We start from the raw sequence: 288,358 nt of genomic DNA, 5'->3' as shown, positions 1-288,358 counted from the left end.
TCATAAATCAACCTTTTTGTCTGCTTCAAATGAAAGATATCGCTAAGCCCTAAGAATTGGTGAAAGGGGAAGGTCATTGCAAGATAGCGTGACGGTATGGTAACAAGCAGGTTTAGGGTTCGAGTCACGGGAAATGTTTGATTCTCAATTCGAAATTCAGAGTAAATGATAAATTATAACGGTTTCTTCAAGTTTGAATTGAAAAGTAAGTTTTGGCGGAAATGTTTCAAATTTCGATAATATGCAAGATGCAACAATACACTACAATAATCAAAGCAAGAGAAGCTAATCGCAACGGTTAGAGTAAGTTTTTTAAAGCAAAAATGGCAAGCATGCCCGTTCCGTTGCTTTTTTGGTGGTTCCGTTGCTTTTTCGTGCACTCATAAATCAACCATTTTGTCTGCTTCAAATGAAAGATATCGCTAAGCCCTAAGAATTGGTGAAAGGGGAAGGTCATTGCAAGATAGCGTGACGGTATGGTAACAAGCAGGTTTAGGGTTCGAGTCACGGGAAATGTTTGATTCTCAATTCGAAATTCAGAGTAAATGATAAATTATAACGGTTTCTTCAAGTTTGAATTGAAAAGTCAGTTTTGGCGAAAATGTTTCAAATTTCGATAATATGCAAGATGCAACAATACACTACAATAATCAAAGCAAGAGAAGTTAACCGCAACGGTTAGAGTAAGTTTTTTCAAGCAAAAATGGCAAGCATGCCCGTTCCGTTGCTTTTTTGGTGGTTCCGTTGCTTTTTCGTGCACTCATAAATCAACCTTTTTGTCTGCTTCAAATGAAAGATATCGCTAAGCCCTAGGAATGGGTGAAAGGGGAAGGTCATTGCAAGATAGCGTGATGGTATGGTAACAAGCAGGTTGAGGGTTCGAGTCACGGGAAATGTTTGATTCTCCATTCGAAATTCAGAGTAAATGCTCAATTGTAACTGTTTTTTCAAGTTTGAATTGAAAAGTCAGTTTTGGCGGGAATGTTTCAAATTTCGATAATATGCAAGATGGAACAATACACTACAATAACCAAAGAAAGAGAAGCTAATCGCAACGGTTAGAGTAAGTTTTTTAAAGCAAAAATGGCAAGCATGCCCGTTCCGTTGCTTTTTTGGTGGTTCCGTTGCTTTTTGTGCACCCAGAAAAGTGCCTATTTGTAAGGTTCAAATGAAAGATATCGCTAAGCCCTAAGAATTGGTGAAAGGGGAAGGTCATTGCAAGATAGCGTGACTGTATGGTAACAAGCAGGTTTAGGGTTCGAGTCACGGGAAATGTTTGATTCTCCATTTGAAATTCAGTGTAAATGCTCAATTTTAACGGTTTCTTCAAGTTTGAATTGAAAAGTCAGTTTTGGCGGGAATGTTTCAAATTTCGATAATATGCAAGATGCAACAATACACTACAATAATCAAAGCAAGAGAAACTAATCGCAACGGTTAGAGTACGCTTTTGGAAGCAAAAATGGCAACCATGCCCGTTCCGTTGCTTTTTTGGTGATTCCGTTGCTTTTTTGTGCACCCAGAAAAGAGCCTATGTGTAAGGTTCAAATGAAAGATATCGCTAAGCCCTAAGAATTGGTGAAAGGGGAAGGTCATTGCAAGATAGCGTGACGGTATGGTAACAAGCAGGTTGAGGGTTCGAGTCACGGGAAATGTTTGATTCTCCATTCGAAATTCAGAGTAAATGCTCAATTGTAACTGTTTTTTGAAGTTTGAATTGAAAAGTCAGTTTTGGCGGAAATGTTTCAAATTTCGATAATATGCAAGATGCAACAATACACTACAATGATCAAAGCAAGAGAAGCTAATCGCAACGGTTAGAGTAAGTTTTTTAAAGCAAAAATGGCAAGCATGCCCGTTCCGTTGCTTTTTTGGTGGTTCCGTTGCTTTTTCGTGCACTCATAAATCAACCTTTTTGTCTGCTTCAAATGAAAGATATCGCTAAACCCTAAGAATTGGTGAAAGGGGAAGGTCATTGCAAGATAGCGTGACGGTATGGTAACAAGCAGGTTTAGGGTTCGAGTCACGGGAAATGTTTGATTCTCAATTCGAAATTCAGAGTAAATGATAAATTATAACGGTTTCTTCAAGTTTGAATTGAAAAGTCAGTTTTGGCGAAAATGTTTCAAATTTCGATAATATGCAAGATGCAACAATACACTACAATAATCAAAGCAAGAGAAGCTAACCGCAACGGTTAGAGTAAGTTTTTTCAAGCAAAAATGGCAAGCATGCCCGTTCCGTTGCTTTTTTGGTGGTTCCGTTGCTTTTTCGTGCACTCATAAATCAACCTTTTTGTCTGCTTCAAATGAAAGATATCGCTAAGCCCTAGGAATGGGTGAAAGGGGAAGGTCATTGCAAGATAGCGTGATGGTATGGTAACAAGCAGGTTGAGGGTTCGAGTCACGGGAAATGTTTGATTCTCCATTCGAAATTCAGAGTAAATGCTCAATTGTAACTGTTTTTTCAAGTTTGAATTGAAAAGTCAGTTTTGGCGGGAATGTTTCAAATTTCGATAATATGCAAGATGGAACAATACACTACAATAACCAAAGCAAGAGAAGCTAATCGCAACGGTTAGAGTAAGTTTTTTAAAGCAAAAATGGCAAGCATGCCCGTTCCGTTGCTTTTTTGGTGGTTCCGTTGCTTTTTGTGCACCCAGAAAAGTGCCTATTTGTAAGATTCAAATGAAAGATATCGCTAAGCCCTAAGAATTGGTGAAAGGGGAAGGTCATTGCAAGATAGCGTGACGGTATGGTAACAAGCAGGTTTAGGGTTCGAGTCACGGGAAATGTTTGATTCTCCATTTGAAATTCAGTGTAAATGCTCAATTTTAACGGTTTCTTCAAGTTTGAATTGAAAAATCAGTTTTGGCGGGAATGTTTCAAAATTCGACAGGATGCAAGATGCAACAACACACTACAATAATCAAAGCAAGAGAAGCTAATCGCAACGGTTAGAGTAAGTTTTTGGAAGCAAAAATGGCAAGCATGCCCGTTCCGTTGCTTTTTTGGTGGTTCCGTTGCTTTTTCGTGCACTCATAAATCAACACTTTTGTCTGCTTCAAATGAAAGATATCGATAAGCCCTAAGAATTGGTGAAAGAAGAAGGTCCCAGGAAGATAAGTTAAACGTGACGTAATCGGGAGGTGTAGTGTTCGAGTCACTTTAATATTTTTATTCTCCATTGTAAATTCAGAGTCAATGCTAAATTGTAACGGTTTTTCAAGTTTGAATAGGAAAGTCAGTTTTGGCGGGAATGTTTCAAATTTCGATAATATGCAAGATGCAACAATAGACTACAATAATCAAAGCAAAGAAAGCTAATCGCAACGGTTAGAGTAAGTTTTTTAAAGCAAAAATGGCAAGCATGCCCGTTCCGTTGCTTCTTTGGTGGTTCCGTTGCTTTTTCTTGCACTGATAAATCAACCTTTTTGTCTGCTTCAAATGAAATATATCGCTAAGCCCTTAGAATTGGTGAAAGGGGAAGGTCATTGCAAGATAGCGTGACTGTATGGTAACAAGCAGGTTTAGGGTTCGAGTCACGGAAATATGTTTATTCTCCATTTGAAATTCAGCGTAAATGCTCAATTGTAACGGTTTTTCAAGTTTGAATAGGAAAGTCAGTTTTGGCGGGAATGTTTCAAATTTCGATAACATGCAAGATGCAACAATACACTACAACAATCAAAGCAAGAGAAGCTAATCGCAACGGTTAGAGTAAGTTTTTTAAAGCAAAAATGGCAAGCATGCCCGTTCCGTTGCTTTTTTGGTGGTTCCGTTGCTTTTTTGTGCACCCAGAAAAGAGCCTATTTGTAAGGTTCAAATGAAAGATATCGCTAAGCCCTAAGAATTGGTGAAAGGGGAATGCCATTGCAAAATAGCGTGACGGTATGGTAACAAGCAGGTTGAGGGTTCGAGTCACGGGAAATGTTTGATTCTCCATTCGAAATTCAGAGTAAATGCTCAATTGTAACTGTTTCTTCAAGTTTGAATTGAAAAGTCAGTTTTGGCGGGAACGTTTCAAATTTTGATAATGTGCAAGATGCAACAATACACTACAATAATCAAAGCAAGAGAAACTAATCGCAACGGTTAGAGTAAGCTTTTGGAAGCAAAAATGGTAAGCATGCCCGTTCCGTTGCTTTTTTGGTGGTTCCGTTGCTCTTTTGTGCACCCAGAAAAGAGCCTATTTGTAAGGTTCAAATGAAAGATATCACTAAGCCCTAAGAATTGGTGAAAGGGGAAGGTCATTGCAAGATAGCGTGACGGTATGGTAACAAGCAGGTTGAGGGTTCGAGTCACGGGAAATGTTTGATTCTCCATTCGAAATTCAGAGTAAATGCTCAATTTTAACGGTTTTTTCAAGTTTGAATTGAATAGTCAGTTTTGGCGGGAATGTTTCAAATTTCTATAATATGCAAGATGCAACAATACACTACAATAATCAAAGCAAGAGAAGCTAATCGCAACGGTTAGAGTAAGTTTTTTAAAGAAAAAATGGCAAGCATGCCCGTTCCGTTGCTCTTTTGTGGTTCCGTTGCTTTTTCGTGCACTCATAAATCAACCTTTTTGTCTGCTTCAAATGAAAGATATCGCTAAGCCCTAAGAATTGGTGAAAGGGGAAGGTCATTGCAAGATAGCGTGACGGTATGGTAACAAGCAGGTTTAGGGTTCGAGTCACGGGAAATGTTTGATTCTCAATTCGAAATTCAGAGTAAATGATAAATTATAACGGTTTCTTCAAGTTTGAATTGAAAAGTAAGTTTTGGCGGAAATGTTTCAAATTTCGATAATATGCAAGATGCAACAATACACTACAATAATCAAAGCAAGAGAAGCTAATCGCAACGGTTAGAGTAAGTTTTTTCAAGCAAAAATGGCAAGCATGGCCGTTCCGTTGCTTTTTTGGTGGTTCCGTTGCTTTTTTGTGCACCCAGAAAACAGCCTATTTGTAAGGTTCAAATGAAAGATATCGCTAAGCCCTAAGAATTGGTGAAAGGGGAAGGTCATTGCAAGATAGCGTGACGGTATGGTAACAACCAGGTTGAGGGTTCGAGTCACGGGAAATGTTTGATTCTACATTCGAAATTCAGAGTAAATGCTCAATTTTAACGGTTTTTTCAAGTTTGAATTGAAAAGTCAGTTTTGGCGGGAATGTTTCAAATTTCGATAATATGCAAGATGCAACAATACACTACAATAACCAAAGCAAGGGAAGCTAAGCGCAACGCTCTGAGTAAGTTTTTTAAAGCAAAAATGGCAAGCATGCCCGTTCCGTTGCTTTTTTGGTGGTTCCGTTGCTTTTTCTTGCACTCATAAATCAACCTTTTTGTCTGCTTCAAATGAAAGATATCGCTAAGCCCTTAGAATTGATGAAAGGGGAAGGTCATTGCAAGATAGCGTGACTGTATGGTAACAAGCAGGTTTAGGGTTCGAGTCACGGAAATATGTTTATTCTCCATTTGAAATTCAGCGTAAATGCTCAATTGTAACGGTTTTTCAAGTTTGAATAGGAAAGTCAGTTTTGGCGGGAATGTTTCAAATTTCGATAATATGCAAGATGCAACAATACACTACAACAATCAAAGCAAGAGAAGCTAATCGCAACGGTTAGAGTAAGTTTTTTAAAGCAAAAATGGCAAGTATGCCCGTTCCGTTGCTTTTTTGGTGGTTCCGTTGCTTTTTTGTGCACCCAGAAAAGAGCCTATTTGTAAGGTTCAAATGAAAGATATCGCTAAGCCCTAAGAATTGGTGAAAGGGGAATGCCATTGCAAGATAGCGTGACGGTATGGTAACAGGCAGGTTGAGGGTTCGAGTCACGGGAAATGTTTGATTCTCCATTCGAAATTCAGAGTAAATGCTCAATTGTAACTGTTTTTTCAAGTTTGAATTGAAAAGTCAGTTTTCGCGGGAATGTTTCAAATTTCGATAATATGCAAGATGCAACAATACACTACAATAATCAAAGCAAGAGAAACTAATCGCAACGGTTAGAGTAAGCTTTTGGAAGCAAAAATGGCAACCATGCCCGTTCCGTTGCTTTTTTGGTGGTTCCGTTGCTTTTTTGTGCACCCAGAAAAGAGCCTATTTGTAAGGTTCAAATGAAAGATATCGCTAAGCCCTAAGAATTGGTGAAAGGGGAAGGTCATTGCAAGATAGCGTGACGGTATGGTAACAAGCAGGTTTAGGGTTCGAGTCACGGGAAATGTTTGATTCTCCATTTGAAATTCAGAGTAAATGCTCAATTTTAACGGTTTTTTCAAGTTTGAATTGAATAGTCAGTTTTGGCGGGAATGTTTCAAATTTCTATAATATGCAAGATGCAACAATACACTACAATAATCAAAGCAAGAGAAGCTAATCGCAACGGTTAGAGTAAGTTTTTTAAAGAAAAAATGGCAAGCATGCCCGTTCCGTTGCTCTTTTGTGGTTCCGTTGCTTTTTCGTGCACTCATAAATCAACCTTTTTGTCTGCTTCAAATGAAAGATATCGCTAAGCCCTAAGAATTGGTGAAAGGGGAAGGTCATTGCAAGATAGCGTGACGGTATGGTAACAAGCAGGTTTAGGGTTCGAGTCACGGGAAATGTTTGATTCTCAATTCGAAATTCAGAGTAAATGATAAATTATAACGGTTTCTTCAAGTTTGAATTGAAAAGTAAGTTTTGGCGGAAATGTTTCAAATTTCGATAATATGCAAGATGCAACAATACACTACAATAATCAAAGCAAGAGAAGCTAATCGCAACGGTTAGAGTAAGTTTTTTCAAGCAAAAATGGCAAGCATGGCCGTTCCGTTGCTTTTTTGGTGGTTCCGTTGCTTTTTTGTGCACCCAGAAAACAGCCTATTTGTAAGGTTCAAATGAAAGATATCGCTAAGCCCTAAGAATTGGTGAAAGGGGAAGGTCATTGCAAGATAGCGTGACGGTATGGTAACAACCAGGTTGAGGGTTCGAGTCACGGGAAATGTTTGATTCTACATTCGAAATTCAGAGTAAATGCTCAATTTTAACGGTTTTTTCAAGTTTGAATTGAAAAGTCAGTTTTGGCGGGAATGTTTCAAATTTCGATAATATGCAAGATGCAACAATACACTACAATAACCAAAGCAAGGGAAGCTAAGCGCAACGCTCTGAGTAAGTTTTTTAAAGCAAAAATGGCAAGCATGCCCGTTCCGTTGCTTTTTTGGTGGTTCCGTTGCTTTTTCTTGCACTCATAAATCAACCTTTTTGTCTGCTTCAAATGAAAGATATCGCTAAGCCCTTAGAATTGATGAAAGGGGAAGGTCATTGCAAGATAGCGTGACTGTATGGTAACAAGCAGGTTTAGGGTTCGAGTCACGGAAATATGTTTATTCTCCATTTGAAATTCAGCGTAAATGCTCAATTGTAACGGTTTTTCAAGTTTGAATAGGAAAGTCAGTTTTGGCGGGAATGTTTCAAATTTCGATAATATGCAAGATGCAACAATACACTACAACAATCAAAGCAAGAGAAGCTAATCGCAACGGTTAGAGTAAGTTTTTTAAAGCAAAAATGGCAAGTATGCCCGTTCCGTTGCTTTTTTGGTGGTTCCGTTGCTTTTTTGTGCACCCAGAAAAGAGCCTATTTGTAAGGTTCAAATGAAAGATATCGCTAAGCCCTAAGAATTGGTGAAAGGGGAATGCCATTGCAAGATAGCGTGACGGTATGGTAACAGGCAGGTTGAGGGTTCGAGTCACGGGAAATGTTTGATTCTCCATTCGAAATTCAGAGTAAATGCTCAATTGTAACTGTTTTTTCAAGTTTGAATTGAAAAGTCAGTTTTCGCGGGAATGTTTCAAATTTCGATAATATGCAAGATGCAACAATACACTACAATAATCAAAGCAAGAGAAACTAATCGCAACGGTTAGAGTAAGCTTTTGGAAGCAAAAATGGCAACCATGCCCGTTCCGTTGCTTTTTTGGTGGTTCCGTTGCTTTTTTGTGCACCCAGAAAAGAGCCTATTTGTAAGGTTCAAATGAAAGATATCGCTAAGCCCTAAGAATTGGTGAAAGGGGAAGGTCATTGCAAGATAGCGTGACGGTATGGTAACAAGCAGGTTGAGGGTTCGAGTCACGGGAAATGTTTGATTCTCCATTCGAAATTCAGAGTAAATGCTCAATTGTAACTGTTTTTTGAAGTTTGAATTGAAAAGTCAGTTTTGGCGGAAATGTTTCAAATTTCGATAATATGCAAGATGCAACAATACACTACAATGATCAAAGCAAGAGAAGCTAATCGCAACGGTTAGAGTAAGTTTTTTAAAGCAAAAATGGCAAGCATGCCCGTTCCGTTGCTTTTTTGGTGGTTCCGTTGCTTTTTCGTGCACTCATAAATCAACCTTTTTGTCTGCTTCAAATGAAAGATATCGCTAAGCCCTAAGAATTGGTGAAAGGGGAAGGTCATTGCAAGATAGCGTGACGGTATGGTAACAAGCAGGTTTAGGGTTCGAGTCACGGGAAATGTTTGATTCTCAATTCGAAATTCAGAGTAAATGATAAATTATAACGGTTTCTTCAAGTTTGAATTGAAAAGTCAGTTTTGGCGAAAATGTTTCAAATTTCGATAATATGCAAGATGCAACAATACACTACAATAATCAAAGCAAGAGAAGCTAACCGCAACGGTTAGAGTAAGTTTTTTCAAGCAAAAATGGCAAGCATGCCCGTTCCGTTGCTTTTTTGGTGGTTCCGTTGCTTTTTCGTGCACTCATAAATCAACCTTTTTGTCTGCTTCAAATGAAAGATATCGCTAAGCCCTAAGAATTGGTGAAAGGGGAAGGTCATTGCAAGATAGCGTGACGGTATGGTAACAAGCAGGTTTAGGGTTCGAGTCACGGGAAATGTTTGATTCTCAATTCGAAATTCAGAGTAAATGATAAATTATAACGGTTTCTTCAAGTTTGAATTGAAAAGTAAGTTTTGGCGGAAATGTTTCAAATTTCGATAATATGCAAGATGCAACAATACACTACAATAATCAAAGCAAGAGAAGCTAATCGCAACGGTTAGAGTAAGTTTTTTAAAGCAAAAATGGCAAGCATGCCCGTTCCGTTGCTTTTTTGGTGGTTCCGTTGCTTTTTCGTGCACTCATAAATCAACCTTTTTGTCTGCTTCAAATGAAAGATATCGCTAAGCCCTAAGAATTGGTGAAAGGGGAAGGTCATTGCAAGATAGCGTGACGGTATGGTAACAAGCAGGTTTAGGGTTCGAGTCACGGGAAATGTTTGATTCTCAATTCGAAATTCAGAGTAAATGATAAATTATAACGGTTTCTTCAAGTTTGAATTGAAAAGTCAGTTTTGGCGAAAATGTTTCAAATTTCGATAATATGCAAGATGCAACAATACACTACAATAATCAAAGCAAGAGAAGCTAACCGCAACGGTTAGAGTAAGTTTTTTCAAGCAAAAATGGCAAGCATGCCCGTTCCGTTGCTTTTTTGGTGGTTCCGCTGCTTTTTCGTGCACTCATAAATCAACCTTTTTGTCTGCTTCAAATGAAAGATATCGCTAAGCCCTAGGAATGGGTGAAAGGGGAAGGTCATTGCAAGATAGCGTGATGGTATGGTAACAAGCAGGTTGAGGGTTCGAGTCACGGGAAATGTTTGATTCTCCATTCGAAATTCAGAGTAAATGCTCAATTGTAACTGTTTTTTCAAGTTTGAATTGAAAAGTCAGTTTTGGCGGGAATGTTTCAAATTTCGATAATATGCAAGATGGAACAATACACTACAATAACCAAAGCAAGAGAAGCTAATCGCAACGGTTAGAGTAAGTTTTTTAAAGCAAAAATGGCAAGCATGCCCGTTCCGTTGCTTTTTTGGTGGTTCCGTTGCTTTTTGTGCACCCAGAAAAGTGCCTATTTGTAAGGTTCAAATGAAAGATATCGCTAAGCCCTAAGAATTGGTGAAAGGGGAAGGTCATTGCAAGATAGCGTGACGGTATGGTAACAAGCAGGTTTAGGGTTCGAGTCACGGGAAATGTTTGATTCTCCATTTGAAATTCAGTGTAAATGCTCAATTTTAACGGTTTCTTCAAGTTTGAATTGAAAAATCAGTTTTGGCGGGAATGTTTCAAAATTCGACAGGATGCAAGATGCAACAACACACTACAATAATCAAAGCAAGAGAAGCTAATCGCAACGGTTAGAGTAAGTTTTTGGAAGCAAAAATGGCAAGCATGCCCGTTCCGTTGCTTTTTTGGTGGTTCCGTTGCTTTTTCGTGCACTCATAAATCAACACTTTTGTCTGCTTCAAATGAAAGATATCGATAAGCCCTAAGAATTGGTGAAAGGGGAAGGTCCCAGGAAGATAAGTTAAACGTGACGTAATCGGGAGGTGTAGTGTTCGAGTCACTTTAATATTTTTATTCTCCATTGTAAATTCAGAGTCAATGCTAAATTGTAACGGTTTTTCAAGTTTGAATAGGAAAGTCAGTTTTGGCGGGAATGTTTCAAATTTCGATAATATGCAAGATGCAACAATAGACTACAATAATCAAAGCAAAGAAAGCTAATCGCAACGGTTAGAGTAAGTTTTTTAAAGCAAAAATGGCAAGCATGCCCGTTCCGTTGCTTCTTTGGTGGTTCCGTTGCTTTTTCTTGCACTGATAAATCAACCTTTTTGTCTGCTTCAAATGAAATATATCGCTAAGCCCTTAGAATTGGTGAAAGGGGAAGGTCATTGCAAGATAGCGTGACTGTATGGTAACAAGCAGGTTTAGGGTTCGAGTCACGGAAATATGTTTATTCTCCATTTGAAATTCAGCGTAAATGCTCAATTGTAACGGTTTTTCAAGTTTGAATAGGAAAGTCAGTTTTGGCGGGAATGTTTCAAATTTCGATAACATGCAAGATGCAACAATACACTACAACAATCAAAGCAAGAGAAGCTAATCGCAACGGTTAGAGTAAGTTTTTTAAAGCAAAAATGGCAAGCATGCCCGTTCCGTTGCTTTTTTGGTGGTTCCGTTGCTTTTTTGTGCACCCAGAAAAGAGCCTATTTGAAAGGTTCAGATGAAAGATATCGCTAAGCCCTAAGAATTGGTGAAAGGGGAATGCCATTGCAAAATAGCGTGACGGTATGGTAACAAGCAGGTTGAGGGTTCGAGTCACGGGAAATGTTGGATTCTCCATTCGAAATTCAGAGTAAATGCTCAATTGTAACTGTTTCTTCAAGTTTGAATTGAAAAGTCAGTTTTGGCGCGAACGTTTCAAATTTTGATAATGTGCAAGATGCAACAATACACTACAACAATCAAAGCAAGAGAAGTTAATCGCAACGGTTAGAGTAAGTTTTTTAAAGCAAAAATGGCAAGCATGCCCGTTCCGTTGCTTTTTTGGTGGTTCCGTTGCTTTTTTGTGCACCCAGAAAAGGGCCTATTTGTAAGGTTCAAATGAAAGATATCGCTAAGCCCTAAGAATTGGTGAAAGGGGAATGCCATTGCAAAATAGCGTGACGGTATGGTAACAAGCAGGTTGAGGGTTCGAGTCACGGGAAATGTTTGATTCTCCATTCGAAATTCAGAGTAAATGCTCAATTGTAACTGTTTCTTCAAGTTTGAATTGAAAAGTCAATTTTGGCGGGAACGTTTCAAATTTTGATAATGTGTAAGATGTAACAATACACTACAATAATCAAATCAAGAGAAACTAATCGCAACGGTTAGAGTAAGCTTTTGGAAGCAAAAATGGTAAGCATGCCCGTTCCGTTGCTTTTTTGGTGGTTCCGTTGCTCTTTTGTGCACCCAGAAAAGAGCCTATTTGTAAGGTTCAAATGAAAGATATCACTAAGCCCTAAGAATTGGTGAAAGGGGAAGGTCATTGCAAGATAGCGTGACGGTATGGTAACAAGCAGGTTGAGGGTTCGAGTCACGGGAAATGTTTGATTCTCCATTCGAAATTCAGAGTAAATGCTCAATTTTAACGGTTTTTTCAAGTTTGAATTGAATAGTCAGTTTTGGCGGGAATGTTTCAAATTTCTATAATATGCAAGATGCAACAATACACTACAATAATCAAAGCAAGAGAAGCTAATCGCAACGGTTAGAGTAAGTTTTTTAAAGAAAAAATGGCAAGCATGCCCGTTCCGTTGCTCTTTTGTGGTTCCGTTGCTTTTTCGTGCACTCATAAATCAACCTTTTTGTCTGCTTCAAATGAAAGATATCGCTAAGCCCTAAGAATTGGTGAAAGGGGAAGGTCATTGCAAGATAGCGTGACGGTATGGTAACAAGCAGGTTTAGGGTTCGAGTCACGGGAAATGTTTGATTCTCAATTCGAAATTCAGAGTAAATGATAAATTATAACGGTTTCTTCAAGTTTGAATTGAAAAGTAAGTTTTGGCGGAAATGTTTCAAATTTCGATAATATGCAAGATGCAACAATACACTACAATAATCAAAGCAAGAGAAACTAATCGCAACGGTTAGAGTAAGCTTTTGGAAGCAAAAATGGCAACCATGACCGTTCCGTTGCTTTTTTGGTGGTTCCGTTGCTTTTTTGTGCACCCAGAAAAGAGCCTATTTGTAAGGTTCAAATGAAAGATATCGCTAAGCCCTAAGAATTGGTGAAAGGGGAAGGTCATTGCAAGATAGCGTGACGGTATGGTAACAAGCAGGTTGAGGGTTCGAGTCACGGGAAATGTTTGATTCTCCATTCGAAATTCAGAGTAAATGCTCAATTGTAACTGTTTTTTGAAGTTTGAATTGAAAAGTCAGTTTTGGCGGAAATGTTTCTAATTTCGATAATATGCAAGATGCAACAATACACTACAACAATCAAAGCAAGAGAAGCTAATCGCAACGGTTAGAGTAAGTTTTTTAAAGCAAAAATGGCAAGCATGCCCGTTCCGTTGCTTTTTTGGTGGTTCCGTTGCTTTTTCTTGCACTCATAAATCAACCTTTTTGTCTGCTTCAAATGAAAGATATCGCTAAGCCCTTAGAATTGATGAAAGGGGAAGGTCATTGCAAGATAGCGTGACTGTATGGTAACAAGCAGGTTTAGGGTTCGAGTCACGGAAATATGTTTATTCTCCATTTGAAATTCAGCGTAAATGCTCAATTGTAACGGTTTTTCAAGTTTGAATAGGAAAGTCAGTTTTGGCGGGAATGTTTCAAATTTCGATAATATGCAAGATGCAACAATACACTACAACAATCAAAGCAAGAGAAGCTAATCGCAACGGTTAGAGTAAGTTTTTTAAAGCAAAAATGGCAAGTATGCCCGTTCCGTTGCTTTTTTGGTGGTTCCGTTGCTTTTTTGTGCACCCAGAAAAGAGCCTATTTGTAAGGTTCAAATGAAAGATATCGCTAAGCCCTAAGAATTGGTGAAAGGGGAATGCCATTGCAAGATAGCGTGACGGTATGGTAACAGGCAGGTTGAGGGTTCGAGTCACGGGAAATGTTTGATTCTCCATTCGAAATTCAGAGTAAATGCTCAATTGTAACTGTTTTTTCAAGTTTGAATTGAAAAGTCAGTTTTCGCGGGAATGTTTCAAATTTCGATAATATGCAAGATGCAACAATACACTACAATAATCAAAGCAAGAGAAACTAATCGCAACGGTTAGAGTAAGCTTTTGGAAGCAAAAATGGCAACCATGCCCGTTCCGTTGCTTTTTTGGTGGTTCCGTTGCTTTTTTGTGCACCCAGAAAAGAGCCTATTTGTAAGGTTCAAATGAAAGATATCGCTAAGCCCTAAGAATTGGTGAAAGGGGAAGGTCATTGCAAGATAGCGTGACGGTATGGTAACAAGCAGGTTGAGGGTTCGAGTCACGGGAAATGTTTGATTCTCCATTCGAAATTCAGAGTAAATGCTCAATTGTAACTGTTTTTTGAAGTTTGAATTGAAAAGTCAGTTTTGGCGGAAATGTTTCAAATTTCGATAATATGCAAGATGCAACAATACACTACAATGATCAAAGCAAGAGAAGCTAATCGCAACGGTTAGAGTAAGTTTTTTAAAGCAAAAATGGCAAGCATGCCCGTTCCGTTGCTTTTTTGGTGGTTCCGTTGCTTTTTCGTGCACTCATAAATCAACCTTTTTGTCTGCTTCAAATGAAAGATATCGCTAAGCCCTAAGAATTGGTGAAAGGGGAAGGTCATTGCAAGATAGCGTGACGGTATGGTAACAAGCAGGTTTAGGGTTCGAGTCACGGGAAATGTTTGATTCTCAATTCGAAATTCAGAGTAAATGATAAATTATAACGGTTTCTTCAAGTTTGAATTGAAAAGTCAGTTTTGGCGAAAATGTTTCAAATTTCGATAATATGCAAGATGCAACAATACACTACAATAATCAAAGCAAGAGAAGCTAACCGCAACGGTTAGAGTAAGTTTTTTCAAGCAAAAATGGCAAGCATGCCCGTTCCGTTGCTTTTTTGGTGGTTCCGTTGCTTTTTCGTGCACTCATAAATCAACCTTTTTGTCTGCTTCAAATGAAAGATATCGCTAAGCCCTAAGAATTGGTGAAAGGGGAAGGTCATTGCAAGATAGCGTGACGGTATGGTAACAAGCAGGTTTAGGGTTCGAGTCACGGGAAATGTTTGATTCTCAATTCGAAATTCAGAGTAAATGATAAATTATAACGGTTTCTTCAAGTTTGAATTGAAAAGTAAGTTTTGGCGGAAATGTTTCAAATTTCGATAATATGCAAGATGCAACAATACACTACAATAATCAAAGCAAGAGAAGCTAATCGCAACGGTTAGAGTAAGTTTTTTAAAGCAAAAATGGCAAGCATGCCCGTTCCGTTGCTTTTTTGGTGGTTCCGTTGCTTTTTCGTGCACTCATAAATCAACCTTTTTGTCTGCTTCAAATGAAAGATATCGCTAAGCCCTAAGAATTGGTGAAAGGGGAAGGTCATTGCAAGATAGCGTGACGGTATGGTAACAAGCAGGTTTAGGGTTCGAGTCACGGGAAATGTTTGATTCTCAATTCGAAATTCAGAGTAAATGATAAATTATAACGGTTTCTTCAAGTTTGAATTGAAAAGTCAGTTTTGGCGAAAATGTTTCAAATTTCGATAATATGCAAGATGCAACAATACACTACAATAATCAAAGCAAGAGAAGCTAACCGCAACGGTTAGAGTAAGTTTTTTCAAGCAAAAATGGCAAGCATGCCCGTTCCGTTGCTTTTTTGGTGGTTCCGCTGCTTTTTCGTGCACTCATAAATCAACCTTTTTGTCTGCTTCAAATGAAAGATATCGCTAAGCCCTAGGAATGGGTGAAAGGGGAAGGTCATTGCAAGATAGCGTGATGGTATGGTAACAAGCAGGTTGAGGGTTCGAGTCACGGGAAATGTTTGATTCTCCATTCGAAATTCAGAGTAAATGCTCAATTGTAACTGTTTTTTCAAGTTTGAATTGAAAAGTCAGTTTTGGCGGGAATGTTTCAAATTTCGATAATATGCAAGATGGAACAATACACTACAATAACCAAAGCAAGAGAAGCTAATCGCAACGGTTAGAGTAAGTTTTTTAAAGCAAAAATGGCAAGCATGCCCGTTCCGTTGCTTTTTTGGTGGTTCCGTTGCTTTTTGTGCACCCAGAAAAGTGCCTATTTGTAAGGTTCAAATGAAAGATATCGCTAAGCCCTAAGAATTGGTGAAAGGGGAAGGTCATTGCAAGATAGCGTGACGGTATGGTAACAAGCAGGTTTAGGGTTCGAGTCACGGGAAATGTTTGATTCTCCATTTGAAATTCAGTGTAAATGCTCAATTTTAACGGTTTCTTCAAGTTTGAATTGAAAAATCAGTTTTGGCGGGAATGTTTCAAAATTCGACAGGATGCAAGATGCAACAACACACTACAATAATCAAAGCAAGAGAAGCTAATCGCAACGGTTAGAGTAAGTTTTTGGAAGCAAAAATGGCAAGCATGCCCGTTCCGTTGCTTTTTTGGTGGTTCCGTTGCTTTTTCGTGCACTCATAAATCAACACTTTTGTCTGCTTCAAATGAAAGATATCGATAAGCCCTAAGAATTGGTGAAAGGGGAAGGTCCCAGGAAGATAAGTTAAACGTGACGTAATCGGGAGGTGTAGTGTTCGAGTCACTTTAATATTTTTATTCTCCATTGTAAATTCAGAGTCAATGCTAAATTGTAACGGTTTTTCAAGTTTGAATAGGAAAGTCAGTTTTGGCGGGAATGTTTCAAATTTCGATAATATGCAAGATGCAACAATAGACTACAATAATCAAAGCAAAGAAAGCTAATCGCAACGGTTAGAGTAAGTTTTTTAAAGCAAAAATGGCAAGCATGCCCGTTCCGTTGCTTCTTTGGTGGTTCCGTTGCTTTTTCTTGCACTGATAAATCAACCTTTTTGTCTGCTTCAAATGAAATATATCGCTAAGCCCTTAGAATTGGTGAAAGGGGAAGGTCATTGCAAGATAGCGTGACTGTATGGTAACAAGCAGGTTTAGGGTTCGAGTCACGGAAATATGTTTATTCTCCATTTGAAATTCAGCGTAAATGCTCAATTGTAACGGTTTTTCAAGTTTGAATAGGAAAGTCAGTTTTGGCGGGAATGTTTCAAATTTCGATAACATGCAAGATGCAACAATACACTACAACAATCAAAGCAAGAGAAGCTAATCGCAACGGTTAGAGTAAGTTTTTTAAAGCAAAAATGGCAAGCATGCCCGTTCCGTTGCTTTTTTGGTGGTTCCGTTGCTTTTTTGTGCACCCAGAAAAGAGCCTATTTGAAAGGTTCAGATGAAAGATATCGCTAAGCCCTAAGAATTGGTGAAAGGGGAATGCCATTGCAAAATAGCGTGACGGTATGGTAACAAGCAGGTTGAGGGTTCGAGTCACGGGAAATGTTTGATTCTCCATTCGAAATTCAGAGTAAATGCTCAATTGTAACTGTTTCTTCAAGTTTGAATTGAAAAGTCAGTTTTGGCGCGAACGTTTCAAATTTTGATAATGTGCAAGATGCAACAATACACTACAACAATCAAAGCAAGAGAAGTTAATCGCAACGGTTAGAGTAAGTTTTTTAAAGCAAAAATGGCAAGCATGCCCGTTCCGTTGCTTTTTTGGTGGTTCCGTTGCTTTTTTGTGCACCCAGAAAAGGGCCTATTTGTAAGGTTCAAATGAAAGATATCGCTAAGCCCTAAGAATTGGTGAAAGGGGAATGCCATTGCAAAATAGCGTGACGGTATGGTAACAAGCAGGTTGAGGGTTCGAGTCACGGGAAATGTTTGATTCTCCATTCGAAATTCAGAGTAAATGCTCAATTGTAACTGTTTCTTCAAGTTTGAATTGAAAAGTCAATTTTGGCGGGAACGTTTCAAATTTTGATAATGTGTAAGATGTAACAATACACTACAATAATCAAATCAAGAGAAACTAATCGCAACGGTTAGAGTAAGCTTTTGGAAGCAAAAATGGTAAGCATGCCCGTTCCGTTGCTTTTTTGGTGGTTCCGTTGCTCTTTTGTGCACCCAGAAAAGAGCCTATTTGTAAGGTTCAAATGAAAGATATCACTAAGCCCTAAGAATTGGTGAAAGGGGAAGGTCATTGCAAGATAGCGTGACGGTATGGTAACAAGCAGGTTGAGGGTTCGAGTCACGGGAAATGTTTGATTCTCCATTCGAAATTCAGAGTAAATGCTCAATTTTAACGGTTTTTTCAAGTTTGAATTGAATAGTCAGTTTTGGCGGGAATGTTTCAAATTTCTATAATATGCAAGATGCAACAATACACTACAATAATCAAAGCAAGAGAAGCTAATCGCAACGGTTAGAGTAAGTTTTTTAAAGAAAAAATGGCAAGCATGCCCGTTCCGTTGCTCTTTTGTGGTTCCGTTGCTTTTTCGTGCACTCATAAATCAACCTTTTTGTCTGCTTCAAATGAAAGATATCGCTAAGCCCTAAGAATTGGTGAAAGGGGAAGGTCATTGCAAGATAGCGTGACGGTATGGTAACAAGCAGGTTTAGGGTTCGAGTCACGGGAAATGTTTGATTCTCAATTCGAAATTCAGAGTAAATGATAAATTATAACGGTTTCTTCAAGTTTGAATTGAAAAGTAAGTTTTGGCGGAAATGTTTCAAATTTCGATAATATGCAAGATGCAACAATACACTACAATAATCAAAGCAAGAGAAACTAATCGCAACGGTTAGAGTAAGCTTTTGGAAGCAAAAATGGCAACCATGACCGTTCCGTTGCTTTTTTGGTGGTTCCGTTGCTTTTTTGTGCACCCAGAAAAGAGCCTATTTGTAAGGTTCAAATGAAAGATATCGCTAAGCCCTAAGAATTGGTGAAAGGGGAAGGTCATTGCAAGATAGCGTGACGGTATGGTAACAAGCAGGTTGAGGGTTCGAGTCACGGGAAATGTTTGATTCTCCATTCGAAATTCAGAGTAAATGCTCAATTGTAACTGTTTTTTGAAGTTTGAATTGAAAAGTCAGTTTTGGCGGAAATGTTTCTAATTTCGATAATATGCAAGATGCAACAATACACTACAATGATCAAAGCAAGAGAAGCTAATCGCAACGGTTAGAGTAAGTTTTTTAAAGCAAAAATGGCAAGCATGCCCGTTCCGTTGCTTTTTTGGTGGTTCCGTTGCTTTTTCGTGCACTCATAAATCAACCTTTTTGTCTGCTTCAAATGAAAGATATCGCTAAGCCCTAAGAATTGGTGAAAGGGGAAGGTCATTGCAAGATAGCGTGACGGTATGGTAACAAGCAGGTTTATGGTTCGAGTCACGGGAAATGTTTGATTCTCAATTCGAAATTCAGAGTAAATGATAAATTATAACGGTTTCTTCAAGTTTGAATTGAAAAGTCAGTTTTGGCGAAAATGTTTCAAATTTCGATAATATGCAAGATGCAACAATACACTACAATAATCAAAGCAAGAGAAGCTAACCGCAACGGTTAGAGTAAGTTTTTTCAAGCAAAAATGGCAAGCATGCCCGTTCCGTTGCTTTTTTGGTGGTTCCGTTGCTTTTTCGTGCACTCATAAATCAACCTTTTTGTCTGCTTCAAATGAAAGATATCGCTAAGCCCTAGGAATGGGTGAAAGGGGAAGGTCATTGCAAGATAGCATGATGGTATGGTAACAAGCAGGTTGAGGGTTCGAGTCACGGGAAATGTTTGATTCTCCATTCGAAATTCAGAGTAAATGCTCAATTGTAACTGTTTTTTAAGTTTGAATTGAAAAGTCAGTTTTGGCGGGAATGTTTCAAATTTCGATAATATGCAAGATGGAACAATACACTACAATAACCAAAGCAAGAGAAGCTAATCGCAACGGTTAGAGTAAGTTTTTTAAAGCAAAAATGGCAAGCATGCCCGTTCCGTTGCTTTTTTGGTGGTTCCGTTGCTTTTTGTGCACCCAGAAAAGTGCCTATTTGTAAGGTTCAAATGAAAGATATCGCTAAGCCCTAAGAATTGGTGAAAGGGGAAGGTCATTGCAAGATAGCGTGACGGTATGGTAACAAGCAGGTTGAGGGTTCGAGTCACGGGAAATGTTTGATTCTCCATTCGAAATTCAGAGTAAATGCTCAATTGTAACTGTTTTTTGAAGTTTGAATTGAAAAGTCAGTTTTGGCGGAAATGTTTCAAATTTCGATAATATGCAAGATGCAACAATACACTACAATGATCAAAGCAAGAGAAGCTAATCGCAACGGTTAGAGTAAGTTTTTTAAAGCAAAAATGGCAAGCATGCCCGTTCCGTTGCTTTTTTGGTGGTTCCGTTGCTTTTTCGTGCACTCATAAATCAACCTTTTTGTCTGCTTCAAATGAAAGATATCGCTAAGCCCTAAGAATTGGTGAAAGGGGAAGGTCATTGCAAGATAGCGTGACGGTATGGTAACAAGCAGGTTTAGGGTTCGAGTCACGGGAAATGTTTGATTCTCAATTCGAAATTCAGAGTAAATGATAAATTATAACGGTTTCTTCAAGTTTGAATTGAAAAGTCAGTTTTGGCGAAAATGTTTCAAATTTCGATAATATGCAAGATGCAACATTACACTACAATAATCAAAGCAAGAGAAGCTAACCGCAACGGTTAGAGTAAGTTTTTTCAAGCAAAAATGGCAAGCATGCCCGTTCCGTTGCTTTTTTGGTGGTTCCGTTGCTTTTTCGTGCACTCATAAATCAACCTTTTTGTCTGCTTCAAACGAAAGATATCGCTAAGCCCTAGGAATGGGTGAAAGGGGAAGGTCATTGCAAGATAGCGTGATGGTATGGTAACAAGCAGGTTGAGGGTTCGAGTCACGGGAAATGTTTGATTCTCCATTCGAAATTCAGAGTAAATGCACAATTGTAACTGTTTTTTCAAGTTTGAATTGAAAAGTCAGTTTTGGCGGGAATGTTTCAAAATTCGACAGGATGCAAGATGCAACAACACACTACAATAATCAAAGCAAGAGAAGCTAATCGCAACGGTTAGAGTAAGTTTTTGGAAGCAAAAATGGCAAGCATGCCCGTTCCGTTGCTTTTTTGGTGGTTCCGTTGCTTTTTCGTGCACTCATAAATCAACACTTTTGTCTGCTTCAAATGAAAGATATCGCTAAGCCCTAAGAATTGGTGAAAGGGGAAGGTCCCTGGAAGATAAGTTAAACGTGACGTAATCGGGAGGTGTAGTGTTCGAGTCACTTTAATATTTTTATTCTCCATTGTAAATTCAGTGTCAATGCTAAATTATAACGGTTACTTCAAGTTTGAATTGAAAAGTCAGTTTTGGCGAAAATGTTTCAAATTTCGATAATATGCAAGATGCAACAATACACTACAATAATCAAAGCAAGAGAAGCTAACCGCAACGGTTAGAGTAAGTTTTTTCAAGCAAAAATGGCAAGCATGCCCGTTCCGTTGCTTTTTTGGTGGTTCCGTTGCTTTTTCGTGCACTCATAAATCAACCTTTTTGTCTGCTTCAAATGAAAGATATCGCTAAGCCCTAGGAATGGGTGAAAGGGGAAGGTCATTGCAAGATAGCGTGATGGTATGGTAACAAGCAGGTTGAGGGTTCGAGTCACGGGAAATGTTTGATTCTCCATTCGAAATTCAGAGTAAATGCTCAATTGTTACTGTTTTTTCAAGTTTGAATTGAAAAGTCAGTTTTGGCGGGAATGTTTCAAATTTCGATAATATGCAAGATGGAACAATAGACTACAATAACCAAAGCAAGAGAAGCTAATCGCAACGGTTAGAGTAAGTTTTTTAAAGCAAAAATGGCAAGCATGCCCGTTCCGTTGCTTTTTTGGTGGTTCCGTTGCTTTTTTGTGCACCCTGAAAAGTGCCTATTTGTAAGGTTCAAATGAAAGATATCGCTAAGCCTTAAGAATTGGTGAAAGGGGAAGGTCATTGCAAGATAGCGTGACGGTATGGTAACAAGCAGGTTTAGGGTTCGAGTCACGGGAAATGTTTGATTCTCCATTTGAAATTCAGTGTAAATGCTCAATTTTAACGGTTTCTTCAAGTTTGAATTGAAAAATCAGTTTTGGCGGGAATGTTTCAAAATTCGACAGGATGCAAGATGCAACAACACACTACAATAATCAAAGCAAGAGAAGCTAATCGCAACGGTTAGAGTAAGTTTTTGGAAGCAAAAATGGCAAGCATGCCCGTTCCGTTGCTTTTTTGGTGGTTCCGTTGCTTTTTCGTGCACTCATAAATCAACCTTTTTGTCTGCTTCAAATGAAAGATATCGCTAAGCCCTAAGAATTGGTGAAAGGGGAAGGTCATTGCAAGATAGCGTGACGGTATGGTAACAAGCAGGTTTAGGGTTCGAGTCACGGGAAATGTTTGATTCTCAATTCGAAATTCAGAGTAAATGATAAATTATAACGGTTTCTTCAAGTTTGAATTGAAAAGTCAGTTTTGGCGAAAATGTTTCAAATTTCGATAATATGCAAGATGCAACAATACACTACAATAATCAAAGCAAGAGAAGCTAATCGCAACGGTTAGAGTAAGTTTTTTAAAGCAAAAATGGCAAGCATGCCCGTTCCGTTGCTTTTTTGGTGGTTCCGTTGCTTTTTCGTGCACTCATAAATCAACCTTTTTGTCTGCTTCAAATGAAAGATATCGCTAAGCCCTAAGAATTGGTGAAAGGGGAAGGTCATTGCAAGATAGCGTGACGGTATGGTAACAAGCAGGTTTAGGGTTCGAGTCACGGGAAATGTTTGATTCTCAATTCGAAATTCAGAGTAAATGATAAATTATAACGGTTTCTTCAAGTTTGAATTGAAAAGTCAGTTTTGGCGAAAATGTTTCAAATTTCGATAATATGCAAGATGCAACAATACACTACAATAATCAAAGCAAGAGAAGCTAACCGCAACGGTTAGAGTAAGTTTTTTCAAGCAAAAATGGCAAGCATGCCCGTTCCGTTGCTTTTTCGTGCACTCATAAATCAACCTTTTTGTCTGCTTCAAATGAAAGATATCGCTAAGCCCTAGGAATGGGTGAAAGGGGAAGGTCATTGCAAGATAGCGTGATGGTATGGTAACAAGCAGGTTGAGGGTTCGAGTCACGGGAAATGTTTGATTCTCCATTCGAAATTCAGAGTAAATGCTCAATTGTAACTGTTTTTTCAAGTTTGAATTGAAAAGTCAGTTTTGGCGGGAATGTTTCAAATTTCGATAATATGCAAGATGGAACAATACACTACAATAACCAAAGCAAGAGAAGCTAATCGCAACGGTTAGAGTAAGTTTTTTAAAGCAAAAATGGCAAGCATGCCCGTTCCGTTGCTTTTTTGGTGGTTCCGTTGCTTTTTGTGCACCCAGAAAAGTGCCTATTTGTAAGGTTCAAATGAAAGATATCGCTAAGCCCTAAGAATTGGTGAAAGGGGAAGGTCATTGCAAGATAGCGTGACGGTATGGTAACAAGCAGGTTTAGGGTTCGAGTCACGGGAAATGTTTGATTCTCCATTTGAAATTCAGTGTAAATGCTCAATTTTAACGGTTTCTTCAAGTTTGAATTGAAAAATCAGTTTTGGCGGGAATGTTTCAAAATTCGACAGGATGCAAGATGCAACAACACACTACAATAATCAAAGCAAGAGAAGCTAATCGCAACGGTTAGAGTAAGTTTTTGGAAGCAAAAATGGCAAGCATGCCCGTTCCGTTGATTTTTTGGTGGTTCCGTTGCTTTTTCGTGCACTCATAAATCAACACTTTTGTCTGCTTCAAATGAAAGATATCGATAAGCCCTAAGAATTGGTGAAAGGGGAAGGTCCCAGGAAGATAAGTTAAACGTGACGTAATCGGGAGGTGTAGTGTTCGAGTCACTTTAATATTTTTATTCTCCATTGTAAATTCAGAGTCAATGCTAAATTGTAACGGTTTTTCAAGTTTGAATAGGAAAGTCAGTTTTGGCGGGAATGTTTCAAATTTCGATAATATGCAAGATGCAACAATAGACTACAATAATCAAAGCAAAGAAAGCTAATCGCAACGGTTAGAGTAAGTTTTTTAAAGCAAAAATGGCAAGCATGCCCGTTCCGTTGCTTCTTTGGTGGTTCCGTTGCTTTTTCTTGCACTGATAAATCAACCTTTTTGTCTGCTTCAAATGAAATATATCGCTAAGCCCTTAGAATTGGTGAAAGGGGAAGGTCATTGCAAGATAGCGTGACTGTATGGTAACAAGCAGGTTTAGGGTTCGAGTCACGGAAATATGTTTATTCTCCATTTGAAATTCAGCGTAAATGCTCAATTGTAACGGTTTTTCAAGTTTGAATAGGAAAGTCAGTTTTGGCGGGAATGTTTCAAATTTCGATAACATGCAAGATGCAACAATACACTACAACAATCAAAGCAAGAGAAGCTAATCGCAACGGTTAGAGTAAGTTTTTTAAAGCAAAAATGGCAAGCATGCCCGTTCCGTTGCTTTTTTGGTGGTTCCGTTGCTTTTTTGTGCACCCAGAAAAGAGCCTATTTGAAAGGTTCAGATGAAAGATATCGCTAAGCCCTAAGAATTGGTGAAAGGGGAATGCCATTGCAAAATAGCGTGACGGTATGGTAACAAGCAGGTTGAGGGTTCGAGTCACGGGAAATGTTTGATTCTCCATTCGAAATTCAGAGTAAATGCTCAATTGTAACTGTTTCTTCAAGTTTGAATTGAAAAGTCAGTTTTGGCGCGAACGTTTCAAATTTTGATAATGTGCAAGATGCAACAATACACTACAACAATCAAAGCAAGAGAAGCTAATCGCAACGGTTAGAGTAAGTTTTTTAAAGCAAAAATGGCAAGCATGCCCGTTCCGTTGCTTTTTTGGTGGTTCCGTTGCTTTTTTGTGCACCCAGAAAAGAGCCTATTTGTAAGGTTCAAATGAAAGATATCGCTAAGCCCTAAGAATTGGTGAAAGGGGAATGCCATTGCAAAATAGCGTGACGGTATGGTAACAAGCAGGTTGAGGGTTCGAGTCACGGGAAATGTTTGATTCTCCATTCGAAATTCAGAGTAAATGCTCAATTGTAACTGTTTCTTCAAGTTTGAATTGAAAAGTCAATTTTGGCGGGAACGTTTCAAATTTTGATAATGTGTAAGATGTAACAATACACTACAATAATCAAAGCAAGAGAAACTAATCGCAACGGTTAGAGTAAGCTTTTGGAAGCAAAAATGGTAAGCATGCCCGTTCCGTTGCTTTTTTGGTGGTTCCGTTGCTCTTTTGTGCACCCAGAAAAGAGCCTATTTGTAAGGTTCAAATGAAAGATATCACTAAGCCCTAAGAATTGGTGAAAGGGGAAGGTCATTGCAAGATAGCGTGACGGTATGGTAACAAGCAGGTTGAGGGTTCGAGTCACGGGAAATGTTTGATTCTCCATTCGAAATTCAGAGTAAATGCTCAATTTTAACGGTTTTTTCAAGTTTGAATTGAATAGTCAGTTTTGGCGGGAATGTTTCAAATTTCTATAATATGCAAGATGCAACAATACACTACAATAATCAAAGCAAGAGAAGCTAATCGCAACGGTTAGAGTAAGTTTTTTAAAGAAAAAATGGCAAGCATGCCCGTTCCGTTGCTCTTTTGTGGTTCCGTTGCTTTTTCGTGCACTCATAAATCAACCTTTTTGTCTGCTTCAAATGAAAGATATCGCTAAGCCCTAAGAATTGGTGAAAGGGGAAGGTCATTGCAAGATAGCGTGACGGTATGGTAACAAGCAGGTTTAGGGTTCGAGTCACGGGAAATGTTTGATTCTCAATTCGAAATTCAGAGTAAATGATAAATTATAACGGTTTCTTCAAGTTTGAATTGAAAAGTAAGTTTTGGCGGAAATGTTTCAAATTTCGATAATATGCAAGATGCAACAATACACTACAATAATCAAAGCAAGAGAAACTAATCGCAACGGTTAGAGTAAGCTTTTGGAAGCAAAAATGGCAACCATGACCGTTCCGTTGCTTTTTTGGTGGTTCCGTTGCTTTTTTGTGCACCCAGAAAAGAGCCTATTTGTAAGGTTCAAATGAAAGATATCGCTAAGCCCTAAGAATTGGTGAAAGGGGAAGGTCATTGCAAGATAGCGTGACGGTATGGTAACAAGCAGGTTGAGGGTTCGAGTCACGGGAAATGTTTGATTCTCCATTCGAAATTCAGAGTAAATGCTCAATTGTAACTGTTTTTTGAAGTTTGAATTGAAAAGTCAGTTTTGGCGGAAATGTTTCAAATTTCGATAATATGCAAGATGCAACAATACACTACAATGATCAAAGCAAGAGAAGCTAATCGCAACGGTTAGAGTAAGTTTTTTAAAGCAAAAATGGCAAGCATGCCCGTTCCGTTGCTTTTTTGGTGGTTCCGTTGCTTTTTCGTGCACTCATAAATCAACCTTTTTGTCTGCTTCAAATGAAAGATATCGCTAAGCCCTAAGAATTGGTGAAAGGGGAAGGTCATTGCAAGATAGCGTGACGGTATGGTAACAAGCAGGTTTAGGGTTCGAGTCACGGGAAATGTTTGATTCTCAATTCGAAATTCAGAGTAAATGATAAATTATAACGGTTTCTTCAAGTTTGAATTGAAAAGTCAGTTTTGGCGAAAATGTTTCAAATTTCGATAATATGCAAGATGCAACAATACACTACAATAATCAAAGCAAGAGAAGCTAACCGCAACGGTTAGAGTAAGTTTTTTCAAGCAAAAATGGCAAGCATGCCCGTTCCGTTGCTTTTTTGGTGGTTCCGTTGCTTTTTCGTGCACTCATAAATCAACCTTTTTGTCTGCTTCAAATGAAAGATATCGCTAAGCCCTAGGAATGGGTGAAAGGGGAAGGTCATTGCAAGATAGCATGATGGTATGGTAACAAGCAGGTTGAGGGTTCGAGTCACGGGAAATGTTTGATTCTCCATTCGAAATTCAGAGTAAATGCTCAATTGTAACTGTTTTTTAAGTTTGAATTGAAAAGTCAGTTTTGGCGGGAATGTTTCAAATTTCGATAATATGCAAGATGGAACAATACACTACAATAACCAAAGCAAGAGAAGCTAATCGCAACGGTTAGAGTAAGTTTTTTAAAGCAAAAATGGCAAGCATGCCCGTTCCGTTGCTTTTTTGGTGGTTCCGTTGCTTTTTGTGCACCCAGAAAAGTGCCTATTTGTAAGGTTCAAATGAAAGATATCGCTAAGCCCTAAGAATTGGTGAAAGGGGAAGGTCATTGCAAGATAGCGTGACGGTATGGTAACAAGCAGGTTGAGGGTTCGAGTCACGGGAAATGTTTGATTCTCCATTCGAAATTCAGAGTAAATGCTCAATTGTAACTGTTTTTTGAAGTTTGAATTGAAAAGTCAGTTTTGGCGGAAATGTTTCAAATTTCGATAATATGCAAGATGCAACAATACACTACAATGATCAAAGCAAGAGAAGCTAATCGCAACGGTTAGAGTAAGTTTTTTAAAGCAAAAATGGCAAGCATGCCCGTTCCGTTGCTTTTTTGGTGGTTCCGTTGCTTTTTCGTGCACTCATAAATCAACCTTTTTGTCTGCTTCAAATGAAAGATATCGCTAAGCCCTAAGAATTGGTGAAAGGGGAAGGTCATTGCAAGATAGCGTGACGGTATGGTAACAAGCAGGTTTAGGGTTCGAGTCACGGGAAATGTTTGATTCTCAATTCGAAATTCAGAGTAAATGATAAATTATAACGGTTTCTTCAAGTTTGAATTGAAAAGTCAGTTTTGGCGAAAATGTTTCAAATTTCGATAATATGCAAGATGCAACATTACACTACAATAATCAAAGCAAGAGAAGCTAACCGCAAGGGTTAGAGTAAGTTTTTTCAAGCAAAAATGGCAAGCATGCCCGTTCCGTTGCTTTTTTGGTGGTTCCGTTGCTTTTTCGTGCACTCATAAATCAACCTTTTTGTCTGCTTCAAACGAAAGATATCGCTAAGCCCTAGGAATGGGTGAAAGGGGAAGGTCATTGCAAGATAGCGTGATGGTATGGTAACAAGCAGGTTGAGGGTTCGAGTCACGGGAAATGTTTGATTCTCCATTCGAAATTCAGAGTAAATGCACAATTGTAACTGTTTTTTCAAGTTTGAATTGAAAAGTCAGTTTTGGCGGGAATGTTTCAAAATTCGACAGGATGCAAGATGCAACAACACACTACAATAATCAAAGCAAGAGAAGCTAATCGCAACGGTTAGAGTAAGTTTTTGGAAGCAAAAATGGCAAGCATGCCCGTTCCGTTGCTTTTTTGGTGGTTCCGTTGCTTTTTCGTGCACTCATAAATCAACACTTTTGTCTGCTTCAAATGAAAGATATCGCTAAGCCCTAAGAATTGGTGAAAGGGGAAGGTCCCTGGAAGATAAGTTAAACGTGACGTAATCGGGAGGTGTAGTGTTCGAGTCACTTTAATATTTTTATTCTCCATTGTAAATTCAGTGTCAATGCTAAATTATAACGGTTACTTCAAGTTTGAATTGAAAAGTCAGTTTTGGCGAAAATGTTTCAAATTTCGATAATATGCAAGATGCAACAATACACTACAATAATCAAAGCAAGAGAAGCTAACCGCAACGGTTAGAGTAAGTTTTTTCAAGCAAAAATGGCAAGCATGCCCGTTCCGTTGCTTTTTTGGTGGTTCCGTTGCTTTTTCGTGCACTCATAAATCAACCTTTTTGTCTGCTTCAAATGAAAGATATCGCTAAGCCCTAGGAATGGGTGAAAGGGGAAGGTCATTGCAAGATAGCGTGATGGTATGGTAACAAGCAGGTTGAGGGTTCGAGTCACGGGAAATGTTTGATTCTCCATTCGAAATTCAGAGTAAATGCTCAATTGTTACTGTTTTTTCAAGTTTGAATTGAAAAGTCAGTTTTGGCGGGAATGTTTCAAATTTCGATAATATGCAAGATGGAACAATAGACTACAATAACCAAAGCAAGAGAAGCTAATCGCAACGGTTAGAGTAAGTTTTTTAAAGCAAAAATGGCAAGCATGCCCGTTCCGTTGCTTTTTTGGTGGTTCCGTTGCTTTTTTGTGCACCCTGAAAAGTGCCTATTTGTAAGGTTCAAATGAAAGATATCGCTAAGCCTTAAGAATTGGTGAAAGGGGAAGGTCATTGCAAGATAGCGTGACGGTATGGTAACAAGCAGGTTTAGGGTTCGAGTCACGGGAAATGTTTGATTCTCCATTTGAAATTCAGTGTAAATGCTCAATTTTAACGGTTTCTTCAAGTTTGAATTGAAAAATCAGTTTTGGCGGGAATGTTTCAAAATTCGACAGGATGCAAGATGCAACAACACACTACAATAATCAAAGCAAGAGAAGCTAATCGCAACGGTTAGAGTAAGTTTTTGGAAGCAAAAATGGCAAGCATGCCCGTTCCGTTGCTTTTTTGGTGGTTCCGTTGCTTTTTCGTGCACTCATAAATCAACCTTTTTGTCTGCTTCAAATGAAAGATATCGCTAAGCCCTAAGAATTGGTGAAAGGGGAAGGTCATTGCAAGATAGCGTGACGGTATGGTAACAAGCAGGTTTAGGGTTCGAGTCACGGGAAATGTTTGATTCTCAATTCGAAATTCAGAGTAAATGATAAATTATAACGGTTTCTTCAAGTTTGAATTGAAAAGTCAGTTTTGGCGAAAATGTTTCAAATTTCGATAATATGCAAGATGCAACAATACACTACAATAATCAAAGCAAGAGAAGCTAATCGCAACGGTTAGAGTAAGTTTTTTAAAGCAAAAATGGCAAGCATGCCCGTTCCGTTGCTTTTTTGGTGGTTCCGTTGCTTTTTCGTGCACTCATAAATCAACCTTTTTGTCTGCTTCAAATGAAAGATATCGCTAAGCCCTAAGAATTGGTGAAAGGGGAAGGTCATTGCAAGATAGCGTGACGGTATGGTAACAAGCAGGTTTAGGGTTCGAGTCACGGGAAATGTTTGATTCTCAATTCGAAATTCAGAGTAAATGATAAATTATAACGGTTTCTTCAAGTTTGAATTGAAAAGTCAGTTTTGGCGAAAATGTTTCAAATTTCGATAATATGCAAGATGCAACAATACACTACAATAATCAAAGCAAGAGAAGCTAACCGCAACGGTTAGAGTAAGTTTTTTCAAGCAAAAATGGCAAGCATGCCCGTTCCGTTGCTTTTTCGTGCACTCATAAATCAACCTTTTTGTCTGCTTCAAATGAAAGATATCGCTAAGCCCTAGGAATGGGTGAAAGGGGAAGGTCATTGCAAGATAGCGTGATGGTATGGTAACAAGCAGGTTGAGGGTTCGAGTCACGGGAAATGTTTGATTCTCCATTCGAAATTCAGAGTAAATGCTCAATTGTAACTGTTTTTTCAAGTTTGAATTGAAAAGTCAGTTTTGGCGGGAATGTTTCAAATTTCGATAATATGCAAGATGGAACAATACACTACAATAACCAAAGCAAGAGAAGCTAATCGCAACGGTTAGAGTAAGTTTTTTAAAGCAAAAATGGCAAGCATGCCCGTTCCGTTGCTTTTTTGGTGGTTCCGTTGCTTTTTGTGCACCCAGAAAAGTGCCTATTTGTAAGGTTCAAATGAAAGATATCGCTAAGCCCTAAGAATTGGTGAAAGGGGAAGGTCATTGCAAGATAGCGTGACGGTATGGTAACAAGCAGGTTTAGGGTTCGAGTCACGGGAAATGTTTGATTCTCCATTTGAAATTCAGTGTAAATGCTCAATTTTAACGGTTTCTTCAAGTTTGAATTGAAAAATCAGTTTTGGCGGGAATGTTTCAAAATTCGACAGGACGCAAGATGCAACAACACACTACAATAATCAAAGCAAGAGAAGCTAATCGCAACGGTTAGAGTAAGTTTTTGGAAGCAAAAATGGCAAGCATGCCCGTTCCGTTGCTTTTTTGGTGGTTCCGTTGCTTTTTCGTGCACTCATAAATCAACACTTTTGTCTGCTTCAAATGAAAGATATCGATAAGCCCTAAGAATTGGTGAAAGGGGAAGGTCCCAGGAAGATAAGTTAAACGTGACGTAATCGGGAGGTGTAGTGTTCGAGTCACTTTAATATTTTTATTCTCCATTGTAAATTCAGAGTCAATGCTAAATTGTAACGGTTTTTCAAGTTTGAATAGGAAAGTTAGTTTTGGCGGGAATGTTTCAAATTTCGATAATATGCAAGATGCAACAATAGACTACAATAATCAAAGCAAAGAAAGCTAATCGCAACGGTTAGAGTAAGTTTTTTAAAGCAAAAATGGCAAGCATGCCCGTTCCGTTGCTTCTTTGGTGGTTCCGTTGCTTTTTCTTGCACTGATAAATCAACCTTTTTGTCTGCTTCAAATGAAATATATCGCTAAGCCCTTAGAATTGGTGAAAGGGGAAGGTCATTGCAAGATAGCGTGACTGTATGGTAACAAGCAGGTTTAGGGTTCGAGTCACGGAAATATGTTTATTCTCCATTTGAAATTCAGCGTAAATGATCAATTGTAACGGTTTTTCAAGTTTGAATAGGAAAGTCAGTTTTGGCGGGAATGTTTCAAATTTCGATAACATGCAAGATGCAACAATACACTACAACAATCAAAGCAAGAGAAGCTAATCGCAACGGTTAGAGTAAGTTTTTTAAAGCAAAAATGGCAAGCATGCCCGTTCCGTTGCTTTTTTGGTGGTTCCGTTGCTTTTTTGTGCACCCAGAAAAGAGCCTATTTGTAAGGTTCAAATGAAAGATATCGCTAAGCCCTAAGAATTGGTGAAAGGGGAATGCCATTGCAAAATAGCGTGACGGTATGGTAACAAGCAGGTTGAGGGTTCGAGTCACGGGAAATGTTTGATTCTCCATTCGAAATTCAGAGTAAATGCTCAATTGTAACTGTTTCTTCAAGTTTGAATTGAAAAGTCAGTTTTGGCGGGAACGTTTCAAATTTTGATAATGTGCAAGATGCAACAATACACTACAACAATCAAAGCAAGAGAAGCTAATCGCAACGGTTAGAGTAAGTTTTTTAAAGCAAAAATGGCAAGCATGCCCGTTCCGTTGCTTTTTTGGTGGTTCCGTTGCTTTTTTGTGCACCCAGAAAAGAGCCTATTTGTAAGGTTCAAATGAAAGATATCGCTAAGCCCTAAGAATTGGTGAAAGGGGAATGCCATTGCAAAATAGCGTGACGGTATGGTAACAAGCAGGTTGAGGGTTCGAGTCACGGGAAATGTTTGATTCTCCATTCGAAATTCAGAGTAAATGCTCAATTGTAACTGTTTCTTCAAGTTTGAATTGAAAAGTCAGTTTTGGCGGGAACGTTTCAAATTTTGATAATGTGCAAGATGCAACAATACACTACAACAATCAAAGCAAGAGAAGCTAATCGCAACGGTTAGAGTAAGTTTTTTAAAGCAAAAATGGCAAGCATGCCCGTTCCGTTGCTTTTTTGGTGGTTCCGTTGCTTTTTTGTGCACCCAGAAAAGAGCCTATTTGTAAGGTTCAAATGAAAGATATCGCTAAGCCCTAAGAATTGGTGAAAGGGGAATGCCATTGCAAAATAGCGTGACGGTATGGTAACAAGCAGGTTGAGGGTTCGAGTCACGGGAAATGTTTGATTCTCCATTCGAAATTCAGAGTAAATGCTCAATTGTAACTGTTTCTTCAAGTTTGAATTGAAAAGTCAGTTTTGGCGGGAACGTTTCAAATTTTGATAATGTGCAAGATGCAACAATACACTACAATAATCAAAGCAAGAGAAACTAATCGCAACGGTTAGAGTAAGCTTTTGGAAGCAAAAATGGTAAGCATGCCCGTTCCGTTGCTTTTTTGGTGGTTCCGTTGCTCTTTTGTGCACCCAGAAAAGAGCCTATTTGTAAGGTTCAAATGAAAGATATCACTAAGCCCTAAGAATTGGTGAAAGGGGAAGGTCATTGCAAGATAGCGTAACGGTATGGTAACAGGCAGGTTGAGGGTTCGAGTCACGGGAAATGTTTGATTCTCCATTCGAAATTCAGAGTAAATGCTCAATTTTAACGGTTTTTTCAAGTTTGAATTGAATAGTCAGTTTTGGCGGGAATGTTTCAAATTTCTATAATATGCAAGATGCAACAATACACTACAATAATCAAAGCAAGAGAAGCTAATCGCAACGGTTAGAGTAAGTTTTTTAAAGAAAAAATGGCAAGCATGCCCGTTCCGTTGCTCTTTTGTGGTTCCGTTGCTTTTTCGTGCACTCATAAATCAACCTTTTTGTCTGCTTCAAATGAAAGATATCGCTAAGCCCTAAGAATTGGTGAAAGGGGAAGGTCATTGCAAGATAGCGTGACGGTATGGTAACAAGCAGGTTTAGGGTTCGAGTCACGGGAAATGTTTGATTCTCAATTCGAAATTCAGAGTAAATGATAAATTATAACGGTTTCTTCAAGTTTGAATTGAAAAGTAAGTTTTGGCGGAAATGTTTCAAATTTCGATAATATGCAAGATGCAACAATACACTACAATAATCAAAGCAAGAGAAGCTAATCGCAACGGTTAGAGTAAGTTTTTTCAAGCAAAAATGGCAAGCATGGCCGTTCCGTTGCTTTTTTGGTGGTTCCGTTGCTTTTTTGTGCACCCAGAAAACAGCCTATTTGTAAGGTTCAAATGAAAGATATCGCTAAGCCCTAAGAATTGGTGAAAGGGGAAGGTCATTGCAAGATAGCGTGACGGTATGGTAACAAGCAGGTTGAGGGTTCGAGTCACGGGAAATGTTTGATTCTCCATTCGAAATTCAGAGTAAATGCTCAATTGTAACTGTTTTTTGAAGTTTGAATTGAAAAGTCAGTTTTGGCGGGAATGTTTCAAATTTCGATAATATGCAAGATGCAACAATACACTACAATAATCAAAGCAAGGGAAGCTAAGCGCAACGTTCTGAGTAAGTTTTTTAAAGCAAAAATGGCAAGCATGCCCGTTCCGTTGCTTTTTTGGTGGTTCCGTTGCTTTTTCTTGCACTCATAAATCAACCTTTTTGTCTGCTTCAAATGAAAGATATCGCTAAGCCCTTAGAATTGGTGAAAGGGGAAGGTCATTGCAAGATAGCGTGACTGTATGGTAACAAGCAGGTTTAGGGTTCGAGTCACGGAAATATGTTTATTCTCCATTTGAAATTCGGCGTAAATGCTCAATTGTAACGGTTTTTCAAGTTTGAATAGGAAAGTCAGTTTTGGCGGGAATGTTTCAAATTTAGACAATATGCAAGATGCGACAATACACTACAACAATCAAAGCAAGAGAAGCTAGTCGCAACGGTTAGAGTAAGTTTTTTAAAGCAAAAATGGCAAGCATGCCCGTTCCGTTGCTTTTTTGGTGGTTCCGTTGCTTTTTTGTGCACCCAGAAAAGAGCCTATTTGTAAGGTTCAAATGAAAGATATCGCTAAGCCCTAAGAATTGGTGAAAGGGGAATGCCATTGCAAAATAGCGTGACGGTATGGTAACAAGCAGGTTGAGGGTTCGAGTCACGGGAAATGTTTGATTCTCCATTCGAAATTCAGAGTAAATGCTCAATTGTAACTGTTTCTTCAAGTTTGAATTGAAAGGTCAGTTTTGGCGGGAACGTTTCAAATTTCGATAATGTGCAAGATGCAACAATACACTACAATAATCAAAGCAAGAGAAACTAATCGCAACGGTTAGAGTAAGCTTTTGGAAGCAAAAATGGTAAGCATGCCCGTTCCGTTGCTTTTTTGGTGGTTCCGTTGCTCTTTTGTGCACCCAGAAAAGAGCCTATTTGTAAGGTTAAAATGAAAGATATCACTAAGCCCTAAGAATTGGTGAAAGGGGAAGGTCATTGCAAGATAGCGTGACGGTATGGTAACAAGCAGGTTGAGGGTTCGAGTCACGGGAAATGTTTGATTCTCCATTCGAAATTCAGAGTAAATGCTCAATTGTAACTGTTTTTTCAAGTTTGAATTGAAAAGTCAGTTTGGCGGGAATGTTTCAAATTTCGATAATATGCAAGATGCAACAATACACTACAATAATCAGAGCAAGAGAAGCTAATCGCAACGGTTAGAGTAAGTTTTTTCAAGCAAAAATGGCAAGCATGCCCGTTCCGTTGCTTTTTTGGTGGTTCCGTTGCTTTTTCGTGCACTCATAAATCAACCTTTTTGTCTGCTTCAAATGAAAGATATCGCTAAGCCCTAAGAATTGGTGAAAGGGGAAGGTCATTGCAAGATAGCGTGACGGTATGGTAACAAGCAGGTTTACTGTTCGAGTCACGGGAAATGTTTGATTCTCAATTCGAAATTCAGAGTAAATGATAAATTATAACGGTTTTTTCAAGTTTGAATTGAAAAGTCAGTTTTGGCGGGAATGTTTCAAATTTCGATAATATGCAAGATGCAACAATACACTACAATAATCAAAGCAAGAGAAGCTAATCGCAACGGTTAGAGTAAGTTTTTTCAAGCAAAAATGGCAAGCATGGCCGTTCCGTTGCTTTTTTGGTGGTTCCGTTGCTTTTTTCTGCACCCAGAAAACAGCCTATTTGTAAGGTTCAAATGAAAGATATCGCTAAGCCCTAAGAATTGGTGAAAGGGGAAGGTCATTGCAAGATAGCGTGACGGTATGGTAACAAGCAGGTTGAGGGTTCGAGTCACGGGAAATGTTTGATTCTCCATTCGAAATTCAGAGTAAATGCTCAATTGTAACTGTTTTTTCAAGTTTGAATTGAAAAGTCAGTTTTGGCGGGAATGTTTCAAATTTCGATAATATGCAAGATGCAACAATACACTACAATAATCAGAGCAAGAGAAGCTAATCGCAACGGTTAGAGTAAGTTTTTTAAAGAAAAAATGGCAAGCATGCCCGTTCCGTTGCTCTTTTGTGGTTCCGTTGCTTTTTCGTGCACTCATAAATCAACCTTTTTGTCTGCTTCAAATGAAAGATATCGCTAAGCCCTAAGAATTGGTGAAAGGGGAAGGTCATTGCAAGATAGCGTGACGGTATGGTAACAAGCAGGTTTAGGGTTCGAGTCACGGGAAATGTTTGATTCTCAATTCGAAATTCAGAGTAAATGATAAATTATAACGGTTTCTTCAAGTTTGAATTGAAAAGTCAGTTTTGGCGAAAATGTTTCAAATTTCGATAATATGCAAGATGCAACAATACACTACAATAATCAAAGCAAGAGAAGCTAACCGCAACGGTTAGAGTAAGTTTTTCAAGCAAAAATGGCAAGCATGCCCGTTCCGTTGCTTTTTTGGTGGTTCCGTTGCTTTTTCGTGCACTCATAAATCAACCTTTTTGTCTGCTTCAAATGAAAGATATCGCTAAGCCCTAAGAATTGGTGAAAGGGGAAGGTCATTGCAAGATAGCGTGACGGTATGGTAACAAGCAGGTTTAGGGTTCGAGTCACGGGAAATGTTTGATTCTCAATTCGAAATTCAGAGTAAATGATAAATTATAACGGTTTCTTCAAGTTTGAATTGAAAAGTAAGTTTTGGCGGAAATGTTTCAAATTTCGATAATATGCAAGATGCAACAATACACTACAATAATCAAAGCAAGAGAAGCTAATCGCAACGGTTAGAGTAAGTTTTTTAAAGCAAAAATGGCAAGCATGCCCGTTCCGTTGCTTTTTTGGTGGTTCCGTTGCTTTTTCGTGCACTCATAAATCAACCTTTTTGTCTGCTTCAAATGAAAGATATCGCTAAGCCCTAAGAATTGGTGAAAGGGGAAGGTCATTGCAAGATAGCGTGACGGTATGGTAACAAGCAGGTTTAGGGTTCGAGTCACGGGAAATGTTTGATTCTCAATTCGAAATTCAGAGTAAATGATAAATTATAACGGTTTCTTCAAGTTTGAATTGAAAAGTCAGTTTTGGCGAAAATGTTTCAAATTTCGATAATATGCAAGATGCAACAATACACTACAATAATCAAAGCAAGAGAAGCTAACCGCAACGGTTAGAGTAAGTTTTTTCAAGCAAAAATGGCAAGCATGCCCGTTCCGTTGCTTTTTTGGTGGTTCCGTTGCTTTTTCGTGCACTCATAAATCAACCTTTTTGTCTGCTTCAAATGAAAGATATCGCTAAGCCCTAGGAATGGGTGAAAGGGGAAGGTCATTGCAAGATAGCGTGATGGTATGGTAACAAGCAGGTTGAGGGTTCGAGTCACGGGAAATGTTTGATTCTCCATTCGAAATTCAGAGTAAATGCTCAATTGTTACTGTTTTTTCAAGTTTGAATTAAAAAGTCAGTTTTGGCGGGAATGTTTCAAATTTCGATAATATGCAAGATGGAACAATAGACTACAATAACCAAAGCAAGAGAAGCTAATCGCAACGGTTAGAGTAAGTTTTTTAAAGCAAAAATGGCAAGCATGCCCGTTCCGTTGCTTTTTTGGTGGTTCCGTTGCTTTTTGTGCACCCAGAAAAGTGCCTATTTGTAAGGTTCAAATGAAAGATATCGCTAAGCCCTAAGAATTGGTGAAAGGGGAAGGTCATTGCAAGATAGCGTGACGGTATGGTAACAAGCAGGTTTAGGGTTCGAGTCACGGGAAATGTTTGATTCTCCATTTGAAATTCAGTGTAAATGCTCAATTTTAACGGTTTCTTCAAGTTTGAATTGAAAAATCAGTTTTGGCGGGAATGTTTCAAAATTCGACAGGATGCAAGATGCAACAACACACTACAATAATCAAAGCAAGAGAAGCTAATCGCAACGGTTAGAGTAAGTTTTTGGAAGCAAAAATGGCAAGCATGCCCGTTCCGTTGCTTTTTTGGTGGTTCCGTTGCTTTTTCGTGCACTCATAAATCAACACTTTTGTCTGCTTCAAATGAAAGATATCGATAAGCCCTAAGAATTGGTGAAAGGGGAAGGTCCCAGGAAGATAAGTTAAACGTGACGTAATCGGGAGGTGTAGTGTTCGAGTCACTTTAATATTTTTATTCTCCATTGTAAATTCAGAGTCAATGCTAAATTGTAACGGTTTTTCAAGTTTGAATAGGAAAGTCAGTTTTGGCGGGAATGTTTCAAATTTCGATAATATGCAAGATGCAACAATAGACTACAATAATCAAAGCAAAGAAAGCTAATCGCAACGGTTAGAGTAAGTTTTTTAAAGCAAAAATGGCAAGCATGCCCGTTCCGTTGCTTCTTTGGTGGTTCCGTTGCTTTTTCTTGCACTGATAAATCAACCTTTTTGTCTGCTTCAAATGAAATATATCGCTAAGCCCTTAGAATTGGTGAAAGGGGAAGGTCATTGCAAGATAGCGTGACTGTATGGTAACAAGCAGGTTTAGGGTTCGAGTCACGGAAATATGTTTATTCTCCATTTGAAATTCAGCGTAAATGCTCAATTGTAACGGTTTTTCAAGTTTGAATAGGAAAGTCAGTTTTGGCGGGAATGTTTCAAATTTTGATAACATGCAAGATGCAACAATACACTACAACAATCAAAGCAAGAGAAGCTAATCGCAACGGTTAGAGTAAGTTTTTTAAAGCAAAAATGGCAAGCATGCCCGTTCCGTTGCTTTTTTGGTGGTTCCGTTGCTTTTTTGTGCACCCAGAAAAGAGCCTATTTGTAAGGTTCAAATGAAAGATATCGCTAAGCCCTAAGAATTGGTGAAAGGGGAATGCCATTGCAAAATAGCGTGACGGTATGGTAACAAGCAGGTTGAGGGTTCGAGTCACGGGAAATGTTTGATTCTCCATTCGAAATTCAGAGTAAATGCTCAATTGTAACTGTTTCTTCAAGTTTGAATTGAAAAGTCAGTTTTGGCGGGAACGTTTCAAATTTTGATAATGTGCAAGATGCAACAATACACTACAATAATCAAAGCAAGAGAAACTAATCGCAACGGTTAGAGTAAGCTTTTGGAAGCAAAAATGGCAAGCATGCCCGTTCCGTTGCTTTTTTGGTGGTTAAGTTGCTTTTTTGTGCACCCAGAAAAGAGCCTATTTGTAAGGTTCAAATGAAAGATATCGCTAAGCCCTAAGAATTGGTGAAAGGGGAAGGTCATTGCAAGATAGCGTGACGGTATGGTAACAAGCAGGTTGAGGGTTCGAGTCACGGGAAATGTTTGATTCTCCATTCGAAATTCAGAGTAAATGCTCAATTGTAACTGTTTTTTGAAGTTTGAATTGAAAAGTCAGTTTTGGCGGAAATGTTTCAAATTTCGATAATATGCAAGATGCAACAATACACTACAATGATCAAAGCAAGAGAAGCTAATCGCAACGGTTAGAGTAAGTTTTTTAAAGAAAAAATGGCAAGCATGCCCGTTCCGTTGCTCTTTTGTGGTTCCGTTGCTTTTTCGTGCACTCATAAATCAACCTTTTTGTCTGCTTCAAATGAAAGATATCGCTAAGCCCTAAGAATTGGTGAAAGGGGAAGGTCATTGCAAGATAGCGTGACGGTATGGTAACAAGCAGGTTTAGGGTTCGAGTCACGGGAAATGTTTGATTCTCAATTCGAAATTCAGAGTAAATGATAAATTATAACGGTTTCTTCAAGTTTGAATTGAAAAGTAAGTTTTGGCGGAAATGTTTCAAATTTCGATAATATGCAAGATGCAACAATACACTACAATAATCAAAGCAAGAGAAGCTAATCGCAACGGTTAGAGTAAGTTTTTTCAAGCAAAAATGGCAAGCATGGCCGTTCCGTTGCTTTTTTGGTGGTTCCGTTGCTTTTTTGTGCACCCAGAAAACAGCCTATTTGTAAGGTTCAAATGAAAGATATCGCTAAGCCCTAAGAATTGGTGAAAGGGGAAGGTCATTGCAAGATAGCGTGACGGTATGGTAACAAGCAGGTTGAGGGTTCGAGTCACGGGAAATGTTTGATTCTACATTCGAAATTCAGAGTAAATGCTCAATTTTAACGGTTTTTTCAAGTTTGAATTGAAAAGTCAGTTTTGGCGGGAATGTTTCAAATTTCGATAATATGCAAGATGCAACAATACACTACAATAATCAAAGCAAGGGAAGCTAAGCGCAACGCTCTGAGTAAGTTTTTTAAAGCAAAAATGGCAAGCATGCCCGTTCCGTTGCTTTTTTGGTGGTTCCGTTGCTTTTTCTTGCACTCATAAATCAACCTTTTTGTCTGCTTCAAATGAAAGATATCGCTAAGCCCTTAGAATTGGTGAAAGGGGAAGGTCATTGCAAGATAGCGTGACTGTATGGTAACAAGCAGGTTTAGGGTTCGAGTCACGGAAATATGTTTATTCTCCATTTGAAATTCAGCGTAAATGCTCAATTGTAACGGTTTTTCAAGTTTGAATAGGAAAGTCAGTTTTGGCGGGAATGTTTCAAATTTAGACAATATGCAAGATGCGACAATACACTACAACAATCAAAGCAAGAGAAGCTAGTCGCAACGGTTAGAGTAAGTTTTTTAAAGCAAAAATGGCAAGCATGCCCGTTCCGTTGCTTTTTTGGTGGTTCCGTTGCTTTTTTGTGCACCCAGAAAAGAGCCTATTTGTAAGGTTCAAATGAAAGATATCGCTAAGCCCTAAGAATTGGTGAAAGGGGAAGGTCTTTGCAAGATAGCGTGACGGTATGGTAACAAGCAGGTTGAGGGTTCGAGTCACGGGAAATGTTTGATTCTCCATTCGAAATTCAGAGTAAATGCTCAATTGTAACTGTTTTTTGAAGTTTGAATTGAAAAGTCAGTTTTGGCGGAAATGTTTCAAATTTCGATAATATGCAAGATGCAACAATACACTACAATAATCAGAGCAAGAGAAGCTAATCGCAACGGTTAGAGTAAGTTTTTTCAAGCAAAAATGGCAAGCATGCCCGTTCCGTTGCTTTTTTGGTGGTTCCGTTGCTTTTTTGTGCACCCAGAAAAGAGCCTATTTGTAAGGTTCAAATGAAAGATATCGCTAAGCCCTAAGAATTGGTGAAAGGGGAATGCCATTGCAAAATAGCGTGACGGTATGGTAACAAGCAGGTTGAGGGTTCGAGTCACGGGAAATGTTTGATTCTCCATTCGAAATTCAGAGTAAATGCTCAATTGTAACTGTTTCTTCAAGTTTGAATTGAAAGGTCAGTTTTGGCGGGAACGTTTCAAATTTCGATAATGTGCAAGATGCAACAATACACTACAATAATCAAAGCAAGAGAAACTAATCGCAACGGTTAGAGTAAGCTTTTGGAAGCAAAAATGGTAAGCATGCCCGTTCCGTTGCTTTTTTGGTGGTTCCGTTGCTCTTTTGTGCACCCAGAAAAGAGCCTATTTGTAAGGTTCAAATGAAAGATATCACTAAGCCCTAAGAATTGGTGAAAGGGGAAGGTCATTGCAAGATAGCGTGACGGTATGGTAACAAGCAGGTTGAGGGTTCGAGTCACGGGAAATGTTTGATTCTCCATTCGAAATTCAGAGTAAATGCTCAATTGTAACTGTTTTTTCAAGTTTGAATTGAAAAGTCAGTTTGGCGGGAATGTTTCAAATTTCGATAATATGCAAGATGCAACAATACACTACAATAATCAGAGCAAGAGAAGCTAATCGCAACGGTTAGAGTAAGTTTTTTCAAGCAAAAATGGCAAGCATGCCCGTTCCGTTGCTTTTTTGGTGGTTCCGTTGCTTTTTCGTGCACTCATAAATCAACCTTTTTGTCTGCTTCAAATGAAAGATATCGCTAAGCCCTAAGAATTGGTGAAAGGGGAAGGTCATTGCAAGATAGCGTGACGGTATGGTAACAAGCAGGTTTACTGTTCGAGTCACGGGAAATGTTTGATTCTCAATTCGAAATTCAGAGTAAATGATAAATTATAACGGTTTTTTCAAGTTTGAATTGAAAAGTCAGTTTTGGCGGGAATGTTTCAAATTTCGATAATATGCAAGATGCAACAATACACTACAATAATCAAAGCAAGGGAAGCTAAGCGCAACGCTCTGAGTAAGTTTTTGGAAGCAAAAATGGCAAGCATGCCCGTTCCGTTGCTTTTTTGGTGGTTCCGTTGCTTTTTCGTGCACTCATAAATCAACACTTTTGTCTGCTTCAAATGAAAGATATCGCTAAGCCCTTAAAATTTGGTGAAAGGGGAAGGTCATTGCAAGATAGCGTGACTGTATGGTAACAAGCAGGTTTAGGGTTCGAGTCACGGAAATATGTTTATTCTCCATTTGAAATTCAGCGTAAATGCTCAATTGTAACGGTTTTTCAAGTTTGAATAGGAAAGTCAGTTTTGGCGGGAATGTTTCAAATTTCGATAATATGCAAGATGCAACAATACACTACAACAATCAAAGCAAGAGAAGCTAATCGCAACGGTTAGAGTAAGTTTTTTAAAGCAAAAATGGCAAGTATGCCCGTTCCGTTGCTTTTTTGGTGGTTCCGTTGCTTTTTTGTGCACCCAGAAAAGAGCCTATTTGTAAGGTTCAAATGAAAGATATCGCTAAGCCCTAAGAATTGGTGAAAGGGGAATGCCATTGCAAGATAGCGTGACGGTATGGTAACAGGCAGGTTGAGGGTTCGAGTCACGGGAAATGTTTGATTCTACATTCGAAATTCAGAGTAAATGCTCAATTTTAACGGTTTTTTCAAGTTTGAATTGAAAAGTCAGTTTTCGCGGGAATGTTTCAAATTTCGATAATATCCAAGATGCAACAATACACTACAATAATCAAAGCAAGAGAAACTAATCGCAACGGTTAGAGTAAGCTTTTGGAAGCAAAAATGGCAACCATGCCCGTTCCGTTGCTTTTTTGGTGGTTCCGTTGCTTTTTTGTGCACCAAGAAAAGAGCCTATTTGTAAGGTTCAAATGAAAGATATCGCTAAGCCCTAAGAATTGGTGAAAGGGGAAGGTCTTTGCAAGATAGCGTGACGGTATGGTAACAAGCAGGTTGAGGGTTCGAGTCACGGGAAATGTTTGATTCTCCATTCGAAATTCAGAGTAAATGCTCAATTGTAACTGTTTTTTGAAGTTTGAATTGAAAAGTCAGTTTTGGCGGAAATGTTTCAAATTTCGATAATATGCAAGATGCAACAATACACTACAATGATCAAAGCAAGAGAAGCTAATCGCAACGGTTAGAGTAAGTTTTTTAAAGCAAAAATGGCAAGCATGCCCGTTCCGTTGCTTTTTTGGTGGTTCCGTTGCTTTTTCGTGCACTCATAAATCAACCTTTTTGTCTGCTTCAAATGAAAGATATCGCTAAGCCCTAAGAATTGGTGAAAAGGGAAGGTCATTGCAAGATAGCGTGACGGTATGGTAACAAGCAGGTTTAGGGTTCGAGTCACGGGAAATGTTTGATTCTCAATTCGAAATTCAGAGTAAATGATAAATTATAACGGTTTCTTCAAGTTTGAATTGAAAAGTCAGTTTTGGCGAAAATGTTTCAAATTTCGATAATATGCAAGATGCAACAATACACTACAATAATCAAAGCAAGAGAAGCTAACCGCAACGGTTAGAGTAAGTTTTTTCAAGCAAAAATGGCAAGCATGCCCGTTCCGTTGCTTTTTTGGTGGTTCCGTTGCTTTTTCGTGCACTCATAAATCAACCTTTTTGTCTGCTTCAAATGAAAGATATCGCTAAGCCCTAGGAATGGGTGAAAGGGGAAGGTCATTGCAAGATAGCGTGATGGTATGGTAACAAGCAGGTTGAGGGTTCGAGTCACGGGAAATGTTTGATTCTCCATTCGAAATTCAGAGTAAATGCTCAATTGTAACTGTTTCTTCAAGTTTGAATTGAAAAGTCAGTTTTGGCGCGAACGTTTCAAATTTTGATAATGTGCAAGATGCAACAATACACTACAACAATCAAAGCAAGAGAAGCTAATCGCAACGGTTAGAGTAAGTTTTTTAAAGCAAAAATGGCAAGCATGCCCGTTCCGTTGCTTTTTTGGTGGTTCCGTTGCTTTTTTGTGCACCCAGAAAAGAGCCTATTTGTAAGGTTCAAATGAAAGATATCGCTAAGCCCTAAGAATTGGTGAAAGGGGAATGCCATTGCAAAATAGCGTGACGGTATGGTAACAAGCAGGTTGAGGGTTCGAGTCACGGGAAATGTTTGTTTCTCCATTCGAAATTCAGAGTAAATGCTCAATTGTAACTGTTTCTTCAAGTTTGAATTGAAAAGTCAGTTTTGGCGGGAATGTTTCAAATTTCTATAATATGCAAGATGCAACAATACACTACAATAATCAAAGCAAGAGAAGCTAATCGCAACGGTTAGAGTAAGTTTTTTAAAGAAAAAATGGCAAGCATGCCCGTTCCGTTCCTCTTTTGTGGTTCCGTTGCTTTTTCGTGCACTCATAAATCAACCTTTTTGTCTGCTTCAAATGAAAGATATCGCTAAGCCCTAAGAATTGGTGAAAGGGGAAGGTCATTGCAAGATAGCGTGACGGTATGGTAACAAGCAGGTTGAGGGTTCGAGTCACGGGAAATGTTTGATTCTCCATTCGAAATTCAGAGTAAATGCTCAATTGTAACTGTTTTTTGAAGTTTGAATTGAAAAGTCAGTTTTGGCGGAAATGTTTCAAATTTCGATAATATGCAAGATGCAACAATACACTACAATGATCAAAGCAAGAGAAGCTAATCGCAACGGTTAGAGTAAGTTTTTTAAAGCAAAAATGGCAAGCATGCCCGTTCCGTTGCTTTTTTGGTGGTTCCGTTGCTTTTTCGTGCACTCATAAATCAACCTTTTTGTCTGCTTCAAATGAAAGATATCGCTAAGCCCTAAGAATTGGTGCAAGGGGAAGGTCATTGCAAGATAGCGTGACGGTATGGTAACAAGCAGGTTCAGGGTTCGAGTCACGGGAAATGTTTGATTCTCAATTCGAAATTCAGAGTAAATGATAAATTATAACGGTTTCTTCAAGTTTGAATTGAAAAGTCAGTTTTGGCGAAAATGTTTCAAATTTCGATAATATGCAAGATGCAACAATACACTACAATAATCAAAGCAAGAGAAGCTAACCGCAACGGTTAGAGTAAGTTTTTTCAAGCAAAAATGGCAAGCATGCCCGTTCCGTTGCTTTTTTGGTGGTTCCGTTGCTTTTTCGTGCACTCATAAATCAACCTTTTTGTCTGCTTCAAATGAAAGATATCGCTAAGCCCTAGGAATGGGTGAAAGGGGAAGGTCATTGCAAGATAGCGTGATGGTATGGTAACAAGCAGGTTGAGGGTTCGAGTCACGGGAAATGTTTGATTCTCCATTCGAAATTCAGAGTAAATGCTCAATTGTAACTGTTTTTTAAGTTTGAATTGAAAAGTCAGTTTTGGCGGGAATGTTTCAAATTTCGATAATATGCAAGATGGAACAATACACTACAATAACCAAAGCAAGAGAAGCTAATCGCAACGGTTAGAGTAAGTTTTTTAAAGCAAAAATGGCAAGCATGCCCGTTCCGTTGCTTTTTTGGTGGTTCCGTTGCTTTTTGTGCACCCAGAAAAGTGCCTATTTGTAAGGTTCAAATGAAAGATATCGCTAAGCCCTAAGAATTGGTGAAAGGGGAAGGTCATTGCAAGATAGCGTGACGGTATGGTAACAAGCAGGTTGAGGGTTCGAGTCACGGGAAATGTTTGATTCTCCATTCGAAATTCAGAGTAAATGCTCAATTGTAACTGTTTTTTGAAGTTTGAATTGAAAAGTCAGTTTTGGCGGAAATGTTTCAAATTTCGATAATATGCAAGATGCAACAATACACTACAATGATCAAAGCAAGAGAAGCTAATCGCAACGGTTAGAGTAAGTTTTTTAAAGCAAAAATGGCAAGCATGCCCGTTCCGTTGCTTTTTTGGTGGTTCCGTTGCTTTTTCGTGCACTCATAAATCAACCTTTTTGTCTGCTTCAAATGAAAGATACCGCTAAGCCCTAAGAATTGGTGAAAGGGGAAGGTCATTGCAAGATAGCGTGACGGTATGGTAACAAGCAGGTTTAGGGTTCGAGTCACGGGAAATGTTTGATTCTCAATTCGAAATTCAGAGTAAATGATAAATTATAACGGTTTCTTCAAGTTTGAATTGAAAAGTCAGTTTTGGCGAAAATGTTTCAAATTTCGATAATATGCAAGATGCAACAATACACTACAATAATCAAAGCAAGAGAAGCTAACCGCAACGGTTAGAGTAAATTTTTTCAAGCAAAAATGGCAAGCATGCCCGTTCCGTTGCTTTTTTGGTGGTTCCGTTGCTTTTTCGTGCACTCATAAATCAACCTTTTTGTCTGCTTCAAATGAAAGATATCGCTAAGCCCTAAGAATTGGTGAAAGGGGAAGGTCATTGCAAGATAGCGTGACGGTATGGTAACAAGCAGGTTTAGGGTTCGAGTCACGGGAAATGTTTGATTCTCAATTCGAAATTCAGAGTAAATGATAAATTATAACGGTTTCTTCAAGTTTGAATTGAAAAGTCAGTTTTGGCGAAAATGTTTCAAATTTCGATAATATGCAAGATGCAACAATACACTACAATAATCAAAGCAAGAGAAGCTAATCGCAACGGTTAGAGTAAGTTTTTTAAAGCAAAAATGGCAAGCATGCCCGTTCCGTTGCTTTTTTGGTGGTTCCGTTGCTTTTTCGTGCACTCATAAATCAACCTTTTTGTCTGCTTCAAATGAAAGATATCGCTAAGCCCTAAGAATTGGTGAAAGGGGAAGGTCATTGCAAGATAGCGTGACGGTATGGTAACAAGCAGGTTTAGGGTTCGAGTCACGGGAAATGTTTGATTCTCAATTCGAAATTCAGAGTAAATGATAAATTATAACGGTTTCTTCAAGTTTGAATTGAAAAGTCAGTTTTGGCGAAAATGTTTCAAATTTCGATAATATGCAAGATGCAACAATACACTACAATAATCAAAGCAAGAGAAGCTAACCGCAACGGTTAGAGTAAGTTTTTTCAAGCAAAAATGGCAAGCATGCCCGTTCCGTTGCTTTTTTGGTGGTTCCGTTGCTTTTTCGTGCACTCATAAATCAACCTTTTTGTCTGCTTCAAATGAAAGATATCGCTAAGCCTTAGGAATGGGTGAAAGGGGAAGGTCATTGCAAGATAGCGTGATGGTATGGTAACAAGCAGGTTGAGGGTTCGAGTCACGGGAAATGTTTGATTCTCCATTCGAAATTCAGAGTAAATGCTCAATTGTAACTGTTTTTTCAAGTTTGAATTGAAAAGTCAGTTTTGGCGGGAATGTTTCAAATTTCGATAATATGCAAGATGGAACAATACACTACAATAACCAAAGCAAGAGAAGCTAATCGCAACGGTTAGAGTAAGTTTTTTAAAGCAAAAATGGCAAGCATGCCCGTTCCGTTGCTTTTTTGGTGGTTCCGTTGCTTTTTGTGCACCCAGAAAAGTGCCTATTTGTAAGGTTCAAATGAAAGATATCGCTAAGCCCTAAGAATTGGTGAAAGGGGAAGGTCATTGCAAGATAGCGTGACGGTATGGTAACAAGCAGGTTTAGGGTTCGAGTCACGGGAAATGTTTGATTCTCCATTTGAAATTCAGTGTAAATGCTCAATTTTAACGGTTTCTTCAAGTTTGAATTGAAAAATCAGTTTTGGCGGGAATGTTTCAAAATTCGACAGGATGCAAGATGCAACAACACACTACAATAATCAAAGCAAGAGAAGCTAATCGCAACGGTTAGAGTAAGTTTTTGGAAGCAAAAATGGCAAGCATGCCCGTTCCGTTGCTTTTTTGGTGGTTCCGTTGCTTTTTCGTGCACTCATAAATCAACACTTTTGTCTGCTTCAAATGAAAGATATCGATAAGCCCTAAGAATTGGTGAAAGGGGAAGGTCCCAGGAAGATAAGTTAAACGTGACGTAATCGGGAGGTGTAGTGTTCGAGTCACTTTAATATTTTTATTCTCCATTGTAAATTCAGAGTCAATGCTAAATTGTAACGGTTTTTCAAGTTTGAATAGGAAAGTCAGTTTTGGCGGGAATGTTTCAAATTTCGATAATATGCAAGATGCAACAATAGACTACAATAATCAAAGCAAAGAAAGCTAATCGCAACGGTTAGAGTAAGTTTTTTAAAGCAAAAATGGCAAGCATGCCCGTTCCGTTGCTTCTTTGGTGGTTCCGTTGCTTTTTCTTGCACTGATAAATCAACCTTTTTGTCTGCTTCAAATGAAATATATCGCTAAGCCCTTAGAATTGGTGAAAGGGGAAGGTCATTGCAAGATAGCGTGACTGTATGGTAACAAGCAGGTTTAGGGTTCGAGTCACGGAAATATGTTTATTCTCCATTTGAAATTCAGCGTAAATGCTCAATTGTAACGGTTTTTCAAGTTTGAATAGGAAAGTCAGTTTTGGCGGGAATGTTTCAAATTTCGATAACATGCAAGATGCAACAATACACTACAACAATCAAAGCAAGAGAAGCTAATCGCAACGGTTAGAGTAAGTTTTTTAAAGCAAAAATGGCAAGCATGCCCGTTCCGTTGCTTTTTTGGTGGTTCCGTTGCTTTTTTGTGCACCCAGAAAAGAGCCTATTTGTAAGGTTCAAATGAAAGATATCGCTAAGCCCTAAGAATTGGTGAAAGGGGAATGCCATTGCAAAATAGCGTGACGGTATGGTAACAAGCAGGTTGAGGGTTCGAGTCACGGGAAATGTTTGATTCTCCATTCGAAATTCAGAGTAAATGCTCAATTGTAACTGTTTCTTCAAGTTTGAATTGAAAAGTCAGTTTTGGCGGGAATGTTTCAAATTTTGATAATGTGCAAGATGCAACAATACACTACAACAATCAAAGCAAGAGAAGCTAATCGCAACGGTTAGAGTAAGTTTTTTAAAGCAAAAATGGCAAGCATGCCCGTTCCGTTGCTATTTTGGTGGTTCCGTTGCTTTTTTGTGCACCCAGAAAAGAGCCTATTTGTAAGGTTCAAATGAAAGATATCGCTAAGCCCTAAGAATTGGTGAAAGGGGAATGCCATTGCAAAATAGCGTGACGGTATGGTAACAAGCAGGTTGAGGGTTCGAGTCACGGGAAATGTTTGATTCTCCATTCGAAATTCAGAGTAAATGCTCAATTGTAACTGTTTCTTCAAGTTTGAATTGAAAAGTCAGTTTTGGCGGGAACGTTTCAAATTTTGATAATGTGCAAGATGCAACAATACACTACAATAATCAAAGCAAGAGAAACTAATCGCAACGGTTAGAGTAAGCTTTTGGAAGCAAAAATGGTAAGCATGCCCGTTCCGTTGCTTTTTTGGTGGTTCCGTTGCTCTTTTGTGCACCCAGAAAAGAGCCTATTTGTAAGGTTCAAATGAAAGATATCACTAAGCCCTAAGAATTGGTGAAAGGGGAAGGTCATTGCAAGATAGCGTGACGGTATGGTAACAGGCAGGTTGAGGGTTCGAGTCACGGGAAATGTTTGATTCTCCATTCGAAATTCAGAGTAAATGCTCAATTTTAACGGTTTTTTCAAGTTTGAATTGAATAGTCAGTTTTGGCGGGAATGTTTCAAATTTCTATAATATGCAAGATGCAACAATACACTACAATAATCAAAGCAAGAGAAGCTAATCGCAACGGTTAGAGTAAGTTTTTTAAAGAAAAAATGGCAAGCATGCCCGTTCCGTTGCTCTTTTGTGGTTCCGTTGCTTTTTCGTGCACTCATAAATCAACCTTTTTGTCTGCTTCAAATGAAAGATATCGCTAAGCCCTAAGAATTGGTGAAAGGGGAAGGTCATTGCAAGATAGCGTGACGGTATGGTAACAAGCAGGTTTAGGGTTCGAGTCACGGGAAATGTTTGATTCTCAATTCGAAATTCAGAGTAAATGATAAATTATAACGGTTTCTTCAAGTTTGAATTGAAAAGTAAGTTTTGGCGGAAATGTTTCAAATTTCGATAATATGCAAGATGCAACAATACACTACAATAATCAAAGCAAGAGAAGCTAATCGCAACGGTTAGAGTAAGTTTTTTCAAGCAAAAATGGCAAGCATGGCCGTTCCGTTGCTTTTTTGGTGGTTCCGTTGCTTTTTTGTGCACCCAGAAAACAGCCTATTTGTAAGGTTCAAATGAAAGATATCGCTAAGCCCTAAGAATTGGTGAAAGGGGAAGGTCATTGCAAGATAGCGTGACGGTATGGTAACAAGCAGGTTGAGGGTTCGAGTCACGGGAAATGTTTGATTCTACATTCGAAATTCAGAGTAAATGCTCAATTTTAACGGTTTTTTCAAGTTTGAATTGAAAAGTCAGTTTTGGCGGGAATGTTTCAAATTTCGATAATATGCAAGATGCAACAATACACTACAATAATCAAAGCAAGGGAAGCTAAGCGCAACGCTCTGAGTAAGTTTTTTAAAGCAAAAATGGCAAGCATGCCCGTTCCGTTGCTTTTTTGGTGGTTCCGTTGCTTTTTCTTGCACTCATAAATCAACCTTTTTGTCTGCTTCAAATGAAAGATATCGCTAAGCCCTTAGAATTGGTGAAAGGGGAAGGTCATTGCAAGATAGCGTGACTGTATGGTAACAAGCAGGTTTAGGGTTCGAGGCACGGAAATATGTTTATTCTCCATTTGAAATTCAGCGTAAATGCTCAATTGTAACGGTTTTTCAAGTTTGAATAGGAAAGTCAGTTTTGGCGGGAATGTTTCAAATTTAGACAATATGCAAGATGCGACAATACACTACAACAATCAAAGCAAGAGAAGCTAGTCGCAACGGTTAGAGTAAGTTTTTTAAAGCAAAAATGGCAAGCATGCCCGTTCCGTTGCTTTTTTGGTGGTTCCGTTGCTTTTTTGTGCACCCAGAAAAGAGCCTATTTGTAAGGTTCAAATGAAAGATATCGCTAAGCCCTAAGAATTGGTGAAAGGGGAATGCCATTGCAAAATAGCGTGACGGTATGGTAACAAGCAGGTTGAGGGTTCGAGTCACGGGAAATGTTTGATTCTCCATTCGAAATTCAGAGTAAATGCTCAATTGTAACTGTTTCTTCAAGTTTGAATTGAAAGGTCAGTTTTGGCGGGAACGTTTCAAATTTCGATAATGTGCAAGATGCAACAATACACTACAATAATCAAAGCAAGAGAAACTAATCGCAACGGTTAGAGTAAGCTTTTGGAAGCAAAAATGGTAAGCATGCCCGTTCCGTTGCTTTTTTGGTGGTTCCGTTGCTCTTTTGTGCACCCAGAAAAGAGCCTATTTGTAAGGTTCAAATGAAAGATATCACTAAGCCCTAAGAATTGGTGAAAGGGGAAGGTCATTGCAAGATAGCGTGACGGTATGGTAACAAGCAGGTTGAGGGTTCGAGTCACGGGAAATGTTTGATTCTCCATTCGAAATTCAGAGTAAATGCTCAATTGTAACTGTTTTTTCAAGTTTGAATTGAAAAGTCAGTTTGGCGGGAATGTTTCAAATTTCGATAATATGCAAGATGCAACAATACACTACAATAATCAGAGCAAGAGAAGCTAATCGCAACGGTTAGAGTAAGTTTTTTCAAGCAAAAATGGCAAGCATGCCCGTTCCGTTGCTTTTTTGGTGGTTCCGTTGCTTTTTCGTGCACTCATAAATCAACCTTTTTGTCTGCTTCAAATGAAAGATATCGCTAAGCCCTAAGAATTGGTGAAAGGGGAAGGTCATTGCAAGATAGCGTGACGGTATGGTAACAAGCAGGTTTACTGTTCGAGTCACGGGAAATGTTTGATTCTCAATTCGAAATTCAGAGTAAATGATAAATTATAACGGTTTTTTCAAGTTTGAATTGAAAAGTCAGTTTTGGCGGGAATGTTTCAAATTTCGATAATATGCAAGATGCAACAATACACTACAATAATCAAAGCAAGGGAAGCTAAGCGCAACGCTCTGAGTAAGTTTTTGGAAGCAAAAATGGCAAGCATGCCCGTTCCGTTGCTTTTTTGGTGGTTCCGTTGCTTTTTCGTGCACTCATAAATCAACCTTTTTGTCTGCCTCAAATGCAAGATATCGCTAAGCCCTAAGAATTGGTGAAAGGGGAAGGTCATTGCAAGATAGCGTGACGGTATGGTAACAAGCAGGTTGAGGGTTCGAGTCACGGGAAATGTTTGATTCTCCATTCGAAATTCAGAGTAAATGCTCAATTGTAACTGTTTTTTGAAGTTTGAATTGAAAAGTCAGTTTTGGCGGAAATGTTTCAAATTTCGATAATATGCAAGATGCAACAATACACTACAATGATCAAAGCAAGAGAAGCTAATCGCAACGGTTAGAGTAAGTTTTTTAAAGCAAAAGTGGCAAGCATGCCCGTTCCGTTGCTTTTTTGGTGGTTCCGTTGCTTTTTCGTGCACTCATAAATCAACCTTTTTGTCTGCTTCAAATGAAAGATATCGCTAAGCCCTAAGAATTGGTGAAAGGGGAAGTTCATTGCAAGATAGCGTGACGGTATGGTAACAAGCAGGTTTAGGGTTCGAGTCACGGGAAATGTTTGATTCTCAATTCGAAATTCAGAGTAAATGATAAATTATAACGGTTTCTTCAAGTTTGAATTGAAAAGTCAGTTTTGGCGAAAATGTTTCAAATTTCGATAATATGCAAGATGCAACAATACACTACAATAATCAAAGCAAGAGAAGCTAACCGCAACGGTTAGAGTAAGTTTTTTCAAGCAAAAATGGCAAGCATGCCCGTTCCGTTGCTTTTTTGGTGGTTCCGTTGCTTTTTCGTGCACTCATAAATCAACCTTTTTGTCTGCTTCAAATGAAAGATATCGCTAAGCCCTAAGAATTGGTGAAAGGGGAAGGTCATTGCAAGATAGCGTGACGGTATGGTAACAAGCAGGTTTAGGGTTCGAGTCACGGGAAATGTTTGATTCTCAATTCGAAATTCAGAGTAAATGATAAATTATAACGGTTTCTTCAAGTTTGAATTGAAAAGTAAGTTTTGGCGGAAATGTTTCAAATTTCGATAATATGCAAGATGCAACAATACACTACAATAATCAAAGCAAGAGAAGCTAATCGCAACGGTTAGAGTAAGTTTTTTAAAGCAAAAATGGCAAGCATGCCCGTTCCGTTGCTTTTTTGGTGGTTCCGTTGCTTTTTCGTGCACTCATAAATCAACCTTTTTGTCTGCTTCAAATGAAAGATATCGCTAAGCCCTAAGAATTGGTGAAAGGGGAAGGTCATTGCAAGATAGCGTGACGGTATGGTAACAAGCAGGTTTAGGGTTCGAGTCACGGGAAATGTTTGATTCTCAATTCGAAATTCAGAGTAAATGATAAATTATAACGGTTTCTTCAAGTTTGAATTGAAAAGTCAGTTTTGGCGAAAATGTTTCAAATTTCGATAATATGCAAGATGCAACAATACACTACAATAATCAAAGCAAGAGAAGCTAACCGCAACGGTTAGAGTAAGTTTTTTCAAGCAAAAATGGCAAGCATGCCCGTTCCGTTGCTTTTTTGGTGGTTCCGTTGCTTTTTCGTGCACTCATAAATCAACCTTTTTGTCTGCTTCAAATGAAAGATATCGCTAAGCCCTAGGAATGGGTGAAAGGGGAAGGTCATTGCAAGATAGCGTGATGGTATGGTAACAAGCAGGTTGAGGGTTCGAGTCACGGGAAATGTTTGATTCTCCATTCGAAATTCAGAGTAAATGCTCAATTGTAACTGTTTTTTCAAGTTTGAATTGAAAAGTCAGTTTTGGCGGGAATGTTTCAAATTTCGATAATATGCAAGATGGAACAATACACTACAATAACCAAAGCAAGAGAAGCTAATCGCAACGGTTAGAGTAAGTTTTTTAAAGCAAAAATGGCAAGCATGCCCGTTCCGTTGCTTTTTTGGTGGTTCCGTTGCTTTTTGTGCACCCAGAAAAGTGCCTATTTGTAAGGTTCAAATGAAAGATATCGCTAAGCCCTAAGAATTGGTGAAAGGGGAAGGTCATTGCAAGATAGCGTGACGGTATGGTAACAAGCAGGTTTAGGGTTCGAGTCACGGGAAATGTTTGATTCTCCATTTGAAATTCAGTGTAAATGCTCAATTTTAACGGTTTCTTCAAGTTTGAATTGAAAAATCAGTTTTGGCGGGAATGTTTCAAAATTCGACAGGATGCAAGATGCAACAACACACTACAATAATCAAAGCAAGAGAAGCTAATCGCAACGGTTAGAGTAAGTTTTTGGAAGCAAAAATGGCAAGCATGCCCGTTCCGTTGCTTTTTTGGTGGTTCCGTTGCTTTTTCGTGCACTCATAAATCAACACTTTTGTCTGCTTCAAATGAAAGATATCGATAAGCCCTAAGAATTGGTGAAAGGGGAAGGTCCCAGGAAGATAAGTTAAACGTGACGTAATCGGGAGGTGTAGTGTTCGAGTCACTTTAATATTTTTATTCTCCATTGTAAATTCAGAGTCAATGCTAAATTGTAACGGTTTTTCAAGTTTGAATAGGAAAGTCAGTTTTGGCGGGAATGTTTCAAATTTCGATAATATGCAAGATGCAACAATAGACTACAATAATCAAAGCAAAGAAAGCTAATCGCAACGGTTAGAGTAAGTTTTTTAAAGCAAAAATGGCAAGCATGCCCGTTCCGTTGCTTCTTTGGTGGTTCCGTTGCTTTTTCTTGCACTGATAAATCAACCTTTTTGTCTGCTTCAAATGAAATATATCGCTAAGCCCTTAGAATTGGTGAAAGGGGAAGGTCATTGCAAGATAGCGTGACTGTATGGTAACAAGCAGGTTTAGGGTTCGAGTCACGGAAATATGTTTATTCTCCATTTGAAATTCAGCGTAAATGCTCAATTGTAACGGTTTTTCAAGTTTGAATAGGAAAGTCAGTTTTGGCGGGAATGTTTCAAATTTCGATAACATGCAAGATGCAACAATACACTACAACAATCAAAGCAAGAGAAGCTAATCGCAACGGTTAGAGTAAGTTTTTTAAAGCAAAAATGGCAAGCATGCCCGTTCCGTTGCTTTTTTGGTGGTTCCGTTGCTTTTTTGTGCACCCAGAAAAGAGCCTATTTGTAAGGTTCAAATGAAAGATATCGCTAAGCCCTAAGAATTGGTGAAAGGGGAATGCCATTGCAAAATAGCGTGACGGTATGGTAACAAGCAGGTTGAGGGTTCGAGTCACGGGAAATGTTTGATTCTCCATTCGAAATTCAGAGTAAATGCTCAATTGTAACTGTTTCTTCAAGTTTGAATTGAAAAGTCAGTTTTGGCGGGAACGTTTCAAATTTTGATAATGTGCAAGATGCAACAATACACTACAATAATCAAAGCAAGAGAAACTAATCGCAACGGTTAGAGTAAGCTTTTGGAAGCAAAAATGGCAAGCATGCCCGTTCCGTTGCTTTTTTGGTGGTTAAGTTGCTTTTTTGTGCACCCAGAAAAGAGCCTATTTGTAAGGTTCAAATGAAAGATATCGCTAAGCCCTAAGAATTGGTGAAAGGGGAAGGTCATTGCAAGATAGCGTGACGGTATGGTAACAAGCAGGTTGAGGGTTCGAGTCACGGGAAATGTTTGATTCTCCATTCGAAATTCAGAGTAAATGCTCAATTGTAACTGTTTTTTGAAGTTTGAATTGAAAAGTCAGTTTTGGCGGAAATGTTTCAAATTTCGATAATATGCAAGATGCAACAATACACTACAATGATCAAAGCAAGAGAAGCTAATCGCAACGGTTATAGTAAGTTTTTTAAAGAAAAAATGGCAAGCATGCCCGTTCCGTTGCTCTTTTGTGGTTCCGTTGCTTTTTCGTGCACTCATAAATCAACCTTTTTGTCTGCTTCAAATGAAAGATATCGCTAAGCCCTAAGAATTGGTGAAAGGGGAAGGTCATTGCAAGATAGCGTGACGCTATGGTAACAAGCAGGTTTAGGGTTCGAGTCACGGGAAATGTTTGATTCTCAATTCGAAATTCAGAGTAAATGATAAATTATAACGGTTTCTTCAAGTTTGAATTGAAAAGTAAGTTTTGGCGGAAATGTTTCAAATTTCGATAATATGCAAGATGCAACAATACACTACAATAATCAAAGCAAGAGAAGCTAATCGCAACGGTTAGAGTAAGTTTTTTCAAGCAAAAATGGCAAGCATGGCCGTTCCGTTGCTTTTTTGGTGGTTCCGTTGCTTTTTTGTGCACCCAGAAAACAGCCTATTTGTAAGGTTCAAATGAAAGATATCGCTAAGCCCTAAGAATTGGTGAAAGGGGAAGGTCATTGCAAGATAGCGTGACGGTATGGTAACAAGCAGGTTGAGGGTTCGAGTCACGGGAAATGTTTGATTCTACATTCGAAATTCAGAGTAAATGCTCAATTTTAACGGTTTTTTCAAGTTTGAATTGAAAAGTCAGTTTTGGCGGGAATGTTTCAAATTTCGATAATATGCAAGATGCAACAATACACTACAATAATCAAAGCAAGGGAAGCTAAGCGCAACGCTCTGAGTAAGTTTTTTAAAGCAAAAATGGCAAGCATGCCCGTTCCGTTGCTTTTTTGGTGGTTCCGTTGCTTTTTCTTGCACTCATAAATCAACCTTTTTGTCTGCTTCAAATGAAAGATATCGCTAAGCCCTTAGAATTGGTGAAAGGGGAAGGTCATTGCAAGATAGCGTGACTGTATGGTAACAAGCAGGTTTAGGGTTCGAGTCACGGAAATATGTTTATTCTCCATTTGAAATTCAGCGTAAATGCTCAATTGTAACGGTTTTTCAAGTTTGAATAGGAAAGTCAGTTTTGGCGGGAATGTTTCAAATTTAGACAAAATGCAAGATGCGACAATACACTACAACAATCAAAGCAAGAGAAGCTAGTCGCAACGGTTAGAGTAAGTTTTTTAAAGCAAAAATGGCAAGCATGCCCGTTCCGTTGCTTTTTTGGTGGTTCCGTTGCTTTTTTGTGCACCCAGAAAAGAGCCTATTTGTAAGGTTCAAATGAAAGATATCGCTAAGCCCTAAGAATTGGTGAAAGGGGAATGCCATTGCAAAATAGCGTGACGGTATGGTAACAAGCAGGTTGAGGGTTCGAGTCACGGGAAATGTTTGATTCTCCATTCGAAATTCAGAGTAAATGCTCAATTGTAACTGTTTCTTCAAGTTTGAATTGAAAGGTCAGTTTTGGCGGGAACGTTTCAAATTTCGATAATGTGCAAGATGCAACAATACACTACAATAATCAAAGCAAGAGAAACTAATCGCAACGGTTAGAGTAAGCTTTTGGAAGCAAAAATGGTAAGCATGCCCGTTCCGTTGCTTTTTTGGTGGTTCCGTTGCTCTTTTGTGCACCCAGAAAAGAGCCTATTTGTAAGGTTCAAATGAAAGATATCACTAAGCCCTAAGAATTGGTGAAAGGGGAAGGTCATTGCAAGATAGCGTGACGGTATGGTAACAAGCAGGTTGAGGGTTCGAGTCACGGGAAATGTTTGATTCTCCATTCGAAATTCAGAGTAAATGCTCAATTGTAACTGTTTTTTCAAGTTTGAATTGAAAAGTCAGTTTGGCGGGAATGTTTCAAATTTCGATAATATGCAAGATGCAACAATACACTACAATAATCAGAGCAAGAGAAGCTAATCGCAACGGTTAGAGTAAGTTTTTTCAAGCAAAAATGGCAAGCATGCCCGTTCCGTTGCTTTTTTGGTGGTTCCGTTGCTTTTTCGTGCACTCATAAATCAACCTTTTTGTCTGCTTCAAATGAAAGATATCGCTAAGCCCTAAGAATTGGTGAAAGGGGAAGGTCATTGCAAGATAGCGTGACGGTATGGTAACAAGCAGGTTTACTGTTCGAGTCACGGGAAATGTTTGATTCTCAATTCGAAATTCAGAGTAAATGATAAATTATAACGGTTTTTTCAAGTTTGAATTGAGAAGTCAGTTTTGGCGGGAATGTTTCAAATTTCGATAATATGCAAGATGCAACAATACACTACAATAATCAAAGCAAGGGAAGCTAAGCGCAACGCTCTGAGTAAGTTTTTGGAAGCAAAAATGGCAAGCATGCCCGTTCCGTTGCTTTTTTGGTGGTTCCGTTGCTTTTTCGTGCACTCATAAATCAACACTTTTGTCTGCTTCAAATGAAAGATATCGCTAAGCCCTTAAAATTTGGTGAAAGGGGAAGGTCATTGCAAGATAGCGTGACTGTATGGTAACAAGCAGGTTTAGGGTTCGAGTCACGGAAATATGTTTATTCTCCATTTGAAATTCAGCGTAAATGCTCAATTGTAACGGTTTTTCAAGTTTGAATAGGAAAGTCAGTTTTGGCGGGAATGTTTCAAATTTCGATAATGTGCAAGATGCAACAATACACTACAACAATCAAAGCAAGAGAAGCTAATCGCAACGGTTAGAGTAACTTTTTAAAGCAAAAATGGCAAGTATGCCCGTTCCGTTGCTTTTTTGGTGGTTCCGTTGCTTTTTTGTGCACCCAGAAAAGAGCCTATTTGTAAGGTTCAAATGAAAGATATCGCTAAGCCCTAAGAATTGGTGAAAGGGGAAGGTCTTTGCAAGATAGCGTGACGGTATGGTAACAAGCAGGTTGAGGGTTCGAGTCACGGGAAATGTTTGATTCTCCATTCGAAATTCAGAGTAAATGCTCAATTGTAACTGTTTTTTGAAGTTTGAATTGAAAAGTCAGTTTTGGCGGAAATGTTTCAAATTTCGATAATATGCAAGATGCAACAATACACTACAATGATCAAAGCAAGAGAAGCTAATCGCAACGGTTAGAGTAAGTTTTTTAAAGCAAAAATGGCAAGCATGCCCGTTCCGTTGCTTTTTTGGTGGTTCCGTTGCTTTTTTGTGCACCCAGAAAAGAGCCTATTTGTAAGGTTCAAATGAAAGATATCGCTAAGCCCTAAGAATTGGTGAAAGGGGAATGCCATTGCAAAATAGCGTGACGGTATGGTAACAAGCAGGTTGAGGGTTCGAGTCACGGGAAATGTTTGATTCTCCATTCGAAATTCAGAGTAAATGCTCAATTGTAACTGTTTCGTCAAGTTTGAATTGAAAGGTCAGTTTTGGCGGGAACGTTTCAAATTTCGATAATGTGCAAGATGCAACAATACACTACAATAATCAAAGCAAGAGAAACTAATCGCAACGGTTAGAGTAAGCTTTTGGAAGCAAAAATGGTAAGCATGCCCGTTCCGTTGCTTTTTTGGTGGTTCCGTTGCTCTTTTGTGCACCCAGAAAAGAGCCTATTTGTAAGGTTCAAATGAAAGATATCACTAAGCCCTAAGAATTGGTGAAAGGGGAAGGTCATTGCAAGATAGCGTGACGGTATGGTAACAAGCAGGTTGAGGGTTCGAGTCACGGGAAATGTTTGATTCTCCATTCGAAATTCAGAGTAAATGCTCAATTGTAACTGTTTTTTCAAGTTTGAATTGAAAAGTCAGTTTGGCGGGAATGTTTCAAATTTCGATAATATGCAAGATGCAACAATACACTACAATAATCAGAGCAAGAGAAGCTAATCGCAACGGTTAGAGTAAGTTTTTTCAAGCAAAAATGGCAAGCATGCCCGTTCCGTTGCTTTTTTGGTGGTTCCGTTGCTTTTTCGTGCACTCATAAATCAACCTTTTTGTCTGCTTCAAATGAAAGATATCGCTAAGCCCTAAGAATTGGTGAAAGGGGAAGGTCATTGCAAGATAGCGTGACGGTATGGTAACAAGCAGGTTTACTGTTCGAGTCACGGGAAATGTATGATTCTCAATTCGAAATTCAGAGTAAATGATAAATTATAACGGTTTTTTCAAGTTTGAATTGAAAAGTCAGTTTTGGCGGGAATGTTTCAAATTTCGATAATATGCAAGATGCAACAATACACTACAATAATCAAAGCAAGGGAAGCTAAGCGCAACGCTCTGAGTAAGTTTTTGGAAGCAAAAATGGCAAGCATGCCCGTTCCGTTGCTTTTTTGGTGGTTCCGTTGCTTTTTCGTGCACTCATAAATCAACCTTTTTGTCTGCCTCAAATGAAAGATATCGCTAAGCCCTAAGAATTGGTGAAAGGGGAAGGTCATTGCAAGATAGCGTGACGGTATGGTAACAAGCAGGTTGAGGGTTCGAGTCACGGGAAATGTTTGATTCTCCATTCGAAATTCAGAGTAAATGCTCAATTGTAACTGTTTTTTGAAGTTTGAATTGAAAAGTCAGTTTTGGCGGAAATGTTTCAAATTTCGATAATATGCAAGATGCAACAATACACTACAATGATCAAAGCAAGAGAAGCTAATCGCAACGGTTAGAGTAAGTTTTTTAAAGCAAAAATGGCAAGCATGCCCGTTCCGTTGCTTTTTTGGTGGTTCCGTTGCTTTTTCGTGCACTCATAAATCAACCTTTTTGTCTGCTTCAAATGAAAGATATCGCTAAGCCCTAAGAATTGGTGAAAGGGGAAGGTCATTGCAAGATAGCGTGACGGTATGGTAACAAGCAGGTTTAGGGTTCGAGTCACGGGAAATGTTTGATTCTCAATTCGAAATTCAGAGTAAATGATAAATTATAACGGTTTCTTCAAGTTTGAATTGAAAAGTCAGTTTTGGCGAAAATGTTTCAAATTTCGATAATATGCAAGATGCAACAATACACTACAATAATCAAAGCAAGAGAAGCTAACCGCAACGGTTAGAGTAAGTTTTTTCAAGCAAAAATGGCAAGCATGCCCGTTCCGTTGCTTTTTTGGTGGTTCCGTTGCTTTTTCGTGCACTCATAAATCAACCTTTTTGTCTGCTTCAAATGAAAGATATCGCTAAGCCCTAAGAATTGGTGAAAGGGGAAGGTCATTGCAAGATAGCGTGACGGTATGGTAACAAGCAGGTTTAGGGTTCGAGTCACGGGAAATGTTTGATTCTCAATTCGAAATTCAGAGTAAATGATAAATTATAACGGTTTTTTCAAGTTTGAATTGAAAAGTCAGTTTTGGCGGGAATGTTTCAAATTTCGATAATATGCAAGATGCAACAATACACTACAATAATCAAAGCAAGGGAAGCTAAGCGCAAAGCTCTGAGTAAGTTTTTGGAAGCAAAAATGGCAAGCATGCCCGTTCCGTTGCTTTTTTGGTGGTTCCGTTGCTTTTTCGTGCACTCATAAATCAACACTTTTGTCTGCTTCAAATGAAAGATATCGCTAAGCCCTTAAAATTTGGTGAAAGGGGAAGGTCATTGCAAGATAGCGTGACTGTATGGTAACAAGCAGGTTTAGGGTTCGAGTCACGGAAATATGTTTATTCTCCATTTGAAATTCAGCGTAAATGCTCAATTGTAACGGTTTTTCAAGTTTGAATAGGAAAGTCAGTTTTGGCGGGAATGTTTCAAATTTCGATAATGTGCAAGATGCAACAATACACTACAACAATCAAAGCAAGAGAAGCTAATCGCAACGGTTAGAGTAACTTTTTAAAGCAAAAATGGCAAGTATGCCCGTTCCGTTGCTTTTTTGGTGGTTCCGTTGCTTTTTTGTGCACCCAGAAAAGAGCCTATTTGTAAGGTTCAAATGAAAGATATCGCTAAGCCCTAAGAATTGGTGAAAGGGGAAGGTCTTTGCAAGATAGCGTGACGGTATGGTAACAAGCAGGTTGAGGGTTCGAGTCACGGGAAATGTTTGATTCTCCATTCGAAATTCAGAGTAAATGCTCAATTGTAACTGTTTTTTGAAGTTTGAATTGAAAAGTCAGTTTTGGCGGAAATGTTTCAAATTTCGATAATATGCAAGATGCAACAATACACTACAATGATCAAAGCAAGAGAAGCTAATCGCAACGGTTAGAGTAAGTTTTTTAAAGCAAAAATGGCAAGCATGCCCGTTCCGTTGCTTTTTTGGTGGTTCCGTTGCTTTTTTGTGCACCCAGAAAAGAGCCTATTTGTAAGGTTCAAATGAAAGATATCGCTAAGCCCTAAGAATTGGTGAAAGGGGAATGCCATTGCAAAATAGCGTGACGGTATGGTAACAAGCAGGTTGAGGGTTCGAGTCACGGGAAATGTTTGATTCTCCATTCGAAATTCAGAGTAAATGCTCAATTGTAACTGTTTCGTCAAGTTTGAATTGAAAGGTCAGTTTTGGCGGGAACGTTTCAAATTTCGATAATGTGCAAGATGCAACAATACACTACAATAATCAAAGCAAGAGAAACTAATCGCAACGGTTAGAGTAAGCTTTTGGAAGCAAAAATGGTAAGCATGCCCGTTCCGTTGCTTTTTTGGTGGTTCCGTTGCTCTTTTGTGCACCCAGAAAAGAGCCTATTTGTAAGGTTCAAATGAAAGATATCACTAAGCCCTAAGAATTGGTGAAAGGGGAAGGTCATTGCAAGATAGCGTGACGGTATGGTAACAAGCAGGTTGAGGGTTCGAGTCACGGGAAATGTTTGATTCTCCATTCGAAATTCAGAGTAAATGCTCAATTGTAACTGTTTTTTCAAGTTTGAATTGAAAAGTCAGTTTGGCGGGAATGTTTCAAATTTCGATAATATGCAAGATGCAACAATACACTACAATAATCAGAGCAAGAGAAGCTAATCGCAACGGTTAGAGTAAGTTTTTTCAAGCAAAGATGGCAAGCATGCCCGTTCCGTTGCTTTTTTGGTGGTTCCGTTGCTTTTTCGTGCACTCATAAATCAACCTTTTTGTCTGCTTCAAATGAAAGATATCGCTAAGCCCTAAGAATTGGTGAAAGGGGAAGGTCATTGCAAGATAGCGTGACGGTATGGTAACAAGCAGGTTTACTGTTCGAGTCACGGGAAATGTATGATTCTCAATTCGAAATTCAGAGTAAATGATAAATTATAACGGTTTTTTCAAGTTTGAATTGAAAAGTCAGTTTTGGCGGGAATGTTTCAAATTTCGATAATATGCAAGATGCAACAATACACTACAATAATCAAAGCAAGGGAAGCTAAGCGCAACGCTCTGAGTAAGTTTTTGGAAGCAAAAATGGCAAGCATGCCCGTTCCGTTGCTTTTTTGGTGGTTCCGTTGCTTTTTCGTGCACTCATAAATCAACCTTTTTGTCTGCCTCAAATGAAAGATATCGCTAAGCCCTAAGAATTGGTGAAAGGGGAAGGTCATTGCAAGATAGCGTGACGGTATGGTAACAAGCAGGTTGAGGGTTCGAGTCACGGGAAATGTTTGATTCTCCATTCGAAATTCAGAGTAAATGCTCAATTGTAACTGTTTCTTGAAGTTTGAATTGAAAAGTCAGTTTTTTCGGAAATGTTTCAAATTTCGATAATATGCAAGATGCAACAATACACTACAATGATCAAAGCAAGAGAAGCTAATCGCAACGGTTAGAGTAAGTTTTTTAAAGCAAAAATGGCAAGCATGCCCGTTCCGTTGCTTTTTTGGTGGTTCCGTTGCTTTTTCGTGCACTCATAAATCAACCTTTTTGTCTGCTTCAAATGAAAGATATCGCTAAGCCCTAAGAATTGGTGAAAGGGGAAGGTCATTGCAAGATAGCGTGACGGTATGGTAACAAGCAGGTTTAGGGTTCGAGTCACGGGAAATGTTTGATTCTCAATTCTCAATTCAGAGTAAATGATAAATTATAACGGTTTCTTCAAGTTTGAATTGAAAAGTCAGTTTTGGCGAAAATGTTTCAAATTTCGATAATATGCAAGATGCAACAATACACTACAATAATCAAAGCAAGAGAAGCTAACCGCAACGGTTAGAGTAAGTTTTTTCAAGCAAAAATGGCAAGCATGCCCGTTCCGTTGCTTTTTTGGTGGTTCCGTTGCTTTTTCGTGCACTCATAAATCAACCTTTTTGTCTGCTTCAAATGAAAGATATCGCTAAGCCCTAAGAATTGGTGAAAGGGGAAGGTCATTGCAAGATAGCGTGACGGTATGGTAACAAGCAGGTTTAGGGTTCGAGTCACGGGAAATGTTTGATTCTCAATTCGAAATTCAGAGTAAATGATAAATTATAACGGTTTCTTCAAGTTTGAATTGAAAAGTCAGTTTTGGCGAAAATGTTTCAAATTTCGATAATATGCAAGATGCAACAATACACTACAATAATCAAAGCAAGAGAAGCTAACCGCAACGGTTAGAGTAAGTTTTTTCAAGCAAAAATGGCAAGCATGCCCGTTCCGTTGCTTTTTTGGTGGTTCCGTTGCTTTTTCGTGCACTCATAAATCAACCTTTTTGTCTGCTTCAAATGAAAGATATCGCTAAGCCCTAGGAATGGGTGAAAGGGGAAGGTCATTGCAAGATAGCGTGATGGTATGGTAACAAGCAGGTTGAGGGTTCGAGTCACGGGAAATGTTTGATTCTCCATTCGAAATTCAGAGTAAATGCTCAATTGTAACTGTTTTTTCAAGTTTGAATTGAAAAGTCAGTTTTGGCGGGAATGTTTCAAATTTCGATAATATGCAAGATGGAACAATACACTACAATAACCAAAGCAAGAGAAGCTAATCGCAACGGTTAGAGTAAGTTTTTTAAAGCAAAAATGGCAAGCATGCCCGTTCCGTTGCTTTTTTGGTGGTTCCGTTGCTTTTTGTGCACCCAGAAAAGTGCCTATTTGTAAGGTTCAAATGAAAGATATCGCTAAGCCCTAAGAATTGGTGAAAGGGGAAGGTCATTGCAAGATAGCGTGACGGTATGGTAACAAGCAGGTTTAGGGTTCGAGTCACGGGAAATGTTTGATTCTCCATTTGAAATTCAGTGTAAATGCTCAATTTTAACGGTTTCTTCAAGTTTGAATTGAAAAATCAGTTTTGGCGGGAATGTTTCAAAATTCGACAGGATGCAAGATGCAACAACACACTACAATAATCAAAGCAAGAGAAGCTAATCGCAACGGTTAGAGTAAGTTTTTGGAAGCAAAAATGGCAAGCATGCCCGTTCCGTTGCTTTTTTGGTGGTTCCGTTGTTTTTCGTGCACTCATAAATCAACACTTTTGTCTGCTTCAAATGAAAGATATCGATAAGCCCTAAGAATTGGTGAAAGGGGAAGGTCCCAGGAAGATAAGTTAAACGTGACGTAATCGGGAGGTGTAGTGTTCGAGTCACTTTAATATTTTTATTCTCCATTGTAAATTCAGAGTCAATGCTAAATTGTAACGGTTTTTCAAGTTTGAATAGGAAAGTCAGTTTTGGCGGGAATGTTTCAAATTTCGATAATATGCAAGATGCAACAATAGACTACAATAATCAAAGCAAAGAAAGCTAATCGCAACTGTTAGAGTAAGTTTTTTAAAGCAAAAATGGCAAGCATGCCCGTTCCGTTGCTTCTTTGGTGGTTCCGTTGCTTTTTCTTGCACTGATAAATCAACCTTTTTGTCTGCTTCAAATGAAATATATCGCTAAGCCCTTAGAATTGGTGAAAGGGGAAGGTCATTGCAAGATAGCGTGACGGTATGGTAACAAGCAGGTTGAGGGTTCGAGTCACGGGAAATGTTTGATTCTCCATTCGAAATTCAGAGTAAATGCTCAATTGTAACTGTTTTTTGAAGTTTGAATTGAAAAGTCAGTTTTGGCGGAAATGTTTCAAATTTCGATAATATGCAAGATGCAACAATACACTACAATGATCAAAGCAAGAGAAGCTAATCGCAACGGTTAGAGTAAGTTTTTTAAAGCAAAAATGGCAAGCATGCCCGTTCCGTTGCTTTTTTGGTGGTTCCGTTGCTTTTTCGTGCACTCATAAATCAACCTTTTTGTCTGCTTCAAATGAAAGATATCGCTAAGCCCTAAGAATTGGTGAAAGGGGAAGGTCATTGCAAGATAGCGTGACGGTATGGTAACAAGCAGGTTTAGGGTTCGAGTCACGGGAAATGTTTGATTCTCAATTCGAAATTCAGAGTAAATGATAAATTATAACGGTTTCTTCAAGTTTGAATTGAAAAGTCAGTTTTGGCGAAAATGTTTCAAATTTCGATAATATGCAAGATGCAACAATACACTACAATAATCAAAGCAAGAGAAGCTAATCGCAACGGTTAGAGTAAGTTTTTTAAAGCAAAAATGGCAAGCATGCCCGTTCCGTTGCTTTTTTGGTGGTTCCGTTGCTTTTTCGTGCACTCATAAATCAACCTTTTTGTCTGCTTCAAATGAAAGATATCGCTAAGCCCTAAGAATTGGTGAAAGGGGAAGGTCATTGCAAGATAGCGTGACGGTATGGTAACAAGCAGGTTTAGGGTTCGAGTCACGGGAAATGTTTGATTCTCAATTCGAAATTCAGAGTAAATGATAAATTATAACGGTTTCTTCAAGTTTGAATTGAAAAGTCAGTTTTGGCGAAAATGTTTCAAATTTCGATAATATGCAAGATGCAACAATACACTACAATAATCAAAGCAAGAGAAGCTAACCGCAACGGTTAGAGTAAGTTTTTTCAAGCAAAAATGGCAAGCATGCCCGTTCCGTTGCTTTTTTGGTGGTTCCGTTGCTTTTTCGTGCACTCATAAATCAACCTTTTTGTCTGCTTCAAATGAAAGATATCGCTAAGCCCTAGGAATGGGTGAAAGGGGAAGGTCATTGCAAGATAGCGTGATGGTATGGTAACAAGCAGGTTGAGGGTTCGAGTCACGGGAAATGTTTGATTCTCCATTCGAAATTCAGAGTAAATGCTCAATTGTAACTGTTTTTTCAAGTTTGAATTGAAAAGTCAGTTTTGGCGGGAATGTTTCAAATTTCGATAATATGCAAGATGGAACAATACACTACAATAACCAAAGCAAGAGAAGCTAATCGCAACGGTTAGAGTAAGTTTTTTAAAGCAAAAATGGCAAGCATGCCCGTTCCGTTGCTTTTTTGGTGGTTCCGTTGCTTTTTGTGCACCCAGAAAAGTGCCTATTTGTAAGGTTCAAATGAAAGATATCGCTAAGCCCTAAGAATTGGTGAAAGGGGAAGGTCATTGCAAGATAGCGTGACGGTATGGTAACAAGCAGGTTTAGGGTTCGAGTCACGGGAAATGTTTGATTCTCCATTTGAAATTCAGTGTAAATGCTCAATTTTAACGGTTTCTTCAAGTTTGAATTGAAAAATCAGTTTTGGCGGGAATGTTTCAAAATTCGACAGGATGCAAGATGCAACAACACACTACAATAATCAAAGCAAGAGAAGCTAATCGCAACGGTTAGAGTAAGTTTTTGGAAGCAAAAATGGCAAGCATGCCCGTTCCGTTGCTTTTTTGGTGGTTCCGTTGCTTTTTCGTGCACTCATAAATCAACACTTTTGTCTGCTTCAAATGAAAGATATCGATAAGCCCTAAGAATTGGTGAAAGGGGAAGGTCCCAGGAAGATAAGTTAAACGTGACGTAATCGGGAGGTGTAGTGTTCGAGTCACTTTAATATTTTTAATCTCCATTGTAAATTCAGAGTCAATGCTAAATTGTAACGGTTTTTCAAGTTTGAATAGGAAAGTCAGTTTTGGCGGGAATGTTTCAAATTTCGATAATATGCAAGATGCAACAATAGACTACAATAATCAAAGCAAAGAAAGCTAATCGCAACGGTTAGAGTAAGTTTTTTAAAGCAAAAATGGCAAGCATGCCCGTTCCGTTGCTTCTTTGGTGGTTCCGTTGCTTTTTCTTGCACTGATAAATCAACCTTTTTGTCTGCTTCAAATGAAATATATCGCTAAGCCCTTAGAATTGGTGAAAGGGGAAGGTCATTGCAAGATAGCGTGACTGTATGATAAAAAGCAGGTTTAGGGTTCGAGTCACGGAAATATGTTTATTCTCCATTTGAAATTCAGCGTAAATGCTCAATTGTAACGGTTTTTCAAGTTTGAATAGGAAAGTCAGTTTTGGCGGGAATGTTTCAAATTTCGATAACATGCAAGATGCAACAATACACTACAACAATCAAAGCAAGAGAAGCTAATCGCAACGGTTAGAGTAAGTTTTTTAAAGCAAAAATGGCAAGCATGCCCGTTCCGTTGCTTTTTTGGTGGTTCCGTTGCTTTTTTGTGCACCCAGAAAAGAGCCTATTTGTAAGGTTCAAATGAAAGATATCGCTAAGCCCTAAGAATTGGTGAAAGGGGAATGCCATTGCAAAATAGCGTGACGGTATGGTAACAAGCAGGTTGAGGGTTCGAGTCACGGGAAATGTTTGATTCTCCATTCGAAATTCAGAGTAAATGCTCAATTGTAACTGTTTCTTCAAGTTTGAATTGAAAAGTCAGTTTTGGCGGGAACGTTTCAAATTTTGATAATGTGCAAGATGCAACAATACACTACAATAATCAAAGCAAGAGAAACTAATCGCAACGGTTAGAGTAAGCTTTTGGAAGCAAAAATGGCAAGCATGCCCGTTCCGTTGCTTTTTTGGTGGTTAAGTTGCTTTTTTGTGCACCCAGAAAAGAGCCTATTTGTAAGGTTCAAATGAAAGATATCGCTAAGCCCTAAGAATTGGTGAAAGGGGAAGGTCATTGCAAGATAGCGTGACGGTATGGTAACAAGCAGGTTGAGGGTTCGAGTCACGGGAAATGTTTGATTCTCCATTCGAAATTCAGAGTAAATGCTCAATTGTAACTGTTTTTTGAAGTTTGAATTGAAAAGTCAGTTTTGGCGGAAATGTTTCAAATTTCGATAATATGCAAGATGCAACAACACACTACAATGATCAAAGCAAGAGAAGCTAATCGCAACGGTTAGAGTAAGTTTTTAAAGAAAAAATGGCAAGCATGCCCGTTCCGTTGCTCTTTTGTGGTTCCGTTGCTTTTTCGTGCACTCATAAATCAACCTTTTTGTCTGCTTCAAATGAAAGATATCGCTAAGCCCTAAGAATTGGTGAAAGGGGAAGGTCATTGCAAGATAGCGTGACGGTATGGTAACAAGCAGGTTTAGGGTTCGAGTCACGGGAAATGTTTGATTCTCAATTCGAAATTCAGAGTAAATGATAAATTATAACGGTTTCTTCAAGTTTGAATTGAAAAGTAAGTTTTGGCGGAAATGTTTCAAATTTCGATAATATGCAAGATGCAACAATACACTACAATAATCAAAGCAAGAGAAGCTAATCGCAACGGTTAGAGTAAGTTTTTTCAAGCAAAAATGGCAAGCATGGCCGTTCCGTTGCTTTTTTGGTGGTTCCGTTGCTTTTTTGTGCACCCAGAAAACAGCCTATTTGTAAGGTTCAAATGAAAGATATCGCTAAGCCCTAAGAATTGGTGAAAGGGGAAGGTCATTGCAAGATAGCGTGACGGTATGGTAACAAGCAGGTTGAGGGTTCGAGTCACGGGAAATGTTTGATTCTACATTCGAAATTCAGAGTAAATGCTCAATTTTAACGGTTTCTTCAAGTTTGAATTGAAAAGTCAGTTTTGGCGGGAATGTTTCAAATTTCGATAATATGCAAGATGCAACAATACACTACAATAATCAAAGCAAGGGAAGCTAAGCGCAACGCTCTGAGTAAGTTTTTTAAAGCAAAAATGGCATGCATGCCCGTTCCGTTGCTTTTTTGGTGGTTCCGTTGCTTTTTCTTGCACTCATAAATCAACCTTTTTGTCTGCTTCAAATGAAAGATATCGCTAAGCCCTTAGAATTGGTGAAAGGGGAAGGTCATTGCAAGATAGCGTGACTGTATGGTAACAAGCAGGTTTAGGGTTCGAGTCACGGAAATATGTTTATTCTCCATTTGAAATTCAGCGTAAATGCTCAATTGTAACGGTTTTTCAAGTTTGAATAGGAAAGTCAGTTTTGGCGGGAATGTTTCAAATTTAGACAATATGCAAGATGCGACAATACACTACAACAATCAAAGCAAGAGAAGCTAGTCGCAACGGTTAGAGTAAGTTTTTTAAAGCAAAAATGGCAAGCATGCCCGTTCCGTTGCTTTTTTGGTGGTTCCGTTGCTTTTTTGTGCACCCAGAAAAGAGCCTATTTGTAAGGTTCAAATGAAAGATATCGCTAAGCCCTAAGAATTGGTGAAAGGGGAATGCCATTGCAAAATAGCGTGACGGTATGGTAACAAGCAGGTTGAGGGTTCGAGTCACGGGAAATGTTTGATTCTCCATTCGAAATTCAGAGTAAATGCTCAATTGTAACTGTTTCTTCAAGTTTGAATTGAAAGGTCAGTTTTGGCGGGAACGTTTCAAATTTCGATAATGTGCAAGATGCAACAATACACTACAATAATCAAAGCAAGAGAAACTAATCGCAACGGTTAGAGTAAGCTTTTGGAAGCAAAAATGGTAAGCATGCCCGTTCCGTTGCTTTTTTGGTGGTTCCGTTGCTCTTTTGTGCACCCAGAAAAGAGCCTATTTGTAAGGTTCAAATGAAAGATATCACTAAGCCCTAAGAATTGGTGAAAGGGGAAGGTCATTGCAAGATAGCGTGACGGTATGGTAACAAGCAGGTTGAGGGTTCGAGTCACGGGAAATGTTTGATTCTCCATTCGAAATTCAGAGTAAATGCTCAATTGTAACTGTTTTTTCAAGTTGGAATTGAAAAGTCAGTTTGGCGGGAATGTTTCAAATTTCGATAATATGCAAGATGCAACAATACACTACAATAATCAGAGCAAGAGAAGCTAATCGCAACGGTTAGAGTAAGTTTTTTCAAGCAAAAATGGCAAGCATGCCCGTTCCGTTGCTTTTTTGGTGGTTCCGTTGCTTTTTCGTGCACTCATAAATCAACCTTTTTGTCTGCTTCAAATGAAAGATATCGCTAAGCCCTAAGAATTGGTGAAAGGGGAAGGTCATTGCAAGATAGCGTGACGGTATGGTAACAAGCAGGTTTACTGTTCGAGTCACGGGAAATGTTTGATTCTCAATTCGAAATTCAGAGTAAATGATAAATTATAACGGTTTTTTCAAGTTTGAATTGAAAAGTCAGTTTTGGCGGGAATGTTTCAAATTTCGATAATATGCAAGATGCAACAATACACTACAATAATCAAAGCAAGGGAAGCTAAGCGCAACGCTCTGAGTAAGTTTTTGGAAGCAAAAATGGCAAGCATGCCCGTTCCGTTGCTTTTTTGGTGGTTCCGTTGCTTTTTCGTGCACTCATAAATCAACACTTTTGTCTGCTTCAAATGAAAGATATCGCTAAGCCCTTAAAATTTGGTGAAAGGGGAAGGTCATTGCAAGATAGCGTGACTGTATGGTAACAAGCAGGTTTAGGGTTCGAGTCACGGAAATATGTTTATTCTCCATTTGAAATTCAGCGTAAATGCTCAATTGTAACGGTTTTTCAAGTTTGAATAGGAAAGTCAGTTTTGGCGGGAATGTTTCAAATTTCGATAATATGCAAGATGCAACAATACACTACAACAATCAAAGCAAGAGAAGCTAATCGCAACGGTTAGAGTAAGTTTTTTAAAGCAAAAATGGCAAGTATGCCCGTTCCGTTGCTTTTTTGGTGGTTCCGTTGCTTTTTTGTGCACCCAGAAAAGAGCCTATTTGTAAGGTTCAAATGAAAGATATCGCTAAGCCCTAAGAATTGGTGAAAGGGGAATGCCATTGCAAGATAGCGTGACGGTATGGTAACAGGCAGGTTGAGGATTCGAGTCACGGGAAATGTTTGATTCTACATTCGAAATTCAGAGTAAATGCTCAATTTTAACGGTTTTTTCAAGTTTGAATTGAAAAGTCAGTTTTCGCGGGAATGTTTCAAATTTCGATAATATGCAAGATGCAACAATACACTACAATAATCAAAGCAAGAGAAACTAATCGCAACGGTTAGAGTAAGCTTTTTGAAGCAAAAATGGCAACCATGCCCGTTCCGTTGCTTTTTTGGTGGTTCCGTTGCTTTTTTGTGCACCAAGAAAAGAGCCTATTTGTAAGGTTCAAATGAAAGATATCGCTAAGCCCTAAGAATTGGTGAAAGGGGAAGGTCTTTGCAAGATAGCGTGACGGTATGGTAACAAGCAGGTTGAGGGTTCGAGTCACGGGAAATGTTTGATTCTCCATTCGAAATTCAGAGTAAATGCTCAATTGTAACTGTTTTTTGAAGTTTGAATTGAAAAGTCAGTTTTGGCGGAAATGTTTCAAATTTCGATAATATGCAAGATGCAACAATACACTACAATGATCAAAGCAAGAGAAGCTAATCGCAACGGTTAGAGTAAGTTTTTTAAAGCAAAAATGGCAAGCATGCCCGTTCCGTTGCTTTTTTGGGGGTTCCGTTGCTTTTTCGTGCACTCATAAATCAACCTTTTTGTCTGCTTCAAATGAAAGATATCGCTAAGCCCTAAGAATTGGTGAAAAGGGAAGGTCATTGCAAGATAGCGTGACGGTATGGTAACAAGCAGGTTTAGGGTTCGAGTCACGGGAAATGTTTGATTCTCAATTCGATATTCAGAGTAAATGATAAATTATAACGGTTTCTTCAAGTTTGAATTGAAAAGTCAGTTTTGGCGAAAATGTTTCAAATTTCGATAATATGCAAGATGCAACAATACACTACAATAATCAAAGCAAGAGAAGCTAACCGCAACGGTTAGTGTAAGTTTTTTCAAGCAAAAATGGCAAGCATGCCCGTTCCGTTGCTTTTTTGGTGGTTCCGTTGCTTTTTCGTGCACTCATAAATCAACCTTTTTGTCTGCTTCAAATGAAAGATATCGCTAAGCCCTAGGAATGGGTGAAAGGGGAAGGTCATTGCAAGATAGCGTGATGGTATGGTAACAAGCAGGTTGAGGGTTCGAGTCACGGGAAATGTTTGATTCTCCATTCGAAATTCAGAGTAAATGCTCAATTGTAACTGTTTTTTCAAGTTTGAATTGAAAAGTCAGTTTTGGCGGGAATGTTTCAAATTTCGATAATATGCAAGATGGAACAATACGCTACAATAACCAAAGCAAGAGAAGCTAATCGCAACGGTTAGAGTAAGTTTTTTAAAGCAAAAATGGCAAGCATGCCCGTTCCGTTGCTTTTTTGGTGGTTCCGTTGCTTTTTGTGCACCCAGAAAAGTGCCTATTTGTAAGGTTCAAATGAAAGATATCGCTAAGCCCTAAGAATTGGTGAAAGGGGAAGGTCATTGCAAGATAGCGTGACGGTATGGTAACAAGCAGGTTTAGGGTTCGAGTCACGGGAAATGTTTGATTCTCCATTTGAAATTCAGTGTAAATGCTCAATTTTAACGGTTTCTTCAAGTTTGAATTGAAAAATCAGTTTTGGCGGGAATGTTTCAAAATTCGACAGGATGCAAGATGCAACAACACACTACAATAATCAAAGCAAGAGAAGCTAATCGCAACGGTTAGAGTAAGTTTTTGGAAGCAAAAATGGCAAGCATGCCCGTTCCGTTGCTTTTTTGGTGGTTCCGTTGCTTTTTCGTGCACTCATAAATCAACACTTTTGTCTGCTTCAAATGAAAGATATCGATAAGCCCTAAGAATTGGTGAAAGGGGAAGGTCCCTGGAAGATAAGTTAAACGTGACGTAATCGGGAGGTGTAGTGTTCGAGTCACTTTAATATTTTTATTCTCCATTGTAAATTCAGAGTCAATGCTAAATTGTAACGGTTTTTCAAGTTTGAATAGGAAAGTCAGTTTTGGCGGGAATGTTTCAAATTTCGATAATATGCAAGATGCAACAATAGACTACAATAATCAAAGCAAAGAAAGCTAATCGCAACGGTTAGAGTAAGTTTTTTAAAGCAAAAATGGCAAGCATGCCCGTTCCGTTGCTTTTTTGGTGGTTCCGTTGCTTTTTCTTGCACTGATAAATCAACCTTTTTGTCTGCTTCAAATGAAATATATCGCTAAGCCCTTAGAATTGGTGAAAGGGGAAGGTCATTGCAAGATAGCGTGACTGTATGGTAACAAGCAGGTTTAGGGTTCGAGTCACGGAAATATGTTTATTCTCCATTTGCAATTCAGCGTAAATGCTCAATTGTAACGGTTTTTCAAGTTTGAATAGGAAAGTCAGTTTTGGCGGGAATGTTTCAAATTTCGATAACATGCAAGATGCAACAATACACTACAACAATCAAAGCAAGAGAAGCTAATCGCAACGGTTAGAGTAAGTTTTTTAAAGCAAAAATGGCAAGCATGCCCGTTCCGTTGCTTTTTTGGTGGTTCCGTTGCTTTTTTGTGCACCCAGAAAAGAGCCTATTTGTAAGGTTCAAATGAAAGATATCGCTAAGCCCTAAGAATTGGTGAAAGGGGAATGCCATTGCAAAATAGCGTGACGGTATGGTAACAAGCAGGTTGAGGGTTCGAGTCACGGGAAATGTTTGATTCTCCATTCGAAATTCAGAGTAAATGCTCAATTGTAACTGTTTCTTCAAGTTTGAATTGAAAGGTCAGTTTTGGCGGGAACGTTTCAAATTTCGATAATGTGCAAGATGCAACAATACACTACAATAATCAAAGCAAGATAAACTAATCGCAACGGTTAGAGTAAGCTTTTGGAAGCAAAAATGGTAAGCATGCCCGTTCCGTTGCTTTTTTGGTGGTTCCGTTGCTCTTTTGTGCACCCAGAAAAGAGCCTATTTGTAAGGTTCAAATGAAAGATATCACTAAGCCCTAAGAATTGGTGAAAGGGGAAGGTCATTGCAAGATAGCGTGACGGTATGGTAACAAGCAGGTTGAGGGTTCGAGTCACGGGAAATGTTTGATTCTCCATTCGAAATTCAGAGTAAATGCTCAATTGTAACTGATTTTTCAAGTTGGAATTGAAAAGTCAGTTTGGCGGGAATGTTTCAAATTTCGATAATATGCAAGATGCAACAATACACTACAATAATCAGAGCAAGAGAAGCTAATCGCAACGGTTAGAGTAAGTTTTTTCAAGCAAAAATGGCAAGCATGCCCGTTCCGTTGCTTTTTTGGTGGTTCCGTTGCTTTTTCGTGCACTCATAAATCAACCTTTTTGTCTGCTTCAAATGAAAGATATCGCTAAGCCCTAAGAATTGGTGAAAGGGGAAGGTCATTGCAAGATAGCGTGACGGTATGGTAACAAGCAGGTTTACTGTTCGAGTCACGGGAAATGTTTGATTCTCAATTCGAAATTCAGAGTAAATGATAAATTATAACGGTTTTTTCAAGTTTGAATTGAAAAGTCAGTTTTGGCGGGAATGTTTCAAATTTCGATAATATGCAAGATGCAACAATACACTACAATAATCAAAGCAAGGGAAGCTAAGCGCAACGCTCTGAGTAAGTTTTTGGAAGCAAAAATGGCAAGCATGCCCGTTCCGTTGCTTTTTTGGTGGTTCCGTTGCTTTTCGTGCACTCATAAATCAACACTTTTGTCTGCTTCAAATGAAAGATATCGCTAAGCCCTTAAAATTTGGTGAAAGGGGAAGGTCATTGCAAGATAGCGTGACTGTATGGTAACAAGCAGGTTTAGGGTTCGAGTCACGGAAATATGTTTATTCTCCATTTGAAATTCAGCGTAAATGCTCAATTGTAACGGTTTTTCAAGTTTGAATAGGAAAGTCAGTTTTGGCGGGAATGTTTCAAATTTCGATAATATGCAAGATGCAACAATACACTACAACAATCAAAGCAAGAGAAGCTAATCGCAACGGTGAGAGTAAGTTTTTTAAAGCAAAAATGGCAAGTATGCCCGTTCCGTTGCTTTTTTGGTGGTTCCGTTGCTTTTTTGTGCACCCAGAAAAGAGCCTATTTGTAAGGTTCAAATGAAAGATATCGCTAAGCCCTAAGAATTGGTGAAAGGGGAATGCCATTGCAAGATAGCGTGACGGTATGGTAACAGGCAGGTTGAGGGTTCGAGTCACGGGAAATGTTTGATTCTACATTCGAAATTCAGAGTAAATGCTCAATTTTAACGGTTTTTTCAAGTTTGAATTGAAAAGTCAGTTTTTGCGGGAATGTTTCAAATTTCGATAATATGCAAGATGCAACAATACACTACAATAATCAAAGCAAGAGAAACTAATCGCAACGGTTAGAGTAAGCTTTTGGAAGCAAAAATGGCAACCATGCCCGTTCCGTTGCTTTTTTGGTGGTTCCGTTGCTTTTTTGTGCACCAAGAAAAGAGCCTATTTGTAAGGTTCAAATGAAAGATATCGCTAAGCCCTAAGAATTGGTGAAAGGGGAAGGTCTTTGCAAGATAGCGTGACGGTATGGTAACAAGCAGGTTGAGGGTTCGAGTCACGGGAAATGTTTGATTCTCCATTCGAAATTCAGAGTAAATGCTCAATTGTAACTGTTTTTTGAAGTTTGAATTGAAAAGTCAGTTTTGGCGGAAATGTTTCAAATTTCGATAATATGCAAGATGCAACAATACACTACAATGATCAAAGCAAGAGAAGCTAATCGCAACGGTTAGAGTAAGTTTTTTAAAGCAAAAATGGCAAGCATGCCCGTTCCGTTGCTTTTTTGGTGGTTCCGTTGCTTTTTCGTGCACTCATAAATCAACCTTTTTGTCTGCTTCAAATGAAAGATATCGCTAAGCCCTAAGAATTGGTGAAAAGGGAAGGTCATTGCAAGATAGCGTGACGGTATGGTAACAAGCAGGTTTAGGGTTCGAGTCACGGGAAATGTTTGATTCTCAATTCGAAATTCAGAGTAAATGATAAATTATAACGGTTTCTTCAAGTTTGAATTGAAAAGTCAGTTTTGGCGAAAATGTTTCAAATTTCGATAATATGCAAGATGCAACAATACACTACAATAATCAAAGCAAGAGAAGCTAACCGCAACGGTTAGTGTAAGTTTTTTCAAGCAAAAATGGCAAGCATGCCCGTTCCGTTGCTTTTTTGGTGGTTCCGTTGCTTTTTCGTGCACTCATAAATCAACCTTTTTGTCTGCTTCAAATGAAAGATATCGCTAAGCCCTAGGAATGGGTGAAAGGGGAAGGTCATTGCAAGATAGCGTGATGGTATGGTAACAAGCAGGTTGAGGGTTCGAGTCACGGGAAATGTTTGATTCTCCATTCGAAATTCAGAGTAAATGCTCAATTGTAACTGTTTTTTCAAGTTTGAATTGAAAAGTCAGTTTTGGCGGGAATGTTTCAAATTTCGATAATATGCAAGATGGAACAATACACTACAATAACCAAAGCAAGAGAAGCTAATCGCAACGGTTAGAGTAAGTTTTTTAAAGCAAAAATGGCAAGCATGCCCGTTCCGTTGCTTTTTTGGTGGTTCCGTTGCTTTTTGTGCACCCAGAAAAGTGCCTATTTGTAAGGTTCAAATGAAAGATATCGCTAAGCCCTAAGAATTGGTGAAAGGGGAAGGTCATTGCAAGATAGCGTGACGGTATGGTAACAAGCAGGTTTAGGGTTCGAGTCACGGGAAATGTTTGATTCTCCATTTGAAATTCAGTGTAAATGCTCAATTTTAACGGTTTCTTCAAGTTTGAATTGAAAAATCAGTTTTGGCGGGAATGTTTCAAAATTCGACAGGATGCAAGATGCAACAACACACTACAATAATCAAAGCAAGAGAAGCTAATCGCAACGGTTAGAGTAAGTTTTTGGAAGCAAAAATGGCAAGCATGCCCGTTCCGTTGCTTTTTTGGTGGTTCCGTTGCTTTTTCGTGCACTCATAAATCAACACTTTTGTCTGCTTCAAATGAAAGATATCGATAAGCCCTAAGAATTGGTGAAAGGGGAAGGTTCCTGGAAGATAAGTTAAACGTGACGTAATCGGGAGGTGTAGTGTTCGAGTCACTTTAATATTTTTATTCTCCATTGTAAATTCAGAGTCAATGCTAAATTGTAACGGTTTTTCAAGTTTGAATAGGAAAGTCAGTTTTGGCGGGAATGTTTCAAATTTCGATAATATGCAAGATGCAACAATAGACTACAATAATCAAAGCAAAGAAAGCTAATCGCAACGGTTAGAGTAAGTTTTTTAAAGCAAAAATGGCAAGCATGAACGTTCCGTTGCTTCTTTGGTGGTTCCGTTGCTTTTTCTTGCACTGATAAATCAACCTTTTTGTCTGCTTCAAATGAAATATATCGCTAAGCCCTTAGAATTGGTGAAAGGGGAAGGTCATTGCAAGATAGCGTGACTGTATGGTAACAAGCAGGTTTAGGGTTCGAGTCACGGAAATATGTTTATTCTCCATTTGCAATTCAGCGTAAATGCTCAATTGTAACGGTTTTTCAAGTTTGAATAGGAAAGTCAGTTTTGGCGGGAATGTTTCAAATTTCGATAACATGCAAGATGCAACAATACACTACAACAATCAAAGCAAGAGAAGCTAATCGCAACGGTTAGAGTAAGTTTTTTAAAGCAAAAATGGCAAGCATGCCCGTTCCGTTGCTTTTTTGGTGGTTCCGTTGCTTTTTTGTGCACCCAGAAAAGAGCCTATTTGTAAGGTTCAAATGAAAGATATCGCTAAGCCCTAAGAATTGGTGAAAGGGGAATGCCATTGCAAAATAGCGTGACGGTATGGTAACAAGCAGGTTGAGGGTTCGAGTCACGGGAAATGTTTGATTCTCCATTCGAAATTCAGAGTAAATGCTCAATTGTAACTGTTTCTTCAAGTTTGAATTGAAAAGTCAGTTTTGGCGGGAACGTTTCAAATTTTGATAATCTGCAAGATGCAACAATACACTACAATAATCAGAGCAAGAGAAGCTAATCGCAACGGTTAGAGTAAGTTTTTTCAAGCAAAAATGGCAAGCATGCCCGTTCCGTTGCTTTTTTGGTGGTTCCGTTGCTTTTTCGTGCACTCATAAATCAACCTTTTTGTCTGCTTCAAATGAAAGATATCGCTAAGCCCTAAGAATTGGTGAAAGGGGAAGGTCATTGCAAGATAGCGTGACGGTATGGTAACAAGCAGGTTTACTGTTCGAGTCACGGGAAATGTTTGATTCTCAATTCGAAATTCAGAGTAAATGATAAATTATAACGGTTTTTTCAAGTTTGAATTGAAAAGTCAGTTTTGGCGGGAATGTTTCAAATTTCGATAATATGCAAGATGCAACAATACACTACAATAATCAAAGCAAGGGAAGCTAAGCGCAACGCTCTGAGTAAGTTTTTGGAAGCAAAAATGGCAAGCATGCCCGTTCCGTTGCTTTTTTGGTGGTTCCGTTGCTTTTTCGTGCACTCATAAATCAACACTTTTGTCTGCTTCAAATGAAAGATATCGCTAAGCCCTTAAAATTTGGTGAAAGGGGAAGGTCATTGCAAGATAGCGTGACTGTATGGTAACAAGCAGGTTTAGGGTTCGAGTCACGGAAATATGTTTATTCTCCATTTGAAATTCAGCGTAAATGCTCAATTGTAACGGTTTTTCAAGTTTGAATAGGAAAGTCAGTTTTGGCGGGAATGTTTCAAATTTCGATAATATGCAAGATGCAACAATACACTACAACAATCAAAGCAAGAGAAGCTAATCGCAACGGTTAGAGTAAGTTTTTTAAAGCAAAAATGGCAAGTATGCCCGTTCCGTTGCTTTTTTGGTGGTTCCGTTGCTTTTTTGTGCACCCAGAAAAGAGCCTATTTGTAAGGTTCAAATGAAAGATATCGCTAAGCCCTAAGAATTGGTGAAAGGGGAATGCCATTGCAAGATAGCGTGACGGTATGGTAACAGGCAGGTTGAGGATTCGAGTCACGGGAAATGTTTGATTCTACATTCGAAATTCAGAGTAAATGCTCAATTTTAACGGTTTTTTCAAGTTTGAATTGAAAAGTCAGTTTTCGCGGGAATGTTTCAAATTTCGATAATATGCAAGATGCAACAATACACTACAATAATCAAAGCAAGAGAAACTAATCGCAACGGTTAGAGTAAGCTTTTTGAAGCAAAAATGGCAACCATGCCCGTTCCGTTGCTTTTTTGGTGGTTCCGTTGCTTTTTTGTGCACCAAGAAAAGAGCCTATTTGTAAGGTTCAAATGAAAGATATCGCTAAGCCCTAAGAATTGGTGAAAGGGGAAGGTCTTTGCAAGATAGCGTGACGGTATGGTAACAAGCAGGTTGAGGGTTCGAGTCACGGGAAATGTTTGATTCTCCATTCGAAATTCAGAGTAAATGCTCAATTGTAACTGTTTTTTGAAGTTTGAATTGAAAAGTCAGTTTTGGCGGAAATGTTTCAAATTTCGATAATATGCAAGATGCAACAATACACTACAATGATCAAAGCAAGAGAAGCTAATCGCAACGGTTAGAGTAAGTTTTTTAAAGCAAAAATGGCAAGCATGCCCGTTCCGTTGCTTTTTTGGGGGTTCCGTTGCTTTTTCGTGCACTCATAAATCAACCTTTTTGTCTGCTTCAAATGAAAGATATCGCTAAGCCCTAAGAATTGGTGAAAAGGGAAGGTCATTGCAAGATAGCGTGACGGTATGGTAACAAGCAGGTTTAGGGTTCGAGTCACGGGAAATGTTTGATTCTCAATTCGATATTCAGAGTAAATGATAAATTATAACGGTTTCTTCAAGTTTGAATTGAAAAGTCAGTTTTGGCGAAAATGTTTCAAATTTCGATAATATGCAAGATGCAACAATACACTACAATAATCAAAGCAAGAGAAGCTAACCGCAACGGTTAGTGTAAGTTTTTTCAAGCAAAAATGGCAAGCATGCCCGTTCCGTTGCTTTTTTGGTGGTTCCGTTGCTTTTTCGTGCACTCATAAATCAACCTTTTTGTCTGCTTCAAATGAAAGATATCGCTAAGCCCTAGGAATGGGTGAAAGGGGAAGGTCATTGCAAGATAGCGTGATGGTATGGTAACAAGCAGGTTGAGGGTTCGAGTCACGGGAAATGTTTGATTCTCCATTCGAAATTCAGAGTAAATGCTCAATTGTAACTGTTTTTTCAAGTTTGAATTGAAAAGTCAGTTTTGGCGGGAATGTTTCAAATTTCGATAATATGCAAGATGGAACAATACGCTACAATAACCAAAGCAAGAGAAGCTAATCGCAACGGTTAGAGTAAGTTTTTTAAAGCAAAAATGGCAAGCATGCCCGTTCCGTTGCTTTTTTGGTGGTTCCGTTGCTTTTTGTGCACCCAGAAAAGTGCCTATTTGTAAGGTTCAAATGAAAGATATCGCTAAGCCCTAAGAATTGGTGAAAGGGGAAGGTCATTGCAAGATAGCGTGACAGTATGGTAACAAGCAGGTTTAGGGTTCGAGTCACGGGAAATGTTTGATTCTCCATTTGAAATTCAGTGTAAATGCTCAATTTTAACGGTTTCTTCAAGTTTGAATTGAAAAATCAGTTTTGGCGGGAATGTTTCAAAATTCGACAGGATGCAAGATGCAACAACACACTACAATAATCAAAGCAAGAGAAGCTAATCGCAACGGTTAGAGTAAGTTTTTGGAAGCAAAAATGGCAAGCATGCCCGTTCCGTTGCTTTTTTGGTGGTTCCGTTGCTTTTTCGTGCACTCATAAATCAACACTTTTGTCTGCTTCAAATGAAAGATATCGATAAGCCCTAAGAATTGGTGAAAGGGGAAGGTCCCTGGAAGATAAGTTAAACGTGACGTAATCGGGAGGTGTAGTGTTCGAGTCACTTTAATATTTTTATTCTCCATTGTAAATTCAGAGTCAATGCTAAATTGTAACGGTTTTTCAAGTTTGAATAGGAAAGTCAGTTTTGGCGGGAATGTTTCAAATTTCGATAATATGCAAGATGCAACAATAGACTACAATAATCAAAGCAAAGAAAGCTAATCGCAACGGTTAGAGTATGTTTTTTAAAGCAAAAATGGCAAGCATGCCCGTTCCGTTGCTTTTTTGGTGGTTCCGTTGCTTTTTCTTGCACTGATAAATCAACCTTTTTGTCTGCTTCAAATGAAATATATCGCTAAGCCCTTAGAATTGGTGAAAGGGGAAGGTCATTGCAAGATAGCGTGACTGTATGGTAACAAGCAGGTTTAGGGTTCGAGTCACGGAAATATGTTTATTCTCCATTTGCAATTCAGCGTAAATGCTCAATTGTAACGGTTTTTCAAGTTTGAATAGGAAAGTCAGTTTTGGCGGGAATGTTTCAAATTTCGATAACATGCAAGATGCAACAATACACTACAACAATCAAAGCAAGAGAAGCTAATCGCAACGGTTAGAGTAAGTTTTTTAAAGCAAAAATGGCAAGCATGCCCGTTCCGTTGCTTTTTTGGTGGTTCCGTTGCTTTTTTGTGCACCCAGAAAAGAGCCTATTTGTAAGGTTCAAATGAAAGATATCGCTAAGCCCTAAGAATTGGTGAAAGGGGAATGCCATTGCAAAATAGCGTGACGGTATGGTAACAAGCAGGTTGAGGGTTCGAGTCACGGGAAATGTTTGATTCTCCATTCGAAATTCAGAGTAAATGCTCAATTGTAACTGTTTCTTCAAGTTTGAATTGAAAGGTCAGTTTTGGCGGGAACGTTTCAAATTTCGATAATGTGCAAGATGCAACAATACACTACAATAATCAAAGCAAGATAAACTAATCGCAACGGTTAGAGTAAGCTTTTGGAAGCAAAAATGGTAAGCATGCCCGTTCCGTTGCTTTTTTGGTGGTTCCGTTGCTCTTTTGTGCACCCAGAAAAGAGCCTATTTGTAAGGTTCAAATGAAAGATATCACTAAGCCCTAAGAATTGGTGAAAGGGGAAGGTCATTGCAAGATAGCGTGACGGTATGGTAACAAGCAGGTTGAGGGTTCGAGTCACGGGAAATGTTTGATTCTCCATTCGAAATTCAGAGTAAATGCTCAATTGTAACTGATTTTTCAAGTTGGAATTGAAAAGTCAGTTTGGCGGGAATGTTTCAAATTTCGATAATATGCAAGATGCAACAATACACTACAATAATCAGAGCAAGAGAAGCTAATCGCAACGGTTAGAGTAAGTTTTTTCAAGCAAAAATGGCAAGCATGCCCGTTCCGTTGCTTTTTTGGTGGTTCCGTTGCTTTTTCGTGCACTCATAAATCAACCTTTTTGTCTGCTTCAAATGAAAGATATCGCTAAGCCCTAAGAATTGGTGAAAGGGGAAGGTCATTGCAAGATAGCGTGACGGTATGGTAACAAGCAGGTTTACTGTTCGAGTCACGGGAAATGTTTGATTCTCAATTCGAAATTCAGAGTAAATGATAAATTATAACGGTTTTTTCAAGTTTGAATTGAAAAGTCAGTTTTGGCGGGAATGTTTCAAATTTCGATAATATGCAAGATGCAACAATACACTACAATAATCAAAGCAAGGGAAGCTAAGCGCAACGCTCTGAGTAAGTTTTTGGAAGCAAAAATGGCAAGCATGCCCGTTCCGTTGCTTTTTTGGTGGTTCCGTTGCTTTTTCGTGCACTCATAAATCAACACTTTTGTCTGCTTCAAATGAAAGATATCGCTAAGCCCTTAAAATTTGGTGAAAGGGGAAGGTCATTGCAAGATAGCGTGACTGTATGGTAACAAGCAGGTTTAGGGTTCGAGTCACGGAAATATGTTTATTCTCCATTTGAAATTCAGCGTAAATGCTCAATTGTAACGGTTTTTCAAGTTTGAATAGGAAAGTCAGTTTTGGCGGGAATGTTTCAAATTTCGATAATATGCAAGATGCAACAATACACTACAACAATCAAAGCAAGAGAAGCTAATCGCAACGGTGAGAGTAAGTTTTTTAAAGCAAAAATGGCAAGTATGCCCGTTCCGTTGCTTTTTTGGTGGTTCCGTTGCTTTTTTGTGCACCCAGAAAAGAGCCTATTTGTAAGGTTCAAATGAAAGATATCGCTAAGCCCTAAGAATTGGTGAAAGGGGAATGCCATTGCAAGATAGCGTGACGGTATGGTAACAGGCAGGTTGAGGGTTCGAGTCACGGGAAATGTTTGATTCTACATTCGAAATTCAGAGTAAATGCTCAATTTTAACGGTTTTTTCAAGTTTGAATTGAAAAGTCAGTTTTTGCGGGAATGTTTCAAATTTCGATAATATGCAAGATGCAACAATACACTACAATAATCAAAGCAAGAGAAACTAATCGCAACGGTTAGAGTAAGCTTTTGGAAGCAAAAATGGCAACCATGCCCGTTCCGTTGCTTTTTTGGTGGTTCCGTTGCTTTTTTGTGCACCAAGAAAAGAGCCTATTTGTAAGGTTCAAATGAAAGATATCGCTAAGCACTAAGAATTGGTGAAAGGGGAAGGTCTTTGCAAGATAGCGTGACGGTATGGTAACAAGCAGGTTGAGGGTTCGAGTCACGGGAAATGTTTGATTCTCCATTCGAAATTCAGAGTAAATGCTCAATTGTAACTGTTTTTTGAAGTTTGAATTGAAAAGTCAGTTTTGGCGGAAATGTTTCAAATTTCGATAATATGCAAGATGCAACAATACACTACAATGATCAAAGCAAGAGAAGCTAATCGCAACGGTTAGAGTAAGTTTTTTAAAGCAAAAATGGCAAGCATGCCCGTTCCGTTGCTTTTTTGGTGGTTCCGTTGCTTTTTCGTGCACTCATAAATCAACCTTTTTGTCTGCTTCAAATGAAAGATATCGCTAAGCCCTAAGAATTGGTGAAAAGGGAAGGTCATTGCAAGATAGCGTGACGGTATGGTAACAAGCAGGTTTAGGGTTCGAGTCACGGGAAATGTTTGATTCTCAATTCGAAATTCAGAGTAAATGATAAATTATAACGGTTTCTTCAAGTTTGAATTGAAAAGTCAGTTTTGGCGAAAATGTTTCAAATTTCGATAATATGCAAGATGCAACAATACACTACAATAATCAAAGCAAGAGAAGCTAACCGCAACGGTTAGAGTAAGTTTTTTCAAGCAAAAATGGCAAGCATGCCCGTTCCGTTGCTTTTTTGGTGGTTCCGTTGCTTTTTCGTGCACTCATAAATCAACCTTTTTGTCTGCTTCAAATGAAAGATATCGCTAAGCCCTAAGAATTGGTGAAAGGGGAAGGTCATTGCAAGATAGCGTGACGGTATGGTAACAAGCAGGTTTAGGGTTCGAGTCACGGGAAATGTTTGATTCTCAATTCGAAATTCAGAGTAAATGATAAATTATAACGGTTTCTTCAAGTTTGAATTGAAAAGTCAGTTTTGGCGAAAATGTTTCAAATTTCGATAATATGCAAGATGCAACAATACACTACAATAATCAAAGCAAGAGAAGCTAACCGCAACGGTTAGAGTAAGTTTTTTCAAGCAAAAATGGCAAGCATGCCCGTTCCGTTGCTTTTTTGGTGGTTCCGTTGCTTTTTCGTGCACTCATAAATCAACCTTTTTGTCTGCTTCAAATGAAAGATATCGCTAAGCCCTAGGAATGGGTGAAAGGGGAAGGTCATTGCAAGATAGCGTGACGGTATGGTAACAAGCAGGTTGAGGGTTCGAGTCACGGGAAATGTTTGATTCTCCATTCGAAATTCAGAGTAAATGCTCAATTGTAACTGTTTTTTGAAGTTTGAATTGAAAAGTCAGTTTTGGCGGAAATGTTTCAAATTTCGATAATATGCAAGATGCAACAATACACTACAATGATCAAAGCAAGAGAAGCTAATCGCAACGGTTAGAGTAAGTTTTTTAAAGCAAAAATGGCAAGCATGCCCGTTCCGTTGCTTTTTTGGTGGTTCCGTTGCTTTTTCGTGCACTCATAAATCAACCTTTTTGTCTGCTTCAAATGAAAGATATCGCTAAGCCCTAAGAATTGGTGAAAAGGGAAGGTCATTGCAAGATAGCGTGACGGTATGGTAACAAGCAGGTTTAGGGTTCGAGTCACGGGAAATGTTTGATTCTCAATTCGAAATTCAGAGTAAATGATAAATTATAACGGTTTCTTCAAGTTTGAATTGAAAAGTCAGTTTTGGCGAAAATGTTTCAAATTTCGATAATATGCAAGATGCAACAATACACTACAATAATCAAAGCAAGAGAAGCTAACCGCAACGGTTAGTGTAAGTTTTTTCAAGCAAAAATGGCAAGCATGCCCGTTCCGTTGCTTTTTTGGTGGTTCCGTTGCTTTTTCGTGCACTCATAAATCAACCTTTTTGTCTGCTTCAAATGAAAGATATCGCTAAGCCCTAGGAATGGGTGAAAGGGGAAGGTCATTGCAAGATAGCGTGATGGTATGGTAACAAGCAGGTTGAGGGTTCGAGTCACGGGAAATGTTTGATTCTCCATTCGAAATTCAGAGTAAATGCTCAATTGTAACTGTTTTTTCAAGTTTGAATTGAAAAGTCAGTTTTGGCGGGAATGTTTCAAATTTCGATAATATGCAAGATGGAACAATACACTACAATAACCAAAGCAAGAGAAGCTAATCGCAACGGTTAGAGTAAGTTTTTTAAAGCAAAAATGGCAAGCATGCCCGTTCCGTTGCTTTTTTGGTGGTTCCGTTGCTTTTTGTGCACCCAGAAAAGTGCCTATTTGTAAGGTTCAAATGAAAGATATCGCTAAGCCCTAAGAATTGGTGAAAGGGGAAGGTCATTGCAAGATAGCGTGACGGTATGGTAACAAGCAGGTTTAGGGTTCGAGTCACGGGAAATGTTTGATTCTCCATTTGAAATTCAGTGTAAATGCTCAATTTTAACGGTTTCTTCAAGTTTGAATTGAAAAATCAGTTTTGGCGGGAATGTTTCAAAATTCGACAGGATGCAAGATGCAACAACACACTACAATAATCAAAGCAAGAGAAGCTAATCGCAACGGTTAGAGTAAGTTTTTGGAAGCAAAAATGGCAAGCATGCCCGTTCCGTTGCTTTTTTGGTGGTTCCGTTGCTTTTTCGTGCACTCATAAATCAACACTTTTGTCTGCTTCAAATGAAAGATATCGATAAGCCCTAAGAATTGGTGAAAGGGGAAGGTTCCTGGAAGATAAGTTAAACGTGACGTAATCGGGAGGTGTAGTGTTCGAGTCACTTTAATATTTTTATTCTCCATTGTAAATTCAGAGTCAATGCTAAATTGTAACGGTTTTTCAAGTTTGAATAGGAAAGTCAGTTTTGGCGGGAATGTTTCAAATTTCGATAATATGCAAGATGCAACAATAGACTACAATAATCAAAGCAAAGAAAGCTAATCGCAACGGTTAGAGTAAGTTTTTTAAAGCAAAAATGGCAAGCATGAACGTTCCGTTGCTTCTTTGGTGGTTCCGTTGCTTTTTCTTGCACTGATAAATCAACCTTTTTGTCTGCTTCAAATGAAATATATCGCTAAGCCCTTAGAATTGGTGAAAGGGGAAGGTCATTGCAAGATAGCGTGACTGTATGGTAACAAGCAGGTTTAGGGTTCGAGTCACGGAAATATGTTTATTCTCCATTTGCAATTCAGCGTAAATGCTCAATTGTAACGGTTTTTCAAGTTTGAATAGGAAAGTCAGTTTTGGCGGGAATGTTTCAAATTTCGATAACATGCAAGATGCAACAATACACTACAACAATCAAAGCAAGAGAAGCTAATCGCAACGGTTAGAGTAAGTTTTTTAAAGCAAAAATGGCAAGCATGCCCGTTCCGTTGCTTTTTTGGTGGTTCCGTTGCTTTTTTGTGCACCCAGAAAAGAGCCTATTTGTAAGGTTCAAATGAAAGATATCGCTAAGCCCTAAGAATTGGTGAAAGGGGAATGCCATTGCAAAATAGCGTGACGGTATGGTAACAAGCAGGTTGAGGGTTCGAGTCACGGGAAATGTTTGATTCTCCATTCGAAATTCAGAGTAAATGCTCAATTGTAACTGTTTCTTCAAGTTTGAATTGAAAAGTCAGTTTTGGCGGGAACGTTTCAAATTTTGATAATCTGCAAGATGCAACAATACACTACAATAATCAAAGCAAGAGAAACTAATCGCAACGGTTAGAGTAAGCTTTTGGAAGCAAAAATGGTAAGCATGCCCGTTCCGTTGCTTTTTTGGTGGTTCCGTTGCTCTTTTGTGCACCCAGAAAAGAGCCTATTTGTAAGGTTCAAATGAAAGATATCACTAAGCCCTAAGAATTGGTGAAAGGGGAAGGTCATTGCAAGATAGCGTGATGGTATGGTAACAAGCAGGTTGAGGGTTCGAGTCACGGGAAATGTTTGATTCTCCATTCGAAATTCAGAGTAAATGCTCAATTTTAACGGTTTTTTCAAGTTTGAATTGAATAGTCAGTTTTGGCGGGAATGTTTCAAATTTCTATAATATGCAAGATGCAACAATACACTACAATAATCAAAGCAAGAGAAGCTAATCGCAACGGTTAGAGTAAGTTTTTTAAAGAAAAAATGGCAAGCATGCCCGTTCCGTTGCTCTTTTGTGGTTCCGTTGCTTTTTCGTGCACTCATAAATCAACCTTTTTGTCTGCTTCAAATGAAAGATATCGCTAAGCCCTAAGAATTGGTGAAAGGGGAAGGTCATTGCAAGATAGCGTGACGGTATGGTAACAAGCAGGTTTAGGGTTCGAGTCACGGGTGTAACGGTCAAATATTGAGTGACTAGTAATTAATCTAATTGCCCGTTAGTAGGAATTAATTGCAATTGGTAATATTAATATCCGTCGCGAATACAGGTGTCTAGCGAACTGCCTTAGCCAGCACTAGCTTGCTCAACCACCGTTTTTCGCCCGAATTCGGAGTTACATGCATTCTTATGGGAATAACAAGAAAAATGCAACTTCTTAACTAATGGACCGAATTGGATGAGATTTTCACCAGCGGAAGACCACATCATGAAAGTACTGATTCCAAGATTTGAGCCTAATCAGAACAGAAATACGGGAGTTATGATTTATTAAAGATTCATCGCTGCATTGAATGGGAGACGCTACCCTGCCGAGTTGTCTTTGGTTTTCGTGACTGAATACAAAAGAGGAAGAGTTAGCCTAATCTCTGCGCGAGGAGCTGCTGCCAGGGGTTAAGGACCTGAGTGAGCATTGACCAGGATAGGAGGACAACGGTCAAAGCACCAGAAACAATAAACAAGCACCTGATCATAGAGGGTACAGCGTCACTACGTTCAAATCTGGAATAAAAGGGATGATTTGGAATAGCGAGACACAGTTTTGCACAGTTTTGCCTACAATCGCCACCGGAGTGTGAGCTCCGCGCGACCGAGCTGCGAGTTGCAAGCAGACTCGAGGTCTGGATTTGTTTTCCTCGAGTGAGTGTTTCAGAGCCATGGAGTAGAGCAGAATATAGAACCAGGGGGTCCTTCTCCCCCTCGCCGTCTACGCATCCGTGCACATACGTGTGGTTATGTGAGAATAACGCCAGACACGTCCACCCGTGTCAATCGTCCGAAACAACGTCCAAAGTAGTAAAAGTTAATAATATTTGATATCCATGTGAAACCGCGAATGGCTCATCGCGTATGTTCGTCTCATCGCTCAAGTCACGTATCTGTACTTACGAGTGACCGCGAAGAACTGAACTATTATTGCGCAAGTTGTCGTATGGAGTCGACAGTGGGCGTGTACCGTCCTGGACGTCCCTGCGAAGTGAACGAGTGAAGCCAGGATAACCGCGAGGTGCAACAATGGAGCGTGGAGGCCTTCCAAAACTATAGGACCACTTTCACCCAACCCAGGTCAGAGGGAATGCAGCTAAGGTAAGATCCAATCATGTGCGTGTGTGAGCAAGACGACGACTATCTACCGCGAATCTGCGTGAATCAAATCATTGCTTAACTTAAATCAGTGCTATGGCAACCCTAGACATCTGTTTTCCGGCGGAGTAATCAAAGGCATTTAATACTTGTTTTTTAAAGATCAGAGTTCATGTTAACAGCAAACGATAGTTCATTGAATATATTTATACCTTCAGAAAAGATAGAAGGGGTTCGCACAAGGAACAATTATTCACTTTATGCTTAAAATCCTAAACGATAAATTGTAATAGGCAATGTAGCCAAGACATAGCAAGAGTATGGTCAAGGTAGTAATTAATCTAACCTTTGTATTTGTCATATTGTCGCAATATGCCATAGAATGAGAGAATGAATGTGAGATCGAGTGAAAGAGGGCAAGATGTAATGTGTATTTATCTGTGCTTTAATATATGTGTATATTCAGAAACACCGTAGTCTTATGTAACGTCATTTCAGGTATTTAAAATCAAATCCTCCTAGGTTTATTCTCGGTAACTCCGACTGTTAGGCACTTATCCTGACCGTATTATATTTCATGTAATGTTTAATTCGCCCAGCAGGTGAGGCGAGTGATTCTTCGTTGTTGCGTTGCTAAGCTCAGTTCAGTTGAGTTAATTGAGTTAATTAGTAGTTATTAAATTAGCAGCCCGTGACAAAATATGGCGCCCGAACATTCGACGAGTAGGCAAATAAATATGTAGGCATATAAGAAGTTGCCCGAATAGCGACGAGTAGGCAAATAAAATAAGTAGGCAAGTAAAAAGTACGCCGAATAATCGACGAGTATGTGAATAGACAAGTAAGGGTGTAAAAGGTAGGCCCAAATAATCGACGAATAGGCAATTAGAAGAGTAGTCAAATAGGAAGCAAATAAGAATTAGGCTCGTAGAACGATGTTACAGGCAGGCTAGTAAGGAACCTGGAGGTCACGAGTATTCTAATTAGTTGCTTATCTACTCAATGTGAATTTTTATGAAGTTTGATTGTAATGGTTAACAATCAGTTATGTCTATTACCCAAGGGGATTTAATACTTGTTGTTAAAGAGAGTTTTCAGCCTACGAATGTCTACGACAGGGTACCAGAATTTAACGCTAAGGGGGAACTAAGAATTTTTTGTTGAAAATTAAATAATTGCAACCTGTAACTGAAAATCCTGATAAGAATCTATAAAGACGTGTTCATTTAAAGTATTAATGTGTAATTTGTACGGTGATCTTAATTAACTGAATATGCAATCGATGTGTAGCTAGAACCATTTTGTGTGTTTTTTATGGTGTAATAGTGAAAATACTTTGTTGCGACTATAGCATTTTTCCATAGCAGAATTATTAGAGCATTTTATTATTTTATTAACAATGGGCGTTATTAACTTCGGACGATAAAGGACAAAAGGACACGCGTTATGACACGGAAGCAGGTGAGGGGTGCGATCCCCGGGATCTGAAACCAGAAACCAGGAAAAGAATTTTGATATCTTTTTCCTTCGGCGAAAGCAAGCCACGAGAAGAAGAAGAAGAAGAAGAAGAAGAAGAAGGGGGAGAGGCATGCAAAGGAGCACTCGACGCCGCCAGCGATTAGCCGACAATACGATGGACCGCCCAGGGTTAGAGCATTCCACAGACGCAGGCGCTTCGTCAACCGATAACGTCGATAAGGATCTAGGGAAAGATCAGTCGGTAACAGGGTTGCCAGTTCCAGAGAAGATGGACGTGCAGGCCATGTTCTCTCAGCTAATAAGCTACATCCAAGCCAGAGATGAAGAAAGAGATCAGAAGAGGAAGAGAGAAGAAGAAGAAAGGCGGAAGATAGAGGCTGCCGAAAGGAGGGAGAAGGAAGAAATGGAAGAAAGAAGAAGAAAAGAGTGGGAAGAAAAATGGGACCGCCGTTTCCAAGTACTGCTATCCGAAAATGACCGAATGAAGGAGAAAGTACTTCAGTCGGAGAAGGATTGCGAAAAGGGGCAACAAGAGATGAACAACAGTGTAGTCACAATGGAGACGACGTCCAGGGATGTGAACCCAACCCCTTTGCTCGTCGCAGCAGACGTGACCAACCAGCTGACCTGTCAATCAGCACCAACTTCCTTGGATCGCCAAGCAGCGCATGACGTCATCGGCCGGAGCGGGAGTTCGCCGAGCTTGAACGCTTTCGTCCAGCAGGAGACACGCAGTGTTTCCAACCCGGAGTCGAGTACTCGCGGAATCTTCTAAAAGGTCAGCCTAGATCATTTTCAAACGTACAACCCCGATCACGACGAGGCTTTACCGTCAATCTTCATAGGGGACTTCAAGAGAGATTGTTTGTTGTACGATGTCGATAACCCAGACTGCTTGAGGCTAATGCGAAAATTACCCAAAGGGAATGCAAGGATCTGGCTCGAGCAGCGGAATCCACCATTCGATATATTTGAAGAGTTTGAACAGGCATATGAAGTTCTTTCCAACCCTGAGAAATGGAAGCTCTATGACCGAGGACCACAGTTTTTGAACAACGAGTGGAAAAGCACATTGCAGGACTACGGAGTGAAAGTAAGGCTAACCGCCCCTTATCCCCAGCGAGGCCGGTACAGCAATCACCGCCCACAACAACAACACTTCAGAGACGATAGAGATGGAGAAAACACGAGATGGCAACACTGCAGGGGTCAAAACAATCCGAGTCAAGTTGAGAGGAATCGTGCTGTGAATGCGGTTAGAACAGTCGTGTCCCCACAGACTGGTGCTAATTTACTCGATTGGAATAGACCGTCTACTAGCCGTAACTTGGACTCACTCTCTCCGGATTACCAACCTAGACGAAGTGGACTGAGGCAAAAACAGCGATCTCTGGAGCAGATAACCGATATTCAAGGCCCGACGGAAGACTAGAAGACTCCTTTGTCAGTCCGGCTCATGTCAAAGGAGACACTGAAGAAAATATCGCACTAGAGCCACCCCGATTGTAAAGTAAACAATAGGAAAATTAGAGATTATTTTTTTTATATTAAAAGGCAAAAAATGTAGACCTTTCTTATAATTAATGCAAGAAGTATGCAAACATATGTGTGAGAGGGAACAAATTGCAAATCAAATATTTACTTATATCTTATTTAGCTTATTATTCAGTATTCGCTTTATTATGTATAAAACTACAGGGTGAACCCAAAGTTAGTATATATGTGGTAATATACGTTGAGATTTTGATGTTAAAATGTACTTTATATTGTATTCTTGTATGCTTTATTATATTCGTTTATATTCTCATGATTATATCACAATTGCAGAAAGTATAACTTCATTGTAATGTTGAGTTAAAAGTTATACAGTCCAGGGTTCGAGTCCCTATTCAGACGCCTATGTGTGCGATCACTAACAAATATCATTAATATGTGGTATGAATTTTTTCCTGTCACTCGCAAGTTCGCTCTGAAAAAAATTCATAATTAAAAGGAGGGGAATGTTGTAACGGTCAAATATTGAGTGACTAGTAATTAATCTAATTGCCCGTTAGTAGGAATTAATTGCAATTGGTAATATTAATATCCGTCGCGAATACAGGTGTCTAGCGAACTGCCTTAGCCAGCACTAGCTTGCTCAACCACCGTTTTTCGCCCGAATTCGGAGTTACATGCATTCTTATGGGAATAACAAGAAAAATGCAACTTCTTAACTAATGGACCGAATTGGATGAGATTTTCACCAGCGGAAGACCACATCATGAAAGTACTGATTCCAAGATTTGAGCCTAATCAGAACAGAAATACGGGAGTTATGATTTATTAAAGATTCATCGCTGCATTGAATGGGAGACGCTACCCTGCCGAGTTGTCTTTGGTTTTCGTGACTGAATACAAAAGAGGAAGAGTTAGCCTAATCTCTGCGCGAGGAGCTGCTGCCAGGGGTTAAGGACCTGAGTGAGCATTGACCAGGATAGGAGGACAACGGTCAAAGCACCAGAAACAATAAACAAGCACCTGATCATAGAGGGTACAGCGTCACTACGTTCAAATCTGGAATAAAAGGGATGATTTGGAATAGCGAGACACAGTTTTGCACAGTTTTGCCTACAATCGCCACCGGAGTGTGAGCTCCGCGCGACCGAGCTGCGAGTTGCAAGCAGACTCGAGGTCTGGATTTGTTTTCCTCGAGTGAGTGTTTCAGAGCCATGGAGTAGAGCAGAATATAGAACCAGGGGGTCCTTCTCCCCCTCGCCGTCTACGCATCCGTGCACATACGTGTGGTTATGTGAGAATAACGCCAGACACGTCCACCCGTGTCAATCGTCCGAAACAACGTCCAAAGTAGTAAAAGTTAATAATATTTGATATCCATGTGAAACCGCGAATGGCTCATCGCGTATGTTCGTCTCATCGCTCAAGTCACGTATCTGTACTTACGAGTGACCGCGAAGAACTGAACTATTATTGCGCAAGTTGTCGTATGGAGTCGACAGTGGGCGTGTACCGTCCTGGACGTCCCTGCGAAGTGAACGAGTGAAGCCAGGATAACCGCGAGGTGCAACAATGGAGCGTGGAGGCCTTCCAAAACTATAGGACCACTTTCACCCAACCCAGGTCAGAGGGAATGCAGCTAAGGTAAGATCCAATCATGTGCGTGTGTGAGCAAGACGACGACTATCTACCGCGAATCTGCGTGAATCAAATCATTGCTTAACTTAAATCAGTGCTATGGCAACCCTAGACATCTGTTTTCCGGCGGAGTAATCAAAGGCATTTAATACTTGTTTTTTAAAGATCAGAGTTCATGTTAACAGCAAACGATAGTTCATTGAATATATTTATACCTTCAGAAAAGATAGAAGGGGTTCGCACAAGGAACAATTATTCACTTTATGCTTAAAATCCTAAACGATAAATTGTAATAGGCAATGTAGCCAAGACATAGCAAGAGTATGGTCAAGGTAGTAATTAATCTAACCTTTGTATTTGTCATATTGTCGCAATATGCCATAGAATGAGAGAATGAATGTGAGATCGAGTGAAAGAGGGCAAGATGTAATGTGTATTTATCTGTGCTTTAATATATGTGTATATTCAGAAACACCGTAGTCTTATGTAACGTCATTTCAGGTATTTAAAATCAAATCCTCCTAGGTTTATTCTCGGTAACTCCGACTGTTAGGCACTTATCCTGACCGTATTATATTTCATGTAATGTTTAATTCGCCCAGCAGGTGAGGCGAGTGATTCTTCGTTGTTGCGTTGCTAAGCTCAGTTCAGTTGAGTTAATTGAGTTAATTAGTAGTTATTAAATTAGCAGCCCGTGACACGGGAAATGTTTGATTCTCAATTCGAAATTCAGAGTAAATGATAAATTATAACGGTTTCTTCAAGTTTGAATTGAAAAGTAAGTTTTGGCGGAAATGTTTCAAATTTCGATAATATGCAAGATGCAACAATACACTACAATAATCAAAGCAAGAGAAGCTAATCGCAACGGTTAGAGTAAGTTTTTTCAAGCAAAAATGGCAAGCATGGCCGTTCCGTTGCTTTTTTGGTGGTTCCGTTGCTTTTTTGTGCACCCAGAAAACAGCCTATTTGTAAGGTTCAAATGAAAGATATCGCTAAGCCCTAAGAATTGGTGAAAGGGGAAGGTCATTGCAAGATAGCGTGACGGTATGGTAACAAGCAGGTTGAGGGTTCGAGTCACGGGAAATGTTTGATTCTACATTCGAAATTCAGAGTAAATGCTCAATTTTAACGGTTTTTTCAAGTTTGAATTGAAAAGTCAGTTTTGGCGGGAATGTTTCAAATTTCGATAATATGCAAGATGCAACAATACACTACAATAATCAAAGCAAGGGAAGCTAAGCGCAACGCTCTGAGAAAGTTTTTTAAAGCAAAAATGGCAAGCATGCCCGTTCCGTTGCTTTTTTGGTGGTTCCGTTGCTTTTTCTTGCACTCATAAATCAACGTTTTTGTCTGCTTCAAATGAAAGATATCGCTAAGCCCTTAGAATTGGTGAAAGGGGAAGGTCATTGCAAGATAGCGTGACTGTATGGTAACAAGCAGGTTTAGGGTTCGAGTCACGGAAATATGTTTATTCTCCATTTGAAATTCAGCGTAAATGCTCAATTGTAACGGTTTTTCAAGTTTGAATAGGAAAGTCAGTTTTGGCGGGAATGTTTCAAATTTAGATAATATGCAAGATGCGACAATACACTACAACAATCAAAGCAAGAGAAGCTAGTCGCAACGGTTAGAGTAAGTTTTTTAAAGCAAAAATGGCAAGCATGCCCGTTCCGTTGCTTTTTTGGTGGTTCCGTTGCTTTTTTGTGCACCCAGAAAAGAGCCTATTTGTAAGGTTCAAATGAAAGATATCGCTAAGCCCTAAGAATTGGTGAAAGGGGAATGCCATTGCAAAATAGCGTGACGGTATGGTAACAAGCAGGTTGAGGGTTCGAGTCACGGGAAATGTTTGATTCTCCATTCGAAATTCAGAGTAAATGCTCAATTGTAACTGTTTCTTCAAGTTTGAATTGAAAAGTCAGTTTTGGCGGGAACGTTTCAAATTTCGATAATGTGCAAGACGCAACAATACACTACAATAATCAAAGCAAGAGAAACTAATCGCAACGGTTAGAGTAAGCTTTTGGAAGCAAAAATGGTAAGCATGCCCGTTCCGTTGCTTTTTTGGTGGTTCCGTTGCTCTTTTGTGCACCCAGAAAAGAGCCTATTTGTAAGGTTCAAATGAAAGATATCACTAAGCCCTAAGAATTGGTGAAAGGGGAAGGTCATTGCAAGATAGCGGTACGGTATGGTAACAAGCAGGTTGAGGGTTCGAGTCACGGGAAATGTTTGATTCTCCATTCGAAATTCAGAGTAAATGCTCAATTGTAACTGTTTTTTCAAGTTTGAATTGAAAAGTCAGTTTGGCGGGAATGTTTCAAATTTCGATAATATGCAAGATGCAACAATACACTACAATAATCAGAGCAAGAGAAGCTAATCGCAACGGTTAGAGTAAGTTTTTTCAAGCAAAAATGGCAAGCATGCCCGTTCCGTTGCTTTTTTGGTGGTTCCGTTGCTTTTTCGTGCACCCAGAAAACAGCCTATTTGTCAGCTTCAAATGAAAGATATCGCTAAGCCCTAAGAATTGGTGAAAGGGGAAGGTCATTGCAAGATAGCGTGACGGTATGGTAACAAGCAGGTTTACTGTTCGAGTCACGGGAAATGTTTGATTCTCAATTCGAAATTCAGAGTAAATGATAAATTATAACGGTTTTTTCAAGTTTGAATTGAAAAGTCAGTTTTGGCGGGAATGTTTCAAATTTCGATAATATGCAAGATGCAACAATACACTACAATAATCAAAGCAAGGGAAGCTAAGCGCAACGCTCTGAGTAAGTTTTTGGAAGCAAAAATGGCAAGCATGCCCGTTCCGTTGCTTTTTTGGTGGTTCCGTTGCTTTTTCGTGCACTCATAAATCAACACTTTTGTCTGCTTCAAATGAAAGATATCGCTAAGCCCTTAGAATTGGTGAAAGGGGAAGGTCATTGCAAGATAGCGTGACTGTATGGTAACAAGCAGGTTTAGGGTTCGAGTCACGGAAATATGTTTATTCTCCATTTGAAATTCAGCGTAAATGCTCAATTGTAACGGTTTTTCAAGTTTGAATAGGAAAGTCAGTTTTGGCGGGAATGTTTCAAATTTCGATAATATGCAAGATGCATCAATACACTACAACAATCAAAGCAAGAGAAGCTAATCGCAACGGTTAAAGTAAGTTTTTTAAAGCAAAAATGGCAAGTATGCCCGTTCCGTTGCTTTTTTGGTGGTTCCGTTGCTTTTTTGTGCACCCAGAAAAGAGCCTATTTGTAAGGTTCAAATGAAAGATATCGCTAAGCCCTAAGAATTGGTGAAAGGGGAATGCCATTGCAAGATAGCGTGACGGTATGGTAACAGGCAGGTTGAGGGTTCGAGTCACGGGAAATGTTTGATTCTCCATTCGAAATTCAGAGTAAATGCTCAATTGTAACTGTTTTTTCAAGTTTGAATTGAAAAGTCAGTTTTCGCGGGAATGTTTCAAATTTCGATAATATGCAAGATGCAACAATACACTACAATAATCAAAGCAAGAGAAACTAATCGCAACGGTTAGAGTAAGCTTTTGGAAGCAAAAATGGCAACCATGCCCGTTCCGTTGCTTTTTTGGTGGTTCCGTTGCTTTTTTGTGCACCCAGAAAAGAGCCTATTTGTAAGGTTCAAATGAAAGATATCGCTAAGCCCTAAGAATTGGTGAAAGGGGAAGGTCATTGCAAGATAGCGTGACGGTATGGTAACAAGCAGGTTGAGGGTTCGAGTCACGGGAAATGTTTGATTCTCCATTCGAAATTCAGAGTAAATGCTCAATTGTAACTGTTTTTTGAAGTTTGAATTGAAAAGTCAGTTTTGGCGGAAATGTTTCAAATTTCAATAATATGCAAGATGCAACAATACACTACAATAATCAAAGCAAGAGAAGCTAATCGCAACGGTTAGAGTAAGTTTTTTCAAGCAAAAATGGCAAGCATGGCCGTTCCGTTGCTTTTTTGGTGGTTCCGTTGCTTTTTTGTGCACCCAGAAAACAGCCTATTTGTAAGGTTCAAATGAAAGATATCGCTAAGCCCTAAGAATTGGTGAAAGGGGAAGGTCATTGCAAGATAGCGTGACGGTATGGTAACAAGCAGGTTGAGGGTTCGAGTCACGGGAAATGTTTGATTCTCAATTCGAAATTCAGAGTAAATGCTCAATTTTAACGGTTTTTTCAAGTTTGAATTGAAAAGTCAGTTTTGGCGGGAATGTTTCAAATTTCGATAATATGCAAGATGCAACAATACACTACAATAATCAAAGCAAGGGAAGCTAAGCGCAACGCTCTGAGTAAGTTTTTTAAAGCAAAATTGGCAAGCATGCCCGTTCCGTTGCTTTTTTGGTGGTTCCGTTGCTTTTTCTTGCACTCATAAATCAACCTTTTTGACTGCTTCAAATGAAAGATATCGCTAAGCCCTTAGAATTGGTGAAAGGGGAAGGTCATTGCAAGATAGCGTGACTGTATGGTAACAAGCAGGTTTAGGGTTCGAGTCACGGAAATATGTTTATTCTCCATTTGAAATTCAGCGTAAATGCTCAATTGTAACGGTTTTTCAAGTTTGAATAGGAAAGTCAGTTTTGGCTGGAATGTTTCAAATTTAGATAATATGCAAGATGCGACAATACACTTCAACAATCAAAGCAAGAGAAGCTAATCGCAACGGTTAGAGTAAGTTTTTTAAAGCAAAAATGGCAAGCATGCCCGTTCCGTTGCTTTTTTGGTGGTTCCGTTGCTTTTTTGTGCACCCAGAAAAGAGCCTATTTGTAAGGTTCAAATGAAAGATATTCTCTAAGTCCTAAGAATTGGTGAAAGGGGAATGCCATTGCAAAATAGCGTGACGGTATGGTAACAAGCAGGTTGAGGGTTCGAGTCACGGGAAATGTTTGATTCTCCATTCGAAATTCAGAGTAAATGCTCAATTGTAACTGTTTCTTCAAGTTTGAATTGAAAGGTCAGTTTTGGCGGGAACGTTTCAAATTTCGATAATGTGCAAGATGCAACAACACACTACAATAATCAAAGCAAGAGAAACTAATCGCAACGGTTAGAGTAAGCTTTTGGAAGCAAAAATGGTAAGCATGCCCGTTCCGTTGCTTTTTTGGTGGTTCCGTTGCTCTTTTGTGCACCCTGAAAAGAGCCTATTTGTAAGGTTCAAATGAAAGATATCACTAAGCCCTAAGAATTGGTGAAAGGGGAAGGTCATTGCAAGATAGCGTGACGGTATGGTAACAAGCAGGTTGAGGGTTCGAGTCACGGGAAATGTTTGATTCTCCATTCGAAACTCAGAGTAAATGCTCAATTGTAACTGTTTTTTCAAGTTTGAATTGAAAAGTCAGTTTGGCGGGAATGTTTCAAATTTCGATAATATGCAAGATGCAACAATACACTACAATAATCAGAGCAAGAGAAGCTAATCGCAACGGTTAGAGTAAGTTTTTTCAAGCAAAAATGGCAAGCATGCCCGTTCCGTTGCTTTTTTGGTGGTTCCGTTGCTTTTTCGTGCACTCATAAATCAACCTTTTTGTCTGCTTCAAATGAAAGATATCGCTAAGCCCTAAGAATTGGTGAAAGGGGAAGGTCATTGCAAGATAGCGTGACGGTATGGTAACAAGCAGGTTTACTGTTCGAGTCACGGGAAATGTTTGATTCTCAATTCGAAATTCAGAGTAAATGATAAATTATAACGGTTTTTTCAAGTTTGAATTGAAAAGTCAGTTTTGGCGGGAATGTTTCAAATTTCGATAATATGCAAGATGCAACAATACACTACAATAATCAAAGCAAGGGAAGCTAAGCGCAACGCTCTGAGTAAGTTTTTGGAAGCAAAAATGGCAAGCATGCCCGTTCCGTTGCTTTTTTGGTGGTTCCGTTGCTTTTTCGTGCACTCATAAATCAACACTTTTGTCTGCTTCAAATGAAAGATATCGCTAAGCCCTTAAAATTTGGTGAAAGGTAAAGGTCATTGCAAGATAGCGTGACTGTATGGTAACAAGCAGGTTTAGGGTTCGAGTCACGGAAATATGTTTATTCTCCATTTGAAATTCAGCGTAAATACTCAATTGTAACGGTTTTTCAAGTTTGAATAGGAAAGTCAGTTTTGGCGGGAATGTTTCAAATTTCGATAATATGCAAGATGCATCAATACACTACAACAATCAAAGCAAGAGAAGCTAATCGCAACGGTTAGAGTAAGTTTTTTAAAGCAAAAATGGCAAGTATGCCCGTTCCGTTGCTTTTTTGGTGGTTCCGTTGCTTTTTTGTGCACCCAGAAAAGAGCCTATTTGTAATGTTCAAATGAAAGATATCGCTAAGCCCTAAGAATTGGTGAAAGGGGAATGCCATTGCAAGATAGCGTGACGGTATGGTAACAGGCAGGTTGAGGGTTCGAGTCAGGGGAAATGTTTGATTCTCCATTCGAAATTCAGAGTAAATGCTCAATTGTAACTGTTTTTTCAAGTTTGAATTGAAAAGTCAGTTTTCGCGGGAATGTTTCAAATTTCGATAATATGCAAGATGCAACAATACACTACAATAATCAAAGCAAGAGAAACTAATCGCAACGGTTAGAGTAAGCTTTTGGAAGCAAAAATGGCAACCATGCCCGTTCCGTTGCTTTTTTGGTGGTTCCGTTGCTTTTTTGTGCACCCAGAAAAGAGCCTATTTGTAAGGTTCAAATGAAAGATATCGCTAAGCCCTAAGAATTGGTGAAAGGGGAAGGTCATTGCAAGATAGCGTGACGGTATGGTAACAAGCAGGTTGAGGGTTCGAGTCACGGGAAATGTTTGATTCTCCATTCGAAATTCAGAGTAAATGCTCAATTGTAACTGTTTTTTGAAGTTTGAATTGAAAAGTCAGTTTTGGCGGAAATGTTTCAAATTTCAATAATATGCAAGATGCAACAATACACTACAATAATCAAAGCAAGAGAAGCTAATCGCAACGGTTATAGTAAGTTTTTTAAAGCAAAAATGGCAAGCATGCCCGTTCCGTTGCTTTTTTGTGGTTCCGTTGCTTTTTCGTGCACTCATAAATCAACCTTTTTGTCTGCTTCAAATGAAAGATATCGCTAAGCCCTAAGAATTGGTGAAAGGGGAAGGTCATTGCAAGATAGCGTGACGGTATGGTAACAAGCAGGTTTAGGGTTCGAGTCACGGGAAATGTTTGATTCTCAATTCGAAATTCAGAGTAAATGATAAATTATAACGGTTTCTTCAAGTTTGAATTGAAAAGTAAGTTTTGGCGGAAATGTTTCAAATTTCAATAATATGCAAGATGCAACAATACACTACAATAATCAAAGCAAGAGAAGCTAATCGCAACGGTTAGAGTAAGTTTTTTCAAGCAAAAATGGCAAGCATGGCCGTTCCGTTGCTTTTTTGGTGGTTCCGTTGCTTTTTTGTGCACCCAGAAAACAGCCTATTTGTAAGGTTCAAATGAAAGATATCGCTAAGCCCTAAGAATTGGTGAAAGGGGAAGGTCATTGCAAGATAGCGTGACGGTATGGTAACAAGCAGGTTGAGGGTTCGAGTCACGGGAAATGTTTGATTCTACATTCGAAATTCAGAGTAAATGCTCAATTTTAACGGTTTCTTCAAGTTTGAATTGAAAAGTCAGTTTTGGCGGGAATGTTTCAAATTTCGATAATATGCAAGATGCAACAATACACTACAATAATCAAAGCAAGGGAAACTAAGCGCAACGCTCTGAGTAAGTTTTTTAAAGCAAAATTGGCAAGCATGCCCGTTCCGTTGCTTTTTTGGTGGTTCCGTTGCTTTTTCTTGCACTCATAAATCAACCTTTTTGACTGCTTCAAATGAAAGATATCGCTAAGCCCTTAGAATTGGTGAAAGGGGAAGGTCATTGCAAGATAGCGTGACTGTATGGTAACAAGCAGGTTTAGGGTTCGAGTCACGGAAATATGTTTATTCTCCATTTGAAATTCAGCGTAAATGCTCAATTGTAACGGTTTTTCAAGTTTGAATAGGAAAGTCAGTTTTGGCGGGAATGTTTCAAATTTAGATAATATGCAAGATGCGACAATACACTACAACAATCAAAGCAAGAGAAGCTAATCGCAACGGTTAGAGTAATTTTTTTAAAGCAAAAATGGCAAGCATGCCCGTTCCGTTGCTTTTTTGGTGGTTCCGTTGCTTTTTTGTGCACCCAGAAAAGAGCCTATTTGTAAGGTTCAAATGAAAGATATTCTCTAAGTCCTAAGAATTGGTGAAAGCGGAATGCCATTGCAAAATAGCGTGACGGTATGGTAACAAGCAGGTTGAGGGTTCGAGTCACGGGAAATGTTTGATTCTCCATTCGAAATTCAGAGTAAATGCTCAATTGTAACTGTTTCTTCAAGTTTGAATTGAAAGGTCAGTTTTGGCGGGAACGTTTCAAATTTCGATAATGTGCAAGATGCAACAACACACTACAATAATCAAAGCAAGAGAAACTAATCCCAACGGTTAGAGTAAGCTTTTGGAAGCAAAAATGGTAAGCATGCCCGTTCCGTTGCTTTTTTGGTGGTTCCGTTGCTCTTTTGTGCACCCAGAAAAGAGCCTATTTGTGAGGTTCAAATGAAAGATATCACTAAGCCCTAAGAATTGGTGAAAGGGGAAGGTCATTGCAAGATAGCGTGACGGTATGGTAACAAGCAGGTTGAGGGTTCGAGTCACGGGAAATGTTTGATTCTCCATTCGAAACTCAGAGTAAATGCTCAATTGTAACTGTTTTTTCAAGTTTGAATTGAAAAGTCAGTTTGGCGGGAATGTTTCAAATTTCGATAATATGCAAGATGCAACAATACACTACAATAATCAGAGCAAGAGAAGCTAATCGCAACGGTTAGAGTAAGTTTTTTCAAGCAAAAATGGCAAGCATGCCCGTTCCGTTGCTTTTTTGGTGGTTCCGTTGCTTTTTCGTGCACTCATAAATCAACCTTTTTGTCTGCTTCAAATGAAAGATATCGCTAAGCCCTAAGAATTGGTGAAAGGGGAAGGTCATTGCAAGATAGCGTGACGGTATGGTAACAAGCAGGTTTACTGTTCGAGTCACGGGAAATGTTTGATTCTCAATTCGAAATTCAGAGTAAATGATAAATTATAACGGTTTTTTCAAGTTTGAATTGAAAAGTCAGTTTTGGCGGGAATGTTTCAAATTTCGATAATATGCAAGATGCAACAATACACTACAATAATCAAAGCAAGGGAAGCTAAGCGCAACGCTCTGAGTAAGTTTTTGGAAGCAAAAATGGCAAGCATGCCCGTTCCGTTGCTTTTTTGGTGGTTCCGTTGCTTTTTCGTGCACTCATAAATCAACACTTTTGTCTGCTTCAAATGAAAGATATCGCTAAGCCCTTAAAATTTGGTGAAAGGGGAAGGTCATTGCAAGATAGCGTGACTGTATGGTAACAAGCAGGTTTAGGGTTCGAGTCACGGAAATATGTTTATTCTCCATTTGAAATTCAGCGTAAATGCTCAATTGTAACGGTTTTTCAAGTTTGAATTGGAAAGTCAGTTTTGGCGGGAATGTTTCAAATTTCGATAATATGCAAGATGCATCAATACACTACAACAATCAAAGCAAGAGAAGCTAATCGCAACGGTTAGAGTAAGTTTTTTAAAGCAAAAATGGCAAGTATGCCCGTTCCGTTGCTTTTTTGGTGGTTCCGTTGCTTTTTTGTGCACCCAGAAATGAGCCTATTTGTAAGGTTCAAATGAAAGATATCGCTAAGCCCTAAGAATTGGTGAAAGGGGAATGCCATTGCAAGATAGCGTGACGGTATGGTAACAGGCAGGTTGAGGGTTCGAGTCACGGGAAATGTTTGATTCTCCATTCGAAATTCAGAGTAAATGCTCAATTGTAACTGTTTTTTCAAGTTTGAATTGAAAAGTCAGTTTTCGCGGGAATGTTTCAAATTTCGATAATATGCAAGATGCAACAATACACTACAATAATCAAAGCAAGAGAAACTAATCGCAACGGTTAGAGTAAGCTTTTGGAAGCAAAAATGGCAACCATGCCCGTTCCGTTGCTTTTTTGGTGGTTCCGTTGCTTTTTTGTGCACCCAGAAAAGAGCCTATTTGTAAGGTTCAAATGAAAGATATCGCTAAGCCCTAAGAATTGGTGAAAGGGGAAGGTCATTGCAAGATAGCGTGACGGTATGGTAACAAGCAGGTTGAGGGTTCGAGTCACGGGAAATGTTTGATTCTCCATTCGAAATTCAGAGTAAATGCTCAATTGTAACTGTTTTTTGAAGTTTGAATTGAAAAGTCAGTTTTGGCGGAAATGTTTCAAATTTCAATAATATGCAAGATGCAACAATACACTACAATAATCAAAGCAAGAGAAGCTAATCGCAACGGTTAGAGTAAGTTTTTTAAAGAAAAAATGGCAAGCATGCCCGTTCCGTTGCTTTTTTGTGGTTCCGTTGCTTTTTCGTGCACTCATAAATCAACCTTTTTGTCTGTTTCAAATGAAAGATATCGCTAAGCCCTAAGAATTGGTGAAAGGGGAAGGTCATTGCAAGATAGCGTGACGGTATGGTAACAAGCAGGTTTAGGGTTCGAGTCACGGGAAATGTTTGATTCTCAATTCGAAATTCAGAGTAAATGATAAATTATAACGGTTTCTTCAAGTTTGAATTGAAAAGTAAGTTTTGGCGGAAATGTTTCAAATTTCAATAATATGCAAGATGCAACAATACACTACAATAATCAAAGCAAGAGAAGCTAATCGCAACGGTTAGAGTAACTTTTTTCAAGCAAAAATGGCAAGCATGGCCGTTCCGTTGCTTTTTTGGTGGTTCCGTTGCTTTTTTGTGCACCCAGAAAACAGCCTATTTGTAAGGTTCCAATGGAAGATATCGCTAAGCCCTAAGAATTGGTGAAAGGGGAAGGTCATTGCAAGATAGCGTGACGGTATGGTAACAAGCAGGTTGAGGGTTCGAGTCACGGGAAATGTTTGATTCTACATTCGAAATTCAGAGTAAATGCTCAATTTTAACGGTTTTTTCAAGTTTGAATTGAAAAGTCAGTTTTGGCGGGAATGTTTCAAATTTCGATAATATGCAAGATGCAACAATACACTACAATAATCAAAGCAAGGGAAGCTAAGCGCAACGCTCTGAGTAAGTTTTTTAAAGCAAAATTGGCAAGCATGCCCGTTCCGTTGCTTTTTTGGTGGTTCCGTTGCTTTTTCTTGCACTCATAAATCAACCTTTTTGACTGCTTCAAATGAAAGATATCGCTAAGCCCTTAGAATTGGTGAAAGGGGAAGGTCATTGCAAGATAGCGTGACTGTATGGTAACAAGCAGGTTTAGGGTTCGAGTCACGGAAATATGTTTATTCTCCATTTGAAATTCAGCGTAAATGCTCAATTGTAACGGTTTTTCAAGTTTGAATAGGAAAGTCAGTTTTGGCGGGAATGTTTCAAATTTAGATAATATGCAAGATGCGACAATACACTACAACAATCAAAGCAAGAGAAGCTAATCGCAACGGTTAGAGTAAGTTTTTTAAAGCAAAAATGGCAAGCATGCCCGTTCCGTTGCTTTTCTGGTGGTTCCGTTGCTTTTTTGTGCACCCAGAAAAGAGCCTATTTGTAAGGTTCAAATGAAAGATATTCTCTAAGTCCTAAGAATTGGTGAAAGGGGAATGCCATTGCAAAATAGCGTGACGGTATGGTAACAAGCAGGTTGAGGGTTCGAGTCACGGGAAATGTTTGATTCTCCATTCGAAATTCAGAGTAAATGCTCAATTGTAACTGTTTCTTCAAGTTTGAATTGAAAGGTCAGTTTTGGCGGGAACGTTTCAAATTTCGATAATGTGCAAGATGCAACAACACACTACAATAATCAAAGCAAGAGAAACTAATCGCAACGGTTAGAGTAAGTTTTTTCAAGCAAAAATGGTAAGCATGCCCGTTCCGTTGCTTTTTTGGTGGTTCCGTTGCTCTTTTGTGCACCCAGAAAAGAGCCTATTTGTAATGTTCAAATGAAAGATATCACTAAGCCCTAAGAATTGGTGAAAGGGGAAGGTCATTGCAAGATAGCGTGACGGTATGGTAACAAGCAGGTTGAGGGTTCGAGTCACGGGAAATGTTTGATTCTCCATTCGAAACTCAGAGTAAATGCTCAATTGTAACTGTTTTTTCAAGTTTGAATTGAAAAGTCAGTTTGGCGGGAATGTTTCAAATTTCGATAATATGCAAGATGCAACAATACACTACAATAATCAGAGCAAGAGAAGCTAATCGCAACGGTTAGAGTAAGTTTTTTAAAGCAAAAATGGCAAGCATGCCCGTTCCTTTGCTTTTTTGGTGGTTCCGTTGCTTTTTCGTGCACTCATAAATCAACCTTTTTGTCTGCTTCAAATGAAAGATATCGCTAAGCCCTAAGAATTGGTGAAAGGGGAAGGTCATTGCAAGATAGCGTGACGGTATGGTAACAAGCAGGTTTACTGTTCGAGTCACGGGAAATGTTTGATTCTCAATTCGAAATTCAGAGTAAATGATAAATTATAACGGTTTTTTCAAGTTTGAATTGAAAAGTCAGTTTTGGCGGGAATGTTTCAAATTTCGATAATATGCAAGATGCAACAATACACTACAATAATCAAAGCAAGGGAAGCTAAGCGCAACGCTCTGAGTAAGTTTTTGGAAGCAAAAATGGCAAGCATGCCCGTTCCGTTGCTTTTTTGGTGGTTCCGTTGCTTTTTCGTGCACTCATAAATCAACACTTTTGTCTGCTTCAAATGAAAGATATCGCTAAGCCCTTAGAATTGGTGAAAGGGGAAGGTCATTGCAAGATAGCGTGACTGTATGGTAACAAGCAGGTTTAGGGTTCGAGTCACGGAAATATGTTTATTCTCCATTTGAAATTCAGCGTAAATGCTCAATTGTAACGGTTTTTCAAGTTTGAATAGGAAAGTCAGTTTTGGCGGGAATGTTTCAAATTTAGATAATATGCAAGATGCGACAATACACTACAACAATCAAAGCAAGAGAAGCTAATCGCAACGGTTAGAGTAATTTTTTTAAAGCAAAAATGGCAAGCATGCCCGTTCCGTTGCTTTTTTGGTGGTTCCGTTGCTTTTTTGTGCACCCAGAAAAGAGCCTATTTGTAAGGTTCAAATGAAAGATATTCTCTAAGTCCTAAGAATTGGTGAAAGCGGAATGCCATTGCAAAATAGCGTGACGGTATGGTAACAAGCAGGTTGAGGGTTCGAGTCACGGGAAATGTTTGATTCTCCATTCGAAATTCAGAGTAAATGCTCAATTGTAACTGTTTCTTCAAGTTTGAATTGAAAGGTCAGTTTTGGCGGGAACGTTTCAAATTTCGATAATGTGCAAGATGCAACAACACACTACAATAATCAAAGCAAGAGAAACTAATCCCAACGGTTAGAGTAAGCTTTTGGAAGCAAAAATGGTAAGCATGCCCGTTCCGTTGCTTTTTTGGTGGTTCCGTTGCTCTTTTGTGCACCCAGAAAAGAGCCTATTTGTGAGGTTCAAATGAAAGATATCACTAAGCCCTAAGAATTGGTGAAAGGGGAAGGTCATTGCAAGATAGCGTGACGGTATGGTAACAAGCAGGTTGAGGGTTCGAGTCACGGGAAATGTTTGATTCTCCATTCGAAACTCAGAGTAAATGCTCAATTGTAACTGTTTTTTCAAGTTTGAATTGAAAAGTCAGTTTGGCGGGAATGTTTCAAATTTCGATAATATGCAAGATGCAACAATACACTACAATAATCAGAGCAAGAGAAGCTAATCGCAACGGTTAGAGTAAGTTTTTTCAAGCAAAAATGGCAAGCATGCCCGTTCCGTTGCTTTTTTGGTGGTTCCGTTGCTTTTTCGTGCACTCATAAATCAACCTTTTTGTCTGCTTCAAATGAAAGATATCGCTAAGCCCTAAGAATTGGTGAAAGGGGAAGGTCATTGCAAGATAGCGTGACTGTATGGTAACAAGCAGGTTTAGGGTTCGAGTCACGGAAATATGTTTATTCTCCATTTGAAATTCAGCGTAAATGCTCAATTGTAACGGTTTTTCAAGTTTGAATTGGAAAGTCAGTTTTGGCGGGAATGTTTCAAATTTCGATAATATGCAAGATGCATCAATACACTACAACAATCAAAGCAAGAGAAGCTAATCGCAACGGTTAGAGTAAGTTTTTTAAAGCAAAAATGGCAAGTATGCCCGTTCCGTTGCTTTTTTGGTGGTTCCGTTGCTTTTTTGTGCACCCAGAAATGAGCCTATTTGTAAGGTTCAAATGAAAGATATCGCTAAGCCCTAAGAATTGGTGAAAGGGGAATGCCATTGCAAGATAGCGTGACGGTATGGTAACAGGCAGGTTGAGGGTTCGAGTCACGGGAAATGTTTGATTCTCCATTCGAAATTCAGAGTAAATGCTCAATTGTAACTGTTTTTTCAAGTTTGAATTGAAAAGTCAGTTTTCGCGGGAATGTTTCAAATTTCGATAATATGCAAGATGCAACAATACACTACAATAATCAAAGCAAGAGAAACTAATCGCAACGGTTAGAGTAAGCTTTTGGAAGCAAAAATGGCAACCATGCCCGTTCCGTTGCTTTTTTGGTGGTTCCGTTGCTTTTTTGTGCACCCAGAAAAGAGCCTATTTGTAAGGTTCAAATGAAAGATATCGCTAAGCCCTAAGAATTGGTGAAAGGGGAAGGTCATTGCAAGATAGCGTGACGGTATGGTAACAAGCAGGTTGAGGGTTCGAGTCACGGGAAATGTTTGATTCTCCATTCGAAATTCAGAGTAAATGCTCAATTGTAACTGTTTTTTGAAGTTTGAATTGAAAAGTCAGTTTTGGCGGAAATGTTTCAAATTTCAATAATATGCAAGATGCAACAATACACTACAATAATCAAAGCAAGAGAAGCTAATCGCAACGGTTAGAGTAAGTTTTTTAAAGAAAAAATGGCAAGCATGCCCGTTCCGTTGCTTTTTTGTGGTTCCGTTGCTTTTTCGTGCACTCATAAATCAACCTTTTTGTCTGCTTCAAATGAAAGATATCGCTAAGCCCTAAGAATTGGTGAAAGGGGAAGGTCATTGCAAGATAGCGTGACGGTATGGTAACAAGCAGGTTTAGGGTTCGAGTCACGGGAAATGTTTGATTCTCAATTCGAAATTCAGAGTAAATGATAAATTATAACGGTTTCTTCAAGTTTGAATTGAAAAGTAAGTTTTGGCGGAAATGTTTCAAATTTCAATAATATGCAAGATGCAACAATACACTACAATAATCAAAGCAAGAGAAGCTAATCGCAACGGTTAGAGTAACTTTTTTCAAGCAAAAATGGCAAGCATGGCCGTTCCGTTGCTTTTTTGGTGGTTCCGTTGCTTTTTTGTGCACCCAGAAAACAGCCTATTTGTAAGGTTCCAATGGAAGATATCGCTAAGCCCTAAGAATTGGTGAAAGGGGAAGGTCATTGCAAGATAGCGTGACGGTATGGTAACAAGCAGGTTGAGGGTTCGAGTCACGGGAAATGTTTGATTCTACATTCGAAATTCAGAGTAAATGCTCAATTTTAACGGTTTTTTCAAGTTTGAATTGAAAAGTCAGTTTTGGCGGGAATGTTTCAAATTTCGATAATATGCAAGATGCAACAATACACTACAATAATCAAAGCAAGGGAAGCTAAGCGCAACGCTCTGAGTAAGTTTTTTAAAGCAAAATTGGCAAGCATGCCCGTTCCGTTGCTTTTTTGGTGGTTCCGTTGCTTTTTCTTGCACTCATAAATCAACCTTTTTGACTGCTTCAAATGAAAGATATCGCTAAGCCCTTAGAATTGGTGAAAGGGGAAGGTCATTGCAAGATAGCGTGACTGTATGGTAACAAGCAGGTTTAGGGTTCGAGTCACGGAAATATGTTTATTCTCCATTTGAAATTCAGCGTAAATGCTCAATTGTAACGGTTTTTCAAGTTTGAATAGGAAAGTCAGTTTTGGCGGGAATGTTTCAAATTTAGATAATATGCAAGATGCGACAATACACTACAACAATCAAAGCAAGAGAAGCTAATCGCAACGGTTAGAGTAAGTTTTTTAAAGCAAAAATGGCAAGCATGCCCGTTCCGTTGCTTTTCTGGTGGTTCCGTTGCTTTTTTGTGCACCCAGAAAAGAGCCTATTTGTAAGGTTCAAATGAAAGATATTCTCTAAGTCCTAAGAATTGGTGAAAGGGGAATGCCATTGCAAAATAGCGTGACGGTATGGTAACAAGCAGGTTGAGGGTTCGAGTCACGGGAAATGTTTGATTCTCCATTCGAAATTCAGAGTAAATGCTCAATTGTAACTGTTTCTTCAAGTTTGAATTGAAAGGTCAGTTTTGGCGGGAACGTTTCAAATTTCGATAATGTGCAAGATGCAACAACACACTACAATAATCAAAGCAAGAGAAACTAATCGCAACGGTTAGAGTAAGTTTTTTCAAGCAAAAATGGTAAGCATGCCCGTTCCGTTGCTTTTTTGGTGGTTCCGTTGCTCTTTTGTGCACCCAGAAAAGAGCCTATTTGTAAGGTTCAAATGAAAGATATCACTAAGCCCTAAGAATTGGTGAAAGGGGAAGGTCATTGCAAGATAGCGTGACGGTATGGTAACAAGCAGGTTGAGGGTTCGAGTCACGGGAAATGTTTGATTCTCCATTCGAAACTCAGAGTAAATGCTCAATTGTAACTGTTTTTTCAAGTTTGAATTGAAAAGTCAGTTTGGCGGGAATGTTTCAAATTTCGATAATATGCAAGATGCAACAATACACTACAATAATCAGAGCAAGAGAAGCTAATCGCAACGGTTAGAGTAAGTTTTTTAAAGCAAAAATGGCAAGCATGCCCGTTCCTTTGCTTTTTTGGTGGTTCCGTTGCTTTTTCGTGCACTCATAAATCAACCTTTTTGTCTGCTTCAAATGAAAGATATCGCTAAGCCCTAAGAATTGGTGAAAGGGGAAGGTCATTGCAAGATAGCGTGACGGTATGGTAACAAGCAGGTTTACTGTTCGAGTCACGGGAAATGTTTGATTCTCAATTCGAAATTCAGAGTAAATGATAAATTATAACGGTTTTTTCAAGTTTGAATTGAAAAGTCAGTTTTGGCGGGAATGTTTCAAATTTCTATAATATGCAAGATGCAACAATACACTACAATAATCAAAGCAAGGGAAGCTAAGCGCAACGCTCTGAGTAAGTTTTTGGAAGCAAAAATGGCAAGCATGCCCGTTCCGTTGCTTTTTTGGTGGTTCCGTTGCTTTTTTGGTGGTTCCGTTGCTTTTTCGTGCACTCATAAATCAACACTTTTGTCTGCTTCAAATGAAAGATATCGCTAAGCCCTAAGAATTGGTGAAAGGGAAAGGTCATTGCAAGATAGCGTGACTGTATGGTAACAAGCAGGTTTAGGGTTCGAGTCACGGAAATATGTTTATTCTCCATTTGAAATTCAGCGTAAATGCTCAATTGTAACGGTTTTTCAAGTTTGAATAGGAAAGTCAGTTTTGGCGGGAATGTTTCAAATTTCGATAATATGCAAGATGCAACAATACACTACAACAATCAAAGCAAGAGAAGCTAATCGCAACGGTTAGAGTAAGTTTTTTAAAGCAAAAATGGCAAGTATGCCCGTTCCGTTGCTTTTTTGGTGGTTCCGTTGCTTTTTTGTGCACCCAGAAAAGAGCCTATTTGTAAGGTTCAAATGAAAGATATCGCTAAGCCCTAAGAATTGGTGAAAGGGGAATGCCATTGCAAGATAGCGTGACGGTATGGTAACAGGCAGGTTGAGGGTTCGAGTCACGGGAAATGTTTGATTCTCCATTCGAAATTCAGAGTAAATGCTCAATTGTAACTGTTTTTTCAAGTTTGAATTGAAAAGTCAGTTTTCGCGGGAATGTTTCAAATTTCGATAATATGCAAGATGCAACAATACACTACAATAATCAAAGCAAGAGAAACTAATCGCAACGGTTAGAGTAAGCTTTTGGAAGCAAAAATGGCAACCATGCCCGTTCCGTTGCTTTTTTGGTGGTTCCGTTGCTTTTTTGTGCACCAAGAAAAGAGCCTATTTGTAAGGTTCAAATGAAAGATATCGCTAAGCCCTAAGAATTAGTGAAAGGGGAAGGTCATTGCAAGATAGCGTGACGGTATGGTAACAAGCAGGTTGAGGGTTCGAGTCACGGGAAATGTTTGATTCTCCATTCGAAATTCAGAGTAAATGCTCAATTGGAACTGTTTTTTGAAGTTTGAATTGAAAAGTCAGTTTTGGCGGAAATGTTTCAAATTTCAATAATATGCAAGATGCAACAATACACTACAATAATCAAAGCAAGAGAAGCTAATCGCAACGGTTATAGTAAGTTTTTTAAAGCAAAAATGGCAAGCATGCCCGTTCCGTTGCTTTTTTGTGGTTCCGTTGCTTTTTCGTGCACTCATAAATCAACCTTTTTGTCTGCTTCAAATGAAAGATATCGCTAAGCCCTAAGAATTGGTGAAAGGGGAAGGTCATTGCAAGATAGCGTGACGGTATGGTAACAAGCAGGTTTAGGGTTCGAGTCACGGGAAATGTTTGATTCTCAATTTGAAATTCAGAGTAAATGATAAATTATAACGGTTCCTTCAAGTTTGAATTGAAAAGTAAGTTTTGGCGGAAATGTTTCAAATTTCAATAATATGCAAGATGCAACAATACACTACAATAATCAAAGCAAGAGAAGCTAATCGCAACGGTTAGAGTAAGTTTTTCAAGCAAAAATGGCAAGCATGGCCGTTCCGTTGCTTTTTTGGTGGTTCCGTTGCTTTTTTGTGCACCCAGAAAACAGCCTATTTGTAAGGTTCAAATGAAAGATATCGCTAAGCCCTAAGAATTGGTGAAAGGGGAAGGTCATTGCAAGATAGCGTGACGGTATGGTAACAAGCAGGTTGAGGGTTCGAGTCACGGGAAATGTTTGATTCTACATTCGAAATTCAGAGTAAATGCTCAATTTTAACGGTTTTTTCAAGTTTGAATTGAAAAGTCAGTTTTGGCGGGAATGTTTCAAATTTCGATAATATGCAAGATGGAACAATACACTACAATAATCAAAGCAAGGGAAGCTAAGCGCAACGCTCTGAGTAAGTTTTTTAAAGCAAAATTGGCAAGCATGCCCGTTCCGTTGCTTTTTTGGTGGTTCCGTTGCTTTTTCTTGCACTCATAAATCAACCTTTTTGACTGCTTCAGATGAAAGATATCGCTAAGCCCTTAGAATTGGTGAAAGGGGAAGGTCATTGCAAGATAGCGTGACTGTATGGTAACAAGCAGGTTTAGGGTTCGAGTCACGGAAATATGTTTATTCTCCATTTGAAATTCAGCGTAAATGCTCAATTGTATCGGTTTTTCAAGTTTGAATAAGAAAGTCAGTTTTGGCGGGAATGTTTCAAATTTAGATAATATGCAAGATGCGACAATACACTACAACAATCAAAGCAAGAGAAGCTAATCGCAACGGTTAGAGTAAGTTTTTTAAAGCAAAAATGGCAAGCATGCCCGTTCCGTTGCTTTTTTGGTGGTTCCGTTGCTTTTTTGTGCACCCAGAAAAGAGCCTATTTGTAAGGTTCAAATGAAAGATATTCTCTAAGCCCTGAGAATTGGTGAAAGGGGAATGCCATTGCAAAATAGCGTGACGGTATGGTAACAAGCAGGTTGAGGGTTCGAGTCACTGGAAATGTTTGATTCTCCATTCGAAATTCAGAGTAAATGCTCAATTGTAACTGTTTCTTCAAGTTTGAATTGAAAGGTCAGTTTTGGCGGGAACGTTTCAAATTTCGATAATGTGCAAGATGCAACAATACACTACAATAATCAAAGCAAGAGAAACTAATCGCAACGGTTAGAGTAAGCTTTTGGAAGCAAAAATGGTAAGCATGCCCGTTCCGTTGCTTTTTTGGTGGTTCCGTTGCTCTTTTGTGCACCCAGAAAAGAGCCTATTTGTAAGGTTCAAATGAAAGATATCACTAAGCCCTAAGAATTGGTGAAAGGGGAAGGTCATTGCAAGATAGCGTGACGGTATGGTAACAAGCAGGTTGAGGGTTCGAGTCACGGGAAATGTTTGATTCTCCATTCGAAACTCAGAGTAAATGCTCAATTGTAACTGTTTTTTCAAGTTTGAATTGAAAAGTCAGTTTGGCGGGAATGTTTCAAATTTCGATAATATGCAAGATGCAACAATACACTACAATAATCAGAGCAAGAGAAGCTAATCGCAACGGTTAGAGTAAGTTTTTTAAAGCAAAAATGGCAAGCATGCCCGTTCCGTTGCTTTTTTGGTGGTTCCGTTGCTTTTTCGTGCACTCATAAATCAACCTTTTTGTCTGCTTCAAATGAAAGATATCGCTAAGCCCTAAGAATTGGTGAAAGGGGAAGGTCATTGCAAGATAACGTGACGGTATGGTAACAAGCAGGTTTACTGTTCGAGTCACGGGAAATGTTTGATTCTCAATTCGAAATTCAGAGTAAATGATAAATTATAACGGTTTTTTCAAGTTTGAATTGAAAAGTCAGTTTTGGCGGGAATGTTTCAAATTTCTATAATATGCAAGATGCAACAATACACTACAATAATCAAAGCAAGGGAAGCTAAGCGCAACGCTCTGAGTAAGTTTTTGGAAGCAAAAATGGCAAGCATGCCCGTTCCGTTGCTTTTTTGGTGGTTCCGTTGCTTTTTTGGTGGTTCCGTTGCTTTTTCGTGCACTCATAAATCAACACTTTTGTCTGCTTCAAATGAAAGATATCGCTAAGCCCTTAAAATTTGGTGAAAGGGGAAGGTCATTGCAAGATAGCGTGACTGTATGGTAACAAGCAGGTTTAGGGTTCGAGTCACGGAAATATGTTTATTCTCCATTTGAAATTCAGCGTAAATGCTCAATTGTAACGGTTTTTCAAGTTTGAATAGGAAAGTCAGTTTTGGCGGGAATGTTTCAAATTTCGATAATATGCAAGATGCAACAATACACTACAACAATCAAAGCAAGAGAAGCTAATCGCAACGGTTAGAGTAAGTTTTTTACAGCAAAAATGGCAAGTATGCCCGTTCCGTTGCTTTTTTGGTGGTTCCGTTGCTTTTTTGTGCACCCAGAAAAGAGCCTATTTGTAAGGTTCAAATGAAAGATATCGCTAAGCCCTAAGAATTGGTGAAAGGGGAATGCCATTGCAAGATAGCGTGACGGTATGGTAACAGGCAGGTTGAGGGTTCGAGTCACGGGAAATGTTTGATTCTCCATTCGAAATTCAGAGTAAATGCTCAATTGTAACTGTTTTTTCAAGTTTGAATTGAAAAGTCAGTTTTCGCGGGAATGTTTCAAATTTCGATAATATGCAAGATGCAACAATACACTACAATAATCAAAGCAAGAGAAACTAATCGCAACGGTTAGAGTAAGCTTTTGGAAGCAAAAATGGCAACCATGCCCGTTCCGTTGCTTTTTTGGTGGTTCCGTTGCTTTTTTGTGCACCCAGAAGAGAGCCTATTTGTAAGGTTCAAATGAAAGATATCGCTAAGCCCTAAGAATTGGTGAAAGGGGAAGGTCATTGCAAGATAGCGTGACGGTATGGTAACAAGCAGGTTGAGGGTTCGAGTCACGGGAAATGTTTGATTCTCCATTCGAAATTCAGAGTAAATGCTCAATTGGAACTGTTTTTTGAAGTTTGAATTGAAAAGTCAGTTTTGGCGGAAATGTTTCAAATTTCAATAATATGCAAGATGCAACAATACACTACAATAATCAAAGCAAGAGAAGCTAATCGCAACGGTTATAGTAAGTTTTTTAAAGAAAAAATGGCAAGCATGCCCGTTCCGTTGCTTTTTTGTGGTTCCGTTGCTTTTTCGTGCACTCATAAATCAACCTTTTTGTCTGCTTCAAATGAAAGATATCGCTAAGCCCTAAGAATTGGTGAAAGGGGAAGGTCATTGCAAGATAGCGTGACGGTATGGTAACAAGCAGGTTTAGGGTTCGAGTCACGGGAAATGTTTGATTCTCAATTCGAAATTCAGAGTAAATGATAAATTATAACGGTTTCTTCAAGTTTGAATTGAAAAGTAAGTTTTGGAGGAAATGTTTCAAATTTCAATAATATGCAAGATGCAACAATACACTACAATAATCAAAGCAAGAGAAGCTAATCGCAACGGTTAGAGTAAGTTTTTTCAAGCAAAAATGGCAAGCATGGCCGTTCCGTTGCTTTTTTGGTGGTTCCGTTGCTTTTTTGTGCACCCAGAAAACAGCCTATTTGTAAGGTTCAAATGAAAGATATCGCTAAGCCCTAAGAATTGGTGAAAGGGGAAGGTCATTGCAAGATAGCGTGACGGTATGGTAACAAGCAGGTTGAGGGTTCGTGTCACGGGAAATGTTTGATTCTACATTCGAAATTCAGAGTAAATGCTCAATTTTAACGGTTTTTTCAAGTTTGAATTGAAAAGTCAGTTTTGGCGGGAATGTTTCAAATTTCGATAATATGCAAGATGCAACAATACACTACAATAATCAAAGCAAGGGAAGCTAAGCGCAACGCTCTGAGTAAGTTTTTTAAAGCAAAATTGGCAAGCATGCCCGTTCCGTTGCTTTTTTGGTGGTTCCGTTGCTTTTTTGGTGGTTCCGTTGCTTTTACTTGCACTCATAAATCAACCTTTTTGACTGCTTCAAATGAAAGATATCGCTAAGCCCTTAGAATTGGTGAAAGGGGAAGGTCATTTCAAGATAGCGTGACTGTATGGTAACAAGCAGGTTTAGGGTTCGAGTCACGGAAATATGTTTATTCTCCATTTGAATTTCAGCGTAAATGCTCAATTGTAACGGTTTTTCAAGTTTGAATAGGAAAGTCAGTTTTGGCGGGAATGTTTCAAATTTAGATAATATGCAAGATGCGACAATACACTACAACAATCAAAGCAAGAGAAGCTAATCGCAACGGTTAGAGTAAGTTTTTTAAAGCAAAAATGGCAAGCATGCCCGTTCCGTTGCTTTTTTGGTGGTTCCGTTGCTTTTTAGTGCACCCAGAAAAGAGCCTATTTGTAAGGTTCAAATGAAAGATATTCTCTAAGCCCTAAGAATTGGTGAAAGGGGAATGCCATTGCAAAATAGCGTGACGGTATGGTAACAAGCAGGTTGAGGGTTCGAGTCACGGGAAATGTTTGATTCTCCATTCGAAATTCAGAGTAAATGCTCAATTGTAACTGTTTCTTCAAGTTTGAATTGAAAGGTCAGTTTTGGCGGGAACGTTTCAAATTTCGATAATATGCAAGATGCAACAATACACTACAATAATCAGAGCAAGAGAAGCTAATCGCAACGGTTAGAGTAAGTTTTTTAAAGCAAAAATAGCAAGCATGCCCGTTCCGTTGCTTTTTTGGTGGTTCCGTTGCTTTTTCGTGCACTCATAAATCAACCTTTTTGTCTGCTTCAAATGAAAGATATCGCTAAGCCCTAAGAATTGGTGAAAGGGGAAGGTCATTTCAAGATAGCGTGACGGTATGGTAACAAGCAGGTTTACTGTTCGAGTCACGGGAAATGTTTGATTCTCAATTCGAAATTCAGAGTAAATGATAAATTATAACGGTTTTTTCAAGTTTGAATAGGAAAGTCAGTTTTGGCGGGAATGTTTCAAATTTCGATAATATGCAAGATCCAACAATACACTACAACAATCAAAGCAAGAGAAGCTAATCGCAATGGTTAGAGTAAGTTTTTTAAAGCAAAAATGGCAAGTATGCCCGTTCCGTTGCTTTTTTGGTGGTTCCGTTGCTTTTTTGTGCACCCAGAAAAGAGCCTATTTGTAAGGTTCAAATGAAAGATATCGCTAAACCCTAAGAATTGGTGAAAGGGGAATGCCATTGCAAGATAGCGTGACGGTATGGTAACAGGCAGGTTGAGGGTTCGAGTCACGGGAAATGTTTGATTCTCCATTCGAAATTCAGATTAAATGCTCAATTGTAACTGTTTTTTCAAGTTTGAATTGAAAAGTCAGTTTTCGCGCTAATGTTTCAAATTTCGATAATATGCAAGATGCAACAATACACTACAATAATCAAAGCAAGAGAAACTAATCGCAACGGTTAGAGTAAGCTTTTAGAAGCAAAAATGGCAAGCATGCCCGTTCCGTTGCTTTTTTGGTGGTTCCGTTGCTTTTTTGTGCACCCAGAAAAGAGCCTATTTGTAAGGTTCAAATGAAAGATATTCTCTAAGCCCTAAGAATAGGTGAAAGGGGAATGCCATTGCAAAATAGCGTGACGGTATGGTAACAAGCAGGTTGAGGGTTCGAGTCACGGGAAATGTTTGATTCTCCATTCGAAATTCAGAGTAAATGCTCAATTGTAACTGTTTCTTCAAGTTTGAATTGAAAGGTCAGTTTTGGCGGGAACGTTTCAAATTTCGATAATATGCAAGATGCAACAATACACTACAATAATCAGAGCAAGAGAAGCTAATCGCAACGGTTAGAGTAAGTTTTTTAAAGCAAAAATGGCAAGCATGCCCGTTCCGTTGCTTTTTTGGTGGTTCCGTTGCTTTTTCGTGCACTCATAAATCAACCTTTTTGTCTGCTTCAAATGAAAGATATCGCTAAGCCCTAAGAATTGGTGAAAGGGGAAGGTCATTGCAAGATAGCGTGACGGTATGGTAACAAGCAGGTTTACTGTTCGAGTCACGGGAAATGTTTGATTCTCAATTCGAAATTCAGAGTAAATGATAAATTATAACGGTTTTTTCAAGTTTGAATAGGAAAGTCAGTTTTGGCGGGAATGTTTCAAATTTCGATAATATGCAAGATGCAACAATACACTACAACAATCAAAGCAAGAGAAGCTAATCGCAATGGTTAGAGTAAGTTTTTTAAAGCAAAAATGGCAAGTATGCCCGTTCCGTTGCTTTTTTGGTGGTTCCGTTGCTTTTTTGTGCACCCAGAAAAGAGCCTATTTGTAAGGTTCAAATGAAAGATATCGCTAAGCCCTAAGAATTGGTGAAAGGGGAATGCCATTGCAAGATAGCGTGACGGTATGGTAACAGGCAGGTTGAGGGTTCGAGTCACGGGAAATGTTTGATTCTCCATTCGAAATTCAGATTAAATGCTCAATTGTAACTGTTTTTTCAAGTTTGAATTGAAAAGTCAGTTTTCGCGCTAATGTTTCAAATTTCGATAATATGCAAGATGCAACAATACACTACAATAATCAAAGCAAGAGAAACTAATCGCAACGGTTAGAGTAAGCTTTTAGAAGCAAAAATGGCAAGCATGCCCGTTCCGTTGCTTTTTTGGTGGTTCCGTTGCTTTTCTGTGCACCCAGAAAAGAGCCTATTTGTAAGGTTCAAATGAAAGATATCGCTAAGCCCTAAGAATTGGTGAAAGGGGAATGCCATTGCAAGATAGCGTGACGGTATGGTAACAGGCAGGTTGAGGGTTCGAGTAACGGGAAATGTTTGATTCTCCATTCGAAATTCAGAGTAAATGCTCAATTGGAACTGTTTTTTGAAGTTTGAATTGAAAAGTCAGTTTTTGCGGAAATGTTTCAAATTTCGATAATATGCAAGATGCAACAATACACTACAATGATCAAAGCAAGAGAAGCTAATCGCAACGGTTAGAGTAAGTTTTTTAAAGCAAAAATGGCAAGCATGCCCGTTCCGTTGCTTTTTTGGTGGTTCCGTTGCTTTTTCGTGCACTCATAAATCAACCTTTTTGTCTGCTTCAAATGAAAGATATCGCTAAGCCCTAAGAATTGGTGAAAGGGGAAGGTCATTGCAAGATAGCGTGACGGTATGGTAACAAGCAGGTTTAGGGTTCGAGTCACGGGAAATGTTTGATTCTCCATTCGAAATTCAGAGTAAATGCTCAATTGGAACTGTTTTTTGAAGTTTGAATTGAAAAGTCAGTTTTGGCGGAAATGTTTCAAATTTCGATAATATGCAAGATGCAACAATACACTACAATGATCAAAGCAAGAGAATCTAATCGCAACGGTTAGAGTAAGTTTTTTAAAGCAAAAATGGCAAGCATGCCCGTTCCGTTGCTTTTTTGGTGGTTCCGTTGCTTTTTCGTGCACTCATAAATCAACCTTTTTGTCTGCTTCAAATGAAAGATATCGCTAAGCCCTAAGAATTGGTGAAAGGGGAAGGTCATTGCAAGATAGCGTAACGGTATGGTAACAAGCTGGTTTAGGGTTCGAGTCACGTTAAATGTTTGATTCTCCATTTGAAATTCAGTGTAAATGCTTAATTTTAACGGTTTCTTCAAGTTTGAATTGAAAAGTCAGTTTTGGAGGGAATGTTTCAAATTTCGATGATATGCAAGATGCAACAATAGACTACAATAATCAAAGCAAGGAAAGCTAATCGCAACGGTTAGAGTAAGTTTTTTAAAGCAAAAATGGCAAGCATGCCCGTTCCGTTGCTTTTTTGGTGGTTCCGTTGCTTTTTCGTGCACTCATAAATCAACCTTTTTGTCTGCTTCAAATGAAAGATATCGCTAAGCCCTAAGAATTGGTGAAAGGGGAAGGTCATTGCAAGATAGCGTGACGGTATGGTAACAAGCAGGTTTAGGGTTCGAGTCACGGGAAATGTTTGATTCTCCATTCGAAATTCAGAGTAAATGCTCAATTGGAACTGTTTTTTGAAGTTTGAATTGAAAAGTCAGTTTTGGCGGAAATGTTTCAAATTTCGATAATATGCAAGATGCAACAATACACTACAATGATCAAAGCAAGAGAAGCTAATCGCAACGGTTAGAGTAAGTTTTTTAAAGCAAAAATGGCAAGCATGCCCGTTCCGTTGCTTTTTTGGTGGTTCCGTTGCTTATTTGTGCACCCAGAAAAGAGCCTATTTGTAAGGTTCAAATGAAAGATATCGCTAAGCCCTAAGAATTGGTGAAAGGGGAAGGTCATTGCAAGATAGCGGGATGATATGGTAACAAGCAGGTTGAGGTTTCGAGTCACGAGAAATGTTTGATTCTCCATTCGAAATTCAGAGTAAATGCTCAATTGTAACTGTTTTTTCAAGTTTGAATTGAAAAGTCAGTTTTGGCGGGAATGTTTCAAATTTCGATAATATGCAAGATGCAACAATACACTACAATAATCAAAGCAAGAGAAGCTAATCGCAACGGTTAAAGTAAGTTTTTTAAAGCAAAAATAGCAAGCATGCCCGTTCCGTTGCTTTTTTATTGGTTCCGTTGCTTTTTCGTGCACTCATAAATCAACCTTTTTTTCTGCTTCAAATGAAAGATATCGCTAAGCCCTTAGAATTGTTGAAAGGGGAAGGTCATTGCAAGATAGCGTGACGGTATGGTAACAAGCAGGTTTAGGGTACGAGTCACGGGAAATGTTTGATTCTCAATTCGAAATTCAGAGTAAATGATAAATTATAACGGTTTCTTCAAGTTTGAATTGAAAAGTCAGTTTTGGCGGGAATGTTTCAAATTTCGATAATATGCAAGATGCAACAATACACTACAATAATCAAAGCAAGAGAAGCTAATCGCAACGGTTAAAGTAAGTTTTTTCAAGCAAAAATGGCAAGCATGCCCGTTCTGTTGCTTTTTTGGTGGTTCCGTTGCTTTTTCGTGCACTCATAAATCAACCTTTTTGTCTGCTTCAAATGAAAGATATCGCTAAGCCCTAAGAATTGGTGAAAGGGGAAGGTCATTGCAAGATAGCGTGACGGTATGGTAACAAGCAGGTTGAGGGTTCGAGTCACGGGAAATGTTTGATTCTCCATTCGAAATTCAGAGTAAATGCTCAATTGTAACTGTTTTTTCAAGTTTGAATTGAAAAGTCAGTTTTGGCGGGAGTGTTTCAAATTTCGATAATATGCAAGATGCAACAATACACTACAATAATCAAAGCAAGAGAAGCTAATCGCAACGCTCTGAGTAAGTTTTTTAAAGCAAAAATGGCAAGCATGCCCGTTCCGTTGCTGTTTTGGTGGTTCCGTTGCTTTTTCGTGCACTCATAAATCAACATTTTTGTCTGCTTCAAATGAAAGATATCGCTAAGCCCTAAGAATTGGTGAAAGGGGAAGGTACCTGGAAGATAAGTTAAACGTGACGTAATCGGGAGGTGTAGTGTTCGAGTCACTTTAATATTTTCATTCTCCATTGTAAATTCAGAGTCAATGCTAAATTGTAACGGTTTTTCAAGTTTGAATAGGAAAGTCAGTTTTGGCGGGAATGTTTCAAATTTCGATAATATGCAAGATGCAACAATAGACTGCAATAATCAAAGCAAAGAAAGCTAATCGCAACGGTTAGAGTAAGTTTTTTAAAGCAAAAATGGCAAGCATGCCCGTTCCGTTGCTTTTTTGGTGGTTCCGTTGCTTTTTCTTGCACACATAAATCAACCTTTTTGTCTGCTTCAAATGAAAGATTTCGCTAAGTCCTTAGAATTGGTGAAAGGGGAAGGTCATTGCAAGATAGCGTGACTGTATGGTAACAAGCAGGTTTAGGGTTCGAGTCACGGAAATATGTTTATTCTCCATTTGAAATTCAGCGTAAATGCTCAATTGTAACGGTTTTTCAAGTTTGAATAGGAAAGTTAGTTTTGGCGGGAATGCTTCAAATTTCGATAATATGCAAGATGCAACAATACACTACAATAATCAAAGCAAGAAAAGCTAATCGCAACGGTTAGAGTAAGTTTTTTAAAGCAAAAATGGCAAGCATGCCCGTTCCGTTGCTTTTTTGGTGGTTCCGTTGCTTTTTCTTGCACACATAAATCAACCTTTTTGTCTGCTTCAAATGAAAGGTATCGCTAAGCCCTAAGAATTGGTGAAAGGGGAAGGTCATTGCAAGATAGCGTGACGGTATGGTAACAATCAGGTTTAGGGTTCGAGTCACGGAAATATTTTTACTCTCCATTTGAAATTCAGCGTAAATGCTCAATTGTAACGGTTTTTCAAGTTTGAATTGAAAAGTCAGTTTTGGCGGGAATGTTTCAAATTTCGATAATATGCAAGATGCAACAATACACTACAATAATCAAAGCAAGGGAAGCTAAGCGCAACGGTTAGAGTAAGTTTTCGGAATTAAAAATGGCAAGCATGCCAGTTCCGTTGCTTTTTTGGTGGTTCCGTTGCTTTTTTGTGCACCCAGAAATCAGCCTATTTGTAACGTTCAAATGGAAGATAGCTCTAACCCCTGAGCCACGGTTACAGAGGAAGGTCCCTGGAAGATAAGTTAAACGTGACGTAATCGGGAGGTGTAGTGTTCGAGTCACTTTAATATTTTTATTCTCCATTGTAAATTCATAGTCAATGCTCAATTGTAACGGTTTTTCAAGTTTGAATAGGAAAGTCAGTTTTGGCGGGAATGTTTCAAATTTCGATAATATGCAAGATGCAACAAAACACTACAATAATCAAAGCAAGAGAAGCTAATCGCTAATGTTAGAGTAAGTTTTTTCAAGCAAAAATGGCAAGCATGCCCGTTCCGTTGCTCTTTAGGTGGTTCCGTTGCATTTTCTTGGACTCATAAATCAACCTTTTTGTCTGCTTCAAATGAAAGATATCGCTAAGCCCTAAGAATTGGTGAAAGGGGAAGGTCATTGCAAGATAGCGTGACGGTATGGTAACAAGCAGGTTTAGGGTTCGAGTCACGGAAATATGTTTACTTTCCATTTGAAATTAAGCGTAAATGCTCAATTGTAACGGTTTTTCAAGTTTGAATAGGAAAGTTAGTTTTGGCGGGAATGTTTCAAATTTCGATAATATGCAAGATGCAACAATACACTACAATAATCAAAGCAAGAGAAGCTAATCGCAACGGTTAGAGTAAGTTTTTTAAAGCAAAAATGGCAAGCATGCCCGTTCCGTTGCTTTTTTGGTGGTTCCGTTGCTTTTTTGGTGGTTCCGTTGCTTTTTCGTGCACTCATAAATCAACCTTTTTGTCTGCTTCAAATGAAAGATATCGCTAAGCCCTAAGAATTGGTGAAAGGGGAAGGTCATTGCAAGATAGCGTGACGGTATGGTAACAAGCAGGTTTAGGGTTCGAGTCACGGAAATATGTTTACTTTCCATTTGAAATTAAGCGTAAATGCTCAATTGTAACGGTTTTTCAAGTTTGAATGGGAAAGTTAGTTTTGGCTTGAATGTTTCAAATTTCGATAATATGCAAGATGCAACAATACACTACAACAATCAAAGCAAGAGAAGCTAATCGCAACGGTTAGAGTAAGTTTTTTAAAGCAAAAATGGCAAGCATGCCCGTTCCGTTGCTTTTTTGGTGGTTCTGTTGCTTTTTCGTGCACTTATAAATCAACCTTTTTGTCTGCTTCAAATGAAAGATATCGCTAAGCCCTAAGAATTGGTGAAAGGGGAAGGTCATTGCAAGATAGCGGGATGATATGGTAACAAGCAGGTTGAGGGTTCGAGTCACGGGAAATGTTTGATTCTCCATTCGAAATTCAGAGTAAATGCTCAATTGTAACTGTTTTTTCAAGTTTGAATTGAAAAGTCAGTTTTGGCGGGAATGTTTCAAATTTCGATAATATGCAAGATGCAACAATACACTACAATAATCAAAGCAAGAGAAGCTAATCGCAACGGTTAGAGTAAGTTTTTTAAAGCAAAAATGGCAAGCATGCCCGTTCCGTTGCTTTTTTATTGGTTCCGTTGCTTTTTCGTGCACTCATAAATCAACCTTTTTGTCTGCTTCAAATGAAAGATATCGCTAAGCCCTTAGAATTGGTGAAAGGGGAAGGTCATTGCAAGATAGCGTGACGGTATGGTAACAAGCAGGTTTAGGGTTCGAGTCACGGGAAATGTTTGATTCTCAATTCGAAATTCAGAGTAAATGCTCAATTGTAACGGTTTTTTCAAGTTTGAATTGAAAAGTCAGTTTTGGCGGGAATGTTTCAAATTTCGATAATATGCAAGATGCAACAATACACTACAATAATCAAAGCAAGGGAAGCTAAGCGCAACGCTCTGAGTAAGTTTTTGGAAGCAAAAATTGCAAGCATGCCCGTTCCGTTGCTTTTTTGGTGGTTCCGTTGCTTTTTTGTGCACCCAGAAAGTGCCTATTTGTAAGGTTCAAATGAAAGATATCGCTAAGCCCTAAGAATTGGTGAAAGGAGAATGCCATTGCAAGATAGCGTGACGGTATGGTAACAAGCAGGTTGAGGGTTCGAGTCACGGGAAATGTTTGATTCTCCATTCGAAATTCAGAGTAAATGCTCAATTGTAACTGTTTTTTCAAGTTTGAATTGAAAAGTCAGTTTTGGTGGGAATGTTTCAAATTTCGATAATATGCAAGATGCAACAATACACTACAATAATCAAAGCAAGAGAAACTAATCGCAACGGTTAGAGTAAGTTTTTGGAAGCAAAAATGGCAAGCATGCCCGTTCCGTTGCTTTTTTGGTGGTTCCGTTGCTTTTTTGTGCACCCAGAAAGTGAATATTTGTAAGGTTCAAATGAAAGATATCGCTAAGCCCTAAGAATTGGTGAAAGGAGAATGCCATTGCAAGATAGCGTGACATTATGGTAACAAGCAGGTTGAGGGTTCGAGTCACGGGAAATGTTTGATTCTCAATTCGAAATTCAGAGTAAATGCTCAATTGTAACGGTTTTTTCAAGTTTGAATTGAAAAGTCAGTTTTGGCGGGAATGTTTCAAATTTCGATAATATGCAAGATGCAACAATACACTACAATAATCAAAGCAAGGGAAGCTAAGCGCAACGCTCTGAGTAAGTTTTTGGAAGCAAAAATGGCAAGCATGCCCGTTCCGTTGCTTTTTTGGTGGTTCCGTTGCTTTTTTGTGCACCCAGAAAGTGCCTATTTGTAAGGTTCAAATGAAAGATATCGCTAAGCCCTAAGAATTGGTGAAAGGAGAATGCCATTGCAAGATAGCGTGACGGTATGGTAACAAGCAGGTTGAGGGTTCGAGTCACGGGAAATGTTTGATTCTCCATTCGAAATTCAGAGTAAATGCTCAATTGTAACTGTTTTTTCAAGTTTGAATTGAAAAGTCAGTTTTGGTGGGAATGTTTCAAATTTCGATAATATGCAAGATGCAACAATACACTACAATAATCAAAGCAAGAGAAACTAATCGCAACGGTTAGAGTAAGCTTTTGGAAGCAAAAATGGCAAGCATGCCCGTTCCGTTTCTTTTTTGGTGGTTCCGTTGCTTTTTCGTGCACTCATCAATCAACACTTTTGTCTGCTTCAAATGAAAGATATCGCTAAGCCCTAAGAACTGGTGAAAGGGGAAGGTCCCTGGAAGATAAGTTAAACGTGACGTAATCGGGAGGTGTAGTGTTCGAGTCACTTTAATATTTTTATTCTCCATTGTATATTCAGAGTCAATGCTAAATTGTAACGGTTTTTCAAGTTTGAATAGGAAAGTCAGTTTTGGCGGGAATGTTTCAAATTTCGATAATATGCAAGATGCAACAATAGACTACAATAATCAAAGCAAAGAAAGCTAATCGCAACGGTTAGAGTAAGTTTTTTAAAGCAAAAATGGCAAGCATGCCCGTTCCGTTGCTTTTTTGGTGGTTCCGTTGCTTTTTCTTGCACTCATAAATCAACCTTTTTGTCTGCTTCAAATGAAAGATATCGCTAAGCCCTTAGAATTGGTGAAAGGGGAAGGTCATTGCAAGATAGCGTGACGGTATGGTAACAAGCAGGTTTAGGGTTCGAGTCACGGGAAATGTTTGATTCTCAATTCTAAATTCAGAGTAAATGATAAATTATAACGGTTTCTTCAAGTTTGAATTGAAAAGTCAGTTTTGGCGGGAATGTTTCAAATTTCGATAATATGCAAGATGCAACAATACACTACTATAATCAAAGCAAGAGAAGCTAATCGCAACGGTTAGAGTAAGTTTTTTCAAGCAAAAATGGCAAGCATGCCCGTTCCGTTGCTTTTTTGGTGGTTCCGTTGCTTTTTCGTGCACTCATAAATCAACACTTTTGTCTGCTTCAAATGAAAGATATCGCTAAGCCCTAAGAATTGGTGAAAGGGGAAGGTCATTGCAAGATAGCGTGACGGTATGGTAACAAGCAGGTTTAGGGTTCGAGTCACGGAAATATGTTTACTCTCCATTTGAAATTCAGCGTAAATGCTCAATTGTAACGGTTTTTCAAGTTTGAATAGGAAAGTTAGTCTTGGCGGGAATGTTTCAAATTTCGATAATATGCAAGATGCAACAATACACTACAACAATCAAAGCAAGAGAAGCTAATCGCAACGGTTAGAGTAAGATTTTGGAAGCAAAAATGGCAAGCATGCCCGTTCCGTTGCTTTTTTGGTGGTTCCGTTGCTTTTTTGTGCACCCAGAAAAGAGCCTATTTGTAAGGTTCAAATGAAAGATATCGCTAAGCCCTAAGAATTGGTGAAAGGGGAAGGTCATTTCAAGATAGCGTGACGGTATGGTAACAAGCAGGTTGAGGGTTCGAGTCACGGGAAATGTTTCATTCTCCATTCGAAATTCAGAGTAAATGATCAATTGTAACTGTTTTTTCAAGTTTGAATTGAAAAGTCAGTTTTGGCGGGAATGTTTCAAATTTCGATAATATGCAAGATGCAACAATACACTACAATAATCAAAGCAAGAGAAGCTAATCGCAACGGTTAGAGTAAGTTTTTGGAACCAAAAATTGCAAGCATGCCCGTTCCGTTGCTTTTTTGGTGGTTCCGTTGCTCTTTTGTGCACCCAGAAAGGAGCCTATTTGTAAGTTTCAAATGAAAGATATCGCTAAGCCCTAAGAATTGGTGAAAGGGTAAGGTTATTGGAAGATAGCATGACGGTATGGTAACAAGCAGGTTGAGGATTCGAGTCACGGGAAATGTTTGATTCTCCATTCGAAATTCAGAGTAAATGCTCAATTGTAACTGTTTTTTCAAGTTTGAATTGAAAAGTCAGTTTTGGCGGGAATGTTTCAAATTTCGATAATATGCAAGATGCAACAATACACTACAATAATCAAAGCAAGGGAAGCTAATCGCAACGGTTAGAGTAAGTTTTCGGAATTAAAAATGGCAAGCATGCCAGTTCCGTTGCTTTTTTGGTGGTTCCGTTGCATTTTTGTGCACCCAGAAAACAGCCTATTTGTAAAGTTCAAATGGAAGATAGCTCTAACCCCTGAGCCACGGTTACAGAGGAAGGTCCCTGGAAGATAAGTTAAACGTGACGTAATCGGGAGGTGTAGTGTCACTTTAATATTTTTATTCTCCATTGTAAATTCATAGTCAATGCTCAATTGTAACGGTTTTTTCAAGTTTGAATAGGAAAGTCAGTTTTGGCGGGAATGTTTCAAACTTCGATAATATGCAAGATGCAACAATACACTACAATAATCAAAGCAAGAAAAGCTAATCGCAACGGTTAGAGTAAGTTTTTTAAAGCAAAAATGGCAAGCATGCCCGTTCCGTTGCTCTTTTGGTGGTTCCGTTGCTTTTTCTTGGACTCATAAATCAACCTTTTTGTCTGCTTCAAATGAAAGATATCGCTAAGCCCTTAGAATTGGTGAAAGGGGAAGGTCATTGCAAGATAGCGTGACTGTATGGTAACAAGCAGGTTTAGGGTTCGAGTCACGGAAATATGTTTATTCTCCATTTGAAATTCAGCGTAAATGCTCAATTGTAACGGTTTTTCAAGTTTGAATAGGAAAGTCAGTTTTGCGGGAATGCTTCAAATTTCGATAATATGCAAGATGCAACAATACACTACAATAATCAAAGCAAGAAAAGCTAATCGCAACGGTTAGAGTAAGTTTTTTAAAGCAAAAATGGCAAGCATGCCCGTTCCGTTGCTCTTTTGGTGGTTCCGTTGCTTTTTTGTGCACCCAGAAAAGAGCCTATTTGTAAGGTTCAAATTAAAGATATCGCTAAGCCCTAAGAATTGGTGAAAGGGGAAGGTCATTGCAAGATAGCGTGACGGTATGGTAACAAGCAGGTTGAGGGTTCGAGTCACGGGAAATGTTTGATTCTCCATTCGAAATTCAGAGTAAATGCTCAATTGTAACTGTTTTTTCAAGTTTGAATTGAAAAGTCAGTTTTGGCGGGAATGTTTCAAACTTCGATAATATGTAAGATGCAACAATACACTACAATAATCATAGCAAGGGAAGCTAATCGCAACGGTTAGAGTAAGTTTTTTAAAGCAAAAATGGCAAGCATGCCCGTTCCGTTGCTTTTTTGGTGGTTCCGTTGCTTTTTTGTGTACCCAGAAAAGAGCCTATTTGTAAGGTTCAAATGAAAGATATCGCTAAGCCCTAAGAATTGGTGAAAGGGGAAGGTCATTGCAAGATAGCGTGACGGTATGGTAACAAGCAGGTTGAGGGTTCGAGTCACGGGAAATGTTTGATTCTCCATTCGAAATTCAGAGTAAATGCTCAATTGTAACTGTTTTTTAAGTTTGAATTGAAAAGTCAGTTTTGGTGGGAATGTTTCAAATTTCGATAATATGCAAGATGCAACAATACACTACAATAATCAAAGCAAGAGAAACTAATCGCAACGGTTAGAGTAAGCTTTTGGAAGCAAAAATGGCAAGCATGCCCGTTCCGTTTCTTTTTGGTGGTTCCGTTGCTTTTTCGTGCACTCATCAATCAACACTTTTGTCTGCTTCAAATGAAAGATATCGCTAAGCCCTAAGAACTGGTGAAAGGGGAAGGTCCCTGGAAGATAAGTTAAACGTGACGTAATCGGGAGGTGTAGCGTTCGAGTCACTTTAATATTTTTATTCTCCATTGTAAATTCAGAGTCAATGCTAAATTGTAACGGTTTTTCAAGTTTGAATAGGAAAGTCAGTTTTGGCGGGAATGTTTCAAATTTCGATAATATGCAAGATGCAACAATAGGCTACAATAATCAAAGCAAGGAAAGCTAATCGCAACGGTTAGAGTAAGTTTTTTAAAGCAAAAATGGCAAGCATGCCCGTTCCGTTGCTTTTTAGGTGGTTCCGTTGCTTTTTCTTGCACTCATAAATCAACCTTTTTGTCTGCTTCAAATGAAAGATATCGCTAAGCAACGTGTATTCATCAGTTGAACTGTATTCCTGAACTTTCCACACCGGGATTCGAACCCTGTCCCCCAGTTCAATTACGTTCGGCCAAAGACCGTGCCTCTCCCAGAACAGTGCATCGTACCCCAGGACTCGGGGGTTTGCGTGTCTGGATTGCCCTGCCTTTTGATTTCACATGTTGTGCAACGAGGAATCTTATGTCTCCCGATATCCTAAATATAGTGTGCTACGAACGTCACTGATAAGCAAGAAAATAATCTTCAACTATCTTCTTATAATCGTGTGGTTGTGGGTAACTATTACTGAGTGTGTTGTCTATTTTATTTGCTTCAGTGCATCCATTTCAATGCCGAGCAATCCAAGCGGAGATTGGTGTTAACCACGGTCATTTCTCTCGCTTCTTGAACTGTCTACCTGAGTAGGCGGGAAACCTCGAGCATACGGCCTCAAGATTTCTCACGGCTTAAGTTCGGCGCTTAGTTAGCACATATCTCTCCGAGATGTTCTGCGAAACGCAGAAGCCATTGTTAAGTCTCGAGTTACGATACAATGTGTTGAACTGTCCGCTGATTCAGCGGACCTGCGAAAGACACTTGATATCGCATGATGACCAAAATTCGGCATTGTTGATTACAAGAGGCTCTTCCAGCGTGTGGCTAATAAAAACAAAATACTTTCTTTCTGCAGTCAAGCTTTGAGCTTCACGTTTGTTCAATTTAATTTTTACGTGAAGGGTTTCAGACATTATTATTTTATTTTATGTAACCTTGCTTTCTTCATGTAATAAAATACCTTTTAAATGTTGGTGAATGGCAGAAAGTTTTGATTTAAAATTTTAATGACTATAAATTCAATTTGGGAAATTGTTTTGCTAGAGGGAGATCGTAGCATATTCGCTCGGTGTAACAAATATTGACCCTGACAGACCTTGCCAGCTCCTGCTCAGAAATGTGTAGGATAAGCCTTTTACAGGAAATGGTAAGTCCGTTGGCTAGAGGCTAGAGTCAACGAGAGTTCAAGCGAGGGTGCGCATTAGAGCGATACGGGATATTTTACTTGGAATCATCGGAGAAGCAGGAGGTATATTGGTCTATTTTCTAAACCGATCAGGTAAGCTATCCTTCACCCTTATCTGCCATTCGCATTGCTCAGTTCAGTATAAAACAGAATCATGAGTTTATTTTAGTGTTAATTTAGATAATTGTACCTGGCCATTTCAGGGCTTACTCTACCATCAATAGGGTTAATTTGGAGGGGCAGGTTCCGCCCTTATTTAAGATCATGTTGGAACGCTACGATATATGTTAATTAATGCAAGGGCGTTGCAGGAACTTAACTTCAAACTGAAGATTATTTTTTAAAGGGAGTAATACTATTTTGGGGAAATTCTGCCTCATTGTCGTCGTCTCCCCTCTTCCTTGCTTGTCTCTTCCTGGAAAAAATCCTGATGACGTCCATGTATCAGCGGTGTTAAAAATATCATTAAATGTCCATATGTCACCGTTGACAAGCACACATAGTATGTATGTAATGACACAAGAGAACACAGCTTTTAAAGGCTTCTTTTTATGACAGTAAGAGAAGAACAACACGCGCAAGTAATGCTTTTAAAAGAGAAGAAACTAGCCAGAATTGGGTTAACATAATTCTAATACAACTGGCAACACTGGATCTGTCTGGCAAAAACGATGTCTCTAACATGTACAGGATAAGTCGGACGCAACGTACAGCGCAGCGAACGAAGTTCTCAATCCCAATAGCACAATACAAAATAGTGCATCTCAATACAGAAGTACTATTTACGTAATTCATATTTCAACTGACATCAAATGAACAATTTACGTACTAAAGCTCTCTCTCTTTCACTCTATTGAGCCAAAACAGCTCTCTTCTTTGTCGATTTAGCTAATCGCGAAGATGGGGATAATCGATGTTATTATTAAATTGATGAACGATACACACAAAGAGTGTACACTAGCTTTACTTAGTACTCCGACAGTTTGTTTCTTTATACAGCATATTTGGAGAACATACAATTCCACATACAAGTATAAGCTCTATAAAACAAACTTATTACTAACTTCGTTCACTCTGTACAACCATATGCCGGGATTTGAACCACCCCACGGATCCCTGACGTCTTATTGTTCTGTGCTGTAGAGCGACCACAAAATAAAAAAGCTTCGGCCAAAAGTCCCGTGGACCTTCCCCTGCACCCGTTTGACTAGGGCTATAAGGAAGCATGATCCATTTTTATCCTCCGCTCCAAGCGGTTGCGATCATACAGACAAACAACTAGAGTACGATGCACAGGAGTGCATGCTCTTTTCCATGTGGTACCACTATAACCACTCGGTCACGGAAGTTGGCTTTAATGTATTGCACATTCCCATTATTCATAGTTGCATTACAGCATTCATGTAAAAAAATCTCCTAACCGGATCGGAGTGCTGTTGTCTCCCCGGATTGTAGCGTGAGTCTAAAAAAGCTGAACCACTCCGCTTCAGAGCGGAGTACTACTGTATCAATTTCCTCTCCCGATCGGAGCGTGTGTCTCTAAAAGCCGATCCACTCCACTCCAGAGCGAAGTGCTATTGTATCACGCTCTGCTCCGGATAAGAATGCTGTCTTACCACGCTTCGCTCCTGAGCGAGGAGCGGAGTAGAAGCGACCCTTTGGAGTCGCTTCGGAGCACTCCTCTAGTACGCTCCGCACTCCACTCCTCATATTATCTCAAATTTCCTATTTATGGAACATCTAAGGATTTTTAGGTTTTGGCAAGAAAACTCATTTTGAACAGTTTTGTATTCACTTTAAATTTAACAATAATTTTCGAGTTATTATGCATAATTAGGCTCGAAAAAAGCATTTAAATATATATATATATATATATATATATATAGACACTAGGATGAAAATTCGAATTTTCAGGTAGCAGGCATTGAATACATTGTTCCCATTGCCACTCATTCTTTCCAGTTTCCAAACCAGAAATAACCTTTTCAAATGTTTGGTATCCGCACACGGATCTAGGCCAATAAAGCTTATATAATATCTCGTCTCGTAAATCTTATACCAAATTCCGTTTTAATGAAACAACTTATGGTATTGAATTCTTGGCCAAACATCTAATTTTTTACACTTTTTATCCACGTTAATTTTAATTTTTTTTTATATTTTATGCATAAATAGGTTCTCCAAAAGATTCCAATTTCATATTTCGACACTGTGATGTAAACTCGATTCTTCATGAAAGCAGGCGTGAAATGCTTCTTACCCATTGACACTCATTCTTTCCTGTTTGCAATTCATATATAAATTTTAAAGATTTTTGGTATCTACACACGGATCTAGGACAGTAAATCTCACATAATCTGCCATTTAATCTTCTTAATCCAATATTTCATTTCTATGGAACAGTTCATGCTTTTCAAATTTTGGCCAAATGTCCTATATTGTAGAGTTTTGTATCCACTTTAATTTTGACAATAATTTTCGCGTTTAGATGCATAATTTGGTTTTAAAACGCATTTAATTTTATATTTCGACACTAGGATGAAAACTCGATTTTTTATGGAAGCAGGTGTTAAATCCTTCTTACCCATTGAACTCATACTAGTTTCTATACCAGAGAAAACTTTTCCAAATTTTTTATATTCACACACATATCTAGGCCAGTAAAACTCTGTCGTTTAATCTGTCATTACATCACTGTAATCTATAATTTCGTTTTTAACGAACAACTCATTATTTTCAATTTTTGGCAGCTTCACCGATGATGCAGTGGTAGCATCGTCGCATTGTAATCAAGGGGTCCCGGTTCGATATCCGTTGGAGTCCCATAGTGGTTCGGATTAAACTTTAAACTTTGGTCCAGTCCCGAATAACATTACTGTGCATAAATTTAACTTAAAACAACAAATCAATAAACAATCAGCAAATTTTGGCCAAAAACCTCATTTTCCAGATTCTTGTATCCTCGTATAATTTAACAATAATTTTCAATTTTTTTGTGCTAATTAGACTCTTAAAAGGGCATTTCATTTGATATTCCGACAATAGAATTGAAACTCGAATTCATATGGAAGGAGGTGTTAAATGCTTCTTAACCATGGACATTCATTCTTACCAATTTCGAAACAAGAGAGAACATTTCCAAATTCTTGATATTTACACACAGAACTAGACCAGTAAAAATCATATAATCTGTCATTTCATCACTGTAATAACAAATTTCGTCTATATATAAAAACTCATGACTTTCAAGTTTTTGAGCAAAAATCTCATGTTTCAAAGTTTTGTATCCACGTTTGATTTAACAATAATTTTGGAGATTTAATGCATAACGTGGCTCTTTAAGAAGAATGATATTTCGACACTACAATCAAAGCTCAATTATTCAAGGAAGCAGGCGTTAAAGGTTTGATACCCACAGCAACTCATTCGTTTGAGTTTCCAAATTAGAGATAAACTTTCTTTATACTTGCACACAGTTCTAAACCAGTACAAATCATACATCCTACATCATCATCTCATTTCGTCATTGTAATCCCTAAATTTCGTTTTTCCTAACAACTCATGATTTTCAAATTTTGTACAAAGAACTAAAATTCCAGAGTCTTGTATCCACGTTAAATTTAACAATAATTTTCGAGTTTTATGTACAATTACTCTCATAAAAGCGAATTTTATTTGGTATTATGACAGTAGGAAGAAATCTCGATTTTTCATGGAATCTTTACCCATTAATATTCAATTTTATCAGTTTCCAGACCAGAGATATCCTTTCAAGATTCTTGGTATTTACACACAGATCTCTTCTAGTAAAGTTCATATAATCAGTCATATAATGACTGTAATCCCAAATTTGATTTTTATGGAACAACTCATGATTTTCAACTTTTGGCAAAAAATAACTCGTTTTCCACTGTGTTGTGTCCACTTTAAATTTAACAATTAACCCACACACCCTAAACGTACTCATTCTTTCCAGTTTCCAAACAAGAGTGAACTTTTTCACATTCTTGGTATTTACACATAGATCTTGTCTATTAAAGTCATATAAGCTGTCATTTCAAGACTGTGATCCCAAATCTCGTTTTTATGGAAAAACTCATGATTTTCAACTTTTGGCAAGAGAAACTCATTTTCCACAGTTTTGTTTCCATATTAAAATTAAATATATATATATATATATATTGGCATAATTAGGTTCTTGAAACGAAGTTAATTTGAAATTTCGGCAATAGGATGAAAACTCGATTTTTCATGGAAGCAGGCTTTTAATTCTTGTGATACATAGAATCTCAAACTTCCCAGTTTCCAAACCATACTGAACCTTTCCAAATTTTTGGTATTTAGTCTAGTAAAACTCATATAATCTGTCAGTTCATCACTGTCATCCCAAATTTCTATTTTATGGAACAGCTGATGATTCTCAATTTTTTTTCAAGATAGACTGATCCACGTTGTAACCACGTTAAATTTAACAATAAAAATTCGACATTTAATGCATAATTAGGCTCTTAAACCCATTTCATTTAATATCTTGACACCAGGATAAAACGTCGATTAAATTGGCTGTAAATGGAGTGTACTTAAACTATTTGAATGAAAATTACATATACAGGGTTAGTCAAAAGTATCGGGACAGGCCAGTAACAACGAGACCCGTGGACGGAGGAAAATCACATGTTGCAAGTGGGTATTGGTGAGGAAACTGCATTCAATGGGGGTGTGGATATCATGGCAGCCATCTTGGATTCCGCCATATTGGATATCACACAATATTTTCAAATGGAAATGGGTATGTATGACACATCAATTTATGATAGAATCGTCCCACAAATGACAATCCGAACTCATTTTGGACCTATTGCCATTCGTGGAAGAAATATGGTGTACTACGTTAGACTGTAAAAAATTAGATTTGTCTGAAAGAATTGTTTACTGTATTCTTGTGGGTAACTGTACACTGCAAGTAAACAGGAAAACATGACATTGACTTACAGAATGCCTCAAAGCAAGTGCTCACACTGCTTCCCGTCGACTGTCTGACAATACTATGTCAATCGATCGTAAAAACTGCAAGGTGCACGTTGTAGCCTATTCCGAGAAAATCCTCTTGTTACGTCCACAATGCGATTCCGTAGATCATTCAGGGAGTGTGTTTTGGTGCGATACACTTTGTCCTTTATGTGCCCCCATAAAGTAATCCAGGGGTGATAGATCAGGAGATCGGTTTTCCTCAGTTTCCCCAGGTGAATGCCGGGATGGTACCTTAGTTCGAGGCTGTGTCTTCTACTTATATTCTTCTCTTCCTTTCCTGCCTCTAGTCGTTTCCCCGGGTTGCTTTGATAGTTTGTTGAAAACAACATAATATCGAAAATTACCGAATTGAAGAATGCCAGTCTAAACAATCCTTCCTTACAACAGAGTAACATACTCTTTTGTAGCTAACAATCCTATTTGACGAATTAAGAGCATCAGGTACGTATTTGTTTTACTTTCCCTTCCACGGACAGTAATAACAGTATTCGTCTGGATATGGACTCTACCTGTACACATCCCTTGTAGATTGTAGTCAATTTCCTCGAAGGTCAATTGCATTTGTTATCGTCCTTGCGAACGTTCTGCATGTCGCTCATGTTGGTGAGTGTTGAGCCAAAGGAAGGAGATTTGTGTCAGTGTCAGTGGTCAAAATGGAGCTCAGTGAGCGAGAACGTATTACGTTATCAATGATACGTGGCTATGGAGATCGCAAGTGATCGTATACCGAGGTGCGACAGTTATTTATTGCTACATTACCTGAACGTAACCCAATTTCGAAGTCAACCGCCGAAAGAACCATTCGACGTTTTGCAGCAAGTGGAAGTTTTAAAGACCGTGTGCGATCAGTAAGGCCGAAATCGTGTAGCGACCAGGCAGTTTCTTTGGATGTGTTACAATCTTCTCTGGAAAATCCGCATACGTGGACAACCAGAGTTGCCAACATGCTGGACATTTCCCAGAGTTCGGTGCAACGAAATTAAGTGTGCAGTAAGTTTAAACCCTACAAATGGAGTTTAGGCACGAACTGACTAAAGATGACTTTGATCGCTGTATTAAATTTTGCGACGTAATGATCCGAAATATCGATAACGATAGTATTCACCTCAATGACATTGCATTCTCTGATGCAGCGACATTTATGTTAAACGGACATGTGAACCGACATAACTGCCACTAATGGAGCGATGAAAACCCGCATTGGATGAAGGTACATCATACCCAGTATCCACAGAAACTGAATGTTTGGGTTGGAATGATAAGAGGCATCATTCTTGGCCCTTTCTTCATTGACGGCAATCTGACACGTGAGAAGTATTTGACAATGCTTCTTGAGCAGTTTGTCCCTGCCATTCAAGTGTCGACACGGGATTTTAATCGTGTTTAGTTCCAACAGGACGGGGCACCGCCACACTATGGACGGGGTGTTGGACAATACTTACATGAAACCTTTCCACAACGATGGATTGGAAGACGACGTATGATCGAATGGCCTGTAAGATCTCCAGATCTATCACCCCTGGGTTACTTCCTATCCAAGCACATGAAGGACAAAGTATATCGAACCAAACCACAATCCCTGAATGATCTACAGAATCGCATTGTGGACGAAACAAGAGGACTTTCTCGGGATATGCTACAACGTGCACTTTGCAGTTTTTACGATCAGTTGACATAGTATTGTCAGACAGTCGACGGGAAGCAGTTTGAGCACTTCCTTTGAGACATTCTGTAAATCAATGTCATGTTTTCTTGTTCATGCTCTCTGTAATTTGCAGTGTACAGTTACCCACAAGAATACAGTAAACATTTCTTTCAGACAAATCTAATTTTTTGCAGTCTAACGTAGTACATCCTATCCCTTCCAAGAATTACAATAGGTCCAAAATGAGTTCGGATTGTCACTTGTGGGACGATTCTATCATAAATTGATGTGTCATACATACCCATTTCCATTTGAAAACATTGTGTGATATCCAATAAGGTGGAATCCAAGATGGCTGCCATGATGGCCACACCCCCATTTATTGCAGTTTCCGCACCAATACCCACTTGCAATATGTGATTGTTCTCCATCCAAGCGTCTTTTTCAGACAAATCTCATTTTTGCAGTCAAAATTAGCACACCCTATCTCTTCCACGAAAGGCGATAGGTCCAAAATGAGTTCGGATTGTCATTTGTGGGACGATTCTAGCCTAAATTCATGTATCATACATACCCCTTTCCATTTGAAAATATTGTGTGATATCCAATATGGCGGAATCCAAGATGGCTGCCATGATATCCACACCCCCATTGAATGCAGTTTCCTCACCAATACCCACTTGCAACATGTGATTTTCCTCCGCCCACGGGTCTCGTTGTTACTGGTCTGTCCCGATACTTTTGACTAACCCTGTATAATATACACCTTTTTAGGAAGAATTCTTATTTTAACAATGCAAGTAGGCAAAGCAAGCTTAACAAAAGGTTCTAGTATGGAGTGAAGTAACGTTTAACAATGTGCAAACATAATTGTCTACATTTACTTATAATTCACCTATTAAGATGGATTCTAATAAAATTGACATTTATACGCTAAAGTTAAGATTATTAATAAAAAATGTGAGTAACTAAATGATGCTTATTTCTCATGTGCTTTACCTATGTGGATGTGAGTTCAAGTCGTCGCTACTAAATAACGACCAGATTGTTATTTTCGCTCCTATCGCCAGGGGTGTGATAGGGCTTTAACGTTTGTACCACTAACGAATCACTTATAATCTGACCGTGTTTGTTTTCATACTCTACCTTATAAGTATTTCTATTCTCCCTTTAAACTATTACACCAGGTCCCAGATAAACTCCACTAAAACATTTAGCGGTCCCGATCTTTGACTGAGATTGAAAATAAAAACTAAATCCCCTTTTTTGTATGTAACTGCTTTGTGTCTTGGGCATAATAATTTTTCTGTTGCTCAAACAGTTTTTGCAAGTTATCTTGCGAAGCCGAACGTGCCTTTTCCAACCTTGGAGTCTTGTTCTCATTTTCAATATGCTCACAAGTAGGATTGTGAATCATGACATCGATAGGTAATCAAGATTCAAACCCGTGCAAGAGATAAGAAACAGAATAGCGTGTACTTTCTGATTTCTCAACATTTTATGCAAAGATCGCTGCTTGTAGGTTATATGTCCAATTGATATGTGACCCAATTGACAAAAAGATTCATGATATTTTGGATAATGTCCCTTTCCTGGAGACCCATTACATTGTGGTGCATTGCCGTAACGAATTTTTGCCGAAACATACTTTATGCCCAAATATGAATTCAATTCATAGTAGATTTCTTCCACACGCCCAAATTTGAGAATAACTTGGTCATACAAAAAACCATCTGCGGTCGGCACAGAAGAGTCTCCAACGGAGGACGCTATCATGAACCTAGTACCAAATTCCATGCATGACAAAATATATCGATGACGTAAAAAACCGCTAAAAGCAAATTGACCAGCGAAATCTATTGCAATGCGCTGAAAAAGCTTAAAACCTGGGAACTTTAACAATTCTCCTGTGAGTAAACCTGTTGGTTTCTTGTTTACCTGACAAGATGGACACTCCCTACATTTCTTCGGAATAATTCTTCATAAATTTGAAACAAATCCTATTTAGGGCATTATTGCACACTTCTGTTCAGACAATGTGGCACACTCGTTTGAGTTGAAATCCAGCTTTGTAGGCGATAGTGTCTGGCAGTACATCCGAATAGGTGTGACGGCGTTAATCGAGTGGGTCACTTGTTGCTATCTATCTATACGTATACAAAACGAGCAGAGTGGCACGCGAATGAAAGGACACATTAAAATACATCTGCTGATATTACTCAAAATTTACACTGAGAAAAATGTATGTTTGGATTATCTAAAAAATATTTGTGGTGATCAAATTCTTTGTTTAAATAGGCATCAACCAAACAATTGTTCACCACTACCAAAAGATTTGGTCAAGTTCTATTTGTTTGTCGTAAACAATTTTTGGTAACCAATACAAAATATTATTTTAGTAAATTTAACAAAATCCTCAACATTTGTTTAGAAAAAACAAATAATTTGTCAAAATTACCAGATTTGAATGTTTAACAAATATTTTACTTAAGGACGAAATGATTTGTTTTGGGTAAAAAAATAATATAATTAAATTTACCATATCTGGTTCATTGTTGATTATCATTACCAAATTTTTTGCTAGAGGAACAAAATAGTTTAGTAACATCTATCAAATTTTGTCTGATGTTACCAAAGCAGTTTTATTTATGTTTACCAAACGATTTGTTTACAATAGCAAAATTATTTATTCAGAATTACTAAATGTGGCCAAATTTGCAATGCATTTCATTTATCATTCCCAAATCATTTGTGTAGAGGAAAAAAATTCTCAATTACTAAATTTGGTAAATATCTTAAACATGACTACATGGTTTAGTAGCTGGAATGTTAGCATCCTTAGTGCTAAAAAAAACAAAATCATGAGGAAACCATAAACAATAAACTGTGGCGTATTCTGAAAGTTTGGCCCAATTTTACACAATTCTATTGTATGTATATTGTATGTATATATTATATATTAATTAGATACAAATTAATTTTAAAAAAAACATGGCAGGCATGCACGTACAAAACGGAAGATTGGTAATTTCAAATTTTCCGGCAATTTCTATACTGTATTACAAGTCTGATTACCGTTGGTACATAAAGTAACATAGAGAATAAGCCTATGCAAAATAATACAGATTTCACCATTTCAATCCAGAACCTGAACATAAAAGCTAGTAGAGAAATTGCAAGTTGGCCACTTGACACATGATCACGGATTCAGCTGCGTAAGGGAAATCAAATGAGACAATTCGATGGATCTGTTTTGCAGTAATATTATCTATCCAAAATCCATAGCTCTGAGAGCCTTCTACAGCAGGTATTTGATTCGAAATGTAACTACCTACAACAATTCTATATTTGTAGGTGATGAAAAAATTATTATTCCTCCTGGACAATATAACTTATCTACTTTGCAATCTGAAATTCCTAACACTGTATTGCTATCTCAAAACTCTGTAACAAACAGAGTGGAAATCGTATCTACCAAAGGAACAGTAGACCTATCTACTATGGGCGAACTTCTAGGTTTCCCGAACAATAGCAAATTAGATGCAGGTATTAGGCACATAGGTACATTTATACCAAAATTCTTAGCTATAAAACATTGAATATTCACTGCAACATTGCCAAAGGAATGATTATCAAAGCTGAAGAAATTTCAGTTGGTAGCCACAAGGAGACAGGTATCATTGCTACATTTAAGCCAAATTCAGAATTTAAGGAACCTATCATCTATTCCCCAAGCCCACCAGTCTATTTCCCTGTTTTTCTTGATAAAGTTAATTACATAGAGATAACAATTACAAATGAGAAAAATGAGATCATCGATTTTGCCGGTGCTAATTCCACTGCAATAATAGAAATTAATATTTAAAATATATAAATAAATACCAAATGGAAAATATCGAGAGTTATGAGTTGCAGTCATTTCCTTCAAACAGGAGGACATTTGCTAACCTCAATGAACCGAAAAAGGACATTCAATTTGACATAACTATAGGCGACGTTTCTATTCATCCACATAGATCAGTTTTGTAGATAATATTTGATATTGTTAAGAAAATTAATGGTGAAGAATACCCCTTCCCCGGGGATAATATAAAACTTATAGATAATTTTGTTCCATTCTTGTTCTCACAGATTGAGATCAGAAAGCCTGGTACAGTCATAGACAGAATTGATTATCCTGGAATTACATACACTACAATTGGAACATTGAAACTATCCAAATCAGAGAGTGTATATTATAAAGTTTGTGGGTTCGAAGCTGGAACAAAAATTCAAGCAAAAAGTCACACAGTACTGTTCCCCATGAGATTGCTATTTGTTTTTTTCTCTGACTATAAAGAAATTATGTGGAAAGGTGGTTTAAGTATCATATTTCGCAGAGCACCCAATGATCATAATTCGATAATGAGATACAAAATTTTGAATCCAGATCGAACAGCCAATGATGCTAGTTTACCCGAAGCTGCAAAATGTGTGATTCAGTCTATGGAGTTGCGCATGCCTATAGCTGAATATGAATCGAATTATGCTGTCAAATACAAAGCCAACATTTTGAAAAATCCTCAAATTCCGATACAATTTTATACATATCAATGCATACAGAGGTCAGTGGAAGGTAAATTTTTTGAATTCGATATTACTAATCAGTTCCAATCTCTACAATATGATATGCCAGAGTTTGTAGCTGTATTGTTTCAGACAGGGAGAGATGACAATCAGGAAAAAGATAGCAGCCAGTTTAATAATTGTAAAATTAAAGATGCATATCTGAAGAATTGTCAAAATGAGGTATTCCCACGTGAAAATTACAATTTAAACATTGCAGATCAAGATTATTTAAAGTTATATGAAGCCTATAGTACATTCAAAAGGGTAACTGAAGGAAATATCGATATGTACTATAATACAGATGAGTTCATAATTCACAGACCAATGTTTATAATAAATGCATCAAAAAGAAAATTGGTTGTTATTAATGATCGAACAAATATTAAATTAATATGTGAGTTTCATGAAACTTTACCTGAAAATACGTTATGCAATGCAATTTTAATTGTAGAGAAATCATATTTGTATGATGTAAAAAATGAGAGAGTGATAGTTAAATTTAATATTATAGAATAGAATAATTGTTAATACCATTTACTATTTATTACTATTTAATATATATAATAAGAATACAACAATTTTAATTTTAAATGCTATTTTTAATATTAAATATTTAATACTGATGTATTCTTTTTACAAATGTAATATTTGTAATTTATTATCATTGCTATGTAGAGCTGTTTTTTTAGTAGATACTAAGTAATTTGCTAGTTAAATAAACGTTCTTTAAAATCTTTCATTATAAGTTGTATTATAGTGTCCATATTCTTTAGTATGGACATTGCAATCTAATATTTGCAATTTATTATCATTGCCATCAAGAGCTACTTTATTTCTTTCTGTTGTACAGACACCATCCAATTTGCTAGTAAGATGATATGAAGACATGTTTTTTTTTGTTTTCTTTTCAAATAAACATTCTTTAAAATATTCCATTGTAAGTTCTCTTGCACATGGTCGACTTACACCCTTGGCTATTTTAATTTCTTCTTTGCCATCAAAATTTAGGCAATACATTTTTTGCCTAGACCAGCATATTCTGTTATTATAGACCCTGGTGCCTCATCTTTCATTATCCCAGGGATATCTGGTTTTAAAGACTGTATAATGAATTATTTTCTGGATACTTACTAAAGTCAAAATATTCATTCATGGAAAGCAAATCTCTGTTCAAATCAGGTGTTCCTATCACATACACAAAACTATCACTATCTATGTATGCTATTTCAATTGTATCTTTGTATCTAGGTTTCACAATATCAAAATGAAATTTATAGATCTCCACTTTAGCTAATTCTAGGACGGTAACAACCACAGTTGTACCTGTGCATCACACTTTACTTTGTTTTTAGATCTTTCAACAAGAGTCATATCATCTGCAATTGTTGTAAAACCTTTGTATGTGGGATCAGCAATAAGTATCTTGAGGTTTTTTTGGATCAGACACCAAATTACACCTTACTCGATTTTATTTGTTATTGATACATTTTCCAAATATAGAGTTAATCATTAATTTAAAAATATTTTTTTCAACTTTAGAATTTGTTTGTTATCGATTGTTTGTATTTTTCACAATATATTGAGCTAACCATTTTCCTGGGTGAAATTTTAACCTCTTATGGATTTTAGTAAGTTTCATACCTTGCCCCAAGTAATATTGCAACAGTCGATAGTGAAGCACATATTTTTTTTTGTTCTCAAAAGATAATATCAATTTTGTTTCCTCTGTACCTGGGACTATCTGAGAAACTGGTGCCACAGCTAATCCGTGGTGTTTGTCATGGAGATCTGATCGATGTTCTAAATCAACTTCCAGTAGACAACCTTTTGGATGATCTTCAGACCAATTTAGGAAATCTATGTCTTCAAGTTATTTCTTGTTCATCCATTTGTAATTACCAATTGGCAATAATTGAGTCATCGCACGACCATATAAAAATTAATCAGAAATACACACACATTTTGAGAAATAATTATATACGCAGCACTGTACTGCAGTACTCATAACTTAAAACCAGTATCTACACTTCTATTTCCCTTAAAATCTGGATAATTGTAAATATACCAATTTAGCCTTAAAAAATAAATTTTATTACATAACTATTTTTTATGCTATAAAAATGGTAAAATTTAGATTTTTTGAATATTTTCCCCTATGAGTGACCTTTGATAATAAAAAAAATAATTATTTTTCATGCTATAAGAATGGTAAAATTCGGGATTTTTTGATATTTCCCCCTTGGAAAATTAGCTGAAATCAAGGTAAATGAATAAATAAAAATAAATGGCCACCGACGTATCAATATATCTACTAATTTGTTTACATAAATAAGAAAGTCATGAGAAGAAATTAACAAAAGATGCTTGTTACATCGTATTCAGATAATATGATAATAGGAAAAATACTTTATATCATAACATTCATATACAATTCGGACCAATTTATCTCTAAATTCTTCATTGCATGAGCATAAAATGCTTAAAGAAACACAAAAATATCATATGTGAAGAAATAACATCAGGATAAAAAAAACTGCACAAGTTTCAGCATTTTCGAATAATATATTTAATGAAATATCTCAGAACATAAACTGTACATCAAATACAATTAGAACAAACACATTTTAATCTTTGTGATTAGTCTCCTTACTTTCAGTGAGTACAATGTTTAAGTACTAATATGCCATCAGGGAAAATAATAAAATTACACAAATTGATACACAATGAGCATACAATTAGAAATACTTCACAACATGTTTAAGATTGATTATGATCCAAACTCTGGCAGGAATTATGAAACTTCTCAAAAGTTTGACTCAACGTCAATCTTTGTTAGGATCAGTTATTTGTGGAAAAATTAAAACAATAAGAAATATTTTTCTTTGTAGAGGAAAAAAGTTATAGCTAAATTCAAACAAGTTATCTAGTGAGGGATGCATCCATAAAACATACATAATAAAAGTGAAAATATGGACGAAGACGAAGAATGAAAAGATTCTCTTGGGCTTTCGGCCAGGTGAGTTGTGGAAAAGATTTCAAGATTGTACTCTGAAGATGAGAGTGACGTTAGCTCTCAAAAGCTTGGAATATTTTCCACAACTCACCTGGTCGATAGTCAGAGAGAATCTTTTCGATCATTCGTTGCCAGGAAAGCTTCAAGGCTTACTTAAAGGTGAAGAATTTTGCTACACGACATTCCGTGAACATACATCTCATCCTTTACATTTAGAAAACTTGTTGGATTGTGTTCAATGAGAGCACTGTATGCAACACAAGTATATATTTTTGTTATACATACTTTATATGCATGAATAAGGTTGTTGAAACTGATTGTTTCCAATTCGATGCACACAAAATAAACAGAAGAGTCCTGATCAGCTAAAATATAAATTATTTCACCAAATTGTGGGAAGTCATCTTCTATGAAGGTAACTAATATCATTCCTTGTTTGTATAATGTTCCCTTTGCAGTTACATGATAAAGCCTATTTACTCTAGGCGACAGCTCTGTAAGCATAAAATCGGAGTTTCTGCTAAATAAGTAAGAGATTCTGTTTCTATTTCAGCACCTGGTCCGAAAGAAATCAAGGGGGTATTGAAAGCTCTTTGGATACATATAGTTCCGCATGCTGCAACTGATGCTTGAAACTTAGCGTAACAGTAATTATTGGTGGTCTGTTGCTTTGATCATTAAAACGAACATCTAGAGCTTGAATATGAGTATTCAACATGCCAAGTTTAAAGAGCCTTAAAGTTATAATGTAATGTCTCATGACATTTTGGAGATCATACATACACCATTAAACAAATCATGCATTATATCAACTGAATATTTTTCTGTCACATGGAAAAATTGAAATTTCATTGAATACACACTCTTCTTTAATACCAGTTGCAGATGAATTTTTAATATCAATATCTTCATTATACTTAAATCTACTTCTTAAAACCTCATTACCTATGTCAATGCTGCATTGCAATCGGTCTTTCGAAATTTTACAAATTATAAATGAATGCAAAAAAAAACTTTCAACATAACCAACAATACCATTTAGTCCCCCCAAGTTGCCTCCACATATAAGTCCAATACTAAAAAAAATATTTCTTCTCCTTGTTCTATGCTTATTGATATGTCTTCATTTTCAAGAAATATCAACTCCTGAAGGTAGCATTATTTCGAAATTGTATTCTGTCCGATGAATGGAAGAGAAAATCTAAAGAAATATTTTCCAGTATGGAACGAAATTCAGGATGCAAACATGGAATGCTTGCATATACTGTGCCTAATTTATTAATCCCTGCATTTAATCCTAGTGGATTGCCAGTCTCAAGTTCATCAAAATAGATTAAAAAAAGAAATATTTTATTTTATTTCAAAAAGCTCTAACTTTCTCTTCCATAATTTGTCTTGGATGAAATTTGACAATAAATGTGATTGCAGCAACTGTGCAACATAATCAAAAAATCTTTCAAATACAAAAGGGACAGATAAAAACACTCAGAATATTATGTAGGGGAATGAAATGTCCTTTGGATTGCAATGAAGTAAGGACACGCTTGCCAGAAATGGCTATGTTTTCTAATTTTGTCCCTATGATATATTCAGTAGGCTTACCCAAATATTTATTGCTTTCTAAATACTTTATTCTTAAATATTCCGATGACAAGCCATAGGAAACATTCTCTAGCAAACCAAATTTTCTTACAAATAATTCTTAATTTATTGGGTTTGGTCACTGAAATGCTGCCTTAACTTCTGTTAGTAGGGTTGACAATAGAGGCCCATAAAATTTCGTTACCATTCATAAAATGTGTTGGATCCGTGACCTACTTAAATCTACCTTTGCGTACTGATGTGAAATAAATGTTACACATTACAGCTCAATGTTTTCCGAAATAAGTCATCATCAATTAATTGAAGATGTGTATCTATATCCTGATAACTACTTGGTTTACTGCAACAGGCACATCAGAACTTGCAGCATTTTCAATATCACAAGCTGCATGATGTGTTCTCCTGTGATGGTTTATGAATTATTTTATGCCAATGAAGTCTCGTAAACAACCACCATCACGACATTTGGATACACCATTTGAATATACCATGTGCTTAAATATTAAGAGCAATATAAGTGATGAAAAACTTTGATAATGGTTGTTACAAATATAACAATACCATTTCGTGCTCTATGGTAAAACACACAGATCTGAATTTGTTGCGTATCACAAGTCTACACTTACATCTAGGTTTAGAATTAATATATTTCACAATATTACAAGTACTGCAAAAGTATTCATTAAAAAAGATCAATCATCACAAGAAATCACCATCCAATTAAGTCAATAAATAAAGTATTCGCAGACGTAATGTGCATGTCAAATTTTGTAGAAATTTGTACACAGTTTTTTGAAGAAACCACAATCCCCCTCATGGGTATTGTTTCTGAAAGAAGGTCCCACCAATATCACAAGAGGTTGTCTTGTGAGACCATATGATGCCAATTCTCTGTTCTAATTTTCAATGAATTGCTCAACATCTCCCATTTCAAACAAATCATTTTTCATGTCAAATTAATACAGCTGGAAGGGTCAACACAAGTAAAATAAAACATAATTATTGCCTATACATAAAATTATCAGGCTTTCAAGTTATGAAATGAATTATTGAAAATATTAATTATGCAATTTAACAGCAAATACTTCCCGCATATCTAATAAGCTACCTAAAATACTACTTTCACTCTGTTTCCGTAAAAATACCACGTATAAACTTGTAAGGCTTAATTTCACACATATGAATTAAACCGCTTGGTACGTTAACCATCCTAAAACTTTTTGAGGCAAAATGACATTGACTACATTTGGGAAGTAACGTAAGAAATACCTTACTTTTAAGATCATCTCGTTGGTATTACATTTCTGAAATTATATGCAATCCACCTAGAATCTTTTCAATGGGTGCATGGGGGCAAACGTGAGAGGTAAAGGCAACTGAGATGTGATGCTGAAAAACTGTATCAAATATAGGCACCGTGTGGAGATTTAGCCCCCATTACTTTACATGTGTATGCATGGCATGGTAAGATGCTAAGGGGCAGAACTGTAGTCACAAAATTTTCAGAGGGTATATGCTAGGTTTCATGAAATATTAAGTGGATGAAACCAATTAAGTTATTTAAAAAATCTTGGAAGAATACTAATAAAGATACACCAACAAATAGTGTAAAAGAGACATACAGGAGGCACGTGGGGTTCGTTACCCGGTGGAGGCACATGCCACAGTTGTTCGGATCCCACTTTAGAACTGTAGGTCCAGTAAGTATTATAGCTGCTTTTGTATCTGAAAGAAATATTGTTAACATTACAATTTAGAATATTGACAGAGGTTATTTTTCTCATTAATTGCTGTATGTGGTAAATATTTTTTTTAAATAATAATATTAAAACTTGGTAAAAAAAATCTGCACTGCAAATTCAGTGCATATTATTGATTCTTGGTGTTTTCAAGTGACAATCAACAATTAATATGTACAATGAAGGAAATTTCAAAGTGGCTACATTATCAAAATATGTCCACATATTCCACACTGGTTGCTATATCTTGCAGATGATAAAATGGCCATGAATGAAGGGAAATTGTTAGTATGTGATTAAGATAATATTTAAGTCTAAAATACATTTCAAAAATCTAAAAGAAGGTAGGTATCCTATGAAAGAAAGTGTTTTTATGTGACCACATGTCTTGTGAGTTTATCACAATCTTACCTTATTCGTTCACATACCATTGATTGCATATGCCTTTTGGAAATGCCCCAATAAATTTTGCTTTAATTTGATTTATTTTTTTTGTGACACTTTTGGCTAATTTGCGGAGATAGAGATGAGTGATGATATGATGAATGGACACTCACAAACATCCATGCCAAGCCCAGAATTCGAACCCGGGACCGGAACGCGCATTGTAACGCGATGTGCTAACCATTCCTCCACGGACGCAGTAGTTATGTACCCGCGTTGAGTCCGATAAATCAATTGATTGGAAAAGATCGATCAAAGATCAATTGATGACGTAGCGCTATTGTTCTTTTTTGTCACGTGACTGTGACGTCACAAAATGAAAGTCACGTGACCAGATTATATTATTAAATTATTATTAATTTAAATATTATTATTATAATTATTATGAATTGTTTTAATTTCTGTGACGCCATTTTGTTTTTGTTATGTTACATTGGTGTGTGACGTCATATATAAATTGGAGTACGTGTTTCCGGTGTTTGAAAACAGATGGCGTTGATGAGTCAGAAATTCTCGGAATTGGGTACGTGTATCCGGTGTTTGAGGAGAAATGGCGTTGATGAGTCATTCTGGGAAATTCCAGGAATTGGACGTGGCTGTTATCTCTCTGAAAGGAACATGTTTGAACATGTTTTAGGTTGATGAGCCATTCTTGGAAATTCCTGGAATTGGGTGTGGCTGTTTTCTGTCTGAAAGGAACATGTTCGTACATGTTTTAGGCTCTGTCTTCTAGAGAACTATTTGAAGTGTGTTTAACGGAAATCGTGACGTAGGAAAAGAGAAGGTATAAATAGAAGGGATACATGATAATAGCATCATGCGAGGATGGATGTGTGCGGTACAAGACTGTCTGATAATGGCGTGAATTTCTACGAGGTTAGCTACGAGGAGTTCTGGGAACTTGTTCGATCTTGCGGCGACCTGGACAACGATCGAACGGCCCTGTTTCGGGTGCTGAGTTATTTCCAGTTTATGTATGTAGCGATACCTGAATCTCCCTGGTGTGGATGTTACCTGTTCAACGGATTAGGAAAAGGAGTCCATCATCACTGCGAGACGTTGAAGGAGATAGAAGAGAGGAAAAGAAGAGCGGACGAGAGAACAGGATTTCCAAATCACGGGTGTATGTGCGAACTACGTCGCAGGAAGGAAGAGGACAAGATCGGTGAAGCTTTGAAGGAGAGAGTGAAAGAGTGGCTTTCTTTGTTGGCGAACAGAAATTCCTTGTGGTGTTCTGGCTGTGATCGTCCTTTGTTACGTAAATTAGAAGGAAATCGCTGTTTCCCTGTGGTTCCTGCAGAAGGTTTCGGTGTCCGCAGACGTCTGTTCCCCGACGATCCTCTGGCTGTTCCTTTATCGCCGATACCTGGGACGCCGTCACCTGCAATATCCGATTACTTCACCTTTTATGACGTATGACAGTGTTTACTTATCACGTCTGCTGGACTCACGCCGAGCCGTATGTTATCAATTACTTATCAGTGAATTCGAGATACAGAACATACAGAAAGTGGCCTATAGGATTACGTCAGACTCCGGAAGAATTAGTGACTGCAGGATTTTACTATTCAGGCTTTAGCGACAGAGTATTATATTTTCATTGTTCGTACGGACTTTGCGATTGGACATCCCAAGATTGTCCGATTCTAGGATATTACATGTTGGTGCCCCTGTGTCCTTTTATACAGAGTGTTGCGGCGTTACATCGTAACTCAAAGAGCTGCAAGTATTGCGACAGTATAGAGACTCCTGAGAAAACGTCCGATAAACCAAGTGTGGATTCTGTGTGCAAAATATGTTTTGAGAATCCTAGCAGTGTTGTAATTCTCCCGTGTCGACATTTTGTTTCCTGCGGATCCTGTGCTGCCCAATTGGACAAGTGGGCCGTATGCCGGGGTAGCATTGAAGATACGTTGACAGTTTTCACCTGATGCCCAAAATGGATGTCTGTTTTTTGGACGTTCAAGGTCTTCGAGGAGCAGGAGGAGAATTTGTGTGGAAAGAAGTCGGAATTTTAAAATTTCCTTTTGACAATGCATTTGACTGTTTAGTGAAATCTCCATATGGTTTACACTGTTTGAGTGAAAAGTATCGACGAGTGAATTACTGGCTCCGTGCCAACAAACACGGTCTCAACTGGGGAGATGGATGGCTGCCGTATGAGAAATTAGGAGATCTGTTATATGTTGTGCTTGTGAATCAAATAGTGTACGTCAAAGGTACGGAGAAAGTGAAATGGTTTGAAAAATTACTTGGAAAAAAAGGTAAGGGTAAAATATCCGTACGTAACATCGAAGAACTTGAATGTCCAAAATTGAATAGCGTGAAAAACACTTCAGGAAGATGCAAAGAACATAGCAAATGTGAAAATGAAAAAAAAATGTGCAGTTGAAAATGTTTGGAAGATGTACAGTTTCGATTGTAATAAGTACAAGAAATAAAAGAGTTTTTTATAATATACAAATGTTTTATTTACAGTCGAGAATATGGATATAGGTTTACAATGCATAGAATAACACAAATGTTGTATTTACAATTGAATATGAAAGGTTTACAATACCTGAAGGGTTATATTACTATACATAAAATAACAATACACAGAAAGAACAATAGTTCATTTACAACATCAGACACATGAAAGTAACAGAACTTATTTACAATGTCAATGTCTGTCCAAGATTGTTCTCAAGAAATTGAAATATATCAGTTCGTTGTACCAAAGAATATAAAAATAGTTCACTAAATTGGGCACTTCTTTTTTTCTGAAACCATATTGTTCTTGATACAATATACGAAAGACTCCATTTCGGGTTGCAATTTATGATAACGTTCGTTCTTTAATTTTCGCAGAGGCCAAAAAAGGCTACACAAAAATAATTGTAGTTCAGAGGCTGTGAAAATAAAAGCATCGGATGAATGATGCTGATTCATCGAGATACAACGTTTCCCGAAACAATTTACACCACTGACGGTGATATTTCCCGTAACCAAGTAATTGAATCGACGACCTGTTTCGACGTAATTCAGTAAGTCAGATTTCAAAGCCCACAGTTCTCTAATCTGCTTAGAATCGATGCGTACGGGTGATCTCCCCTGTTGCGAAAACTCCCACACCAAATTGAAAGGAGATTGCTTTTCGAATCCTATTGCTACGAACTTGTTTTTTTCCTTGTTCAGAAAATATGTGTTAGCAAGATAGAGATCTAAACATGCCTCTACGTTGTGTAGTCCAGGACATTCGATTGTATCTGGGGAAAAGCCGATCTCAATACGCCGTTTTATGAAATCACAGTCTGTAGTCACATCTATTCCCTCGTCCATCGGTTCGTTCTTGATAGGGACACTTTCGATTTTGGGGGGTTCCACTCGTTTGCGAGTATTACGTTTGGAAGCATCATCCTGATGGGTCATGCGTTTCACTAGTTTGTCGTGTTTTTCCATTTTAGAATCCCTAACAGGCTCCATGATGTTTTCACTAGAGCTGTCTCGACGGCACTGAGAGAAAGATACAGCAGCACACATTTATATAGATCTTTTCATAACACGACACCGGATCGTGTGGATGGAGCAACACGATTGATCCCCTCTCGGGCACTTGGAATGGGGTAAACATTTGAAGATCTGACGAAAACGGTGTAGGATATATCCATCTTTACTGACACCGGGTGGAAATGCTTGAATGAAATCCTTCATCGTGACATGGCGTGCTTTGTAATAAGCATACACGCAACAGTAATGTTCGCACGTCGTGGCCAATAGCCCCTGTAAGGGAATGTTGTTGTAAGTTCAGATCGAGGAATGACGATTCAGGAAAGTTACGAGTTCTGGATAGAAAAGATGAAATCCGTAAGAATCGAAATATTCAGCAATATTGTTTTTGCCAAATAGAAGGCCATCCAGTGTGTACCCTGGAAGTTGGAAGTGTCAGTGTTTGCGATTATCAAGGCAGGGGTAGGAAACGTCCGAGGTAAACGATCTCTCGAGTAAACACCGTAGAAAATGTTCTTGGTGGAACAGTTTCGAGATAGAATCTCCCTGATCTGCGACGTGTTCATATTGCCTATGTTTTCGAAAACGTAAAATGAGAGTAAGATGATATCCTTCTAATATTTGGGGGGACGGTTGCGTGTCAACAGGTTTGGCGGACAGTACTTCCAAAGAATCACTATTATAAATATCATCACAGGTTAACAGTTCGATGAGTTTTCCCATCTCACGTTACGTATGTTATCATATGTTTATAATAATATCTCTGTCTTTGGTCATTTCTATGAGTCCAGGGTAAAATCTGGCGTCTGGCAGTCGTGGAAGCAAACGTGTGTCAACAGGTTTGGAAGCTGTCACTTTCGAAGAAACACTTTTATGAGTAATATCACGGGTTTTCCGTTCGGCTGGTTTTTCCATCACAGATAGTATAATGTCTACATCAGAACTGCCAATTCGGTTTCACTGATGGAGGATAACACTTCTGTCTTTTGTTATATCTACTGCACATTCGAATTCAGCATACAGAAGGCATGTTATATTTTCCGACAGCTGGAGAGAAAATTGCATCTCGGCTCCGATGATACCTTGTTCCTGGAGACTGGTGTGCGTCTCGTTTCCTGAAGAGTCAGGCGTTATGTCGAAAATCAGGAAAAAGGACCCGTTCTCGAACATTTTCCTTGTGATCTGGTGTCCGTAATTGGCGTGGTGAATGCCTGTACCGGAAACTAGAGTTTGATAGGCACGTGTTATCAATCCACCGTTTCCTCCTGTGGTGACCCGCAAGGGTTCGTAAGGTACGAGTTCTCCATTTTTCACAAGATGGATAGAAGATAGGTTAAAACCTCTAAAGTCGAACGGATTTTCCTTACTGTCTCCGAGAAAGCTGGCGGTGGATACAATAGCAAAAGAACAACATTCGGAAAAGGACCTTGAAAAGCATTATCGAAATCTGCTGCGTTCCGGCAACGTAAGAATAAGCTTTGATGACGCTTCTGGTGAACGGATAATGGGCAGGAGCGTAAGAGAGTGCTCTGTCTATGGCCAAACTGGTGGTAGGAGTAGGAATGATGTGATTTATTTCGAGAACAGCCTTTAAAATGTTTATTCTGGTGGTTGGTGAAGTCTGATCTCCCCAGATGTAAAAAGCATCACGTGACCTGGCTAGATCGATACGTACCTCAACGCCGTTGATCAGGTATTTAGGCTGGTGGAAAAAATCTATTTGCAGTTTCCCCATAAGTTCGACTACGGCAGACACTTCCGTAGGATTTCCGGTTGTCGGAACGTGCTGGAAAAAATCTTTTCTGGCGGTAAAACCTTTGTTGTCGGCGGTGATTTCATGTTGATGTCCAGGTGTGTCCAAGTACCACAAGGCATTTGTGAGATGCGTGTTCGCAGCATCGCTGCCGTAATTGATTTCTGCTTCGAAGATTGATTTATATGCGTAATTGTCATCGGCAACTGTTACAGCGATACCGTTGAGAGCCACTGTAACTTGTGAAAAAATGGAGAGGATAATTTACGACCCCGCAGTTTTTTGTGAGGGCGTTGGAAGGTTTGGAAGCACTCATGGGAGTCCCATCTTGATTGACCATCTGCGTTAGCAGACGAAGATAGTCAGATGAAAGATCTAGAAAATCTGTTCCTGCCGGCGGAATGGCAAACTGAAGTATGTTCTGATTATCGATGGAAGCTATAGGCTTGTAGGCGACCGTGTAAGTTTTTTCGACATTTTGCTGAATAGGTTTTTTGCTGAAAAGATCGAACTGCGAGATCATGCAAGTGTTATTCTCCATCATTATCCAAAAATATCTTTTCCTGCCGCCTTCTGTTTAATTTTCCTTTTGCGTGTTGTCCTAGATTTTGTGGATGTTTTTCTCCGCTTTTTAGATGCGGTTTTTTTACGGATCGCAGATGTTCTAATACGGGTGGCTGAACGTTTTAACATCGACTGAGCAATTTTTTGCAGGTTTTGTTCTTATACCGGAACCTACCAGAGAGTCGATTTTTCGTTGTGGTTTACTTTGAAGATTTTGACCCGCTTCACGTACACGTTGACGGACGATATTTCTCGGACTCTGTTGGCTTGTTGCAATGTCGGTGATAATGTTAGCGCCTGTTTTTAAAGCTTCTTTCATGATTGCGTTTGGACCGCTCCAGAGTAGAGGTTTTACCATTCTAAAGAGTCCTGCGAAAAGTGAGCCCAATCCTCTCCCTTTTTGAATTCTAGTTGAACGGTAGATGGGTCCAATTCCCCCAGGCATTTGATTACTGTAATATGTCTGCGAATTCATGGTGATTCATTCGCTTTTCGGCATAGACTGAGAAAAATAAATGCCTGCTGTTTTTGAAAAGGACTTTGCTTTTCAACGAAAATGTAAAACAGCTATTGTGGGTACCGTTCCAGAATCTGTTTCCAAAACATTGTCGTATAGAGTTGAATAATACAGTTCTGCTAATCCGACTTCCCACAATTCTGGAGACAGATCGATCCGTTTTGCAAGTTTTACGTTGAAATGGGTCAGCGTGTTGTTCGGAAAATAATTCTCCGATGCAGATGACGGAAGGCAAACATAGAAATTATCGTCCATTCTCGCCGAACACAAAGAATTCACTGGATCGTGGCAACGATATATTTTGATATAAATATGTTTTGGAAATTATTTTTCTGATAACTGTTTTACGGAAGATGCCTTGATTCACGAATCGAAACTAGGTGGATATCCAAGCCAGCGAACCAGGTATTCCAAATTTTTACCTTTTCCTCGGCTGTTCAAAATCTTATCAATTTTATACTCTTCGTCAGGATCCGAATAAACTTTTTGCAGTTCATGTTTATAAAATGTACCTTTTACAGGTTCTTCATTTAAATCGTCTAATATGTATACAGGTACAGGTGATCGCTGAACAAGGGAGTGGATTTTGAAAAGTTCTCGTGACCACGATTGTTCGTACCCCTTCTCGAAATGTCCTTTGACGACGGAGATTCGTACGATATCACCAACATTCAGATCTGAAGATGGCTGTGAAATATGTTTGTCAGCTTTGTTGATACGTTTCCACACGATGAAAACGTTAGACTCGTTTACATCTAGAGGCGCCATTCCTATGGAATTGTGATTGCCGTATTGTAACCTTCGAGAAGTTGCGGTAAAATATCTACGTAACGTCTTGTCTGTTTCGACGTGAAATATTTCCACATTTGTTCTTTCAATGTTCTGTTGAAACGCTCCACTACACTCGCTTTCACAGGATAATTTGAAGCGATTGAAAAATTTACATTTTCATTTTTTAACAATTTCTGGAATGTAAAATTCGTGAATTCCGTTCCTTGGTCGGTCTGTAGTGGGACGGGTTTTCGTCTGCTTCGTCCAAAAACAGTTTTGAAAGCTTCGGTTACCGAATTGCTTGTTTTATTTTTTAGCGGTAAAGCAACGGCATATTTTGATAATACATCGATCACTGTCAGAAGATATCTGTATCCATCGTTATGTTTTTGTATTGAAGTCATGTCTTTGAGATCAGCCTCCCAAAGCATGTCTATGTTCCGCACATTGTAATGATTTCGGAGAAACGTTTTTTTCACAGGTTTGTGGAGAGTGTACGTTTCCTGTTGCATCAGAAATTTTTTTCACCGTATTGCGGGATATATTTTTATCCCGTACCGCGTTCCATAAACGATCTACAGATGAGAATGAAGCACGGTGTCGGGGAGGGTAATATATTTTGGTGAGGATTTTATCGTGTTTTAACTTAGGGACTCCCATGACTGATCTCTCTGTCTACGGCTTTTTCTCAGAGGAACCAGCTTGTATGCGTCAGGTGTTCTCAGAAAAGGTGTAGTTTTTCTGGAAACACGGACAGCCGCTTTCTTCTTCTTCTTCTGTTTCTGTCGATGAGACGGTCCAGGGCTTTCCGTTGACGACGCTGAGAAGTTCTTCGGATCAGGAAGTGTTTTTTCCTGACGTTCGTCTATCAAATGTTGAGCCGTAGATTGTTACTCATCGATGATATTTTGTAACTGATGACGTGTATTACGGTGTAACGTCTCTGCTAGGTTCGGAGGAAAATACGTCGATCCTTGCAAAATAGTAGAAGAACCGTCGTTATCTTGAACAATAGGAATTTGTAATGGTTCTTTGGATTTTCGACTCAGCCATAAATACTCGTCCAGTTTCTTTCTGTAAAGACGCCATTTTTGATCGTCTGATACATTTTTCATTTTCAGAATATCATTCATTTTTTTATCCAGAACGGATAATTTTTGAGTTACAGACGATTCGGAACCACGAATACGTGCTAGCTGTTCCGGTGAAAGAACGATCATCTTTTTGTAGGAAGATGTCATTTCTCAATGAGGAATGAGAGTACCGAGAAGACCCGATAACAAAGAACCTAGAAGTAAGGGTAGAAATCCACCTTTTTGCACAAGAAGTTTTCTTCGTTTTTCGATGTTCACTTTCGGTTTCACGAGATTGCGTAAGACCGACTTGTAAGGTGTCAGACGACGTTTTGTAGACGGTTTAATTTTCACGTTTCCTTTTAAAACGTTCAGGCAGCATTCGCTGATGAAACGAATTGTGTTTTTCGGAGCACTTTTCAATAATGATTTACGGAATTTGGTCGGTGAATTTTTCAACATGTGCAAGAAAGGTGAATGTTTCTTGAAAGAAGACGAATGTCTATTCCTGTTAGAACGTGATTTGGTACGTGTCTTCCTCGTTCTCCTCATCTCGATGTTTTAAACATTAATGAGGAAGATATGCAGTTGAGTAATTCTGGACAAAAATGTCTGTCTGATAACGTAAAGGATCCGGTGTTGACTGTGAAATATCAATATACAAATAACTGAAAGGTTGAGTGGTAGCATCTATATAAACTTTTTCGAGTTCCTTCATGCGGTGAGGATGAAGTTGTCGTGCAAACACAGTGAATTAGTTCATATCTCGCGGATTCTTAAAAATAACGAAATGCATTACGTTCAGCGAAATGTCTCTGCAATTTTTCCCTTGCTGAAAAAGATTCTGTGTTATGAACACCACCGAAATATTTTTGTGATGACTGCCTTTTGTGAAAAGGTCGACGACTTTTTCTCCTTGAGCAACCATCATAAGATCATCCAGGATTATGAGAGTGGGGGTTTTTCCGTTTAACGACTGCCAATCGACGATACCTTTATGTTATTGCACATCTCGAAGATTTTGCGGAATACTGTTCTCCTGATCGTAACACCATATGATTTTCTTCAAGGTTCCATCGACGAGATGAACGATGGAGTCGACCATATTTGTCACAAAAGTAGTTTTTCCGCTTCCTGATGCTCCGCAAACCATCATGGTGAAGGGAAGCGAAAGTTTAGGAATCATGCTGAAGAAACGTCTTACAGATTCTGAAGAAAAATGAAGATCCGACAGTCTGCAAACACATTTTATATCCTAGCATCCCAAACAAGAATTCGAACTCTGGACCGCTACAGACATATTTTAGTCAGCACAGTATTTGAAGGGATACGATAAATGTTCATCGTCGAAACGTCGTTTCAACAGTACCGGCTGAAACAGCTTTTTTTCATATCTACTGATTACTCGGAACTGTTTTGTTCTTCTGATCCTGAAAATATTTTCGACCATAACTTCAGGTTGCTCATTGTTTATCATATCGCACATGGTATCAAAATTGACCAATTCCGATGTGGAGGTATTCAATGTGATTCCTTTCACTTTACAGATATACTGTGGTTCGGAGAACGGTTTTGTTATTTTCATGCTGTAACTTTCCGGTCCCGTTGAAACAAACTGTTCACAAACTGCATCCTGTCCGAAATCTGTCAATTCATCGGTGAGTTCTCCTAGTGCGTCACCTGTTGTAACGTTTTCATTACTTTCGTGGCTGCAAACATTACATAATTGAAAATTGAAGTGCATGTTCAATTTTCGGCTATCAGAGGGCGTTTCCTTCCCTCGATAACTCTAGAGGTGCTGCCTCTACTGGCAATTTGGCGTAAAACGCCTGGCCGTAAATCTCGCCCCACCATGCAAACAGTCTCTCTCGATCGCCCGCTACGAACGGCACACACCAGTCAGTCACTCAGGCACGCTGCCGGTGGAAGAGAAGCCTGTTACGCGAACCACCAGCGCGAAGAGGCCAGGCTTATGAACACAAGGATTCCGATGGGAAAGTGGCATTGTGTCTTTACATCGACAGAACATGAGTGGTGAGGTACGTAAGAAAACTCTTGACTATGATATTGGAACTTGTTAACTTATCGTCGCCGTTCATTATAAAAATTATTTGCGACGTCATTGTTTTCATGTGACTCAAATAGTAACGACGAGAAACTTATAGCTTCTGCCCAACATTTTTGCTCCCTTCTTTTCTCATGTTGAACAGTTTAATTGTACCAAAAATAAATATATACGTATATTTTGCGTGTGTGTCACAATGCCACTTTCCCATCGGAATCCTTGTTGGAATCCTGGTGGTTCGCGTAACAGGCTTCTCTTCCACCGGCAGCGTGGCTGAGTGACTGACTGGTGTGTGCCGTTCGTAGCGGGCGATCGAGAGAGACTGTTTGCACGGTGGGGCGAGATTTACGGCCAAAAGAAGGAAAACGTGCATAAAATATGAGCGAACTTAATTAAAATTACCCTTTGCATATATACGTTCTCTTGAACAGTCTTTTGTAAGTAACGTATATGGCACGGTCAGTTACTTAATGAACAGGCGTACCATAATATGGCAGATGTACGAGCTGTGTGTTCGACCTTGCAGTGCAACTTGATGTTCTTATTTATTCAAGATTGGGCTTAGTGGCGTTAAATGGACATTATTTGAACTTAAGAAAACGGCATAGAAAACTACAATTCCCCACCTTTTTCCTAGTTTCTTTGAATCGCAAATTGCTATTAATCCTCTTCTTGTTACGGCTGCACTAACGATGCCAAGGGGATCAGAACAATACAATTAAAAATAAAAGGAGTCATAGATTAAGTAAAAAGGGGGATCACCTGAACATTCCTTGCACGCTAGAGAGAGAGAATGGTGCATACGTTAATTATCCTTTTTTTGTGTTAGCGAGTATTGAATTAGTCTGTTGATTAAGCATGCATGCGCGTTGGTAATTACGCATAATTTGTGGGTGCAAAATTAAAGTTAAATGTAACAAAGGGATAGCACGCTGGACGTGCGGATGAAAATAATTGAGTGATTGCGCTCTAAAAAGGATTGTTGTTGGGTTATACGTTTGTTGATATTGTTACAACTCCCTTTTGGATATTTGTATTTACAAGAATGTATCGTAATGGGACAATATAAGTATGTTATTGTTAATTGAATTGTGGAGTATTATAAAATTCATTTTTACCTATCAAATTCTAGTCAGTAAGTCCCGTATGTGAGAAAGTGGCATTGCGAGTCAAATTAAAACTTAATGCAATCTAAAAAGACAATTGAGAAAAGGGAATGACGTTAGGTAAAATACGACCTTTAAACCTTGCTTACAATGGAGAAGGCGTAACTCGCTATTCATTGTCGGACCCTTTGACATATTTGCGTACGTTTGCGTAATTATATATGTGCATTTCTTACAGGGCCTTTGTCTCGTGCTTCTTGTACGCGCCGCCTGTAAACTCCGGCAGTACCGTGCAGGAAGTACGACACAAAATAGAAATTTGCGAGGTGTAGTACGGGTCTCAGATCCCTTTTTTTAATTGTATTCGCGGTTGTGGTTGCCGTGCAGCCGTTTTCAAGTTAAATATCGAGTGCAACCACAATCTAGACCCTACTATCACGTCACAAAATTGGCAGCAGAGCATCGGTTGCTTTTGATCTATTTAGTGAACATTACATTTTTTTACTTGTTCTTACATTTGAAACAGATTTTTTTCCCTCCCATTAATTTTTGCCCCCCTTTTTTTTCTCCGTTTTATCATCAATTTTTTTCCCATTTAGCGCTTCCATTGCAATAATATATATATTTTGGTTATATTTTGTGTGCGTTTACATGGTTATATAGTTTTTTTCTTCAGTTTATTGGTCTTTCAATTTTCTCGATAGCAATATGACATTTGATATTCCCCCTCCCTATGCTCCGTCCCATTTACCTCCACCTTCGCCATCGACTTTGGACTTTGTAAGTAGTTTATTGTTACCCCAGCAACAAACTCCTGTGCGTGACCTTGTGCGCTTTAATGCATTTAAATTCCTTTTTAAGGATTTGCCCTTGTTGCATGGACGGGACATACATCATTTGTTTACCTTTTTACTTAGACTACATAAGATTGTTAACTTGCAATTGCTCGATGTCGAGTCTATTTTATTATGGGCCTTGCAATATACCTTACCCCCCCTTACGGAGATTTGTCTGGAAGGTCTTTTCCAGAAATTGCCCTGGCATTTATTTAAGTTAATGGTCTGGAATCGATTGGTTCCATATTCCTTATTGCTACCCTTCCAGAACGATGTCTTACATCGGGTGCAGCAACCAGGTGAAAGCTTATATTCTTTCGTTCGGGGTATCTATGATGCCTGTCAAACCTTTCCCATCGAATGGTCGGAATCAAAGTTAATTGGCACGATCATTGAGGGTATCAATTTTCCAGCTCGTACGTTACTTTTGGGGCATTCTCGTCCTCAAACCATCGGGGATTTACTCTTTTTGGCTCAGAATATCTGGCAGTCCGAATTGAAATGGAATCTTCAGCGACAACCGGAGGCTGTGACTACTCCGGCGCAGTCGTCTTTTGCAGACGGTTCTTCCGTTTGCGATAATTCGTCCCGTGAACCTATTTCTGTTTATTCATGTATGCCAGCGGTAGTGTCTTCAACACAGCCTGAGCATGGGTCAAATTTGCAAATGGCTGCTGGTATATCCAAGGTGGACACACCCCCCCTTCTTGCTACACGCGGAATACCCGTTCTTGTTTGAAGGTCACCCAACGCCCACGATGCGAGTGCTCCTTAATCAAAACCCTGTTTTTGCATTACTTGATACCACTTCATCGGTATCTATAATTTCTTCTTCCTTGTTGAATACCCTTAAAGGTTCTTTTCCCATTTTTACTGATCAATCTATTGAATTGCGAGATGTTACTAATCATTCCTTTTTTTAATCATCCTTTTGTTACTTACCGCTACGACTTGATCGGCTATCTTGGAAATGGCGCTTTTGGGTGTCTGATGCACTCCCCTTTTCTTTAATTTTGGGTACGGATTTTTTAGTCCATGCAAGAGCAACTATTTCTTTTGAAGAGAAACTTTTATCTTTTCCCTTCCATCAAGATGGTATTCCCATTTCCTTTCCCTCCTCACCTCCCATAGTTACCACTGATGTATCTCTCTCTCCCTTGGCAACTTCGTTGGAAGTTCCTAACCCCTCAAATGATACCAATCTCTTTCCCATGTCCTTGAACAATTCATCTTTACAATCCTTGTTGCTTCAATTTCAGGATGTAGTCACGGAAAAGATCGGTACTTGTACTCTAGAACCGGTTTCGATACCTGTGGTGTCGGATATTCCGTTCCGATCAAAACCGTTCCAACTCAATACAGTTCAGACTGATATTATGCGGAAACAAATTGAGGAATTACAGGCTCAGCACATTATAGAACCGTGCCGGTCACCTTATTCTAGCCCGGCCTTCCTCGTTCCCAAAAAGAACGGTGCACACCGTTTGGTATGCTCCTACAAAAACCTTAATCGCCTGATAGCTTATGATCAATTTCCGCAACCGCGCATTGATCTTTTGTTTCAACATCTCCAATCGGCAGCAGTATTTTCATGCTTGTATTTATGCCAATCGTTCCATCAGATACGATTGGACGATAGGAGTAAAGATTTAACAGCATTTGTTACTTCATTCGGCCAGTATAGATATACTCGTGTTCCATTTGGTATTAATCTAGGGACCCAAATATTGACAAGGGCTCTTGATGAGGTTTTGGGAAAATTCAAATACAAGTTTCTTCTAAATTATGCTGATGACTTACTTATATATTCTCCTGATATGTCTTCCCACTTGGAACATCTCAAGGAGGTTCTTCAAGCTTTGCGGAAAGCTGGTCTTACCGTAAACCCTTTAAAATCCACTTGGATGGTTCCGGAGATTAAGTACCTTGGCTACATCATTCGTAAAGGTCAGATGGTTATGGACCCGGATCGGGTATCGGCTATACAGGATACCCCCCCTAAGAGTCAGAAGGGTGTTTCTCAAGTCATGGGTTTACTTTCGTACTATTCCCGGTTCTTACCCCAATTTACTGATCGAACGTGTTTTCTTACAGATAAACGTAAGAAGGACTTCGCCTTTGTGTGGACTTCTGAAGATCAGATTCGGTTCGATGATCTTAAAGCAGCATTTATTGAGCACACTGTTCTTGCATTGCCAGATTTCACTAAAGAGTTTGTTCTCCAAACGGATGCTTCTAGTCTGGCCAAGGGTGCTACTTTAAACCAACGGGAAAAGGATGGATCATTGCGCCCTATTGCTTTTGCCTCAAGGAAGCGCACGAATTTGGAGCGTAAGCAATCCATCCATGAAGCAGAGTGCTGTGCAATTGTGTTTGGATTCAAGAAATTTGAAACTTATTTGACTTCCAAACATTTCATTCTTCAAACGGATAATCATGCATTATCTTGGCTCCTAAAACACCCTGAACAATTTGGTAAATTTGGCCGATGGTTATTGTATTTGTCTCGTTTTTCTTATAATGTGGAACATATTTCTTCCGTCAAAAATCCGGTTGCGGATTGTCTTTCCCGCATGTATTCTTCAGAAGATTTTTCGGTGGCATCACCTTGTTTTACCAGTTTGGCCTGTGCTGCTCCTAAGTTCAATATCATTCCCTTTAACAAGTCCGACATTGCGGTTCTTCAGGTTCAGGATCCAGAATTGTCTCCTATCATTACGCAATTGAAGAATAATCAACAGGTTAAGCATTATCATTTATATCAGGATCTTTTGATTTGGCAGCGCCCACGTTCCACCTCTTTTTTAGTTGTAGTTCCACAGGTGTTACAACACCTAATATGTCGTTACTATCACGACACTCCTGTGGGTGGCGCGCATCTAGGCGCAAATAAAACCATAAAGAAAATAGCATCGCTTTTCTGGTTGTCAAGTTATCTCTCTGACATTCGTAATTATGTTCGCTCTTGTGACATTTGTCAGAAGGCCAATCTTGCTGTACGTAAGCCTCCGGGCTTTCTCTCTTCAGAGGTCATACGTCACCCATGGAGACGTTTATACATTGATCTAGTGGGGCCTCTTGTTCGCTCAACCAAGGGCAATGTATATATTTTGGTTGTGGTGGATGCCTTTTCTAAGTGGGTGTCCTTGTTTCCGCTTAGGTCGGTGACATCCCATCATATTATTGACAAGATACGCACTTTATTTATGTTGTTTGGTGCTCCTTGTGGAAAGAGTAAGGCTTTGCTCCCTAATAGGTTTGTTATACAAAGTTGCTTTTTCATAAGTGTTATTTAGTTACAATCCCCACCACAATTTTTGCTTTGTGTTCATGGCGATGGTCGTACCCAATCCGGCAACCCTTTCACCTAGCGAGGCATCTCTGCTGACGAGTCTCCCGAAAGCTGCATGCTCCAACTTCCTGTTGGCATCATGACGTGCGTCGAGATCTGCGTGAGTATTGTAGGCAATGTCGTGATCCTCGCATGCTGCGTCCAGTGGATTCACTCCCTTGTCTCCTCTCTTCAGTCGCTGTTCGAGTTTGGTACCCGGACCGCAGTACTGGTAACCTGGCAGGTGCATCTCGAAGTGTAGCTTGTTGATAATATCGTTCACCAAACCTCGACCCTCGGATACATTCCAGAATTTGGGATGCAGGGTGTTGATGATTTTGATGAGGTACCCTACACCTTTGCTGTCGTTGACAATGAAGTTGCTAAGCTTGGTGCTAATCATGTCCATGATGCCCACCTTCTCGTTGTGGAAGTTGCGATTGCCTGCATTTTCTTCGCCTGCAATAACCAGCAATCGATCTACAAGCTTTCTTACGTCGTCTACCCAAACAAACTCCTTGGGCAAGGTATTGTAGAGTTTGACACCGCTGCCAGTCTTGAGCTGGGTCCATATCGGCTTGATGAGGTTCCTGTACTTTTCTCCACTGCTAGATTTCACACGATTCTGTGTTGCATCGTTGTTTTGGTACAGAGCGTCAGTCATGATCAAAATTTCTGTGTAACTTTGGTAATCCTCGTCTGTATAATCTTTAGGTTGCTTCTTAGTGATAAGTTCCCACAGTCTCACCATGCCGGGATACCTAGTCCAGTTGTTCTTCCCGCCCAAATTGATTTTCACGTCGTCACCCTCGAAGGTGACTTTCGATTTTCCAATTTTCCAAACCACACCCTTGTTATGTTCCATGGTCGGGTACAATCCGAATACCTCGTCTTTTTCGAATTTCCCAGTGCTTAGGTAATCCCTCGCCAACGGACCCAGCTCGACTAGCTTGTCCGAAGAGGTAGTGCCTAGGGCCTGATGTCTAGGAGCCGGAGCAAGTTCGAACGGAGTAGTGTGAATGCTGGATATCGGTGTGGGTATGGTATAATTTCGAGCAGTAAGTGGCACAAGCTCGTTGATTAACTCTTTGTTTTGCTCGGTGATATCTTTGATTTCTTTTCCAAGTCCACTGATGGCATCGATGATAGGTTGTTCCTGACGCTTTTTCTCTTCGTAAATTCCGCGATTCTCGGATTTCCAACCCTTAAACCGTTTTGCCAGGTAGCTACGCAGTTTCAGGTTATCGTCTGCAAATTTGCGTTTCATTTTTTTGTATGTAGTTATTTATAATAGATCAAGACGTTTCTTGTAACGTTGCAACGTTTAGAAAATTATTAATTTTGTATCTGTATTTTCCGTTATTGGGTTTCCTCGTCATGTCTATTGTGACAAATCCGAAATCATCTTGGTTCCAGCATGAAGAGCAAAATTTGGAAAACTGATTGTAGTTTATGTCCCCACCTACATAATCATCGTAACCGTGTTTCAAATTGGTGTAGTCTTGACGAAACAAACAAATGAAATTAGCATTGTCTCGGAGTAGCTGCTTGGGGATTTTGGAAAAAGTCTGAGCAAGGTAGAAGCAGTCCATGCCTCTGTGCCGACCCTGAGTAAAAAAATTGCGAATTTCATTCTGGTTCTCCAGGATCACATCGTCAAAAACCACCACCGAATTTTCGAGACAGCAGTCTAGTGGTATCACGTCAGAAGCAAATATAGCTATGCCTAGTCCCTCGTACAGTTTCGACAGCTGGCGATACTTTGGTTGCTCCAAACTTTTGGAGAAAACGTACAGGTGCCTGTTCTTCCAGTTTAACCAGTTGGGTGCAAGAATAAAATTATGAATAAGCAACGTTGTTTTTCCACATCCAGAAGGTCCAACAATGAGGCAGCGAATGTTTTCGGGTAGAAGCTCGCCATTTTTCCTATCCTGACGTTCCGAGGGATAATCTGGCAGTCGCCGTACCACTTACCAAAGCACCCGTTACACAATCACCTCGTTTGCGTCTGTCCAACTTTTTCCTCGAGTCCCAGCCATTTCACCAACAATTTGTCACCTTTTCTACTTAATACTTTTTCAATAAGATACGTGTCGGGGTATTTTGTTTTCGAAAGTCCCTCTTCCTAAAATCTTCCTTTCAGAATTTCGTTGCGATTATCTTTTATTATCTACGTGTGACGGTTTCCGGGTAAGACTCGAACTACGGTGAAAAGTTCCGTACTCCATTTTTTTGTGAAGCCCTTTTCAAACGCACGCTTAAATTTACTGATTCTCACCTGATCTCCAATTTTGTTTTTCGGTTTCTTGCTTGTAAATTTGTACTTTGGGCAATAAACCGTAGAAATTTAACGCCGCTCGTCAGATTTGTTGACGTCAGCTGGTTTCATATTTATCGTGCGATGCAAACTGTGATTATAGCTGTTAACGAGTTCTGGAAGCATGTCGAGCCACTTGTAATTCCCCTGAAGCGTTAACTCTTTCCATATGCGTGTTTTGAGAGTTCGGTTGAAACGTTCCACTATGCTGGCTTTGATGTGACTAAAAGTGGAGTAATGTTGAATATTTTCTTTTTGAATAAATTGCCGAAAGACAGAGTTGTAGAATTCTTTTCCGTTGTCTGTTTGAAGAAATCGATGTCGCCTGCCATTTTCATCGAAAATACTTTTGAATGCTTCCACTACACAGATTCCTGTTTTTGCCTTGAGGGGTAAAGCCCACGCAAATTTTGAAAATGTATCTATAACGGTGAGAAAATACTTGTATCCCTTGCTGATTTTATGTAAATTTTTTAAGTTGCCCCTGCTCATTTCCACAAGTTCAGCTTGCCGCAGGTCGTCTATGCTTTTGGTCACTACCGCCAGTCGTTTGTAGTTTCGCCGTGCAGGTTTGCGCAGCTCGTTCACAATAGCCTGAATAGACATTGCGCGAAAATAAGAATATAGCTTGGATGGGATTTCTGGCTGCAGACAATGCCGGGTTTTCTATGTACAGCTTATCACCTTTTCTATGTCTATAATTTGAGTGGCATCTTCGGCATAGGCAGTCTCGCGAGTTTCAGGGTGGGTGAAATCGACCAACTCCACTCCTCTTATTTTAGGCACGTCACTGATGTTCGTTACGGTCATGGTTGGGTAGTGGGTTGCGTGAGGCAAAGACCAGTATGAAACCTTGACTAACAGAAGTGTACCAGCGATGAAAAACTGGTGATAGGCTTTGGCAGGGGTCAGCATGTAGAGTTTGGCACCCGGATGGAAGAGCGAGGAAAATTCCCTGTTTGGAATGCTGTACAGTTCGATGACAACAGTGGACTTGAGATTGTCGATGCTGGCGTTCAGGGTGTTTACATTGGTTCGAACCTCGCTCTCCACATCCTCCAATCTACCGTTCACCGATTCCAGGTGTTCCTCGATAGCACGGACAACAGTGTCGTAATCGGGCTTGATCTTCACATCGACAATTAGCCTCTTGAATTTTTCGTTTAACTCATGTAGTTGGGTACTGAAATTGGCTATGGCCGATTCCTGGCTCGCCTCGATGCTGCCAATTTGCTCTTTCACATTGGCGATAATCTGCTGCAGACTTTCCACTAGTATCAACTTGGAGCTCTGGGTTGCGAGGTCGTGGACCTGGGTTCTAATTTCCGCAAACAAGCCGTGTAGCTCGCTGATGTTCTGGTTGGTGGGTAAGGTTGCAACAGACTCCCGAAGCAATTCAATTTCGGTTTGGATGTTTTTGATGTCGTCGGATTTGAGTATTCGGTTGAGAAACCTCTTCACGCTTTTCAGTTCCTGCGAGGTAGGCAGGGTGGCCACCGTGTTTTGGAGCGACTCCAAAGCTTTATTCATCGCTTCCAACACCGAGGCAGCAGCAGCAGCGCGTATGCCTTCTTGTAATTGCGTTATGTGTCCTGGGTGGGGGTGGATTGTTGCAAAGTTTCCAACTTAGCCTGTATGTCGTCGATCAAGTTATGAAAATGCGACAACTCTGATTCGGTGTTTAGATTTTCCAACTTGGTGATCTGCTGTTGGACGCTGGCCAGAGTATCCCTGATGCCAGGCAGTTTGGATTCCAGTGCTTCGTGTACGTTTGCCAGATCATTTTTGATGACGGCGAAAGCATCCTCAATATGGGCTATTGTGCCTTGCAGCTTCCCGAAATCCTCGTAGGTCTCAAGTTGGAGTTTTATGTTGGCCACGCTACGGGCAATGGCATTCAGCTCGCTGGACGAAGGTAGATTGTCGATGAAGTCCTGTAGCGTTTTGAGTTTTGTTTTGACTTCGTTGATGGCTGCATGCAAAGCGTCCGTTTGAAGCTCAGCCTTGATGCTTTCCAACGTAGGAATTTCGAACAATTGAAACTGTTCTTGCAATTTGGCAATACTGGCATTCACGCGATTGTAGTCATCTTGAGTTTTTATACTCTGGATAATGTTTTGCAGTTCAGTCTGGATGGTGCTCGTTTGGTCCTGCAAGTGTCGCTTTAGATGTTCCACGTCAGAAGTTTGCGCTTGCTGCAGCTTCACAAGTTCGTTTTGGAGCTTGCCTACGCTCAGTGCCAAGTTATCGAAGTTGTCTATTGACGCGAGGTCGGTGTACTTTTGCAGCAGCGATTTGAGCTAGGCTTAAATTTTGAGTACGGGTTCCAGGCACTGAGACTGAAGGCTGGCTATCTCTGACTGGAGGCTGGAGTTGAGCGTGGACTGCAGGGCCTGCAGGTCGCTTCGCAACTTCTTGACCCTGACGTCGAGCATGAGAAGCTCGTCGCCGTGGTTGTCGCGCTTGGTGTGACCGAAAATGTCGTTAGGCATTGTTGCCACTGTGTTTATTTATTATAGGGTAGGTGATTCGCATCTCCACAAAAAGAGGGATGAGTTTGTTAAGTCGTCCAAGAGCTCCAAGTACAGGCGATCGCCAGCAGAGACATCGTACGTTGTAGTCGCATCCATCCTATCATGATTGATGCGACAGATGTTCTTGCCTGAGGAAACCTTGGCCTCCCCTTCGTTCTCGGGGTTCATGTTGAACTTAAGTTTGCCGGAGATGGGGAACCGGTAATAATCCAAGTTGTTGTTGAATACATAGAAAGTTTTGCCCACATCCTCGTCGTACTGCGTCAGGATGCTATTCAAGTGTATAATTAACAGACCGTTAAGTTTAGATAGCATGGAAGGCAGGAGTTCGTTGAAACTCGACGACGACGTAGGCTGGACGGGCACTTCCATAGCTTGCTTCCTGAAGCCAAACAGGTTCATAGGCATGGTTATTTTATATGCTTGTGTTGATAGAAATATTGCCAGCCCCAAGTTGTTTTTTAAGTGCATTGTATGCATTTCTTAGTACTATCTAAACGATAGTGCCCCCAAGGCAACGTGTGGATCCCACAAGACAAAATACATCTTTTATCATCATGTGGATCTAATGCTACTTTCTTAACTTTGTTTGTTGTAATCACATGGTCTACACTTTGGATTCTTTTTTCCAATCGTAGCTGCTTCTTCAATTCCTTCACACAATCAATATAGTCTTGAAATGAAAGTTTGTTTTGTACAGTATTTTTACCAACACCTTTAGCTTTCTTCGTGATGCTGCTCTCAGTTCTAAATGTATACATTTTGGAACGCAAACAGGCAAACTCGAGAATGATGTCACCGTTACACTCGTCTTTCAATTTACCTAGAACTTTTTTGTTACTAGATGGAATTCCAAATCTGTTTGGTTGAGGGTAGGAAGAAGTATCATAATAATCAAGCCAGGACGGATTTTTTACATCTTCATATAGATTGGCTGTTTGAATGTTAAAATAAAACTGTCGGTGTCCATGTAAAGTAATGAAATGCTATCGTTGTAGAAAGGATGCATAACATTGTAGTGAAATTTAACATGTGAAGTTTCGATAAAACTAAAACTGTTGCTCCCACATAAATTGGTTTTCGGAATTTTATCACTTTTATATCTAGATTGAAAAGTGACAGATTCTCGTTGTAAATTTTTCGTGATTTAAATCTAGGATCAGCCACCAACTTACTGCATTTATTTTCAGATGAAACCAATCTCACGTCCACGTGATTTCTCACGTTCTCCATTGTCTTGCAATATACAGCATTATTCATCAATTTGAAAAAATCTTTGTCTAAATCGGAAGTGGCAACTGTTCTATGTTGTGTTTTTGTTTCAATGTATGGTTTGAGCCACTCGGAATGTTTAAACCTGAGGACTCTTCTAATATCCAATACTTTAACACCCATCGCAATCAAAAACTGAAGACTTTTGTAATGGAGAACATATCTTTCTTTTTTCTCCAAAGTTAATAAAAGCTTGCGTTGATTAGAATTAGGCGGACATTTAAGTTCGGGTGCCGGTGGTAAATCGGAAAAAATATCATGCAAATTGTCAGGAAATTCAATATCCACTTCTGCAAAGAAACCAAATTCACAATCGTCAAAATCAATAATATTTATGGAAGTTGTTCCTATCCATTCGAAACCTCCATAAGGAAGTTTCTGTACCATAGCATATCCATAGAGATTATTAACGTCGATGTAAAAAATGTAATTCGATGGTTTATTTGCATCATATTTTTCTTCCATGTGCATGTTGTTGGCTTCTGCATGTCTCTGTACACATTGCACCATCCAACCTCGAATCCCTCTCTCGACGAAAAGTAACATGTCTACATCTGTTATTAATTCTAACTTAATTTTTGTTTGCAACAACATTGCAGACCACGCTAATCCCGGGAGGCTGAAGAAATGCGCAGGGTCCAACTTGTAAATAGACATTGACGTTTTCCTGAATGCTTGAAAAACATCTGCAAGTATTGTTACGTCTAATTTCAAGTATGCGTTGTGATAATCTCCGAATATTTTACATTCTAGTTTATCCCACATCAGTTGTGCATGTTCGTATTCTTTGTCTGTAATTCCTGCTTTTCTCAGTTGACTGAAGAATTCGTTTTGAGGAGGGAGAGTGTCGTCATTAAATTTAGATTCATTGTTTACGTATTCATACGGATAAATCCCTTTACTTCTAATCAGTTTTATATCTATGTTGGGAAAACTTGCTTTCGTAATTTTGAATTGTTCGTCACAGAGTTTACTTGCTAGTGCGTCCAAACTTGCAGAGAGAAATCTGAATGAGTCAAGAAACCTCATCTCTATGGTTTCATTTGTCCCCGAAATCTTAACTTTCTTACTTATAGAAATGTATCGTTCTTCATTTTGAGCAAGAATATCTATTTTTGTGTGTCATATCCAAGTTTCCGAATTAAGTGATGAAAATCGTAATTCGATCCATTATGAAAAAATATGGGGACAAATTTGGGCCTTTGAATTTTGAGGTTGCAAGCATTACAGATTCCGCTGATGAAACGACCGTCTGTGTGCGAATGGTGAAACACTTTACGATTCTCGTTTGTGAAGTATTGATTGCACACTGGACACTCGACAGTTTCATCAAATATTTTTTGTTCCTCTGTTGTCAACAAATTCATCGGTTTGGATATTTGCAAGAAGCTGCCAATTTTCTCAACCTCCTCTTCCATCTTTTCAAAAACATGTTCGATAACATTCGGTCCACGGTATACATATGGTTTATTTATTTCATCTTGTCGTATGACAATGTAACCAAAACTATTTGGTTCATGAAGCTGGTATGGCGTTGTGGAGGAAATATCTGGATTTGGTTTGCAGAAGGACAGTGGCTTCAGAAATGATTCCAAATCTGCGACGATAATAGCTGGATGTTCAAACAAAGCCTTGTACAATTTGAATTCTTCGACTTCGTTCTTTTTGGGCATCAACATTCGAGCTGGTTTGTTGTCACCGCAATATATTTCATGTTCGACACGTTTTTCAATAGCAATTTGCCGTGCGGTATATATTTGGTGATTGAATTCTCTTCGATCATTAAACGTGGTCAAACACCTTTGACAAACCTCGATGTGATTTGCATACTTCGTTGCTTGACTTCTGATTAGTCGTGATAGTGAACAAATAAGGCAGTAATGGTGAATATTGTTGTTTGAAATTAAAAGAAGATTAATTGTATGAGCTTTATTATCGTTGATATCATTTATCCTGATGGGATGCACAAGATGTTTTTCTGACGTATAAGAATATACATTAATAGCAATGCGTTTTCCATCAGAATCTCGTGCACGCGACTCGAACTTTGATATGTCTGATAATGCCACGGGGTATTCAATGCTAGACATTACATTTTCAAACTCTGTCTCGTACTGCTTGTAATGATTAACTCGCTCTGGTTTATTTTTCCAATGATCAGGATACAGAGCTGCCAAGATGCACCAAAGAAAGCATTTTGAGTCATTATTTTGAATATTTAACACTGCTTTCTTGCTTTGAATGGTCGGTGGTAGAGGAACGTAACTCGATGCAGAGAAAGGCATGAATTTGTTCACGTAAACGGTTAATGTATGAGGACTACCACATAAAGACCATCCCGACCCCATAGCCTCGAAAGTGTCATGTTTCATAATCAACTCATTTGACAGATTAGAGTAAAACTCGTCCAAATTTTCAACATCTGCCAAATAAAGAGCCTGGTTTTTGCTACGATGATAAAAAACTTTTGTTGTACCATTGACTTTCTCATATTCGGAACATAAATCAACGTATACTTTTATGGAATTATTTTCAAGATTACTTTTCAAAGTATTCAGTACAAAAGTTTTCGCTTCACGCAAGAAACTGGGAACGTCACGGCCTGTTTCCGACGTAAATGATAAATCCTGAAGTCGACCATTAAATGCAGACCTAACTGGTTTATATTTATTATTTAACTTAATTTGTTTTGGAGCAGAAGCTTCAGCTTCAGAATAATCAATTTTTCTTTTCAATGTTCCTTCTCCGGTCGATGGTTCGCAAATTTTCAAATGTCTACTTAGATTTCGAATGCTAATTTCTTTTCCACATTGAGCACAGGCTTTAGAAGGTAACAAACGATTTGCTCCGTTACACCTTGTCTTATGTATCGATAAATTATTCTTTGAAATTAGTTTCCCACAAGTGACACATTCGATCTTATCATTCTTACGAGTAAAACAGGTAGGTGATTCCATTTTTTTATGCTTTAAAATATGAGCAAACAAACGATAGAAATTTCAGATATGTTATTTATATAAACGTTTTTTAAAAATATATATAAAATTTAATGGGATATCACCAACCTGATAAAACTATTCCCTATGAAAAACTCTATGACCTTACTTGGGTTTTTCCGCCAAATTATATGCTTCTAGTCTCCTATACTTTGGTGGAGCCCGTTCAGGTTCTATCCCCCGCGATGTGGGTTGCTCTGCCAATCCAGCAAAGGTGAGAAATAAGCACTGTGCTCTGACTTATATAGATTTATAGAGCCAATAGAAATCTTGCTTACTTAAACCAATCAGAAAACACCACGTATAAATTATTAGCCAATCAAAATCTCCGTTATTTTAGCTATCATATAAAAAAAATGCAAAATATCCCAGTTTCAATTCGATCCATTTATCCGAATCGAAGAAACCGACAATTCACATATCCCCATATCATTGTATGCTTGCCCTATTAGCACCTCTTTCGCTGTTGTGCTCAATTAGTTTTCACTAATTGGCGATTTTCTTGAAGAGGTCTAATAGAACAAGATACGGCGGTATGAGAAATATGTAAATTAAAGATATTTTAGCGAATTACGCCGACATAAGCTAAGTTCGTATTGCTAGAAGGCCTTCGTCGTTGCAAGTCACCTAACCCATTCACTGGCAAAAAGAGTTAAAAATGTTGACGTACTGAAAAAAAAATGACTTGTCCCCCTCAAGCATTCATCGAGTTCCAACATTTGCACAGAGATGGCTCTGTTGTTGTCGCTTATCAAATATATATATATTTTGGAATATCTCTAAAACAGAGAGAAACAGGTAAAATCTGTTTGCAGATTTGTAATGTACACTCGAAGATAAGTAAAAGTATGAATACAACCTATGCTCAGAAATTCAAAATGGCGACCGGAAGTAGGTTTATCTCTTAAACAGTAGAAGTTAGCCAAAATCTGTTTGCAGATTTGTAATGTATATTCGAAGATAAGTAAAAGTGTGAATACAACCTATGCTCGGAAATCCAAAATGGCGACCGGAATTAGATTTATCTCTTAAACGGTACGAGTTAGCCAAAATCTGTTTGCAGATTTGTAATGTATATTCGAAGATAAGTAAAAGTGTGAATACAACCTATGCTCGGAAATCCAAAATGGCGACCGGAATTAGATTTATCTCTTAAACGGTACGAGTTAGCCAAAATCTGTTTGCAGATTTGTAATGTACACTCCAAGATAAGTAAAAGTATGAATACAACCTATCCTCGGAAATTAAAAATGGCGACCGGAAGTAGGTTTATGTCTTAAACTGTACGAGATAGCCAAAATCTGTTTGCGAATTTGTAATGTACACTCGAAGATAAGTAAAAGTGTGAATACAACCTATGCTCGGAAATCCAAAATGGCGACCGGAAGTAGGTTTATCTCTTAAACGGTACGAGATAGCCAAAATCTGTTTGCAGATTTGTAATGTACACTAGAAGATAAGTAAAGTGTGAACACAACCTATGCTCAGAAATTCAAAATGGCGACCGGAAGTAGGTTTATCTCTTAAACGGTACGAGATAGCCAAAATCTGTTTGCGAATTTGTAATGTACACTCGAAGATAGTAAAAATATGAATACAAAATATGCTCGGAAATTTACAGAGTTCATAGGAATTGTTATTTTATAGAAATATTGTCAGCCATAAGGTTAATTGACCCCCTTCCCCTCAAATCGCATTACATACATGTGGAAGACAGAGGTATGCATATTTCCGTCCGTGGCATTACAAAAAAACGAGCCTGTCTCCCAATATTGCTTAAGAGTTTTTGAGTGGCATGCAATAGATCAGTATGTTAGAAAAAACAGGGGGGGGGGTAACAAGAGCATCAACACTGCACCATTACTATTGCCAGTTAGCGTACTCACCAACTCAACATTTTACTGCATACCCATCATCTTAGAAGGCTACAAAATATTACAGCATAGATCGCTGTCAACTCCTATTTGTAGATTAGCCTCGCCTGTAAAATATCATATGGCAATTTAAAAAAAAAGGGGGGGGGTTGTGAAGCAAATTTCTTGGTACTAGTCAGTAGTGCCAACTTCTATTTGTAGGTTAGCTTCGCCTGTGAAATATCATGTGGTGAAATTTTTGTGGAGTAATTTGGCAACATTGCGAGCCCCTCCCACCCTCCAAAAGTAGTCGTGGGGGCATTGAACCTATTGCCACGACATACATCGTGAAAAGGGGGGCGTAGCCGTTTACGCTGAGGGCCCGTAGGCGTTTACGTTGAGGGCCCCCACCACCTTACCAAAAAGGTCCCAAAATAAGATTGAGCAAAAAATAGGGCTAGAACATCGTCAAATGCTATAAAATCCATAAAAAAATCATCAAAAACATCAAAATATGTCACAACTGAGGTTAAATACTAAGTCCACCTACAAGAGTTGCGTAGAAACAATCATTTTACACTTTGTAGGTTATTTTAACGCGTAAAAGGCTGTAAAAAAGTGAATAGGTTAAGTTATATCACGTAAGATCATGGCATACCTACAAAGAAGAGCTCCGCCACCTTACAAAAAAAGTCCCAAAACAAGATTGAGCAAAAAATAGGGGTAGAACATCGTCAAAGGCAGTAAAATCCATAAAAAAATCATCAAAATCATCAAAATATGTCACAACTGAGGCTAAATATTAGGCATACCTACAAGGAAGGTCGGTGAAACAATAGGTTTTCACTTTATAGGTTATTTTAACCCGTAAAAGGCTGTAAAAGTGAATAGGTTAAGTTATATCACGTAAGATCATGGCATACCTACAAAAATGAGGCTCCAAAAATAAGGTGGAGAAAAAATAGGGCTAGAACATCGTCAAATGCTATAAAATCAACAAAAAAATCATCAAAATCATCAAAATATGTCACAACTGAGGTTAAATACTAGGTCCACCTACAAGGGTTGCGTAGAAACAACCATTTTTACACTTTGTAGGTTATTTTAACCCGTAAAAGGCTGTAAAAAGTGAATAGGTTAAGTTATATCACGTAAGATCATGGCATACCTACAAAGAAGAGGCTCCAAAAATGAGATTGAGCAAAAAATAGGGCTAGAACATCGTCAAACTCTATAAAATCAACAAAAAATCATCAAAATCATCAAAATATGTCACAACTGAGGCTAAATATTAGGCATACACACAAGGAAGGTCGGTGAAACAATAGGTTTCCACTACTCATCCTCTACATCAAAACAGTTAATTCTGCATCCTCGGCTATTTGATACAAGAAAATATGAGTCCCGTCCCAATTTGCGGGTGGTATGTTCTGTGCCTTGAGAGTCCCACGCTTACTAATCAAACTCATCGTTTTAACAGTGAGTTGCTTTCCATGAGCCCAATAGGAAAACTCATGAAACTTGATAGTGCCATTCCCTTAGAAACTATGGTAAGAGCGATGGTTAATAAATGATTAAATAAACCCCATTTCTTAGTGTGGAGCCTCTTTGTTGCTTCGGTATACTTGTGATGTCGATTGCTTCCAGAAAAAACAATTTGGCAACTTTGGTATCAATATTTACAAGATTACTTTGAATGTGGCCGAATTTATTTTCGACGGGGTAGAGCGGTTCAATTCATTGATCTGATATAGACGGAAATGATGTTATGAATTTTAATTCAACTTTCAATAGCTTATACTTTTCGTTGGGTTCTTGTATTTCTGACAGCAGCTAGCAGCACTTGATTCCATAGTACCAATCTATTTACTGGCACGGGAAATAATTAAGTGAAGACTTTCCACAATATTTAGTTTGGAACTTTCCCCTGTCAGATCATTTACTATGGTTCTCAATTCAGTAAACTTGACATAGAGTTCGATCAAATTTTGAGCCGTAAGAAAAAGGAACACAATATTTCGAAGCGTAGTAATTTCATTTTGAATCGCATCTGTGTTTGGTGCTTCTGATTTGGTTGATTTGGTTGGTTGATTTGGTGATTTCAGAATTTTACTTCGGCTGTTCTGTGGCAGCCGATCGTGTACGAACCTGGACTTTAACTCAAACCATTGTGTTACTTGATTTAAACAGAAGTGTCCACTCTCACTGCCATGAGTATTTCGAATGACACTTATTCAAATGGTGCCTGATTGACCTACCTCGTGCATTGTGACTCCTATTTATATTACATTGTTGATTTTTTTATGAACAAAAGTAATACAGAAATAATGGGAACACCCTAGGGAACAATGTAATTTATTTTCATTTTTTGTAAACTTTCGACAGCTGAAAACTTCAAATGATTGAGTTGGTGGATCTTAAAGCCCCCCTCCCTTGAGTAAGCTAGTGTTAGGTCCACTTTTAGCACTGATTTGTTAATTGGTAGTGAACCTACAGTGTAGATTAGGATCCAAATCACTATATGCCTTGAGCAGGTACCGAATCCTGGACCCCTTCATTACATGGAGCGGACGTTATCGCTACGTCATCGTGGAGACCCGAAATAATAATTAACCCCAACCGTACACCCTCGAACTTACAAGACCATCTGAGAGACCACATAAACCTTCTGCATCAATTAATTTTTACAGAACGTTCTCATTCCTCATTCATCAGTTCTTATGTATATCTTGTGTACTGTGTTTTCCATGATGAACCAAAATGTGCTTTTCTCTAGGACCGAGCTGGTTCTGCCTAATTTGTACGTTACACGCCAAAGAAAATTATATTACTTACTGCGTGTCGCTTTATCACAAACCCATGCCTCTGGAGGACCATATTGTATCCCATAAGATGATGCAACGCGGATGGTTGAAAAATGACACTCACTGATGATAAACAATGCTGTATTGATTAAAACAAAAGATTAAATGTATGTACAAAAGTGCTGCAATTCAACGCGGTGGACGGATTGAAATCACCGCACACACTCCGCCATATTGTCTCGCTAACTCACTGAGCGTCACTCCCTTGGGTTTCAGAGTACACACAAAAACAAAACTGAAAGCCCCTGTCATCTATTGTTAACAATATCAAAATATTATTTATGTTCTGAGACATTTTGCAAGAAACAAATGAAGAACACATGGAAAGATCGGGTTAAGTCAATTTTATCAATTTTTCAGGAGAGCATTATTTAACTTCAAAACGCTATAACTTCTACATTTATGTATCTAAAAAGTTGAAAGTTGTACACCATATCGAATGCTTATTTGCATACTAACATTACAAGGAAAATTGAAAATATTATAGAATTTAATCTTCAATACATCTATCTATCTGTCTGTCTTTCTAATTTTCTCTATATAACTGTTATGAATGTCTTTGCAAATCCGGAAATAGTGAGCTAATGCCTGAACGTAGCTGGCATTTTACTACTTATTGGTCAGAAAAGCTTACATTAGTTGATCCTTATTTCTCTTTTCTTTTAATTGTTTTATTGTTGTCATGAAATATACAATATACAGGTTGAACATAAATAGTGTAACGAAAGTGAGCTAATGTCTGAACGTAGCAGGCATTTTACTACTTATTGGTCAGAAAACTTACATTATTTGATTCAAATTTATTTTCATTGTTATTTTTATTGTTATATTGTTATGTCATGAAATGTAAAATATACAGGTTGAACATAAAGTGTGTTACAAAACTTGCAAACATTAATTTTTCATGTAAAGATAGAATGGCGTGTATGAAAACTGCAAAATTTACTGATGAAAAGGAATATTTGTGTAGGATTCCTGGGTCTCTGAGTCACAGAACATTTTTAGTTCTTATAGATCATGATACTTTTCCTTAGAGATAAGTAGAAGTACCTCATAACAGGTTGATGGAACAGAAACTCTCCTTCATCGAGCTTTCATTCCTCTTCCTGGCTCTTAACAGGACCAGTTACTACTGATGATGTCCAGTCCCGTTGTAAGTTTCTCGGTGACTGATGTATCGTAGATGATGGTGTTCCACCTTCATTTCCTTGATATCACGAGATGGAAATGGACATTTTCGTTTGTTCATTGATTGCAAATAATTTGTCGAATCTCGTATCAAAGGTGCATCAATTTACACCACTTCAAAAGGAGTAGGTTTTACTCTGGCATCTTCTATAATTTTCATCCAATCCCTGGGAACTTCGGCTCTCAACTTGCTTCTGATAAGTCTTTGTCACATTTCACATAGGAAAGTCTCCTAACAGGGAATGTCACGTGAACTGAATCAAAACGCTTCAATTGGTGAACAAGATAGCGAATATATCTGAAGAGCGTGTAATTCTTTCTCTGACCCCACATAAATAAGAAAAAAAACTTCTAAGTGCTTATCTTCATGATCAAGTAGTATAGTCACATAGTGATGCAGAAAAGAAGCTACTTCGTTAGACCCTTAAGCATAAAATACTGCAGCATTATCAGACAGTCTATGTATATTAAATAAAAACAGAGGAAGTTGCCGTTTGTAGTAAACAATATTGGTGCTGATGTTGGGACTTGGGCAGATTTCGTTGAAAATCTATGCATATTGCTTCCGGGTTACTGTAGTTTCTGGTTATCTGTCTGGCCTGTCTCCTTCGCACATCAAATATATCAGCTTTGCGTCGGTGGACCTCGTTTTAAATGCTTTCCTTCCTTAAACGATAACACAAGTCCTGTACATGCATACGTGTACAGGACTTTGCCCGTTGTTTCCGTGTTGTGAACGGACTTTGCCCATTCTCTCATTGCATACTATATTTTCCTACGGCAATAGCTCTGTCACTTAACTCATGTTTAAAAATTAAATTTATGCACCTGCAAGAGTGTGTAAGGGACTATAGAACTGCATCAGTAACTCATTCGGTAAAAATAGACTTAACCCGTTCTTTCCGTGTAATATTCAAATGCAGTTATTTCTTCTTCGCTACACATTCTGCTATTAAAACCTTTAATTTCAAATCTGTCTGGTTTGATTACATTCATTCGGAAATCAGTACTGGATTCAGGAATATTTTGTTAAAAGATGCTCGACCTATATATTTCCCCGTTTCGAACATGGTATTTTCATTTTTTTCAAGTCCTTTTTAATAAGAACAGTATGTTTATTGCAGTTATCAACATTAAAGTTTCGTGATTTTGTGCATTAATTCGATGCCTGTACCGTAATGTAAATTTTAAGTTCAATACAGAGAAATTTCTTGTCTGCAAGCATTGTATACATTCTAATTGACAAAAGCATATATTTTAAAGCTGAAACATGAACCATGTACTTACTTCAACTTCAATTTCCTTGACATAATTCTACTTTCTGCAGAAGGAGATGGTTCTGTTGATGTACTGGATTCAAAAACGTTTAAACGTCAACCTGAAAATAGATACATATTTGATATATAGAATCCTACGAAACTGCATTTTGTTCTGGTTATGTTTATTATGTATACAGCAAATTCTTCAAATTTTATCTGACCGCTCCAAAAAACCGCTACTGTAGTGGATCACCCACCGAGTGTAACTAACTTTACTGGGCAAAAAGACGAACGGTGGAAACTTTACTTTCTTCTTCATAACATGCATTGAGAAACTATGTGCTAACATATTAATAGAGAGCAAATGGAAAGATATGAGGAAATTTATGAGAGTATATTTCCCAGTGTGCATGGGAAAATTTGGAGCAGACGTTTCTGTGGTTGAACACTTTTCCTTTGATTCTGGTCCAGCTGCAGAAAAATGCTGTCAATTCTAAGCATAGAGATGCATAACTACTAATAGTTTTGCCGAAATATATTGTTATCGGTACTTTGCAGAAATCTGTGCAGTGATCAAATATTAGCATATCTCACCATCTGCAGCAAAAACAAGATCGTGACATATTTTGTCGTCAATAAGTTTCCATGCATTTACTTCTTGTGATGCTGTTCACAAAATAATTGAGTTTAAACTATTTTTTCCAAGAAATTAATTGTCAAAGTTTCAAATCCATAAACTGTGATTAACTGAAATAATTTTGTTTCTAAACATTTGTATTAGTAATAATTATTTCTATGTATAATTCGGTGAATAATCATTAATTGTTATGATGCTAAAGTTTCAAGATATCCTTGAAAGAGGAGATACATATCACAGAACACTGTCGCTGACGGATGCAGCCAGAGAATATTCAGCAGTTCGTGAGAAGTGGTGTAGAATTTTTAAATCAATTTTTTGTGAAGAATTGGTGTAGTGGATCCTATTATTATTTCATAAGTAATTTACTTACTGCTCTTGTTCGAAAACGGCTGGAACTTTCATATCCACACTTTTTTCCTTATTTGTTGCCATGAGCTAACAGACAATATTATTTCAATCCAATTTGATGCATAAAATTGACACTAGGATGATTTACAAAATAAATTATTAATGAAAAATTGCGGGTACCATATGTAATAACAAAATGTTACTTTCATTTTAAATACGGATTTTATGTTCAACCCATTTTGTTGCCCATCCTATTGTTTTTGAAAATGTTAGTAATTTACCGTGTGTAGGTACCGAACGAAACTGTTTGATTAAGCCAAATTGGTTTTCTTTCCAAGACAGGATAGATAGTATTTACAATTCCAAACTCATATGAAGAAAGTACATTAAAGCTAAGGAATAAACTTCACATGTGTTGCAAGAATTATATAATATTGTCCCTATTGAATTTAAGAAATTTTATAACACAAATATTTCCGGCTAGTTTTATTAATTCATGATTACTGTTGATCATATGTCAGTCCCAAGCAAAAGCAGTCTCCTTTTCCTCCTTAGAGAGAGCTAGTATTACTTTCTGTGTGTTTTGCAGTTGTCATGAGAGAGCGAAAGTTAAAGACGGAATTTATAGAGACGGAACCCCAACTGCTACTCACGTACAATCAGGATACGCGCTTTGTCCTGTTGTCTTCAGAATAAACCAGGGCGTCAGACTGAGGAATTACGGTTCACTAGTTTTTAGCTTCCTCATTCTTTATTGATGGTATTATATTGCACAGGTATGAAGCCAGATCTGGTGGATGTTTCATGAACAGACGTGGTGTCATGACTCTCATGAGAGTAGGCCTCACCCTCACTCTCCTATGATTTGTGAGGGTGAGAATGAGGCCGAGTCGTGAGGGTGAAGGCATGATAGGGAGAGGGTGTAGTCAAATCGTGAGTATGTGTGTGTATATGAGGGAGAAGGGCGAGTCTTGAGGGTGAAGACGAAGTCAGTCCGTGATGGTGAGGGAGTGTGAGGTTGACGGAGGTTGAACTGAAATTAACATCTCCGAGAAGAGTGCAGTGGAGTCTGTCCATACATTAAATACAGTGATGTATTTGGAATAAAGACTTTGATCTTTGTAAAGCTGAATAAATATAAGGTGTGGATATTTTGCCTATTATCCTATTTCATTCTGTTGTAGTAAACATAGGCCTTAATGTCTTGAATTCCTCTCATGGTGAAATAAGTTACGGAAAGAGTGCATCTTGAAAAATCGAAAATCCTTTGAGTGTAATTTTAAGTTTAGTTATATACATAAAGGAGAACCAAATCTAAACTAAATTCACGGCTCGTTATAAACTAAAACTTCATTACACACACGCACACTATTGCAAATTAAGGGTGCATATATTTGCACAAATATTGACAAAATGAAGACTAAAAGTAGTAAACGTTGTAAGTGCGAAAATCGAAAGTGTTTGTGAAAATTGCATCGTTCAGCACATCAGCCTGTATGAACGTTCACACTAGTGCCTTTTTACACTACCTTTGAACTGCGTAGAGGGCTACCAGCCACTTTTCACGTCTTCCACATTATCAAGCATGGCACATTTCACAGTTTAACGTGTTTGAATTCTTGTGGGACTTACAGCGTTTACCAATTTTAGTCTTGAAATATTGGGTTGAGTTGAGTTGAGGTCTTCTATAAGTCCACTTCATAATCCGAAAAGCTACTCTGGACTGGACCTACAGTTTATAGTGGGATCCAAACAACTATGTGCCTCCATCTGGTATTGAACCTGGGACCACTTGATTACAAGACAGCGACACTACCACTCTGCCATCAGAAAGGCCCGGCAAATATTGGATACCACATAAAACACTGGTGGTCTAACATTAGAATGCAATGCTGCAGTCTTACGAAAGTATCTTTCATTGTTTTCAATTTTCACAATTGTTTTCTAGTATTTCATTGCTGATGAGTCTACACAAAGGAAAAGCGGAGATAAGAAACGAAAGGGGACAAAGGAGAGGAACAACATGAAAGCGAAAGGAGAAGAGCAAAAGTAGAGAAGGGAAGAAAATAGAGGATAAAATAGAATAAGAGAAGGATTGAGAAGAAAGGGAAAATGTTAAAGGAGAGATGAAGAAAATGGAGAAAACAGGAGAAGAGAGGAGGAAAACGAGGTGAGATGAGAGGAGAGGAGGAGACGAGAAGAGGGGAGTGGAGAGTAGAGTGAATGAGATAGAAAGAGAAGATCGAAGAGAAGATAAGAAGAGTGCAGTGGAATCTGAAATCGAAGACTGGAGATGATATAAGGTTAATGGAGAAGAGTGGGATTGAGATAAGAAGCGAGAACAGGAGGGTATGCGTTATGAGATAAAATTAGAGGAGAAGAAAAGGTGATAAGAAAGATAAGGAGTGTAGAACTGAAGAGACTGAGGACGAATGGAGAGAAGATGTAGTTGCAGAAAATATGGTCTCAGCGTCAAGAATTGATGCATTTATTAAATTATCTACGTGAAACATGCAATAACATTTTTAAATATTTTTGAGAATGTATTACATCGGTGCGAAATGCCTGTTCTCGTTTCTCGTGTCAGGTATATTTTTTCCAAGAAATTAATGGTCGCGGGTTCAAATCCCGAACCCTCCATATTTATTTAAAACTTTTTTTTTTGTAAGTATGGCATTCAGATACATCGAGTATGGAGTTTAGTAATTAAGTTGAATAATTTAGTTTCAGACTGTTCGCAAAATGTAATTCGGTTTCGAATTTGACAAATGTTTCCAACAGCTCAAGGTATTTGTTTTTTTTTTCTTTCTTTCTTTGTTGCAGTACGGTATACAATTCAGAGATGAGATTTATTTCAAGGCACTAGCTTTCCACTCAATCTAGGTATGCTACATATGAAATATCTGCAACATGTGAAAAGTCTTACGACCCCTCACACACGTCGAGCACAATACCGCTACACCACAGCTGCCACTAGTTCTAAACATGTAGTTTAATAAGTAAGAGTCCACTATTTAGGTCCTCTAGTTTCACAAAATTTCCTATTCGTATTCACTATTAGTTATATTTAACATGCTGGGAATTACTCATACATGTGCAAATACTGCGTTATTGTGTTCAGAAGTTTGAAGTACTGAGAAATGTTGTAGAAAGAAGAACGACCAAGCACAAGACTTTTCTATCTCATCAGTGGCAAAAGTGAAATTATGTCCATATATTGATTGAGAGAGAGAGAGGGTGAAATACATATAACTATCCCATCTTATAATTTACAATTTCATTTGTGTGATTTGAGAAATACGGATACGAGATGTCAAATTAAAGGATCTAAATAGTGGACTGTCATTTTTTTAAACTGCATGGTTTCTTTCTTCCAAGACTTGAAAACCTTTAATTCCAGACAGCTCTCTAAATTGAAGCAGACACTCTGATACCACGTGACAGCTGCATAAACCACATAGCTTAGCTACCATAGCTTAGTCATCGCTAGGGCTCGGAAGTTGATGACCTCTAGAATAACCTTAAAATTGATTTAAAAAATGACCTAAAATATTTATTGCACTAAAAATAAAAGCTTGATTTGTTAAATAAATCAAAAAAAAGAGTCGTTGAATAATTTGATAAAACCCGCTGTTTGTAGGTTTAAACTACTAACTACTGAAGCAAAGTGATACAAGTAGTTATGTGCTAATTTATATTTCTTCAAATTAATTTCAAGGTTACATAACATACACTGCAACTTCTTTTGTATAAATAATTCACCTCTATTAGTAATGTGTCTTCCACGATACAGTAGACGGCCAGCAACTAAAAAAAACAAATTTGTGCTTGGCAAACATAAGATTATATATATTTTTTAATATTGAGCCTAATTTTATTTTAAAGCACAAATTAAATCAATAACAGAGGCTAGCAAGTGAATCTTAAAGTAGGCTTCACACAAAGCATTTTAAGTTTGTTGCAAGAAAAATAAATTTTACACAATTAATTATTTAACGCATTACCAAATATTTCACTTGAAAATAATAGTTGTGTTTTTCTATTGACCATATATTCGTTTAATGGTAAGCTTGCTAAAAGGACCATGTCAGGAAAACAAAATCTATAAGTTATGCTAGCAAATGCATTTAAACTTCACGAAACAACAACGAAGGACCAAATAGGATTACAAGGTAGATCCTCTCCGAGAGAAATAAGTTTTAAACTTAAGAAGAAAGTAACAAAAATGCAAAAAAATATTGAAAATGACCTAAAAGCAAGAAAAGGGCCGACAAACTCAAAGGAAATATGATTTCTGGTTCTAGCTAAAGGGAAACAGACTGATATCAGGTTTAGCGTTGTTCCGAAAGCTCAGAATTATTTATTCACTAACTTCCCAGCCCTAGTCAGCACATTCATTGTTTGGCCAAATACTTTCTGTTGGCATACGACAACAATATAGGTATTGTTCGATCCAAATTGATGAATGTTCCTATTGCTTTTCAAAGAAAAATAAAAATAATTAATTAAAATAAATGGTAAAAATAATCAAGGATATGTTGTGTAAATTAATTTCAAAATAATAGCAGACTTTTTACATGTAGCATGCCCAGATTGAGTGGGAATTAGTGCTTTGAAAATAATATCAACTCTGAATTATATAATTACTCAATTCCACACTCCATGTATCTGAATATCATACGTACAAAAAAAAATCAAAATAGATGGAGGGTTCAGGATTTGAACCCGCGACAATTAATTTATAGGAAAAAGATATATATATACCAATACTCTACAACTTTGCTTTTAGCAAATGCCTTGAAACGTGTCGATGACTTCACAAACTACCACTTTTCAAAGGTGTTGTTATACCATTTGCATAAACTATTTGAAATTATTGCCTTTTGCGTTCAAACTTGACTGCGATTTACTCAAGGTGGACCATGAGCGAGTGCAGTGTTTCCGAACCTCACAACAGTTTCTCTGATCCCAATTTTAACATGGCGAATCGCAAGTATTCTTTTAAATTATTCCTCATATTTGAGTTTTCTGTTTTTTTCTCTATTAATATGTTGGGCGAATATAGTTTCTGAGTTAATGTTATAAACAAGACTGTAAATCTTTCACCACAGGATTTCTTACTGGTTCTCTGGAGCTATGTTGCCAAATTAACGATTTCTGGACTTAGAAATCTTTCACGGCGGTCAAGTAACATTTGAAGAAGTGTATAATTGTTAAACAACACAATTTCAAACGAACCTTAGAGATTTGTTTTGCATAACACACAAATATTAATTTTCAAACCAAATTTTTATTTCTATGCAACGCTTTCAAAATTATCCCTAAATTTTTGTAATACTATACTTGTGCAGTTATCAAAAGTTACTTATTGATATAATAAATGAATTATGAATCCTGCACAATACATACCAATCTTTTTCACATTATCCACAAGACAAAAACCCGACTTTTATTTGTGAGTAGCATCGTATATGCTGAAAATGATCTTGAAGCAAAAGCATAGTTAGTGAAGCAAATTGCAATGCTGAAACGTTACTTCGCAATGTGTGAATGCTAAAAACCAGCGAATTTTAGGAAGACCACACCGATCAGTAGATTGCACTTTTGGCTGTGCGGGCAACAGTGCCACCAAACATTTTGCACATGCAAGCACGCCAGATGGCATAGTACGAGAATCACATTTCGCCCATGATACCACACGAACGCACGTTACAATATGCGGGAAGATGCAGGTCCTGGATTTTTTATGCTAAATTGATGGCACCCTCTATACGGTTATAAGCTATTCATAAAGAGGGCTCTAATATAATGAAATTACCTAAAGATTCCCTACACACAATTATACATACTGAATAGGGGAAAATAAAATTTCATCGATAAAGGACACATCTCCAGGAAAATATCAACTCGGGACAAGCTCCGGCACCTATTAACCTGTTGTGTGAGATGAGTCAATGCAAATGGATAATAAACCTTTTCCTGCTCCCTAAAAATTAGGCAATAGTTAGGTTGGAAAGTTCATACAAACTAACCGATCTCGACAAAGTTCAACATGCAAAATGACATTCTGAATTGCCTATATATACCCCACACGGCTCGAAAACTGACTCATGTGAGAGGTACATTTTGAATATGATCTTCGTAGTGAAAACGAGGAGCGTTCGGCAATAATAAAGTGTATAATACGATTTAGCAATTAACAATAACACTTACTATTCCTTTGATACTGCACATTATTGTAAAAATGACTACAAAAGGTGCTTTTTGTTCCCCGTTACACTCATCGCAAAACACCAGATCGACCTTTCGTGTTACTTAGGGCAGTAAACCAGGCCGACCTTGCGCGTCGCATAGTATCGTATCAATCTTTAGGATTATATTTGTTTCATTTAAAAGTTCCTCTAGAGGCTTCGAACTCACTGGGTCATTTACTTGTTAGTTACCAGCTGTCCATTCCTCTCAGGTATGTTAGATATGCACTGTCGTGTATCAAACAAACTTCTTGATGTATTGTGGCTGCAAGGTTGACAAGCAGCAAGCTGTGGAGAATACTAGGAAGGACCACTCACGTGTCAGCGTGGAGGAGATTCCACGGGCAGAGGTTTAGGGGAACCGACAGGCTGGCAACGGACTGAATTTTCGTTTGGTTCAGAGAGATGGAAGAATACTTTGTGAAGGAGAGAAGGAGAGGAGTCAGCCTGAGTTAGGTGAACTACCTACGAAGCCTATAGAGATCTCAGTTTTATTATACTCTACGCTAATGAAATCATTATCATTGTTCTAAGTGTAGAGAGGTAACTATCCTAACCAAAACATGTATGATATATTTTCAAAGGTACACAAACTCGAATGAGTGAATATTTGCCATTTCTAGTTGTATAGTAAGGTATTCTATTTCTGTTGTACTTTTTGCAGCCAAGCATCCAAATTGTCATGAGTACAAGTGGCTTCATCCTTAACGAAGATGAATGGTGATTAGCTACAGTTTCCATTAATCTATTGGGAGTGGTTGGTTCGATCTGATGATTCAGTAGAATGATAAGTGGTAGAGTTTTGTTAACAAGTTTCAAAATTTAATCCCACCCTCACAATTTGTTTTTGTGTAGCTTTTGCAATTAGCATGTCATTGCAACAATTTTTTCTGAGAAAACATAAGGTTTAAAGATTTCATTCATGTTCACATTAATGGGAGAATAATATTTTTATGCCGTGATAGATGTTGAGCTTTCACGTTGCTGATGAACTCCACGAAACTTTTGGCTCAATTACTAGACATAGGTTAACGGTCTGTAAGCTTTAATTTTGTTGTAAGTGGTCCCAGTGATAGTTCAACCCCAAAGTTCAAGTTTAGCCCAATTCTAACTAGCCTTCAGTAACAATTATCAGAGAAACAACTTCGCGAAAAGCAATTAGCGGAAAGCAATTAGAGGAATAACCCAAAAATTTAAGTGATTTAGGCCCAACGCAGTTTCAAATTATGGTTCACTCTCAGTTTGTTCCCCCCACAATATTAGAGGCTATCTCTCTTAATGGGAAAACTGGGGAAGATGTCACAACATTTTTGGACAAGGTAGACAGCCTGGCCATCCTGAATGGCTGGGACAATACGAAAAAGCAGCAAATGTTCCCAGCTGTTTTAGGAGGTCCAGCATTGCGATGGTTCGAAGTGTGGAAAAAGACACAAGGAAACGAAGGCAGTTCTTAGGAGAACATGAAGAAAAAATCAAGGAAGAATTAACAAGGTTCTTAGATCAACTCCACATCGAGGAACAAATTCGATATAGATTGCAATAAGTTCAGTGACCCACTTATAAACTATGTAAGGGATAAACAATTATTACTTCTCAAAGCAGATCGAAAAATGGCAGTAAAACAGCATATTAAACAGATAATTTTCGGATTACAATTAGAATATATGAGATACATTTATAATGAGAATTATGAGTCAGTGCATGGGTTGCACAAGGATATAAAGTTGTTTGGTAACCTTCAGTTTTTGATGAGGGAGCGCAAATTGCAAGAGCTAAGGTGCGAAGATCAAAAGGACAGTCCATTCCTTCCTTTGACCAACTCATCAACATCAACAGCAGCAGATTTTATTACATCCCCACACTCTGGCCACTGCTGAGTTGAAACAGCTTCAACTTACTCTGGAAATTGATGCAAGATTTAACGCCTCGCAGAAAGAGGTCGAACAATTAAAATCGACAAAGAAACACTAAGAGTAACCAGGTTCAGATCCAGGTTCAGGACACGGGTTTTAAAGCCACATTGGCTAGTCTCACTCTCAGACTAGATAACATAGACAACGAAAAGCAAAACCAAAGCACCGAGTCATCTCGGCAAAATCAATATAGGGAACCCTATTATTCTAGAAATAATTCTCATCAGGGGACAAATTTAGAGGCACATACAGAGGAAATTTGAAGAAACCCCAGTACAATAGAGACTATAGAAATGAACGCCCTTACAATTCAGATCCCAATAGGCGATATGGTAACTCCCAATAATGGCGAGGACGTGGAAACTTCCACGGACAGAACTCGTGGGGTTCCTCTTCCTCAACAGTGCGAGGCCAGGACGTTAGAGATGAGCAACGTGGAAGTCCACGCTGTTCTATTTGTAATTATCCGAACCAGTCAGCCGCCACCTGTTTTCAGAACAAGGAGGATATAAACGAGCGGTGACTACCCAGACGTATGTGCAGACTTAGTAGGGAAGCAAATTTCAGTCTCTACGTTCCACTACGAGAAACTAATATATATTAACGTAACTATAGAGGGACCACGTCAAAGGCTTCTTGTGGATTCCGGGAGTCAAGTATCAGTAAATAGCGATCGAGGTATACCACGAATGAAAATTTTTTCCATATTAAAAGGGCCATATGGGGGGTATCAAAGGAACATATTGAAATTAAGGAGATTGTCCTGTTAACTTTTTAAGTAAACGGCCGCAACGTTATGCACCATTCTCGGGTCATTCCAAATTTTGAACATGGGACAATTCTCGGTAACGATTTTTTAAAGCTGATAAAACAACATTGGATTTTGCACATAATCGACGCACGTTGAGAAGATTTGGAACTTCTCTGCGGAATCAAATACCGACGTAATACAAAAATCCTTCAACGTGTCTTTTAGAGATTCAAATCTCATCAGGGACTTACTTGTGTAGAAATTTGTAGCACCTAGACGAATCAGAATTAGCTTAGGTCTCATCTATGTATTCCTGTTCAATTGACAAATTTTAGGAATAAGATGTTAACGTATTTAGAACCATATTTACAGTTTAATTTGAACACGTGCTTCATGGTTCTCAAGTCCATTGTAAATTGTGCGTCATCATTAATTTAGATTACCAACCCAAATTTTTAAAAACTCATTATTAGGAAAGGTGCACGCTTAGGTACTGCAGAGGCATGGCAAAACCTAGGCTCCAGTCAAAGTGCAGATGATGAACAAGTTTATGTCACTGTTGCCGAGCAAATCGGCTCCGTAACTACACCAGTTCATGTCATCACAAAATATGATATCAATCCGACACCAGAACCTGATCAGAAATTGCAACTATTCCAATTATTAGGATGGTATGTAGATGTGTTTTCATGGTCTGAGCAGGACATTGGTCGTGCTAGGAGTTACACCCATCGTACTAAATTAAAGGACGACTTAGAATTTCATGTCCCAGCCTAACCTATCCATGCACACCAGCGTACGGAAATCAACCAGCAAATTGACAAACTTGCTAGAGGCAGGAGTCTTATGTCCTACAACCTTTCTTTAAAATTCTGCAGTATTTATTGGCAAAAGGAAATCAGGAACGTACCACATCGTCCTCAATGCAAGGTCTGTTTTTGATGCAGTTTCTATAGGCAATATTTCTGAAATTCTACACAACATGGATGGCAAAAGCTACTACTGCAGTGCAGACTTAAAACAAGGTTTCTTGCTTTCAGATTCCTCTATCGGAGGACTCAAAAAATACACTGCATTCACAATAACATCGATGAGACAATTTAAAATGAACTTTACGCCTATGGGACATGTAACCTCTCCCGCAGCAATGATGCGCTGCGTCCAGTTGGCCTCAGGCGGCATGAATACCTACAATTTTGCACTTTATATTGACGATATGTTGTATTTGCTAACACAGTTAGGGATATGTATGTAAATCTTGAAAAAAATGTTCCAATGTTTACGGTCCGCCGGATTGAAATTAGCTGTGCGTAAATGTTATTTTGGCCACTTCGAGACGATCGCCTTTGTCACAATGTGGGCAGATATAGGTATCGTACAACCGACAGGATACGATCATCCATTAAAATTTCAAAATTCCCACCACTAATAAGAAAATCAGTATGTTCTTGGGTTTTTAATTATGTGAGAAAATATGTGATTTCTTTTCTGATATCGCTTTCCCATTACAATGAATAATCCGTAAAGGCAAGAAATTCACATGCAGTCCTGAACATCAGTTAGAATTTGAGAAATTAAAAGAAGCACTAATTACTGCAGCTGTCTTGTTGCCTTACGATCCAGCGAAGGACACCAAGGATTTCACCGATGCATCGCCTCACGCTTTCAGTGGCGTGTTGATACAGTTCAACGTTGAAGGAAAGTATTTGCCGTGTTCATATTGCAGCTGCACATTGACGGACACTGAAAATACATTGAGTGCAATTGAGGAAGAACTAACCGCAATTGCATATGCTCTAAAATGATTTCTTGTTGGGCTCCATTTCGATTTGCACACGGATAACAAAGCAATTATATACATCAGGATATCTCGTTATTTAAGTTCTAAGCTTCTTCAATGGAGTAATCTATTGGAGGATTTTTCTTTCACTCCCAGACATGTAAAAACAACAGAGAAGATCCCCGACTCCCTCAGCAGAGAGTGTTGATAAAATACAGAAGAGAGAAACATTGAGGTTGATATTACCGAACTCAGGACACTTATACTCTTCGATGGAAGCACAGACGTCGCGGAACATCAAAGACAGGACTCTGTCTTTGACCAAATTATTCAAATTTTTTAGAACTCACACAATGACGATAAAACGGAACCTCTATCTATCCAGAGGCAGGCTTATCACCATGTATTGCACGACGATCTATTATATAGGCAGCTGAAATTAGGAGTAACAACTAGGAAATTACTATGTATACCCAAGTAGTTACGTGATTCCCTGATCGAGACACTTCACGAATCAACCATTGGAGGTTCTCATCTTGGATTCACTAAGTGCTAAAACACCGCACTGCCATGAATTTATTTTCCGAATAAGAAGCCATTTATACACAGGAAAATAAAAGAGTGCATCACGAGCCAACAGATTAAACGCCCTCCAGGTCCATCAGTTGGGAAACTTTGTACATTTCCAGATCAGAAGTCCAGCGTATTTCTGTTGACTTCTCAGACCCATAAGCTCCCTCATCAAACCTTCGTCACTGGTATACAGGGTGTTTCAGAGAGACCCAGACAATACAGAACGGGAGATCGTATCAAGTTGAAACAAAAAAATGCACCACTAAGTTGGGCCCAAAGAATGCGTAGAAAGTATTTGCAACAGGCCGAAAGCCACCCTTTTTTTAGGGGGGGCACATGCCCCGTTCGTACGATTTTGAAATGGGAAGATAATGTTTGGAATGCAGATTCGGAAAGGCGGGGAAAAATACGATTGTCATATGAAACATTTGTCTGTACCACCTACCGTTTTCCGTGTAGAAAATGGTTTTGCAAAAAAGTCAGGTGAGCCAAATCGAGTATACCGAGCTTAACAATTAAGATAAGTGCAGCACTATAACAGTTTCGGAAAGTGCAGGACACAAGCTTTCCAACGATATGCCAATTGATGAATTCTGGAACAAAAAAAAAATGATACCGCTTAACCAAAAAAAGGGGGGGGGGTCTCAAGTGAGGGAAGAACTCGAAAATTTCAAATGTCAAGGTGGGTCGAGTAATACCTCGTTTTAAAAGTCACATAAAACGTGAAAAGGATACGAACATGATTTTGTAATCCACTGACCGGTTTCAAAATGACGACCAAAACAATTCCAACCCCTGAAGTTAGAGTTCCAAAGTGAGGAATTACGTACGTAAATAGCAAAACAGAAACACTGGACAGAGTACATGAGATCCTGTACAAAGAATGCCAGCGGAACAGCTGTTTATTAGTGACAAGGTTTCTAAATGGTTACTAGATCGCTACCATTGTCAGACCATGCCACCCGTCACATGTAACGTCAGTGTACTGAACGTCCGGGTGAGAGGTTTGCGGTTTCGTATTAATACATGCCTCTGTGAGTGTACAACATGCAGTTGAGTAGAACTTCAGGTCCATTGTGTACGAGTAGGAAAAAGCATAAGCCCATGTGTTGGGTAGGCTGCAGACCTCAACACAGCATGCTGGTCTAGTCGACAAATTACAAAGTACGCCAATCGGCGGTGCGTCCAGTTCCATTTGACTGCACGTACTATATTCCCACTGACCGGTTCAACAAAGGCAATCGGAAAGTAAGACGAGTACATGCGAACCAAGCAGAATCTGTAGTGGCAGGTCAGCAGGTGGCAAGCCTACAGCAATCGTGCATATATTGCGGAACATATCTCCATCGAAGTAAAAAACATGAAACAAAAAAATAACCCAAGCATTAATAAGAAGAAAGAATAGAATAGAAGAAACAAGAAGGTATAGAAAAGAATAATGAAAATATTCACGCAACAATTATTAATCTGCCAACTTTACTACTATTTTGATTCCGAAGTATACAAGACAAGCTTTACATATTATGCCCCTGTTGAGGGGTATTCGGTAACCTAACTCTACAGAATTTTTGAAAATGCCCCCATCGTAAACAGCGGCGGCATTGCACATTTCTTACATTAAATGACCTCTGAGTGGTGCCTGTTAAATTCACATTAGGCGAAGGCGTCGCGGTTAACCTTGGTATCGAAGTATCATCTTTTGTATCATCATTTGCAGGAGCCACGTCAAATTCGTGCTCCATAGAAGATGTTTCTTGGGCAAGACTTAATAATTCAGCCAAAGTTTTTGGTTTATTCTGAAACAATAAGAAACCCCGAGTCTGAGGGCGCAACTTATGCAAAATTTCGGCCACTAGGACGTCTTCTTCCCATACCAGATTAAGAGTATTGGCACAATCAATTATGTTAGAGACAAAGGCGGACATTGATTCAGATCGTGTTTGACGGCGGCATATCTTTAAATTAATCAAATTCGCCACTGACGAGGCCGGTGCCATATTTTTCCACACTTGACACTTAAGTGCAAACCAAGACGCCTTACCGGCTATAGCTTCACACCAAAGGATTTTTAAGTTACCAGCAGTTTTACGTAAACAATTTTGAAGCACCAAGGTATCTGGGTAAATATGAAAACTTACTATTAATTGGACGGTAAGCATAAATGTAAATAGAAAAAGAAGTACCGGTACAAATTGATAAAGCATCAATTTCAGCGTACATATTACGTAACATGATTTTATCGGACAACGAGGAGGACACCTTAGAAGGAACATCACTATCCCTATCAGGAGTACTGGAATCCCCTTCCCCCGATGAATTGAACAGAACCTTGGGCACCTTGACGTAATCAATCCGTTTAGGTGTCGTGGAGGGATCTAACTGCATATAACCCTTTAATTGCGACATCGTCAAATGGGAAAATATACCAAAAATTCTACAAAAAAATAATATCAAGTCAAAGGCAAGGCGCAACTCTCGAAACAGTAGGGAGGGTACTCGTTTTCCCTCTGCTACCATTGAATGTTGTGACGTGGTCGCGTCCTTTGAGTATAGTGGTATAAATTTTGGAAGCTAAACAAAAATATGAAATAGGTTTTGTTATACCAGTAAGTCCACGACCACTTCACATCAGCACTGGTTAAAAAATAGAGCCACAAAAAGGTTGGTTGTCAAAAAACAAGATCTGTACGAATATTCAAATACCCACAACCCTTTCCTCTTTTTTGCTCTATTCCACCATTTATTGCCACTGTGGTAAAATCACCATTTATTCCAAAACGATGACCACAGATATAAATGGCCCTTGCGCTGACTCCGAAATTAACGTGGATCACGAGCACCAATCCCCACCATACCATATATTTCCCAGATTAACTAATCGTCGATATTTAATATTGGTTTCCGTGTTCGTGGTCGTCTAGCCACGAAAACGGAAACGCTCTCAACATATATATATATCAAAGCAAGGTGGAAAGCTAGTGAACGTAAAAATAAGAACCATTGGATACGTCAAAATTCATTTTTAGTGTCCATTTATTGTAACAAATTGTCACCCGGACAATTAGAAACATCTCCCCAACAATTTAACAAAAAATCTCTCCCTATATATATATATATATATATATAATTGTCTGTACAATATAATAAAACCCACGTGGAGAAATAAATAATTCCCTTTTATCCTACATGTCGTTAAAAATTATAACAATGAACACCCTTTTAATAAATACAAAATCATGTTTATGGTTTAGGTGATCGGAATCCTATATCGACGAAATTCTCAACAATCAAGATGTCGAATTTTTTAACTGTACTACGTTTGGCATGGAATAAATGCACTAAGTTTCAAAACACTAAATGGATAATTAAAAAAAAGAGTATTCCTGAAAATCATTACTGAACTAAAAAAATGACCGGTCAATTAACTTTAACATAAACTGAAATAAATTAAATTATTATACCCCGTTATTCCATGTCCAGACATCAGTCCAATGCCACAGTCAAATTCGTATGTCGATGCGGATCCGATCACCCTCGCCCGTGATCAAGGAAGGAGAAAGGAAGCTTACTATACCAATGCCTCAGCTGCAACGACTGTTCTCTCGGGAGAAAACTTCGCCCGTAGCCGAAGCTTTCCCCCTTTAGTTACAAAGTTCTCCGCTAGGGGAAACAGCGTTGCCAAATTTACTCTGCTCGACGTCCGGAGCCGAGCGTCAGGGACACAATGACGCAAAACTCCTTGTTAGAATAACGAGGAGAATGTGGTGGAGCTTTTAAAATTATACGAGTTATAAGCAAACACCACAGAATTTAGTATGTGTGTGCGTTTTTGGCTTTCGGAAGATGAATTCTTGGAAAGGGTGTGAGAGAAGAGTGGTCGGTAGACGAATATTTTAAAGGGGAAATATAATGTGATTTGTTGAACGTGTTCACCTTCAGTGGATAAAAGGAAACGAATTCTGGGAAAGCCTGTTAACTATTTCCGAGAATTTTTACATGCGGTTTGACACATATAATTTGCAAAAGATCGTTGCATATTTTCGAGAAGTTGAAAACCGTTAGAAACTTATATACTCTAAATAACTGCTTGGCATGCTACCGTACATAAAGAACGGTGTTCTCTCCACACGAAAGTCTTCGTGAAATTGTTATTGTAAGATCATGGATGTACAGTTTTCCGCTGACGATCTCTTAGTACTTTATCGTGATGGATATTACACGACACCTACACAGTTGCGGGAAGTTTTGGTGAACATTGCGCAGAAAATCATCGCGGGAGAAAGTATCTCCTTAGTCGAGGAGTATAACCGATTACTACGGACTCTGACAACTTCCGTACCAGAACTTTCAGGAGAAGGGTGGATACATATTCCCGAGCAGTCACCAGATCTGTCATCGACACCCGGTCCTGTATCCACAGTTTCCAAGGAGAAGCAGATAGTTGCATTTGACTGTGTTACACCACCAGGAACTTCAAGGAACGATGTATCCAGATCACACCCGGAACCTCTGCCAGGACAGTCATGGAGACCTAATTCAATACGAGAAGAAACCCCGGAAAAGACATCGTTCTCCAATGTGCCTATTTCTATTTCGGATTCTACGGAAGGTAAGAAAAGTAGAAAAGGAAAACATGTACCGGTGACTGAACAAATTATCGGGAATATTATATTGCATAACATACACGAACGCAACTATCGAAAATTTCGTTCTAAGGGACAGGGGGTAGAATTTAGATTTACCCAAAAACCCGCTAATGTCGATCCTCAATCATGGATTCAAGAAGGGATCAAGAACCTGCTTATATATGTAAAAAAAGGTGCAAAGGACAGTGATGAAAAAAGGTGCCAAGGACAGTGATAAAATCGGACTCACACTCTCTAATGTATCCGATGTGACAGTAAAAGACATATATGTAGGGTGGCATAGATGTGATCAGCTGAAACCTGATATGATTTGGGATATTTTGTCAAAAATACTTCAGAGTGCTAAGTCATTTTTGGTCACAGACCGTTTAATTTTATGAGCCACCACCTTTGGCGGGTGGTGGTAAACGTTTATATTGTTTACCGAATTATATTTCAACCTCTGTGAAAATAAGTCTTGTTTGTGTGCGAAATAGAGATAAACCTTTGTGTTTGGTGGAAGCTCTGATTATCAGGAAGGCATATACAGATCAAGATCCTGCCTACAGGGATGGTTATATACTACAGAAACCAGGATTTGAACTGATGCGTAAAGCCGGAGTGAACCTGACAGCTGAAACATGTATTGGGAGTGGTATTCCATTACTCAGAAAATTCCAACAATATTTTACAGATTACAAAATAATTGTTTACAACAATCTGAGAGATCCTAAAGACATTCTGTTTGAGGGACAAGTGCAAAATGTTTCTAAATTTATCCACCTTTTGTACAATGATGTTCAGGAACATTTTGATGTGATTGTGAACCGTGTTGCTGCGTTTGCAGCACAACAGGAGTTTCCTGGGTGAAATGAGTTGATATTTGGCAAGCCACACAGCCATTTATGCAAGCAGACGTGTTCCATGTGTTGTGCCAAACCGCCATGTGTACCTCAAACGAATATTCTCAAAACATGTGAGGTATGCCATAGAACATTCAAGAACAGTGAGTGTTATACCAGTCATATTTCTACCCCGTTGTGACATTGTACCTTTTGTAATGAGATTCATCAGTGTCAAAAATGTTACAGGATTGCATTAACAAATAACAGGTTAAAAAAGAAACATGATTGCAACAGCAGATACTGTAAAACGTGCAGACAGGTGAAACTCGTCAACTATTTCTGTTACATAAGAATTCCAAAACCACAAAAACAATCCAAATTCTTGTATATATTTTACGATTTTGAATGTTACACGGATATTCCGTACACAGAAAAAAAATGCGTTTCTTCACGTACCCAACCTAATTGTGTTGAAAACAGCTTGCCATGGGTGTTACCTAGAAGAAGATTTATCAGTACCCTGTCGAGTTTGTGGAAAACGACAATACATTTTCTGGGATGAGCCTGTTGACACATTTTTATCATACCTGGAACTGCAACACAAATTCAGTAACATCACTATTTGTGGGCACAATGCACGAGGGTACGATACTACATTTCCGTTACGTAGAATGTTGGAAAGAGAAATGAAACCTAGAATTATTTTGAATGGTACAAAAATCATGAGGAAGACGTACCAGAATTTACACTTCATCGATAGTTTAAATTATGTTCAATCAAAGCTTGCAAGATTTTCCAAACTTTTTGGATTGCCAATTCAGAAAGGATATTATAAACATGTGTGGAATACCTACGAGCACAGGAATTACATAGGAGAAATACCACCACCTTCAGCATACGGATATGACTACATGACATCTGTGGCTGATCAAATCAAATTTATGATGTGGTACGAAAAATTTTCCTTTCAACAAAAAGGAACAACTAGTTTAATATTGTATCTAGGATGTGGCACTATTGCGATAAGAATGCTTAAAATTGAGACGGGATTTTATCAACATGAGCAAAATTGACACAATCCAGAAGTGTATTACAATAGCATCCGTATGTTCATTAATCTACAGACAACTGTTTATGCCTAGTAATAGTATAGGGATAATTCCTCAAGGAGGATACCACCATGCCGACACAATGTCCAAGTCTGCCTTGAAATGGCTAACATATGTCGAAGAGCAAAATAACATCACCATCATCCATGGTGGAAGGACCCGTTAAAAATTTGTGGGTGGACGTTTTAAAGTAGACGGTTTCGACGAAGAGTCGCAAAAATGCTACGAATTTTTGGGGTGCTGGTTTCACGGATGTCCACGGTGTATATCCACCAACAGAAGTGTGTATCCCGAGTACAATAACCAGAATAGCAAAGAAGAAGAAGAAGAAAAAGAAGAAGATGAAGCTGGAGGTAATAGTGGTCAACGGTGTAGAACAGAGAATAATAAATACGTCAACCGTGTGAACACGGCGCCATTCAGGTATGAAACAACATGTCGCAGAATCAGTGTTCTACAGTCTGAAGGTTACAATGTTGAAACCATGTGGGAGTGTGACTTTAAGAAGATATTACAAACCGACCCACTACTTGAGAAATACTTGACAACACATCCTGTTGTACAATGCACACCTTTAAATCCACGGGATGCATTATATGGAGGTAGAGTAGAGACTATCCTATGTCAGCAAATACTGTGTCTATAAAATAGGACATCCTACCATCTTTCTTGAAGATTCCATCCCTCCTGTATCGGAAATATTAACTATGGAAGGGTTAATCAAATGTACTGTTCTTCCACCTCAAACACTTCTCCACCCTGTTTTAGATACAAAAATGAACAGCAGACAAATGTTTATTCTGTGCAAATGATGTGGATTAGAACTAAAGTGTGAAGGTACATGTCAACATTTTATAGAACAACGTGCACTGACTGGGACGTGGGTGATAACAGAGGTTCGTAAAGCCTGCACTTCAGGCTACATTGTACTATCGCTATCAGAAGTGTGGAAGTATGAACAATTGTGTACAACACCGCCTGTTTACGGGTTATGTGAACACGTTTCTAAAAACCAAACAAGAAGCAAGTCGTTGTCCTTGATTGTGTAAGACAGAAGAGTAAAACAAACATATATCCAACAATATTTTGAGAGAGAAGGAATTTTGTTGGATGAAAAAAACATTGTGGAGAACCCTGGTAAACGCACCCTTTCAAAACTATGTCTGAATTCTTTGTGGGGCAAGTTTTGTCAAAGGGATAATTTTAGACAAACCACCATCATCACAGATTCAAAAGACTTTCTTGATAAAATAACCGACCCGAACATTATTATCGGCGGAGATATATTTATCAACCAAGACACTGTACTGGTAAACTGGGTAAACTGGAAACATGTTGAAGAGGCTGTCCCCAGAAACGATAAAGTAAGTGTCCCCATTGGTGCATTCACAACATGTCAAGACCTTCTGGAAAAATTGGACGATAGAGTATGTTATTGTGACACCGATTCTGTAATTTACATTGATAGCCCTAGAATGGAATACCATTCTCAAATAGGTGATGCTCTCGGGGAACTCACGGATGAATTAGCGGACTTGGGTTCGAATGTTGTGTGTGACGAATTTGTCTCGACAGCACCAAAAATTTATAGTTTGAAAATTTGTAAACCCTCTTCAGAGCCCGAATATACAGGGTTAGTCAAAAGTATCGGGACAGACCAGTAACAACGAGACCCGTGGGCGGAGGAAAATCACATGTTGCAAGTGGGTATTGGTGAGGAAACTGCATTCAATGGGGGTGTGGATATCATGGCAGCCATCTTGGATTCCGCCATATTGGATATCACACAATATTTTCAAATGGAAAGGGGTATGTATGATACATGAATTTAGGCTAGAATCGTCCCACAAATGACAATCCGAACTCATTTTGGACCTATCGCCTTTCGTGGAAGAGATAGGGTGTGCTAATTTTGACTGCAAAAATGAGATTTGTCTGAAAAAGACGCTTGGATGGAGAACAATCACATATTGCAAGTGGGTATTGGTGCGGAAACTGCAATAAATGGGGGTGTGGCCATCATGGCAGCCATCTTGGATTCCACCTTATTGGATATCACACAATGTTTTCAAATGGAAATGGGTATGTATGACACATCAATTTATGATAGAATCGTCCCACAAGTGACAATCCGAACTCATTTTGGACCTATTGTAATTCTTGGAAGGGATAGGATGTACTACGTTAGACTGCAAAAAATTAGATTTGTCTGAAAGAAATGTTTACTGTATTCTTGTGGGTAACTGTACACTGCAAATTACAGAGAGCATGAACAAGAAAACATGACATTGATTTACAGAATGTCTCAAAGGAAGTGCTCAAACTGCTTCCCGTCGACTGTCTGACAATACTATGTCAACTGATCGTAAAAACTGCAAAGTGCACGTTGTAGCATATCCCGAGAAAGTCCTCTTGTTTCGTCCACAATGCGATTCTGTAGATCATTCAGGGATTGTGGTTTGGTTCGATATACTTTGTCCTTCATGTGCTTGGATAGGAAGTAACCCAGGGGTGATAGATCTGGAGATCTTACAGGCCATTCGATCATACGTCGTCTTCCAATCCATCGTTGTGGAAAGGTTTCATGTAAGTATTGTCCAACACCCCGTCCATAGTGTGGCGGTGCCCCGTCCTGTTGGAACTAAACACGATTAAAATCCCGTGTCGACACTTGAATGGCAGGGACAAACTGCTCAAGAAGCATTGTCAAATACTTCTCACGTGTCAGATTGCCGTCAATGAAGAAAGGGCCAAGAATGATGCCTCTTATCATTCCAACCCAAACATTCAGTTTCTGTGGATACTGGGTATGATGTACCTTCATCCAATGCGGGTTTTCATCGCTCCATTAGTGGCAGTTATGTCGGTTCACATGTCCGTTTAACATAAATGTCGCTGCATCAGAGAATGCAATGTCATTGAGGTGAATACTATCGTTATCGATATTTCGGATCATTACGTCGCAAAATTTAATACAGCGATCAAAGTCATCTTTAGTCAGTTCGTGCCTAAACTCCATTTGTAGGGTTTAAACTTACTGCACACTTAATTTCGTTGCACCGAACTCTGGGAAATGTCCAGCATGTTGGCAACTCTGGTTGTCCATGTATGCGGATTTTCCAGAGAAGATTGTAACACATCCAAAGAAACTGCCTGGTCGCTACACGATTTCGGCCTTACTGATCGCACACGGTCTTTAAAACTTCCACTTGCTGCAAAACGTCGAATGGTTCTTTCGGCGGTTGACTTCGAAATTGGGTTACGTTCAGGTAATGTAGCAATAAATAACTGTCGCACCTCGGTATACGATCACTTGCGATCTCCATAGCCACGTATCATTGATAACGTAATACGTTCTCGCTCACTGAGCTCCATTTTGACCACTGACACTGACACAAATCTCCTTCCTTTGGCTCAACACTCACCAACATGAGCGACATGCAGAACGTTCGCAAGGACGATAACAAATGCAATTGACCTTCGAGGAAATTGACTACAATCTACAAGGGATGTGTACAGGTAGAGTCCATATCCAGACGAATACTGTTATTACTGTCCGTGGAAGGGAAAGTAAAACAAATACGTACCTGATGCTCTTAATTCGTCAAATAGGATTGTTAGCTACAAAAGAGTATGTTACTCTGTTGTAAGGAAGGATTGTTTAGACTGGCATTCTTCAATTCGGTAATTTTCGATATTATGTTGTTTTCAACAAACTATCAAAGCAACCCGGGGAAAGGACTAGAGGCAGGAAAGGAAGAGAAGAATATAAGTAGAAGACACAGCCTCAAACTAAGGTACCATCCCAGCATTCACCTGGGGAAACTGAGGAAAACCGATCTCCTGATCTATCACCCCTGGATTACTTTATGGGGGCACATAAAGGACAAAGTGTATCGCACCAAAACACACTCCCTGAATGATCTACGGAATCGCATTGTGGACGTAACAAGAGGACTTTCTCGGAATAGGCTACAACGTGCACCTTGCAGTTTTTACGATCGATTGACATAGTATTGTCAGACAGTCGACGGGAAGCAGTGTGAGCACTTGCTTTGAGGCATTCTGTAAGTCAATGTCATGTTTTCCTGTTTACTTGCAGTGTACAGTTACCCACAAGAATACAGTAAACAATTCTTTCAGACAAATCTAATTTTTTGCAGTCTAACGTAGTACACCATATTTCTTCCACGAATGGCAATAGGTCCAAAATGAGTTCGGATTGTCATTTGTGGGACGATTCTATCATAAATTGATGTGTCATACATACCCATTTCCATTTGAAAACATTGTGTGATATCCAATATGGTGGAATCCAAGATGGCTGCCATGATGGCCACACCCATTCATTGCAGTTTCAGCACCAATATCCACTTGCAACATGTGATTGTCCTCCGTCCATGCGTCTCTTTCAGACAAATCTCATTTTTTGCAGTCAAAAGTAGCACACCCTATCTCTTCCACGAAAGGCGATAGGTCCAAAATAAGTTCGGATTGTCATTTGTGGGACGATTCTAGCCTAAATTCATGTATCATACATACCCCTTTCCATTTGAAAATATTGTGTGATATCCAATATGGCGGAATCCAAGATGGCTGCCATGATATCCACACCCCCATTGAATGCAGTTTCCTCACCAATACCCACTTGCAACATGTGATTTTCCTCCGTCCACGGGTCTCGTTGTTACTGGCCTGTCCCGATACTTTTGACTAACCCTGTATATGCAAAGTAAAAGGGATCACACTGAATGCATCAACTTCATCATTGGTGAATTTCCATACAATGTGTGATATGGTGAAAAATGAAAAATCTGAAGTTGTTGTGGACAATATTTTTAGAATTCAAAGAACAAAACAATTCCAGGTGAGAACTATATCGGAAACACGTCTGTTCCAACCGGTGATGGTGAAACGTTTTTTCGACGATGAACATCTCTTGTATCCTTATGGTTTCTGCATGAAGTAAATATAAAGTTTTTGCTCTACTGTCCGGATGGGTACTATGTTAATTTTTTCACTGGATCTTATGCAGCCTAGGTATAAAATATATTTACAGACTGACAGGTCTCCATTCTTCTCGAAACCTTGTAGAATAAGAAACTGGAAGGTTTTTGTTCAAGGTACAATGTACCCGAAACTCTCCCATCCTTTCACCATGATGGTTTGCGGAGCATCAGGAAGTGGGAAAAATACATTTGTGACAAACTTAGTCGACACCATCGTTCATCACGTCGAAGGAGCTATTAAGATGATTATATGGTATTACGATCAGTATTCCTCAAAATCTTCGAGATGTGCAATATCATAAAGATATCATCGATTGGCAGTCGTGGAACGGAAAAAACCCACTCTCATAATCCTGGACGATCTTATTATGGTTGCTCAAGGAGAAAAAGTCGCCGACCTTTTCACAAAAGGCAGTCATCACAAAAACATTTCGGTGGTGTTCATAACACAGAATCTTTTTCATCAAGGAAAGAATTGCAGGTACATTTCGCTGAACGTGAAGCATTTTGTTATTTTTAAAATTCCACGAGATATGAACCAATTCACTGTTTTTGCACGGCAACTTCATCCTCATCGCATGAAGGAACTCAAAAAAGCATATTTAGAAGCAACCACGCAATCTTTTAGTTATTTTTATATTGATCTTTCACATTCAACACCGGATCCTGTACGTTATCAGACAGACATTTTTAACCAGAATTACTCTACTACATACCTCCCTCAGGATTGTTTAAAACATCGAGATGAGGAAAGTGAAGAACACACGTACCAATTCACGTTCTAACAGGAATAGAAATTCGACTTCTTTCAAGAGACGTTCATCTGACACCTTACAAGACGGTCTTACGCAACCTCCTCAAACGGAAAGTGAACATCGAAAAACGAAGAAAACTTCTTGTTCAGAAAGGAGGGTTTCTACCCATGCTTCTAGGCTCTTTGTTATCGGGTCTTCTCGGTACTCTCATTCCCCATTGAGAAATTACATCTTCTTACAATAAAATGATCGTCCATTTACCGGAACAGTTAGCACGTATTCGCGATTCCGACTAGTCTGTTACTCAAAAGTTATCTGTTCTAGATAAGAAAATGGATGATATTTTAAAAAAGAAAAATATAACAGACGATCAAAAATGGCGTCTTTACAGAAATGAACTCGACGAATATTTTTGGTTGAGTTGAAAATCCAAAGAACCATTACAGATTCCTATTGTTCAAGATAACGACGGTTCTTCTACTATTTCACCAGAATCGACGTATTTTCCTCCGAACCTGGCAGAGACATTGCCCCGTAATACACGTCATCAGTTACAAAATATCATCGATGAGTAACAATCTACGTCACAACAATTGGTAGACGAAGCTCAGTAAAAACACTTCCAGATCCGAATACGTTGAAGTTCTGGTAACCCCTGGACCATCTCGTCGACAGATACAGAAGAAGAAGAAAGCGACCCTCCGTGTTTCCAGAAAAACTACACTTTTTCTGAGAACACCTGACGCATACAAGCTGGTTTCTCTGAGAAAGAGCTGTAGACAGAGAGATCTGTCATGGGAGTCCCTAAGTTAAAACACGCTAAAATTTTCACCAAAACATATTACGATCCCCGACACCATGCTTCATTTTCATCGGTAGATCGTTTATGGAACGCGGTAAGGGATAAAAATATATCCCAAAATACGGTGATAAAATTGTTGTTGCACCAGGAAACGTACACTCTCCACAAACCGGCGAGAAAAAGATTCCCTCGAAATCATTACAATGTGTGGAACATAGACATGCTTTGGGAAGCTGATCTCAACGACATGACATCGATACAAAAACATAACGATGGATACAGATATCTTCTAACAGTGATCGATGTATTTTCAAAATATGCATTTGCATTACCGATAAAAAATAAAAAAAGCACGTAGGTAACCGAAGCTTCAAAACTATTTTCGGACAAAGCAGACGAAATCCTGTCACACTACAGACCGACCAAGGAACAGAATTCACAAATTCTACATTCGAGAATTTTTAAAAAAATGAACATGTAAAATTTTCGACCGCTTCAAATTATCGTGTGATAGCAAGTGTAGTGGAACGTTTCAACAGAACATTAAAAGAACGAATGTGGAAATATTTCACCTCAAAACAAACAAGACGTTACGTAGATATTTTACCGCAACTTCTCGAAGGTTACAATACAGCAATCCAGAGTTCCATAGGAATGTCGCCTCGAGATGTCAACGATACAAATGTTTACATTGTGTCGAAACGGCTCAACAAACCCGACAAACATATCTCACAGCCGTCTTCAGATCTGAATGTTGGTGATATTGAACGAATTTTCGACATCAAAGGACATTTCGAGAAGGGTTACGAACAATCGTGGTCACTAGAACTTTTCAAAATCCATTCCCTTGTTCAGCGAACACCTGTAACGGTATACATATTATACGACTTAAATGAAGAACCAGTAAAAGGTACTTTTTACAAACAATGAACTGCAAAAAGTTCATTCGGATCCTGACGAAGAATATAAAATTGAACAAATTTTAAACACTCGGGGAAAAGGTAAAAATTTGGAATACCTGGTTCGCTGGCTCGGATATCCTCCTAGTTTCGATTCGTGGATCAAGGCATCGTCCGTAAAAGAGTTATCGGAAAAATAATTTCCAAACCATGTTTTTATCAAAATATAACGTTACTACTATCCAGTGAGTTCTTTGTATTCGGCGAGATTGGAAGATTATTTCTATGTTTACCTCCCGTCATCTGCATCGGAGGAATATTTTCCAAGCAACACGCTCAACCATTTCACCGTAAAACTTCTAGAACGGATCGATCTGTCTCCAGAATTTGGGAAGTCGGATTAGCAGAACTATATTATTCAACTCCATACGATAATGTTTTGGAAACGGATTCTGGAACGTTAACTTTTCCCGTTCGGACATATGCAAATGCTGAGGACCTGATCTCTTCCATCGAAGAATCTCTCCCCGATAACCTAGAAATACGGGGATCCGTTCTCGAGAAATACTGGCATTTTTTGTTGGAACCGCAATGGGACTCGTCGGGGTCTTCAGTTGCTACGAAGACGTATATTAACAAACAACCATTTTATTTTCCTTCAGCAACATATGCAGCAGAGGATTTGATTCATTTCCTGAAAACAAACCCTGCTAACGTCGCTGTTCCTACTCATCTCAGGTTTTTCTTTAAAGAAGCTGTGTACAAACATCTGTCTGTGATAGGGGTTCCAAAGCCTGAATCTGGCGGTGCTCCAACAAATACTGTTACACCCATACACGAGACTGATGACTATGCTAAATTTCGATATGACATATTGAAATCTATTTATTCTACGCACGCAGTGTCTAATAACGTTGTGGATAAAAAAACCTATATATTCATTTACTCAGATCTCGTGAAACAGCAAGTGGTCGGAGGAGAAATGATACGTCTTCTACGTCTTACCCGAAAACGATATTCGAAACAGATACATTTTGCACAGTAGCCGTAGCCCATCATACATTCAGCCCGATTCATTACGTTTCTCTGAATAAAGGTTCTTTCGAAACAATTGAAATTGCGTTGTAAGATAGAAAATGAAATTTTCTGCCTTTGAGAAACGGTTCCGTACCCACCATTGCTGTCTTACATTTTAGTAGAAAAGTAAAGTCCTTTTAAAAAAGCAGTAGGCTGTTATTTTTCTCAGTCTATGCCGAAAAGCGGATGAATCACCATGAATTCGCAGACCGAATATTACAGTAATCAAATACGTGAAGGGATTGGACCCTTCTACCTTTCGAGTAGAATTCAATAAGGGAGAGGATTGGGTTCTCTTCTAGCAGGACTCTTTAGAATACTGAAACCTCTTCTCTGGAATGTTGCAAAAACAATTGGAAAAGAAGCTTTAAATGCAGGCGCTAACATTATCACGGATATTGCAACAATTCAACAAACTTCGAAAACTATTGTTCGTAAACGGCACGTGTAGCGGGTCAAAATCTTCAAAGTAATGCACAACGGAAAATCGACTCTCTGGTAGGTTCCGGTATAAGAACAAAACCTGCAACAAAAATTGCTCAGTTGATGTTAAAACGTTCATCCTCCCGTATTAGAACATCGGCGGTCCGTAAAAGACGCGTATCTAAAGCACAAAGGAAAAAACTACAAAATCTAGGAGAACACGTAAAAGAACGATCAAACAAAAGGCCGCAGGAAGATATATTTTTGAATAATGATGGAGGATAACACGTGCATGATCTCGAAGTTCAACCTCTTCTGGAAAAAAACCTATTCAGCGAAATGTCGAAAAAACGTACACGGTCGCCTACAAACCTATTGTTTCCTTCGATAATCAGAGTATAATCCAGTTTGTCATACCAGGGGCAGGAACCGATTTTCTCGATCTTGCATCTGCCTATCTCAGTCTGCAAACGCAAATGGTCAAACAGGATGGAAGTCCCATGAGTGCTTCCGAAACCGAGAATGCGCTCACATAAAATTGTGGGGTCGCAAATTATCTTCTCCATTCACTATTTTCACAATGTATAACGACTCTCAACGGCATTGCTGTAACAACAGCTTATAACAATTATTCATATAAATCATACTTCGAAACAGGTATCAATTGCTGTAACGATGCTGCAAACACACATCTCACAAATGCCTTGTGGTATATGGACACACCTGAACATCAAGATAAAATCACAGCCGCCAACAAAGTTTTCACCACCAGAAAAAAGTTTTTCCAGTATGTTACGACAACAGAAATCCTACGGAAGTGTCAGCCGCAGTCGAACTTATGGGAAAATTTCACATAGATTTCTTCCACCAGCCTAAATACCTGATCAACGGTGTTGAAGAACGTATCGATCTAGCGATGTCACGTGACGATTTTTACATCTGGGGAGACCAGACTTCACCTACAGTCAGAATAAAAATTTTAAAGGCGGTTCTCGAAATAAATCACGTCATTCCTAATCCTACCACTAGTTTGGCCATAGACAGAGCACTCTCTTACGCTCCTGCTCGTTATCCGTTCACCAGAAGCGTCATCAAAGCTTATCCTTACTTCGCCGGACCGCAGCAGATTTCGATCGATAATGCTTTTCAAGGTCCTTTCCAAATGTTGTTCTTTTTCCTATGGTATCCACCGCCATCTTTCTCCGAGACTGTAGGAAAAATCCGTTCGACTTTAAAAGTTATAACCTATCTTCTTTCCACCTTGTGGAAAATTGAGAACTTGTACCTTCCGAACCATTGCGGATCACCACAAGAGGAAATAGCGGTTTGATAACAAGTGCCTATCAAACTCTAGTTTCCGGTACAGGCATTCACCACAGCAATTACGGACACCAGATCACACGGATAATGTTCGAGAACGGATCTTTTTTTTCTGATTTACGACATAACACGAGACTCTTCAGGAAACGACACGCACACAAGTCTCCAGGAACAGGGTATCATCGGAGCCGAGATGCAATTTTCTCCATAGCTATCGGATATTATAACGCCTCTTACAAGCTGAATTCGAATCTGCAGTAGATATAACAAAAGACAGAAGTGGTATGTCCATCAGTAAGGCCGAGTTTTCTATAAATATGTGTTCTTGTGTTTCTAGCTCACCGTGTTATCGAAGTAGCTATGATGCACGCATTATACTACCTGCGATGGAAAAACTCATTGAACTGTTAACCAGTTTCTTTGGCAGTAGCAACTGCCACACCGGTTGACACGCATTCGTCCACCCAAATGTTAGACGTATTACACCCTGAGGGTATAAAATAATCGAAGACTATCGTCTTATTATACGTTTTCGACTACATAAACAGCATTAACACGTAGCAGATCAGACAGATTCTATCTCGTAACTGTTCCACCAAAAACATTTTCTACGGAGTTTACCAGAGGGATCTTCTACCTCTGACGTTTCCTACCCCCGCCTTGATAATCGAAAACACCGACAATTCCGACTCCCGCGGTACACACATAGGGTGGCCTTCTATTTTGACAAAAACAATGTGACTGAATATTTCGTAACGAACCTTAAAGTTCGTGGGATCTTAAGAGTACCTAGAAGGTTAACCAGTTAATTGATGGGTGATGTAAACTACTCATCATTCATCCTCTTGATGAGACCACTCGTCATTGACATGACGAGTTATCGCTTGGCAATGCGAAAGGTACAAATTTACACTAGGGACTAGACTACAGAAAAGACAATGGTCACTCGTTGGGTTTTGTGAACCGTTGAACCTGTATCATGGCTGGGTGTAGGATAATTACCTGTCTATCTGAAGTCTTTAGCTGAATGGAAATAATCGAAGTCCTCTGTAAGCTTCTCTCTTATGCTGACCAAAGCGTGCTTCCACTACCGACCTCCTGCCTTGCTGACCACCTCTCTCAACCAACTCAATTCCAAAAGTCCCTCACTTCCCAGCTTGTCTCACCTCCATATTCCCTGGCCATCGAGCTCTTCCTCAATGCCGAATCGTGTTTATTATAATTGCTACCATGCAAACCGCTGACTCCATAACCAGAAGTATTACCTGTTTCCTGAATGCTCAGGAGGTTTGCATGGCACAACACAATGCATTGTAAACATGCCTCAGAGGCTTGAGACAGCTGAGAAAAACAAGTGAATGCCTTGGTCAACATGAAGCGTTCAGAGAGACTTAATAAAATAAACATACAATCCTAGGGATTGATACGTTCTGCCGCGCGGAGAAAAATTTTCTCCTTTGAAAATTTAAAAGTCAAATCGCAAAGCTTGACATGACTCAGGTTCGCCAATTCCATATATTTTCTTAAAAAACCAAATATACAAAGAAATCCACCAAAACATAACTTTCTCTTGTTTGCCGCATCCCGAAAGAAAGAAAATTTCATTCCCTAAACATTATAATGAATAATACCATTAATACTAACAAATTCGTATGTTTATACGATGTAAAAAACAATAATATGTAATATTATAAGACTAGAAATCACAAGAGTTCGTGTCGTTAAGCGATATAACTCTTAATGTACCACATTTGTGTGTACGTAATGTTTATTATGTAGAATTGCTCGTTTGGCGATCATTCAGTCAATAGTCTGTGCAGGGCGTGTCTTGCCCTGTAAACAAAACCTGAAATGGCCGCTGTTCTTACCAGGAAAGCGAGGTTCCAATGTTTCTATAAATTGAAGCCCGCAAATACGCTACAAACCCTGAAAAGGGTACACACGTAAGTCTATAAAATGTGAATAGTCACATTCGTCCTAAATAGGCATGTAAAATATTGACACAATATGTATATCTCACTGTTTTGTCTGTGTTAAAGCCTGGCAATACCAAAGTGTAATACGTTTTGCTAAACGCGTAGCCACTTCACTTCTGACGTCGTCAAATATATGAACTTGCACTGGCTATGTTGCACATCCCGATGTATATAATGAGTTATACTGAAACCTGTCGCTGGTAAAAAACGTGAATATAGCGTTCAGTCTTCTCACTTATGTTAATATATATACTGTAGTATAGCCTTGCATTTATATAGCCTTGTAACATATTGATATATAACTGCACAAAAACAAAAAAAATCTTGCAAGTGTCCAAAACTGTTTTCTCGAATTATAAATATCAGAAAATGTTCTGCGAACAAATGTGTCGCTTTCGATATTCCATGTTGGTGAGAAGAAAAAAAAAATAACAATAATAACTGCATGCGACAAACATATGCATAAAATATTGGCACTAAAGCATGCTTTCTAAAATGTTCGAAAGTGCTTTTATTGCTTGCATGTCTGTTTGTTTATTCAAAATGCAAATTTCTTCTTAAAAAAAATTACACTAATCGTTGTTAGCGCTAGTTAATGGACACAGTTGCTCTTGTCGCCTCCTTGTAGTGAAATAAGAATTATAATGCATGTACAAACTGGCTAGCATGCATGGTACTGCACTGAACATGGGAAGAAGGGCTATGAAAAACTATTCTTTCCCATAATGCATGTGTATATGTTAAAGAACCACTGTAGTTGTTGTTATAACAAAACTGCTGCGTGTGGGATATATCTTCTTGCTGCTTCTCTTCTTATATTAGTGTAGGGCAATGTAAAAAATGTAGAAAATTACCCGTAGAACTTGGGAGATGGGGAAAAGTTGTTGTTCGAACTGCAAACAGTGTGGAGGGAAATTTTATCTAGCTCCATCACTAGGTGTCGTTGATAATGTATAGTCCGATATACTGGGAAAAGTATGGTTGATTACATCCTTCCTGTAAAAGGTAGTCTCCGTGTAGTAATAATTAGAAATGTCTGCATGTCTCCCTCAAATTGGTGGTGACGAGTCTCTCCTTGAAATAGTACTAAAAAATGTCTGCATGTCTCCCTCAAACTGGTGGTGACAAGTCTCTTCGCATGGTAATTAACTTCATAGAAATGCCAAGAATTGGTGTAGCCATTGCTTTGTCCATGGTGCTCCGTATAGACAGGTTAGGTTAAAAGGAAAATTATGACAAAGAAAGGAAATAGCGAAGGATAGGAAATATATAATTCACGTTCATGCATGCACACAATACCAACTTATTTCCATTGCCTTTTCTTGAAAATTAAATTAAATTGTCTCATCAAAAAATAAAATATGATTTAAATAAATTAATTAAATAATTGCCATAGTTCTTTGAAAATAAATAAGGAAAATTTAAATAAAGTATACAACCGTAATTAAAATATTAATGTCCATGATTAATGTGTTGCCTTAAACTATTAATTATTACCGTGCTGCTCTGAGTGAACCTGTTTAAAAAGCTGATGATGTTTATACAAATAATATCCAAGGGTTGCGGTTAATAAAACATTCCAAATAACAAAAACTAATATAGACATGGGCAAAGGGTTTAAAACTAATTCCTGAAATGAGATGCCCTTAATAATTGATTGATTAAGTTGCTTTAAAGCAAGTTCAAGCGGAGTCCATTGGGGAATAGTGAAATCAAATAAATTCTTGGGAATATTAAGTGGTAACTCAATTTCCTTCATTTTAACTTGTTCAAACGCTAAAATTCTTGTATGTAAAATTTGTTGATCCACAATAATCTGCGAAAAATCCTGATAAATAAAAAATATAGATTGCCCTTCGTTAATCTGAATTGATCTGTGGGTGTTCAAATTATTATTCAAATTCTGAATAACAATAAATTGACCTGAGCCTGATATTAAAATACCATTACAGTAGTATCAAAATGTGACTCCCACTGCAACTCTGATTTCTTGACCAAACGACCACAAAAAACCTCAAAAACTCACTTTCTCTCCCCGTTTCGCGCCTCATTTATTACGCTGACGATGTTTCACGGCGCAGAAAAGCAGTAATGAGTGAAAGATGAGCTCTCATCCTCTCATCCTCTCATCCTCTCATCCTCTCATCCTCTCATCTTCTCATCCTCTCATCCTCTCATCCTCTCATTCTTGAAGTATGAATGCACCTTATCGTAATCTTCCAAGTCTCGGGGACACCAATGTTTGTATATCGTGACCTTTGTAAACCTCTCTCGGGAACGATGTGGCACACACATGCGCGCGCCTATTTATCTATCATGGGTAGATCATGTTCCGCGCATTTATTTGTTGTGCTGACACAGCGTGATGAGTAAATGCACTTTCTTATTCTTGAAGTATGAATGCATCTTATCGTAATCTTCCAAGTCTCGGGGACACCAATGTTTGTATATCGTGACCTTTGTAAACCTCTCTCGGGAACGATGTGCCACACATACGCGCGCGCTGGTGCTTCTTATTATTTTCGTATTGTGACGCAAGCAAAACAAATAATAATTGTTGTTTTTAGGATGCCTGGCCCCTAACCCCGCCAGGGTGCGTGGTGCCCAACCCAAAAAGGTTCTAATGGCTGCGGCTCTAGATAACCACACCTCTGTAGAGTTTCACGTGTTTTTTTTTTCCCCCAAACTTCTATGAAACTCTACAGAGGACCTCCGTAATGCATGCAACGTGTACTAACGACTCTAGTGTTATTTGATGTTGTAATATTTTTGGATATAGAGTTTTGTGAGATATAGATAATAATAATTATGTTTATTATAATATTTTTTGATGAAGATGGAGAATGTATGTGTGTGTGTTACAAATAAAGTTGCATGTTATTTTTTTAGTGTGTGTGTATGTGTATGTGTTCTTGATGTTCGACAGCATCTGAAACGATAAAAAAAATTTTATTGTTAATTTTCTCATGTAAAAACAACAACAACAAAATTTTTGTGCAAAAATTCTGATTGTCTTGTGCTATAGTGCAAAAACTGATGATATTGTAACTCATAACTGATGAAATTAATATTGTAACTGATTTTGAACTAGTGAAATTTTCGTATTGTGCTATTGAAACTGATTGTGCTAGTACAGAAATTTCTTATTGTGTGAGAAAAGAGGTTAAAAACTTGTTAAAACTGTTCTGTGACCCTCTCGTTCTTCACGTCGTGGACGAAGGACTTCTCGGCGACCAGGATGACACTGCATACGGTATCCTCGGGCAACGGACTGTTGAACTCGCAGACGATCTTGATGTTGGTTCGATCGTTGACCACCACCTGCTTTCTCTTAGATGTGTTGATGACGAACATGGGTCTGCGGGTTTTGAATTCGCTGGGCGTGTAGTACATGTCCATGCTTCCCTCGGTCACGCGTTTGAAAGAGGTGTAAGCTTCGTAAAGTTTGAGGTAATCGTCTTTGGTCATGTCGAGGTTGTAATTCTCGCGCGGGAAAACTTCGTTGCGTCCATTTTTCAGATAAACGTTCTTGATCTTGCAGTTGTCGAACTTGCTGGAATCTTTTTCCTGGTTGTTATCGCGTCCGGTCTGAAAAAGCACTACGACGAAATCTGGCATGTCGAACTGTATGTTGTTGAACTGTGTCGTCACGTCGAATTCCATGTGACTTCCCGACGCCATCTTCTGCACACACTGGTAACCGTGAAAGTGAATCGGTACCTGCGGACTTTTCAAGATCTCTGCTTTGTACTTGAGGGCGTAGTTTGTTTCGTATTCTACGATCGGCATTCTCAATTCCATGCTCCGGATGACGCACTTGGCTGCTTCAGGTAATGTGTTGGCTATCGGCGTGCCGTCGGCGTTCAAGTTGGTGTATCGCATCAGTGCGTTGTTGTCGTTGGCTGCTCTTCGAAAAGTGACGCGCAATCCTCCCTTCCACATGATCTCCTTGTAGTCCGAGAAGAATCCCGGCAGCAGACGCATGGGAAAGAGCGCCGTGTGACTTGTCGTCGATATTTTGGTCCCTGCTTCGAATCCCCCCGCCTGGTAGTATGCTGCGTCTGTTTTGGATAATTTCAATGTTCCCACTGCCGTCGACGTGATGCCTGGATAGTCTATTCTGTCTATGACGGTGTTGTGTTTTCTCACCTCCACCTGCGAGAACAGGTGAGGCACGAAGTTGTCAACGAGTATCAAATTTGCATTTGGCGGAAACGCGTCTCCGCTTTCCTTCTTCACCACGTCGAATTGAAGGTAGAGGTCCGCTCTGTGAGGATGAACAAACCATCCCCTACGTCCACGTCGTATTCGATCTCCCTGTTTGCTTCGTTCAAATTGGCGAACGTGCGACGGTTGGGAGGAAAAGATTGCAATTCGTAACTTTCGATTTGCTCCATTTTCACTATGTGTGTTATTTATTATATGTTGATCTCCACGATGGCAGTGGTTGTTGCACCTGCGAAATCCACCACGTATCCTTTCTCGTTCGTCACCACCAACTCTATGTCGTCTATGCGGTTGCGGCATACTGGAAAATAGATCGGCGAAGAGGGTGTGTAGATGATCGGTTCCATGAATTCGGAACTGGGTTTGAACGTGGCTATGATTCCCGTCTGCTTGTGACTTCCTAACAATCCATTCGAGGATTTCGTATCATGCCTTCCGCCACGTTGCAGTGAACGTTTAGAGTTTCTATGGCTAGAAATTTAGGAATGTTGGTTGCCGTGTGTTTGATGCCAGCTTCGAGTTTTGTGTTGTTCTCGAAACCTAAAAGTTCTCCCATGGTACCCAGGTTTATGGTTTCCGTCGCCGATAGGATTTCCACTCTGTGCGTGACCGAATTTTGAGAAAGGTACGTGCCTTTGGGTAATTGAGCTTGCAAAGTGGAAAGATTGTATTGGCCTGGCGTGACGACAATGTGTTCGCTTCCGACGCTAATTTTGTTGTTGTGCTGCGTGACGTTAGGTATGAGGTACATGCTGTAGAATGCACGCAGAGCTACGGATTTAGGATAGACGATGTCGTCGTGCAGCGTGAGTTTCAAGATTGAAGATTCGCTCGTGAGATGGAACACGCCCATCGTGTTTTAGGTTCCACAATGCTTTCTGAAAATGTTCCACCGACGGGTTATTTATTTTAGACATGTATGCGAGAACGGAAAGGCATAGGTGGCCGCAGTTAACATCGGTGAAACCCTGAATGCGTTTGTCATTGTAGTAGAGGTTGGCAACACTGAGATACTTCACCAACCTGGCAGGTGGTGTGCCACCGAACGAATCGAAAACAAATGCATTGTTATCGTCAATTTTGAGGTAGCATATCCAATGTGTACCAGGATTTTTGTAACTGTCCAGGTTGACCACGCCATACTCCTTTTTCTTCACAGCAGAGGGTAGAGAATCGGACATGAAAACACCCCTGAAGTTTTTTATTCCCAACAGTTCGATCAGAGATTCAATATCGAAGTTGGACAGGGCTTCTTCTTTTTTTTATATTTTTTCAAAGCATCGAGGTTGCTTTTTTGTTTTTTGGTTATACCTTTCCCCTTCTTCTCCATAGCCAGGATGTGACGTTTCTGTTCTTCCAATTCTGCCTTGTTCTTCTTCGAGTCGATGACGGTTTTTGCGATGGCGGCGCTACCGCCGGCCAAACTTCCAACGGCCCCCCAATGCTGCCAGGATGGCTGGGATGCTGAATATGAAACCTCCAATCTTTTGCTGTTTCCGCGAACGCTGCAAGCGTTTCAATTGAGGTGTGCTGAGAAGTAATTTCATTCCGTGTCCTTTCGTCAAGCAAGAACGTTTCTTCTCGCGTTGTTTCTTGGTGAGTAAACCATCGAGGGCACCTAGATTTTTCAGATTGGAGTATGGTATCTGGTACACGACACCCTTGGGCTTCATGTTGATGCTCTATATGTTATCTTCACGGTATGTTATTTATATATATGTTCTGAGATTGTTTTTGTTTTGTGTAATTTTTTTTCGGTATGTTATTTATATATAAATGTTCTGAGATTTTTTTTGTTCCGTGTAATTTTTTTTTCAAGGATATACTCCACGCAGAGCTGTTACACAAATTCTATTACGTGCTTTGTTTTCTTACCAAGAAGTTCTTTTGTACCCTTGTACACGATTTGAGTTTTGTTCTCGATTAAAATAGCTAGCTTCTCGTCGGATAACATTTTAGCGTATCGATCTGGTAAAAATAGACTGTATTGTGCGTTGAGCAACAGACGCGCCTTGGGACCATACTGGGTAGAAACAATTGAACCGGAAGTTATCGTGTAAGGTTTGTCGACTTCCAATTCCTGAATTTTTACATACTCTACTGACAAATTTAGCATTTGTTTTAATGCTTGGAGGTCACTCATTTTTTCAGTCGTCATATTGAAGAGAAATTTTCAGTGTGTGTGTTAGAGAAATTTAATTTTTTCACAATATGTGTTATTTATATATACACCGAAGATTATTTTTTTTTCACGATGTGTGTTATTTTATATATATTTTTTTTTCACGAGATTTTTGTATCGAAGATTTTTTTTGTCTGTGTTAGAGGAAGAAAGTTTGTGCTTCGGAAAACGCGATGATGTGCGTGATGATATCTTCCGTCTCTTGTTTCGACTTATGCCAATCATCTGTGAATCGTCTTCTCCCCTGCCTCGCCTCGTGCAGTTCATCTAACCTATTGTTTAATTTTTCCCCTGCGGCTGAAAAAAGAGTGTCGAGATCGCCGCACCTCGTGCCGCTAATTTCCCGAAGATAATCCTTGACAGCCATTTCACAAGGGATGCGAAATTCCGGCGTTGATCTCGCTATGATCAAAAGTTTTCTTATATCCTCACAATCTCCGTTTACTGCATGTTTGAATATTTTACACAGCAGTTCGTGTGGCAAGTCGGTTATACCAGACATGATGTTTTTTTTTTTACTGTAGTGTTATTTATATACCCCACCCAAGTTTTTGTTTTGTGTTCATGGCTATGGTGGTGCCCAGTGCTGCAACTCTTTCTCCCAGCGAAGCGTCTCTGCTAACGAATCTTTCGAAAGCTGCGTGCTCTAATTTTCTGTCTGCTTCGTGACGTGCATCCAGATCGGTGCGAGTGGTGTTGTAGGCAATGTCGTGATCTTTGCATGCGGCGTCCAACGGATTCACACCCTTGTCTCCTCTCTCCAATCTTTTCTTGAGTTTGGTACCCGGTCCGCAGTACTGGTAGCCGGGTAAATGCATCTCGAAAGGTAACTTGTTGATGATGTCGTTCACGAGTCCCTTTCCTTCGGCCACGTTCCAGAATCTTGGAGGCAGCGTGTTGATAATTTTAATGAGGTAGCCTATGCCCTTGTCGTCGTTCACGATGAAGTTGGAAAGTTTTGTGCTGATCATGTCCACAATTCCTACCTTCTCGTTGTAGAAATTACGATTGCCTGCATTCTCCTCTCCTGCAATAACCAACAATCGGTCTATGAGCTTGCGCACGTCGTCCACCCACACAAACTCTTTGGGCAGGGTGTTGTAGAGTTTGACGCCGCTGCCTGTTTTCACCTGGTTCCAAATCGGTTTGATGAGATTTCTGTACTTCTCGCCGCTGCTCGATTTCACCCTATTCTGCGAGGCGTCGTTGTTCTGGTACAAGGCATCCGTCATGATCAAAATTTCCTTGTAACTCTGGTAATCTTCGTCAGTGTAATCTTTCGGCTGCTTTTTGGCAACGAGTTCCCACAGTCCCACCGTACCCGGATACCTGTTCCAACTATCCTTCTCGCCTAAATTAACTTTAATGTCGTTGCCTTCGAAGGTGACTTTCGATTTTCCAATCTTCCAAACCACACCGCCGCCTTCGTTGCTCTCCATGCTCGGATACAATCCGAACACTTCATCTTTGTCGAATTTTCCCGTGCTCAGGTAGTCTCGTGCCAAAGGTCCCAACTCGATCTTATCCAAAGACGACGACGTGCTACCTATGGCTCGACGTCGTGCCGGTACGTCCTTCAGTTCGAACGGCGTCGAAGGAATGCTCGAAATGGGCGTGGGTACGGTGTAACTTTTAGCTGCAAGTGGTACGAGTTCGTTGATCAAATTTTTATTTTGTTCCGTGACGCCTTTAATTTCTTTACCTAGATCGCTGATGGCGTCGATCTCAGGTTGATCTTGACGTTTCTTCTCTTCGTAGAATCCGCGATTCTCGGATTTCCAACCTTTGAAGCGTTTCGCGAGGTAGTTTCGCAACTTGAGATTTTCGTCTTCGATTTTTCGTTTCGTCATAGCGTTATTTATACACGTCGTTTCTCACAACGTTGCAACGTTTAGAAAGTCGTTGATTTTGTTTCTGTATTTTCCGTCGTTGGGTTTTCTCGTCATGTCGATCGTCGCGAATCCGAAATCGTCACTGTTCCAACAGTGGGAGCAGCAGCGTTCCGAAAATTGATTGTAGTTCATGTCTCCGCCTACGTAGTCATCGTACGCGTGCTTGAGGTTGGTGTGATCTTGACGAAACAAACATATGAAATTAGCGTTGTCGCGTACTAACTGTTTTGGAATTTTGGAAAACGTTTGAGCTAGGAAGAAGCAATCCATTCCTTTGTGACGACCTTGCGTGAAAAAGTTGCGAATTTCATTTTGATTTTCCAGGATGACATCGTCGAACACAACGACTGAATTTTCACGACAATCGTCGAGTAATTTTATTTCAGATGCGAAAGTTGCAATGTCCAGACCATCGTACAGTTTTATCAGTTGCTGGTATTTCGTTTGTTCGAGACTTTTCGAAAATACGTAGAGGTGTCTGTTCTTCCAATCTAACCAATTCGGTGCGAGGAGAAAATTGTCCACGAGCAGTGTCGTTTTCCCGCACCCTGAAGGACCTACGATCAGACAGCGGATGCTGTCGGGAAGCAACTCGCCGTTCTTTTTTTTCGTTTGATTTTCCGAATCAGGTAGACGTTTCACGACATTCCACGCACTCATAGAATCACTTCGTTCGCGTCGATCCAACTCTTTTCCGGAAGCCCCAGCCATTTCACCAATAGTTTGTCACCTTTTCTACGCAATACTTTCTCGATGAGGTACGTGTTGGGGTGCTTCGTTTTAGAGAGTTCCTCTTCGTAAAATCTTCCTTTCAAAATCTCGCCGCTACTATCTTTTATTATATACGTGTGTCGGTTTCCGGGTAAAACTCGAACCACCGTAAAAAGTTCCGTACTCCAATTTTTCGTGAACCCCTTCTCGAAGATGCGTTTGAATTTGCTGATCCTCACCTGGTCTCCAATTTTAAATTTTGACTTCTTGGTAGTCGCGGGAGTGTACTTTGGACAGTAAACTGTAGAAATTAAACGCTGCTCGTCGGATTTCGTAACGTCAGCTGGCTTCATGCCTATGGTTCTGTGTACTGTATTATTATAAGTGTCGACGAGTTCCGGCAGTATGTCGACCCATTTGTAATTTCCCCGAAGCGTGAATCGTTTCCACATGTGTGTTTTCAAGGTTCGATTAAATCTTTCCACGATGCTGGCTTTGATGTGACTGAAGGTTGAATAATGCCGAATGTCATGTTTTTGAATAAACTTTTGGAATACGGCGTTGTAAAATTCTTTACCGTTGTCTGTTTGCAAAAACCGTGGCCGTCTGCCGCTTTCGCGAAAAATTGTCTTGAATGCTTCCGTGACGCACGTTCCCGTTTTGGCTTTCAAAGGTAGAGCCCATGCGAATTTCGAAAATGTGTCTATGACGGTAAGGAGATACTTGTTGCTCTTGTTTAATTTATGTATGTTTTTCAAATTGCCGCTGCTCATCTCCACGAGGTCACTTTGCCAGAGGTCGTCGATTCCCTTGGTCACCACCGCCAAACGTTCGTAGTTGCGGCGTGCAGGTTTATGCAATTCTTCGACGATGGCTTGCCTAGACATTTTTTTAGAGATTACGTTTGAAGAGAAGCACCAGCGTGATGGGATTCAAAGAAGGTGGCACCTCGCTCGTGTTTTGAATGATCAGCTTATCGCCGGCACTTACGTCAAAAACGGTGAGATCTTCGTCTTCGTGTATTTCATATATGTTGCGCGTTTCGTTCCAACGTGCCAGAGGAATGTTTCCTGCTTTCTGGACACCACGATTCGATATCAAGGTCATGGTGGGAACGCTAGCTTTTCTACCGTGAGACCAGTACGAAAATTCATTTATCTGAATCGTGCCATCGAGGAGAAACTTGTAGTACGGATGATAAGGATGTAACATGTACAGTTTGTTACCTTCGACGAAAGTGGAGATTCTCTGTTGATTGGGTACGCTGTTGATTTCGATGGCTTGCAGAGAATGCAGTTTGGCGAATTTAGTATCGACGCTAACAAGGTTGCTGTGAAGCTGTCCCAGTGTATTTTGTAAGGGCAACAAATGTTCGACGATGGTATTTGTTACTGTAGAAAATGACGGTTTGATTTTCACTTCCACGTTCAACTGCTTGAAGTTTTCGTTGAGTTCTTGCAGCTTGGCACCGAAAGAGACCAACGTCGATTCCTGCGTGGATTCCAGCACCCCAACTTGATCTCTAATGTTGACGACGATGTTCTGAAGGTTCTCGACTTGATTCAATTTCGAGCTCTTCTCGGTAAGATCGTTCACGATGCTTCGCATTTCGGTAAACTGGGTGTGAAGGTCAGCGACGCTCTGCAAAGTGGGCAGCGTCGACACCAGCGAAGCAAGTTCGTCTCGAATCTGTTCCACGTTCGCCGTTTCCGTTTCCAGTCGTTTCAGCATACGTGATATGTTCCTTTTCAAAGCGTGCAATTCTTTGGAGGTGGGGAGATTGGCCACCCTACTCTCAAGATCGCTCAACGAACTTTTGATGTCGCTCGAATCGGATAGTGCCGTCACCGCCGTTTTCAATTTTTCCAAATCTTCGCTCGAAGGTACGCTCGTCCGTAACGATTCCAAGTCAGCCTGTATATTGTCCAGTACGTGATGAAAATGAGCAAGATTCGTTTCGACGTTCAAATTTTCTAAATATTCGATCTTTTGCTGAACCGTGCTCAACGTGTCCTGAATGCTCGTCAACGCACTGGCTTCAGCGTGAATATTTTTAATTTCTTCGTTGATCAACTCCAGAGACGCCTGAAGCGTAGCGATGGTGGTTTGAATGTGTTCGAAATCTTGATAAGCCTCCAATTGAATTTTTATGTTCGCGACGCTTTTGCTGATGACCTGCAGTTCGTCTGACGATGGTAGGTTCGTCATGGTATCTTCCAAAGTCTGTAACTTGGATTTAATTTTTTCCAACGTGCCGGCGAATTCTTCTTGTAATTTGGAAACAACAACATGCAAGCGTTCTACATCAATATCCTTCACGACGGTTTGAAGTTCAGAGAAATTATTTTCTATTGCTGAAGTTCGTTCTTCGATTTCGAGTTTCAATTTTTCCAAATCTTCATTTTTCGATTGAAATTGCTGTAATTTGAGCAAATCATTTTGAAGCTTATCCACGCTCAACTGTATATTTTGAACGTTGTCGTAAGAAGGTACGTCGACATAATTTTTTATGAGCGTTTTCAGTTCGGAATCGATTTTCAGAATGGGGTCGAGACATTGCGTTTGGAGCGTAGCGATCTCCGACTCTAAACTTTTGTTTAAGGTCTCCTGCAAAGCGATCAAATCGCTCCTCAACTTTTTAATTCGGACGTCCAACATGAGAATCTCTTCTGCATGGTCTACACGCTTAGTGTTGCCGAAAATGTCGTTAGGCATTTTGGTTAACGGTTATTTATAATAGGATAGACGATTCGTAATTCTACGAAGAGAGGAATGAGTTTGTCGTAATCTCCTAGGAGTTCCACGTATAAACAATCTCCTGCGGAAACATCGTATGTAATGTTAGAAAGCATCTTGTCGTGCTTGATTCGAAAAATATTGTTGCCGGTAGATATTTTGATTTCGCCTACGTTTTCCGGATTCACGGTGATTTGAAGTTTTCCATCGATCGGAATTTTGTAAAAATGTAAATTGTTGTTGAAGACGTAAAACATCTTGCCCACATCGTCATCCAGTTTTGTCCAAATGCTGTTAAGGTGAACGATGAGTAGACCATTGAGCTTAGTTAACACAGAAGGTAAGAGGTTATTGGAATTTATTGGTGCAGTTTCCATAATGGTCTGTTTGCGAAAACCGAAAAGATTCATTGTTCCTGTTATTTAAATTAAATTTCTACATGCTGTGCCCCTTCATAAATCGAATAAAGAGAAGAGAAGAGAAGATTTTATCTGCGGCGATGCAATTCAAAAGGCTCGAGAACATGTAATTATGAAGAAGAAAAAAAGTAAGAGTTGAATTTAATGAGCCTCGTGTTTAGAGCGAGCCTTAACGACATAATTACAACTTGCAACTTTTCATCGCCCGAGGGCCCCTCTTTTCCTCCGTCTGTTTTTGAAGAATGGCAAAAAACACACAGCGGACTTCATGGCTATGGGGTTACAGTTAACACACGTCACATTTATCGCTTCCATTGCAGTGGCCCCACTCTCTCGTGTGGATTTGACAATCGAGAACACGTAACTTGTTGTCTCTTGCATCCAATGCGACCTTGGTTACGCGCGTCGTGTACAGCTCGTGTAATTTATTCGCAATACGATGATCTGTGCTGAGTTTTCTTTCACCTTGAAACAGGCATTTTTTGTAGTCTTGCATGTTGAATTTGCTGGTACTTATTTTTCCTACCCCTTTCGCTTTTTTGATCTCTTTCTTATCTGCAATCTTGACGCAGTACATTTTGGCACGAAGCCCCGCAAATTCGCTGATGTAATTACCAGCCGCTTCGTCTTTGAACTTTCCTATCGTCATTTTGTTTTCCGTCGAATACAGGTGATGGCCTGATGGTAAGTTACTGAAATCAAACAGATGCTTCATCTTAGTCAGATCATGTTCGAGGCTGGGTGTGTTTTGGATTAGAAAAATAAAGCTATCCGTGTCAATGTAACATATTTGGATGTTATCTCCATAAAAAGGTTGAAACCGGTCGTAGTACGATTGGTACATGTGCAATTTTGATAGTTCAAGGACGGTGGCACCTATGGCAATCGGCTTGTTGAGCACCACTTGCTTCTTGTTCTTCTCGACGAATACTAGATTCTCGTCGAAAATAGTGAAGTTTTTGAAGTAGGGTGACGCGACAATCTTTTCGAATTTCTTTTCGTCCGTGACCAACGTTGCGTCGATGTAATTACGCACGTTCTCCATCGTCTTGCCGTAGATGGCGTTATTGAACAGTTTGTACAGATCCTTGTCTGCAGGCGATGTCGATTGCGCTCTGCATCGTGTGTTCTCGGCTATGTAGGGTTCCAGCCACCTACTCTGCCTAAATTTCAATCCTCTGTGTACTTTCTTCAGCTGCAAGCCGTGACGCACGTAAAATTGGAGGAGTCGGTAGTGCAGAACGTAATTCGTCTTGTTCTCCATGCTTAGTATGAGTTTTGGCTCCGATGATCCTCCAGGTGGCTTCTCTTTGGTAGGGGCCAGGGCCAATCCGTGATGTTTCTCATGCAGCGTTTCGGGATAATCGAGATCCACTTCCAAGAAACAGCCCCATTCGTTATCTTCGCTCCAGTTGAGAAAAAAATCCTCGCAGGAGAGTTCCTCTTCGGTCATCCACGCGTAGTCGCTGATGGGAAGACACTGGGACATGGAGTGGCCGTACAGGTTGTTGACATCCCAGTAGACAATGTAGGCGTTGGGCTTCGATGCATCGTAACCAGGCATACGAGGATTATTTGCCTGAGCATGCCTTCGGGGACATTGGACGATGCCACCGCGTATCGCACTCTCCATGAAGGCATACTGTTCCTTCTCTGCGATGAGTCCCAGTTCCACGTTGGTGTATTTCATCATCGATTCCCAAGTCAATCCCGGCGTCGTGAAGAAATAGGCAGGATCCAACTTGTAGATCGAGATGCATCTCTTGCGAAACGACTCGAAAATGTCCATGAGGAGAGTCACGTCCAATTTCAAATACAGGTCGTGATAATCACGAAAAGTTTGGCAATTGAAGGCCGTCCACACACTACGAGCGTGTTCGTAGTCCTCTTCGGAACAGACGTCCTCCGTGAGATGAGAATAAAATGCCTCCCGGGGTGGAAGTTCCGTCTCGTCAAATTTGTCAAAATCGTTGACGTACTCGTAGGGGTAGACACCCTTGCGACGCAACAGATTCAAATTTTCATCTCCTCCCGAAGAACACTTTTGCTTGGTGGCCACAAGATCTTCGTCCCCAAGTTGAGATGCAAGAGTGGCGAGGCTGGAGGACAGGAAATTATAGGAGTCCAGGATTCTAACTTCCACACTTCCTCCTTCTTCGAGAGGGATCCACACTCTCACCGCGATGTACTTCTCGCTCGTTCTCGGAATGATGCTGATTCGAGAAGTTATGTTGTAGAGCTCTTTGACGAACAGATGCGTATCGTACTTCTCCGTGTAGTGCAGAAACACGGCAACGAAATGCGACTCCTTAATCTTGAGATTGCACAAATTACAGATCGTGTTCAGGAATAATCTATTCTGGTGGTCATGGTGCACGACCTTGTGATTTTTGGGGGTGAAAGTCTGGTCACACTCCGCGCATCTTGTCGCCGTGTCATGTCTCCGCTGTTGTTCCGTCGTGAGAGCAGGTGGAGAAACATAAGAGCCTTTCAGGCTGGGTGCAAGTTCTCTCGCACATTCCGCTATCTTCTTAACAAAATGTTTTGCCGCATCAGGTCCGCAATACAAGATGACATCATTCAATTTTTCTCCGTAGATGGAGAAACTGCAAGGCTCGTGGTGAAAAATTTGGATCGTGCTTGAGGTAGAGGGATCAGGGTCGCAAGACGTCATGGGAACTTGGAAGCTTTCAAAGTCGGCATAAAGAACAGCGGGATGGTGGAGAAGAGCCTGGTGTTTCTGAAATTTCATCTTGGTTCCGGGTTCCGGCATGACATCTTCGGGTTCTGCATTCACGGAGCCAAAACACTTGTGCTGTTCTTTCGTCTTCTTTCCCACGCGAAAAACTCTCAAGCATCGATCGCAAATGTCGATCTTATCGCGATTCTTGCTCATCTGTCTTCCGAGTAATCGAGAAAAATTTCGTATCAAACTGTAACGGCCATCTACAAGCAAGAGTCGAATTACATTTTTCTGGCTTCTCGCAGGTCTTAACACACGAATGTTGTCGCAATCGTCAACCCCAAACACGGAAATATCGAGATCTTCTCCTTTTTCCTCTCTATAGTTTTTTTTCAAATTGATTGATCTCATTCAGGGGCACAGGATAGGAAATTCCTCTCATCATATTCTCATATCCCCCCTCATATCCTCTGTAATTGGACAGGCGTTCGGGGTTAACATTATTAGCTGGGTGTAATGCGGCGATGACAGACCATAGGAAACTCTTCTGATCATTACTTTGTATGTTTAACACTGCATTTTGCTTTTTTTTTTGTTTTTGTTTTTTTTGAGCGCTGCGTAACGGTTTGAAATTGCAGACTCGAAGCTCTAACATGTGGCTGCGACCGCAAAGACTCCATCCACTTTCGTGACCTTCAAAGTCTTCTTGTTTTTGTCCCAAGTGCTCGAATAGCCGTGTCACAATTTCCTCCAGATCGTCGTGATTGCCCTCATGTAAGCCTTCGCACCCTACGTAAAAGCTGAAAGTGCTTGACTCGGACGAGACAACTTTCTCATACAGCAGGGTCAAGACGAGATGAATTTTAATTGCAACATTAACGAGGCAATCCCGTAATTGATCGACTATCAGAGATTTCACATTGTCGAGGAAGGTGCTCGAGTCACATTTTTCGTCACCTCCAGATTTATACGTCATGATGCGTGCACTTTTATTCAAAGCACCGCCGCATTCATGCCCATCAGTGCGAGATTTCTTTGCCGGAGGGACTACGACATCATGTTCCGGTAGACGACATTTTTTCAAATGCCTAGCAATATTAGGTTTAGAAATTAATTTTCCACAGTTGCGACATGCCACTTTCCCGCAAAGACCGGAGGGACCTGGTTGCGGTTCCATTTTTCCTCTGTTATTTATATATACAGATAATTTTTTTTTTTGGGGGGGGGTTGGTAGGGGAAAGCACACTGAAACAGAAGGAAAAAAAAGTTGAAAAAATGCTAGACATTTTTTTTTTTCCTTCCACATATATATTATTGGCGAGCCCAACTTAAGAGTTCAGTATGGGGCTTATGGCAACAGCGTTGCCGCATGGTGTGCAGTAGAAGAAAGCTCCAGTGCACATCGAGCGTCTGCTGTGGTACACGCAACAACAAAAGTTAGTGGTCAACAGGGCTGTTCACTGCCAAACTTTTCCTCTAGAGGCGCCAGCCCTGTTTGTCCCTAAATAATTTCGTTCGTCATCTGGTTGCCCTAAGCTTTACATTGGAGTGCGATAGGATGGCTATTCAAACGTTATTTTCAACGAAGGCAAGAACTTCTTGTGTAAATCGATAACAAAAATTGTTTAGCAAAGCTTTAGGATTATGTAGCAAGTCATAAATTTCTGAAAATTACGTTGTCCTGAACCTAAGAATTAATATATTAAAGCGCAACGACAGGGTAGCTCAGACGGGCTAAATATAGTATATTTATGCACAAAGAACACTAAACTAGACGTTATTTTGGTCGTCCCTAGCTGCTATGGGTCTATAATTTAAAAAAAAAATAGATTTCTGCACTACGGTTTTATGTTTCCTCTTGTTGCAACTTGCGAGTATGTACAATTCAACGGCGAGAGTAGGAATCGGGGAAACTACCTAAATTACAAAAAAAAATGTATTAAGTGGATAAGCGCATAATATTTATTATTATACACTATGCCCTATCCTATAACTTAATATTAACATATGTTTTCTTTGTATGAAGCAGACATTTCCCCCTCGTATTTTCGTCCTTTTAAGATTATAATTCCTGTAAATAAGAAAATCCTAGAGGTTGCGAGATATGAAACAGAATGTAACATATTTCTTGTAATAACTATTCTTCTCAATAAATGTGTATGTATAAAATAGAGAACTATATTTACTAGCTATGAGGAAAAGTATGATATCACGATAAAAAATAAGTCGGGTATTAATAACAACTAGCTATAAAAAAAGTGCAGTTGCGTGGAATTATTATGTATTATTCTTTACCAGATTCACAAGAATAAAACACTTAAATTGTGAAAATTCAAAGTGACGTAAACAAGTGCTGTGCAAATTTAATGCTATTTTTAGATCCGATATCTTTTCTGTTATTGACGATCGTCTTATTAAAATTCTTAGTTTCACAACACGGATGTTCCGATATAATTTCCGATGTTAAGATGAAATTAAACTTGCAATTTAATGTAATAGCAGCACGTTCAGCATCAAATTCCTCTTATATTTAAATATGGGAGAACAATTGCCCATCAAAAGCGTGGGGTCACAACATGGGTGCTGGCACCTACAATAGTTTGCTTTGACTGGAACATACAAGAATGCATGACTTGGTGGGAAGCTGTTCATTCTTGCAGCTGTTGGTCCACAATAATGACGGTCCGTGGAGGAAGATTTGAAAATAACTGTTTCCGAATATACTTTTTATACGTCTTGCTCTCTATTTTATCACAGTGTTTTTCTTTCCTTTATGCACATAAAAGCAAATCGGGACTGGACCTACAGTTTAAAGTGGGATCCGAACCACTATGTGTCTCCAAAGGGTATCAAACCCGGGACCTCTTGATTACGAGGCGATAACGTTACCACTGCGCCATCGGGGAGGCCTCTTTCACATTTTTCGGTGCACTGTCTCATTTGAAACGGAACAGTGTTCATTATAATACCGGCATACACCAAAGGACCCCGGTCATCGCATTTTAATTAAGGGATTAGGGTTCCATACCCTGTGGAGGCATTTAAAAGTTCGTATCTCACATAAAACCGTAAGTCCGTCCAGTCCCAATTAACATATCTGTGCAGAAAAGTGAATTTAAAACTCAATTAATCAAAAACTAGAGGTGTGAAATAGATGAAGTTCTGTTGTGTTTGTGTAAACAATGATAATAGAAAGAAAGGACAGACATTGGAAATATTCAATCTAAAATGCTCTCGCTTTGTGTCCATCAGTTAACGTTATTGCCTTTCAAACAACAAGTTCCGGATTAAATTTACTTAGGTATCTCATAAATCTATTCCCTATTTATGCATTTGCGTCAAACTTTACTATCTGGAAAAAAACTGCTCAATCATTTTATGTTCTTTTAATATAATACTATCTAACTTTTTATAATACTTAGTCATCCTTTGGGAAGAGCAAGTGAACCGGGGTATTCCCGCTAGATCCGCCAATGCATACAATATGCCTGTTTTCAGAGAAAAATTCCCCAAAACGAGAAAGCCCACACACAAATAATAAATTTCTTGACCTGGCCCCAAGACGGAAGCCTATTCACGAACATTTGCCTGGCCATTCCCCACCCCCTTCCCTCTTCCCAACACGTGTTTGCAGCAAGTGGCAACAGGCGGATGGCTGTTATTTTTGACTCCCCAAATCGCACTTAACATAAGAAAAAAAAGCACATTTTTTAAATGTTCTGAATTGTAATAGAAGGTATAGAGCATCAAAACCTTACATTTCCTCTCCTTTTTGCATATTTATTATTTTCTCTTCGCATGTTAATAACTTTTGTTTCTGGCAGAATAGGGATGGGGATCTCAAAGTAAAAGCCCATAACAGCCCATACTGAACTCTTAACTTGGACTCCTCTATAGACGCGAACAGTATGTGTGTGTGTGTGTGTGTGTGTGTGTGTGTGTGTGTGTGTGTGTGTGTGTGTGTGTGTGTGTGTGTGTGTGCACTGTTGTAGGAGGTAAAAAATATGCGACATGTAAGTGTGTGTGTCAATTTTTTATGACTCCTCTTGGATATGTGTGTGTCAGACGCAAAACAAAATATAAATATATCATGAAAAAAATAAAAACTTACCTTTCAAGAGAGATAGAGAGACTTCAAAAAACTTGTAGCTCACTAAAAAAAACTTCCACGATGATATGTATGTATGTATACTGCCAGACAAACAAATTAAAAAATACTGAACTCCCACGATTGACGTTCACCTTTCAAGAGAGATAGAGAGACTTCAAAATAAAACTTGTAGCTCACTAAAAAACTTCCACGATGATATGTATGTATGTATGTATACTGCCAGACAAACAAATTAAAGAATACTGAACTGCCACGATTGACGTTCACTATGATAATGATGTACAAAGAAGAAACTGCTACGTTATATAGGAATCCCCACCCCACACGACCACCTCTCCTTTGGTGAAAACACAATAAGCGCTATAGTCAATGTCCTAGCAATAACCCCCCCCCCGTTTGTGGTACAAACAAACAATGCTATACTTTTTTCAACAAAAAACTTTTCAATGCGCACAATATCCTGTGGGCGACAAATAGCAAATAAACGGGCGTTGACAGTTCCACCCATACTTTCGTCGTCCCAAGGCCGACGTATACAATTTGTTTTGTTTATATTTCAATACACATGATGCTTAGGTTATAGCAGGTTGTTAACATCAGCTCTGGCAATTGTTGAGAAATAGTGACGTCAGTAGGGCAGGAAGTATAACTTCCCTCGTCCCAAGGCCTACGTATTGTTGAATTTGTGTCATTGTATCAACGTTGATAGCACACGCAGAGAGAGAGAAAACAAAATTGTTATTTTTCTAGATATCCACGGGCAAAAGCATAATATTTTCAAATACGATATGACAGTCGCTTTTTTAGAACCTTTTTGGGTTGGGCACCACGCACCCTGGCGGGGTTAGGGGCCAGGCATCCTAAAAACAACAATTATTATTTGTTTTGCTTGCGTCACAATACGAAAATAATAAGAAGCACCAGCGCGCGCGTATGTGTGGCACATCGTTCCCGAGAGAGGTTTACAAAGGTCACGATATACAAACATTGGTGTCCCCGAGACTTGGAAGATTACGATAAGATGCATTCATACTTCAAGAATAAGAAAGTGCATTTACTCATCACGCTGTGTCAGCACAACAAATAAATGCGCGGAACATGATCTACCCATGATAGATAAATAGGCGCGCGCATGTGTGTGCCACATCGTTCCCGAGAGAGGTTTACAAAGGTCACGATATACAAACATTGGTGTCCCCGAGACTTGGAAGATTACGATAAGGTGCATTCATACTTCAAGAATGAGAGGATGAGAGGATGAGAGGATGAGAAGATGAGAGGATGAGAGGATGAGAGGATGAGAGGATGAGAGGATGAGAGGATGAGAGGATGAGAGCTCATCTTTCACTCATTACTGCTTTTCTGCGCCGTGAAACATCGTCAGCGTAATAAATGAGGCGCGAAACGGGGAGAGAAAGTGAGTTTTTGAGGTTTTTGTGGTCGTTTGGTCAAGAAATCAGAGTTGCAGTGGGAGTCACATTTTGATACTACTCATTACGTGTTCTAATAAACTGAAATAATTTATTGTCAGTAATAGATTTCACTTCAAAATTACAAGAAACTGAACTGTTGTGTAGAAGTAAATCTTCCAAACACTGTACATCTCTATCGATGGTAACTTCACTATGCGAGCAGAGATAAAAAAAATTTAAGCTCGCATGCACTTTCCACAATTTGTACTAATCGTGGACTTCCCTTATGTTGCATACTGTAAGTTAACTCTGGGATTCTAATGCGAGACCATGAATTGTTATGCAAAATGCCTAAGTTAACTGCTCTAAAAATAGGAGCGATGTCATTCATCTGTACTAAAGGTGTCTCTAAAAGTAAATGAAATGATCTACTACTGGGTTCATAATTAATCAAATATACTTTGGTCAAGGAATAAAATAATCCTATGTCTGTTTTATAAAGCGAATTTTTAAAATTGGGATGATGCTGAATAAATGTACGGAGCCAATTAGGAGTTAAAATGTGATAAGATAATTTTCCCGAGGCTATTTCCATAATTATAAAATCTAAACGCTCAACCATCTCAGAGGCGTGCAATAAAGCAACTATATGTCTCTCTTCATTATAATCGTAACAAAATTTTGCCAGTAATTCTTCCTTCAAATGCAAAACTGATTGCTTTAAAACTACCAAAATTCCGTTAACAATGTTGACCATCTTTACTTGACTTTGCTTCATATTCTGTACTTCCTGAATGATATGATGTTGATTGGCTGCCAACGTTTTAACTGATTGAAATAAATGATGAACGGACATGGTGTTGAAAACAGAAAGTCCTGCACTGAACAAATTTATTAAATTAAGAAAAATCTGCCTCTTTTTCCTGTTATGGGTATTAGTAACATTCTGATATAAATTCTGACAATTCGGTCTTACGTCTCCTACTGTAAATTTACATGGGAAATACTGAGAAATTTCGGTAAGATAATCATTAATTTTGGTGCTAGTATCATTATGAATGACTTTCCATTGCGCACATGAGTAGTGTTTTTTGACCTATTATAAACCCGAGAAAGTATGAGCCCCCCTCAGGCAGATTTGGCTACACTTAAACCTAGCTCAAGATGTGCATATGAGCTTATTGCTCAAGTGTGGTACTCTGTCTAACCCAAGATTTTTGTGAAAATGCCCTCGGGAATTTCCCGTGAAAGTATGAGCCCCCTCAGATTGATTTGTCTACACTTACAAAAGCCACATCTGTGAGATTGTTGTCCATAAACTTGTCAAAAATATGCCCCTCTTGATATTGTTTTGGATACACTTAAAACTAAGCCAAAAATGCTCATAAAACCCACACCCACACATATTTACTTCCGGTCCACTTCCGGTCACTTCCGGTCCACTTGAACGTATGTTGAAACGTTTATATAGGAACAATGGGCATTGATTGCCACTTTTCAAATCACAATGACCTATGGGTTGCAAACATTCTTTTAGATTGCTGTATAATTGTAAATATTGTTTATTTTACAGCCTATTCTGTTAAGGCAGTCAAACCCTGTCAGAACAAACAGCAATCAAACCTGTAACATTACAGAGTGAGCATGTAGAGTGGCACAGAGTGCATTCAAACCTGTAGAATAAACAATACAGAATAAACAGCAGTCAAATATGTAGAGTGAATAGCAGTTAAACCCATGTCAGGATTAACAGCATTCACACCCTGTCAGGATAAATATTTAAATATGTATGTATTTATAAATTAACACAAGTATTAATATGTATTTCCTGTTCAACAGGTACAGCAAGCAGCCCTGAGTATCTCAGCAGGTTCATAGAAGGCATAGACAGCAGACAAGGTAATATGAGATTATTGTTGAAACAACAGAACTTTGTACCTGTCAAATGTTTTATATGCTAGGAACAATATTAGCTTGTAGAAGGAGTGGCGTATGTGTGTTTTATCTTTGCATGGATAATTCTGCTACAGGATTTTTTGAAAGAAGATGCATTTCAAAATACATAAAATCCAAGTCACTTGTTGATGATTTCAAGCTTAGATTCTCTGGCCTATCTGAGTATGACCTGTTTGCTGTACAGAATGAAACTGAAATGCAGTGGGTGCTTATGAGTGACAAGATTTTCCAGTACCTGTGCCTGAAACTGCTTAGCAGGTTTGAAAAATTTGTATACAACAGGTGCAGGAGAATTGTTGGATTTTTTATCAATTTTTACACAGATGAATATTATTATTACTGCATGTTGAAATTGTTTGATAATCACTGGTTCAACAATTGCTATGAATTGTTTGCAGAGTATAGGATGTATACAATTTCAGATCAGAGTTCAAATTGGAGGCATTACAAATTTTCAAATAAAATTATTGACAAGAAATTAATAGATGAGAATATTGAATTTGTTACAACAGATAATGGACACTTGTACAGCAGGGAAGATTTTAAGCAAAACCTTGTCTGGTACTCCCAGTATACACACCTGAATGAGCTTATTATGTATTTCCTAAGGCAAAGATTTAGGGATTGCACCTATGATTGTGTTGTTGAATCTCTAGATGAGAACAACCTGAATAATACATGCAGCTGTCGTAAACAATTATCCAGTCTGTCAGTGTAATTTTTTACATGTATTTCAGCAGTGGTCAAGTGAGCATCAATCTAGTGCTGCAACAGCCCTGAGCATCTAAGCAGGCAAACAGGACAGAGACAACAAGCAAGGTAATTGAGATTATTTTTATTGAAACACAGCTCTGTGCTAGAAACAATCTCAACCTAGGGCAGGCAAGCAGGGGTGTTTATGTAAATTGCACATGTATCTTGTTTTCTATTAGAATTATATGGAATTACCTGATACAGGATTTTTTGAAAGAAGATGCATTTCAAAATACATAAAATCCAAGTCACTTGTTGATGATTTCAAGCTTAGATTCTCTGGCCTATCTGAGTATGACCTGTTTGCTGTACAGAAAGAAACTGAAATGCAGTGGGTGCTTATCAGTGACAGGATTTTCCAGTACTTGTGTCTTAAGATGCTTAGCAAGCTTACATACAACAGGTGCAGGAGAATTGTTGGGTTTTTTGTTAATTTTTACACAGAAAAGTGCCATTACTATTCCATGTTGAGATTGTATGACAATTATTGGTTCAACAATTGCTATGAATTGCATGCAGAGTATAAGATGTACATGATTGCAGATCAGAGTTCAAATTGGAAGCATTACAGATATTTAAATAAAATTAACAGGAAATTGATGCATAAGAGTGTTGAATTTGTTACCACAGATGATGGGAACTTGTACAGTGGTGAAGATTTTAATCCAGATCTTGTCAGGTGCCCAGAGCATACACACACAACTGAGATTGTTATGTATTTTCTGAGACAAAAATTTAGGGATTGTAATTATAAGTGTGTTGTTGAATCACTAGATGAGATCAACTACACATGCAACTGTGGGAAACAATTATACAGTCTGCCTGTGTGATAATACATACATTAAATATTTAAAGCAAAATATGTATTTCAGATACAAGGATCTGGCAATAAGCAGTGAGCACCAATCTGCAACAGCCCCGAGTGACAGAAAACATCAATCAAGGTAATTGAGATTATTTTTGTTGAAATAGAGCTCTGTAACTGTTAAATATTTGCTGCAAACAATCTCAAAGGATAGACAGGTGTGTTTAAATTATATGGAATTACCTGATACAGGATTTTTTGAGAGAAGATGTATTTCAAAATACATAAAATCCAAGTCACTTGTTGATGATTTCAAGCTTAGGTTCTCTAGCCTGTCTGAATATAACCTGTTTGCTGTGCAGAATGAAACTGAAATGCACTGGGTGCTTATAAGTGACAGGATTTTTCAATACCTGTGCCTCAAGCTCCTTAGCAGGTTTGAGAGGTTTGTATACAATAGATGTAGGAGGATTGTTGGATTTTTTGTTAATTTTTATACAGACCAGTATCATTACTATTGCATGTTGAGATTGTATAACAGTCACTGGTTCAACAATTGCTATGAATTCTGTTTTGAGTACAGGCTGCACATAATTGCATCTCAGAGTTTAAATTGGAGGCATTTTAAATTTTTAAATAAAATGATTAATATGCAATTGGAGCATAGCAGTATTGAATTTTTCACCACAGATGAGGGAAATTTGTTTAGTGGGGTGGATTTTGATCCTGACAGGGTTGAGTACTCAAAGCACACATACCTGAATGAGCTTGTTATGTATTTCCTGATGCAGAAATTTAGGAATTGTGACCATGAGTGTCTTGCCCTGTCACTAGAGGAGAATAATTGGAGTGATGTATGTAACTGTGGAAAACAATTATCTAACCTGCCAATAATACATACATAGGGTTGGAACAAAGATTTTTGAAGCCAAACAGACATCATGTATTTAGGGCACAAGGGTTTGGAAATAAACAGGGAGTATCAGCAGCAGAGGAATGATGTGCTTAAGAAGAGTACCATCATGCCCTCAAAAAATTACAGCATCGTATCTTTGAGTGTGTTGTTGTCCTGGAGGGATAGTTATATGTGCCTTAAACGCAGAACAATTCTAGTCATGCACCTGTTCCTATAGATTTGTTCTTAGTACACACCATATAATAATGTTTTTTGACAGGAGAAATCTTTCAAGATACATAAAATCAGAGTCACTATTGAGGGATTTCAGGCTTGTGTTCTCTGACTTGTCGGAATATGATCTGTTTGCTGTAAGAAATGAAACTGAGTTCAGGTGGATGCTTGACAGTGAGCATGAGTTTAGATACATGAACCTGGGGTGTCTTGGTGATTATGAAAAAATTGCATATCTTATACACAGGAGAATTGTTGCATTTTTTGTCAGTTTCTATAATTTCTTTAGGATCAATTACTGGTTCACAAACACAAATTTCACAGCACTGTAAAATTTTTATATGCTTTTTGACCAGACTTCAAACTGGAAACATTTCAATTGTGATATTGTTATGAGTTGTTTTGATACATTTGAGTTTGTAACTACAAATACAGGCATGGTGTATTCTGGGTTGGATTTTGTTGGCAGGCAAAATTTCCACAACAGGAGAATTTTTAATATGAATGAGGTTCTGCTGTATCTGCTTAGTCAAAAAATTAAAACTTGTGATCCTGTTATAAGACCTCTTGTGTATAATTTTCTAGACAGAAGCAGTATTCACTTATTCTTAGGGCACCATGTGTAAAAATGTCAAGAGGTATTGCAAAATATTGATGATTTCAAAATTAGATTCTCAACCCTGTCAGAGTATGATGTGTTTGCCAGAGTTTCACTGGGCACTTAACAGCAAACACAGTTTCAGTCTTGTATTTTCTGCTTCACAGTGGCAACAGTGTCCTCTGGATTAACCTCCATACCTACATCTGTTAGATTGTTAATGTCTGTATGTCTGTCAGAATTATGTTGTGATGCTATTATTAGGTATAGGCTTCAAAAAATTGATTGCAAGATTTTATATGCCCATGCAGGTGTCTTGCCTGTTTCTATATACAGACCAAAGCCTGGCAAGGGCATTGCAGGGCAGAGATATACAGCTGTTTTATTTTTTATTGTTGATATCGTACATACCTAAGAGATCAGAGGTCTATGTCTATGACATCTACAATCTAACAACAGGATTGTTTTTAAGACCATACATGAGAACCCTTGATGTATTAAGTGAGGCTGGGTTCAAGAATAAAATTAAAGCCCGAGTAGTGCACCTGACTGATGATTTTTGGGCAGGGATAGAGTCAGAGAAGTCACTTTTATTTCTCACATAAATCAAATAGAGAGATTTGTGTTCTATCACAACTCGTCCCACCCTGTTGTTGATGGTCACATGTTCAATCAGAACATATTCAAATACAAAACCCAGGGCTGTGTGATAGCACTAATTTTGATTCTGGGCTGCTTATATTTCTGGGGGTGACTCGGCATGGCCCACTAAACAACATACTCAAATTTTGAAAAAAATCAATAATTTTGTTTCTCTGATATCTCTAAAACTATTGATGCTAGAGACATGGGGCTTGGTGATTTCTCATAGACATGCCAAAATGCAACTTTTTGATCTCTATAATTTTTCAAAAAAATCTTGTTGTTCTCTAGATCCTGAATAACTTGCCTATTTTTCAAGATAAAGGCATGGGATTTGTGTATTTCAACTCTGTATGCTGTTTAGAAGTTTTGTGAAAAAATCGATAATTTTTTTATTTTGTGATTTCTCAAAAACTAAAAGTGCTAGAGACCTGTAATTTTTTCAGGTGGATTCTGTGCATGATTTTCAATGTTTTAGGTCTCTATAATTTTTTTGATAGATGCAATATTTAAGCTGCAAATGTCCAATTTATGTCTGTTCTATAAATAGAATTTTATGAAAAGTGCAGTATTAACAGAGTTTTGAGAACTATGCATTCTGGACCACTCCAGCAGGGAAATATAAAATTGTGGTGCCCTACTGAACAACATACTCAAAATTGTTAAAATCAATATTTTTTTGAATTTTGAGGATCTAGAGAACAACAAGATTTTTTTGAAAAAATATAGAGATCAAAAAGTTGCATTTTGGCATGTCAATGAGAAATCACCATGCCCCATGTCTCTAGCATCAATAGTTTTAGAGATATCAGAGAAACAAAATTATTGATTTTTTTCAAAATTTGAGTATGTTGTTCAGTGGGCCATGCCGAGTCACCCCCAGAAATATAAGCAGCCCAGAATCAAAATTAGTGCTATCACACAGCCCTGGGTTTTGTATTTGAATATGTTCTGATTGAACATGTGACCATCAACAACATGGTGGGACGAGTTGTGATAGAACACAAATCCCTCTATTTGATTTATGTGAGAAATAAAAGTGACTTCTCTGAATCTATCCCTGCCCAAAAGTCATCAGTCAGGTGCACTACTCGGGCTTTAATTTTATTCTTGAACCCAGCCTCACTTAATACATCAAGGGTTCTCATGTAGGGTCTTAAAAACAATCCTGTTGTTAGATTGTAGATGTCATAGACATAGACCTCTGATCTCTTAGGTATGTACGATATCAACAATAAAAAATAAAACAGCTGTATATCTCTGCCCTGCAATGCCCTTGCCAGGCTTTGGTCTGTATATAGAAACAGGCAAGACACCTGCATGGGCATATAAAATCTTGCAATCAATTTTTTGAAGCCTATACCTAATAATAGCATCACAACATAATTCTGACAGACATACAGACATTAACAATCTAACAGATGTAGGTATGGAGGTTAATCCAGAGGACACTGTTGCCACTGTGAAGCAGAAAATACAAGACTGAAACTGTGTTTGCTGTTAAGTGCCCAGTGAAACTCTGGCAAACACATCATACTCTGACAGGGTTGAGAATCTAATTTTGAAATCATCAATATTTTGCAATACCTCTTGACATTTTTACACATGGTGCCCTAAGAATAAGTGAATACTGCTTCTGTCTAGAAAATTATACACAAGAGGTCTTATAACAGGATCACAAGTTTTAATTTTTTGACTAAGCAGATACAGCAGAACCTCATTCATATTAACAATTCTCCTGTTGTGGAAATTTTGCCTGCCAACAAAATCCAACCCAGAATACACCATGCCTGTATTTGTAGTTACAAACTCAAATGTATCAAAACAACTCATAACAATATCACAATTGAAATGTTTCCAGTTTGAAGTCTGGTCAAAAAGCATATATAAATTGTACAGTGCTGTGAAATTTGTGTTTGTGAACCAGTAACTGATCCTAAAGAAATTATAGAAACTGACAAAAAATGCAACAATTTTCCTGTGTATAAGATATGCAATTTTTTCACAATCACCAAGGCACCCCAGGTTCATGTATCTAAACTCATGCTCACTGTCAAGCATCCACCTGAACTCAGTTTCATTTCTTACAGCAAACAGATCATATTCCGACAAGTCAGAGAACACAAGCCTGAAATCCCTCAATAGTGACTCTGATTTTATGTATCTTGAAAGATTCCTCCTGTCAAAAAACATTATTATATGGTGTGTACTAAGCAACAAATCTATAGGAACAGGTGCATGACTAGAATTGTTCTGTGTTTTAGGCACATATAACTATCCTTCCAAGACAACAACACACTCAAAGATACAATGCTGCAATTTTTGAGAGCATGATGGATACTCTTCTTAAGCACATCATTCCTCTGCTGCTGATACTCCCTGTTTATTTCCAAACATTTGTGCCCTAAATACATGATGTCTGTTTGGCTTCAAAAATCTTTGTTCCAACCCTATGTATGTATTATTGGCAGGTTAGATAATTGTTTTCCACAGTTACATACATCACTCCAATTGTTCTTCTCTAGTGATAGGGAAAGACACTCATGGTCACAATTCCTAAATTTCTGCATCAGGAAATACATAACAAGCTCATTCAGGTATGTGTGCTTTGAGTACTCAACCCTGTCAGGATCAAAATCCACCCCACTAAACAAATTTCCCTCATCTGTGGTGAAAAATTCAATACTGCTATGCTCCAATTGCATATTAATCATTTTATTTAAAAATTTAAAATGCCTCCAATTTAAACTCTGAGATGCAATTATGTGCAGCCTGTACTCAAAACAGAATTCATAGCAATTGTTGAACCAGTGACTGTTATACAATCTCAACATGCAATAGTAATGATACTGGTCTGTATAAAAATTAACAAAAAATCCAACAATCCTCCTACATCTATTGTATACAAACCTCTCAAACCTGCTAAGGAGCTTGAGGCACAGGTATTGAAAAATCCTGTCACTTATAAGCACCCAGTGCATTTCAGTTTCATTCTGCACAGCAAACAGGTTATATTCAGACAGGCTAGAGAACCTAAGCTTGAAATCATCAACAAGTGACTTGGATTTTATGTATTTTGAAATACATCTTCTATCAAAAAATCCTGTATCAGGTAATTCCATATAATTTAAACACCCCTGTCTATCCTTTGAGATTGTTTGCAGAAAATATTTAACAGTTACAGAGCTCTATTTCAACAAAAATTATCTCAATTACCTTGCTTGATGTTTTCTGTCACTCGGGGCTGTTGCAGATTGGTGCTCACTGCTTATTGCCAGATCCTTGTATCTGAAATACATATTTTGCTTTAAATATTTAATGTATGTATTATCACACAGGCAGACTGTATAATTGTTTCCCACAGTTGCATGTGTAGTTGATCTCATCTAGTGATTCAACAACACACTTATAATTACAATCCCTAAATTTTTGTCTCAGAAAATACATAACAATCTCAGTTGTGTGTGTATGCTCTGGGCACCTGACAAGATCTGGATTAAAATCTTCACCACTGTACAAGTTCCCATCATCTGTGGTAACAAATTCAACACTCTTATCCATCAATTTCCTGTTAATTTTATTTAAATATTTGTAATGCTCCCAATTTGAACTCTGATCTGCAATCATGTACATCTTATACTCTGCATGCAATTCATAGCGATTGTTGAACCAATAATTGTCATACAATCTCAACATGGAATAGTAATGGCACTTTTCTGTGTAAAAATTAACAAAAAACCCAACAATTTTCCTGTACCTGTTGTATGCAAGCTTGCTAAGCATCTTAAGACACAAGTACTGGAAAATCCTGTCACTGATAAGCGCCCACTGCATTTCAGTTTTATTCTGTACAGCAAACAGGTCATACTCAGATAGGCCAGAGAATCTAAGCTTGAAATCATCAACAAGTGACTTGGATTTTATGTATTTTGAAATGCATCTTCTTTCAAAAAATCCTGTATCAGGTAATTCCATATAATTCTAATAGAAAACAAGATACATGTGCAATTTACATAAACACCCCTGCTTGACTGCCCTAGGTTGAGATTGTTTCTAGCACAGAGCTGTGTTTCAATAAAAATAATCTCAATTACCTTGCTTGTTGTCTCTGTCCTGTTTGCCTGCTTAGATGCTCAGGACTGTTGCAGCACTAGATTGATGCTCACTTGACCACTGCTGAAATACATGTAAAAAATTACACTGACAGACTGGATAATTGTTTACCACAGCTGCATGTATCATTCAGGTTGTTCTCATCTAGAGATTCAACAATACAATCATAGGTGCAATCCCTAAATCTTTGCCTTAGGAAATACATAATAAGCTCATTCAGGTGTGTATACTGGGAGTACCAGACAAGGTTTTGCTTAAAATCTTCCCTGCTGTACAAGTGTCCATTATCTGTTGTAACAAATTCAATATTCTCATCTATTAATTTCTTGTCAATAATTTTATTTGAAAATTTGTAATGCCTCCAATTTGAACTCTGATCTGAAATTGTATACATCCTATACTCTGCAAACAATTCATAGCAATTGTTGAACCAGTGATTATCAAACAATTTCAACATGCAGTAATAATAATATTCATCTGTGTAAAAATTGATAAAAAATCCAACAATTCTCCTGCACCTGTTGTATACAAATTTTTCAAACCTACTAAGCAGTTTCAGGCACAGGTACTGGAAAATCTTGTCACTCATAAGCACCCACTGCATTTCAGTTTCATTCTGTACAGCAAACAGGTCATACTCAGATAGGCCAGAGAATCTAAGCTTGAAATCATCAACAAGTGACTTGGATTTTATGTATTTTGAAATGCATCTTCTTTCAAAAAATCCTGTAGCAGAATTATCCATGCAAAGATAAAACACACATATGCCACTCCTTCTATAAGCTAATATTGTTCCTAGCATATAAAATATTTGACAGGTACAAAGTTCTGTTGTTTCAACAATAATCTCATATTACCTTGTCTGCTGTCTATGTCTTCTATGAACCTGCTGAGATACTCAGGGCTGCTTGCTGTACCTGTTGAACAGGAAATACATATTAATACTTGTGTTAATTTATAAATACATACATATTTAAATATTTATCCTGACAGGGTGTGAATGCTGTTAATCCTGACATGGGTTTAACTGCTATTCACTCTACATATTTGACTGCTGTTTATTCTGTATTGTTTATTCTATAGGTTTGAATGCACTCTGTGCCACTCTACATGCTCACTCTGTAATGTTACAGGTTTGATTGCTGTTTGTTCTGACAGGGTTTGACTGCCTTAAAAGAATAGGCTGTAAAATAAACAATATTTACAATTATACAGCAATCTAAAAGCATGTTTGCAACCCATAGGTCAATGTGATTTGAAAAGTGGCAATCAATGCCCATTGTTCCTATATAAACGTTTCAACATACGTTGAAGTGGACCGGAAGTGACCGGAAGTGACCGGAAGGAAATATGTGTGGGTGTGGGTGGGTGTGGGTGTGGGTTTTATGAGCATTTTTGGCTTAGTTTTAAGTGTAGCAAAAACAATATCAAGAGGGCCACATTTTTAACAAGCTTATGGACAACAATCTCACAGATGTAGCTTTTGTAAGTGTAGGCAAATCGATCTGAGGGGGCTCATACTTTCACGGGAAATTCCCGAGGGCATTTTTACAAAAATCTTGGGTTAGACAGAGTACCACACTTGAGCAATAAGCTCATATGCACATCTTGAGCTAGGTTTAAGTGTAGCCAAATCTGCCTGAGTGGGGCTCATACTTTCTCGGGTTTATATTATCATAAATTACACTCACATGCGGAGTCATTGTTAGCCTGAATATGCGCATCGATGAATATATTCACAGTTGTAAAAATATTCTTACTGCTGTGAATGGTTAACCCTTGTCTCTCATAATATAAGCCTAAAGATTTAAAAAATATGTCTTGCGACTGTTCATTGTTGGGTAGGGATCCAATAAAAGTAATCAGGGATAGGAATAGGATTAAAATCCAAAGTAGGAAAGTAATTCTGCTAGTAGCCATGCTTCTGTAATAAAAAAAATTCCTGCATCAGTACAGCTTGAAGTTGGGATATATACCTTAGTAAAGCTAAAATTGTGCTGATGTAATAACTAAGTATGGGATCAGATAAGTAACTGGATCGGTGTTAAGGAAGGGGTGGGAAATAACACATCAGCAATATCATGCGAAAGGTACAAATTTACACTAGGGACTAGACTACAGAAAAAACAATGGTCACTCGTTGGGTTTTGTGAACCGTTGAACCTGTATCATGGCTGGGTGTAGGATAATTACCTGTCTATCTGAAGTCTTTAGCTGAATGGAAATAATCGAAGTCCTCTGTAAGCTTCTCTCTTATGCTGACCAAAGCGTGCTTCCACTACCGACCTCCTGCCTTGCTGACCACCTCTCTCAACCAACTCAATTCCAAAAGTCCCTCACTTCCCAGCTTGTCTCACCTCCATATTCCCTGGCCATCGAGCTCTTCCTCAATGCCGAATCGTGTTTATTATAATTGCTACCATGCAAACCGCTGACTCCATAACCAGAAGTATTACCTGTTTCCTGAATGCTCAGGAGGTTTGCATGGCACAACACAATGCATTGTAAACATGCCTCAGAGGCTTGAGACAGCTGAGAAAAACAAGTGAATGCCCTGGTCAACATGAAGCGTTCAGAGAGACTTAATAAAATAAACATACAATCCTAGGGATTGATACGATTTCGATTCATACAAATTTCATTTTTCTATCAAAAATTGGTAACTTTCCTGAATCGTCATTCCTCGGTTTGGACGTACAACAACATTCCCTTACAGGGGGTATCGGCCACGACATGCAGACATTAATGTTGCGTGTATGCTTATTACCAAGGATTTCATTCAAACATTTCCACCAGGTGTCAGTAAAGATGGATATATCCTACACCGTTTCCATCAGATCTTCAAATGTTTACCACATTCCGCGTGCCCCAGAGGGGAACAAGTGTGTTGTTCTATCGACACGATTAGAGCTGTTGTCATGAAAAAATCTATTTAAAAGTGTTCTGGTCTATCTTTCTCTCAGTGTCATCGAGACAGCACTAGTGAATACATCATGGAACCTACTGCGGATTCTTCAATGGAAAAACACAACAAACTTGTGAAACGTATGACCCAACAGGATGATGCTTACAAACGTAAAACTCGCAAACGTGTGCAACAGATCAAAATCGAAACTCGCTATCAAGAAAGTAACGGTGGAGGAGGGAATGGATGTGACTACGGACTTTGATTTCATTAAACGATTTAGGAAAATATGTTTTTCTACAGATGTAAACGAGTGTCCTGAACTACACGACGTAGATTTATGTTTAGATCTCTATCTTGCAAACACATATTTTCGAAAAGCAATCCCCTTTCAATTTAGTGTGGGAGTTTTCGACACAGGGGAGATCACCCGTACGCATCGATTCTAAACAAATTAGACAACTGTGTGCTTTGAAATCTGACTTACTAAATTATGTCGAAACAGGTTGACGATTCTCTTATATGGTTACCGGAAATATCACCGTCAGTGGTGTAATTTTTTTCGGGAAACGGTTTATCTCGATGTATGAACATCATTCACCGGATGCTTTTATTTTCACAGCCTCTGAACTACACTTATTTTTGTGTAAACTTTTTAGACCTCTGACAAAAATAATGAATGAACGGAATCATAAATTACAACCCCAAATGGAGGCTTTTGTACACTGTATAAAAAAAATGTGGTTTCAGAAAGAAAAGAAGTACCCGATTTAATGAGCTATTTCTATGCTCTTTGGTACAACAAATTGATGATTGAAATATATCTTCAGAAAAATCTTGGTCACACATTGACATTGTAAATAAGTTCTGTCACTTTTATGTATTTGATGTTGTCGATTATCCATTTGTATTTCATATTGAACATGAGCAATTGTTATTTTATGTATTGTAAATCAACCATTGTTATTTTATCTATTGTAACCCCAGGTAATGTAAAATAACCATTCTGATATTGTAAACCTATATTAATGATTGTAAATAAAACATTTGTATATTTTCTAAAAAAATATTTTATTTCTTGTACTTTTTACAATAGAATCTGTATATCTTCCAGACATTTTCAACTGCACAGGTTTTTTTTTTTACATTTTCCCAATTGCTATATTCTTTGCATCTACCTGAAGTCATTTTTCACACTATCCAATTTTGGACATTCAAGTTCTTCGATGTTACGTATGGAGATTTTACCCATACGTTTATCTCCAAGTAATTTTTCCAACCATTTTACTTTCTCCGTACCTTTGACGTACACCTCCTGATTCACAAGCAGAAAATATAAAAAGTCTTATAATTTCTCATACGGTAGCCACCCATCTCCCCAGTCAAGACCGTGTTTCTTGGCACGGAGCCAGTAATTCACTCGGCGATTCTTTTCACTCGAAAAAGTATAAACCATATGGAGATTTCACTAAACAGTCAAATCCATTGTCGAAAGGAAATTTTAAAATTCCGAATTATTTCCACACAAATTCTCCTTCTGCTCCTCGAAGACCCTGAACGTCCAAGAAATGAACATCCATTTAGTTCAACAGGTGAAAACAGTCAATGTATCTTCAATGCTGCCCCAGCACACGGCACACTTGTCCAATTGAGAAGCACAGGATCCGCAAGAAACAAAATGTCGACACGGAAGAATTACAACAATGGACGGATTCTCAAGACATATTTTGCACACTCTCACAGAATCCACACTAGGTTTATCGGACGTTTGAGGTTCTACACTGTCACAATACTTGCAACTCTTTGAGTTACGATGTAACGCCGAACGCCGCAACACTCTGTCTAAAAGAACAATGGGGTATTAACAGGTAATGTCCTAGAATCGGACAATCTTTGGATGTCCAATCGCAAAGTCCGTAAGAACAATGAAAGCACAATACCCTGTCGCTAAAGCCTGAATTGTAAAATCCTGCAGTAACTAATTCTTCCGGAGTCTGACGTAATCCTATAGGCCACTTTCAGTACGTTCTATATCTCCAATTCACTGATAGGTTATTGATGACATACGGTTCGGGACGAGTGCGGCAATCGTGGAAAGTAAACACTCTCATACGACGTAAAAACGAAAACAATCGGATACTGTAGGTGATGGCGTCCTTGGTATCGGCGATAAAGGAACAGCCAGAATATCCTCTGGATCGTCGGGGAACAGCCGAAACCTTCGGGAGGAACCACGGAAACAAGGATGTCCTGCCAATTTACGTAACAATGGACGATCACAGCCAGAACACCACAAGGAATTTCTGTCTGCCAACAAAGAAAGCCACTCTTTTACTCTCTCCTTCAAAGCTTCGCCGATCTTGTCCTCTTCCTTCCTGCGACGTAGTTCGCACATACACCCTTGACTTCGAAATCCTGTTCTATCGTCCGCTCTTCTTTTCCTCTCTTCTATTTCCTTCAACGTCTCGCAGTGCAGATGAACTCCTTTTCCTAATTTGTTAAACATGTAACATCCACACCAGGTAGATTCAGGTATCGCTACATACATAAACGGGAAATAACCAAGCAGCCGATGCTGGGCCGTTCGATCGTTGTCCAGATCGCCGCAAGATCGAACAAGTTCCCAGAACTCATCGTAGCTGCTCTCGTAGAAATTCACGCCATTATCAGACAGTCTTGTACCGCACACATCCATCCTCACATGTTCCTATTATCTTGTGTCCCTTCTATTTATACCTTCTTTATTCTACGTCAAGTTTTCCGTTAAACATATTTAAGCAATTTAACCTCTACCCATTTATAAAACACCGCTCAACAATTCCGAGAATTTCATAACAGTTCCCTTTTCTTCTCAACCGTCAGCATCTTTTCAATTAATGACCGACAAAACTCTCACGGTTTACAGGAACTACTAAAATAAGAAAATAGAACAACGTTTTACACATTAAGCATGTTTTCCGCTCCCCCCCACCCCAGAAAACATACTCACACCCACTTCCAAGAATTTCAACTCATTAAAGTCACAGGAAACACGCACATTCAAAACAAATATGCCTCAGGCTTCCCAAGCGCTTTTTTATTTTTGTTCTTCCTCCATCGCATCCTACACAGGAAACATCTTTCACACGTCTTCTCCACTCAAGGTCAACATGTTTAACTAAATTCCCCCATCTCCTTTCTCAGAAAGCAATTACTCTACCGACCCCTCTTCCCCCTCCCACATTCCAGTCCCCGACATCAAACCAAAACCACACACAGAATTTCAGGAATTTCAACTCATTAAAAGCAAAACACGAACAAATATGCCCTCAGGGCACAAAACTTGGTATATGGCGGTGTGTTACTACTGTTATTATTATTATTAATTTCTATTATTATCAATACATATTGCACTCACCCAATTGGGAATCCTATTATTCAAAATGCTCACACTCTTGGTAGCTGAGAAATAGCTCAAGTAGCAAGAGGAACTCTTCCGCGCAGAGTTGCAATTCCCCGCGGATATCCTCGTACCAGTAGACGTCTTGGACTCCCAGGGTAGAATAACAATTTAAGAGTACCCCTGATGCTTGAGCACTTTCCAACTGCCACAAAACAAATTCTCAATATCGTCAAGAGAGTGAACGTCTTGGTTATATTGTCTCCACAGAATGGAACCCACCACGTACTCTATCCGTGCCTTTCACCCCGGTCTTATGAGATAACGTGCGTAAAGGTTTAAATTTTCATATAAATCAGGGAGATCGTATATTACAGGCAACCACGGCTCATCTATCATCATTACTGCTCTCAAAGTTATGGATTTTGGTATCAGCTTCATTAAATTTTCCAATCCCTTGGATAATATTGTCCATGTGTTATTTCCTATCCCTTTCCTAACATTGATCAAGTTACTTATCTGATTCCATACAGTTCATTTTGATTATGTCAGCATATATTCGGCTTTACTAAGGTATAAATTCAAACTTCAAGCTGTACTGATGGAGGATTTTTTATTACATCAACTAGGCTACTAGCAGAATAGACTTCATATTTTGGGTTTCAATCCTGTTTCTATCCTCGATTAGTCTCATTAGATCCCTACCACATAATGATCAGTGACATCCGGGTTCAAAATGACACCGAATGCTCGGAATGGGTTACCATTCACAATGATACTAGCACAAGGATTAATGAGTATCTCAACGATATATCGAAATTTTTTCCATGCAAATTCACGACAGGGGACGTAACACCTAATTGCAGAAACACATATCAGAATGTTACTACTGTACACAACAGAGAGAAGAGGCAGATATTTTTCAACTTATTAAACTTGTTTAGCGCAGGACTTTCTATTCAATAGGATGTCCATCAATCATCTGTCATCATCGGTTAAAACTTCAGCTGCCAATCAACATTAAATTATAAATGAGGTAAAAGACATGAAGAGAAACTAATTCTAAATTGTTACATTTGTGAATGGAGTATTAGTTGTTTTAAAACAGTCTGTTATGCGTCTAATGGAAGTACTACTTGCTAAATTTTGTTATGATTATAACGAAGAGAAACACATAGTTGTGTTGCTTCATGCTTCAAAGATGATAGAGCGTTTTGACTTCATTATTATGGAAATAGCATTAGGAAAATTACCTTACCTTACTTTAACTCCTAATTGGCTTCGTATATTTATTAAGAATCATCCAGACTTTAAAGATTTCCTATATCTGAGAGATATAGGCCTATTCTATTATTTGACCAGAGTATTTTTAATTAATTGAAGACTAAAATTGGTAAATGCTGTAAGTGCCACAATAATTCAAACACCGTTTTCCACGTTAACTGTCAAATGTGTCATGTTTAATAATATGGTAAACGTGAAATGTGGCTGGTAGCCCTCTAAGTAGTTCAAAAGGCGTGTAAAGAGGTCACTGGTGTGAACGTTCTAACGGTCTGTTGTGCTGAACGATGCTATTTCCCAACATTTTTTCTTTTGGCACTTACAACGTTTACTACTTTCAGTCCTTAATTATTAAAGCAGTACTAGATCTTCTCATTTTCTTCTCGAAACACCTTTTGAACAGATGAATGACATCGCATCTATATTTAGAATTGTCAATCTAGGCGTTTTTAGTAATAATTGAGGACTAAAAGTGGTAAACGCTGTAAGTGAAAAAAACTAACGTTTTGGGAAATCGTATCGTTCCGCACATCAGCCAGTAAGAACGTGCACACTAGTGACCTCTTTACAAGCCCTTTGAACTACTTACAGAGCTACCAGCCACATTTCACGTTCACCACATTATATAGCATGGCACATTTCACAGTTTAAAATGGAAAACAGTGTTTGAATTATTGTGGCACTTACAGCGTTTACCAATTTTAGTCTTAAATTCTTGGTCACGCATCAGAATTTCTGAGTTGTCATATAGTATTAATTTAAATGGTAGCCCGCGGTTAGTGCAAATTGTAGAGAGCGCTTGTGAACTTAAGAACTTATATTATGTTTGTTCTCATAGTGAAATCTCGATAGATAAAAATGTGTACTGCATGCAAGACTTACTTTCAGTTAATAATTCTAAATCTTCTACTTTTGAAGTGAAATCTCATACGGTCAATGGAGTTTTACAGACAATTATTACGCGTAATGGTATTTTGATATCCGGTAGAGGCAAATTTGTCATCATACAGAGTTTGGTAAATCATCTGAATACTCATAAAATAATTCAGCCTTTAGAAGGGCAATCTATATTTTTTCAATTACGGAGATTTCAATCATTATTCTGAATGAACAGGTTATTAATACTAGACAATGAGCTTCTAGAAAATTGCAAATGACAGAAGTTGAACTATCACTTGCTATCACGAAGAATTTAATTGATTTTACTATTCCTGATTGGATCGGCCTTAATTTCGCATTAAAGCAGCTTAATCAATCGTTAAGTAAAAGTATTCCATTTCATGAACTAGTTTTAACTCCCTTGCCCATGTATCATCATATTTATTGTATGGGACTCTTGGATAACAGCAACACTTGTTTATTACGTTTATAAACATCGTCAACTTGCAGGATAGTTAGATTCAGAGCAACGAAGCAACAATTTATAAATTTTCGTATCTATTCAAGGCAACACATCAATCATAGATATTATTTTATTTTCTTAGTTCATTATTTGAATAATTATGTGTTTATTTAAATATTCTTTTTTATTCTCAAATAATTGTGGCAGATATGTAACCAATCTATTTTCATTATATTTGATAATAGTATTTTATCTTGATGAGGCAATTCAATTTAATTGAAAGAGGTGGCAAATAGCTTTGTGTCACTGACTTGAATCAATAAAAAACATTTCTTACAGAATTTCCTTCTCTTCTAAATCACTATTTTTCCCTAACAAATACCCATATCCTGTCTAAACAAAAGAACTTGGAGGAGAAGTGCCTACACCAACCATGGGCATTTTAGCAAGGACTTTCTGTAAGAAGCAGTCAACTACTATATGGAGACACTCGTCTAACTAACAATTTGCAGGAGGCATGCAGACAACACACTTGGCACCAGCCACAAGAAAACTAGTCCTTTTCAATTATGGACAGAATCCTACATTCAAGGTACAAGCTGAGTGGACTACAGACTACAAATTTTCCACCATATCATGTGAGAGGATCATCTATACTTCCTCCCACCACATAGTTCGCAGTTGAAGCAATTTTTTCTTACTTCTACCAAGTTTAAAAACTGTCTACGCATATCTATCTCGCTCCAAAGTAAACAGAAGACACCCCACCACATGTGTCTTGCTGTTTCCCATCCATTTTACATATGAAAGCCTTTATTATTTTTTTAAAAATAGATAATATTTTAATTTCTTTAATGTATTAATTAAATTTAATACTTAGTTGCTCTATATAATAATAATAGGGATAATGAAACAGAAGTCAAACCTATAATCTTCGGCGTCTGATACTGATAGACTATCACCGAACCACTTTTCCATCCTATCAAAAAATGAAGTTTCTGTATCGAAAATTACTGGCTAGTGTACGCTAGTACCTTGCCATATAAATATCTACCCTATCACTAAAAGAAGCCATGTCACAATCTCAACTTTCGAAGCTGTAGCTTCTCCATCTAAAACGATTGAATAGTAAATATAGTAGATTTTGCTTAAATGTTTTGTGATATTCATACCTACTTTATTTCATTTGCTACAAAGGAGCGTTTGGGTGTGTTGTTTATAAAGAGGCGGTTAGGGATTATATTTCTAATGCACATTGAACGAATAGGTCTTAACTTATATTCATGCCGTATGAAGGAACGAACTCGTGGGGTAGTGGCTATCGCACTGGGTTGTCACTCTAATAATGGTCGTAGTTTCAAATCCCCACGGAGGCAGAAACTTTTCGTAAGCTTTATATGCTTTCATTGTTACTATTTGAATTAGTCTTCTTTGAAATTAACAACGAAAGATTATACAATTATCTCTCTCTCTCATTCGAAATGGTAATATGAGGACAGATTTCTTATTATAAGAATTGGTAATTTTAGTGGTCTCAACGCATCTAAAATCCAAAATACTAGATCGACGTTATTTTTCTAATGAATTATATGTCCACTTTATTCACAGATAGGCTAATCGGGCCTGGACCTACAGTTTAAAGTGAGATAAGAACCAGTATGTGTCTCAACTTGTTATCCTGCACTGAACTTAAACAAACAGCTTCCCGCCCCTATTTCTAAAACAAATCTTCATGAAATATGGTATTTATAAGATATTCATTATTGATTTGATTGATTTTATTAATGAACGTCAAATGAAACATTTGCTACAATCACCTCTTTGTCCTATCTATCCCAATATATTTCTGTCCCTCTCCTTTCCCCCTTTCCCAACCCCCAGACACATTTATAAAAATAAATATTTTCTTAGGCTTGTATTTGTATAAATATAACATTATATACCCCAAAAATACTATTTTTTTCTACTTTCCGTCACCCCTCTCCCACTATCACAACCCCTCATTATTATTGGCGTTCGCCAGGCCATAGTGATAATGTATCAACGTCTTGTAATCAGTGTGTCTTTTCCGAGTTCCAGTCAGGTCGCATAAGGTTTCAGATTCCAATTTAAATATATCCCGAGACGTGATTAGTCTATGTGTGTAAATACGGATGTTAAAACGAACTCTTGACCTCAATAATGAAATTTGTTTATTTTCTTTCACCTGTGGTTCCCTCTTTCCGCGAAAAATAACGAATTAACCTCATCATTAACTCAACAAATAAGTATGTATCTTTAAACAAATTAATGAAAACAGTTATTTCACCCAAACCAGTTTTTTTATCGTAAATGTAAATGAAATGTCATCTCACGTAGTGAACACAATGTGTAAATAGTTCTAATGAGGGATATATGAATGTCAAACACATACATGAATACATATATTAAGTTCGTGAATTATACGTGGGTCGTTCAATATATAAGTTTCCGTATGCTGTAAAAAATTTTATTTTTAAGATACATTAGGAAACTATACATACTTGTGTAGGAGGATCCTTCCTCACTTCTCGACAAAATCTCCATAGAGATTCAGGCATTTGTCCCAACGTTGCACCAATTTGTCCATACCCTATGCAAGAAAATCAGGGCTCTGGCTATTGAGCACTATTCTCACAAACCGCTCCACTTCGTCATCTGTTTCGAAGCGGTTACCTTGCAATTCAGAATTTAACACCGGAAAAAGATGGAAATCACTTGGCGCTAAATCGGGGTTGTATGGAGGGTGGGGCAGCCGTTCCCACCCCAATTCTTCAATTTTGTGTTGTGTTTGCACTGCTGAGTGGGGGCGAGCGTTATCGTCAAGAGGAATGACACCAGCTGACAGGAGACCTGGTCGCTTATGTTGAATTGCGTTTTTCAGTTTATCCAATGTTTCACAATAACGGTCAGCATTAATTGTTCTTCCTCGTTCCAAAATGTCCATAAGCAGAACGTCCTTAGCATCCCAGAAAACGGCATTGCAATTTCTCGTGAATGATGTGATGGGCTGTTCCAAACGGAAATGTTCAACCTTTCTGCAACCTCGCGTACCTTCACTCGACGGTTTTCTTGAACAAGTTCATCCACCTTAGCAATGTTCTCATCAGTAGTAGCACTCGAAGATCGCCCGGCTCGAACGTTGTCAAAAATGCACACCCTCCCATCATCCAACAACTTGCACCAACGCCTAACCATTTGCACTGTCATTACCGAATCACCATAAACAGCAACAAATTTCTTATGAATGGCACTAGGAGGTAAGCCATTCGCCCATTCATATCGAATGACAGAACGAACTTCTCCTTTACTCCAGCTTTCCAACACGCGTGCACCATCCATGCTTCTGAACTCCTTATGACGCGAGCCCGCGTTTTGCAAACAAGCATTTAGTTTTCGCCCTTGAGCGCATGCGCCTTCACGTCTGATAACAAATCAATCGTTGTTCCTTGTAGACGAAGGATTGCGCTTGTCAACCATGTGCTTCTTTTTAATGGCATTGCTTTATACAATACTTTATAGCACAGGGAAACTTATATATTGAACGTCCCTAGTAATTGGGACAATTTAATATTAATTTGAAACGATTAAAGGCAAAGTAAAGCGACAAAGGAAACTTTTGCGCAATCTTTCTGCTGATTCACTTTATTGAAACATTTTTTAACCAATGGGGACGCTATCTCATGTTTGAAAATGCTGCATTCGTTGAACTTCCAGTGGACAAGACCGTGAGTCACGCCTACAGCTCCTCCGAATCGAACTTTACTCTGAATGGAGGATCGTATATTTCACAACACTTCCTTGTTTCAGAGCTACCAAATTAATTTCATAAGACGTTGGATTTAGAAAAATTTCATGCGACAGATTTTTCTAACATGAATGTACAACGTTAAGGAAAAGCCAAAATTATTTACTCTTGACAACCTGAAATAAAAAAAATAATTATAACTATGCAATATTTAGCTATATGTTTATACTAACATCACTAAAACTGACGAATCTATCATTCTCTAAATTCATTCTAAAATACGTTTAGCGTATTGCTATAACTATAATTAAAACTAAGACCGTTAATGGTTTAACCATAAACATTTTGCAAAGGTAAAATGGATTTCCAAGCCTTTGGTCCTTAAGCAATACCGGGGAAATACTCTTTAGTGCGCAACAAAATATTTTCGTCGACGTATTCCTGTTTACATATAATAAATATTCCTAATAACTTTTGCACTTTATGAAAAAAATTACTTGTTTGAAAGTTTACCTTCTGATCGTATAAGTGTAATTGTAAGGATTTAACTAAGCTAGTATTTTAATATCGCAAAAAAATGCGTCTGAAGCAAATTATCAATCTCTTAGAGAATAAACTTTATTTTTTGTTATTAGTACCAATGTTATTATTAGGCGTTATATTGCGCAATAAGAGATAAAATAATAAACTCGTCTTTTATATTATTTTCTCTCATCTTTAGTTACCCCTGTCCGCGTGTTGGTCCGCGTCGCGTTCTTGTTCTGATTGAAGCCCATTATCTGATGACTAATTTAACTTGTCTGAATATAATAAGTAGAAACAACATATTCCTCACTAAAACATGAATTCCCTGGAATTGGCAAATCGACTTCTCTTTTCGTTCGGTGGGCCTGTTATGACGAGTAAGTAATTTGAACATTCGGATTCTGTGGCGAAATAGTCAGTGTGACATGTTTCAAAGCAAGAAGTACCAAGATTGAACGCTGGGTAATTGATGGAGCATTATTGAGTTCGTCGCGTTTACCACAAGAGGTATTGAACTGACGTATATAACTTACACAGAAGGAAGGAACGAATAAGGTATGTAGAAGATTTCGTAGGCTCAACTTACTAGGGGGCAGCTACACTGCGACTCATCTTATCTCTTTGAGGAAAGAAGACGACGCACAGTGTGGTATTTTCGTAATCTAGCTGGACAAAATTCAATTTTCGCATTTGGCTACATGGGTTAAATACTTGTTAATTTTCTAAGGAGTTGAACCATATTACATGAAGCTAGACCCTGTATTCCAAGAAATCACACTGAAGAATAGAAAACAGGGCCTCACTAGCCGACCACCTGAGTTCCGCCTGCCAAGTGCTGAAAGCGATCGCGTCATTCGTCTGAGTTTGCTCGATGAATACGGTCTGTTTCTGTGTACTAGTGGTGATTGTGTGTTTTTTTCTTTTCTTTCGTGTTTCAACGCAATGTTACATTTGTTGGTGTATTATTATATGTTTTAGTTTAAGCATGAGCACCATCAGAAAAAGTCACATTTATTTCTGTATGAGAAAACGTATAAGTCAGTTTGGACTAGAGTTTTAGTACATTATATCGCATTATACAGATCTGTTATCCTAGTTTTCTGAAAGAGTTACTTGTTACCTACACAAATGATGTTAATTTTTTTGCGAATGTTTGCGACACTCGTACACTTTTTTTAAAAAATTACAGAATGACTACCCAAATTTCACGGCGGAATGTTTTCGACGTGTGGTATAGCAACGCCAAAGAATCAAGAACGGATGCTTTGTTAGATTATATAATGGAAGAATGTGGCGCCTCGTCCTTTTCGGAAGACATTATAAAACGTTTAAATTAACAATCAGAAGTGTTAGCCAAAAAATATAACAAAAGTGGTTGAAGTCCGGAAGACATAGAGAACGCTTTTTAAAAACTAATTCTTTGTGGTTAGAACAATATATATCTTCCTGATATTATTACTGAAAGTGTCGAAAGTGTTTCACTAAATGGACCAAGTAGAAGGGTCGGAAGACCGCAAAAAGACTTTGAGAGTGCAGTGATAAAACAGAAGAAAGGCGAATTCAACACATCCTCGAATCATCGAATCAGGAAGAGATATATATCATTAGCAGCCGAATTACAGCTTCGGAAGGAAGGAAACAGAAATTCAGCAGCAATTGTAAAAGAGTTTTGTCAATTTTAGCCTAGAAGAGTAACAAAGATAAAAATAGGGCGGACGTGTTTGATAAGCCCAAAAAAAAGTGGACTGTCGGAAGACCAAGCCCTGGCATTAATGGTTTATGCGAATCTCTCGACACATCAATGTAACACAATACGCCACACAACTAACCAATTGAAGTAAAATATTTATCCTAGTTATAAGAAAGTCCAAGCGGCAAAACAGTTGTGCTATTCTAGTGACATTACTGTAACAGATACGTTCGCAGAAATAAAACTGCAATCTCTTCTGGATTACACTATTACGCGATTGTGCGAAGTACAAGAAGATATCTTGAATTGTATTACAGACTCGAAGAATTTAGAACTAATTGTGAAGTGGTGTTGCGATGGGGCCGAACAAAATAGATATAACCAAAAATTTTCTGATAAAAATTCCACTGACGAAAGTTTGTTTAGCCTATCAATGGTGACTATTCAATTGTATTCAGTGAATAGCCAATACCTCAAACACGTCATATGTCAAAACCCTTCCCCATCTTCTACTAGATATTGTCGTCCCATCAAGTTTGTGTTTGCCAAGGAAACAGTGGATGTAATTAACGTCAATCATCGTCATATATTTAATTATTAGTATGAGATATTTTCTTGAAATATATGTCTCAACCCTTGGCAGTGTTTTTGTAATTCACCTACAACACTTTACAGCATATATAACTTACATATTGAAGGCTAAATAATTTTGTCCAGCTAGATTACGAAAATACCACACTGTGCGACGTCTCGAGAAAGGGAAGGACGTTATACCAAGAACGACTTTTTGCTTCTGGATTATTCAGATGACCAACATTGATTTCTTTGTTGTTTATATAGCGTGAGGACAAACTTGGGGAAAAGACGGCTATTTTGATTAAGGAGTTTTCATCGATAAAATTTGATCTTTTTATTTTGTTAATTTTTGCTAGTTGTGGTTGGCCTCAGTCTCTTGCCGTTTCTGTTGTGAATTACATATTTCATACATAACATTTCATGGTGTAGCAGACGGGGGAGAGATATTGTCTTTTCTTTTAATTTCTAACCTTGATTTGCCTTGCAATCGTGTATATGCGTGCATATCTAATGGCATACTTACAACACAGTTGTCTGATAATGAAGGGATGCCAGTTTCAAATCACCTAACTACGGACCCATTTTTAACATTACGCTCAATTACAATTACCCTATATCAACACTATGGACTTTATGAAAGAAATGTCAAAATTGTATTTGTCTGCTCTTTGTAGCTAATATACGTTTTCTTCAGTTTCTGCCCCACTTTTTGTGTTACTTTGCTTCAGATTGTGAAGCCAAAGTTTATATCGCAACTATTCCAGGGACGGCGTAGCAACCGGTGGGCAATCACAGCGTAGAAAGATTGTTGACAAATTCTTGTTTCCCTACTGACTGCATTGAGGAGGGAGATTTTTAACGTTGTCGCTACTTGCTCAAACATTAGGCCGAATTGGTAGACATCTGCGTGGGTGGGTATGACTCACTACAAGAAGGAGTGTTCACTTATCCAACATGCTACATGTCGGTATCCAATCCCTCGATACCCGCATGGTGGACGCACACGGGTTGACGTCAGCCCTGTTTGTATCTTTGCTGGGCGGGATCCACGTGCATCCAACTGTATTCGCGTACTAACGACTCACGCCCTCGTTGGAGCGAGTATTCGCAGTTCATCCGGGACTTTAAGCGGGCAGACGTCACAGCCATGGTTATTCTTCTCACAATGCTAAGGCAATCATTTGATGGTAACTGAAGAGACGGTTCCGAATTTCAAACAAAACCTACATAAGTAGATTCAATGTTAAAAATCATGTGCGTGACATGATTATTTCAAACTCCGTTCCAGTACAAAATAAATTATAAACGTAAGCTTCAGGATACACAAAGAACCGAGAAAACTCACAATTTTCCATTTTTGTGAAATGGTGTAGTGGTTAATGCAGGTGCTTGGGGGTATTGAGTGTCTTACGTTCGATCACTACTTGATGCTACTTTATTTTCCAAACTTATTTCAATGTCTCGTTGCATTTCTATAATAAATAAGAACATATTGGTAAATTGAATAAAATGAAATGTAAGTGATTTACCATTCTCATATATTCCGTTATATTTCTTTAAAACTATCCTTTTAGCAATGGCTTAAACAATTGTGTGGTTGTAAGACCAACAAATCGCGAACATTTATTATTTGGATGTTTAATTAAGAATTTTACGACATGTGTGGCGAGGTGGTTAGCAGAGCGTGCTACAATGCTAGTGAGTCCAAGTTAGAATCCCGTCCCAGGCATAGGTGTTATATGTGAGTGTCGCTTCATCAGTTACCATATCAGCACTCATCCTCATCGCGCGATTTGCCAAAAGTGTCTAAATGTAAAATCAAAGTAAACTGCTTATTTATGAAAGAAGAAATAATACTATTTTTAGTAGAAATTGTGACTCCTTTGAAGTATTTATTACAAAATGTAAAAGAAAAATATTTTGTTTATTAGGTTTGAAAGTTGTCAGTAATTTGATGAATATAAAGTAGCCTGGATGTTGGGCTGTCTTGTTTAAAATCACAAGATAAAAGATACTCTGAAGTTACTGATAAAATTTCACTTGATTTAGGACCACGCTATAACCTCAGTAGAGACTTGTCCTGTTAAATTTGAATCCTACAACAACAACTTGCATCTTAAATGAGAAAGGGAGTCGAGCCATACTACGAACCAATTTTAGGAAATTCATTTTCTGATATGGATAAACGCTTGAAAATCGACACCCCAAACTATCTAGTAGACACTAAGAATGCTTCCTATGTCTTTCATGTAATTGTAACACTACTGACGTATCCAATTATATCTGACCTAGCTTTGTTGTTAACTAATAAAACATGGTTGCCAGTACCGCACTATGTTCCCTGTTGTTTGAAATTGATAAACCTATCAAACTGGAAGTCACTCGAAACTCATTCACTTTTAACGTTTTCGAAATTTGTCCCGAGCAGCCTATTCATGTAGTGACATTCATTATTCGAACATTGTATTATCAGTTTCAACAATATTTGCCTGTAATAGTTTCGCAGTGTGTATAATAAGTGTTAATGTATTCCCTGCCTGCCCAGCTTCTCACGCCCGTGCTCACAGTTCATTAGACAACAACGGTCATCGGCTGCCCGCCCGCTGTTGAACCACGCTGGGTACTGATGGACGCCTGAGAACTTCCTTTTCAGATGGGCGAATCGGGTTAGTTCACGACAACAGCTGCAGATGCGCAGGGCGGGAGTGGACTGGCATTGGACCACATTTGCAGACCTATACTAATTGGCTATTTCAAAATGAGTTTCTTTGCAGGAAAACGCGGTAAGAGAGGGTCGCTGCCATTAAGAGAGTTCCCTCAACGAATATAAGAGCGACGCGCCTGTAGAACCGTGACATGAATAAAAAGCGTGGAAAAATAAATATGCTTGTGAAAACCAATGTCTATTAATATATTTTCAAAGATTTAAATAAATAAATGAAACAAAAATAAATAAACCGAACAAAGCCCTGTCAAATATAACGCTTAAATATTCTCTTTCTCTGCCAAGAACCCACAATTCTCAGATCATTTCAAGTGGTTTTGCTCTGCCAAAGCCGTAGAACCGCCGATAGAAACAAACCACGTGACGCATGTCCATCAGCCAACCTTGAAAAGCAGGCACCGAACTGCGAGCAACGTGGTCTCTATATAGAGCGCATGCGTCGTGGTGCTTCACTTTAGTGAAAGGAACAGGTAATCTCCATTCGTAAGTTAAAACCCTGGTATGATCAAATTTTTTTTCATGCAAAGGATGAAATGCCATAACCTGAGTAATCGTTTCATTATCACTGGCCAACAAGATTTTGCTTATCATTGTTTTGTGAGGAATTCTTATATATTTCGACCCACTAAACACGAATCCGGCAACGATTTTGTCGAAATATCAACATTTTGAAAGATATTAGCATGTTTTGTTCTCTCGCACTGCTGCCTTAGCCACAGCAATATGGGAGTATTTACTCTTACAGTCTCTAGATGGAAGCACAGTTGCTGTTGATTTTAACTCGTGTAAAGGTTCGAAACTCCCCTTGATTTCTACCCCGTCTGTGTAGTTTATCTATTTTTTTTGTGTACTTTTATCGGTGCGTAGGAATTTTGAAGAGTACAAGCGCTCACAGAATTCCTACTTTGGTCATGTGGTTGTGTGTATCAAGGTTGTTTCTTCGCCACCATGTCTACTACTTCAGTCTGGGTGTGTGTTAATCTGCGGTAAGTTCATTTGCTTTGTTATGGAACAGCATGTCAGCGGGTCGGAAGTGCAGATTACATGCAATCTCGCTCTGTTATGTATGTGGATACTATATTGGGCCCAAGCAAGTTAAACATGTCATTGTACCAGGGACAAAATTTTGTGAAGCCTATAAAGAGTTCTTCGGAATGGCTGTTGGTAATCTGGACAAACCATGAGCTCCACATGTTACGTGTTGTAACTGCAGGTAGACGATGGAACATTGGTTGCGTGGTAGCAGGAAAGGTATACCATTTGCGATTCTGCGAGTGTGGAGGGAACCTACAAATCATCATGATGATTGTGTCTTTTGCATGATCGACCTGCCACATTTCAGGAGAGGGAAGAATAGGCGTCAGCTACAGTACATTGACATACCATACTCCCAAGCTCCTGTTCCTGACAGTGATTACCATCGCCTCAAATCCAAACCACGTTTGCGGAAGATGGTAGTGATTTCGACAGTTCTGGTGACCATGTTACTGCTGATGAGGATAGCAAGGAACCTCATTTACTGAACCAGAAAGAGCTAGATAACTAATTGATAGATATAGATTGGATTGGATTGATTTGGTGATTTAAGTCCACTTTATGCACAGTAAGGCTAATCGGGACTGGACCTACAGTTTAAAGTGGGATCCGAACCACTTGTGCCTCCACCGGGTATCGAACCCGGGACCCCTTGATTACAAGGCGACGACGCTACCACTGCGCCATCGGGGAGGCCCTGATAGATATAGAGCACTGGGCTGTAGAATATCTGTAAAATTTCACATGCTTCATTCGCATCTTGATTTATTTGGCAGAATTTGGGAGAGATAAGCGAAGAACACGGCGAACACTTTCAAAAGAAAATTCAATTCATGGAAGGGAGAAACCAGGGAAGATGGGACTGTGCCATGATGGGTGATTACATTTGGGGATTAGTTCGTGACGAAGGAGAAGGGAGTGTTTCCCCAAAAAGGCAACGAACAACAAATATTCATTCTTGAGCATGTTGTCACATAAGATGAACTAAATGAAGGGACTGGTGAGTAATGTTATAGTATTCTCTTCATTTCATTGTATTGCTTTAGCTATTTTTCATTGTTATACTGTTCATTATATATTTAATTTACTGGGTACTGACTGTACTGTTTGATTGATTGATTGATTTAGTTTATTTTACTTCGCGTTTTGTGCCTCTTGGCTAATTTGTGAAGATGGGGATGAGTGATGAAAGGATGAAATTGATGAATGGACATTCACAAACAACCAAGCCCGACCGGGATTCGAACCCGGGACCCTTGGCGTCGCTGCGCGATGTGCTAACCACTCGGCCACAGGGTCGGGCTTGACTGTACTGTGTTTGTAATTTTATGTTTTTCTACATAATACATATGGCATATAGGCTACACGTTGCACTTTCAATATGAAATAATAAACGACCCATATTATCCGAAAAACTGACATTATAGTAAATCCAATGTCAAATTCGTGTTCAGCGGGTCTAAATTATGAAAATAAGACTGAAAAGTATACATAAGCAGAAAGTTCATGAACATTTGTAGACCAGTGTTATGTGTGTCTAAATTATGTTTGTCCGATTGCGTGGCCACACGTTTGCAGCTGTTAGGAAATGGTTTTCCGCTTTCACTATTTATAATATAGTTAAATTATGCAGTTGACACAATATGCATATCACTGTGCCACACAACAACAGCCTCCCGCTATTTGTTTACAACCAAAAATTTGCTGATTCGAAATGGGATCCCATGGTGTCACATGACATGAATAGTTTTGAACACATGGTCAATTTTGGATACTGATGTCATTATATAGAAAGTTTGCATTTACAATCTTAGTTCATGAAATTAACATATTTTAATCTCGTTCGCCTTCTTTATTGACAGTAATAATCGAAAATCCCGTTTGAGTTGAAATACCTTAGTTACAATGTATGCATGTAACAATACCCTGTGCAACCAGAGAGGAAAGCATATCTTGATGTGACAACTTCCGTACAAAAATGGTGATATAGAAGCGAACGTGTACCCTGACACCCACTTGTGTCTATGTAGTAGCTGTGTCTGGGGGTTCGACATGTTGAACCCATGTCACCCCATTACCAGATGAAGAACTCCACACCTGTAGGTAAGATTGTGGGAGGGAGACTGGCAGTCGAGAGATAGGCCGAGGCCTTAACAGGGCCGTCGCGACAAGGAATATTATAACATATATAATGTTCCAATTTCTATTGCTGATAGAAGAAAATGTGTTTCGGATAAAATTTTATACTGTAGCTCCAGGTTCGGTTATCCTTGCTGTGCATAAAGTGGAAATCAACGCAAAACATAAAAAACAAGCATATGTATGACGAAACCAAACTATTTCAATATAACTCACAATTTTTGCAGTTAATTCTAGCGACTCTGCTTCCAAAGAATATTGAACGTTCCATCTTCAGTTGTACTTCACAACGCGTTTTTAGTATTAATTATTGTGAGTAACAAACTTTAGCCGCAACACGACGAAGAAAGTAAAACAATCTTTACACTCAAAATTATCTCGACTGTCAGATCTGTGGGTTTAATATTTTTATTTTCATTTTGCCACTCGAAAAATAACAAAATATAACGCTACAATCGGTGTAAAGACTTGTAATCAGGAGGTCCCATGTTCGATACTCGGTCAAGGCACATCGTGGTTTGCATCACACTTTAAAACACTGAAATACAAACGAATGAAATAATTAATGTGTTACATTTTAGTATGAAAAAAGGTACCGCGAGAGGAATCGAACCTTGGACTTGAGCTTACAAAGCTGACCTTCAAACGACATGGGCACAAACCACGGTGAGGAGACCAAGCTATTCAGGTAATTTATCTATAAGATTACATCTTTTCCTGACCAGCTCGAAACTATTGATGTCGCTTCTCCCTAATTACATTCATTTGAAAGCAATATGCTTCATCAGATAGAGCTTGTATGCTGTGCACATTGCTGACAGAATACAAGTTAAGGTTGTGCATTAAAATGAAGGAAAACTTTTCGAAGTCGTGTTTTTGTGCAACGTGAGTGTTTCCAACCCTGAATGATCATCGTGTTCTAGCTTCCATCAACATAGCGGATTCTGCGATGTAACTAGGAATCTTATTAACCAACATCATATACAAGAATTATATTATTTTTAAACTATTTATTTAAAATAGAAGAGTCATTATTCTAAAGTCTACGGAGAAATTCATTGATCCGGTAGTGATTTTGCGAGTCACAATTCTATTTTCTTGCTCCGTTACAAAACCAATGTGCACGTGTAAAAAGGGAAGGCCCAACAATTTTCAATTTACAAATATTCAATTTACTGTTAAAGTTAAATGAGACGACAACCATTTCCTTATTGTTACTAGCCTGAATGACTGATGTGTGTGTGTTTTTGGGGCAGGGATACCTCCTATCATGTGACTCCATGGCTGTGACATAAACTCTTCTTGCTTCGGATTTTTTTCCCATCTCATATTCAGTGCCGACTTTGCTATTATATTTGCCAAAGTGGATTGGGAGGGAGTTTGTATATTCTTCAAGCCATCTTACGGGCTAGGATAACACTTTCTCCGAAAGTAAACATCAGTTTTTGTTTTTTAATCATTTTCAGGAATAACGATAGCATTAATTTCTGCCTCGTTTATTCATATTGCCTTTATTTTTCGATATTTAGTGTTGCTTCTCTTCCCTTTTTGGCTACTCGCAACGATGAAGAGAGACTCAAAAGAACGCCCATGCACGAACGTCAAAAGTTTATTTTCTTTATATAGTTTTCACGAATTTTTCGCGTTTATATTACTTTCAATTTAGACCTGGACAGTCCAGTTAATTAATATTTACTCTACAATCTTTCCGTTTGCCCTTTTCTTTGAGCCTGAGACACTAAATTCCCTGCATGTGGTTAAAATGTTTGATAGTAAGCAACACTGCAGGTTTCCCAACACTTACTTAAACTGTACTGACAGACCCGATGCTGGAGTTCAACGCAAACGAGTGAAGTAGTGAACAGAAGTGTACATGCAACTATAGAATTAGCACTGCGGAACTACTCGTATTATCATCAGTCACTCTCACTCACTCACAACAAGTATTACACGACGCGGTTAAAAAAAATAGTCTCGTGACTTTCTCTGAGTGTAACAGAGGTGTCGTCATTTCGGAAACTGCCGATAAACTGTGTCGTTTTCTATATTTCGGCCAACATTGAAGGCAAACTTGAAATTTCAAATCCTAACTGACTTCTACGCGTGAAAATTCGAAGTTCTCAACGCTGCTGGTCCAGTTGTCCCCTTGCTACAAATTCCAACGGGCGCGTGTTTCGTCAGAATGCTGTGAAACAGAAGAATAGTTCTCACGCCTGTCCTCCATCTGGTATGAAGCAAACACCTCCTCTAATTGGCATCATAATTCGATCTTCCAGTCGCAGAATGTACAAAAGTTACCCTAACAGTCAAAGAATACCTTGGCAGACCATTGTCTTCCCAGCCTCTCTTACAGAACAGGCAAAAAATCGAAAAAACAGAGAAACACGAAAAGTTCTGATAATGTTGTTTCTTTAAACTAACTACAAATAATACGCAGTTGCGCAAAAATTAAAAATAAAAAAATGTAAAAATTGTCACACGGAACATAGTGAAATCCAGAAGTGGTGAGAAGTATCGAAACTTCATCAAATCTATCAGGAATGAATTAACAATTAGGAACGGCATGCTACAGTTAATATTTTATCATTACATTATGTTTGGATAGACGATGGGCGCAAGCTTGTATATCGCTCGTTAGTGGTAGCAGTAGAAGAGAATGCGGGCAACAATAATTATTCCAATGAAAAAGTGTCTATAATGGACATGATCAGTAGTGAGCAATTTAACTAATTTAATTGTTAATTATAAAATACATCAACTCTTTTATTAAAATCGTCAACACACTCCACCAAAATTCTGGAAAATGGCTGAAGGGAAAGGCTTAGTGAACGACATTATTAATAAACTTCCATTTGAAATGTATATCCCGGGACATCAGTTTTATGGTCCTGGCACCTAGATCGTGAAACGATTGCAATTGTGGAATCAAGTTGTGAATCTACTGGACGCAGGATTCAAGCAGGATGACACCGCTTGTAATAGAAGTTCAGATCTTGAAGCAAGGTATGAATCAGACAGAATATTAGAATATGCAGAACGAATCCGTCTTGTCAGTAAAATCTGTCGTTAGGTAAATGTGTTACAGTTCTGGGCACCACAATTGCAGTAAATACGAAAAGAAAATTTGGATTGTTTTTTAATGATAAATAATCAAAACAAGTATGAAACCAAAGTATATTTTTTTTATCAAGTGCCTTATCAATATATGAAAACAATATTTATTTAATGAATTCCATTTTAAAGACAAATACATTGTAAAAAATAGCAAAGACTTCTGCTCAAGGTACATGGAATAAAATTACTTAAAAGCATACACCAATTAAATCGCTTACAGAAAATAGCAAAAATCCACACAGTGGGAGATTTTATATTTGAATCCCAGCTATGTTAACAACTTTTGGTGCGGTATGAATTTCAGCAGAAGGAAGTGCGACTATTGCCAAAAGCGTTATCGACATGAAAAGAAAGTAGCAGAGCTGGTAGACTAGAAACTTTTACTTAACCATGGACAGAAAGAAAGATAGTGGTATGAAATTCAGAGCAATGAGATATATTTAAAAACATAACGAAGACATTATTGGAACTTTAGTTAAAATATTTACAATTCAACATTTTTGTGGCAATTCGTCTGATTCTCTGCCTCGAAAAGGTCCCATATCCTAAGAATGCGTTGTGGTGAATTTGGACATATCTGTAAATAATTCTTGAACTTTCCTGGCGGCGAATATTGAATAAGTTTTCTCGGGCCTTCCACTTTACGGCTTTTCTAAAATACACAAAACTGATGTTTCATTAAGACCCATCGTCAGCGCAATTGGATGCCCAACCTACAGACTCACCAAATTCCAAACGCACAACTGCAACCTCTGACGTGAAAGGACCAACACCATGTTAAAAACTTATCGGACTTCGTTAAGACCCCTCAGAACATCAGAACTTCTCCCGGAGATCTTCTAGTCAGCTTCGACGAAGTATCGCTCTTCACCAAAGTCCCGCTTCAAGATTCTTTAACACTGTTGGAGCAACATTTCGCACCAGATATCATTAGTCTCTTCAAACATACCCTAACTTCAACATACTTCAGCTACAAGGACAAGTACTATGAACATACAGACGGAGTGGCAATGGGATCCACGCTCTCACGAGCAATAGCCAATTTCTTCATGGAGAACTTCGAATACGAGCCTCTCCGTTCAGCTCCACAGAAACGTTCTGGATTTTACAGATATGACGACAATACCTTTGTCATCTGGCCGCACGCTTATATAGCGCTACAGACGTCCCTTGATCACCTCAACAACCAGCACCAGAACATCAAATTCCCCATAGAGACAGAGATCAACGGCAGCCTTCGATTCCTTGGCATCCTCATCACACGCAAATGAACGGGACCTTAGGACACAACGTATACAGGAAACATACTCACACCGACCTATACCTCAACTCCAAGAGTTTTTACTATCCAGCGCAGCGATCAATAGTACTCTCGACATCGTTTCACCGAGCCATCGCCATCAGCTACACAGAGGACTTTCAAAAGGAAATTAGACACCTGCGCACAGCCTTCAGACAGAATGAGAAGAAAATATCAACAACACGCCAAAGAAAGTAACACACAAGAACAACCAACTAACAAACCCGGATCTACCTGATGACCAAGAAGGTAGCTATCGTCCCCTACACCGGTAACATCTTTGTAGTCATCAGCCGCATTTCTTCAAAATCCAACATCAAGACGATCCACAAACAGCCATCGAAAGTCAGAAGCCGACTTTGAAACCCCAAAGACGATCTAGGACAGAAGACACCCGGGGTATACCGTATGGCCTGTGCCTGCGGTAAAGCCTACATTGTACAAACGGGGAGAACAATCAAACAGCACTGCAAAGAACAGGCCAGCTACATAAATAATTTTCATCCCGAAAAATCAGGGTTAGCAGACATTCAATCCTCGACGGCCAAAGAATTTACATCACAACCACTGAGATCATCAATAAATCATCAAATTACTGAGACCGTCTCATCAAAGAAGCAATAGCCATACACGGGGAAAAGGACAACCTTAACAGGGACACAGGACTCGAACTGGACCCAGCCTGGTTAGCGATAGTCGACTGGGAGCGGGGAAGTCGGAGAAACGCCACCTGATTGGTCCGCCATATACACCGGACACCTCCCACACCAAATACACATAACTTCACCATGATTTATCTCTGCACTTCATGCCTTGAAGATGAGAGTGACGTTAGCTCTCGAAAGCTCGGAAGCCTTTCCGGAAATCAACTGGCTTATTGCCCAATAAAACCTCTTCAATATCTGTAAATGTCGGTACCCTCTGGATCTTATAATACAAGCATAAAAGCATTGCCTTCATTTTTTATTCTTTTGGAGGGAGCCCACCGTTAGAATTAATCAACTATCCACTCATTCTACTATTTACTATAAAGATGAACTAATTCAAGCCTTCGATGAAGTTGCTTGTGGTCATATCTGCGTTTTGATTTTTGCATTGTTATATAAAATAATCAACGTAATATTGAAAAATTTTCAAAATCCACTGTGGCACGTGAAACATGGGAGGACATTCATCTCTCCAGATATATATAATCTTGAAATTGCACTGCACAATGATAACATTTATCCAAAATCCATAGCATTGCAAGCTTTCCATTGCATGTGACTCATTCCGAATACGACCCCGTATAATACTAGGGGTATATGTTTCTTTCACCGGACTCATGGTTGAGTCCCAAGTATTAAGCTGGCCTGGAATGCTCTGACCTCTGTTAATTGGTTGTGTGCCACATGTTACCAGTGTCCTTGACCTGTTTCACTGTGACAGTTAATACCGAGCTCGTGTGTTTGACCTCGATGCATCGAACTAGGTGCGTGTGGACGTCGAGGCATTGGCCCATTGGGAATTTCGCAACAGATTCATGTGACATCCTGTTGATTGGTTGGGTGTATACTGTATATATATATATATATTAGTATGCCCCTTATCTCCCTTCTTTCTAGATTTTATGAGCTACTGAAATTTCCAACCACACTTACTTCTGGTCACACTTCCAGTTATAGATACTTCCTGTCACACTTCGTGTCACACTTACTTCCTGTCTCACTTACTTCCGGTCACTCTTTCGGTTATACTTACTTCGGGTCACACTTACTTCTGGTCACAATTACTTCCGGTCACAATTACTTCCGGAGACTATGCGACTTTTCTCAGCATTGCCAAGATTGTTCTGTATGTTTTTCACTATATATATATAAATATTAATACCTAAAATAATTTTCTATTTTTTAAACACTTAGGCAGATTAGTTTATATTCAATTTTTAAAAGTATTTGTGGCACATATGTATATTATCTCCAAGTGAGATTGAAATAGACACCATCTAGAGTTGAAGTATATCCAGAAAACATTTATAAAAAAGGTAAAGTGCTCCCCCTGTGCTTTACACCATGCCATGAAGGCGTATAGGGGGTATGGGGGTAACGCCCCATACTTTCTTGATCCGGTCGTGAGTGGGGGTGATGTGATCAGCATCACGCCCCTGACCGCGTTTACCCCCCAGGGTTTCCCCCATGTCGTTCGCCCTTCCAACGTTAGAAAAGTTCCCGGGTTTGAACCGGCCGGAGATCGAACCCGGGACCTTGAGCATGGTAGTCAGAGTCGTTACTGACTATTCTTTTTATGTACTAACCACTTTTTTTCTTTTTTATTACATATTTTTGCAATTTACATTTCAACTTATTGGGCAAGTAAACATTACAGTAAGAAAATTTGCATACAATCCATTTCTTTTATAGTGAGGTATCCTGTGGTATTCTTGATGGAGGTAATTTATAAATTGTACATTAAAATCTGGTTGCCGATATGTTGATAGGAAATAGGCATAGTGTCCTATGAGCCATTGTACACTTTTACGCTTTGTTTTTGGGTATAAAAGAATATCTCCAGAGATGTTATACACTGATGTTCGACAAATAGTACGCACAAGTTTCCTTATATAGAGCCATGATGTTTGTATTATTTGGCATTCACTCAGTCTATGGACTTAACTATCAGATACATCACATCTAGCACACATTGGTGTATTTATTAATTTAAGATAATAGAGTCTCTCTCCAGTGATTATTTTTTGGTGGACAATTATGTCCATGCTGATCGGATTCGTGATGTAACATGGTGAGCCTTAATATTATTCCATATTTCTCTCCAATTGATTCTGGGATTTTTCTTAATAATTTTACACGTTGGTTGTTCTAATTTACATAGTCTGCGATATATTTCCGATGTCACTGGTATTGTTGATATCGGAGATTGTAATAGGGCATAACTAATATCTACTATTGTTGCCTTAAAATACCATAAAGTGTCTACCAGTCTAGTAATATGGATAGGAGCCTCTAGTGGAATATAGTCCAAAGCGTTTCTCAAAACTTTACTTGTGACTCTAAGTGGATGCTGAATCAATGTCTGCGTGTCAGCTTGAATACGTAAAGCCTGACATTTGAGTTCTATATTTACAAGATTCATTTCTCCCTCGGCAAAAGGCAAACAAAGTAACACATGTTTTACCCTCAATATCTGACCGTTCCAAATAAACCAATTTACTGCACTCTTAAGTTTATTTATATCTAACTTCCGTAGTGGGAGGATTTTTGCCATGTACCATACCTTTTACAGTGCATATTCCTGTACAAAGGTCACCCTTGACTGTAAACTAAGGCTTCGAAATTTATTTGTTTGTAATATCGCTTTAACCCAATATATTACTCTATCATAATTTAATTGGATCATACTTTGAATAGAGTGCGTATATATTATACCTAGTATACGTACAACCTTAAAATTTCCTCGCTGCGAGTGAGAATAAACCAAATTTAAATTCAAAAGTGACGATTTTTCTTGGTTTATGTTTAATCCCGACCATATTCCAAATTTCTGTAATACCTGACACGTTGCATCGATATCAGACTGTTCATTTATTAATACAGTAATATCGTCAGTATACGCTAACACCTTAATGTTAGTAGAGTGTATGTTAATTCCTAGAACCTTTCGGCCTATTTCAGAAAGAATGGGTCTCAGTGCAATACAAAACGCTAACATCCACAAAGGATCTCCTTGTCTTACAACTTTATAAATATAGAGTTCCTTTGTCAGAAAACCATCTATTTGAATTTTTGCTGTTGCATGACTATAGAGACTTTTAAATACTGAAAGAAAATGTCCACGTATACCGTAGCCCTGCAAAACATTAAATTGATATTCATAATTTATCGAGTCAAAAGCACGTTCAAAGTCTAATAGCAATATATCATTTTCAGAATTATTGTTCAGTAGTCTATAACATGTAATTACTTCACGCATCGTTTGTAAAACATTTGTGATTTTCTTATTTAAACCAAAAACATATTGTTCCTCTCCTACTAATTTGTCGACATAAGGCATAAGTCTGCGAACCATACATCGCGCCAATATTTTGTAATCCGTACATAGGAGGGTGATGAGTCTGTAATGACCAGCTTCTCTTGGTTTTGGACATTTTAGGATTAAAATTATAATACCCGCAATGGAAGATTTGACCATTTGATACTTGCTAAACACTGCATTTATCCAGTCCGTTATTGTTTGACCCATCAATTTCCAAAAGGTTTGATAAAACTTATTGGGTATCCCATTCCAACCAGGAGCTGAACATGGTTGGCCTGCCTTAACCGCTCGAAACACTTCCTCACTTGTATATTCTTTGTTTAAGTTTTCACTTTCTTCATCTGTAAAAACCTCTGATTCGGATGCCAATCATCCATCAAAGCTCCATTATGTGACGCTTTTTGGGAATATTGTTGCTCAAAATAATTATAAATGCAATTACGTATTTCAGGGGCTGAATTTATCGTTGTTCCCCCATTATCAAATATTTCACTAACACATTGTCTTTTAGCATTTTTTCTTTCATGAATTACATGGCTGATAGAGGCGTCCTCATCGTTGCCAAAATGAAGAAGTGTACTACGAATTTTAACCCCTTGATGCCTTTTTGCAGTCATTTTTAACAGTACAGCTTGAATACGTTTTACTTCAGTTTGCACTTTTTTCTCGTCTGTTGCTTGCTGAATTTGTTCACGCAACACCCTGTAGTAAAAATTATATTTATTTGTCCAATCTATCGAACGGTCCTTACAGTAACTCATACAAAATCTTTTTATACCCTGTTTGAGAATCTCCTCCCACCAGTGGATTATATCTATCCTCCTCAGACGGTGTGTTATCCATCTCGGCCACTGGTCATTAAATCTTTCTTTTCTCATTAAGAATTGAAGCATTTAATTTCCAACAACCGTACCCTCTAGGGAGAATTGGAATGTCCACATTTATCATCATAATGACAGCGCTGTGATCTGAAAAACATGTAGGTGTTATACTGATGGACTTTACATACTGACGTAATGTGGGTGTTACATAAAATCTATCCAATCGGGATGCACATTTGTCACGTATATACGTGAAACCTCTCTGCCCAAAATATTTGTCACTCCAGACATCTGTGAAGTTAAAGCCAGTTACTAATTTTTGCAATGAATTCGACGTGTTTAATCCAGGCCTTTGATCCTGCGGATACAATACACAATTGAAATCTCTCCCACATATTATGTGTTCTCTCCTACCCTGCATTTCAACAGCAACTTCCTGCGTAAACAACTCATCCGTTTGTTTCCTACACTGTGACCCGGATGGGGCATATATGTAAACATTCATACATTTGCAAATTTTGCTGATTTGATTCTATTATTAGGATGACATGCCACATTTGTGAGGGAAATCGTATTACGTGTTAACAAAGCTGTTCCTGTCGATTCAAAATTAGCATTATTATGAACTCTTATCTTTGGGAAAAAAATTTAAATGCATTTGTCCATATTCTTGTAAAAATACAATATCTAATGATGATTGTATATTAAAGTCCTCTAACGCCGCCTGTTTTGTGAGAGATTTCATTTTGTTTATATTTATCGTCGCAAAACGAAGGGTTGTCATCATAAATAGTATGCTAAAAATGTTTGGGATTGGGTATTCCCAATACTTATACTCCCACTTTTGCCCCATCTAAGAGTAATACCGTGTCATTCTTAAGAATGAGGGGATCTGAACCAGTTGTTTATGCAATTAATTGCTGGGGTGATGTAAACTACTCATCATTCATCCTCTTGATGAAACCAAGATGATGATGCCGAATCGTGTTATTTAATTGCTACCATGCAAACCGCTGACTCTATAACCAGAAGTATTACCTGTTTCCTGAATGCTCAGGAGGTGTGCATGGCACAACACAATGCATTGAAAACATGCCTCAGAGGTTGAGACAACTAAGAAAAACAAGTGAATGCCTTGGTCAACGTGAAGCGTTCAGAGAGACTTTAATAAAAATAAATATACAATCTTAGGGATTGATACGTTCTCCCGCGCGGAGAAAAATTTTCCCTGTTGAAAATTTAAAAGTCAAATCGCAAAGCTTGACATGACCCAGGTTCGCCAATTCCATGTATTTTCTTAGAAAAACACACATAAAAAATATATATTAAAAAAAAACAACAACAAAACATAGCTTTCTTTTGATTCCCTAAAAAAAATCCATTCCCTAAACATTACAATCAATAAAACAAGTATATATATAAAACGTCGATATGATATAAAAAAACAATATTATGTATGATTATATGATTAATAATTACAAAATTTATGTCATTAAGTGATATAACTTGCGATTGAACGCAATTGTTCGTGCGTAAATTGTTTTGATGTAGAATTGCTCGTTTTTTACAAATCGCAAGCGCGTGGTCAATAGTCTGTGATGCCTCGCCAAGCGATTTCTACTCTTGTGTCGCCAAGCGAGGCAAATGGCCGTAGTGTTATCTTACAAAACAAAACATAGCTCCCACTGTTTTTTAAAATTGGAGCCCAAAATGGACCCTTCAAATAAGCTACAAAACCGTAAAAGGTTCTCAAGTAAGTACAGACGTAAGTTCAATCGTAAATAAGCATGTAGAACACAGGTGTTCGCTGTAACCTTATCACACTATACACTGTTTCACATCGCACTGTTTTGCCTGTAAAAAGCCTGGGTACACCAACATATACTATATTTTGCTAAATGTGTAGCCACTTCACTCATGACTACATCAAATATATGAACTTTCACTGGCTATCTTGCATATTCCGATGTTTGATTAAAAATACTTGATGCACACAATTAATTATACAAAAACTGTTTGTATTTTATATAGCCTTGTACCTACTCGTGTGTAACTGCACACAAAATCTTGCACGTATCCACCAACTGTCTACTCTGTTGATATATATCCGAAAATGTTCTGCGAACAAATGTATCGCTTTCGTTGTTCCATGTAAGTGAACAAAAAATTACTGCTTGGGATAAACATATGCATAAAACATTGGCACTAAAGCATGCTTCCTGAAATGTTCGAAAGTGCTGTAGTTATGCTTGTCTATTTCTTGCATGTTCGTTTGGTTATCCATAATGAAAATTTTCTCTTAAAAAAAAAATAACGCACTAATTGCTATCGTTGGATAATTTGACACAACTGGCGCTTGTCGTCTCCTTGTAATATAATGTAAACTAGAATGCATGTAAAACTGGCTAGCATGCATGGTATGAAACTGAAAATTTGTAAAAGGGCTATGGAAAAGTATTGTTTTCCATAGTGTACGGTAAATATTCACATGAATACACATGATATAAGCTTGCATGTGTATGTGTGAGAAAACACTGTAGCACAATTTGAACAATAATTCTGTACTTATTGTTGTGACCGAAACTGCTGCTTGTAGAATATATGTTCTCTCTACTTCTTCATATTGCTTTTCGTCTTAACTTAATTTGGGTAATGTAAAAGGTGTGGTAATTTACCCGTAAAACTTGGGAGATGGGAAAAATTTGTCCCAACTGGGAACAGTGTGGAGGGAAACTTTATCTGGTTCCTTCACTAGGTGTCGTTAATAGTCTGTGACACTAAACTGGAAAGTTCCTGGTTGAATATAGGCTTTCCGGGAAAAATATAGTCGTCTTGTATAGAGAAAAAAAAATGTCTGCATGCTTCCTTGTAATCTGGTGATGAATATTTAAGCATGATAGCTTCTGTGGAAGTCCTTCATACAAAAATGCCCAAGATTGATGTAGGCATTGCTTGTCCACGTTGTTCCGATAGACAGGTTAGGTTAAACAAGGGAAAATTATAATAAAGAAAGGAAATTGCAAAGGATGGGTAAATATAATTCACGTTTATGCACAAAATAACCAAACTCATTTCCATTGCCTTTTCTTAAAATTAAATTAAATTGCCTCATCAAAATAAAATAAAATTAAAATAAATTGATTAAATAATTGCCATAACTCTTTGAAAATAAATAAGGAAAATTTAAATAAAAATATACAACCGTAATTAAACTATTAATGTCCATGATTGATGTGTTGCCTTAATTATTAATTATTACTGTACTGCTCTGATTGAACCTGTCTCGTAAGTTGATAGTGCTTATACAAATAATACACCAGTGTTATAGTTAGCAATAAATTCCAAATAATAAATACTAATATAGACATGGGCAAAGGGTTTAAAACTAATTCCTGGAATGAAATCCCTTACTAATAGATTGATTAAGTTGTTTTAAGGCAAGTTCAAGCGGAGTCCATTGGGGAATAGTGAAATCAGATAAATTCTTGGGAATATTAAGTAATAATTCAACTTCCTTCATTTTTACTTGTTCGAAAGCTAAAATTCTTGTATGTAAAATTTGTTGATCCACAATAATCTGAGAAAAATCCTGATAGTTAAAAAATATAGATTGCCCCTCGTTAATCTGAATTGATCTGTGGGTGTTCAAATTATTATTCAAATTCTGAATGACAATAAATTGACCTGAGCCTGATATTAAAATACCATTACGTGTTCTGATAAACTGAAATAATTTATTGTCAGTAATATATTTCACTTCAAAATTACAAGAAACTGATCTATTGTGTAAAAGTAAATCTTCCAAACACTGTACATCTCTATCGATGGTAACTTCACTATGCGAGCAGAGATAAAAAAAAGTTTTTAAGCTCGCATGCGCTCTCAACAATTTGTACTAATCGTGGACTTCCCTTATGTTGCATACTGTAAGTTAACTCTGGGATTCTAATGCGAGACCATGAATTGTTACGCAAAATGCCTAAATTAACTGCTCTAAAAATAGGAGCGATGTCATTCATCTGTACTAAAGGTGTTTCAAGAAGTAAATGAAATGATCTACTACTGGGTTCATAATTAATCAAATATACTTTGGTCAAAGAATAAAATAATCCTATGTCTGTTTTATAAAGCGAATCTTTAAAATCGGGATGATGCTGAATAAATGTACGGAGCCAATTAGGAGTTAAAATACGATAAGATAATTTTCCTGAAGCTATTTCCATAATTATAAAATCTAAACGCTCAATCATCTCAGAGGCATGCAATAAGGCAACTATATGTCTCTCTTCATTATAATCGTAACAAAGCTTAGCAAGTAATTCTTCTTTTAAATGCAAAACTGATTGCTTTAAAACTACCAAAATCCCATTAACAATGTTGACCATCTTTACTTGACTTTGTTTCATATTCTGTACTTCCTGGATGATATGATGTTGATTGGCTGCTAAAGTTTTAACTCATTGAGATAAATGATGAACTGACATGGTATTGAAAACAGAAAGTCCTGCACTGAACAAATTTATTAAATTAAGAAATATCTGCCTCTTTTCCCTGTTGTGGGTATTAGTAACATTCTGATATAAATTTTGACAATTAGGCCTTACGTCTCCTACTGTAAATTTACATCGGAAATACTGAGAAATTTCAGTAAGATAATCATTAATTTTGGTGCTAGTATCATTATGAATGACTTTCCATTGCGCACATGCGGAATCATTGTCAACCTAAATATGCGCATCAATAAATATATTCACAGTTGTAAAAATATTCTTACTGCTATGAATGGTTAACCCTTGTCTCTCATAATATAAGCCTAAAGATTTCAAAAATATGTCTTGTGACTGTTCATTGTTGGGTAGGGATCCAATAAAATTTATCAAGGATAGGAGTAGGATTATAATCCAAAGTAGGAAAGTAAGTCCGCTAGTAGCCATGCTTCTGTAATAAAAAAAAAATTCCAGCATCAGTACAGCTTGACGTTGGGATATATACCTAGTAAAGCTAAAATTATGCTGATGTAATAACTAAGTATGGGATCAGATAAGTAACTTGATCAGTGTTAAAGAAGGGGTGGGAAATAACACATCACCAATATCATGCGAAAGATGGGAAAGATACCGTGACTCTAAAGATAATACCTTCAGTTGACTAAAATCATGGGTCACATTAACATTGATCCAACTGAAGTGTGGCTTAGCAACTTGGAAGGGGTGCGCCACCTGGTAACATACGCCATCAGTGATAGGCTGAACGAGAACATAACCACCCTGTCCCAACTAAGTACAAGAGTGCAAGAGTACTTGGAGCGAATACAAACTTTTACACAACTAATAGCGTCCTGCCCCAATAACTGGAGTAGGGTATTTGGCGCCCTCCAGGTGGAACTGGAGTCAACAGAGGAAAAATTCCAGTGGCTGGGAAACTTATTTCTCAGCTGCAGGGAGTGGAATCTGTTCCAGGAGTAGCGTAAGTGATCAAACTTTTCCTAACACTAAATGATAATACTAGTAATTTCTCAAACTATAACATTTGTGGTAAACCACACTGTTTAAAGTTGGAAAGGCTAACGGTGCCGTGGCGACTTTTGCTGCACATGCCTGTGCTAATCACCGAGGCTTAGCCTGGGCATGTTGCTAACAATTTTGATTACTCTATGTGCATAAAGTGCTAAAATTGCCCTTTTGTACAATTTCCCTGATTGTATCAAAATTTCGTTTATCTTTATCCTGATTCTAATGAAAAATGCGTCAATTTCCCAAAATTTTACTTACTATAAATTACTCTATATAAAAAAAACGGGAAAATGTTGCGAGAAAAGCGCCAAAAAAAATCGTCTTGTTGTTCCTTTATAAAATTATTGGTCGTGATTAGTCTGAAGTGTATAAATGCGACGTTTTATGGCAAAATTTATGCATGTAACAAAAAATATCCCTAACATTGTTTACATGAACTTCTGTCGTGAAAATCAAATTCTAATGGCTATATGCGTAACTAAACTGGTATCCAGAAAATTTTAATGAGCGAACGCCACTGGTTCAAGAGAATATGCAAAGTCTATGCTAAGTTTTCCTGAGCTACGAGCGTGCTCTGGAAGGCGTAAACGCGGAGAACGGAATTTGCTGACATCAAATATTCTAAGTAGTTGCATTTTGTGGTCGTTGCATGTAACTGAAATTTCTCTACAGCGAGAGTAATCGGGAGGCTTGCTGAAGGCGTGTTCGGGCGACATCTTCGGTTACGTTCGGGTGCCGTCAGAATAGCAAACAAAAAAAAATCGTTGCTTCGAGCAACGAGCAAACGTGACAATCCAACAGGCGGAGGAGGAAAATGAAAGGCTATAATTCGCTGACGCGCTGAATGATGCGTGAATGTTTACAAAACTTTAAATTACTACGAACAAAGTTTAGTAAGAGCTGCGAGAATTCTAAATGAAGTCAAGGACTTTTGAAATTAAGTCATAAACGGGATGGAAAGGGAAAAATATCGTCGCGCTTGCGACAGCGTGTTTATTAAACTCGACCACTTCCGTGATGATACAATAACAAGACTTGGGAAGGTGCTATCAAAATAAATGACTAATAAACCTTGCATAAAGTACAATCAAACCTAAAAATGGATTATAACTTAAAATTTTAAAACGCAATGAATAATAAAATTCTAGGCAAAGGTATAGTCGTAAAAAATATGATCCGTGAAAGATACAACAGGTTCGGAAACCTGAGAATTTGGCTTACTTTCTGCTTTTAAAGTGACATTTGGAACTTTCTCGACTTTTGCTGTTGACTGATTTACAAATAAATCTTTAAGTTTTACAATTGGCTGAACACAGGGTGAAATAGTCACTTCACTTTCCATTTTGCAACTGTTTTGAACAAAACTTGGACCCTTGCTTACGGCAAACTCCTGAACTCTCTCTTTAACAGATACAATATTCTTCGGCAAATTTAAAATGTCGTCTTTGGTGACTAAAATATTTCGGGATACATCCTGAACTCCTTTTTGTGTACTGGAGTGAATAATAACGGACGGAGGAAGGGGTGGGGGAATTGGCGGGTGACTCGTTTTCAATGGTACCACTTCAACCATTGAAGCAACATCGTCGTAAATCTGGTCAATGGACGGTGAATCATTATTAAGTTTGCTTAACGGTAATTCGTTGGTACACTCATGGTCAAAAATAATAGATTTCTTGCGTTGACATTGACAGCAACAAATTATGAATATTATAAAAATACTAATAATAAATGTTGTTAATAATAAACTTGTAATTATAATATAAGGATAGTCAAAGGACTTGTTCAACAGATAAATAAAATTAGAAGCTTTTACGTATGGAAGAAATCCGTTTAAAATAACTAAAATCGCAATTATTTTCATGGTGCTTAGGCAATCAAAACAAACAGTCCTTCAAAACTAACACGTACTTTAAGCCTGCCTAGTCTAAATTAGTAGGTATTTCAACTCAACTTTAATTATTCCTGACTCTAGGCTCAATTTATCTGCGTAATTTATTTATTTGATATAATTTATTTATTCTCTAAATGTATTAGCACTGTTTAACTAATCTGATTTTAAATTTTACTGCAAACTTATCTTATTTAATTTCAGGTGTTTTCTTTATTTTTAAATACTTAAAATCAATCGAACCGTACTGAGGTACAAGGTAAGGGAAACATTGAGAGTGTTTTACTCCTACCTGAAATAAAATAATTATTATTATTTATGCGATCTTTAAATGCATTAAAATACTAATATCACTAAAGCTTGAAGAATCTTTAATTCTCTCAACTCATTCTAAAATATGCTTAGCATATTATTGTGGCAAAGTTAGAAACTAAAACCGTTGTGGTTTAATCATTATCAATCTGCGATGGCAGAATGGATTTCCAGGATTATCGGTCATGATCCAATATCCGAAGGAAAGTACTTGTTATTGGAGCGCAATAAAATCTTGACGTCGACGTCTACATATTCATATAATATAAATATTCTTATAATTGGCGCTTAAAATAAACATTGCTAATATAATCATATACCTTCTTCTAAAGAGTAACTATAAAATTCTAGTGATGTTCTCGCTGAGCTAGTATTATTACATACTGCAAAAAAAACTTTTGTGCCTAAAGCACATTATTAAATAATAAGTCTGCTTTTAATCTTTAATATTATTAGTGCCATTTTATGATAAATTATTATTATGTCATGCAAGTGAAATTAAAAATGTTAAACCTGTTACTTATATAAATTTTCATTTTTAGTGACCATTATCCATGCGTGAGTCCGCGTTGTCCTCTTGATGATCTTCATCTTCATCTTGACCTGCCAAGTTCTCTTCGCCTTCACCGTCATCTGGCGCATAGGTTTTCTTGAGTCTCTGGACGGCAATAGAGTCCACTAATGTCTTTCCGCGCTTGTTCTGGAATTCCACCAGGTATGTGTTAGGATTCTCTTCTCGGATAACTTTATAAATACCTGAAAAGCACCGTGCGGTTTCAATTTTCTGGGTGCTGTCAAAAATTAATACTTTACCACCTGGTTGACATTTGATCTGTTTCCTCTTCCGATCATAATATTTCTTTACTTCAACATGTCGCTTCGCCAAGTTATCCGTAGCATTGGTTCTTGCTTTTTCCAACACTCGGAACCGTACATCATTCTCCACATTTTCACAGCTTAGTGTGTGTAATGCAAGCTCCCAGGGCAAAGTAGGTTGGAATCCATGTACTAAAAAGAATAGGCTATACCGCAAATTCTGATTCCTTGTAGTGTTATAACTGAATACACTTGGTTGTAAATATTGGACTAAATCAGTGTGTTTTGAATTAACATAACACTTCATGATACTCTGTAGCACGCCGTGGTTACGTTCGGAAAGCCCTATCGAATTGTGTAAACGTACTGGTGAAAACTTGATTTTTATTCCCAATTTATTGCCAAGTTCCTGAAAAAGCTTAGATTTGAATGCTGACCCACGGTCGGTGTAAATTTCATTTGGGGTTCCATAGCGTAACACTATTTCCTCATACACAAATTCAGCTGCTGTACTGGCCGTACAATCTGCAACTGGTTTGGCTATTAAATACCGTGTCCCAAAATCTGTTGCGGCAATTATATATCGGTGACGAAGATTGGATGAAGGAGGATATGGACCTGAAAAGTCTAAGCAAATCCGCTGGAATGGCTTCTGTGCGGGAAAAGTACACAGTTCTCCTGATGGTAGACCTGGACGGCGTTTATTCTGCTGGCATGTAATACATTCCCTAATTTTCCTTTGAATAAATAATTTCATATTTGGAAAATAAATCCGTGATAATGCAACATTGTAACATTTGGTAAATCGAAGATGAGAACCTCCTATGGGTGAAGCGTGGAGTGTCTCAATCACAGAATCACGTAACGTCATTGGAATGCATAACAATTTCCTGGTAGTGGCTCCTAATTTCTCTTGTCTATATAGTACACAATCTTCCAACACATGATGATAAACCTGCCTTTGGATGGATAAAGGTAGTGTTCCATCGTCCCTGTCTGGGTTCTCCAAAACTTTAATAATTGGGCCAAAAAATGAATCCTGTCTCTGATGTTCCGCGACATCTGTGGTTGCATCAAATAATGTAACTGTCCTGGGTTCGGGAATGTCCTCTTCCGTGTTGCCATCCTCTACATTTTCTCCACATTCTCTGCTGAGGGGATCAGCGATGTTCTCCGTAGTTTTGACATGGATAGGAGTGAATGAAAAATCCTCCAAAAGGTTACTCCATCGAAGAAGCTTTGAGCTTAAATTACGAGATGTCCTAATATACGTAATTGCTTTATAGTCCGTGTGTAAATCGAAATGGTGTCCCACAAGATAAAATCTAAACGATTTGAAGGCATATAAAATTGCTGTTAGTTCTTGTTCAATGACGCTCAATCTTTTTTCAGTGTCCGTCAACGTTCTACTGCAGTACGCACATGGCAAGTACTCTCCTTCTGCATTGGGCTGCATCAATACGCCACTGACCGCATGAGATGAAGCATCGGTAAAAACCTTGGTGTTCTTCGCTGGATCGTAAGGTAACAAAACAGGTGCAGTAATTAATGCTTCCTTTAATTTCTATAATAATGATTGTTGTTCACGACCCCATGTAAATTTCTTGCCCTTACGAATTAAACCTTGTAATGGTGATGCGATGTCAGAAAAATTTTTGACGTACTTCCTCACGTAGCTGCAAAGACCTAAAAACATTTTAACCTTTTTTGTGGTGGTGGGAACCTCATAATTCTTAATGGATGACAGGATTCTATCACTGATACGGTACCCATATCTGCCCAGCATCTCCACCACGTGTCATTCTTAAGAATGAGGGGATCTGAACCAGTTGTTTATGCAATTAATTGCTGGGGTGATGTAAACTACTCATCATTCATCCTCTTGATGAGACCACTTGTCATTGGCATGACGAGTTAATGCTTGGCAATGCGAAAGGTACAAAATCACACTAGGGAACTAGACTACAGAAAAGACAATGGTCACTCGTTGGGCTTTGTGAACCGTTGAACCTGAATCATGGCTGGGTGTAGGATAATTACCTGTCTATCTAAAGTCTTTAGCTGAATCAAATAAGCGAAGTCCTCTGTAAGCTTCTCCAATTCGTCGACCAGAGCGTCGTTCCACTTCTGCTCTACTGCCTTGCTGACCACCTCGTCTCTCTCAACTCAATCCCAAAAGTCAGTCCCCTCTCAGCTTGTCTCACCTCTATATTACTAGGCCATCGAGCTCTTCCTCTATGCCGAATCGTGTTATTTAATTGCTACCGCTGACTCTATAACAAGAAGTATTACCTGTTTCCTGAATGCTCAGGAGGTGTGCATGGCACAACACAATGCATTGTAAACATGCCTCAGAGGTTGAGACAACTGAGAAAAACAAGTGAATGCCCTGGTCAACGTGAAGCGTTCAGAGAGACTTTAATAAAAATAAATATACAATCTTAGGGATTGATACGATACTTCTTACACTATTTATATATACGCCTAATGTTATGCACCAAAAATTAACAAACACACTAACAATATTATTTTTGTAGGGGGAGGAGAAACCCCTTCCCTTTATATACCTTAATCCATAAACAACTACCACCACGCAATTCAATATCATTAACTTACTAAGAGTCCATATAAAACTATTCATTCCAAATAATACTATTTTCTAATCTTAAAGTGATTACCTGTACCCACTATTCACAAACTTTCATGGCCTATCGGACTCGGATCAATAACCATGTCTTGTAAATTTGCTTTCACATGTCGCAATGATCGTCTTTTCGTCCGATTGCTGCCTGACGCTTTCTTTATACTCTTTGGTCGTTTTTATGAGCCGGAAACAGAACGACCCGTACTACTTTGGACACTTCCACTTTCACTATCAGTTTCCGAATCTTTTTCCTGTTCAGCTTCTTGTCGGAAGTCATTTTGCTTGGTCTGCTTTTGCTTCCTCTTCTTCTTGCTCTGTAGCACTTCATCACTTGATTCCTCTTGCACTTTACTTATGTCTTCTTGTCGTCTTAGTGGTCCACCTTCTTCTGCTCCCTAGTATCCAGGGACATTACTTCACTTTGTCGCGTAAGTTGAATATTTAACACAGGTTCGTTTGGTTGCTCTTGCATATTTTCTTCGGTTCTTTCCTTGGTCAAAGTCTGTTGTTCATTCTTGTGAATATGTTTCTCTTTCTGTATATGTATTCCCTGCTGAAGCCCTTCTATCACTGTCAGTTGTGCTGATTCTTGACTCTGTGTTGTCTTATGGTGACCCACATTTATACCTTCGTGTGTAGATGGTGCAATTCCTTCACTATAGGACCGAACTGCACGACCCATGACTTTGAACACTGTTGGTTTTCGTAAGTTACAATTAAACCGCATGTGGTCATTGCTACCATACCATTCACAAGTCGAGATTTGACCATTACATACTACATGTGCCGTATAATGGCCTATTTTCACAAAGGAGGGAATTGGCTTCTTAATTGCCATTAAAATCTGACGCAACCCCTTATACACTTTGTACCTGAATTTGTCACTCGAGGGCTCTGCTATCAGTTCATTGATTGTCCCATATTCACTCAGTTTTTCACGAATTTGTCGTTCTGGCACTTCCAAAGGAAGATTAAACACTCGACCCGGCTTCACAATTCGATTCGCATCACTCAGTTTCACTTGTGTCACAGCTCCACTACTATAATAAAAATTCGCTTCACCAGTATTTTCTTCTAACATTTTTCTCATTTTTCCAGGACGCACTAATTTAAAAAATACACATTTAATCGTCGTGGGAATTTGTATGGCTGCAATTTCATTCACACTCAGTTTGAATTTATCATGAATAAATTCATGTACTTTCAAAGGACTAGGTTTCAAAGTTCTCGTTTCGAAACTGATTTGTATCGTATTTTCGCGATCCATTCTATACTTTACGTTTGTCCAATTCTTCACTAGCACAGTTCAACAGCACACCCTCTCCCACACGTACGTACCGATATCGCGTTGAACTTTCACTTTCCCTCAAAGCACAGTGCTCGTACGGCACGACCTACCTGTTCCGCGCTAGGCGCGAGACTGACCGACTGAGCCACCGCGGTCACTAGAAAACATTTATATACATACTAAATAAAATAAAGTTAAAACTGATTGTCCCGATTGTGGTAAATTTATATCCAAAACAAATATGTCAAAACACCGGGCAATATGTACCGGTCAACCGAAAAATTCTCTATTACCAACCCAACCCTGTCGCTATTGTAGAAATTCTATTAGCATTCGCAATCTGAACAGACATAAGAAGAGTTGCGAATATCAACCATCAACGAGCCAGACCAATCCAAGAAAAAGGCAAGCAGATATAGACCAAACCGATGGCCCTCAACCGAAACAAATTAGATATTCAACCACACCTAAAAAAACAGCTTTTTTTGGTCGACTCAATGATTACTCTTTGAATTGGAGCCACGCTGTGATATTAATAATTTCTTGAAAGAACATAAAATCTTCAATAATAGACCTCCTGAAAAATAAACTTAAAAATAAATCTATTAAGTTCTGTACTATCATATCCTCTGAATATGAGAAACCAGTTGAAACACGTCATATACATCACCATTGTTCCAAGACTCAGACTAAATATTTAAGTGATATTGATAATTTGGAACAAATCTATGCTTGGCATATGGATTCATTTCTCACAAACACGAGGAATTTAAGGCCAAAGGATCTGGTTGGAAATTGTGTGGGGATCCACATAAACTGGAACTGAAAATAAGTCAATTCTCACCAGTCTCTGCTTCTAGCTATGTCCCCTTTCCAGTGGATATTCAAAATATAAAAGCAGTGGTTAATATACAAAATAATAATAACAAGTGTTTTCTGTGGTGTGTCTTAGCGAAACTTTACCCAGTTCATTGGAAATACAATCCAGAGCAGGTTTATCATTATATGCAATATGAGGTAGAGTTTGAGTATGCTATGTCGGGTATCAAGTATCCTGTTGCTATATCCGATATTGCAAAATATCCTATACAGAAAATAATTGTGTATATCCCCTCAGAATAAGCACCATCGATGATGATCATGCAACAGTCATCGATTTGTTACTTATTTCAGATGACAATATTTTCCATTACTGTCTTATTCGCAGTATCCTATAATATGTAAGCATTACCAAAATGCCTAATGATATTTCGGATTTGCCACAATTGGTATAACTTAAAAACCAAACAATGGAAAATATAGAAACAAAATTAACAATTTTGTAAATGTTGAGTCATTATAAAATACGTTGTGATGTTATAAATAACCTATAAACAAAAAGTGACAAAACGTAAATTTGAAGGCAATTTAAATTTACGTGACTCTCTGGCCAAAAGATTTAAAAGCTGGTAATCTTGGAATAGTGGATACTATGAACAACACAAACGTCAAGATCAACCAATTATTGATGCTATCAGTGGTCTTGGTAGAGAACTTAAAGGTGTCACAGAACAAAATTAAAATCTCATAAATGAGCTAGTGCCTCTTACTCTTGTGCATATTTTCCTCCTACACCACTATGCAGTATTCACACTCCTCTAGTACTCGTACAACCACCTACTAAGGACATGAGAGATTCAGAAAAAAATGAGTTAGGTCCCATTGCAAGAGATTACCTAAGTACTGGGAAATTTGACAAAGATGAAGTGTTTGCATTATATCCAACCATGGAGCCTAATGACGGTGTAGTTTGGAAACTTGGAATATCTAGAGTTACATTTCAAGGAGATGACGTAAAAGTCAATTTGGGTGGGGCAAATAGCTGGTCTAGATATCCTGGCACTGTGGGATTGTGGGAACTCATCACCAAGAAACATCCTAGAGGTTATACAAATGAAGATTACCAGAAATTTTAATACTGTCTAATGCACTGTACTAAAACATTGATGCTAGTCAGAATAGAGTTAAATCTAGGAGTTGGGGCAATTACAAAAATCTGATTAAATCTATATGGAGCAAACTTAATACTGGTAGTGGCATTAAACACTACAAAACTCTACCCAAAGAGTTTATGTGGGTGGATAATGTGAGAAAACTCATAGATAAATTGTTGGTTATAGCAGGAGAAGAAAGTGCTAGCAATAGTAATTTTTATAATGAAAGAAATAGGTTTGGAGATATGATTACTACTAAACTAGTCAGTTTTATTGTAAATGACAGTAAAGGCATAGGATACTTAATTAAAATTATTAATACTTTACCTCCCAAATTCTTGAAGGGCCAGGAATTAGTTAATAACATTATTATCAAACTGCCTTTCGAAATGCACTTACCGTGTTACCAATACTGTGGTCCAGGGACCAAACTAGACCAGCGAATGGTGAGAGGAGACAGAGGAATCAATCCTTCAGATACAGCTTTTAAAGACCATGACACTGCTTACAATACTGACACTGATCTTGGTGCCCGTCATGAGGCTGATCAAAAATTGGAGCAAGTAGCATTTGAAAGACTAATCAGCAAAGATGCTTCATTAAGTGAATAAATAGCAGCATTAGGTACAACCTTTGTCATGAATACAAAACAAAAATTGTGGTGGGGACTATAATCCTAAATATATATATATATATAAATACCCATTATGATGAAACCTAAAGGTATTGTATACCAAGTACCTTATTCAGATCTAAAATCTCTAGGATCCTTAGACAAAAACAACAGGAGAAGAAAAAATATTGTTTGAGTAAAGGTCAGGGAATGAAATTAACACTTAGTACACCTCAGTTGAAAAGATTGCAGAATTCTTGAAAAAAGAATCACACTATTGGTTTCATATTCAGTATTTCAGCTATTTTAGCAGCTCTGGGTGGTGTGGGGAGTCTAGCAGGGGGTAGTGCAGCTATAGCAAAACCGTAATTGATGCAAGGAAGAACAAAGCTGAACTAGATGAGCAAAAACGTTATAATCTGGCAATGGAGAAGAAAGGCAAGGGTATTAATGCTTTGAGAAAATATATGAAAAACATAGAACCATTATCCAACTATGATATTGAAAGTATGATTAAGTTACTAAAAATTAAATACTGCAGAGGTGTTTTCATGTCAGATTCCTTACCCAAGGGACCATGTAAAGTAGAGTGTGGAGTAGTTAATTTGAATTCTTTCAAAAATGAAGGCACCCACTAGGTTTGTTATTACAAACAACATAACATGGTTTCTGTTTTTGATCCTTTTGGTGGAATACCACTTTCAGGCTTAATTAGTTATCTTAACCCTTTATATAGCTGTGTTGCTCACAAGCAACATGTTTTTCTACTAAGCATTATGCAGACAGGAAAGCCACAGTGACCGTTCTGTTGGCATTGTTGCTTTCCAGAAACTTTTATAAGCGCATATTACCATTCATTTGTCAACTTTGTTCGGAAATCTGCCAGTAGGGGGGAGGCGTAATCAGTGCTGCAGGAGCATTGTTTGGCGGGTTGGATCGTGTTCCTTTGTTTATATAGTTCCATTGTGTTTAGCAACGATTCTTCAAGTAAACATAATTGTTTCGCCTCAAGAAAGATTCAAAGGTAAGGTTGCACGTATTATGTACTTTAGTCAATTGTCTTTAGTACAAAATATTTAGTACTAAAAAGCATGTTTCCTCTAGGCAACATTGCCCGTACTTGAGGTATTCCTTACAATGTAACCTGCTGTTGATCTTCACATTCTTGAATGAACTAAAAG

Source organism: Lepisma saccharinum, unplaced genomic scaffold (genome assembly GCF_977018435.1).
Source record: "Lepisma saccharinum unplaced genomic scaffold, izLepSacc3.1 HAP1_SCAFFOLD_41, whole genome shotgun sequence".
Classification (NCBI taxonomy): Eukaryota; Metazoa; Arthropoda; class Insecta; order Zygentoma; family Lepismatidae; genus Lepisma; species Lepisma saccharinum.
The sequence above is the reverse complement of the archived record's forward strand: the minus strand, read 5'-3'. Positions refer to the sequence as shown.